The sequence below is a fragment of the Schistocerca nitens genome, unplaced genomic scaffold (genome assembly GCF_023898315.1).
Source record: "Schistocerca nitens isolate TAMUIC-IGC-003100 unplaced genomic scaffold, iqSchNite1.1 HiC_scaffold_351, whole genome shotgun sequence".
Taxonomy (NCBI): domain Eukaryota; kingdom Metazoa; phylum Arthropoda; class Insecta; order Orthoptera; family Acrididae; genus Schistocerca; species Schistocerca nitens.
Window position 1 is genome coordinate 2,471,640 of NW_026045885.1, and position 288,358 is coordinate 2,759,997.

Below are 288,358 nucleotides of genomic sequence, written 5' to 3' on the forward strand. Positions count from 1 at the left end.
CCAGGAGGAAGAAGAAAGAAGAAGAAAAAAGATGGAAGCATTAAGACTGCATGTGGTCACTGGCAGATCCAAATGGAAAAAGAAAAGTGGGAGAATAATGTCTGCCAAATCATTAATATACACTCCTGGAAATTGAAATAAGAACACCGTGAATTCATTGTCCCAGGAAGGGGAAACTTTATTGACACATTCCTGGGGTCAGATACATCACATGATCACACTGACAGAACCACAGGCACATAGACACAGGCAACAGAGCATGCACAATGTCGGCACTAGTACAGTGTATATCCACCTTTCGCAGCAATGCAGGCTGCTATTCTCCCATGGAGACGATCGTAGAGATGCTGGATGTAGTCCTGTGGAACGGCTTGCCATGCCATTTCCACCTGGCGCCTCAGTTGGACCAGCGTTCGTGCTGGACGTGCAGACCGCGTGGGACAACGCTTCATCCAGTCCCAAACATGCTCAATGGGGGACAGATCCGGAGATCTTGCTGGCCAGGGTAGTTGACTTACACCTTCTAGAGCACGTTGGGTGGCACGGGATACATGCAGACGTGCATTGTCCTGTTGGAACAGCAAGTTCCCTTGCCGGTCTAGGAATGGTAGAACGATGGGTTCGATGACGGTTTGGATGTACCGTGCACTATTCAGTGTCCCCTCGATGATCACCAGTGGTGTACGGCCAGTGTAGGAGATCGCTCCCCACACCATGATGCCGGGTGTTGGCCCTGTGTGCCTCGGTCGTATGCAGTCCTGATTGTGGCGCTCACCTGCACGGCGCCAAACACGCATACGACCATCATTGGCACCAAGGCAGAAGCGACTCTCATCACTGAAGACGACACGTCTCCATTCGTCCCTCCATTCACGCCTGTCGCGACACCACTGGAGGCGGGCTGCACGATGTTGGGGCGTGAGCGGAAGACGGCCTAACGGTGTGCGGGACCGTAGCCCAGCTTCATGGAGACGGTTGCGAATGGTCCTCGTCGATACCCCAGGAGCAACAGTGTCCTTAATTTGCTGGGAAGTGGCGGTGCGGTCCCCTACGGCACTGCGTAGGATCCTACGGTTTTGGCGTGCATCCGTGTGTCGCTGCGGTCCGGTCCCAGGTCGACGGGCACGTGCACCTTCCGCCGACCACTGGCGACAACATCGATGTACTGTGGAGACCTCACGCCCCACGTGTTGAGCAATTCGGCGGTACGTCCACCCGGCCTCCCGCATGCCCACTATACGCCCTGGCTCAAAGTCCGTCAACTGCACATACGGTTCACGTCCACGCTGTCGCGGCATGCTACCAGTGTTAAAGACTGCGATGGAGCTCCGTATGCCACGGCAAACTGGCTGACACTGACGGCGGCGGTGCACAAATGCTGCGCAGCTAGCGCCATTCGACGGCCAACACCGTGGTTCCTGGTGTGTCCGCTGTGCCGTGCGTGTGATCATTGCTTGTACAGCCCTCTCGCAGTGTCCGGAGCAAGTATGGTGGGTCTGACACACTGGTGTCAATGTGTTCTTTTTTCCATTTCCAGGAGTGTACATCCACAGCAAGGGCCACACACTTCCCTAGAGCACATCTAAAGTTACTTCTACTATGTTCTGTGAAGCTCTAGGCTGTGTCTTACCTACCAATATATCCTCAGTCTGGTCACAAATTGTATTTCCTTTGTACATATCTTAGTGCAAAAAAACATCAATATTTTATGATGCTGGTACACCATTAGATTGACAAGTTTTGGAACACAGAAGAGATACATCTTTAGTGCATCCTGTTAAATGTGTTATTGCTATATATGCAGCTGATACCAATAATGGTGAGCAAATTATTCATGCCTGAAGTCAGCCTTCCATTCTTTGTGCTTTTATTGTTAGGGGCATTACACATGATCTAACAAGTTCATATGCCTACAGTCCAAAGGTTACAGTGTGCTTTTCCACTATTTTTATAAATTACATTATCTTGTTCTCACATAATGTGGGCAAACACTCTTCAGCAAATAGTCAACCTATGGATGTTATGTTGACACAAGGCACTGCTAGATTTTAACTGAAAATGGCTGAATGGGTAAAACAACTTTAAAATGTTAATTGCCTTTGAGTTACAGCCTCAAAAAAAAATTAACAATATTCGGTTGGTACATAAGTTCATAGAGTTTGTTTTGCATGCTGGTGTTCTGGTTGCTATGGGTGGCCGAATGTGACCTATCCACTTGCTTGTTATTGATTAGAATGTGAATAGCACTGACCATTCCTATCCTCTACCATTAATGGTGACTAAACATTTTGTCTTTATGCTTAATGTAAGTGGAAGAATGGAAAGGACTGCTTGAGTCTGAGCAAAGGAGAAAATCCCCATACAAAAACGGGCGTGCATCCACAAAAGATAATGTTATGCATCTGGTGGAAAAGAGATAATGTTCTTTTCTACAAATTCCTTCCCCGAGGTGTAATCTTCACTGCTGACATTTATTGTTTACAACAGACCTCCTGCAGATGCAATCAAGAACAACAACCAGGAAGACTATTAGCTAGTCCACAATAACACCCACCAGCATTCTACTAGACTGACGAACACTATACCAGAGTTGGGTTCAGAATTCATTCTGCACCCACCTTTTTCACCTGATTTTTTCACCTTTTCTGCTCCGTCAAATGACCTTCACCAAACTTCCTTTTTAAGTGAAAATACACTGTGAACATCATTGTACGAGTTCTCCACTACAAAACCACATTACTTCTAGAGTTGCTAATTCAGAATGTTCCCCCAGTATTTATAGACTGTAGTAAACAGTGAAGCAGATTATGTTACTGATGATGACAGAAGCCTCCATTATGCATAACCATGTTTATTGAACTTTAAGACAACACTATATTCTTGTGCATCAACTTAGTATGTTCCATTGGTCATGAAAGGGTTAATCTGGAAACAAGCAGTAAAAGGCTAAGCCTGGAATAACATTTGCCACTGTGTGTCCATCTGCAAATCAGATATATTGTCTTAGACCTTCAGGCCAACTGGGTGAGGACCTGTGTTCGGCAGATCAGGTGAGAAGGTCAGGATGGAGCTATGTGCAGGAAAGGTGATAGTGAGTACTGAGGCAAGGAGGATTGTGTAACTTAAGGATGAGTTAAGGGGAATTCCCATATGTTTAAATAAGGAAAGCTGGTATGGGAGTGGAGTCTCCAGGCCACAGGTTGTGAAGCTGCCAACAAGTCAGGCATCTTGTGCACAACAGCATGTTGTCACGGCGTAGGCAATTGCATGCTTGCCGTATGCGGATTGAGAGCAATTGTGGTTCAGAAATGGGCCAGGCTATTTCAGACATCAGTCACATGGCAAAATACCGGTTTGTGGGAGAGAAGAAGGATTACAGGGACGCTATTCTTCATTTCAAGACATGACAATGAGGTTTCAAATCACTGGCTATGAATGTGGTTGACTTTTTCCAGTCCCCAATAATATTGGAAATTTTCCTCTTCAAGAATCTCAGCTATGTTGAGTGACAGTTGTATGCTTAAATATATTTACCTCAAGATGATGAGCCAAATATGTGCCATGACTACACAATAAAGTGTGTGGGGTCTAAACATTGCTGCTTATCGTAGTGTGCCAATTGGCAATCATTACTTACCTTCATTGTGAGCTATTTTTAAATGTCAGTTTGATACTTAACAATTTGTCTTCTTTATCTTTGATCACATTTCCCTCGCAGTCTACCACAGTATACATTTTGGACACAACTATCTGTTGTAGTTATGATGACACTGCCAATTATACACTATGAATTATGCACTAGATAATTAATATCCAGTGTCAAGTTTAAGTATAAAATTTTGAACAACTGTTTCACTAAACTAATTTAGCATACCACAAATAAAGGATTAAAGTCAAAGAAGAAGACTAAAAAGGAAGTACCACAGAAGAAAACATTTACATGCAATCATTAATGTATAATTAAGCTACTGAAGAAAGCAAAAAGCCTCACCTGCCAACAGCTCCTCGAGCCTTATCTTTTTAGGGAGCTGAAAAAAAAGGATAACATTAATAATAATAATAATAATAATAATAACAGTAATAATATATATGAACTGAATTTAAGTGTAAATCAAACGCCTTTGAACATGGCAGTAGTATGTCATGTCACTGCAATGCTCATCTCTGTATTAGTAAGATGGTAAATTAAAATAGTATTGGAGATAACAAATCAGGTGCAGATACAAGTAGATAGATGTGAAAGTTTATTGAAGTGACATTTATGAAAACTGCATAATGATCCAAGTGAATAATCACAAAATATTTGAGTTTCAAGTGAGCTCAATTATGTGAATTCACTAGAGCTGCCAGCTGCCACGTACAGCCACTGTCACAGAGCAGACAAAGGTGGCCAGGAAATGCAAGTTAGCATGGTGGGAATGCAGACCTCAGCTGCCAGATGTTTGAAGGTTGGTGTAAGCATACTCCCAATGACAAATACAGTATAGTTTGCAAAAATGAACACTACCTCAGCTATGACCTGGTGAAATAGTCCAAGAGATCATGAAAAGGGAAAGGAGTAACAGACCATTATAAAATTACAGGTTGTCAGTCAGGAGGTAGGAAGTAGGAGATGATATATCACATAATTGTCTCCATTGTATTCCAGGTTACTGATCACCAACAGATCCCTAACTTTTGAGGCTTGGTGGTTCTAGTCCCATTTAGCAGACATCACAAGACATACGCCACACAGTGTAGCAGAGTTGTGGTAGCATAGAAATTTAACTTCATATATGAATCCCTTTCTTTTTCATTGGCAGTGTGATGCTGAGAAGAAGCACTAAAGGTCACATGATCACTGTGAATCCCGATCACAGCAATGTTATCTTTTTGCAACTAATGTAATGACTGCATACCTATGCAACTGGAGGACACTGGCCTCAACAGTACGTTATTATTTAATAAGATTTGTCTATTTGTGGACAGACTGACCTGTTCCATAGTATTGCATCTTAGAATAATTCATCATCAGAGTTCATATGATTGATTCCAGCATGCTCCAGCATGCTCCCAGAGCATGTTGAAGATGTGCTCCTGGATAATTAAGATAGAGGGTCATGCAACCATGTTAGGTTGCTTCTTACTGATGCACGTAGACTGTTCAAGGTACAGTGTTGGTTCGGATCCAGAAAGTTATTTTCCCGCTATGTGAAAATATGTATTTTGTGTGTGTGTGTGTGTGTGTGTGTGTGTGTGTGTGTGTGTGTGTTAGCACACAGTCTGTTAGCCACCATACTACAGTCATGAATTACTGCAGTTCAAGTGGCTACAGCAGACTGCAAATGTGACAAACATAGCACTGTGGGCATCCAAATAGCTGTTGATGGCATTCATCTGTGGCCACTGGCATCAGTGAACCAGCCTCACTGCATTGTAGCTGTACACACAGACAAGTGAGACTGATGTGTTTCATAACAAACACTTAATACTGTGGATGGCGTTAAGGTGCTATGAAGAAATGTATGTCTAATTTACAAAGAAGATACTGTACATGTCTTTGAGTTGACTATGTGACAGTGGGATCGATGATATAGGCATCACAATGCAAAAGTATTGTGACAGCTTAACATGTATTCATATTGACACTGCAGAGAGGAACAGTGGGAGTGAGGAAACAGCACACCAGTATGGGAGTCCCAACATCTCCAAAATTTTATATCCTGCAACGAAATGAACCACATGTCCATGTGGATACACAGCTTATCCAGCAAATTACCATGAACAAGTGTGGTACTCAGTAGTCATGATTTAACATTAGGCAGTCCTTATATGTAGTTAGAACTATTACAAGTAGCTAATTAAACATTTATACAAAATCCAACCGCAATGTAATTTTGGATTCTGTGATGTGCAAAAGGGAAATCTAACATCACCTGGAGGAGATACAAAGTGTCAAAATGGAAGGCTTAAAATAGTCTGTAAGATCACTGTTCGATAGAGCTACAGACAATGCATCCATACTCCATTTTTGATACACTGTAGCATTTGATCAGGAAGATGCTAGAGCAGTTGATGTGGGCAATTTCGAAGCTTCTTTGTATTTTGGCCTGGTGTATCCTCTGTGATCATGACTAATACAGATGGAAGGTGATGTGACAGCAGCAGCACAATGTGACCAATGTGAACATGTCCAATAAACACAAAACTGCAAGTAAGAAATGCTTGTGGAGTAGTGGCATGAGCAGGGGCATAATTTGACTGGGGCAGGCAAAGGGCTAGGGGTCTCAATGACATACACAATAAATAAAATAAGAAAAATTAAAATGGGAACAAAAAGTGGAAAAATAGATAAAAGCAACATATCTTAATCAGGTCCATGAATGTCCACAGTTTGCCATGGGGTTGCAGCAGTGGTAAGTTATTAATCCTCTGAATGGGAAGCATATCCATTTTGGTTGCAACAGCCTGTTTTGTTATGGTTTTAGGATGCAAAACTGCTACGGTCATTAGTGCCCAATCTGTGGCTTAGGAAAAGGTAAAGAACCAAACTGGAAATCAGGAGCAATGAGAGTGGAAACTCAAAAAAATGGGTAAACTAAGAAACAGAAGGGAAGCTTAGGAAACCACTATACAAGGGGGGTTGTTTGTCCCAAAAAGAGCTTCAAATGGCTGATGTCATCTCACTGATACTAATAAACTCGAGATCGCAATCAGCTGAGCTCGTGTCATCTGCTAAAATGGAAGACGTATCAGGTGACAGCTGTAGATGGGTGCATAACAGAGTAAAATAGGGGCACTCAAGTAAAAGGTGTCTCACCGTCCACAGTTGAGAGCAGTGGGGACGAAGCACGGGAGAACCACCACTTAACAGATGTCGATGGCTAAAAAGACAGTGCCCTATCCAGAGTCTAGTTAAAATTACCTTCTCCTGATGATGAGATCTGGGGGAAGAGGTCCAAGCACAAGGAAGAGCTTTCACGTCCCACAATTTATTATTGAGAACTGCAGACCAATGTGAGTGCCATAAAAGAGCAACACAATGACATAAACCCTTCTGTAGATCGGTTAAGAGAACCGTGCGAACAGCAGACTGAAGAAGAGAGACTGCAGCCTTGGCTGCTATATGAGCCACCTCATTTCCATGGATACCAACATGTCCTGTCATCCAGAGGAACACCACAGAGATGGCCCTCAAGTGGAACAAGTGAAGACAGTCCTGAAACTGGTGGACCAGAGGGTGGACAGGGTAGAGGGCTTGGAGACTGAGGAGAGAGCCGGATGAATCTGAGCATGTAATATACTGTATCTGCTGATGGCGACAGATGTATTGGACAGCCTGGTGAACAGCGTAAAATTCCACAGTTAAAATTGAACACTGGTCGGGAAGCCGAAATTTATTAGGGGTGTCACCAACAATATTAGCACTCCCTACACCAAATGATGTTTTGGAGCCGTCAGTGTAAATAAATGTGGCATCCTTCATTTGTACACATAGAGCAGAAAATGCCTTATGATAAACAAGAGAGGGAGGGGTACCTTCCTAGGGAAACCGACAAAGGTCACTGAGCAGGCAGGTCCGGGGCGAAGCCAAGGTGGTGCTCTACCCCTAATTGTCAACAAAGTTTTAGGAAAGTGGAAGGGAAGAGAACATGGCAATTGACAGAAGCGGACTCCTGGTGGTAGTAGAGAGTAAGGGCGGCCTGCATACCCTAAATCCAAGAAGCTGCCAAAAACAAATGTCATGGGCCAGATTAGCAGTCATGGAAGGCAGATGGCTAGCATAATGACTCATTGTCAGAAGGACAGATCAACGATTGGACAGCAGAAGCTCAGCAGTCTCAGCATAAAGGCTTTCCACAGGGCTGGAGTAAAAAGCTCCAGATGCTAAACGCAATCCACAGTGGTGGACAGAGTAGAGACGACGAAGAATAGACGTCCAAGCAGAGGAGTAAACTATGCTTCCACAGACCAATTTCAAGTGTACTAGAGTGTACTAAGGTGCGATAGGGGCGGAGAAGGACCACTCAGTCCACTCCCCAGGAGGTACCATTCAGGACACAGTGGATGCTGAGAGATCACAGACTGCGAGCCGTAAGATAGGATATGTGGGAGGACCAGCTCAGTTTCCTGTCAAACGTAAGACCCAAGAATTAGCGACCTCCGAAAATGGATTGACAGGACCTAGATGTAGGGAAGGCCGGAGAACCTCTGTACAACGGCAGAAATCAACAAACGGTCATACTGGGAGTAAAGCGGAAGCCGGTTTCGATGCTCCAAGAGTGGAGGCGATTGAGACATCCTTGAAGACTTCGTTCAAGAAGGCTGGTCGATTGAGAGCTGTAGTAGATCGCAAAATGGTCCACAAAGAAGGAGCCCGAGCATCAGGAAGTAGACAATCCATAATTGGATTTATGGCAATGGCAAACAGTACAACACTTAGCATGGTGCCCTGGGGTACCCCGTTTTCTTGGGAGAAAGTACGGGAGAGCGTAGTGTTCAATCGCCCTTTAAATATGCACTCTGCCATAAATTCGCAAATAAAAAGGGGCAGCTGACCTCGAAAGCCCCAAGAGAACAGTGTGCAGAGGATGCCTGTCCTCAAACAGGTATCTTATGCTCTCTCCAGATCAAAAAATATTGCTACTGTTTGGAGTTTCCTGAGAAAATTTTTCATGATGAAGTGGAGAGAGCAACAAGGTGGTCAACTGCAGAACGATGCTTTTTCAAACTGCACTGGGCAGGTGTTAAAAGACCTCAGGGCTCCAGCCACCAGGCTGAATGGCAATCCACCATACACTCTGAAACCTTATTTACACTACTCGTGAGAGGAATGGGGGATAGCTAGAGGGGAGATGTTTGTACTTTCCAGGTTTCAGAACAATAACGACAATAGCTTCCTGCCATCTTCTGGGAAAAGTACTCTCCGTCAAAATTCGATTATAAAGGCGAAGGAGGTAGCACAGACTGTGGTATGGTAAATGCAGCAACATTTGGATGTCGATACCATTTGGTCCCGGGGTGGAAGAGAGAGAGGAAGAGAGTGCGTGCTGGAGTTCCCGCATGGAGAAAACAGTATTCTAGCTTTCGCCATTTTGAGAGGAGATAGCAAGGTGTCGAACTTCTGCTGTACATTTCTTCAGGGGAAAGGCTGGCAGGTAATTTGAAGAGCTTGAAGTCTCAGCAAAGTGTTGACCCAATGAGTTAGAAATAGCGACTGGGTCCACTAAGGTATCATGCATGACAGTGAGCCCAGATCGGGGAGAAACTAGGTGCACCAGATAACTGTCGAATTTGACTCCAAACTTCAGAGGAGGGAGTGATGGTGTCAAAAGAGCTAGTAAAGAAGTCCTAGCTTGCCTTCTTGCTATTGCGGATGATGCAACAGAATCACACACATAACTGCTTATAGTGGATACAGTTGGCCAAAGTAGGATGGTGGCGGAAAACCCAAAGAGCATGTTGCCACTCACGCCTCGTTCAACCAAGGAATTGCCCAGGGGGGCAGATAAATCGGACGTCTGAGGTCTGAGGTATTGAACATTCCATGGCTGTAAGAATAACTTCTTAAATATGAGTGACCTGATCGTCGACGCTATGAAAGTGACGGTCATCGAATGTCACTAGAGTGAGCAGGTGATAATGGGGAGGTTGAACGGACGATATTTGCGCTGGCCGATCTGATGACTGTGGCATCAAAGGTGAGATCACAAGTCTGCCGGGCTGCCTCCTTAGTAGGCTGAGGAGATGCAAGGGCAGTGCTATATTTACCTGTGGGAGGCACAGTGGGCTTGTGACTTGTGAGTAACTTACGAGCAGCAAGTGTCAACACCTTTTCCTTCCCTCTGATTTCCTGAATAAGATGTTCATCTTTGAAAATGGGGCAATCTCAAGGGGAAGCAGCATGGGCATCCTTGCCTCATGAAAAGCATTTGCCCGGATTTGAACACGACTGGCTGGTATGATTAAACCACTGACACTGTTAGCAATGCCTAGGTTTGGGATGTAAGGGTGAAATGAAATTATCTTGTAGCCCACTTTAATGTTTGATTGAAGTTGAACTCTGTCAAATATCAAGAAGATAGTACAGGTTGGTAACAAGTCCTTGTCAACCCTTTTCGTGACTATGTTCAGTTGTTACAAAACTACCAGTCTGACAAGGTCGTATTTCCTCATTGGACAATCCATTGAGTGAGTGTGTATAAACCACACTGCATGATGAATTTAAAGTGCATTGCACTTCCACCCAGACAGGGAAGGTGTGTAGCAGTGAAGTTCACAGCAATTTTTGTGCCTGGATAGCACTGACTGCTTCTAACAACAAGGTGCCATTTCGTCATCAGGAACAAGACTTTACAGGAACTGCAATCATGTCGACACCTTTTTGAATAATGAAAGGGTTGACTTTCGAGGAGTCTTGACCTTCGTCCAAATGAGAAACAACAAGGAACTGTGGCACTGATGGAAGAATTGTCTGTGGCTGTAACTCATTCAATGTTCGCTTGTGAGCAGACATAGTAGATGATGATGAAACCCTTGCAGAAGTATGTCCCATGGTTACTAGCATCTCCAATGGTGTGCTCCTTCCTTGTGGGAGCCATCTCTGTGTGCTGTGATGTGATCATACTATGCTTCCTGCCAGATTTACATATATGATAATCAATTTATCAATGTTTGTGGAGAGATGACGGTATGAAGTGTCAGAGACAAGTGGCATTATGGTTACTCCCCACTCCTCATATCATTTGCTCCTATTGAAAGGTGCAGGAATGTAAGACAGATTGCCACTTAGCAAGGAAATTTAGTGCCTGCAATTGCTATTGTTATGTAGCACTAACTAGGCAAAATGGTCAATTGTTGAGATCAGATAGCCTCTTAACAATGATGTGCTGTATCAGGCTATGAAGCAAGCATGATGGAAATTACATGTTGCAGTGTCAATAGTTTCATTTGGTCTCCATTTACAGGAAGAACAATTTCAATGCTGTAGTCCACCCTTCAGAAAAAATTTGTCCAATGCAAACAAATATGACGTTCTTTATTATCCTATGTCCACCATAGGAAGAACAGCACACTCCATCAATTAACTACAGCACACAGGCCAGTTTTAATATTTGAACACTATTTAGAAACTACAAGCCATTCTCATAGCCTGGTTCCTGAGAGAGAGAGAGAGAGAGAGAGAGAGAGAGAGAGAGAGAGAGAGAGAGAGAGAGAGAGAGAATGTTAGAAGAAATGTTTTGATTATTTTTGGGCAAGTCCTGTGGATAGCAACAGAGTGGATGGCGGGCAAATCAAAAATAACAAAAAATAGCTTTAAAACAGTGCTCTCTTGATTTATATCTATTCATGTATGTCGGCACAGATTAAGTAAACAGAATGTAAAAATCAAAACATAACTGGAAGTAGTTTATTTCAGTTACAAGAATGAAGTGAACTAGAACTAGCTCAAATTTTCTCATCTCATGTTTGATGTTTTCCCGTCACCAAGGGATTTTCCACTGGCTCAGACAGAAAAGTAAGCAGCAGAACATGAAAAATCATTAGATACCTTATGTGTGAAAATACATCTTCCCATGCTGCATTCAGACAGAACTCTGCAACTGCCAGCCAATGTAGCACATTTTCGTCACTGAGTTCCTGTTTTACAGTTGATCTTTGGGCAAGCAGTACAAGCTTTCCTCAGCCTTCAGTTAACTGTGTCATTCGAACTGAAGTTCGTCACTCATTTCAACTGCTTCATATTTAGGAAACGAGAAGACAGCTCTTACACACAAGCTCCATATGGCCCTGCTTTGCACTCAGTCTCTTCCTGCTCGAGCAAGGAATGCTGCTGGTAGTGCCTGTTTCAGCATAATTCTTCCAATATCTCTACAGTAGTCAGTGGAGTGCCATATCTCCCACATGCATCTGAAACCAAAAACTTGTATTCTTGAATCAGAGCGTCAACTGTCTCCAACTGAATGCTACCAGTGAGCCATTGCAACAACTTGCTCACAATGTTATTTCTTCTTGTCACTTTCATGCTGATGCCTGGGGAAGAAGTAAATATGCTGCCATGAAAAGGTGTGACTGTGGTGACAGGCTGATCACCGTCTGGGCATAACCGCTGTGGTGCCTGCCTGTGGAGGCTGTGTAGGGCAAGATAGATGCTTTCCCACGGGTTGTAGGTCTTAATCCCACCTCTGACGGAGGTGATGCTTCCTTGAGTTTTTGCACATCTATTTGTATCTGTGTCCCTAAATAAAAATTTATGAACCAGTTCTTAAGAAACTTATCTTACCTTGAACAATTACTTGATAACCGTACTGATGACTCTGAATGCCGGTGACTATAGCAGATGTGTCAGAGTCTGATGCTTCAGAAGATATATAGATAAAGGGAAAAGTTTGTCTGGTTGACTTGTTGCAAATGGAACTAAGTTGAGAAGACATAGGCAGCTAGTTTGAATTTGATCCAAGTATGAACCATTTTAATATACATGTGTCCAATTTTGAATTCTTAAGCAAAAGGAAGAACGGAAGCAGCTACAGCAGATACACATGTAATGTAACCCATGAAATGTATGTTAGTTGCTGATGGCTTGTCCTTAATACCATCCATTTATTGGGTCACGAGTCTGACATTCCCAAGATTCATCCATCACACAAGTTGATATTATTCTACAGTTCCCAATACTCCAGCAACTTCCATTCCTATTGTCATCCTTGAGATGATTGGTTGGTTTGTGGGATTGAAGGGACCAGACTACTAGGACCATATGTCCCTTTATCCATGAACTTGAAACCACCACAAGGAATAAAAGCAAACAATAGAGATGACAAGAGACAGCAACACAGGACAAGAAAGACACAGACAGATACCTGACAAAAGGAATTAGAATCACACGGAGTGTGACAGTGGTTGGTCGACCATAACAACAAATAAAAAAAAACAAAAAAAAGGAAAAGGAAAAGCCAACCACCAAGAAACCCACTAAAAACCCCAGTCTAAAATCGTTGACCAAATGCCAGACTCTACACAAAAAAAAAAAAAATGACACACACTTAGATCAAGCGATAAAAACCCCCTGCATCAATTAAACTCTGCCATCGCAACATTATCTGATAAAAGTTTAGGAAGCGTATCAGGAAGTGCAAACATCTGCCTGAGCAGCGTTAAAATCGAACAGTCCAACAAGATGAGGACCACAGTCAAAGGTGACCCACAGCGACAAAGGTGGGTCCTCATGCTGTAATAAATAGCTGTGTGTTATCCAGGTGTGACCAATGCTCAGCCAGCAGAGGACAACAGAGTCCATGTGGGAGACCCACAAGGAGGAGTGCCACGCACCAGTAGCCTCCTTGATGGCCCGAAGTTTGTTGGGTGAAGGAAGGGCGCGCCATTCTTCACCCCAGGTGCGAAGTACCTTCTGCTGCAACACTGACCAGAGGTCACACTCCAAAAGGCCAATCTCCATGGCTGGTGCACCGACAGCCTGTTTGGTCACTGTGTCAACACATTTATTTCCCAGCATGCATACAGGACCCAGGGTCCACACAAAGACCACAGAGCGGCCACTACTGGCAAGAGTATGGAGGGATCCCTGGATAGCCATCACCAGACGAGAGTGAGGGAAACACTGGTCGATAGCTCGTAAACCGCTCAGGGAGTCACTACAGCTAATTCAGTACTCACCTGAGCAGAAGCGTAAATACTCTAGAGCGCGAGAGATGGTGACCATCTTGGCAGTGAAAACACTGCAGCCAGCTGGCAGTGAGTGTTGTTCATAATGTTCCTGTAGAATAAGAGCATGACCGACATGACCAGCAACCATTGAACCATCAGTATAGACAATGTCACAGCCTTGAACCATGGCAAGAATTGAGAGAAAGCTGCAACAGAGGGCCTCAGGAAAGACTGAGTCCTTCAGGCCCAGTGCCAAATCGAGCCAACACCATGGGTGGCACACACATCCTGGGGGTATACACTGAGGGGCCCAGAAAAGAATGGAAGACGGAAAACCTCAAGCCCAGAGAGAAGAGCTCTGACGGAAACTGTGAGCGTACACCCTGACTTTTTTTTTTTTTTTTTTTTGTTTGGTGTTAGGGCGCAAAACTGCTATGGTCATTAGCGCCCAACCTGTGACTTAGGAAATAGTAAAAAAAAACCGAAACTGAAAATCAGCATCAATGGGAACAAAGTCATAAAATTGGAGAAACTAAAAGCAGAAGGAAGGCTTAAAAATCCACTACAGAAAGGGGTTGGTTGTCCCCAAAAAATGCTTCAAATGACTGACATCATATCACTGGCACTAATAAACTGGAGAACGCGGTCGGCTGAGCGCGTGTCATCTGCTAAAATCGACGATAGTTCAGGCGATAGCTGTAGACGGGCGCGTAACGGATTAAAATAGGGGCATTCAATTAAAAGGTGTCTTACCATCCACAGCTGAGAGCAGTGGGGACAGAGTGGGGGAGGATCGCTGCTTAAAATATGTCGATGGCTAAAAAGACAGTGCCCTATCTGGAGTCTAGCTAAAATCACCTCCTCCCGATGACGCGTTCGGGAGGAAGAGGTCCAAGCGCAAGGAAGAGCTTTCACTTCCAGCAATTTATTATTGGGAAGTGTTAACCAATGCGCATGCCATAAATGAGCAACTTTGTGACATAAACCGCTCCGTATATCGGTGAAGGGAAGCAATTGAAGAGAGACTGCAGCCTTGGCCGCTATATCGGCCGCCTCATTCCCACAGATACCAGCGTGTCCCGGGAGCCAGAGGAACGCCACCGAGACCCCCCCCCCAGATGGAGCAAGCGCAGACAGTCCTGAATCCGGTGGACCAGAGGGTGCACAGGGTAAAGAGCTTCGAGACTGAGGAGAGAGCTGAGAGAATCTGAGCAGATAACGTACTGTATCCGCCGATGGCGGCGGATGTAGTGGACAGCCTGGAGAACAGCGTAAAGCTCCGCAGTATACACCGAACACTGGTCGGGAAGCCGAAATTGATTTGGGGTGTCGCCAGCAATATAGGCACTCCCTACACCTAACGATGTTTTCGAGCCGTCGGTGTAAATAAATGTGGCGTCCGTCATTTGTGCACATAGAGCAGCAAATGCCCGACGATAAACAAGTGTAGGGGTACCATCCTTGGGAAATCAACGAAGGTCACGGAGCAGGCAGATCCGGGGACGGAGCCAAGGCGGTGCTGTAACCGAAGTTGTCAAAAAAGTTTTAGGAAAGCGGAAGGAAAGAGAATGGAGCAGTTGACGGAAGTGGACTCCCGGGGGTAGTAGGGAGGAGGAGCGGCCAGCATACCCTACATCAAATGAGGCGTCGAAAAAAAGGGCATGGGCTGGATTAGCAGGCATGGAAGACAGATGGCTAGCGTAACGACTTAGAAGGACCGCTCGCCGATTGGACAACGGAGGTTCAGCTGTCTCAGCATAAAGGCTTTCCACAGGGCTAGTGTAAAAAGCTCCAGACACTAAACGTAATCCACGGTGGTGGATAGAGTCGAGACGCCGAAGAATAGACGGCCGAGCAGAGGAGTAGACTATGCTTCCATAATCCAATTTCGAGCGCACTAAGGCGTGATAGAGGCAGAGAAGGACCACTCGGTCCGCTCCCCAGGAGGTTCCATTCAGGACACGGAGGGTGTTAAGCGATCGCAGACAGCGAGCCGAAAGATAGGAAACGTGGGAGGACCAGCACAGTTTTCTGTCAAACGTAAGACCCAAGAATTTAGCGACGTCTGAAAACGGAAGGTTGACAGGTCCTAGATGTAAGGAGGGCGGAAGAAACTCCTTACGTCGCCAAAAATTAACACAAACGGTCTTACTGGGAGAGAAACGGAAGCCTGTTTCGATGCTCCAAGAGTGGAGGCGATCGAGACATCCTTGAAGACGTCGTTCAAGAAGGCTGGTCCGTTGAGAGCTGTAGTAGATCGCAAAATCATCCACAAAGAGGGAGCCTGAGACATCGGGAAGGAGACAATCCATAATTGGATTTATAGCGATGGCAAACAGGACAACACTCAGCACGGAGCCCTGGGGTACCCCGTTTTCTTGGGAGAAAGTGCGGGAGAGAGTAGTGTTCACCCGCACCCTAAATGTGCGCTCTGCCATAAATTCGCGAAGAAAAAGGGGCAGCCGGCCTCGAAAGCCCCAAGAGAACAGTGTGCGGAGGATGCCTGTCCTCCAACAGGTATCGTATGCTCTCTCCAGATCAAAAAATATTGCTACCGTTTGGAGTTTCCGGAGAAAATTGTTCATGATATAAGTGGAGAGAGCAACAAGATGGTCAACTGCAGAACGATGCTTTCGGAATCCGCATTGGGCTGGTGTTAAAAAGACTGCGGGATTCCAGCCACCACGCTAAACGGTAATTCACCATACGCTCCAAAACCTTACAGACACTACTCGTGAGAGAAATGGGGCGATAGCTAGAGGGGAGATGTTTGTCCTTTCCAGGTTTCGGAACAGGAACGATGATAGCTTCCCGCCATCGTCTGGGAAAAGTACTGTCGGTCCAAATGCGATTATAAAGGCGAAGGAGGTAACGCAGACTATCGGTTGATAAATGCAGCAACATTTGGACGTGGATACCATCTGGTCCTGGGACGGAGGAGCGAGAAGAAGAGAGTGCATGTTGGAGTTCCCGCAAGGAGAAAACAGTATTATAGCTTTCGCGATTTTGAGAGGAGAAAGCAAGAGGTCCCACTTCCGCTGCACGTTTCTTCGGGAGAAACGCTGGCGGGTAATTTGAAGAGCTCGAAATCTCGGCAAAGTGCTGGCCCAAGGAGTTAGAAATTGCGACGGGGTCCATTAATGTGTCATGCGCGACAGTGAGCCCAGAGACTGGGGAGAAACTAGGCGCGCCTGAGAACCGTCGTAGCCGACTGCAAACTTCCGAGGCGGGAGTGAAGGTGTTAAATGAGCTAATAAAGAATTGCCAGCTTGCCTTCTTGCTATCGCGGATGACACGACGGCATCGCGCTCGTAGCTGCTTATAGCGGATACATTTGGCCAAAGTAGGATGGTGGCGGAAAACGCGGAGAGCACGTCGCCGCTCACGTAGTGCATCATGGCATGCCTCGTTCCACCAAGGAACTGGGGGGCGCCGGGGCAATTCGGAGGTGCGTGGTATTGAATGTTCCGCAGCTGTAAGAATAACGTCGGTAATATATGTGACCTCATCGTCGACGCTGGGAAAGTGACGGTCATCGAATGTCGCTGGAGACGAAAAAAGTGTCCAATCGGCTTGAGCAAACTTCCAGCGACGCGGGCGCATATATGGCTGTGGTGGCTGCAGTCGAAGGACACATGGAAAGTGGTCACTGGAGTGTGTATCATCAAGGGCGAACCATTCGAAGCGCCGAGCTAGCGGAACAGTACCGACCGCAAGGTCCAAATGAGATAAATTTGCCGTGGAGGCAGACAAAAACGTAGGGACCCCAGTGTTGAGGCAAACTAGATCTGCTTGGTGGAAGACGTCTAGCAATAGTGAGCCACGTGGACAAGGATGTGGAGATCCCCAAAGCGGGTGGTGGGCATTCAAGTCCCCAACCAGCAAATATGGGGGTGGAAGCTGACAAAGAAGATGAAGGAGATGAAGGAGAAGCGCTCGTGCCATTGGTGTGGACGATGGAATGTATACCGTACAAAGAGAGAACGTGTATCCAGAAAGGGAAAGATGGACGGCGACAGCTTGGAAGGAACTGTTTAAATGGATTGGGTGATAATGGACAGTTTGATGGAGAAGAATCATGAGTCCTCCGTGTGCTGGAGTGCCTTCAACAGAGGGGAGATCATATCGGACGGACTGAAAATGAGGGAGAACAAAGCGGTCATGGGGACGCAGCTTTGTTTCCTGAAGACAGAAGATGACCGGCGAGTAGGATTGTAAGAGGATCGACAATTCATCCCGATTGGCTCGAATACCGCGGATATTCCAGTGGATAATGGACATAGGGTGAACAGAAAATGGAGGAATGCGACCAAGGTCGCTGTCAACTCAACGACTGCTCTGAGCTTGCGACCGACAGCATGGAATGGCATTCAGCCGAAGGCAGAAGATCCTGATCCATAGGTTGGTCAGGAGCAGCTCCTGCCACCAGCGACTGGCCGGTTGATCGGCCGCCAGCAGTGCGCCTCGGCGACACAGAAGACGGCCGAGGGCGACTTCCGCCAGGTGGTGCTGTAGATGGGACACGCCTTGGCGGAGAAGGAGAGAAACTGGGTTTCTTTGTAGCCTTCTTGGAAGTATGATGTTTAAAGGAAGGACGAACCGATGGTTGGGAAGTTGCCGTACGTAAAAACTCTTCACGAGTATGCTCTTTTTTCGATGTCTTGGTGTCTGACTTTTGGGCTCGAGATTTAGCAGAACTCGACGAAGGGTGAGCCAGAGAGTGGGCAGGCGAAAGTGGTGAGGTTGAACGGGCGATCTTTGCGCTGGCCGATCTTACGACCGTGGCACTTAAGGGAAGGTCACAAGTCTGCGTGGCCGCCTCCTTTGTTGGCCGAGGAGAAGCAAGGACAGTGCTGTAGTTTCCTTTCTGAGGCACGGTGGGCTGTCGACTGGCGAATAATTTTCGAGCAGCAAAGGTCGACACCTTTTCCTTCACCCTAATTTCCTGTATGAGTTTTTCGTCCTTAAAAACGGGGCAATCTCGAGAGGAAGCGGCGTGGTCACCCATACAGTTGATGCAGCGAGGGGATGGAGGTGGACAAGCACCCTCATGGGCATCCCTGCCACACGTAACACATTTGGCCGGATTGGAACAGGACTGGCTGGTGTGATTGAACCGCTGGCACCGATAGCAACGCGTAGGGTTCGGGACGTAAGGGCAAATGGAAATTATCTCATAGCCGGCTTTGATTTTCGATGGTAGTTGAACTTTGTCAAATGTCAAGAAGACAGTGCAGGTTGGAATGATGTTCGTGTCAACCCTTTTCATAACCCTATGAACAGCCGTTACGCCCTGGTCAGACAGGTAGTGCTAAATTTCTTTGTCAGACAGTCCATCGAGGGAGCGTGTATAAACGACCCCACACGAGGAATTTAAGGTACGGTGCGGTTCCACCCGGACAGGGAAGGTGTGTAGTAGTGACGTACGCAGCAATTTTTGTGCCTGGAGGGCACTGACTGTTTCTAACAACAGGGTGCCATTCCGTAATCTGGAACAAGACTTTACTGGACCTGCAATTGCGTCGACACCTTTCTGAATAATGAAAGGGTTGACCGTGGAGAAGTCGTGACCTTCGTCAGACCGAGAAACAACAAGGAACTGTGGCAACGATGGAAGAACTGACTGTGGTTGAGACTCAGTGAACTTACGTTTGTGAGCAGACATAGTGGAAGGTGAGGAAACCATTGCGGAAGAATCCCCCATGATTACCGGCGTCTCCGATGGCGCGCTCCTCCCTCGTGGGGGCCCTCTCTGAGGGCACTCCCGCCTTAGGTGATTGTTCACACCTCAGGTCACACCTCCTGACAAACGGGCGGAGGGACCAATCGGCACTTTCGGAAGGTATCAGCTCGGGTAATCACCCCTCCCTGGGCCTGGCCGTTACCAGGGGGTACGTACGTGTCCTACCTGTCTACCCGGGGCGGGGAATTACGCGTTACCCCGTCACCGGCTACGCATGGAAGTGCGTGGGTTGGCCTTCAGACACGCACAGGGAGGAAGAAAGAGAAAGGGAAAGGAAAGAAGAGAGGTCTCAAACGCCGCAGCGGAGAAGGTAGAGAGAAGAGGTAAGGAAAAGAGAAGGACAAAGGAAGGATGAAGACTTACAAGCAAGGAAGGAAGGCGAAGAATGTAGTATATGTACAAGCGTCCGTCTCCGGACGTAGGCACAAACCATAACCCCAGATAAAGGGAAAGAAAGAGCCAGAGGTGAAGGGGGGGGGGGGGGGGGGGGGGTGGCGAAGATGGGGGATGGGGAAGGATGCGGAAAGGGGAGGTATGCAGCCCGGAAAGGAAGGAAGGCCACATCAGCTCGGGGTCCCGTGCTCGCTACGCACGTATCCACAAAAGAGTTGTGGATCCCCTGGGGGGACACCCTGACCTGTGCTACCATTCCGGAAGGTGGACGATTGAATGAGGGAACAGAAGACAATAAGTGGTTGGTTGGTTGTTTGAGGTTTAAGGGACCAAACAGCAAGGTCATCAGTCCCTTGTTTCAAATATACTCCATTCTGCTAACGGGACATCTCAGAAAAGTCAGAACAATAAAACGGAAAAAGGGAAAAACGTAAAAGGGCAGTCACATTGTCATTGGTAAAAAACAAATGAGGGAAGTCGGCAAGAGAACGAACCCAACACTATGCTGAAGCAGCATAGGCAAGACCACCTGTGACTTAAAAGGTACAACTGCGATAATGCAGAAAATACGTATGGGAATAGAAAGACTAACCAAGCCTTAAAAAAAGGGTTAAAAAAGAGTAAAAGGGGAAGAAAAGAGGATTCCGGTCAGGGAGGTGAATCGGGAATCTCTGAACACTGCCTACAGTGGGAGACACCCAAACACTCACCGCCCTGCCCCAACACCAGAGAGATTAAAAACCTTAAAACTGAGAATAAAAACCACTCTCCCGGAGGAAACCGAGAACCAGAGAGACCATCCGGGAATCGTCAGCCAACATCAAAGGTAAAGTGTGGGGGAGTCGGTACTTAGCACGCAGAGCCAAAAGAAGGGGGCATTCAACCAAAATGTGGGCCACTGACTGGAAGGCTCCACAGCCACATAACGAGGGTGGCTCATCACGCAAAAGAAAACCATGGGTCAGCCTGGTATGGCCAATGCGGAGACGACACAGTGTGGTCGAGTCCTTTCGGGAGAGGCGAAAGGAAGAACGCCATGGGCCTGGTGTCACCTTAATTGCACGAAGTTTATTAGACAGTGGAGTAGCCTCCCAAGAATTGGCCCATGACTGTGCGAAGTGGGATTTGATGTGAAGCCGTAAATCCGCTGCAGGAGGGGTTACAGAAAACGGGGGGTTAGTAACTGCTCCCCCAGCCAAACGATCAGCGAGCTCATTTCCCGGGATACCCACATGGCCAGGGACCCATAGGAAGTCAACGGAACAAGCAGCACAGTGAATATCAGCGAGATGGTCATGGATGGCAGAGACCAAGGGATGGCGCGAAAAACACCGGTCAATAGCAAGAAGGCCACTCATCGAGTCCGTACATAACAAAACGCGGTTGTGTGGGGATTGTTTAATAAAGGTAAGGGCCCGGGAAATTGCCATCAATTCCGCAGTAAACACCCCACATGTAGGTGGCAGCAGATTATTTTCCGTTCCAACAGAGGACGTGAAGGAATACCCAACATGATCAGCAGATTTAGAGCCATCAGTGTAAAAAACAACAGCATCCCGAAACTCCCATAAAATTTGGCGGAAAAGGAACGGAACACCACCGGGGGGATGGAATCTTTCGGACCGCGGTGGAGATCCATCCGAATTCGAGGCCGAGGAACTAACCAAGGAGGGGTGGAGGGGAGGGAGCGAGGAAGACAGGACAAAGAAGGAAGCTGAAAATCACGGTAAAGAGACGCAAGGCGCAGCCCAACCGGTAAACCCGCCCGAGGGCGGGAGTCGGGTGGGCGACGTCCATGGTCTGGGAACAGGATAGAATAGGAAGGATGAGTGGGAGAAGAACGGATAGTGAGGGCATAAGACACCAGAAGCTGGGACCGCCGAACAGAAAGGGGTGGGATCCCAGCTTCAACCAGGAGACTATCAACAGGGCTAGTAGGGAAGGCACCGGTGGCCAAACGGATACCACGATGGTGGACTGGATCCAGCACGTGCAGTGTGGAAGGAGCAGCTGAACCATAAACTTGACAACCATAGTCCAAACGAGACAGAACTAGAGCACGATAAAGACGGAGGAGGAGGGAACGGTCCGCACCCCAAGAGGAGTGGGCAAGGAAGCGAAGGACATTGAGTTTACGGAAACATCCTACCTTCAGGAGTCTGATATGGGGCAACCAAGTGAGCTTGTTGTCGAAAAGAAGACCCAGGAAACGAAACTGTGAAACCACAGGAAATTGTTGTGCAGCGAGATAGAGCTCTGGATCAGGGTGGACCGTAGTACGGCGACAGAAGTGGACCACCCGCGATTTTAAAGGAGAGAATTGAAACCCGTGTGAGAGGGTCCATGCAGAGGCACGCCGTATAGCCACCTGGAGCTGCCGTTCTGCAGATGCCATCGAGGAGGAACTAACCCAAATGCAGAAATCATCCACATACAGGGCAGGGGCGACCAAGGGACCGACAGAGGCCAGAAGTCCATCGATAGCAATGAGGAAAAGAAGGACACTCAAGACAGAACCCTGTGGGATGCCCGTCTCCTGGGTCCATGGAGAACTAAAAGCAGTACCAACTCGAATTCTGAATGACCGATGGATCAGGAACTGGCGGATAAAAATCGGGAGTGGGCCCCGAAGACCCCACTGATGAAGGGTTAGTAAGATGTGATGGCGCCAGGCCGTGTCATAGGCCTTACGAAGGTCAAAAAACACAGCAACCAAATGGCGGCGCTGGGAAAAAGCCTGTCGAACTGCGGATTCCAAGCGAAGTAAATGATCGATTGGAGATCGTCCCTCTCGAAAGCCACACTGGTAAGGGGACAAGAGATCCCGAGATTCGAGGACCCAAGTGAGCCAACGGGCTACCATCCGTTCAAGTAACTTACAAACAACATTGGTCAAACTAATTGGCCGATAGTTGTCAACAGATAGGGGGTTCTTACCAGGCGTAAGGACTGGAACCACAATGCTATCCCTCCACTGAGAAGGGAAGTCACCCTGGAGCCAGATACGGTTAAACACCCGAAGAAGACGTTGCCGTTGTGGAGCACTGAGATGTTGAAGCAGTTGGTTATGAATGGAATCTGGGCCAGGGGCCGTATCATGAGAAGATGATAGAGCAGAAAGAAATTCCCATTCAATAAAAGGTTCGTTATAAGATTCTGACTCACAAGTGGTGAAACATAAGGTGAGAGCTTCAGCCTGCTGTTTTTGATGAAGGAAAGCAGCTGGATAGGAGGCTGACGCTGATGCCACTGCAAAATGGGTCGCAAGATGTTCTGCGATAACTAATGGGTCCGTACAAATGCCATCTGGGAGGTGAAGGCCTGGTAGGGTGGACTGCCGATGGCAACCTTGGAGAGAGCGAAGTGTAGCCCATACCCGCGACAGAGGGACAGTGGAACCAAGGGAAGAAACGAATCGTTCCCAACATATCCGCCTGCTCTGTTTGATTAAATAACGGGCTTTAGCGCGAAGGCGTTTAAAGGTAGTAAGGCTGGCTACAGATGGGTGCCTCTTAAAGTGTTGCAAAGCTCGACGGCGATCACGGATGGCAATGGCAATGGCCGTACTCCACCACGGGACTTGCCGGCGACGAAATGGTCCAGATGAGCGCGGGACAGCAAGGTCAGCAGCGCGAACAATCGCGTCAGACACGTCACGTAGGACGTCATCAATACAACCCGACAAAGAGGGAGAAAACTCGACCTGCGCAGTGTATAGAGGCCAATCGGCGCGGTGGAAAGACCAACGAGGTAACCTGTCCATCGGGGAGCGGGAAGGGAGCGTGATAATCAACGGGAAATGGTCACTATCACAAAGGTCGTCATGTTGCGACCAGTGTAATGAAGGGAGGAGAGAGGGAGAAGAAAGAGAAAGATCAATGGCAGAAAAGGTACCATGACCGGCACTAAAATGAGTAGGGGAGCCATCATTAAGAAGGCACAGGTCGTGGTCTGCAATAAATTGGTCTATAAGAAGACCTCGTCTAGATGGAAAGGCACTGCCCCACAAAGGATGATGAGCATTAAAATCCCCAAGGAGGAGGAAGGGAGGAGGAAGTTGCTGAAGAAGGGTGGTTAAGGCAGCGGGTGTAAGAGTCCTGTCAGGAGCGAGATAAAGATTGCAAACCGTGACTGCAGAGTCTAAGTGGACCCTAACAGCAACCGCTTCCAATGTAGTTTGGAGAGGAATCCACGTGCTAGCAATGTCTGTACGGACCAACGTACAAACGCCACCAGAAGCCAGCAAGGGTCCGACCCGATTTCGACAGAAAACACAGAACCCACGGAGGGTCGGTGAGTGAGCATCAGTAAAATGAGATTCCTGGAGAACCACACAAGCTGCAGAGTAGGATGAAAGAAGGGATTTCAATTCCGGAAGGTGACGATAGTAGCCATTACAATTCCATTGGAGAACCACAGAACGATGGTTTAAATGAGGGCTGAACACGCTAAATCCAGTCATACCGCCGGGTCCCCACCCGTCACTGACAAGGAGGGGGCGACATCCATGAATGACAGGTCAGAATCCGGTTGTGAAGTCGGGGAAGGGACCTCCGGTGACACCAGAGGCTCTTTGTCCCGGGACTTATGTTTCTTCTTCTTTTCAGGCTGAGATCGAGGAGGGCTGTGTGGCATAAAGGAGCCAGCTGCAGCAAGATCAGGAACAGAAAGAGACCGGGCGACCTGGGGGCCGACAGACCGCAGCTCTCGCGGTCGCCGCGCGGCAGCAGACCTTTGACCTGGAAGGTGCCGGGAAGGGGCATCCCGGGAGAGGCGACCTTGACCGGCAGACGCCGAAGGAGTGGGACACTTCTCCGGCTGGGGAGGGGGAGCAGCGCCCAGAGAAGAAGGTGTGGGAGCTGCAGGGGAGGGGGGGAGGAGTGGGGTCCGGGATGGGGGTAAGGAAGGGGGAGGAAGGGGTGAAGATGTAACCAAGGCATAACTAGATGTCATGGACACAGGGTGCAGTCGTGCATATTTCTTACGGGCCTCTGTGTAGCTTAAACGATCGAGGGACTTATACTCCTGTATCTTTTTTTCTTTCTTATAGACTGGGCAATCTGGTGAACGTGGAGAATGACTACCATGACAATTTACACATACAGGAGGGGGAACACAGGGACTCCCCTCATGGAGTGGACGTCCACAGTCACCACAGAGAGGGTCCTGGGAACAGCGAGAAGACATGTGGCCAAAACGCAAGCACTTAAAACACCGCATAGGAGGTGGGATGTACGGCTTCACATCACAGCGATAGACCATAATCTTAACTTTCTCAGGAAGGGTATCCCCTTCAAAGACCAGGATAAAGGCACCAGTATCAATACGATTATCTTTAGGACCCCTTCTGAACACGCCGAACGAAGTGAACACCCCGCCGTCCGAGATTGTCCCGAAGTTCCTCATCAGTTTGAAGGATGAGGTCCCTGTGAAAAAATCACACATTCTACCATATTTAGAGACTGGTGAGGGGTAATGGACACAGGAATTGTGCCAAGATGGGTACAGGCACGAAGGGCCGCAGATTGGGCAGCTGAAGCGGTTTTTATCAGCAACGAACCCGACCGCATCTTGCTCAGGGAGTCCACCTCGCCGAACTTGTCTTCAATGTGTTCCACAAAGAATAAAGCTTTGACACTGGTGAAAGTATCCCCATCAGTCCTGGTGCAAACTAGATAACGGGGGAAAGGTTTTGCCCCTAGACGACGGGCCTGACCCTCTTCCCAGGGGGTAGCCATGGAAGGGAAGGCCGAAGGGGAAGAGAAGCAGCACTTGAGGAATCAGTACCACGCAGAGAGACAGCCGCAGAAGAACGGCCAGAGTTTTGGACCCGTATGCGTTTCATCTGCATAGCGTCCGCCCTGATACCACCCACTCCGATCAGGGGCTCTCCTCACGGGCGCCGCCCAGCCACAGCAAGGGCCGTCTGGCACGGCGGCCATTGCCGGGAGTTCCGATGCTCCAGGAAGATGAGCAACCACTCCAAGGCATGCATGAGGAGGTCACAGCTCAGGTATCAGAAGTGTGATCCCTGTGTGTTCAGGGGGCTCAACCAAAAGGGTACATAGCGACCCCACCACACGGGCTGGCTACCGTGCTGGCTATGCACCCTAGCATCAAACAACGACGTGAAAGAAAAGGTGGAATGTACTAGGAGGGCGCACGTCGGAGACACTAGGTAAGGTGCTCTTCCCCAAATGGCTCACACTACGGAGGAGCAATTTTGGAATGGAGGTCAAACCCAGAGGGGGACCAAGGAATGCCAAAAGGAGGAGACAATTACGCAACAAAGCCGGAGTGTAAAACCAACAGAACCAAGAGGATAGCGGGGCCAACATAAGCAAGGACACCAATAGTGGGAGAGGAGAGGGAGAGGGCGACGGGAAAGGAGCATGGAGGGGAAAGGAGGGGAAGGGAAAGGAAATGCAGCCCGGGAGAGAAAGAAGGCTGCAATGGCTCGGGGCCCCGTGCTCGCCACGGACGTATCCACAAAAGAGTTGTGGACCCCCTGGGGGGGACGATAAGTGGGATGCCCGGGCAAGCTACAGATGTGTGTAGCATAAGCGGCCAGTAATTGTTGGCGCCAGAACCACAATGGAGGGACAACTGCCTCCACAAGTACACTGTTGACAGGGCTTGTCAGGGAAGCACCAGTGGTGAGTCAGACCCCACTGTGAAATATTGCGCCCAGCAACCACTATGCGGAAGGTGTTACCGAACCATAAGCCGGGCTTCCATAATCTAGGCAGGACTGAATTAACACCTGTTACAGCCGTAGAAGGGTAGACCGATCGGCACCTCGGTTGGTGTGACTCAAGCAATGAAGAGCATTAAGATGCCGACAGCACATTTGTTTAAGCTGCCGAATATGAGGCAGCCAAGTCAACCAGGTATCGAAAACCGATCCCAAAAACTGATGCGTCTCCACAACACAGGAGGTTTGGTGTCGAGATAAAGCCATGGCTCACGTTTAACAGCGTGTCACTGACAAATGCATAACGCAGGACTTGGCAGCCGAAAACTGGAAGACATGTGCTACAGCCCAAGACTGCTCATTTTGGGTAGCACCCTGCAGCTGCTGTTCAGCAGCTGCAATGCCAGTGGAGCTATAGTACAGGCAGAAGTCGTCAGCCTACAAGGAAGATGAGACAGGCATTCCACCGCCACAGCAAGCCCATTAATTGCTATCAAAAAGAGGCAGCCTCTTAATACAGATCCTTGTGGGACTCCATTCTCCTGAACTCAGGAGGAACTATAGGAGGCCACAACTTGCACACGGAAGGAACCAAGCGACAGAAAATTTTGTATTAAAATTGGGAGGGAACCCCAAAGATCGTAACCATGAAGCATAGAGAGGATGTGATGTTGCAATGTCATATCGTATGCCTTCCACATGTCAAAAAAGATGGCGACCAGATGATGATGGTGGGCAAAGGCTGTACAGATGGCAGACAACAGGCATACCAGATTATTGGTGGCAGAGCGGCCCTTACGGAACCCACCCTGAGATGGAGCCAGAAGCCCCTGAGACTCAACTAGCCAACTCAACCTCTGGCTCATCATGGGTTTGAGCAACTTGCAAAGAAAGTAGGTGAGGTTAATGGGGCGGTATCTGTCCAACTCCAGTGGGTTCTTGCCAGGTTTCAACACGGGGATTACAATGCTTTCTCACCATTGTGACAGGAACTAACCCTCAATGCAGATATGATTGAAAAGGTCTAGGAGGAATCGCTGGCAGTCCACTGAGAGGTGTTTGAGCATCTGACAGTGGATGCCATTTGGCCCGGGAGCCGTATCAGGGCAAGTGGCTAAGGCACTTTGGAATTTCCTTTTACTGAACGGAGCATTGTACGATTCAGGGTGGTGCGTGTGAAATGAAAGGCTCCGATGTTCCAACGACTCCTTCAGGGAGTAAAAGGACAGTGGGTAATTCACAGAAGTGGAACTCTGAGCAAAATGCTCTGCTAAGTGGTTTGCAATTGTGTCTGAGTCAGTGCAGACTGTTCCAATCAGTGGAAGTGCAGGTACACTGACGAGAGTATGATAGCCACAGAGTCTCCTAATCTTGGCCCAAACCCACAATGGAGAGGTACGGAGGCCAATGATTGAGACATAACTTTCCCAGCACTCCGGCTTGCATCGTCTAATCAGGCAGTGAGTTTGCGCACAAAGCCGTTTAAAGGCGATGAGGTGTTCCAATGAGGGATGCCACTTGTGATGCTGGAGTGCCCGCCTGAGATCTTTAATCCCCTCAGCCATCCCGGGCGACCACCAAGGCACAGTCCTCCATCAAGGGGCCCCCAGAAGAACACAGAATGGCACATTCTGCGGCAGTAATGATGCCAGTGGTGACTGAGTGAACCACGGCGTCAATGGCGTCATTGGAATGAGTCTCAATAGTGGCAATGGAGGTGAACAGGTCCCAGTCAGCCTTATTCATAGTCCATCTGCATGGGCGCCCAGAAGGGTGATGCTTTGGCTGTGACAGAAATATTGGAAAGTGGTCACTACTACACAAGTTGTCAAGCGCACTCCATGGGACAGATGGTAATAGGCTAGGGCTGCAGCTGGTAAGGTCGTTTGCTGACTATGTGCCATGTGCCACACTGAAATGTGTGAAGGTACCACTATTTAAAAGAGAAAGGTCGAGCTGTACCAATACTTGCTCAACGATGGTGCCTCAGCCTGTTGCCACTGATCCACCCCACAGAGGTTTATGGGCATTGAAGTCGCCGAGTAACAGAAAGATGGCAGCAATTGGACTATCAGCGCAGCCAGGACATGCTACAGGTCATCACCATCTGGTGGAAGAGAGAGACTGCAGATAGTAACAGCCAGAGGCATCCACACCCAAACAGTGACGACCTCTAAAGGCATTTGTAGAGGGACAGACTCACTGTAAAGGGAGTGATGGAAATAGATGCAGACACTACCAGGTACCCTCTCATAAGCTACCCTGTTCCTATAATAATCCCTGTAGCTATGGAGGGCAGGGGTACACGTCACCAGAAATCAAGATTCCTGAAGAACGATGTAGAGGAAAGGGTCAAGGCTGAGAAGTTGACTGAGATCAGCAAGATGGCAGGAAAAACCACTGCAGTTCCAATGGAGGCTGACATTGCCCCTGGCTGAGAAAGGTGTGAAGGGACCGAAGAGGCAGATTACGCCACTGGGTCACATGCTGCCACCGACTGAGCACCTGTGTGAGTGACATCCATTGTGTCCCGAGTCAGGCCAGATATTGGTCCGCAGCGTACGCCAGAGTCTCTACCTCGCCCTCAGATGCAGAGCTTGTAGTTTGCGGTGGGCTAGATGCCATCACAAGTTTCTTCATCTTAGAGGTGGTCTTCTTGGATTTTTCTCTCTGCCCCTTGGGTTTCACTGGCTGGGAGGGCTTCACCAATTCAGTCTCCGGCATGGAGTAGGATCACAAAGCCCTACAACCAGCTGCTTGTGGGCACTTATGCCATTGCCGGGCGTCATCTTTCCCACTTGTGGAAACCTGGGAAGGGAGGGACCTAAGGGACGCCTTGCAAGAGAGAGCAGCTGAACAAGTTGGACATTTCTCTAGCTTAGAAGTGGGGACGGACATCCCCAATACCCAATAGGTGTGTGGGGAGGGGATGGTTGCTCCCAAAGTAGGTGGAGCAGGAGCAGTAGAGTGGGTAGTGCCCCCATGGTCAAGGGGGTGTTTGGACTTGATCGACTTTGTGAGCCGACTGAAATTCTCTGAGCTGATAGGGCCATCATGGTGGTGGTTGTGGTGGCATATGAGGATGCCATTCACACAGGATGGAGTCATTCATATTTCCTCTTAGCCCCAGTATAAGTCATTCGGTCCAGTGACTTATGTCCATGATTTCCTGCTCCTTCTGTAAGATCCGGCAGTCCGGCTAGCAAGGTGAATGAGGCTCTCTGCAGTTGACACAGATGGGAGGTGGGGCACATGGAGTATTGGGATATGATGGGTATCCACAATCTCGACATGTGAGGCTGGAAGTACAGCAGGAAGACATATGGCCGACATTGCAGCACATAAAGCACTTTGTCAGGGGAGGGATATAGGGCTTTATGTCACAGTGGTAGACTATCACCTTGACCTTCTCCAGTCACGTATCACCCTTGAAGGCTAAGATGAAGGCACCAGTAGCAATCTGATTATCCTTCAGACCCCAATGTATGTGCCAGATGAAATGAACACCTTCATGTTCTTAATTGGCGCGCAGCTAGTCATTAGACTAAAAAGGTGGTCCCTACGGAAAATAATATCCTGGACCATATTTAAACTCTTATGGTGTGTTAATGCAACTGAAACATCCCCCAACTTGTCACAAGCAAGTAATCTCCAGGACTGGGCATAGAATGCTGTTTTTGTCAATACTGACCAAGAGCGCATTTTGGACAAGCCCTCCACCTCCCCAAACGTGTCTTCTAAATGCTCTATGAAGAATTTAGACTTTTTTGACACGAAAGTCTTCAGCTCTTGTACGAACTAGGAACCAGAGCAAATAAGTGTCACTACCATCCTGAGACACTCCTCCCACAGTGTGGCCAGGGAGGAGAATGATATGGGATTGTATATCTGAGCATTGAACTGAGCCCAAGAATGCTTAGAGACTGCTGGTAGATGGCCACCAGCAAGAGATGATGTACCACGCTTCATTGTGGGTCATCTGCACTGATGCCACCCACTCCGACCAAGGGCCCTCCCCACGGGCACCACCCAGCCTCTACAAGGGCCACCTGGCAGGATGGCCATTGCCGGGAGTCCCTATACCCCAGGGAGATAGGCCTCTACTCCTTGGCATACGTGGGGAGTTGGCGCAGGCATCAGCAGAGTGATCCCTGTGTTGTAAGGGGGCTACAACCAACAGGGTACATGGCAGCTCCACCACAATTGACTGGCTACTATGCTGGATATTAGGTGCAAGGAAGTCCTTGGTCATCAGTTCCGCAAAAAGCAACAATGCACAGTGCATGGTGGAAATTGCACCTAGGAATGTAACCTCACCCAAGAGATGGGGAACGAACAGAATGGCAGTGCGACAATGAGAACGCTGGCTAGAGGTCTCTATGCACAATGGGCACAATGTACCATGTAAGGTGCCCATCTCCAATTAGTTCGCTCTTCAGAAGAATTGGAAATATGGAGGTGAAACCCGAGAGGGGACCATCACATACAGGTTGAAGCATTTGAGACTCCTTTTAGTCACCCCTTATGACAGGCAGGAATACTGTGGGCCTATTCTAACCCCCGTACCTGCAGGGGGACCTTGAGATGAATTTGTATAGCTTTAACATTACCTGTCCCCACCAAATAATAGTATTTTTGTGAATGGAGGATACCTAGAAATTCATTAATGTGCCAGATACATGACCTGCATTGATCGAAAGTCAATTCATCTGCATACTTCAGATGTTTGCCGAATCCTTAACAGCTTACACTGGAGGTCAAGCAATTGGGCAAGAAAATTTCTTTAATTGTTTTCAACATTATTAGCATGATGCGAGGAAAATCAAAACTGGATCAATATGCTATTTGTTGTATGTAAGTCAATCACCTTTGACAATACCTCAGTTACAATCATCCATTCACCATCAGCACCAAAAGGATATTCCAGTGAAGCAGACATCAGCAGTTTGATTTGTACCCAAGTCATGAGTGATGACAGCCAATGGTGTATTTGTTCATCTATGTTTATTTGTTATGTTTGTCACTAGTAATTAGGGCCTTGCAGGTGTTCAAAGCCCTCCCATGACATCTTCACTCCTCTGTGCCCCAAACTATTGCTGCTATGATGGTCCATCGCAAGACTGCTCACCTCACCATCATCTTCCTGATCTTCCCTTTCTCATTGTTTCTTTTTGGAGCAATTAGTCTGTTGTTAATTTGCTTGTAAATAATTGCACATGCATCCACATGATATAAAGTATGCTAGAACTCTCGTTCAGTACAAACCATGTGTGACCTGAATAACATTGTAAATCCTGTGGAGGAATTGGACATTTTTTGCCATAAAATTGTCTGTGGATCTGCACTTCACAATGTCTACATTGCACTGGGTCATACACAAGCATGGTAATGGAAAGTAAACTAATAGTTTGGCACTTGTGACAGATGAGACCTGTTGGAATATAATCAAGTATTTTGTTGCATCATTTTGCTTAATTAGGCCAGCGACTGAATGATACTGTGAATTATTGGTTTTAGTGTTTCTATTCTTTACCATGATGTTTGGTTTGTGTTCAACAAGTTATATAAAAGTGAAAATCCATCATATGTCTACATCAGTAATTGCACTTCAAACCTTGGTCTTGGACCTGACTGGAAACTTGTTGCCTTGTTGGATGAGTCATCTCAAGCTGTATCAAGTGGATGAAAGTGTATGGGTATGGAGACAACCTCACGGATCCATAGACCCCACAAGACAGGAGGTGGAAGCTCTGTAATGGTGTGGGGCATGTGCAATTTGAGTGATATTGAACGCCTGATATGGAAATGCCACGTAGCTAGTGCCTCCCATCAAGTAGACAGTTAGCCTGGTGCAAGTCTTGCGAGTTGACACCACTTTGGTGACTTGCGTGTTGATGGGGATGAAATTATGAATGTAAGGACAACCCAACATCCAGTCCCTGAGCAAAGAAAATCCCCGACGCAGCCAGGAATCGAACCTGGGCCGTTAAGTATGATATTCTGTCGAACTGACCACTCAAATACCAGGGATTTTTTTTTTATTTTTATTTTGTGGTTTTAGGGTGCACAACTTCAACGGTCATTAGTGCCCAGACTACGTTAGGAGTGCACCGCGAGTCACAAGTTTAAAACAGCAACGAAACAGAAAACACGATAAGAGACTGACAGGCATAGGATTAAAAAAAGGAAAACCGCATAATCGAATGTCCTTTGAGAGGGTTGTCAAATTGATAAAATGAACGCGAGCAGCTGCTCGTGGGTCATCCGCTAAAATGGCTTCTACAGTACATGGCAGGCCAAGATCAAGACGCAGGGTGATAAAATCCGGACAGGACGTTAAAATGTGGCGGGCCGTCAGCAATTGCCCACATGGGCAGAACGGCGCCGGCGCAGCTGTCAGCAGATGGCTATGGCTGAACCAGCATTGTCCAATTTGTAACCGTGCCAAAACGACCTCCTCCTGCCGAGAAGGGCGGGAGGAGTACATCGACGCTGCGGGAAGAGGTTTCAAGGCCCAAAGCTTGTTGTCTGCAAGTGCAGCCCCATCGGCATTCCACAGCGATAAAATGCGCTGACAAATTACCCTGCTACAATCTGACGTAGGGACACAACAAGAAGCTCTCCGAGGCTGGAGGACCGCAGCCTTGGCCGCGCCATCTGCAGCTTCGTTCCCAGGGATACCGACATGGCCAGGAACCCACATAAAGCTAACCGGAGAACCGACGTCCACCAGCTGCTGAAGAGAGTGTTGCATCCGGTGCACGAAAGGGTGAACCGGGTACGGATCACCAAGGCTCTGGATAGCGCTCAAGGAATCGGAGCAGATGACATATGCAGAATGTCGGTGGCGGGAGATGTGAAGGACAGCCTGGTAGAGGGCAAAGAGCTCAGCTGTGAAGACCGAACAATGGCCATGGAGCCGATATTTGAAACTTTGTGCCCCGACAATAAAAGAACACCCGACCCCGTAATTGGTCTTAGAGCCATCTGTATAAATGAATGTCATATTAATGAACTTCGAACGAAGTTCGACAAAACGGGAGTGGTAGACTGAACCGGGTGTAACCTCCTTCGGGAGCAAGCAGAGGTCAAGGTGCACGTGAACCTGAGCCTGGAGCCAAGGTGGCGTGTGGCTCTCGCCCACTCGAAAGGTTGCAGGGAGTGAAAAATGAAGGTGTTGAAGGAGGCGACGAAAGCGAACTCCAGGGGGTAACAGGGCAGAGACATACAACCCGTATTGACTGTCGAGAGGGTCATCAAAAAAGGAACAATAAGACGGGTGGTCGGCCATTGCCAGTAGGCGACAGGCATACCGACAAAGCAGTATATCACGCCGGTAGGTGAGTGGCAACTCACCAGCATCACCATGAAGACGCTCGACGGGACTAGTATAAAATGCTCCGATCGCAAGTCGTAAACCCCGATGTTGTATGAAGTTGAGGTGGCGTAAGATGGATGGCCGTGCAGAGGAGTATACGAAGCTCCCATAATCCAGCTTGGTGCGGACGATCGACCGATATAGGTGAAGTAGGACGGTTCGATCCGCTCCCCACGACATACCACTGAGAACACGGAGGACATTTAGAGAACGGGTACAACGGGCAGCCAAATATGACACATGTGAAGACCAACTAAGTTTCCTGTCAAATGTAAGACCTAAAAATTTTGTTGTCTCCACGAATGGGAGAGCAACGGGACCGAGTCGTAAAGACGGTGGGAGAAATTCTTTGTAGCGCCAGAAGTTAATACAAACCGTCTTCTCGGCAGAAAAACGGAAGCCATTGGCGACACTCTAGGAGTAAAGGTGGTCAAGAGAATGCTGAAGACAGCGCTCCAGGAAACACGTACGCTGCGCGCTGCAATAGATGGTAAAATCATCCACGAAAAGGGAGCCTGATACATCAGCTGGAAGGCAATCCATTATTGGATTGATCGCTATGGCGAAGGGAGCGATGCTCAAAACTGAGCCCTGTGGCACCCCATTCTCCTGGCGAAAGGTGTCGGACAGGACAGAACCCACACGTACCCTGAACTGTCGATCCATTAAAAAGGAACGAATAAAAAGAGGGAGGCGACCGCGAAGGCCCCATGTATGCATGGTGCGGAGAATGCCCACTGTCCAACAGGTGTCGTAAGCCTTCTCCAAATCAAAGAACACAGCCGCGGTCAGGTGCTTCCGCAAGAAGTTATTCATAATGAAGGTCAACAAGGTAACCAGATGGTCAACAGCAGAGCGGCGCCTACAAAATCCACATTGTACTTTGGTAAGTAGGCGTCGAGACTCGAGCAGCCAAACCAATCGAGAGTTAAATATTCGCTCCATCACTTTACAGACACAGCTGGTAAGCGAGATGGGTCGATAACTGGAAGGCAAGTGCCTGTCCTTCCCCAGCTTCGGAATCGGGACAACAATACACTCGCGCCAGCATGCGGGAACATGTCCCTCAATCCAGATGCGATTGTAAGTACGAAGAAGAAAACCTTTACCCGCAGGAGAAAGGTTCTTCAGCATCTGAATATGAATAGAATCAGGCCCGGGAGCGGAGGACCGTGATCGGCTAAGTGCGTTTTCGAGTTCCCGCATGGTGAATGGGGCATTATAACTTTCACGATTCGAGGAGCGGAAGTTAGGTGGCCTAGCCTCCTCTTCCTGTTTGCAGGGGAGGAAGGCAGGGTGGTAATGAGCGGAGCTCGAAACCTCTGCGAAAAAGTGGCCGAAGGCATTGGAGACAGCCTCAGGGGGCCACAAGGATGTCATTTGCGACCGTCAAGCCAGAAACTGGTGAGTGGACCTTAGTGCCAGATAGCCGGCGCAGGCTACTCCAGACAACAGAAGGAGTAAAACTGTTGAAGGTGCTTGTGAAAGCAGCCCAGCTGGCTTTCTTGCTTTCTTTAGTAATACGACGACATTGTGCAAGTAATCGTTTATAATTGATACAATTCGCCACTGTAGGGTGGTGTTTAAAGGTGCGTAAAGCACGTCGACGAGCACGTAAAGCGTCTCTACATGTTGCGGTCCACCAGGGGACCGGTACGCAATGTGGAGAAGAAGTAGTGTGAGGGATGGAATATTCAGCTGCAGTGAGAATGACTTCCGTGAGGTGTGCGACGTGACTATCGCAGATTGTGAAGTTTGATCCTGAAAGGTCGCCCTGGAAGAGAAGAGCCCCCGGTCTGCTTTGGAGATGTTCCAACTAGATGAGCACGGAGAGGGGGTATGCTGCAGGAGATGGATAACACACGGGAAGTGGTCACTCGAATATGCGTCAGAAAGTGCATACCACTCAAACCGGCGTGCAAGTTGCGTAGTACATAGAGAGAGGTCTAAATGGAAATAGGTGTGAGATGTGTCCGAAAGAAAAGTAGGGGCGCCAGTATTGAGGCAGACAAGATTGAGCTGGTTGAAAAGGTCTGCTAACAGGGAGCCCCTCGGGCAGGATGCTGGAGAGCCCCAAAGGGGATGGTGGGCATTGAAGTCTCCAGTTAACAAAAATGGTGCAGGTAGGTGAGCAATAAGTTGCATCATGTCTGCCCTGGTAACGGCAGACGACGATGGAGTTTAAACGGTACAAATGGAAAAGGTAAAAATGGGGAGAGTAATGCGGATGGCAACTGCCTGCAGGCCGGTGTGCAACGTGATGGGATCGTAGTAAATATCATCCCGGACCAGCAACATAACCCCTCCATGAGCTGGGATACCCACCACAGGGGGTAGGTCAAAACGCACAGAGGTGTAGTGTGCCAAGGCAATTTGATCGCATGGGCGTAGCTTCGTTTCCTGGAGGGCTACGACGAGCGGACGGTGCAAGCGGAGCAGCAACTTCAAGTCCTCTCGGTTGGAGCGAATGCTGCGAATATTCCAGTGAATAAGTGCCATCGTAAGAAGAAAAGTAAGATGAAAGAAGCGGTCACCTCGAAGGCCGCTGAGGGTCTGGCTTCGAGCGAGCTCTGCCGCCGCTATCAGTAGGCGGACAGTCATCGTCCATTGGTTCTATAGGTTCATCGGCCATCTTGGGAAGATGGCCGGGAGGGGGAGCTTCCTCCGCCGGTGAACGGCCAGATGGTCGGCTACCAGCGGTGCGGCCAGGCGAAAGGGATGACGGCCTGGGGTGGCAACCGCTGGGTGGCGCAGGAGAAGAAATGCGCCGTGGCGGAGAAGGAGAACTGTGCTTCCTATGAGCCTTCTTGGAAGGTCGTTTGGTGGAAGTACCGGTCGAAGGTCAGATCGCATGTCTGGGTTGCCACCTCCCTGGTAGTCCGAGGAGAGGCGAGGACAGGACTGTATTTCCCCGCTGGGAGCAACGTGGGCTTCCTACTAGCCAATAGCTTGCGACCAGCCGAGGTGGACACTTTCTCTTTGACCCGAATTTCTTGGATACAGCGTTCTTCCTTATAGACAGGACAGTCGCGGGAGGATGCCTGACAGTTCACACAACGAGGAGACTGAGGTGGACAGTCACCCTCATGGGCATCCCTGCCACAAGTGACACATTTAGCCGCATTGGAACAAGACTGTCGAGTGTGATTGAAATGCTGACACTGGTAACAGCGCGTAGGTGTTGGGACATAGGGGCGAAGAGAAATAACCTCGTAGCCCGCCTTGATGCGCGATGGCAGCTTAACACTATCAAAGGTCAAGGAAAGTGTCCGGGTTGGTACAAGGCCATTGTTGACCTTTTTCAAGACCCTATGGACAGCCGTCACGCCCTGCTCAGCGAGGAAAGATTGAATCTCCTCGTCAGTCAAGCCGTCGAGGGATCTAGTATAGACCACACCACGAGACGAATTCAAAGTTCGGTGAGCCTCCACCCGGACAGGGAATGTGTACAGGAGTGTGGCCCGAAGCAGTTTTTGTGCCTGAAAGGCGCTCTCAGTTTCGAGTAATAAGGTACCGTTACGCAACCTGGTACAAGATTTGACAGATCCGGCTATGGCATCTACGCCCTTCTGCATAACGAAAGGGTTGACAGAGGAAAAATCCTTTCCGTCCTCAGATCGAGGAACGACGAGGAACTGTGGGGCAGGCGGCAGTACTTTTGTCACTGGTAGCTGGTCAAGTTTCCTTTTTTGGGCAGAAGTCGAGAGAGATGGAGTGAAATCCATTGCGGAGGAATCCCCCATGATTGCCAGCATCTCCGATGGCGCGCTCCTTCCTTGTGGGGACCCTCTCAGAGGGCACTCCCACCTTAGGTGAATGTTTATACCTCAGGTCACACCTCCCGAGAAACAGAGGGACCAATCGGCATGGTCAGAAGGTATCAGCTCAGGCAATCACCCCTCCCCGGGCCTGGCCTTTACCATGGGGTACGCGCGTGCCTTACACGTCTACACAGGGCGGGGAATTACACGTTACCCCGTCACCGGCTACGCGTGCGAACGCGTGAGTCGGCCTTCAGGCACGCACAGGGAGGAAGGAAGAAGAGGAAAAAGGAGAGAGAGGGGGGGGGAGAGAGAGAGAGAGAGGGAGAGAGGGGTAGAGAAGGCAAGGAGAAGAAGGCAATGGGAAGGCAAGGAGAAGGCAATGAGAAGGAGGCAATGAGAAGGCAAGGAGATGTTGCAGGGGAAAGAGTAAGGAAGACAGTGGGGTGGAGAAGACCAAAGAAAGGAACCAACCAAGGGAAGGAACCAACCAAGGGAAGGAACCAACCAAGGGAAGGAACCAACCAAGGGAAGGAACCAACCAAGGGAAGGAACCAACCAAGGGAAGGAACCAACCAAGGGAAGGAACCAACCAAGGGAAGGAACCAACCAAGGGAAGGAACCAACCAAGGGAAGGAACCAACCAAGGGAAGGAACCAACCAAGGGAAGGAACCAACCAAGGGAAGGAACCAACCAAGGGAAGGAACCAACCAAGGGAAGGAACCAACCAAGGGAAGGAACCAACCAAGGGAAGGAACCAACCAAGGGAAGGAAGAAACAAGAAGTGAAAAGCAAAATGACCGCAAATAGAGGTCGTGGAACCGTCCGTCTCCGGATGCAGGCGCTAACTACCCCCTTGAGGGGGAGGGACTCCTTTTAGTCGCCTCTTACGACAGGCAGGAATACCTCAGATCTATTCTAATCCCCAGACCCACAGGGGGGGAAATACCAGGGATGGACACCCCTAATATGTCTAGATGTGATAGACAGGTGACATGTACTTAAGAATCCTGGCTGATCACTTGCATCCATTCATGTCCATTGTGCATTCCAACAGACTTCAGCAATTCCAGCAGGTAAATGTGACACTCCACATATCCGGAATTGCTGCTGAGTGACTCCGGAAACACTCCTTCGAGTTTGAACACTTACTCTGGTCCCCTCATGTGTGCGAATCTCATGGGTGCCCAACAATGAGGTCATCATGATAGAAAGTGTTACTGGTACCTTTTTGTGAGGACACAGTTTCCCAAAAATACAGAATATATAATGACTAAAAATAAATTGGGTTTGATGGGTTAAGTCACACAGAAGAGCTACACAGCAACAAGAAAAGAATGGTTGTAGTTTCTCCACGATTTCAGCTGTTCATGGTACCAGCACATCAAGGCCATATTCACAGATGTTACAAGAACAAACTTGTGTTACAGGCAGTTGCCACTACAACTACTGAAAAAGAATCTACACCACCACCACCACCACCACCACCACCACCACCACCACCACCACCACCACCATCACATCTCTAGCTGCTGAGGCCAGACCAATATATTAAACAGAACTAACAATCCATAGTGGAGCAGAGCAGGTAGAGGGACATCCCACACAGGTTGAAGAGGAGGAAACAGTGCAACGTAGCAGAGCGTGCAGGGACTAGAGGTGGCAGATGAGACTATCTGGTTTAGAATCGGGAGGGAGTTTGGGTGGCAGGGCGGGAGGGAGGGAGGGAGGGAGGAAAGGAAGGGGAGAAACTGAGCAGAAAGGAAAGGAGCACACAAAAGGAGAAGGGACTGGTTGGTGCACTTGCAGAGAGCTGTGCACAGTGGGGATGTGAATTGGGAGATGATAGAACAGTGGGGTGAGGGTGGGAGGGAACATTTTGGCAGAAGAAGGGAGACAGTAGGTTACTGTAGGTTGAGGCAGGGATGGTTTCAGGAGCAGAGTATGTGTTTTAAGGGTAACTCCAGTCTCCAGAGTTCAGAAAAGCTGGTGGTGTATGCGACAACACAGATTGCCTGGGTTGTGAAGCAGCCATTGAAATTGGGCATGTTATGTTTATCTCCATGTTATGCAGGGTGTTCCACTTTCCTGTAGTAGGTCATGTGTCACATTTACAATGAGCAGCAAACTATCCCTTCTGTAACTCTCGTCATTATACAGCAAGGAACTTTCAGGCCAGTACATTCTGACTCTTTAATTTAGAAATTCACGGCAATCCTCCTACAGTACTAGCCAGTCAATTTCCCTCTCTCTTTAATGGGTAGAGAAGGTGAATTATGAACTTCATAGTTGTTCCAGTACAAATAACAGAGTTATTCATCACATGGCCCTTACTTAAAGAATAGTAATTTCAGTTAGAATTTACAGAGGAAAATCATTATGCAAGCAGAAAAATGAAAGTTCCAGTTTAAGTTGATAACGCAAAGTGCAACTTTATTTTATAGGTCATCCTCATTATCAGGAGAAGTGAAGTTATCTGTCATCCTTTGGTAGGCCTGGGAGATTACTTGGGCCGATCACTGCTACAACCTTGTGACTCTGGCTGAAAATGGGGGTGAGATGCAAATACAAGAACGCAACAAGAGAGTTCTCTTAGCCTCTCTCACCTTAATTCTCCACAATCCTACCTACACATCATGGTCCTGTTAAGCTGAGCAACCCAGTGGACGGTTGGGTAACCAACCCCAGTGGTGAACTGGGTCAGCAAGCTGACAGGATATAGAGGACAGTGGAAGGAAATGGAAAACCACTACTGGAATTACTTCCCTAGATGTTCATGGTCTTGATCTCTTTGTAAAATATTCCAGAGGTAAAGCTTCCCCTCAATCGGGGATCCAGGAGGCGAATACAATGAGGAGTCCAGAGATTTGGGAAAATGGAAAAGGAAGGAAGGAGAAGAAGGAAGACTTATTGAGGATTGGTAGCTGGAATGTTTTAACCCTTCTCCAGGAAGGGAAATTAGAAAACGCCAAACATGAGGTGACAAGAAACGAATTGGGTATACTCTGTATGTGTGAGGTGAGATGGGGTGTTTGTGGAAAACTAGAAAGTGATGACTTCTGATTGTACTATTCAGGTGAAGATAAAAATGGAATGAATAAGGTTGAAATTTTGACAGGTGGAGGACAAGATAATCAAGGTTAAATATGTTAGTGGAAGAATATTGATGATGAGACAGAGAGAAAAAGAAAGACTTACTTATCATCCAGGTCTATATGCCAACAAGTGATCATTCAGATGAAGAGGTATAAGAATGTTGTGAGATGATAGAAAATTTAGCAGAGAGAGAAAAGAAATGCATGTATTGTTATAATGGGCGATTGGAATGTGGTAGTTTGTGAAGGACCAGAAGGAGAAGCTCTGGGAAAATATGGACTGGGTGAAAGAAATGAGAAAAGGCAAATGTTTTTGGAATACTGCAATGAAAATTTCATGGTAGTTTGAAATACTCTATTTGGTAACCACAAAAGATGACAGTGTACTTGGATACCTCGATTTGACAACAAAAGATATCAAATTGATTACATAATGACACAACAAAGACACCAAAATTGCCTAAAGAGTCTCAAAAGCTATCCAGGGGCAGATACTTATTCACATCATATATTAGTAATAGCTGATGTTCTAGTTTAATTGAAAGGAACCTGGGAAGGACAGAAAAGAGAGCACATTATGTTTGAGAAACAAAGACAAAAGCAATTGTGAAAAATTGGAGAATGCATATTGTGAAATCATAATGAAAAGTCAGGAAATGGAATTCACAGAAGGAAGGCAGGATCATTTTAAAAATAGGATCAAAAATGCAGCTAAGGAAACACTGAGTCAAGGAGAGGAAAATAATAAAAAAAGAACGGGTAACACCAGTTATGATAACCAAGATCGGTGATTGCAGGAAATGGAAAACTGTAGACACAGAAGAAGGGAAGCATAACTACAGAAGTTTAAATAATGAATTAAGAAGGGAGACAGAAGAAGCAAAGGACAAATGGCTGACAGGATATTGTGACAAGACAGTGAAATTAGAGAAAGAAGGAAAATATGATTTCATGTACAAAGAAGCAATGGATTTGACATTCAGGGGAAAAGAGAAACGACAATGGACTGAAGGAAGTAGACGCAGCAGATGGTAAAATGGTGAGTGAACCCCAAGAAATTATGATAAGATGGGAAGAATATATAAAATGGCTATATGCTGTAAACAGCCGACCAAGTGAAGAAGACATTGGGATAGAAGAAGAAGATGAAGTTGCAGATGATAAAGGAAATGCAATACTAACTAGTGAGATTTAAGAGTCTATAAAGTCATTGGAGAAAGAAGGGAAAAGGGAGTTTATTGAATTGTGTAATCAAATATTCATGACAGGAAAATAGCCAATGGACTTTACAGAAAGAATCTTAATACCTGTAGAAAAGAAAAAGAACAGCAAAAAGTGTGAGAAACATAGAACAGTGTGCCTGATACACATGCAGCAGAAGTCTTGTTGAGGATGCTCAGCACAAAGCTATGTGGACAGTTGAATTGCATACTAGGAGATGAACAATTTGGTTTCAGGTGAGGAGTGGGGACTACAGGTGCCATTGGGCTACTAAAGGTGATAGGGAAAAGGTACATGGAGAGGAAAAGGAAGGTGTATATTGCATTCATTGATCTTGAGAAGCCTATTGACACTGTCAGATGGAACAAACTGATGGAAATCTTAAGGAAACATGGAGCTGGCTGAATGGATAGATGGCTAATTAAAATCTATATTTGAACCAGAGAGCAAGAGTAAAACTAGGAGGTGTGATGAATGAAGAAATTGAACTCTGAAGAGGTGTAAGACTAGGTGGTTGCTTATCACAAACACTGTTCAGTATATACCTCAAGGAAATTATTAATGAAAGTTTTGATGGAAGGGGAGGAGTTTATATAGGGGGTCAGAGAGTGGAGCGTATAAGATTTGCAGATGACATGGTTGTGATGGCAGAGAGTACAAGAGAGATGGAACAAATGTTATATAATCTAAACACAAAATTAGAAGAATAGTGGAGGGAACAAGGGGAAGAGGAAAAAGAAGATATCAAATGTTGGACAATATGAAAGGAGACAAATATTCAGAAATGAAAAGACTGGCTATGGACAGACAAAAGTGGAAGAGGCTTAATCCACGATAAGAGCTGCTGTAAGGCAGAATACCATACTACTAAATACTACTACTACTACTACTACTACTACTACTTTGGTAGTATTCCCTGCGTGATTCTATTGAGTACCCCCTACATTAGATCAATAGCTTAGGGAGAACTGTCAACTGCTGAATCATCACATGTTAAGTTTGATGCATCATGGCTGAAATTTGTTTCAATAGAATGCTCAGCAAAAACTGAAGGTGCAAATCTAGACTTGTGAATCACTTACGAGATTGGAAGGAAAGATTTCTGTTTCTTCGAAACAGCAGTCGGGCTCATTTGTGTCATTTCTCTCAGCCAGGCACTTACAAATATCACATCTATAACTCTTAACTTTTCCAGATGTCCAGGAATTAGGTCAGCAACGTCCCAGAATATTCACATGTTTTGAAAACACATTTATCAATTGGCATACATTCACCTTTAATTCCTTTATAGGCAATAGAATATTTTGTTTTCTTAAGCAGCAGCAACAATACTAGGCATCCTGATGTGATTTAGCTCCATTAAGAAGTAGGAAGCTTTTGCAAGGATACTGGCTGTCATTGAGCTTTTTCTGTTATTTTGAAACAGGTGTCATCACAGAACTTTTAATGCTTTTCATCTTTACACAGCACTCCTCTGAACAGAATTATACTTGCAATTACAGCATCTCCACATTCAATACCGTTACATTCTCACCATGATCACCAGCAATAATCTGAACTCTTTTTGTCTCTGAAAAAGGGTCAAGTGGCAATCCACCTTGTCCACACTAAATATATTTTAGTGTTTACCAATAAATCCTTTATTTAATTTGCAACTTGTGCCAACGTTTTGGCAATATCAGTGAAATAAATATTGTCAGCCATGTCCTGCAAGCTAGTAATTTATCGTTTTGAATGTTATTTAAATATTATTCATTTAGCAAAAGCTAAACAATCTGCCAAAAGATATGTCCTGGTTCCAGGGTTTATATTGTGGATCTACCCATATGAACCTGCTAATGAGGTGTTCACAGGTGTCACCTGTCTCAAAAACAATAATTAATTATGGCAGAGCACAATATGAAGAAATCCTCACTAAAAGAAACATAATTCTTCTTATTACAATGAACCATCGGGGTCTTATTAGAGACCTACATTCAAACAATGAAAATCCAGGGTAGGATGTAATGATGTGAGAGTGGTCTCAGTTGCCCGAGACTGCAGTGAGTGTGTTGTGCCAATGCATGTGACAAGGTTCCGTTAGATGGTGGATCTGACTTGCGTACATCGAAAGTACCATCAAGTTGCCCATCACTTAACTGCCACCATTTAATGATGATGTAATGCAGTTCAGGCATTTTTATGGCATTTTTGAGTCTTCTGGTAAATAATGAGGAATTACAGAGCACTGCTAAGCATTATCATTTGCTTAGTTAAATAATGTGAATCTCACAATGCCACTGCTCATATTCTAGTGACTAGCATTTACTTTAATGTGGCCTTTAATATGGTTTGCAACAGATACAATAACACTCAGTTTCTTGCATCAACACGTGGGAAGGAACTTAGCACTCCCATCAATGACAAGGGCATGTGCAAGTGCATTTCATGCACTGCTTAACAAGGCTCCAAGCAATTGTGCATGCACCGGTGGCATTACAACTTGATGCATCCCTGAAAGACATGATTATGTTTCAGCCCCTGAAAGAAAAAGTTGACCAGTCTGTAAGAACAAAATCTGAAGCCAGTCTGAGTCCCAATAGCTCCCAGTCATCTGAAGAGAGAGTGCTTTCCTCAAAAATAAATGTGAATCATTGCAGATCACAAGACTACAGTACCACCATGGCACAGCACACCTGGGAACAAACAGCAGTCTCCCTCCAATGCCAAGCACTTAGGTCATTGGAGACAAATCTAAGTTGCTATTAGAAGGCAAGGATTGTCTCCATAGGAAGTGATCGTCCTGTGCTTCAGTATATGTCAGGGCAGTATCAAATGGTAGAGCACATTTCATCAATGTGTTCAGTCATGTTATGCTTTGCAAAAACTTACACTGATGCTCAAACTTCCTTGAACAGATTCTTGGAGTCAGAAGAACTAAATCATGTTGTAATGATGAGAAGAGCAGCAATGCAAAAACACACAAATATAGATTCCACAGGCAGGTTCATTGCTTGTCTTCTGTTTTGGGAAGAGATGAGTCAGTACGCAATTCTTTTCACACTGCAGCAAAATGCTTCTCTCAGACTGAATAGAAACTAGTGAGACAACCAAAGTTTAAGGAAACCTATGCCGAGTTTATGAGGGAGAACAAAGACTTAGCTACCAGTAGTCATTACAGATGCCATTTTGTGTTACATGGTGCATAGTACTGTCTCTGAGGAAGACAGATCGACTACCGACAGTAGTGTTTGATTTTTCTACCATATTGAACATGGATTAGTAACTAAACAGTTTGCTAATGACAGGACCAATCATTCAACAGGAATTGTAATCCATAATATTGTGTTTCTGAATGCACTGCATTGCCTTCACAGCAGATATAGAGAAGACATATTGACAAGTTCTGGTAGCAGGTTAAGATCATGCTTACCAACAAATATTGTGGAATAGTGGTATGTGCAACACTTCAGGAATACCAACTGAAGACAGTCACATGACAAACGGCTTGTGCAACCTTTCTTGCAGAATGGTGTCTGTTACAACCAGCTCACAAAGAGAGTGACCACATTGAAGCAGCAAACATCATCACTAATTGTTTCTCTGTGGACAATCTTTCGTTGTGATTCAGTAAGGCCAGCAATCAAGCTCCAGCAAGATCTCACAAGGATATTTATGAAAGGTGGATCCTCACTATAGAAATGGTGCAGCAACAGTGTGACTACTCGAAAATATCCCCTCAGTGGCGCAAGAAACACAATTACCTCTACTGCTTGATAACAATGAGGATGTTAAAACTTTAGGTTTACTCTAGCATCCAGCATCTTGTGAACAGTGTCAAACCAGCCCCTGATGTCTACAGCTTCATAAAATGCACTGTATTGTTTGTCACTTTGTCACATTTTTATTCATTTGGATTAATTAGGCACATTGTGAGCACATGCAAGATATTTGACATTGACTATGGCATTTTAAGTTAATGTGGAATGAGCCCTTGCCTTTAGAATTGCACTCCTTGTGGCAGACGCTATACAGTGTAATTTTTATGACAGACAGCAGTTGTGTTGATCATAGAGTCATTGCTGGAGGGACACCTGTCAGCATAAAGAAGTCAGTACAAGAACTGGCGGATTGTCAAAGGAATCATTTGAATCTGTTTCATGTACCAGAGACCTATATGTATATTACATAGCTACAAAGTTACTTTTACATTATACTGCACAAGCTGTGATACATGAGCTTAAAAACATGAAGTCAGTTTTATTGAATTACTAAGCAACATGTGTGTGAAACTCTTGATACCCAGAGACAATAAGACCTGTCAATGAAGTATGTGCAATATTGATTTAAAAACCAGTGAAGTATTTTAAGATTTTAGGAAGTTTGTCCGGCCACAAATGTATCAAGAGGAGTGGCTCTTCTGTCATTTTAGAAAAGTACTTGGATGTGTAATTGCAATACATATAAATATTTTTGTAAACTGTAAGTGGCAATTGGCATGTTTAATGAATACTAACTGTTGTGACATGCGCAGGCACACAAACACACTATGATATGACCATCTGCCAGTCAGGGTTCACCAACGGCTGCCAATCATCACTCTGGAATCAGCGGAGGAAGACTGGAGCTGCTGGGTTAAATAGCCGCAAGAAAGGGAAACCGGCATCCTTCAACCTGCCGCAGACTGTCACCTGGAATATACTTCAATGCAGCCAGAACATCCAGGTGCCACGTCTTTACTATGCCAGCCACCGACCCCAGACACTGCACCCCTGTACTTCCTTGTCATCTGCCAGAAAACATTGTGAGAAAACGCCAACAAAAGAATGTAAATTCAGTTCAGTTGTTAATATTTCCATTCAATAAGGTGGCATATTCTTTGGCTTGTTATAAAATTTTGGTAGGAGAAGAAACCTTTTGGTTTTTAAGAAAGTTTATCTTTCTGTAAAATTAAGTGGTGGCCTAGTTCCACCTAATAAAATTTTTTGTTCACTCATGGGTTGTAATCTGTGTATATATAACACAAACTGTCATATAACCTATTACTTTGGTAACGTTATGTATTTCACAATGTGTATAGTATGTATGAATGAATGACAGTGGCTACCATAAAGTTATTTTTAAGTTCAAATAAAGGATTTACACTTTTATATGCTTTCGGAGTTCTCTCTCTCTTGTGCATGAAATCTGGTGCAGGCGAATGAAGCATTTCTGCAAGGTGGGACAGTAGCTGCTTTATCGTGCTTCACTGTATCTGCTGATTTGAGTTGTTTATTCCATGCCGTCTCAATCTGGTTCAGTTATGTGCCATGCCCTTAGACCTGTGAGCACTGTGAGTACTGCCATTACATCAATAGAATGAAAATGAAGTTGATTGTCATTAAGATTCCATATACTATGTACAGCCTTTAGTTATTAAGGAGAGATTCTCTTCTAGATGAAGATGCAGTATGTCAGTATTCTTTGATAAACATTTTGGATTGTTCATAGAGAATTTAGACTTTAGGTAACATTTCAGTTACCAGTGCAGAAGAAGTTGCAAAGGTTCTGGGGTCAGGAAACCAACTAGAGTGCTGGACATAATGTTACTGAAGTTGTGGTAAATAGGATGACCAGAAAGGAGTTTACTTCATTAAGTAAGTTGGAAGTGTGCAGGGCAGCACACAAAATCAGGAAGTATTGTAATGGCTGAAACCTCTGGGCTGATTAAATTTGCGGAAAGAGGTCAGGAAGCAATGTGATGTGAATTATATGCTACAAAATCTAACTTTCTTGCTCCTGGTGAAACTCACATGTGCTCTGCCAGGCGCAGGGGTGCTGCCTGACTGTCCCCTCTTCCCCAGTATAGGGGACAGCTCCTCTTGAAGAGGTCCTGATTGACAGAAAAAGAAATTGGCAGTTAATGCAACGAACATTTTACCTGCAAACCTAAAGCAACCAAATAAAATAAGATTGTTTCAACACAAAATGAAAGAGAATTGAATCATTTATGTCAGTATTTTCAAATCCCTACTGATAAGTGAATGATCAGCATGTAATCTACTCAATTATAAACAAGAATCAATATTACTAACAAACTTCCAGAAAGCCAGAACTTTACTCCAGTTGGAGGCTGGCTACCTGAAGACCTTCAAGGCAAACAAACATTTACCATCAACATTTCAAAACATTACTGAACAAATTTTAAAATTTTAAATCCTGTAGTCATCTGCCTATTAAAACACACAACCTTATGTTACAGAGTTAACTCACTGTGCCAAGTTCTACAGTTACAAACAGTGAATAAGACTGTATAAGCAGCCTCACTCACTGCAGGCATATACTCACACTATATTAATCCAGTCTTTTGCAAAGAGAGAACATAGTGACTAGCAAAAAGCTTCACCCACAATTTCAAACTATCATGAATTTTTCTCAGGTATACCCAACACAAAGTTATAGGAAAAATGTTTTGCTGTTCACACAGTAAAATTGCCACACCAAACACATGCAATGTAACTCTCCTTTCTTTACTTACTGATGAGTAGATGCAGCCAGGAGAATGAGTGGCAAATGGGTGGGGTATTTCTCAGCTGGATTCTTTGTAGAAGTGGGGCAGGAAGAAAAGCGGATGGTTATGACAACATGACGGAATAGGAGACACAATAGGATTGAGGTGCAAGTGGGTGATGTAGCATCTGACTGCTGCCTTACAATCCATCCTTATACCACACAACAGACGGCTGTCTGTTGCTGCTATGTTAAGAAGCCTGAAATCCAAACTCAATGCCTATGATCTTGCCTGTGACAGCCACAGCATAGTTCCCATCCATGAGCCATGTGACACTGGACAACTTTCAAGCATTCCTCCAATGGTCAGTCTTTATAGGTCACTGCAGAGTGGAGCACCACCCAATCCAAGTTCCAGACATGACACCAATTATCTACTTTGGAGTGCTGTGACTATATTCCTAGGGGTGCTTAACACAATATTGGTACTTCAAGTGCAACCTATAATGATGGTGCCTACAGCAGTGATTGTCAGTTGTTAGATGACAGAGTGTGGGACTGTAAGCTTCAGCAATAGATCTCATATTAGTGCCAATCTTTTAGTGGAGAAGGACAATGCCTACCTTGCCTTCACTAGAAAGCTGTTTCATTTGCTGCACTTCACCATGTACAATGTGTGTTGCAATGAATCTCTATTCTTCTTCGCTACTCAGCAACATCTCTTTTCTTGTGCATTTTTCTTTACTTTTCCGTCTCTGAAAATTTATTACCAGTGTCTTGTATTCCATCAGGTAACCTACTTATCTGTGTTCATGTGCTTCCACACCAAGTTTACATGGTTCTGCTCCATGTTTTAAAAACATTGCTTTTGTTTCCTTTGGGTTGCAGGTGACTATACACTTTTGTTTTCTCATGTTCTGTGATTCTTTGCCTCATTCTTACCTGTTTTATCTTGTGCCTGTCTTGTGCCACTGCATCCCTTCATTCTGGTATCTTCCTGCATGTGTTGTTACACCACACAATCCCTACTTCAAGATGTCCTGGCCTGATTGCTGTATTTTTCTTCCAGGTCTGCACCTCCTTGATGGCACTGCCATCTCCTCCATGGGAATAACAGTTTTCATATTTTTTGCTGCTGTTACAGTGACAACTTTACCCTTGAGTACAGCACACAACATTGGAATCTAGGACATCACCAGTGCACCTTGCAGTGCCCTACTTGCACCTTCATGAATGATTCTCTTTAGTGACAACATTACAGCCTGTCAGGACTATTTACGCATTGCTTTCACTAGGAAGCTGTTTCACTTGCTAAGTATTATGTTGTTCCTTCCGTGTTGCAATGATATTCTAATGTTCATGGCTACCTGTGCACATTTCTTTCTTGTGCATGGATCATCCAGAATTGGTGGTACATCAGACCATGAGTGTGGGTGGCAGGTTGGGCAAGGGAGTTCCTTGTTGAACTCCCTATAGAAGATGAGGCAGAATGACAAACACATTGGTCTGGGAACCGACTGTAGAGAAAGGCTTAGTGGGAAAAATTTATGAGCAAAGGCAATGGCATCCCACATAAATCAAGAGGACAAGATGTGTTTTTGTATGTACATTATCTTTGGATACATTATCTGTACATTTGTGAGGGCTAATCTAAAACTACAGTCAGGATTTTCACATGGTTTTGCATTAATAGACACACGGGTGAGTTAGCAAGGTTGGTTTTTATAGCCTATTACTGCAATGCCAGACATGTCCAGCCATTGATACTTAGTGTTAGCTGTGGTAGCTATGAGAAATGTAGAAACAGTTTTTGATGTAAAGAAATGGTCAGAATGTTAATTTTTCTGAACAGTCTACTTACAAGACACAGACATAAGTTCTCTTTCATAATAAGTCATCAGTGAACATTTACATCCATGACTAGAAGTGTAGCAAATATTGTAGTATAATACCTTCACTGACTTTGCCACCCACAAAGAAGGGAAAGATAAGAAGCTCCTTCCACAAAACATACAGTGCTCGGTTCTGTAGAAATACAGCAGAAATATACATTTCTAACACCAACTGTCAGCCTGTGTGGTCAGATAGTACGCAAACTCAACAACACATCACAGTCCCACACAGAAATTGGACATTCCTACAGATGTGTGGACTCTGAAACAAACATTCTGGCAGGTCCCTTAAGTCCAATGGTTCACAGAAGAGTTAAGGGAGCCTCTGAAAATGTTGGTACCAAATACTTCATAGGGTAGTGCTGAATTTATCAACTACAGCCTGTCAAACTAGATTCACACCCCAATATTTAATGTCATTTTCTCCCCTAAGAGGCTGTACAAAAATATTCTGTTTTGAAATTCAAATCATCCTCAATGAATGAAAAATGAGTACATAGAAAATATTTTTCATCCAAGAGCAAACTTCAAATGGAATACTCCCATTTCTAAATATTTTTGATGGGAGAATCATGAAAGTGAAGGAGTGAAATGACAAGGAAGAGTGCTTGGTAGTGGAGACGTAATGTTTTCTGTTCATCTGTCGAATAGCCAACTTGCATTGGAGCTCTCATGTTACTTGATGTGATATTATTTCTTGGTCAAAGAGGCTTGGCAGTCAGAGGTTCCGCTCAGGAAATTGCAGATACAAACAAAGAAAATCTCTTGTGAATATTAGTACCCTTATTTCTACAATGATCCAATACATAAGCAAGGTCAGATACCAACAAGTGTCTGGAAAGATTTTACATGTGCATTATCTGATATGCGATGCTCACAATGAACGCATTTCTAGTTGTCATGTCACTGGTGCCATATTGGAACAGAGAGAAAATAAAACATATTTCTCAATTACTGTTGCTGCAACTCCAGATTCAAATCACACTGAACAAACAACATTCATCCTGCATTATATTTACTGTGATAAGGATACTGATAAATGTCAAACACTTGACTGGTTTTTGGAATTTGTAGATTGTAATCAGGAAACAAGAATTGCTATTCCACACTTATTTCAATCAACACTTTTAGAACATTCAGTTCCTACTAATGACTGCCACAGACATGATTATAGTTTTGTTTTGTTTTGGGACGCATAAACCCCCAAGGTCATAAGCACCCATGTCAAAACTATGTAACACAAAAACAGAGGAGTTAAACTACTGAATATCTATCCCAAATGACCCAGAACAAGAAAGCTAAAGGCAGGGGCATGGAGAAAGGCCTACAGAAGATACCATACAGAATCAGAGGTCCAAAACTAAAAATTAAAGGTCCTTCACCATATTGCTTTGGCATTTACTCTAGCAGAACTGCACTAGGGTTTGAACAGATGGCAAGAATATATTGAATGTCTGTATAATGGGGATGAGATACAAAATGAAATTAATTTTGAAGAGGAGTAATATGTGCTGGAAGATTGAAACGGATTCACAGTATTGGAAGCAGAAGTAGAAAAGGCACTGAAGGAGATGAACAAAAAGGCATGTGGAATTGATGATTTACCAGCAGAACTGTTGAGTCATGGAAACAAGGCAAGAAAAGAAAAACGGCACTGAGATTGTCTGAGCAGAGAACAATTGAAAAGCCTGTGTCCCTGGATGGATTCCGTGGCCTGATACAAGGCAAAGAGCTTGGCTGTAAATACTGAGAAGTGTGCAAGAAGCTGATATCTAAAGATGTGGGTGCCAATAATGAAGACACACCCAACATCATGGTGAGACAGAACCATCAGTGTACACAAACGAACTATTGCGATATTCCATGCATAGGTCTTAACACCGAAGGTGCTAGAGCAAGGCTCAAACAGTGACCTTTGGAAGCAAATGGATGCCAAGGCTAACATGAGCCACTTCACAAAACCATGGTGGTGAAGGGTTCACACCCACTGGGAAAGTTGCAGGTAGTGTCAAGTTAAGCTGACTAGGCAAGCGCCAAAAGTGGACTCCAGGATAGGGTCACAATCAATACTGGCGATCAAAGGTATCATCAAAAAAAGGATGCATAGGATGGGTGGCCACACATGGCAAACAAATGGCATACATACCTGCTGAGGAGGAAGTAACAGTGGTAGAACAGTGGTAGTTCAGCAGCTTCAGCATACAGACACAATCAGACTAGTGTTGAAGGCACTAGTGGCCAAATGGATGCCACAGTGGTGGATAGTGCTGAGAAGGCATAAGACAGATGGATGTGCAGATGCATAAACAAAACACCCATAGCCAAGTTTCGAACGGACAAGGGACCAGTACAAATGGAGGAGGGTGGTTTGAACAGAATCCCAGGCAGTACCATAGTGGACATGTAGGACACTGAGGAACCACACACAGCAGGCTGTCAGGTAAGACACATGGGAGGACCAAGAGTGTTTCCTATCATGCTTGAGCTCCAGGAATTTCATAGTTTCAATGGATGGAAGGACAAGAGGCCCAGATACAAAAATGGATAGAGAAACCATTTCTGCCACCAGAATGTCATACAGAGGGTTTTGTTGGCGAAAACAAAGCCATTAGAGATACTCCAGGAGTAAAGATGATCAAGACATCACTGAAGACACTGCTCAGTGAGACAGGTCTGTGGAGAACTGCAATAGATGGCCAAATCGTCAACAAAAAGTGAGCTGGAGGTGCCTGGTGGGAGGCAGGCGATTATAGAGTTAATGGCGATAGCAAAGTGGATGACACACAGGATGGAACACTTTCTTGGATAAAGGCAGGACCCACACACACCCTGAAAACTGATTCTTAAAAATTCCTCAAGGAAAGAGGGCAGGTGGCCATGGAAGCCACACCTGTAAAGAGTGTGGAGCTGACTTAGACCTTCTCAAAATCTAAATACATGACCACAGTCTGGGATTTCTGCAGAAAACCATTCATGACATGGGTGGGCAAAGAAACACGACGGTCAACGACAGAATACCATGCTCAAAATCCACACTGGGCAATCATAAGTAAATTGTGAGACTCGAGCCACCATACCAGCCATGTATGAATCCTATGTTCCATCACCTTGAAAATGCAGCTGGTAAGAGAGATGGGGAGGTGGCTAGAAGGGAAGTGTTTGTCCTTACTGTGCTTAGGTATGGGTATGACAGTGGCTTCACACCACCATCCGGGAAATGTGCCCTATGCCCTGATGCAGTTGTGTGTGTTAAGCAGAAAGGGCTTGTCCATAAGAGTAAGGTGTTGCAGCATCTAAATGTGGACAACTATTAAAATATCTAGTGAATTATCCATCAAGCTTTTAGCTATCCTGAAGAACATGACAACAGTCTGCACACATCTGTTTGGAATGAACAGTTTGCCATCTTAGGATGACTGTTAAAAGGTGAAGGGTACAACTCCCTGTGCAAATTGCATCACGGCATACCTCAGTTCACCAAGAACTGGGACATGATATGGTAAGGAGAAAGTGTGAGGAATGGGACATTCTGCAGCAGTAAGGATAATATTTGTGAATAAGTCCTTCTGGTCATTACACCTGGGAATTCCTGTTCTTCGAAGGTCACCAGGGAGGAGTGAAGCCTCCAGTCAGTCTTAGTAGATGTGTGAGGAGTCAGAGAGGAATATGGGTGCTCCAGTTCTAAGGCAGAAGAGGTTGACTTTATTAAGATGATCAGCCAAGAGGTCACCCCTCTGACGGGTTCTGTGAGAACCTCAAAGATGATGATGCACATTTATGTCACCAAGTAGCAGAAATGGGTGAGGTACCTGCCCAATAAACTGAAGGAAGCCTGCCCTGATGACATTAAATGACGGAGGGACATAAATGCTAGAAGGGAAAAAGTCAGGTGAGGAAGGAAAAGGTGAACTGCTACAGCTTGAAGAAGGGTAATCAGTTAAATAGGTTGACTATGAATGTCATCCAGTAAGAGCAGCGCGACAGCTAGGGAAAACGTCAAATGGAAATGGGGAGAAATGTGAAAGCTCAAAGCAGTCGTGAGGACATAATTTTGTTTCCTGAAGGCAAAGTACAAGGGGATGCTGTGTTGCTAAGAGCAGCGATAAATCCTCTTTGTTGAAATAAATGTCCCGAAATTTTCATTGGAGGAGAGTAATGATAAAGAGGAGATGAAAGGGCATAACCTCAGTGGCTGCCAAGTGACAGCCTGCAAATAGTCTGAGGAAGTCTTCACGGGAGTACTCATCCTGTCTTTCCGAGCCTACCGGTTGTTCGGAAGGTGAGTGTTTGATGGCTTGATGCACAGCTGGATGGGGGATGGGGATGCTACCTTCAAACTGGGTGATTTCACAACCTGATAGCTGAATTTGGCGTAATGACTGCCTGGCCACGTCCTTCATGGATCAAGAGGTAACAATAACGAACTATAGGTGCCAGATGAGAGAATGCAGGGTTTTGCAATTAGCTGAGAACTTGCAAGCAACTGTGTAAGACACTTTTTCCTTTACCTGGATCTACCAGACAGCCCACTCATCAAGATACATCGGACAATCCAGAGAGGCAGCGGCATGGCCAACATTGCAGTCTATACAGTGGGGAGAAGGAGGCAGACAATCGTCCTCATGCACATCCCTACCACAGGTTACACATTTGGCTGGGTGTCAACAAGAAATTCTAATGTGTTTGAAATGACGACACTGGTAGAATAGCATCAAGTTTTTATGTACGGTTGGACTACAATAATTCCATAGCCTGCTTTGATCTTTGATAGAAACACCACTCTGTCAAAGGTGAGAAAGAGTGTGGGTGGTTACTAAGGAGGAATCTACCTTTCCCATCACCCAATGGATAGCTGTGATACCTTGATCAGAGAGGTAAGATTGGATTTCGTCCTCTGTCAGACCATTGAGCAGCCTAGTGTCAATAGGATCAAGGGAAGAATTCAGAGTTCTATGGGCCTTGAAACAAACAGGATAGCTGTGGAGAAATGAGGCATAAGCAATTGTTGTGCTTCAAAATCAGAATTAGTCTCTAAAAGCAAAGAGCCATTCCATAAATGAGAGCAGGATTCACAGGGTTAACAACTGCATAAATACCCTTATGAATAATGAACAGATTTACCATGGCAAAGGGCTGATCTTCTTCAGTATGCAAGACCATGAGGTACCGTGGTGCAGCTGGAAAGGTCTTTGAATCATTAGCCTCATTCTGTCTAGGTTTTTGTATGCACTGATTGTGAAGATGACTGGCTCATTGTGAGAAAATCCTGAATGATTGCCAGTGTCTCCAGTGGCAGGCTCCTTCGAACTGGGGGTCACCTTCACAAGGGAGCGCACCCACCTTAGGTGATTGGTCGCACCTCAGCTCACACCTCCCGAACACCTCACAGACAGACCAATTCGGCAATTTGGGAAGGTTGCAGCTCAGGCAATAACTCCTCCCTGGGCCAGGCCTGTACCAGGGTTTATGTGCGAACCCTGCCTATCGACCCTGGAATTATGCATTACCCAGTCACCTGTTACATGCCAGATGCATGTGCTAGCCATCAGGAGCACACAGAGAGGAAGAAGAAAAATATTAACCTCAAAAGCCAAAGCAGAGGAATGAGAGCAGGAGGGAAACAAAGAAAGGAAAATGGAATGAATAGCTGTGGTGAGACAGTTCTAATGTCAGCAACATGCAATGCGGAACATTCCCAGTAACATCACAGACATGTTCCCCAAGGGAGGGTGCAAAGAATAGCAAGAAGATAGACATGCAGAACAGAAGGGAAAAAGACACTGCTAATGCTGGGGCCCCGTGGTAGGCAAGCACAAACCTGCCAAAGAGTGGTGAGCTCCCGGGAACGGGGAAGACATGGTTATGGCAAGGGAAGTAATATTAGAGGATCATATGAGGTTGCTCTGACATTTTTTTCAATGAAATCCTCTTGTGAAATGTTCTCCATGTGCTTTTCTTAACCTTATGTGGCTGAATGTTGCCATTACCATATACTTCATTTGGAGAGATTTGACATTTAAAACCAGTTCAGTAGCAGTTCACAATATTAGGAAATTCTGAAACACTATATTCCACATTTGATACCCACTGGAATGCTTAGTTTGACACTGTAATACCAATTGATGCTCTCTTGGGTACACTTGCCATTGCTGTTTAAACTCTCAGTAAGCTAAATTTGTCAGCTGAAACATCTTGTGGTATGCGGTGTTCTGTGCGAGATCATTCAGGTGTTTGATTATGCCATCCATTTAACTAACGTTGTTGGCATCAACTTAGTAGAGAAGCAAATTACTAGAAGCTCAAAACATTACCACTGGTGTTGAGGTAAGACACTCAGATCATATTAAGTGAATTTCAATATCTTTGTGGAAACTTGGGCATCATTCCTCCCGATCTAAATTTGCTGTGACTGCAATTACTATCAATCCTGAATTACATTAGGTGTGCACTGAGGAAAGGAAATTATTTCTTGGTGAAACCAGAAACCAATTTATTAAAGATAAATATATTTCATGTCATTATTGACAATCTTACCTGAACCCAATATGAAACAGTGAAAATTTTGGATAAAACATTTCCTGAAATCTGTTATCACCACTACTTTTCACACCAATTTATTATTATTCTTTCTGACTCTTACTACATGAAGGCATCATGGTGCTAGTATTCTTTGTCACAATATTTAACCTTCACATACTCCACAACTTAGCCAGTGCTTGTGTCCCTTCCAGACCACTGTGGGAAACTGGAGATATGGTTTATGCCTTTTTTGTTTTACTATCTTCCAAATAATTTTGCTTGTAGTAACACATTATACAGGACATATCATAATAGCTCTTACTAGTTTTCTCAAATGCTAGAGGGCATGAAATTAAACATTTTGTTTAATAACACAATGTTAAATAGTTGCAAATATTCATTCTGTTGATGGTGCGAATGGAGCTGTCTACTGCCTGTCTAATCTCTGTAACACATCTGAAGTGAATGCCACAAAGTGGTTCCTTCATCATCAGAATCAAGTCAAAGTCATAACAACTTAAGACTGGGGAGTATGGTGGATGGTACAGTACAACCAAGTTCCATCGACTGAACAGAGCAGCCACAGCTTGCACTCTATGCACCTGTGCATTGTTGTGCAAAATGATGGCTGGGTTGTGTAGAAAGTGTCGCTCCTTATTTAGCAATGCTGGTTCCAGGCTATGCTCCAAAAACTAACAGTAATACTGTGCATTGACGGTCTGCCATGGAGGAATGTAATGCGTTAGTGTCTCCACAGTAGTGTTGCCACTATAAGTTCAAACCCTCGCACTTATACTGGTGTGTGTCGAAAGGGCTCTATGTACTTCACTGCAAAACAAATGTGAAATTTAGAGTGTGACCTTAGCAAGAGCTCATCACAAATATGCTAGTTTTCTGTCAGTGAAATTATTATAATTATATACAATGAAAGTTGCAAATATTTTTATAAATGATATTTAAAGTTTTAGATAGCAAAATCTGCTCAAATCCTGACTAAAAATTGTGTGGAGTAGCAGAAATATGATTTCAGAAAATGTGCTTGGATAAAAAAAAAGTGTTGGAGGCTGCAAATTTAACTTGCTGTGTCAGTTCTGTAATTGGGAATCCCGTATTTCCATCATTTGACTATTAATTGTTCATTTGTTTTACACAGTCATGATCTCTCTTCATAGCCTCTCTCAAGATCATGTAGAAATATTAAAATATCTGTGACCTGCCTCAAAGATATGGAATCTTGATGACATTGTGCACAGTTGAAAACCACAACTGGCCTATGAAACTAGAAGTATGTTTTTTCAGTGATGACATGTCATAGCAGGACAGACATTTTTCAACATTTCAACATACACTCAAGAATGGCTATAAACCCATCATTGTGCAAAATAAAAGCACACTTAAATTAAGGACACTTGTTACAAAACATTCTATCATTTTTTTTTTGCTTTTCCGATAGTTTGCTCATCAATTGCCATTCATTCATGGAAAATATCTAACTTGTGATTTGTACCCTAAAAGAGCAAAACTGTTAGAAATATTTTACTGAATTTCCAGTCTTCCCAGTTTTACAAGATTGTTGCCATCTTTCTTTCCAGGTATATTAAGATCCTTGTTACCCTATGTTTTGTTACTGCAATACCACTCTGGCCATATCTGTATAGGTATCAAGTGCCCATTGTTTAGAGCGAGTGATCGCAAAGCTTCACTGGTGAAAAAAGTATGACTAAAATAATTTAGTGACCTCAGAAATCATTGATGACCTTACAACCCTTGCCACACATCCACGGCATCAGACAAAACTATATTTATGCATCAGACCAGTAATTACATGCATATTTTGCAACGAAAGTACGACAACTCTGAACCACTGGTTCTTAGCAACAAGTAATGTTATAAATAAATGTTTAGATGTTCCCTGAGAATATCACCTTTAGAACACACAGTAATATTTTCCTTATTTCCAATCAAAAGGAACTGCTAAAGTGGGCATCCCCACAATTTTTTTCCTTTTTGTACAGAAGAAATTGTGGATTTTGGAGCTCCTCAGGAATCCCACATGGACAGAAGATGGCATATTACAGCAACCTTAAGTCCCCTCTATACCACACCTAAGGCAAAAGAACCAACCAATTTGATCTCCTGGTTTTGAGGAAGTGCATAACGTTTACATTTTTACCCTGTACTGTAGGATGGTTGCAGTATCACAATTCTTCCTACAGGGATACAAATCATCATGCATAAACCGATTGCAATTGTAAAGGTGTGGTTAGTACTTTAATAAGAAATTACATATACTCTTTATTTTATCCCAATGAGCACATTTTGTTTATCTCCAATATTCCTCAAACTGTCATGTTTCATGTCAAACCACCTTTAAAATAACAATAAAATTGGGTTAGTATAACAATACCATGAAAATCAAATTTTAACTTATGCAAGCTTCCAGAGCCACACCAAGTATGTTACATTGTCAATAAAATTCGGTTGCTATATTTCTAGATAGCGGCCAGCCCTGTATCATGCTCCATGGCCAGTCCTCACTCTCAGCAGCCCTGATTACAATGGCTAAACAGCTTCTGGATACTGCACATTCCTGTTCTTAATGTTAAGCAATGCTGAAGTTCATGTAATGAGCAATATCCACTCGATAGTGGACAACTGGAAGCTAGGGTTTTGGAGTGAAGTGACAAATTATTCTATACTCCATGGCAATCTGATGGCTGGGTTCAGTTTGAAAAACCCTATTTTTACTTTACCTGCCATTATCATAGTGCCAACAATGACATTCACAGGAGGCATGTCTTACAATATGCCAGTCCTCCTTGTTAACTTGTTCTCCCCTTATTGCACTTTCAAAAATGCTAAATGCAGAAGGATAAGCATATATTTGACAGTACTGTGTACTGTGTACAGCAGAGGAAGATTGTCTCTGCAATGACCATTTTAATCAGTTCAACAATGCCACCTGTCATGAAGAAAAATTGTGAGGAAATTATTTATGGACAGTGACATTCCTGAAGAGTACCTTTCTGCCCATGTTCCAGCCTGAAAGCAATGGTTCATCTTAGGGATGAGATATGAAGGTGGCTTCACTCCAAACCCAATGTCCACTATTTCCATCTTCTCCAGTATCAACTATCGAGGAAGAATGGATGAAAGTTTCCCCACATGAGTTCAATCATTTAAAAAAGAAGTGTGGACACACCCCATCTTGAAGTCCACTAATAGGTGCTCAAACACATTTGATACTAGAGTATACGTAGAGTATATACTAGAGTATACGTAGAGTAGATTATATACTAGAGTAGAGTAGATACTAGAGTAGAGTAGATACTAGAGTAGAGTAGATACTAGAGTAGAGTAGATACTAGAGTAGAGTAGATACTAGAGTAGAGTAGATACTAGAGTAGAGTAGATACTAGAGTAGAGTAGAAACACCAACCTCCAACTGTGGGCTCTTATCGTTACTCACCTGGTGTGTGTGCAGCTGGAGACCTGGAACTGGGGCCAGGCTCCGGCTCCAGATGACGCTGCCTGGTCTTAGCCCCAGCACCTCCAGCTGTAAACACACAGAGGAAAACTTCTTTTAAAATCATTATCTACTGCTTTAATGATGTGTTCCTATTATACCTCCAATGACTGGCATATAAGCATATTTTATGATACACAGAAGTGTAGTGAGCCTACAACTCATTTCAGCAGCCATTATTAAGAAAAAGAGACCCATGACCATTGCATGTTTGTAAAACAGAAAGAAAGAAAGAAAGAAAGAAAGATAGAAAGATAGAAAGAAAGAAAGCTTTTGGCATTGTTCTCCGGGACACACATTTTATGAACTGTGCTTATTATACTTCCGAGGAATGATGCACAGAACTATGCCCTATTAACAATATACTTAAAAAAGTAATATTATTAATACAGTATGAAAATAGTGACCTTAAACAACATATCATACATAAATGTACAGATATTGTTCATTAGATTTATTTGTATTTTGTATGTGGTGACATATGTCGGGGGACAATATGCACATTCAGCAGTGGACACCTATTGCAGCGGATTCGAATGAGAAAGTGTGTGTGTGTGTGTGTGTGTGTGTGTGTGTGTGTGTGTGTGTGTGTGTGTGTTTGAGGGAAAGTATAATTTGTTAAATCAAAAGTAATACAGTAAGTTATTTATAAAAATGTGACGTAACAAAGACATTAATCATGTATTTTAAAGTAATTATTATAAGGGTTTCAGGAAAGTATAGAAGATAAGGTAAAGAAGATAGTTTGTCATTTGACTAAATAGTTACACCACAACACATCTGACTGTAGTGTTAGGAGAAAAAAGACATGAAACGGAAGCTGTGGTCGACAGAGGAGTCAGACAGGTGCTGGCGTCTTGCACAACTAAGCAAGTGAGCACAAAATGTGATATTAAGTGATCACAGGCTAAATTTATAGTAGTAGGCAAAACGCAAGGGGGGAACAGCAATATTAATGTGCTAATGGTAAACTGCAGGAGCGTCTATAGAAAGGTCCCAGAACGGCTCTCATTAATAAATGGTCATAACGCCCACATAGTACTAGGGACAGAAAGTTGGCTAAACCAGATGTAAACAGGAATGAAATTTTAAACTCAGATTGGAATGTATAATGCAGAGACAGGCTCGACAGTGAAGGGGGAGGTGTGTTTATAGTGATAAAAAGTACAAAAGTATCGAAGGAAATAGACAGAGATCTGAAATGTGAAATAATTTGGGTTAAGTTCACGGTTAAAGTGGGCTCAAACATGATAAATGGATGTCTCTACAACCCCCCTGGCTCAGCAGCTGTTGTGGCAGAGCACCTGAAGGAAAATTTGGAAAATATTTTGAGTAGATTTCCTGACCATGTTTTAGTTCTGGGTAGAGATTTTAATTTGGTGGCTATAGACTGCGAGACTCAAACGTTTGTAATGGGTGGCAGGGACAAAGAATCCAGTGAAATGTTTTTACGTGCATTATGTGAAAACTACCCTGAGCAGTTAAACAGAGAACGTACTCGTGGCAATAACATATTAGACCTTCTGGTGACAAACAACTCCGAACAATTTGAAACAGTTAATACAGAACAGGGAATCAGTGATAATAAAGTGATTACTGCATCGATGATTTCAGCCATTAATAGAAATATTAAAAAAGGTAGGGGGATTTTTCTGTTTAGCAAAAGTGACAAAAAGCAGATTTCAGAGTACTTGACAGCTCAATGCAACAGTTTTGTCTCGAGTAGCGATAGTGTTGAGGATCAGTGGACAAAGTCCAAAAACATTGTACAGTATGCATTAGACGAGTATGTGCCAAGCGAGTCATAGGAGATGGAAAAGAACCACCATGGTACAACAACCGAGTTAGAAAACTGCTGTGGAAGCAAAGGGAACTTCACAGCGAACATAAACATAGCCAAAGCCTTAAAGACAAACAAAAATTACGCGAAGCGAAATGTAGTGTAGTGTGAGGAGGGCTATGCGAGAGGCGTTCAATGAATTCGAAAGTAAAGTTCTGTGTACTGACTTGGCAGAAAATCCTAAGAAATTTTGGTCTTATGTCAAAGCGGTAGGTGGATCAAAACAAAATGTCCAGACAGTCTGTAACCAAAATGGTACTGAAACAGAGTCTGTCAAGACAAAAGGCCGAAATACTAAATGTCTTTTTCCAAAGCTGTTTCACAGAGGAAGACTGCACTGTAGTTCCCTCTAGATTGTTGCACAGATGACAAAATGGTAGATATCAAAATAGTTGACAGAGGGATAGAGAAACAATTAAAATCACTCAAAAGAGGAAAGGCTGCTGGACCTGATGGAAAACCAGTTCGATTTTACACAAAGTATGCAAAGGAACTTGCCCCCCTTCTTGCAGCGGTGTACCGTAGGTCTCTAGAAGAGCATAGCGTTCCAAAGGAGTGGAGAAGGGCACAGATCACCTCAGTTTTCATGAAGGGACATCGAACGGATGTGCAGAACTATAGACCTATATCTCTAACGGCTATCAGTTGTAGAAGTATGGAACACGTACTATGTTTGAGTATAATGACTTTTCTGGATACAAGAAATTTACTCTGTAGGAATCAGCATATGCACTATCAGCCCAATTGTGTGATTGGATTGAAGAGTTCCTACATAACAGAATGCAGCATGTCATTCTCAATGGAGAGAGGTCTTCCGAAGTACGAGTGATTTCAGGTGTGCCGCAGGGGAGTGTTGTAGGAACGTTGCTATTCACAATATACATAAATGACCTTGTGGATAACACCGGAAGTTCACTGATACTTTTTGCAGATGATGCTGTAGTATATTGAGTGGTTGTAACAATGGAAAATTGTACTGAAATGCAGGAGGATCTGCAATGAATCGATGCATGGTGCAGGGAGTGGCAATTGAATCTAAATGTTGACAAGTGTAATGTGCTGCAAGTACATAGAAAGAAAGATCCTTTCTCATTTAGCTACAATATAGCAGGTCAGCAACTGCAAGCAGTTAATTCCATCAATTATCTGGGAGTAGGCATTAGGAGTGATTTAAAAGGAATGATCATATGAAGCTGTTCGTTGGTAAAGCAGATGCCAGACAGATTCATTGGAAGAATCCTAAGGAAATGCAATCTGAAAACAAAGGAAGTAGGTTACAGTACACTTGTTCGCCCACTGCTTGAATACTGCTCAGCAGTGTGGGATCCATACCACATAGGGTTGATAGAAGAGATAGAGAAGATCCAACGGAGAGAAGTGCACTTTGTTACAGGATCATTTAATAATCACGAAAGCGTTATGGAGATGATAGATAAACTCCAGTGGAAGACTTTGAAGGAGAGACTCTCAGTAGCTCGGTACGGGCTTTTGTTGAAGTTTGGAGAACTTACCTTCACAGAGGACTCTAGCAGTATATTGCTCCCTCCTACATATATCTCGCAAAGAGACCATGAGGATAAAATCAGAGAGATTAGAGCCCACACAGATGCATACTGATGATCTTTCTTTCCACAAACAATACGAGACTGCAATAGAAGGGAGAACCGATAGAGGTACTAGAGGTACCCTCCACCACACTTGTGGAGTATGGATGTAGATGTAGATCTAGTCTGCCCACACCACCTGTCATAGCCAAGCACAGAAAATGTAGCAAACCTAGATAATTTAAAGATATAGTGTCTGTTCTTTTGGTCACACATCCATAACAACAGACACCATACCTTTACAAATCCACGTGCCTAATGCCATATTTGCCTTTCAGTCCAGATGCACGATGTTGTCTTATTTCACAGAAACACAATAGACCTGCAAGCAAAGTAGAACAACATACTGGGAACAACATGCTGTAGTGTCCATCATATGGAGATTTGGGTTAGATAGGAAACATGCTCTGACAGCCAGAGCAATTAAGGTGACCACTCATGTAAAGTGAGAAAACAGGAAGTCAACTATGTACATATACTGCTTTGCATTATTGTGTTTCCAGTCAGGAACTACTCATTTAAGGCAATGCATTTGTAAGAAAACCCACATTGACACAGCTCCTTCAGTGATACTGAACATATTAAACAAAGGTTAACAACAAAGGGTGTAGGCATGTGTGCTAAAGGTACAAGTGCTTCTAATGCTGTTTCTGGTGCAGGTTTTAAAGAACTAGGCCAATGATTAATAGATCTAGGTGCACATTCAGCACTTCATATGTACTGAATACATCAGCGCAACACCACATATCAATGGTGTCTGCCATGTCTTGTGTTTGGAAACAAATCTGATCCATTCATTAACAGTATGGGCTGTTAGCAACATAATGCATATCTTACTCTTCATCTTTGAGCTTGCATTCAGTACTGCTCAGTTTTGTCTCAGGATTGTTCTTCCACCGCTATTAGTTCTGCATGAACAGTGACACACACAACTATGGATAACGCAGCTCACTTAGAATTGGCCGACATGTAGTTTTTGTATGGGTTCATTGAATGCTGTGGAATGATTGCACTGTGCTGAACTATTCCCACAGCAAAGGCCACCACACCACAGTTTCGTCAATGTGTAGTGGCATTAACCTGCATTTTGTGTTTTGATGTTTAAATACGCAAAATCTTCCATTTTTGCAAAAGTTTTTCATAGAAACCATTGTAATATGGGTAACAGACAATCAATTAAACTTACTGTGTGACAAGCTGCTGTAGACAGTGTGTTCCTTATACCAAAATACTTAGGGACCCCACAACAATGTCTAGACGTATGTCTGGAGTTCTGGTTCACTATTTGTACTTTCTTCAAGTCTGAATATTTTGTGACAATTGTTTTCCAGTTTTGTTAATTATTTCATAAAAGATACAATTTCAATATACTGTATATTTGTTACTAAGCAAAAAATACATGTGTCACAATTTAACCTTGAGAAACAACAACCTAGTCAGCTTTGTAGGTCAGTTGTTCCTGACACTGAAGTAGTAATTATGTATACATTACTTATGTAGTTCAAAAGTCATTAATTACTTAAGATACTATTTCAAGTCACCACCTATCCCTGTACACTGTCACACTTTCCTAAAATTCTGATAACTTGCAGTCTGCAATTTTCTGCACATGGTGGCATCCTTAAGTTTCTGAAATAATTTGGCTCTGAGCTAAAATTATTAAAGCTAAAGCTAAAGATAAAGCTAAATCTTTGAGCTAAAATTATTAAAAATTTAAATTGTTTAGTTACTTAAAAATAGCAACTGTTGGAAATCAGGGATAACTTGTTGAATATCAAGAAAGAAGCGCCTTATGGTGTAAACCAAAGATATAAATCATTTAGTACATGAAAGAATAAGTCCTAAAACTCATCTGTTTACCACAACAACATCATTAACAACAACAACAACAACAACAACAACAAAAACAACAAAAACAACAAAGACAGCATGAAGGATGAGTCAGAGCATCCTTGGTGTTCTTCCAATCTTAAGTTCAGAAGGAAATTCTTCACAGGCACCTTGAATGTGAACTCATTACTAACATTTGGTGAACAGGAATAACTTTGAATTCTCTTAGACAAGCATGACATACAAATTTTAGCAGTACAAGAAACAGAATTTTTCGCCAAAAATGTTACATAATCAAAGAAAACAACAAAATTTTTTGAGGAGAAACCAGCAATAAGAATTATAAAAGGTATGCCAATAATTGGTACTGCATTCTAATGACGATAAGAAAATTATGAGGTAAGTAGCAGCATTTGATAACTTTTAAAGAAAAAATATCAAAATTTACGTAGGCTCAAAAGGGACAATACAAAATTTTAAGAAGAAATTAAAATAGGAAAATCAGGAAAATGAGAAGAATTATCCAAAGCAATCAATAGGGCAGTGAAGAATCTATTGGTACAACAAAAAAGAAGAAAGTCTGGTGGAATGAAACCTGTGAAAAAGCAGTTTCAGAAACAAAATGGCAATGTTCTTGGAAGACTAAGCACTCTGATGAATTTGAAGTGCAAAGGAAAGAAACTGAAAGAATAACAAAGGGTGCTAAATGGTCTTTTGGGGAGTGTAATCTTCTTGACATACAAAACAGCTTTGTTAAAAATCACACCCAGAATTTCTATAGGATGTTTAAAAATCAACCAAAGGGCTGCCAAGCTTTAAGTATTTACTTCGGAAAATAAAATGGTAAAATAAGCAAAATAAGCAAATTACCTGTGAATTAATGAGAAAGTATGGTACTTTCAACAAATCTTGAACTCTGGAGAACTGAACTGTCAGCTATAATTTCCACATCTTCATGGAAAAACAGAAGCAAATCCACCACCTACAGCCAAGGAAATCTAAAAAAAGGCAGTAAATAACTTGAAAAACAACAAAGCCAGCGGAGAAAATTATAAAATGGTCTCAACCAAAGAAGATGAATTCAGACCGTATTTTCAGAAATATGGGAAACTGCAAAAATGCCAAAAGGCTCTAAAGTGGCTCTTAACCATCCTGTGCACAAAAAAGGCAATAAGCATAATGTAAATAGCTCCAGAGATGTATCTCTACTGTCAGTGAGCAGGTAGAAGCAACACTTGATAGCTACTTGTGAGAATATCAAAGTGGATTTAGAAAGGGCAGATCTTCCTCAGAACAGAATTTCAATATCAAGTCCATAATCTGCCACACACTTACAAACTCTAAGGGTATAGCTTTAACATTTATATATTTTAAAAAGGCAATTAAATTTTTGGGACAAATGATACATGGAGATACCATGTGGTATAACCATGAATGTTTACAACACAAGGTCTCTGTCTAACAATTTGAAAATATAGCACTACTACCCAGTTGCAGAGCCAGGTGAAGGTTTAGTGTCGAATAACAAATTACACAAATTTTAAGTCATAGATAGAAGAATCATTTGAAACATGCTCACTGTGCTAAGAAATATGGAGGTGTAGATATTGGGAAGTAACAAATAACTAAATCACAACATAGAAAACATAGTTAAAATGCTACAGAAGAGGTGATCGCTACTTTTGGACACTTATATTGAATAAACAGCAGCAGGTTCACCAAATAGATTTTTAAATATATTTGTAACAAGAAAGCAACAATAACATGGATTCAAGAAGTTGGCAAAGATTTGCAAAGACGCATAAGTATAAAGATGAAACATAAAGACAGTCTTAAGAAGAAATTGTTGCAAATGAAAGGATACAAGGCAGGAGGGAGAAGAGAACAGGGTCATAATTGTCTGAGGAGATAAAAGGATACATAGTGAGAAGATGAAAGAAACCAGGAGGAAGAAGAAAGAAGAAGAACAAAGGCGGAAGCATTAAGACTGCATGTGGTCACTGGCAGACCCAAATGGAAAAAGAAAAGTGGGAGAATAATGTCTGCCAAATCATTAATATACGTCCACAGCAAGGGCCACACACTTCCCTAGAGCACAACTAAAGTTACTTCTACTACGTTCTGTGAAGCTCTAGGCTGTGTCTTACCTACCAATATATCCTCAGTCTGGTCACAAATTGTATTTCCTTTATACATATCTTAGTGGAAAAAACATCAATATTTTATGATGCTTTTTTTTTTTGTAGTTTTAGGGCGCAAAACTTCTATGTTCATTAGCGCCCAAACCCGTGACTTAGGAAATAGTAAAATACCGAAATTGAAAAACAGCAGCAATGGGAACAAAGTCATAAAATTGGAGAAACTAAAAGCAGAAGGAATGCTTAAAAATCCACTACAGAAAGGGGCGGTTGTCCCCAAAAAAAAGCTTCAAATGACTGACATCATTTCACTGTCACTAATAAACTGGAGAATGCGGTTGGCTGAGCGCGTGTCATCTGCTAAAATCGACGATAGATCAGGCGATAGCTGTAGACGGGAGCGTAACGGATTAAAATAGGGGCACTCAATTAAAAGGTGTCTTACCGTCCACAGCTGAGAGCAGTGGGGACAGAGTGGGGGAGGATCGCCGCTTAAAAGATGTTGATGGCTAGAAACTCAGTGCCCTATCCGGAGTCTAGCTGAAATTACCTCCTCCCGACGACGTGTTCGGGAGGAAGAGGTCCAAGCACAAGGAATGGCTTTCACTTCCCGCAATTTATTACGGGGAAGTGTTGACCAATGCGCAATCCATAAATGAGCAACTTTGCGACATAAACCGCTCCGTCGATCGGTGAAGGAAAGCGACTGAATAGCTGGGAGAGGAAGAGAGACTGCAGCCTTGGCCGCTATATCGGCCGCCTCATTCCCACAGATACCAGCGTGTCCCGGGAGCCAGAGGAACGCCACCGAGACGCCCCCCAGGTGAAGCAAGCGCAGACAGTCCTGAATCCGGTGGACCAGAGGGTGCACAGGGTAAAGAGCTTGGAGACTGAGGAGAGAGCTGAGAGAATCTGAGCAGATTACGTACTGTATCCGCTGATGGCAGCGGATGTAGTGGACAGCCTGGAGAACAGCATAAAGCTCTGCAGTATAAACCGAACACTGGTCGGGAAGCCGAAAGTGATTTGGGGTGTCGCCAACAATACAGGCACTCCCTACACCTAACAATGTTTTCGAGCCGTCGGTGTAAATAAATGGGGCATCTGTCATTTGTACACATAGAGCAGCAGATGCCCGACGATAAACAAGTGTAGGGGTACCATCCTTGGGAAATTGACAAAGGTCACGGAGCAGGCAGATCCGGGGACGGAGCCAAGGCGGTGCTGTACCCCAAGTTGTCAAGAAGGTTTTAGGAAAGCGGAAGGAAAGAGAATGGAGCAGTTGACGCAAGTGGACTCCCGGGGGCAGTAGGGAGGATGAGCGGCCTGCATACCCTACATCAAAGGAGGCGTCGAAAAAAAGGTCATGGGCTGGATTAGCAGGCATGGAAGACAGATGGCTAGCATAACGACTCAGAAGGACTGCTCGCCGATTGGACAGCGGAGGTTCAGCAGTCTCAGCATAAAGGCTCTCCACAGGGCTAGTGTAAAAAGCTCCAGACACTAAACGTAATCCACGGTGGTAGATAGAGTCGAGGCGCCGAAGAATAGACGGCCGAGCAGAGGAGTAGACTATGCTTCCATAATCCAATTTCGAGCACACTAAGGCGTGATAGAGGCGGAGAAGGACCACTCGGTCCGCTCCCCAGGAGGTACCATTCAGGACACGGAGGGTGTTAAGGGATCGCAGACAGCGAGCCGAAAGATAGGAAACGTGGGAGGACCAGCACAGTTTTCTGTCAAACATAAGACCCAAGAATTTAGCAACGTCTGAAAACGGAAGGTTGACAGGACCTAGATGTAAGGAGGGCGGAAGAAACTCCTTATGTCGCCAAAAATTAACACTAACGGTCTTACTGGGTGAGAAACGGAAGCCGGTTTCGATGCTCCAAGAGTGGAGGCAATCGAGACATCCTTGAAGACGTCGTTCAAGACGGCTGGTCTGTTGAGAGCTGTAGTAGATTGCAAAATCGTCCACAAAGAGGGAGCCCGAGACATCAGGAAGAAGACAATCCATAATTGGATTTATGGCAATGGCAAACAGTACAACACTCAGCAGGGAGCCCTGGGGTACCCCGTTTTCTTGGGAGAAAGTACGGGAGAGAGTAGTGTTCACCCGCACCCTAAATGTGCGCTCTGCCATAAATTCGCGAAGAAAAAGAGGCAGCCGGCCTCGAAAGCCCCAAGAGAACAGTGTGCGGAGGATGCCTGTCCTCAAACAGGTATCGTATGCTCTCTCCAGATCAAAAAATATTGCTACCGTTTGGCGTTTCCGGAGAAAATTGTTCATGATATAAGTGGAGAGAGCAACAAGATGGTCAACTACAGAACGATGCTTTCGGAATCCGCATTGGGCTGGTGTTAAAAGACTGCGGGATTCCAGCCACCAAGCTAAACGGTAATTCACCATACGCTCCAAAACCTTACAGACACTACTCGTGAGAGAAATGGGGCGATAGCTAGAGGGGAGATGTTTGTCCTTTCCAGGTTTCGGAACGGGAATGACAATAGCTTCCCGCCATCGTCTGGGAAAGGTACTGTCGGTCCAAATTCAATTATAGAGGCGAAGGAGGTAACGCAGACTATGGGTTGATAAATGCAGCAACATTTGAACATGGATACCATCCGGTCCTGGGGCGGAGGAGCGAGAAGAAGAGAGGGCATGTTGGATTTCCCGTATGGAGAAAACAGTATTGTCGCTTTCGTGATTTTGAGAGGAGAAAGCAAGATGTCGCACTTCCGCTGCACGTTTCTTTGGGAGAAACGCTGGCGGGTAATTTGAAGAGCTCGAAATCTCGGCAAAGTGCTGACCCAACGAGTTAGAAATTGCGACGGGGTCCACTAAGGTATCATGCGCGACAGTGAGCCCAGAGACCGGGGAGAAACTAGGCACGCCTGAGAACCGTCGAAGCCGACTCCAAACTTCCGAGGAGGGAGTGAAGGTGTTAAATGAGCTAATAAAGAATTTCCAGCTTGCCTTCTTGCTATCGCGGATGACGCGACGGCATCGCGCATGGAGCTGCTTATATCGGATACAGTTGGCTAAAGTAGGATGGTGACGGAAAATGCGAAGAGCACGTCGCCGCTCACGTATTGCGTCACGGCATGCCTCGTTCCACCAAGGAACTGGGGGGCGCCGGGGCAATTCGGAGGTGCATGGTATTGAATGTTCCGCAGCTGTAAGAATAACATCGGTAATATGGGTGACCTCATCATCGACGCTGGGAAAGCGACGGTCATCGAATGTCGCGAGAGACGAAAAAAGTGTCCAATCGGCTTGGGCAAACTTCCAGCGTCGCAAGCGCATATATGGCAATTGAGGCTGCAGTCTAAGGACACATGGAAAGTGGTCACTCAAGTGTGTATCGTCAAGGGCAAACCATTCAAAGCGCCTAGCTAGCCGAACAGTACCGACCACAAGGTCCAAATGAGATAAATTTGTCGTGGAGGCAGACAAAAATGTAGGGACCCCAGTGTTGAGGCAAACTAGATCCGCTTGGTGGAAGACGTCTAGCAATAGTAAGCCACGTGGAAAAGGATGCGGAGATCCCCAAAGCGGGTGGTGGGCATTGAAGTCCCCAACCAGCAAATAGGGGGGTGGAAGCTGACCAAGAAGATGAAGGAGATCAGCTCATGCCATTAGTGTGGACGATGGAATGTATACCGTACAAAGAGAGAACGTGTATCCAGAAAGGGAAAGACGGATGGCGACAGCTTGGAAGGAACTGTGTAAGGGGATTGGGTGACAATGGAGAGTATCATGGAGAAGAATCATGAGTCCTCCATGGGCTGGAGTGCCTTCAACAGAGGGGAGGTCATATCAGACGGACTGAAAGTGAGGGAGAACAAAGCGGTCATGGGGACGCAGCTTTGTTTCCTGAAGACAGAAGATGACTGGCGAGTAGGATCGTAAGAGGATCGACAATTCATCCCGATTAGCTCGAATGCCGCGGATATTCCAGTGGATAATGGACATAGGGTGAACAGAAAATGGATGAATGTGATGAAAGGTGCTGTCAACGCAACGACTGCTCAGAGCTTGCGACCGATAGCATGGAATGGCATTCAGCCGAAGGCAGAAGATCCTGATCCATAGGTTGGTCAGGAGCAGCTCCTGCCACCAGCGTTCGGCCGGTTGACCGGCCACCAGCAGTGCGCCTTGGCGACACAGAAGACGGCCGAGGGCGATTTCCGCCAGGTGGTGCTGTAGATGGGACACGCCTTGGCGGAGAAGGAGAGGAACTGGGTTTCTTTGTAGCCTTCTTGGAAGTATGATGTTTAGATATAGGAGGAACCGATGGTTGTGAAGTTGTGGTACGTAAAAACTCTTCACGAGTATGCTCTTTTTTCGAAGACTTGGCGTCTGACTGTTGGGCTCGAGATTTAGCAGAACCCGACGAAGGGTGAGCCATAGAGTGGGCAGGCGAAAGTGGTGAGGTTGAACGGGCGATCTTTGCGCTGGCCGATCTGACGACCGTGGTACTAAAGGTGAGGTCGCAAGTCTGCGTGGCCGCCTCCTTTGTTGGCCGAGGAGAAGCAAGGACAGTGCTGAATTTTCCTTTCTGAGGCACAGTGGGCTGTTGACTTGCGAATAATTTTCGAGCAGCAAAGGTCGACACCTTTTCCTTCACTCTTATTTCCTGGATGAGCTTCTCGTCCTTAAAAATGGGGCAATCTCGAGAGGAAGCAGCGTGGTCACCCATACAGTTGATGCAGCGAGGGGATGGAGATAGACAAGCACCCTCATGGGCATCCTTGCCACACGTAACACATTTCGCCGGATTGGAACAGGACTGGCTGGTGTGATTGAACCGCTGACAGCGATAGCAACGCGTAGGGTTCGGGACATAAGGGCGAACGGAAATTATCTCATACCCTGCTTTGATTTTCGATGGGAGATGAACTCTGTCAAATGTCAAGAAGACAGTGCGGGTTGGAATGATGTTCGTGTCAACCCTTTTCGTAACTCTATGAACAGCCGTTAAGCCCTGGTCAGACAGGTAGTGCTGAATTTCTTCGTAAGACAATCCATCGAGGGAGCGTGTATAAACGACTCCATGCGAGGAATTTAAGGTACGGTGCGGTTCCACCCGGACAGGGAAGGTGTGGAGCAGAGAAGTATGCAGCAATTTTTGTGCCTGGAGGGCACTGTGTGTTTCTAACAACAGGGTGCCATTCCGTAATCTGGAACAAGACTTTACAGGACCTGCAATTGCGTCGACACCTTTCTGAATAATGAAAGGGTTGACCGTGGAGAAGTCGTGACCTTCGTCAGACCGAGAAACAACAAGGAACTGTGGCAACGATGGATGAACCGTCTGTGGCTGAGACTCAGTGAACTTACGTTTGTGAGCAGACATAGTGGAAGGTGAGGAATCTATTGCGGCAGAATCCCCCATGATTACCGTCGTCTCCGATGGCGCGCTCCTCCCTTGTGGGGGCCCTCACTGAGGGCACACACGCCTTAGGTGATTGTTCACACCTCAGGTCACACCCCCCGACAAACGGACGGAGGGACCAATCGGCACTTTCGGAAGGTATCAGCTCGGGTAATCACCCCTCCCTGGGCCTGGCCGTTACCAGGGGGTACGTACGTGTCCTACCTGTCTACCTGGGGCGGGGAATTACGCGTTACCCCGTCACCAGCTACGCATGGAAGTGCGTGGGTCGGCCTTCAGACACGCACAGGGAGGAAAAAAGAGAAAGGGAAAGAAAGAAGAGGGGGTCTCAAACGCCGCAGCGGAGGAAAGGGCAAAGAGAAGAGGGAAGGAAAAGAGAAGGACAGACGAAGGACGAGGACTTGCAAGCATATAAAGTAAGGAATTTGGAACAGTTTCGAGCGTCCGTCTCCGGACGTAGGCACAAACTATACTCCCAGAGGGGGAGAAAGGGAAGGAAAGAGCCAGAGGTGAGGGGGGGGGGGGGGGGGCGAAGATGGGGGATGGGGAAGGATGCGGAAAGGGAAGGTATGCAGCCCGGAAAGGAAGGAGGGCCACATTAGCTTGGGGTCCCGTGCTCGCTACGAACGTGTCCACAAAAGAGTTGTGGACCCCCTGGGTGGATTTTATGATGCTGGTACACCATTAGATTGACAAGTTTTGGAACACAGAAGAGATACATCTTTAGTGCATCCTGTTAAATCTGTTATTGCTATATATGCAGCTGATACCAATAATGGAGAGCAAATTATTCATGCCTGAAGTCAGCCTCTCCATTCTTTGTGCTTTTATTGTTAGGGGCATTACACATGATCTAACACAAGTTCATATGCCTACAGTCCAAAGGTTACAGTGTGTTTTTCCACTATTTTTATAAATTACATTACCTTGTTCTCACATAATGTGGACATATTGTCTTCAGCAAATAGTCAACCTATGGATGTTATGTTGACACAAATCACTGCTAGGTTTTAATTTAAAATGGCTGAATGGGTAAAATGAGAACAGTGGTGTTTATGAATAAGTGGATTTAATGGTAAGAGATAAACATGACTTTAAAATGTTAATTGCCTTTTAGTTCCAGCCACAAAAAATTAAAAATATTAGGATGGTACCCAAGTTCATATAGTTTCTGTTTGGCAGGTTGGTATTCTGATTGCTATGGGTGGCAGTATGTGCCCCATCTGCTTGCTTGTTTTTGATTAGGATTTGAACAGCACTGACCATTCCTATCCTCTATCATTAATGATGACCAAAAATTTTGTATTTATGCTTAAGTAAGAGGAAAAATGGAAAGGAATGCTTGAGTCCAAACAAAGCAGAAACTCCCCATACAAAGACATGTGTGCAACCACAAAAGATAATGTTATGCAACTGGTGGAACAGAGATCATGTGGTGTTCCACAAATTTCTTCCCTGAGGTGTTATCTTCACTGCTGACATTTATTGTCAACAACAGACCTCCTGCAGATGCAATCAAGAACAACAACCAGGAAGGCTATGTGAAGTGATGCTAGTCCACAATAACACCCACCAGCATTCTACTAGATTGACAAGAAACACTATACCAGAGTAGAGTTCAGAAGTCATTCTGCGCCCACCTTTTTCACCTGATTTTTTTCACCTTTTCTGCTCTGTCAAATGACCTTCACTAAACTTCCTCTCAGGGTGAAAATACACTGTGAACATTGTTGCACGAGTTCTTCACTACAAAACCATATTATTTCTAGAGCTGCTAATTCAGAATGTTACGCCAGTATTTACAGACTGTAGTAAACAGTGAAGCAGATTATGTTACTGATGATGACTGAAGTCTCCATTATACATAACCATGTTTATTACTGATCTTTAAGACAGTACTATAGTCTTATACGTCAACATAGTATGTTCCATTGGTCATGAAAGGGTTAACATGGGAACAAGCAGTAAAAGGCTAAGCCTGGAATAACATTTGCCACTGTGTGTCAATCTGCAAATCAGATATATTGTCTTAGACCTTCAGGCCAACTGGGTGAGGACCTGTGTTGGGCAGATCAGGTGAGAAGGTCAGGATGGAGCTATGTGCAGGAAAGGTGCTAGTGAGTACTGAGGCAAGGAGGATTGTGTAACTTAAGGATGAGTTAAGGGGAATTCCCATATGTTGAAATAAGGAAAGCTGGTATGGGAGTGGAGTCTCCAGGCCACAGGTTGTGAAGCTGCCAACAAGTCAGGCATCTTGTGCACAACAGCATGTTGTCACGGCGTAGTCAATTGCATGCTTGCCGTATGCGGATTGGGAACAATTGTGGTTCCCAAATGGACCAGGCTATTTCAGACATCAGTCACGTGGAAAAATACTGGTTTGGGGGAGAGGAGAAGGATTAAAGGGACACTATTCTTCATTTCAAGACATGACAATGAGGTTTCAAATTACTGGCTATGAATGTGGTTGACTTTTTCCAGTCCCCAATAATATTGGAAATTTTCCTCTTCAAGAATCTCAGCTATGTTAAGTGACAGTTGTATACATAAATATATTTATCTCAAGATGATGAGCTGAATATGTGCCATGACTACAGAATAAAGTGTGTGGGGTCTGAACATTGCTGCTTATCGTAGTGTGCCAATTGGCAATCATTACTTACCTTCATTGTGAGCTATTTTTAAATGTCAGTTTGATACTTAACAATTTGTCTTCTTTATCTTTGATCACATTTCCCTCGCAGTCTACCACAGTATACATTTTGGACACAACTATCTGTTGTAGTTATGATGACACTGCCAATTATACACTATGAATTATGCACTAGATAATTAATATCCAGTGTCAAGTTTAAGTATAAAATTTTGAACAACTGTTTCACTAAACTAAATTAGCATACCACAAATAAAGGATTTAAGTCAAAGAAGAAGACTAAAAAGGAAGTACCACAGAAGAAAACATTTACATGCAATCATTAATGTATAATTAAGCTACTGAAGAAAGCAAAAAGCCTCACCTGCCAACAGCTCCTCGAGCCTTATCTTTTTAGGGAGCTGAAAAAAAAAAAAATAATAATAACAATAACAATAATATATATGAACTGAATTTAAGTGTAAATCAAACGCCTTTGAACATGGCAGTAGTATGTCATGTCACTGCAATGCTCATCTCTGTATTAGTAAGATGGTAAATTAAAATAGTATTGGAGATAACAGATCAGGTGCAGATACAAGTAGATAGACGTGAAAGTTTATTGAAGTGACATTTATGAAAACTGCATAATGATCTAAGTAAATAATCACAAAATATTTGAGTTTCAAGTGAGCTCAATTATGTGAATTCACTAGAGCTGCCAGCTGCCACGTACAGCCACTGTCACAGAACCGACAAAGGTGGCCAGGAAATGCAAGTTAGCATGGTGGGAATGCAGACCTCAGCTGCCAGATGTTTGAAGGTTGGTGTAAGCATACTCCCAGTGACAAATACAGTATAGTTTGCAAAAATGAACACTACCTCAGCTATGACCTGGTGAAATAGTCCAAGAGATCATGAAAAGGGAAAGGAGTAACAGACCATTATAAAATTACAGGTTGTCAGTCAGGAGGTAGGAGATGATATGGCACATTATTGTCTCCATTGTATTCCAGGTTACTGATCAACAGATCCCTAACTTTTGAGGCTTGGTGGTTCTAGTCCCATTTAGCAGACATCACAAGACATACGCCACACAGTGTAGCAGAGTTGTGGTAGCTTAGAAATGTAACTTCATATATGAATCCCTTTCTTTTTCATTGGCAGTGTGATGCTGAGAAGAAGCACTAAAGGTCACATGATCACTGTGAATCCCGATCACAGCAATGTTATCTTTTTGCAACTAATGTAATGACTGCATACCTATGCAACTGGAGGACACTGGCCTCAACAGTACGTTATTATTTAATAAGATTTGTCTATTTGTGGACAGACTGACCTGTTCCATAGTATTGCATCTTAGAATAATTCATCATCAGAGTTCATATGATTGATTCCAGCATGCTCCCAGAGCATGTTGAAGATGTGCTCCTGGATACTTAACATGCAACCATGTTAGGTTGCTTCTTACTGATGCACGTAGACTGTTCAAGGTACAGTGTTGGTTCGGATCCAGAAAGTTATTTTCCCGCTATGTGAAAATATGTATTTTGTGTGTGTGTGTGTGTGTGTGTGTGTGTGTGTGTGTGTGTGTGTGTGTGTGTGTGTGTGTGTTAGCACACAGTCTGTTAGCCACCATACTACAGTCGTGAATTACTGCAGTTCAAGTGGCTACAGCAGACTGCAAATGTGACAAACATAGCACTGTGGGCATCCAAATAGCTGTTGATGGCATTCATCTGTGGCCACTGGCATCAGTGAACCAGCCTCACTGCATTGTAGCTGTACACACAGACAAGTGAGACTGATGTGTTTCATAACAAACACTTAATACTGTGGATGGCGTTAAGGTGCTATGCAGAAATGTATGTCTAATTTACAAAGAAGATAGTGTACATGTCTTTGAGTTGACTATGTGACAGTGGGATCGATGATATAGGCATCACAATGCAAAAGTATTGTGACAGCTTAACATGTATTCATATTGACACTGCAGAGAGGAACAGTGGGAGTGAGGAAACAGCACACCAGTATGGGAGTCCCAACATCTCCAAAATTTTATATCCTGCAACGAAATGAACCACATGTCCATGTGGATACACAGCTTATCCAGCAAATTACCATGAACAAGTGTGGTACTCAGTAGTCATGATTTAACATTAGGCAGTCCTTATATGTAGTTAGAACTATTACAAGTAGCTAATTAAACATTTATACAAAATCCAACCGCAATGTAATTTTGGATTCTGTGATGTGCAAAAGGGAAATCTAACATCACCTGGAGGAGATACAAAGTGTCAAAATGGAAGGCTTAAAATAGTCTGTAAGATCACTGTTCGATAGAGCTACAGACAATGCACCCATACTCCATTTTTGATACACTGTAGCATTTGATCAGGAAGATGGTAGAGCAGTTGATGTGGGCAATTTTGTAGCTTCTTTGTATTTTGGCCTGGTGTATCCTCTGTGATCATGACTAATACAGATGGAAGGTGATGTGACAGCAGCAGCACAATGTGACCAAGGTGAACATGTCCAATAAACACAAAACTGCAAGTAAGAAATGCTTGTGGAGTCGTGACATGAGCAGGGGCATAATTTGACTGGGGCAGGCAAAGGGCTAGGGGTCTGAATGACAGACGATAAATAAAATAAGAAAAATTAAAATGGGAACAAAAAGTGGAGAAATAGATAAAAGCAACATATCTTAATCAGGTCCATGAATGTCCACAGTTTGCCATGGGGTTGCAGCAGTGGTAAGTTATTAATCCTCTGAATGGGAAGCATATCCATTTTGGTTGCAACAGCCTGTTTTGTTATGGTTTTAGGATGCAAAACTGCTACGGTCATTAGTGCCCAATCTGTGGCTTAGGAAAAGGTAAAGAACCAAACTGGGAATCAGGAGCAATGAGAGTGGAAACTCAAAAAAATTGGTAAACTAAGAAACAGAAGGGAAGCTTAGGAAACCACTATACAAGGGGGGTTGTTTGTCCCAAAAAGAGCTTCAAATGGCTGATGTCATCTCACTGATACTAATAAACTCGAGATCGCAATCAGCTGAGCTCGTGTCATCTGCTAAAATGGAAGACATATCAGGTGACAGCTATAGATGGGTGCATAACAGAGTAAAATAGGGGCACTCAAGTAAAAGGTGTCTCACCGTCCACAGTTGAGAGCAGTGGGGACAAATCACGGGAGAACCACCACTTAACAGATGTCGATGGCTAAAAAGACAGTGCCCTATCCAGAGTCTAGTTAAAATTACCTTCTCCTGATGATGAGATCTGGGGGAAGAGGTCCAAGCACAAGGAAGAGCTTTCACGTCCCACAATTTATTATTGAGAACTGCAGACCAATGTGAGTGCCATAAAAGAGCAACACAATGACATAAACCCTTCTGTAGATCGGTTAAGAGAACCGTGCGAACAGCAGACTGAAGAAGAGAGACTGCAGCCTTGGCTGCTATATGAGCCACCTCATTTCCATGGATACCAATGTGTCCTGGCATTCAGAGGAACACCACAGAGATGGCCCTCAAGTGGAACAAGTGAAGACAGTCCTGAAACTGGTGGACCAGAGGGTGGACAGGGTAGAGGGCTTGGAGACTGAGGAGAGAGCCGAATGAATCTGAGCATGTAATATACTGTATCTGCTGATGGCGACAGATGTATTGGACAGCCTGGAGAACAGCGTAAAATTCCACAGTTAAAATTGAACACTGGTCGGGAAGCCGAAATTTATTAGGGGTGTCACCAACAATATTAGCACTCCCTACACCAAATGATGTTTTGGAGCCGTCAGTGTAAATAAATGTGGCATCCTTCATTTGCACACATAGAGCAGAAAATGCCTTATGATAAACGAGAGAGGGAGGGGTACCTTCCTAGGAAAACTGACAAAGGTCACTGAGCAGGCAGGTCCGGGGCGAAGCCAAGGTGGTGCTCTACCCCTAATTGTCAACAAAGTTTTAGGAAAGTGGAAGGGAAGAGAACATGGCAATTGACAGAAGCGGACTCCTGGTGGTAGTAGAGAGTAAGGGCGGCCTGCATACCCTAAATCCAAGAAGCTGCCAAAAACAAATGTCATGGGCCAGATTAGCAGTCATGGAAGGCAGATGGCTAGCATAATGACTCATTGTCAGAAGGACAGATCAACGATTGGACAGCAGAAGTTCAGCAGTCTCAGCATAAAGGCTTTCCACAGGGCTGGAGTAAAAAGCTCCAGATGCTAAACGCAATCCACAGTGGTGGACAGAGTAGAGACGCCGAAGAATAGACGTCCAAGCAGAGGAGTAAACTATGCTTCCACAGACCAATTTCAAGTGTACTAGAGTGTACTAAGGTGCGATAGGGGCAGAGAAGGACCACTCAGTCCACTCCCCAGGAGGTACCATTCAGGACACAGTGGATGCTGAGAGATCACAGACTGCGAGCCGTAAAATAGGATATGTGGGAGGACCAGCTCAGTTTCCTGTCAAACGTAAGACCCAAGAATTAGCGACCTCTGCTAATGGATTGTTGACAGGACCTAGATGTAGGGAAGGCCGGAGAACCTCTGTACAACGGCAGAAATTGACAAACGGTCATACTGGGAGTAAAGCGGAAGCCGGTTTCAATGCTCAAAGAGTGGAGACGATTGAGACATCCTTGAAGACTTCGTTCAAGAAGGTTGGTCCATTGAGAGCTGTAGTAGATCGCAAAATGGTCCACAAAGGAGCAGCACGCGACATCGGGAAGTAGACAATCCATAATTGGATTTATGGCAATGGCAAACAGTACAACACTTAGCATGGAGCCCTGGGGTACCCCGTTTTGTTGGGAGAAAGTACGGGAGAGCATAGTGTTCAATCGCACTTTAAATATGCGCTCTGCCATAAATTTGCGAATAAAAAGGGGCAGCTGAAATCGAAAGCCCCAAGAAAACAGTGTGCGGAGGATGCCTCTCCTCAAACAGGTATCTTATGCTCTCTCCAGATCAAAAAATATTGCTACTGTTTGGAGTTTCCTGAGAAAATTTTTCATGGTGAAGTGGAGAGAGCAACAAGGTGGTCAACTGCATAACGATGCTTTTTCAAACTGCACTGGGCAGGTGTTAAAAGACCTCAGGGCTCCAGCCACCAGGCTTAACGGCAATCCACCATACACTCTGAAACCTTATTTACACTACTCGTGAGAGGAATGGGGGATAGCTAGAGGGGAGATGTTTGTCCTTTCCAGGTTTCAGAACAATAACGACAATAGCTTCCTGCCATCTTCTGGGAAAAGTACTCTCCGTCAAAATTCGATTATAAAGGCGAAGGAGGTAGCACAGACTGTGGTATGGTAAATGCAGCAACATTTGGATGTCAATACCATTTGGTCCCGGGGTGGAAGAGAGAGAGGAAGAGAGTGCGTGCTGGAGTTCCCGCATGAAGAAAACAGTATTCTAGCTTTCGCCATTTTGAGAGGAGATAGCAAGGGGTCGAACTTCTGCTGTACATTTCTTCAGGGGAAAGGCTGGTGGGTAATTTGAAGAGCTTGAAATCTCAGCAAAGTGTTGACCCAATGAGTTAGAAATAGCGACTGGGTCCACTAAGGTATCATGCATGACAGTGAGCGCAAAGATCGGGGAGAAACTAGGTGCACCAGATAACTGTCGAATTTGACTCCAAACTTCAGAGGAGGGAGTGATGGTGTCAAAAGAGCTAGTACAGAAGTCCTAGCTTGCCTTCTTGCTATTGCGGATGATGCAACAGAATCACACACAGAACTGCTTATAGTGGATACAGTTGGCCAAAGTAGGATGGTGGCGGAAAACCCAAAGAGCATGTTGCCACTCACGCCTCGTTCAACCAAGGAATTGCCAAGGGGGGCAGATAAATCTGATGTCTGAGGTCTGAGGTATTGAACATTCCATGGCTGTAAGAATAAGTTCTTTAATATGAGTGACCTGATCTGCGACGCTATGAAAGTGACGGTCATCGAATGTCACTAGAGTGAGCAGGTGATAATGGGGAGGTTGAACAGACGATATTTGCGCTGGCCGATCTGATGACTGTGGCATCAAAGTTGAGATTACAAGTCTGCGGGGCTGCCTCCTTAGTAGGCTGAGGAGATGCAAGGACAGTGCTATATTTACCTGTGGGAGGCACAGTGGGCTTGTGACTTGTGAGTAACTTACGAGCAGCAAGTGTCAACACCTTTTCCTTCCCTCTGATTGCCCCATTTTCAAAGATGAACATCTTATTCAGGAAATCTCGAGAGGAAGCAGCATGGACATCCTTGCCTCATGAAAAGCATTTGCCCGGATTTGAACACGACTGTCTGGTATGATTAAACCACTGACACTGTTAGCAATGGGTAGGTTTGGGATGTAAGGGTGAAATGAAATTATCTTGTAGCCCACTATAATGTTTGATTGAAGTTGAACTCTGTCAAATATCAACAAGATAGTACAGGTTGGTAGCAAGTCCTTGTCAACCCTTTTCATGACTATGTACAGTTGTTACAAAACTACCAGTCTGACAAGGTCATATTTCCTCATTGGACAATCCATTGAGTGAGTGTGTATAAACCACACTGCATGATGAATTTAAAGTGCATTGCACTTCCACCCAGACAGGGAAGGTGTGTAGCAGTGAAGTTCACAGCAATTTTTGTGCCTGGATGGCACTGACTGCTTCTAACAACAAGGTGCCATTTCGTCATCAGGAACAAGACTTTACAGGAACTGCAATCATGTCGACACCTTTCTGAATAATGAAAGGGTTGACTTTCGAGGAGTCTTGACCTTCGTCCAAATGAGAAACAACAAGGAACTGTGGCACTGATGGAAGAATTGTCTGTGGCTGTAACTCATTCAATGTTCGCTTGTGAGCAGACATAGTAGATGATGATGAAACCCTTGCAGAAGTATGTCCCATGGTTACTAGCATCTTCAATGGTGCGCTCCTTCCTTGTGAGAGCCATCTCTGTGTGCTGTGTTGTGATCATACTATGCTTCCTGCCAGATTTACATATATGATAATCAATTTATCAATGTTTGTGGAGAGATGACGGTATGAAGTGTCAGAAACAAGTGGCATTATGGTTTCTCACCACTCCTCATATCATTTGCTCCTATTGAAAGGTGCAGGAATGTAATACATTGCCACTTACCAAGGAAATTTAGTGCCTGCTCTTGCTATTGTTATGTAGCACTAACTAGGCAAAATGATCAATTGTTGAGATCAGAAGGCCTCTTAACAATGCTGTGCTTTACCAGGCTATGGAGCAATCAAGATGGAAATTACATGATGCAGTGTCAATAGTTTCATTTGTTCTTCTCCTATGCCCACCATAGGAAGAAGAGCACACTCCATCAATTAACTACAGCACACAGACCAGTTTCAATATTTGAACACTATTTAGAAACTACAAGCCATTCTCATAGCCTGGTTCCTGAGAGAGAGAGAGAGAGAGAGAGAGAGATAATGTTAGAAGAAATGTTTTGATTATTTTTGGGCAAGTCCAGTGGATAGCAATAGAGTGGAAGGCGGGCAAATCAAAAATAACAAAAAATAGCTTTAAAACAGTGCTCTCTTGATTTATATGTATTCATTTATGTCGGCACATATTAAGTAAACAGAATGTAATAATCAAAACATAACTGGAAGAAGTTTATTTCAGTTACAAGAATGAAGTGAACTAGAACTAGCTCAAATTTTCTCATCTCATGTTTGATGTTTTCCCGTCACCAAGGGATTTTCCACTGGCTCTCAGACAGAAAAGTAAGCAGCAGAACATGAAAAATCATTAGATACATTATGTGTGAAAAATACATCTTCCCATGCTGCATTCAGACAGAACTCTGCAACTGCCAGCCAATGTAGCACATTTTCCTCACCGAGTTCCTGTTTTACAGTTGATCTTTAGGCAAGCAATACAGCTTTCCTCAGCCTTCAGTTAACTGTGTCATTCGAACTGAAGTTGGTCACTCATTTCAACTGCTTCATATTTAGGAAACAAGAGGACAGCTCTTACACACAAGCTCCATATGGCCCTGCTTTGCACTCAGTCTCTTCCTGCTCGAGCAAGGAATTCTGCTGGTAGTGCCTGTTTCAACATAATTCTTCCAATATCTCTACAGTAGTCAGTGGCATGCCATATCTCCCACATGCATCTGAAACCAAAAACTTTTATTCTTGAATCAGAGTGTCAACTGTCTCCAACTGAATGCTACCAGTGAGTCATTGCAACTACTTGCTCACAATGTTATTTGTTCTTGTCACTTTCATGCTGACACCTGGGGAAGGAGTAAATATGCTGCCATGAAAAGGTGTGACTGTGGTGACAGGCTGATCACCGTCTGGGCATAACCGCTGTGGTGCCTACCTGTGGAGGCTGTGTAGGGCAAGATAGATGCTTTCCCAGGGGTTGTGGGTCTTAATCCCACCTCTGACAGAGGTGATGCTTCCTCGAGTTTTTGCACATCTATTCGTATCTGTTTCCCTAAATAAAAATTTATGAACCAGTTCTTAAGAAACTTATCTTACCTTGAACAATTACTTGATAACCATACTGATGAGTCTCTGAATGCCAGTGACTATAGCAGATGTGTCAGAGTCTGATGCTTCAGAAGATATATAGATAAAGGGAAAAGTTTGTCTGGTTGACTTGTTGCAAATGGAACTAAGTTGAGAAGACATAGGCAGCTAGTTTGAATTTGATCCAAGTATGAACCATTTTAATATACATGTGTCCAATTTTGAATTCTTAAGCAAAAGGAAGAACGGAAGCAGCTACAGCAGATACACATGTAATGTAACCCATGTAATGTATGTTAGTTGCTGATGGCTTGTCCTTAATACCATCCATTTATTGGGTCACGAGTCTGACATTCCAAAGATTCATCCATCACACAAGTTGATATTAATCTACAGTTCCCAATACTCCAGCAACTTCCATTCCTATTGTCATCCTTGAGATGATTGGTTGGTTTGTGGGATTGAAGGGACCAGACTACTAGGACCATATGTCCCTTTATCCATGAACTTGAAACCACCACAAGGAATAAAAGCAAACAATAGAGATGACAAGAGACAGCAACACAGGACAAGAAAGACACAGACAGATACCTGACAAAAGGAATTAGAATCACACGGAGTGTGACAGTGGTTGGTCGACCATAAGAACAAATAAAAAAAAAACAAAAAAAAGGAAAAGGAAAAGCCAACCACCAAGAAACCCACTAAAAACCCCAGTCTAAAATCGTTGACCAAATGCCAGACTCTACACAAAAAAAAAAAATGACACACACTTAGATCAAGCGATAAAAACCCCCTGCATCAATTAAACTCAAAACTAAATCTGCCATCGCAACATCATCTGATAAAAGTTTAGGAAGTGTGTCAGGAAGTGCAAACATCTGCCTGAGCAGCGTTAAAAGCGAGCAGTCCAACAAGATGAGGACCACAGTCAAAGGTGACCCACAGCGACAAAGGTGGGTCCTCATGCTGTAATAAATAGCTGTGCGTTATCCAGGTGTGACCAATGCTGAGCCAGCAGAGGACAACAGAGTCCATGTGAGAGACCCGCAAGGAGTGCCACGCACCGGTAGCCTCCTTGATGGCCCGAAGTTTGTTGGGTGAAGGAAGGGTGAGCCATTCTTCACCCCAGGTGCGAAGTACCTTCTGCTGCAAAACTGACCAGAGGTCACACTCCAAAAGGCCAATCTCCATGGCTGGTGCACCGACAGCCTGTTTGGTCACTGTGTCAACACATTTATTTCCCAGCATGCATACAGGACCCAGGGTCCACACAAAGACCACAGAGTGGCCACTACTGGCAAGTGTATGGAGGGACCCCTGGATAGCCATCACCAGACGAGAGTGAGGGAAACACTGGTCGATAGCTCGTAAACCGCTCAGGGAGTCACTACAGATAATGCAGTACTCACCTGGGCAGAAGCATAAATACTCTAGAGCGCGAGAGATGGTGACCATCTTGGCAGTGAAAACACTGCAGCCAGCTGGCAGTGAATGTTGTTCATAATGTTCCTGTAGAATAAGAGCATGACCGACATGACCAGCAACCATTGAACCATCAGTATAGACAATGACACAGCCTTGAACCGTGGCAAGAATTGAGAGAAAGCTGCAACAGAGGGCCTCAGGAAGGACTGAGTCCTTCAGGCCCAGTGCCAAATCGAGCCAACACCATGGGTGGCACACACATCCTGGGGGTATACACTGAGGGGCTCAGAAAAGAATGGAAGACGGAAAACCTCAAGCCCAGAGTGAAGAGCTCTGACGGAAACTGTGAGCTTACACCCTGACCTGTGCTACCATTCCGGAAGGTGGACGATTGAATGAGGGAACAGAAGACGATAAGTGGGATGCCCGGGCATGCTACAGATGTGTGTAGCATAAGCGGCCAGTAATTGTTGGCGCCAGAACCACAATGGAGGGACAACTGCCTCCACAAGTACACTGTTGACAGGGCTTGTCAGGGAAGCACCAGTGGTGAGTCAGACCCCGCTGTGAAATATTGCGCCCAGCAACCACTATGCTGAAGGTGTTACCGAAACGTAAGCCAGGCTTCCATAATCTAGGCAGGACTGAATTAATGCCTGGTACAGCCGCAGAAGGGTAGACCGATCAGCACCTCAGTTGGTGTGACTCAAGCAATTAAGAGCATTAAGATGCCGACAGCACATTTGTTTAAGCTGCCAAATATGAGGCAGCCAAGTCAACCAGCTATTGAAAACCAATCCCAAAAACTGATGCGTCTCCACAACACGAGAGGTTTCGTGTCAAGATAAAGCCACGGCTCACGTTGAACAGCGTGTTGCTGACAAATGCATAACGCAGGTCTTGGCAGACGAAAACTGGAAGACATGTGCTACAGCCCAAGACTGCACATTTTGGTTAGCACCCTGCAGCTGCTGAACGGCAGAAGTCGTCAGCCTACAAGGAAGATGAGACAGGCTTCCACCGCCACAGCAAGCCCATTAATTGCTATCAAAAAGAGGCAGCCTCTTAATACAGATCCTTGTGGGACCCCATTCTCCTGAACTCAGGAGGAACTATAGGAGGTCACAACTTGCACACGGAAGGAACCAAGCGACAGAAAATTTTGTATTAAAATTGGGGGGGGGAACCCCAAAGATCGTAACCATGAAGCGTAGAGAGGATGGGATGTTGCAATGTCATATCGTATACCTTCCACATGTCAAAAAAGATGGCGACCAGATGATGATGGTGGGCAAAGGTTGTACAGATGGCAGACAACAGGCATACTAGATTATTGGTGGCAGAGCGGCCCTTACGGAACCCACCCTGAGATGGAGCCAGAAGCCCCTGAGACTCAATTAGCCAACTCAACCTCTGGCTCATCATGGGTTTGAGCAACTTGCAAAGAAAGTAGGTGAGGTTAATGGGGTGGTAGCTGTCCAACTCCAGTGGGTTCTTGCCAGGTTTCAACACGGGGATTACGATGCTTTCTCACCATTGTGACAGGAACTAACCCTCAATGCAGATATGATTGAAAAGGTCTAGGAGGAATCGCTGGCAGTCCACTGAGAGGTGTTTGAGCATCTGACAGTGGATGCCATTTGGCCCAGGAGCCGTATCAGGGCAAGTGGCTAAGGCACTTTGGAATTTCCTTTCACTGAATGGAGCATTGTACGATTCAGGGTGGCGCGTGTGAAATTAAAGGCTCCGACATTCCAACGATCCCTTCAGGGAGTAAAAGGACAGTGGGTAATTCACAGAAGTGGAACTCTGAGCAAAATGCTCTGCTAAGTGGTTTGCAATTGTGTCTGAGTCAGTGCAGACTGTTCCAATCAGTGGAAGTGCAGGTACACTGACGAGGGTATGATAGCCACAGAGTCTCCTAATCTTGGCCCAAACCCGCAATGGAGAGGTATGGAGGCCAATGATTGAGACATACCTTTCCCAGCACTTCTGCTTGCATCGGCGAATCAGGCAGTGAGCTTGCGCACAAAGCCGTTTAAAGGCGATGAGGTGTTCCAATGAGGGATGCCACTTGGGATTAAAGTTCTCAGGCGGGCACTCCAGCATCACCTCAGCCATCTCGGGCGACCACCAAGGCACAGTCCTCCACCAAGGGGCCCCAGAAGGACACAGAATGGCACATTCTGCGGCAGTAATGATGCCGGTGGTGACCGAGTGAACCACGGCGTCAATGGAGTTATTGGAATGAGTCAATAGTGGCAATGGAGGTGAACAGGTCCCAGTCAGCCTTATTCATAGTCCATCTGCAGGGGCGCCCAGAAGGGTGATGCTTTGGCTGTGACAGAAATATTGGAAAGTGGTCACTACTACACAAGTTGTCAAGCGCACTCCATGGGACAGATGGTAATAGGCCAGGGATGCAGCTGGTAAGGTCGTTTGCTGACTATGTGCCATGTGCCACACTGAAATGTGTGAAGGTACCACTATTTAAAAGAGAAAGGTTGAGCTGTACCAATACTTGCTCAACCATGGTGCCTCAGCCTGTTGCCACTGATCCACCCCACAGAGGTTTATGGGCATTGAAGTCACCGAGTAACAGAAAGATGGCAGCAATTGGACTATCAGTGCAGCCAGGACATGCTGCAGGTCACCATCTGGTGGAAGAGAGAGACTGCAGATAGTAACAGCCAGAGGCATCCACACCCGAACAGTGACAACCGCTAAAGGCATTTATAGAGGGACAGACTCACTGTAAAGGGAGTGATGGAAATAGATGCAGACACTACCAGGTACCCTCTCATAAGCTACCCTGTTCCTATAATAATCCCTGTAGCTATGGAGGGCAGGGGTACGCGTCACCAGAAATCAAGATTCCTGAAGAACAATGTAGAGGAAAGGGTCAAGGCTGAGAAGTTGACTGAGCTCAGCAAGATGGCGGGAAAAACCACTGCAGTTCCAATGGAGGCTGACATTGCCCCTGGCTGAGAAAGGTGTGAAGGGACCGAAGAGGCAGATTACGCCACTGGGTCACCTGCTGCCACCGACTGAGCACCTGTGTGAGTGAAATCAATTGTGTCAGAGTCAGGCCAGATCTAGGTCCGCAGCATACGCCAGAGTCTCTACCTCGCCCTCAGATGCAGAGCTTGTACGTTGTGGTGGGCTAGATGCCATCACACGTTCCTTCATCTTAGAGGTCTTCTTCTTGGATTTTTCTCTCTGCCCCTTGGGTTTCACTGGCTGGGAGGGCTTCACCAATTCAGTCTCCGACATGGAGTAGGATCACAAAGCCCTACAACCAGCTGCTCGTGGGCACTTATGCCATTGCCGGGCGTCATCTTTCCCACTTGTGGAAACCTGGGAAGGGAGGGACCCAAGGGACCCCTTGCAAGAGAGAGCAGCTGAACAAGTTGGACATTTCTCAAGCTTAGAAGTGGGGACGGACATCCCCAATACCCAATAGGTGTGTGGGGAGGGGATGGTTGCTCCCAAAGTAGGTGGAGCAGGAGCAGAAGGGTGGGTAGTGCCACCATGGTCAAGGGGGTGTTTGCACTTGATGACTTTGTGAGCCGACTGAAATTCTCTGAGCTGATAGGGCCATCACGGTGACGGTTGTGGTGGCATATGAGGATGCCATTCACACAGGATGGAGTCATTCATATTTCCTCTTAGCCCCAGTACAAGTCAGTCGGTCCAGTGTCTTATGTCCATGATTTTCTGCTCCTTCTGTAAGATCCGGCAGTCCGGCGAGCAAGGTGAATGAGGCTCTCTGCAGTTGGCACAGATGGGAGGTGGGGCACATGGAGTATTGGGATATGATGGGTATCCACAATCTCGACATGTGAGGCTGGAAGTACAGCAGGAAGACATATGGCCGACATTGCAGCACGTAAAGCACTTTGTCAGGGGAGGGATATAGGGCTTGATGTCACAGTGGTAGACTATCACCTTGACCTTCTCCAGTCATGTATCACCCTTGAAGGCTAAGACGAAGGCACCAGTAGCAATCTGATTGTCCTTCAGACCCCAATGTATGTGCCAGATGAAATGAACACCTTGATGTTCTTAATTGGCGCACAGCTAGTCATTAGACTAAAAAGGTGGTCCCTACGGAAAATAATATCCTGGACCATATTTAAACTCTTATGGTGTGTTATCGTAACTGAAACATACCCCAACTTGTCACAAGCAAGTAATCTACAGGACTGGGCATAGAATGCTGTTTTTGTCAATACTGACCAAGAGCACCTTTTGCACAAGCCCTCCACCTCCCCAAACATGTCCTCTAAATGCTCTATGAAGAATTTACACTTTTTTGACATGAAAGTCTTCAGCTCTTGTACAAACTAGCAACCGGAGAAAATAAGTGTCACTGCCATCCTGAGACACTCCTCCCACAGTGTGGCCATGGAGGGGAATGATTTGGGATTGTATTTCTGAGCATTGAACTGAGCCCAAGAATGCTTAGAGACTGCTGGTAGATGGCCACCAGCAAGAGATGATGTACCACGCTTCATTGTGGGTCATCTGCACTGATGTCACCCACTCTGACCAAGGGCCCTCCCCACGGGCACCACCCAGCCTCTACAAGGGCCACCTGGCAGGATGGCCATTGCCGGGAGTCCCGGTACCCCAGGGAGATAGGCATCTACTCCTTGGCATATGTGGGGAGTTGGCGCAGGCATCAGCAGAGTGATCCCTGTGTTGTAAGGGGGCTACAACCAACAGGGTACATGGCAGCTCCACCACAATTGACTGGCTACTATGCTGGATATTAGGTGCAAGGAAGTCCTCGGTCATCAGCTCCGTAAAAAGCAACAATGCACAGTGCATGGTGGAAATTGCACCTAGGAATGTATCCTCACCCAAGAGATGGGGAACGAACAGAATGGCAGTGCGACAATGAGTAGGCTGGCTAGAGGTCTCTATGCAGAATGGGCACAATGTACCACGCAAGGTGCCCTTCCCCAATCGGTTTCCTCTTCAGAAGAATTGGAAATATGGAGGTGAAACCCGAGAGGGGACCATCACAAATAGGTTGAAGCATTTGAGACTAGTATTAGTCACCTCTTATGACAGGCAGGAATACTGTGGGCTTATTCTAACCCCCGTACCTGCAGGGGGACCTTGAGATGAATGTGTATAGCTTTAACATTACTTGTCCCCACCAAATAATAGTATTTGTGTGAATGGAGGATAGCTAGAAATTCATTAATGTGCCAGATACATGACCTGCATTGATCAAAAGTCAATTCATCTGCATACTTCAGATGTTTGCCGAATCCTTAACAGCTTACACTGGAGGTCAGGCCATTTGGGCAAGAAAATTCCTTTAATTGTTTTCAACATTATTAGCATGATGCGAGCAAAATCAAAACTGGATCAATATGCTATTTGTTGTCAAAGGTGATTGACTTACATACAATACCTCAGTTACAATCATCCATTCACCATCAGCACCAAAAGGATATTCCAGTGAAGCAGACATCAGCAGTTTGATTTGTACCCAAGTCATGAGTGATGACAGCCAATGGTGTATTTGTTCATCTATGTTTATTTGTTATGTTTGTCACTAGTAATTAGGGCCTTGCAGGTGTTCAAAGCCCTCCCATGACATCTTCACTCCTCTGTGCCCCAAACTATTGTTGCTATGATGGTCCATCACAAGACTGCTCACCTCACCATCATCTTCCTGATCTTCCCTTTCTCAATGTTTCTTTTTGGAGCAATTAGTCTGTTGTTAATTTGCTTGTAAATAATTGCACATGCATCCACACGATATAAAGTAGGCTAGAACTCTCTTTCAGTACAAACCATGTGTGACCTGAATAATATTGTAAATCCTGTGAAGGAATTGGACATTTTTTGCCATAAAATTGTCTGTGGATCTGCACTTCACAATGTCTATATTGCACTGGGTCATACACAAGCATGGTAATGGAAAGTAAACTAATAGTTTGGCACTTGTGACAGATGAGACCTGTTGGAATATAATCAAGTATTTTGTTGCATCATTTTGCTTAATTAGGCCAGCAACTGAATGATACTGTGAATTATTGGTTTTAGTGTTTCTATTCTTTACCATGATGTTTGGTTTGTGTTCAACAAGTTATATAAAAGTGAAAATCCATCATATGTCTACATCAGTAATTGCACTTCAAACCTTGGTCTTGGACTTGACTGGAAACTTGTTGCCTTGTTGGATGAGTCATCTCAAGCTGTATCAAGTGGATGAAAGTGTATGGGTATGGAGACAACCTCACGGATCCATAGACCCCACAAGACAGGAGGTGGAAGCTCTGTAATGGTGTGGGGCATGTGCAATTTGAGTGATATTGAACGCCTGATATGGAAATGCCACGTAGCTAGTGCCTCCCATCAAGTAGACAGTTAGCCTGGTGCAAGTCTTGCGAGTTGACACCACTTTGGTGACTTGCGTGTTGATGGGGATGAAATTATGAATGTAAGGACAACCCAACATCCAGTCCCTGAGCAAAGAAAATCCCCGACGCAGCCAGGAATCGAACCTGGGCCGTTAAGTATGATATTCTGTCGAACTGACCACTCAAATACCAGGGATGGACACCCCTAATATGTCTAGATGTGATAGACAGGTGACATGTACTTAAGAATCCTGGCTGATCACTTGCATCCATTCATGTCCATTGTGCATTCCAACAGACTTCAGCAATTCCAGCAGGTAAATGCGACACTCCACATATCCGGAATTGCTGCTGAGTGACTCCGGAAACACTCCTTCGAGTTTGAACACTTACTCTGGTCCCCTCATGTGTGCAAATCTCATGGGTGCCCAACAATGAGGTCATCATGATAGAAAGTGTTACTGGTACCTTTTTGCGAGGACACAGTTTCCCAAAAATACAGAATATATAATGACTAAAAATAAATTGGGTTTGATGGGTTAAGTCACACAGAAGAGCTACACAACAACAAGAAAAGAATGGCTGTAGTTTCTCCACGATTTCAGCTGTTCATGGTACCAGCACATCAAGGCCATATTCACAGATGTTACAAGAACAAAATTGTGTTACAGGCAGTTGCCACTACAACTACTGAAAAAGAAGCTACACCACCACCACCACCACCACCACCACACCATATCTTTAGCTGCTCAGGCCAGACCAATATATTAAACAGAACTAACAATCCATAGTGGAGCAGAGCAGGTAGAGGGACATCCCACACAGGTTGAAGAGGAGGAAACAGTGCAACTTAGCAGAGCGTGCAGGTACTAGAGGCGGCAGATGAGGCTATCTGGTTTAGAATTGGGAGGGAGTTTGGGTGGCAGGGTGGGAGGGAGGGAGGGAGGGAGGGAGAGAGGAAAGGAAGGGGAGAAACTGAGCAGAAAGGAAAGGAGCACACAAAAGGAGAAGGGACTGGTTGGTGCACTTGCAGAGAGCCGTGCACAGTGGGGATGTGAATTGGGAGATGATAGAACAGTGGGGTGAGGGTGGGAGGGAACATTTTGGCAGAAGAAGGGAGACAGTACGTTACTGTAGGTTGAGGCAGGGATGGTATCAGGAGCAGAGTATGTGTTTTAAGGGTAATCCAGTCTCCAGAGTTCAGAAAAGCTGGTGGTGTATGCAACAACACAGATTGCCTGGGTTGTGAAGCAGCCATTGAAATTGGGCATGTTATGTTTATCTCCAAGTTGTGCAGGGTGTTCCACTTTCCTGTAGTAGGTCATGTGTCACATTTACAATGAGCAGCAATCTATCCCTTCTGTAACTCTCGACATTATACACCAAGAAACTTTGAGGCCAGTACATTCTGACTAATTTAGAAATTCATGGCAACCCTCCTACAGTACTAGCCAGTTAATTTCTCTCTCTCTTTGATGGGTAGAGAAGGTGAATTATCAACTTCATAGTTGTTCCGGTACAAATAACAGAGTTATTCATCACATGGCCCTTGCTTAAAGAATACTAATTTCAGTTAGAATTTACAGAGGAAAATAATTATGCAAGCAGAAAAATGAAAGTTCCAGGTTAAGTTAATAACGCAATGTGCAACTTTATTTTATAGGTCATCCTCATTATCAGGAGAAGTGAAGTTATCTGTCATCCTTTGGTAAACCTGGGAGATTACTTGGGCCGATCACTGCTACAACCTTGTGACTGGCTGAAAATGGGGGTGAGATGCAAATACAAGATCGCAACAAGAGAGTTCTCTTAGCCTCTCTCATCTTAATTCTCCACAATCCTACCTACACATCATGGTCCTGTTAAGCTGAGCAACCCAGTGGATGGTTGGGTAACCAACCCCAGTGGTGAACTGGGTCAGCAAGCTGACAGGATATAGAGGACAGTGGAAGGAAATGGAAAACCACTACTGGAATTACTTCCCTAGATGTTCATGGTCTTGATCTCTTTGTAAAATATTCCAGAGGTAAAGCTTCCCCTCAATCGGTTCTCCAGGAGGCGAATACAATGAGGAGTCCAGAGATTTGGGAAAATGGAAAAGGAAGGAAGGAGGAGAAGAAGGAAGACTTATTGAGGATTGGTAGTTGGAATGTTTTAACCCTTCTCCAGGAAGGGAAATTAGAAAACGCCAAACATGAAGTGACAAGAAACGAATTGGGTATACTCTGTATGTGTGAGGTGAGATGGGGTGGTTGTGGAAAACTAGAAAGTGATGACTTCTGATTGTACTATTCAAGTGAAGATAAAAATGGAATGAATAAGGTTGAAATTTTGACAGGTGGAGGACAAGGTAATCAAGGTTAAATATGTTAGTGGAAGAATATTGATGATGAGACAGAGAGAAAAAGAAAGACTTACTTATCATCCAGGTCTATATGCCAACAAGTAATCATTCAGATGAAGAGGTATAAGAATGTTGTGAGATGATAGAAAACTTAGCAGAGAGAGAAAAGAAATGCATGTATTGTTATAATGGGTGATTGGAATGTGGTAGTTTGTGAAGGACCAGAAGGAGGAGCTCTGGGAAAATATGGACTGGGTGAAAGAAATGAGAAAAGGCAAATGTTTTTGGAATACTGCAATGAAAATTTCATGGTAGTTGGAAATGCTCTATTTGGTAACCACAAAAGATGTCAGTGTACTTGGATACCTCGATTTGACAACAAAAGATATCAAATTGATTACATAATGACACAACAAAGACACCAAAATTGCCTAAAGAGTCTCAAAAGCTATCCAGGGGCAGATACTTATTCACATCATATATTAGTAATAGCTGATGTTCTAGTTTAATTGAAAGGAACCTTGGAAGGACAGAAGAGAGAGCACATTAACTTTGAGAAACAAAGACAAAGGCAATTGTGAAAAATTGGAGAATGCATATTGTGAAATCATAATGAAAAGTCAGGAAATGGAATGCACAGAAGGAAGGCAGGATCATTTTAAAAATAGGATCAAAAATGCAGCTAAGGAAACACTGAGTCAAGGAGAGAAAAATAATAAAAAAAGAACAGGTAACACCAGTTATGATAACCAAGATTGGTGATTGCAGGAAATGGAAAACTGTAGACACAGAAGAAGGGAAGCATAACTACAGAAGTTTAAAAAATGAATTAAGAAGGGAGACAGAAGAAGCAAAGGACAAATGGCTGACAGGAGAGTGTGACATGACAGTGAAATTAGAGAAAAACGTAAAATATGATTTCATGTACAAAGAAGCAATGGATTTGACATTCAAGGGAAAAGAGAAACGACAATGGACTGAAGGAAGTAGAGGCAGCAGATGGTAAAATGTTGAGTGAACCCCAAGAAATTATGATAAGATGGGAAGAATATATAAAATGGCTATATGCTGTAAACAGCCGACCAAGTGAAGAAGACACTGGGATAGAAGAAGAAGAAGAAGAAGAAGAAGAAGAAGAAGAAGAAGAAGAAGATGCAGATGATGACAAAGGAAATGCAATACTAACTAGTGAGATTTAAGAGTCTATAAAGTCATTGGAGAAAGAAGGGAAAAGGGAGTTTATTGAATTGTGTAATCAAAAATTCATGACAGGAAAATAGCCAATGGACTTTACAGAAAGAATCTTAATACCTGTAGAAAAGAAAAAGAACAGCAAAAAGTGTGAGAAACATAGAACAGTGTGCCTGATACACATGCAGCGAAAGTCTTGCTGAGGATGCTCAGCACAAAGCTATGTGGACAGTTGAATTGCATACTAGGAGATGAACAATTTGGTTTCAGGTGAGGAGTGGGGACTACAGGTGCCATTGGGCTACTAAAGGTGATAGGGAAAAGGTACATGGAGAGGAAAAGGAAGGTGTATATTGCATTCATTGATCTTGAGAAGCCTATTGACACTGTCAGATGGGACAAACTGATGGAAATCTTAAGGAAACATGGAGCTGACTGAATGGATAGATGGCTAATTGAAATCTATATTTGAACCAGAGAGCAAGAGTAAAACTAGGAGGTGTGATGAATGATGAAATTGAACTCTGAAGAGGTGTAAGACTAGGTGGTTGCTTATCACAAACACTGTTCAGTATATACCTCAAGGAAATTATTAATGAAAGTTTTGATGGAAGGGGAGGAGTTTATATAGGGGTTCAGAGAGTGGAGCGTATAAGATTTGCAGATGACATGGTTGTGATGGCAGAGAGTACAAGAGAGATGGAACAAATGTTATATAATCTAAACACAAAATTAGAAGAATAGTGGAGGGAACAAGGGGAAGAGGAAAAAGAAGATATCAAACGTTGGACAATATGAAAGGAGGCAAATATTCAGAAATGAAAAGACTGGCTATGGACAGACAAAAGTGGAAGAGGCTTAATCCACGATAAGAGCTGCTGTAAGGCAGAATACCATATTACTACTACTACTACTACTACTACTACTACTACTTTGGTAGTATTCCCTGCGTGATTCTATTGAGTACCCCCTACATTAGATCAATAGCTTAGGGAGAACTGTCAACTGCTGAATCATCACATGATAAGTTTGATGCATCTTGGCTGAAATTTGTTTCAATACAATGCTCAGCAAAAACTGAAGGTGCAAATCTAGACTTGTGAATCACTTAAAGATTGGAAGGGAAGATTTCTGTTTCTTTGAAACAGCAGTCAGGCTCATTTGTGTAGTTTCTCTAAGCCAGGCACTTACAAATATCACATCTATAACTCTTAACTTTTCCAGATGTCCAGGAATTAGGTCAGCAACGTCCCAGAATATTCACATGTTTTGAAAACACATTTATCAATTGGCATACATTCACATTTAGTTCCTTTATAGGCAATAGAATATTTTGTTTTCTTAAGCAGCAGCAACAATACTAGGCATCCTGATGTGATTTAGCTCCATTAAGAAGTAGGAAGGTTTTGCAAGGATACTGGCTGTCATTGAGCTTTTTCTGTTATTTTGAAACAGGTGTCATCACAGAACTTTTAATGCTTTTCATCTTTACACAGCATTTCTCTGAACAGAATTATACTTGCAATTACAGCATCTCCACATTCAACTATTGTTACATTCTCACCATGATCACCAGCAATAATCTGAACTCTTTTTGTCTCTGAAAAAGGGTCAAGTGGCAATCCACCTTGTCCACACTAAATATATTTTAGTGTTTACCAATAAATCCTTTATTTAATTTGCAACTTGTGCCAACGTTTTGGCAATATCAGTGAAATAAATATTGTCAGCCATGTCCTGCAAGCTAGTAATTTATCGTTTTGAATGTTATTAAAATATTATTCATTTTGCAAAAGCTAAACAATCTGCCAAAAGATATGTTCTGGTTCCAAGGTTTATATTATGGATCTACCCATATGAACCTGCTAATGAGGTGTTCACAGGTGTCAGCTGTCTCAAAAACAATAATTAATTATGGCAGAGCACAATATGAAGAAATCCTCAGTAAAAGAAACATAATTCTTCATTTTACAATGAACCATCGGGGTCTTATTAGAGATCTACATTCAAACAATGAAAATCCAGGGTAGGATGTAATGGTATCAGAGTGGTCTCAGTTGCCCGAGACTGCAGTGAGTGTGTTGTGCCAATGCATGTGACAAGGTTCCGTTAGATGGTGGATCTGACTTGAGTACATCGAAAGTACCATCAAGTTGCCCATCACTTAACTGCCACCATTTAATGATGATGTAATGCAGTTCAGGCATTTTTATGACATTTTGAGTCTTGTGGTAAATAATGAGGAATTACAGGGCACTGCTAAGCATTATCATTTGCTTAGTTAAATAATGTGAAGCTCACAATGCCACTGCTCATATTCTAGTGACTAGCACTTACTTTAATGTGGCCTTTAATATGGTTTGCAACAGATACAACAACACTCAGTTTCTTGCATCAACACGTGGGAAGAAACTTAGCACTCCCATCAATGACAAGGGCATGTGCAAGTGCATTTCATGCACTGCTTAACAAGGCTCCAAGCAATTGTGCATGCACCGGTGGCATTACAACTAGATGCATCCCTGAAAGACATGATTATGTTTCAGCCCCTGAAAGAAAAAGTTGACCAGTCTGTAAGAACAAAATCTGAAGCCAGTCTGAGTCCCAATAGCTCCCAGTCATCTGAAGAGAGAGTGCTTTCCTCAAAAATAAATGTGAATCATTGCAGATCACAAGACTACAGTACCACCATGGCACAGCACACCTGGGAACAAACAGCAGTATTCCTCCAATGCCAAGCACTTAGGTCATTGGAGACAAATCTAAGTTGCTATTAGAAGGCAAGGATTGTCTCCATAGGAAGTGATCGTCCTGTGCTTCAGTATATGTCAGGGCAGTATCAAATGGTAGAGCACATTTCATCAAGGTGTTCAGTCATGTTATGCTTTGCAAAAACTTACACTGATGCTCAAACTTCCTTGAACAGATTCTTGGAGTCAGAAGAACTAAATCATGTTGTAATGATGAGAAGAGCAGCAATGCAAAAACACACAAATATAGATTCCACAGGCAGGTTCATTGTTTGTCTTCTGTTTTGGGAAGAGATGAGTCAGTACGCAATTCTTTTCACACTGCAGCAAAATGCTTCTCTCAGACTGAATAGAAACTAGTGAGACAACCAAAGTTTAAGGAAACCTATGCCGAGTTTATGAGGGAGAACAAAGACTTAGCTACCAGTAGTCATTACAGATGCCATTTTGTGTTACATGGTGCATAGTACTGTCTCTGAGGAAGGCAGATCGACTACTGACAGAGTAGTGTTTGATTTTTCTACCATATTGAACATGGATTAGTAACAGGAATTATAATCCATAATATTGTGTTTCTGAATGCACTGCATTGCCTTCACAGCAGATATAGAGAAGACATATTGACAAGTTCTGGTAGCAGGGTAAGATCATGTTTACCAACAAATATTGTGGAATAGTGGTATGTGCAACACTTCAGGAATACCAACTGAAGACAGTCACATGACAAACGGCTTGTGCAACCTTTCTTGCAGAATGGTGTCTGTTACAACCAGCTCACAAAGAGAGTGACCACATTGAAGCAGCAAACATCATCACTAATTGTTTCTCTGTGGACAATCTTTCGTTGTGATTCAGTAAGGCCAGCAATCAAGCTCCAGCAAGATCTCACAAGGATATTTATGAAAGGTGGATCCTCACTATAGAAATGGTGCAGCAACAGTGTGACTACTCGAAAATATCCCCTCAGTGGCGCAAGAAACACAATTACCTCTACTGCTTGACAACAATGAGGATGTTAAAACTTTAGGTTTACTCTAGCATCCAGCATCTTGTGAACAGTGTCAAACCAGCCCCTGATGTCTACAGCTTCACAAAATGCACTGTATTGTTTGTCACTTTGTCACATTTTTATTCATTTGGATTAATTAGGCACATTGTGAGCACATGCAAGATATTTGACATTGACTATGGCAATTTAAGTTAATGTGGAATGAGCCCTTGCCTTTAGAATTGCACTCCTTGTGGCAGACGCTATACAGTGTAATTTTTATGACAGACAGCAGTTGTGTTGATCATAGAGTCATTGCTGGAGGGACACCTGTCAGCATAAAGAAGTCAGTACAAGAACTGGTGGATTGCCAAAAGAATCATCATTTGATTCTGTTTCATGTACCAGAGACCTATCTGAATATTACATAGCCACAAAGTTACTTTTACACTACACTGCACAAGCTGTGATACATGAGCTTAAAAACATGAAGTCAGTTTTATTGAATTACTAAACAACATGTGTGTGAAACTCTTGATACCCGGAGACAATAAGACCTGTCTATGAAGTGTGTGCGATATTGATTTAAAAACCAGTGAAGTATTTTAAGAAGATTTTAGGAAGTTTGTCCAGCCATAAATGTATCAAGAGGAGTGGCTCTTCTGTCATTTTAGAAAAGTACTTGGATGTGTAATTGCAATACATATAAATATTTTTGTAAACTGTAAGTGGCAATTGGTATGTTTAATGAATACTAACTGTTGTGACATGCGCAGGCACACAAACACACTATGATATGACCATCTGCCAGTCAGGGTTCACCAACGGCTGCCAATCATCACTCTGGAATCAGCGGAGGAAGACTGGAGCTGCTGGGTTAAATAGCCGCAAGAAAGGGAAACCGGCGTCCTTCAACCTGCCGCAGACTGCCACCTGGAATATACTTCAATGCAGCCAGAACATCCAGGTGCCACGTCTTTACTATGCCAGCCACCGACCCCAGACACTGCACCCCTGTACTTCCTTGTCATCTGCCAGAAAACATTGTGAGAAAACCCCAACAGAAGAATGTAAATTCAGTTCAGTTGTTAATATTTCCATTCAATAAGGTGGCATATTCTTTGGCTTGTTACGTAACGTTATGTATTTCACAGTGTGTATAGTATGTATGAATGAATGACAGTGGCTACCATAAAGTTATTTTTAAGTTCAAATAAAGGATTTACACTTTTATATGCTTTCGGAGTTCTCTCTCTCTCTTGTGCATGAAATCTGGTGCAGGTGAATGAAGCATTTCTGCAAGGTGGGACAGTAGCTGCTTTATCGTGCTTCACTGTATCTGCTGATTTGACTTGTTTATTCCATGCCGTCTCAATCTGGTTCAGTTATGTGCCATGCCCTTAGACCTGTGAGCACTGTGAGTACTGCCATTACATCAATAGAATGAAAATGAAGTTGATTGTCATTAAGATTCCATATACTATGTACAGCCTTTAGTTATTAAGGAGAGATTCTCTTCTAGATGAAGATGCAGTATGTCAGTATTCTTTGATAAACATTTTGGATTGTTCATAGAGAATTTAGACTTTAGGTAACATTTCAGTTACCAGTGCAGAAGAAGTTGCAAAGGTTCTGGGGTCAGGAAACCAACTAGAGTGCTGGACATAATGTTACTGAAGTTGTGGTAAATAGGATGACCAGAAAGGAGTTTACTTCATTAAGTAAGTTGGAAGTGTGCAGGGCAGCACACAAAATCAGGAAGTATTGTAATGGCTGAAACCTCTGGGCTGATTAAATTTGTGGAAAGAGGTCAGGAAGCAATGTGATGTGAATTATATGCTACAAAATCTAACTTTCTTGCTCCTGGTGAAACTCACATGTGCTCTGCCAGGCTCAGGGGTGCTGCCTGACTGTCCCCTCTTCCCCAGTATCGGGGACAGCTCCTCTTGAAGAGGTCCTGATTGACAGAAAAAGAAATTGGCAGTTAATGCAACGAACATTTTACCTGCAAACCTAAAGCAACCAAATAAAATAAGATTGTTTCAACACAAAATGAAAGAGAATTGAATCATTTATGTCAGTATTTTCAAATCCCTACTGATAAGTGAATGATCAGCATCTAATCTACTCAATTATACACAAGAATCAATATTACTAACAAACTTCCAGAAAGCCAGAACTTTACTCCAGTTGGAGGCTGGCTACCTGAAGACCTTCAAGGCAAACAAACATTTACCATCAACATTTCAAGACATTACTGAACAAATTTTAAAATTTTAAATCCTGTAGTCAAATGCCTATTAAAACACACAACCTTATGTTACAGAGTTAACTCACTGTGCCAAGTTCTACAGTTACAAACAGTGAATAAGACTGTATAAGCAGCCTCACTCACTGCAGGCATATACTCACACTATATTAATCCAGTCTTTTGCAAAGAGAGAACATAGTGACTAGCAAAAAGCTTCACCCACAATTTCAAACTATCATGAATTTTTCTCAGGTATACCCAACACAAAGTTATAGGAAAAATGTTTATCGCTTATAAGATTTTTGCTGTTCACACAGTCAAATTGCCACACCAAACACATGCAATGTAACTCTCCTTTCTTTGACAAACTGCCTATTGGCTTCTGTCTCGGGTTCTTCGGCCGACGTTCATCTAATGATTTTTTTCTGACGTTTCGCCAGCACGAGTGGCTGGCATTGTCAAAGCTTCACCCTCCATTGCCGGTGGTGAACTGGAGCCGAGCTCGCGGGCGCAGGCTATATGTACCTGGCGCGCCAACGTCCGAGGGCTTCATCTCGGCAACGTGACAGAAAGGCGAGAGAGGACATCAGTCGCGCTTTCTTCTTCGGTACAATCTGCAAATCTCCTCCCCGTAGAGGCGTAATACAAAATTGTTGAGGCTTTCGTGGCCACTTGTTGACAAACTGCCTATTGGCTTCTGTCTCGGGTTCTTCGGCCGACGTTCATCTAATGATTTTTCTGACGTTTCGCCAGCACGAGTGGCTGGCATTGTCAAAGCTTCACCCTCCATTGCCGGTGGTGAACTGGAGCCGAGCTCGCGGGCGCAGGCTATATGTACCTGGCGCGCCAACGTCCGAGGGCTTCATCTCGGCAACGTGACAGAAAGGCGAGAGAGGACATCAGTCGCGCTTTCTTCTTCGGTACAATCTGCAAATCTCCTCCCCGTAGAGGCGTAATACAAAATTGTTGAGGCTTTCGTGGCCACTTGTTGACAAACTGCCTATTGGCTTCTGTCTCGGGTTCTTCGGCCGACGTTCATCTAATGATTTTTCTGACGTTTCGCCAGCACGAGTGGCTGGCATTGTCAAAGCTTCACCCTCCATTGCCGGTGGTGAACTGGAGCCGAGCTCGCGGGCGCAGGCTATATGTACCTGGCGCGCCAACGTCCGAGGGCTTCATCTCGGCAACGTGACAGAAAGGCGAGAGAGGACATCAGTCGCGCTTTCTTCTTCGGTACAATCTCCTTTCTTTACTTACTGATGAGTAGATGCAGCCAGGAGAATGAGTGGCAAATGGGTGAGGTATTTCTCAGCTGGATTCTTTGTAGAAGTGGGGCAGGAAGAAAAGCGGATGGTTATGACAACATGACGGAATAGGAGACACAATAGGATTGAGGTGCAAGTGGGTGATGTACCATCTGACCGCTCCCTTAAAATCCAACCTTACACCACACAACAGACGGCTGTCTGTTGCTGCTATGTTAAGAAGCCTGAAATCCAAACTCAATGCCTATGATCTTGCCTGTGACAGCCACAGCATAGTTCCCATCCATGAGCCATGTGACACTGGACAACTTTCAAGCATTCCTCCAATGGTCAGCCTTTATAGGTCACTGCAGAGTGGAGCACCACCCAATCCAAGTTCCAGGCACAACTCCAGTTATCTACTTTGGAGTGCTGTGACTATATTCCTAGCAGTGCAGCACACAATATTGGTATTTCAAGTGCAGTCTATACTGATGGTGCCTACAGCAGTGTTTTTCAGTTGTTAGAAGACAGAGTGCAGGAATGTAAGCTTCAACAATAGTTCTCATATTAGTGCCAATCTTTTAGTGGATCAGGACAATGTCTACCTTGCCTTCACTGGAAAGCTGTTTCATTTGCTGCATGTTACCGTGTACAATGTGTGTGTTGCAATGAAGCTCTATTCTTCTCGCCTATTCAGGAACATCTCTCTTCTTGTGCACTTTTCCTTACTTTTCTTTCTCTGAAAATTTATTTCCATTGTCTTGTGTTCCATCAGGTAGCATTCCGATCTGTGTTCATGTGCTTCCACACCAAGCTTGATGGTTCTGCTCCATGTTTAAAAAACATTGCTTTTGTTTCCTTTGGGTTGCAGATGACTATACACTTTTGTTTTCTCATGTTCTGTGATTCTTTGCCTCATTCTTACCTGTTTTATCTGGTACCTGTCTTGTGCCACTTGATCCCTTTATTCTGGTATCTTCCTGCCAGTGTCATTACACCACACAATCCCTCCTTCAAGATGTCCTGGCCTGATTGCTGTATTTTCTTCCAGGTCTGCACCTCCTTGATGGCACTGCCATCTCCTCCATGGGAATAACAGTTTTCATATTTTTTGCTGCTGTTACAGTGACAACTTTACCCTTGAGTACAGCACACAACATTGGAATCTAGGACGTCACCAGTGCACCTTGCAGTGCCCTACTTGCACCTTCATGAATGATTCTCTTTAGTGACAACATTACAGCCTGTCAGGACTATTTACACATTGCTTTTGCTAGGAAGCTGTTTCACTTGCTGAGTATTATGTTGTTCCTTCCGTGTTGCAATGATATTCTAATGTTCATGGCTACCTGTGCACATTTCTTTCTTGTGCATGGATCATCCAGAATTGGTGGTACATCGGACCATGAGTGTGGGTGGCAGGTTGGGCAAGGGAGTTCCTTGTTTAACTCCCTATAGAAGATGAGGCAGAATGACAAACACATTGGTCTGGGAACCGACTGTAGAGAAAGGCTTAGTGGGAAAATTTTATGAGCAAAGGCAATGGCATCCCACATAAATCAAGAGGACAAGATGTGTTATTGTATGTACATTATCTTTGGATACAGTATCTGTACATTTGTGAGGGCTAATCTAAAACTACAGTCAGGATTTTCACATGGTTTTGCATTAATACACACACGGGTTAGTTAGCAAGGTTGGTTTTTATAGCCTATTACTGCAATGCCAGACATGTCCAGCCATTGATACTTAGTGTTAGCTGTGGTAGCTATGAGAAATGTAGAAACAGTTTTTGATGTAAAGAAATGGTCAGAATGTTAATTTTTCTGAACAGTCTACTTACAAGACACAGACATAAGTTCTCTTTCATAATAAGTCATCAGTGAACATATACATCCATGACTAGAAGTGTAGTAAATATTGTAGTATAATACCTTCACTGACTTTGCCACCCACAAAGAAGGGAAAGATAAGAAGCTCCTTCCACAAAACATACAGTGCTCGGTTCTGTAGAAATACAGCAGAAATATACATTTCTAACACCAACTGTCAGCCTGTGTGGTCAGATAGTACGCAAACTAAACAACACATCACAGTACCACACAGAAATTGGACATTCCTACAGATGTGTGGACTCGGAAACAAACATTCTGGCAGGTCCCTTAAGTCCAATGGTTCACAGAAGAGTTAAGGGAGCCTCTGAAAATGTTGGTACCAAATACTTCATAGGGTAGTGCTGAATTTATCAACTACAGCCTGTCAAACTAGATTCAACCCCAATATTTAATGTCAATTTCTCCCCTAAGAGGCTGTACAAAAATATTCTGTTTTGAAATTCAAATCATCCTCAATGAATGAAAAATGAGTACATAGAAAATATTTTTCATCCAAGAGCGAACTTCAAATGGAATACTCCCATTTCTAAATATTTTTGATGGGAGAATCATGAAAGTGAAGGAGTGAAATGACAAGGAAGAGTGCTTGGTAGTGGAGACGTAATGTTTTCTGTTCATCTGTAGAATAGCCAACTTGCATTGGAGCTCTCATGTTACTTGATGTGATATTATTTCTTGGTCAAAGAGGCTTGGAAGTCAGAGGTTCCGCTCAGGAAATTGCAAATACAAACAAAGAAAATCTCTTGTGAATATTAGTACCCTTATTTCTACAATGATCCAATACATAAGCAAGGTCAGATACCAACAAGTGTCTGGAAAGATTTTACATGTGCATTATCTGATATGCGATGCTCACAATGAACACATTTCTAGTTGTCATGTCACTGGTGCCATATTGGAACAGAGAGAAAATAAAACATATTTCTCAATTACTGTTGCTGCAACTCCAGATTCAAATCACACTGAACAAACAACATTCACCCTGCATTATATTTACTGTGATAAGGATACTGATAAATGTCGAACACTTGATGGTTTTTAGAATTTGTAGATTGTAATCAGGAAACAAGAGTAAAACTGTTAGAAATATTTTACTGAATTTCCAGTCTTCCCAGTTTTTACAAGATTTTTACCATCTTTCTCTTCCCAGGTATATTAAGATCCTTGTTACCCTATGTTTTGTTACTGCAATACCACTCTAGCCATATCTGTAGAAGTATCAAGTGCCTATTGTTTAGAGCGACTGACCATGAAGCATCACTGGTGAAAAAAGTATGACTAAAAAAATAATTTTGTGACCTGAGTAATCATTCATGACCCTACAACCCTTGCCACACGTCCACGGCATCACACAAAACTATATTTATGCATCAGACCAGTAATTACATGCATAATTTGCAATAAAAGTATGACAACTCTGAACCACTGGTTCTTAGCAACAAGTAATGTTATAAATAGATGTTTTGATGTTCGCTGAGAATATCATCTTTAGAACCAACAGTAAAATTTTCCCTTATTTCCAATCAAAAGAAACTGCAAAAGTGGACATCCCCACAGCTTTTTTCTTTTCGTACAGAAGAAATTGGGGATTTTGCAGCTTCTCAGAAATCCCACATGGAAAAGATGGCATATTAAAGCAACGAAAGTCCTGTCTATACCACACCTAAGACAAAAGAACCAACCAATTTGATCTCCTGGTTTTGAGGAAGTGCATAACGTTTACATTTTTACCCTGTACTGTAGGATAGTTGCACTATCACAATTCTTCCTACAGGGATACAAATCGTCATGCATAAACCGATTGCAATTGTAAAGATGTGGTTAGTGTTTTAATAAGAAATTACATATACTCTGTATTTTATCCCAATGAGCACATTTTGTTTATCTTCAATATTCCTCAAACTGTCATGTTTCATGTCAAACCACCTTTAAAATAACAATGAAATTGGGTTAGTATAACAATACCATGAAAATCAAATTTTAACTTATGCAAGCTTCCAGAGCCACACCAAGTATGTTACATTGTCAATAAAATTCGGTTGCTATATTTCTAGATAGCGGCCAGCCCTGTATCATGCTCCATGGCAATCTGATGGCTGGGTTCAGTTTGAAAAACCCGATGTTTACTTTACCTGCCATTATCTTAGTGCAAACAATGACATTCACAGGAGGCATGTCTTACAATATGCCAGTCCTCCTCATTAACTTGTTCTCCCCTTATTGCACTTTCAAAAATGCTAAATGCAGAAGGATAAGCATATATTTGACAGTTCTGTGTAATGTGTACAGCAGAGGAAGATTGCAGAGACAATGACCATTTGAATCAGTTCAACAATGCCACCTGTCATGAAGCAGAATTGTGAGAAAATTATTTATGGACAGTGACATTCCTGAAGTGTACCTTTCTGCCCATGTTCCAGCATGAAAGCAATGGTTCATCTTAGGGATGAGATATGAAGGTGGCTTCACTCCAAACCCAATGTCCACTATTTCCATCTTCTCCAGTATCGACTATCGAGGAAGAATGGATGAAAGTTTCCCCACATGATTCAATCATTTAAAGGAGAAGTGTGGACACACCTCATCTTGAAGTCCACTAATAGGTGCTCAAACACATTTGATTCCAGAGTAGTAGAGTAGAGTAGAGTAGAGTAGAGTAGAGTAGAGTAGAAACACCAACCTCCAACTGTGGGCTCTTATTGTTACTCACCTGTTGTGTGTGCAGCTGGAGACCTGGAACTGGGGCCAGGCTCCGGCTCCAGATGACGCTGCCTGGTCTTAGCCCCAGCACCTCCAGCTGTAAACACACAGAGGAAAACTTCTTTTAAAATCTTTATCTACTGATTTAATGATGTGTTCCTATTATACCTCCAATGATGCGTATAAGCATATTTTATGATACACAGAAGTGTAGTGAGCCTACAACTCATTTCAGCAGCCATTATTAAGAAAAAGAGACCCATGACCATTGCATGTTTGTAAAACAGAAAGAAAGAAAGAAAGAAAGAAAGAAAGAAAGAAAGCTTTTGGCATTGTTCTCCGGGACACACATTTTATGAACTGTGCTTATACATTATACTTCCGAGGAATGATGCACAGAACTATGCCCTATTAACAATATACTTAAAAAAGTAATATTATTAATACAGTATGAAAATAGTGACCTTAAACAACATATCATACATAAATGTACAGATATTGTTCATTACATTTATTTGTGTTTTGTATGTGGTGACATATGTCGGGGGACAATATGCACATTCAGCAGTGGATGCCTATTGCAGCGGCTTCGAGTGAGAAAGAGTGTGTGTGTGTGTGTGTGTGTGTGTGTGTGTGTGTGTGTGTGTGTGTGTGTGTGTGTGTGTGTGTGTGTGTTTTTGAGGGAAAGTATAATTTGTTAAATCAAAAGTAATACAGTAAGTTATTTATAAAAATGTGACGTAACAAAGACATTAATCATGTATTTTAAAGTAATTATTAAAAGGGTTTCAGGAAAGTATAGAAGATAAGGTAAAGAAGATAGTTTGTCATTTGACTAAATAGTTACACCACAACACATCTGACTGTAGTGTTAGGAGAAAAAAGACATGAAACGGAAGCTGTGGTTGACAGAGGAGGGAGACAGGTGCTGGCATCTTGCACAACTTAGCAAGTGAGCACAAAAAGTGATATTAAGTGACCACAGGCTAAATTTATAGTAGTAGGCAAAACACAAGGGGGGGAACAGCACTATTAATGTGCTAATGGTAAACTGCAGGAGCGTCTATAGAAAGGTCCCAGAACGGCTCTCATTAATAAATGGTCATAACGCCCACATAGTACTAGGGACAGAAAGTTGGCTAAACCAGATGTAAACAGGAATGAAATTTTAAACTCAGATTGGAATGTATAATGCAGAGACAGGCTCGACATTGAAGGGGGAGGTGTGTTTATAGTGATAAAAAGTACAAAAGTATCGAAGGAAATAGACGGAGATCTGAAATGTGAAATAATTTGGGTTAAGTTCACGGTTAAAGTGGGCTCAAACATGATAAATGGATGTCTCTACAAGCCCCCTGGCTCAGCAGCTGTTGTGGCAGAGCACCTGAAGGAAAATTTGGAAAATATTTTGAGTAGATTTCCTGACCATGTTGTAGTTCTGGGTAGAGATTTTAATTTGGTGGCTATAGACTGCGAGACTCAAACGTTTGTAACGGGTGGCAGGGACAAAGAATCCAGTGAAATGTTTTTACGTGCATTATGTAAAGACTACCTTGAGCAGTTAAACAGAGAGCGTACTCGTGGCAATAACATATTAGACCTTCTGGTGACAAACAGCCCCGAACAATTTGAAACAGTTAATACAGAACAGGGAATCAGTGATCATAAAGTGATTACTATATCGATGATTTCAGCCATTAATAGAAATATTAAAAAAGGCAGGAGGATTTTTCTGTTTAGCAAAAGTGACAAAAAGCAGATTTCAGAGTACTTGACAGCTCAATGCAACAGTTTTGTCTCGAGTAGCGATAGTGTTGAGGATCAGTGGACAAAGTTCAAAACCATTGTACAGTATGCATTAGACGAGTATGTGCCAAGCAAGTCATAGGAGATGGAAAAGAACCACCATGGTACAACAACCGAGTTAGAAAACTGCTGCGGAAGCAAAGGGAACTTCACAGCAAACATAAACATAGCCAAAGCCTTGCAGACAAACAAAAATTACATGAAGCGAAATGTAGTGTGAGGAGGGCTATGCAAGAGGTGTTCAATGAATTCGAAAGTAAAGTTCTGTGTACTGACTTGGCAGAAAATCCTAAGAAATTTTGGTCTTATGTCAAAGCGGTAGGTGGATCAAAACAAAATGTCCAGACACTCTGTAACCAAAATGGTACTGAAACAGAGTCTGTCAAGACAAAAGGCCGAAATACTAAATGTCTTTTTCCAAAGCTGTTTCACAGAGGAAGACTGCACTGTAGTTCCCTCTAGATTGTTGCACAGATGACAAAATGGTAGATATCAAAATAGTTGACAGAGGGATAGAGAAACAATTAAAATCACTCAAAAGAGGAAAGGCTGCTGGACCTGATGGAAAACCAGTTCGATTTTACACAAAGTATGCAAAGGAACTTGCCCCCCTTCTTGCAGCAGTGTACCGTAGGTCTCTAGAAGAGCATAGCGTTCCAAAGGAGTGGAGAAGGGCACAGATCACCTCCGTTTTCATGAAGGGACATCGAACGGATGTGCAGAACTATAGACCTATATCTCTAACGTCTATCAGTTGTAGAAGTATGGAACACGTACTATGTTCGAGTATAATGACTTTTCTGGATACAAGAAATTTACTCTGTAGGAATCAGCATGGGTTTTGAAAAAGACCATCGTATGAAACCCAGCTCACGCTATTCATCCATGAGACTCTGAGGGCCATGGACACGGGTTCCCAGGTAGATGCCGTGTTTCTTGACTTCTGCAAGGTGTTCAACACAGTTCCCCACAGTCGTTTAATGAACAAAGAGCATATGCACTATCAGCCCAATTGTGTGATTGGATTGAAGAGTTCCTACATAAGCAGCATGTCATTCTCAATGGAGAGAGGTCTTCCGAAGTACGAGTGATTTCAGGTGTGCCGCAGGGGAGTGTTGTAGGAACGTTGCTATTCACAATATACATAAATGACCTTGTGGATAACACCGGAAGTTCACTGATACTTTTTGCAGATGATGCTGTAGTATATTGAGAGGTTGTAACAATGGAAAATTGTACTGAAATGCAGGAGCATCTGCAATGAATCGATGCATGGTGCAGGGAGTGGCAATTGAATCTCAATGTTGACAAGTGTAATGTGCTGTGAGTACATAGAAAGAAAGATCCTTTCTCATTTAGCTACAATATAGCAGGTCAGCAACTGCAAGCAGTTAATTCCATCAATTATCTGGGAGTAGGCATTAGGAGTGATTTAAAAAGGAATGATCATATGAAGCTGTTCGTTGGTAAAGCAGATGCCAGACAGATTCATTGGAAGAATCCTAAGGAAATGCAATCTGAAAACAAAGGAAGTAGGTTACAGTACACTTGTTCGCCCACTGCTTGAATACTGCTCAGCAGTGTGGGATCCATACCACATAGGGTTGATAGAAGAGATAGAGAAGATCCAACGGAGAGAAGTGCACTTTGTTACAGGATCATTTAATAATCACGAAAGCATTATGGAGATGATAGGTAAACTCCAGTTGAAGACTTTGAAGGAGAGACTCTCAGTAGCTCGGTACGGGCTTTTGTTGAAGTTTGGAGAACTTACCTTCACAGAGGACTCTAGCAGTATATTGCTCCCTCCTACATGTATCTCGCAAAGAGACCATGAGGATAAAATCAGAGAGATTAGAGCCCACACAGATGCATACTGATGATCTTTCTTTCCACAAACAATACGAGACTGCAATAGAAGGGAGAACCGATAGAGGTACTAGAGGTACCCTCCACCACACTTGTGGAGTATGGATGTAGATGTAGATCTAGTCTGCCCACACCACCTGTCATAGCCAAGCACAGAAAATGTAGCAAACCTAGATAATTTAAAGATATAGTGTCTGTTCTTTTGGTCACACATCCATAACAACAGACACCATACGTTTACAAATCCATGTGCCTAATGCCATATTTGCCTTTCAGTCCAGATGCACGATGTTGTCTTATTTCACAGAAACACAATAGACCTGCAAGCAAAGTAGAACAACATACTGGGAACAACATGCTGTAGTGTCCATCATATGGAGATTTGGGTTAGATAGGAAACATGCTCTGACAGCCAGAGCAATTAAGGTGACCACTCATGTAAAGTGAGAAAACAGGAAGTCAACTATGTACATATACTGCTTTGCATTATTGTGTTTCCAGTCAGGAACTACTCATTTAAGGCAATGCATTTGTAAGAAAACCCACATTGACACAGCTCCTTCAGTGATACTGAACATATTAAACAAAGGTTAACAACAAAGAGTGTAGGCATGTGTGCTAAAGGTACAAGTGCTTCTAATGCTGTTTCTGGTGAAGGTTTTAAAGAACTAGGCCAATGATTAATAGATCTAGGTGCACATTCAGCACTTCATATGTACTGAATACATCAGCGCAACACCACATATCAATGGTGTCTGCCATGTCTTGTGTTTGGAAACAAATCTGATCCATTCATTAACAGTATGGGCTGTTAGCAACATAATGCATATCTTACTCTTCATCTTTGAGCCTGCATTAAGTACTGCTCAGTTTTGTCTCAGGATTGTTCTTCCACCGCTATTAGTTCTACATGAACAGTGACACACACAACTATGGATAACGTAGCTCACTTAGAATTGGCCGACATGTAGTTTTTGTATGGGTTCATTGAATGCTGTGGAATGATTGCACTGTGCTGAACTATTCCCACAGCAAAGGCCACCACACCACAGTTTCATCAATGTGTAGTTGCATTAACCTGCGTTTTGTGTTTTGATGTTTAAATACGCAAACTCTTCCATTTTTGCAAAAGTTTTTCATAGAAACCATTGTAATATGGGTAACAGACTAAATCAATTAAACTTACTGTGTGACAAGCTGCTGTAGACAGTGTGTTCCTTATACCAAAATACTTAGGGACCCCAGAACAATGTCTAGACGTATGTCTGTGGAGTTCTGGTTCACTATTTGTACTTTCTTCAAGCCTGAATATTTTTTGACAATTTTTTTCCAGTTTTGTTAATTATTTCATACAAGATACAATTTCAATATACTGTATATTTGTTACTAAGCAAATAATACATGTGTCACAATTTAATCTTGAGAAACAACAACCTAGTCAGCTTTGTAGGTCAGTTGTTCCTGACACTGAAGTAGTAATTATGTATACATTACTTATGTAGTTCAAAAGTCATTAATTACTTAAGATACTATTTCAAGTCTCCACCTATCCCTGTACACTGTCACACTTTCCTAAAATTCTGATAACTTGCAGTCTGCAATTTTCTGCACATGGTGGCATTCTAAAGTTTCCAAATTAATTTGGCTCTGAGCTAAAATTATTAAAGCTAAAGCTAAAGATAAAGCTAAATCTTTGAGCTAAAATTATTAAAAATTTAAATTTTTTAGTTACTTAAAAATAGCAACTGTTGGAAATCAGGGGTATCTTGTTGAATATCAAGAAAGAAGCGCCTTGTGGTGTAAACCAATGATATAAATCATTTGGTACATGAAAGAAACCAGCAATAAGAATTATGATAGGTATGCCAATAATTGGTACTGCCTCCTATGTTCATAAAAAGTTTGAATACAATGTGGCAATTTCAATCCCATTGAGAAAGACACACTTCTCACCGCGAAATGCAAAAATAAACAGTGTAATTGTCAATTGCCACATTCCAATTAATGACGATAAGAAAAATATGAGAGAAGTAGCAGCATTTAATAACTTTTTGAAGACAAAATATCAAAATTTACATAGACAAATTTTGTGATGCTACTGGGGTATTTTAAGAGAATATCCAGCCCATAAAAAAAAATGAACGAAAATGGTTGAGGACTTACTAATCTTCATAAAACATTTCAGTTGAAGTTTATGTCAGCTTCTTTCATAAAATGACAAGGAAAGCAAAATGGTGGCTATCTCCAAATATAATACTAGATGCAATGCAATAAGATCAAGTGGCTATTTCTCAAAACAATACTAAAGATATCATGAATGTGAAAGTAACAAGAAACAGGGAATTTGTCTCTTATCATCACATGACAAATTAAACTCAAGCTTCTCCCTAATATAACCACAAAAGACAGCAAAAACAGATTAAATATAACACAGAGGCTCAAAAGAGACAATACAACATTTTTAAGAAGAAACTAAAATAGGTGAATCAGGAAAATGGGAAGAATTATCCAAAGCAATCAATAGGGCAGTGAAGAATCTATTGGTACAACAAAAAAGAAGGAAGTCTGGTGGAATGAAAAATGTGAAAAAGCAGTTGCAGAAACAAAAGAAAGGAAAAAATGAAATGTTCTTGGAAGACTAAGCACTTTGATAAATTTGAAGGGCAAAGGAAAGAAACTGAAAGAATAATAAAGGGTGCTAAATGGTCTTTTGGGAAGTGTAATCTTCTTGACATACAAAACAGCTTTGTTAAAAATCACACCCACAATTTCTATAGGATGTTTAAAAATCACCTAAAGGGCTGCCAAGCTTGAAGTATTTGCTTCAGAGATGAAAATGTTAAAATAAGCAAATAACCTGTGAATTAATGAGGAAGTATGGTACTTTCAACAAATCTTGAACTCTGGAAAACTGAACTGTCAGCTATAATTTCCACATCTTCATGGAGAAACAGAAGCAAATCCACCACCTACAGCCAAGGAAATCTAAAAAAAGGCAATAAATACCTTGAAAAACAACAAAGCCAGCGGAGAAAATTGTAAAATGGTCTCAACCAAAAATGATGAAATCAGACCATATTTTAAGAAATATGGGAAACTGCAAAGATGCCAAAAGGCTCTAAAATGGCTCTTAACCATCCTGTGCACAAAAAAGGCAATAAGCATAATGTAAGTAGCTCCAGAGATGTATCTCTACTGTCAGTGAGCAGGTAGAAGCAACACTTGATAGCTACTTTTGAGAATATTAGAGTGGATTTAGAAAGGGCCGATCTTCCTCACAACAGAATTTCAACATCAAGTCAATTATCTGCCACACACATACAAACTCTGAAGACATAATTTTAACATTTATATATTTTAAAAAGGCAATTTATTTGATTGACAGGGAATCACTTGACAAAGTGACTCAAGAATTTGGCATTGAAGCTAAACTACCTTATTCATGAAACACTCACAGACAATGAAGCAAAAGTACATTTTTGGTGTGAAGTATTGAAGGCACTCCAAATAAAAATAGGTGTAATGCAAGGTACAGCATGTCTCCACTCCTCTTTAACTTCATCCTAGAGAAAATAGTAAGATAATGCAAACAAAAACTGACAGAACACAAGATAGTACCAGTAAGACTAGATGCTAAGAAAATAAATAGTGAAATTCACTGTCGATCATTTGGAAATGATTATGCCATTCTAGGTGAAAATCCAACAAATGTAGAAATACAAATCAGACTCTCAAGAGAAACAGCCAACAAAGCACATTAAGAGTTTCTGTAGAAAAAACAAAATTTCTGACAAACATGAGAAATGCCCCTGAAATCCTAGAAACAGATGGGGAGGTAAGGAGGGTTAATGAATTTAAATATTTGGGACAAATTATAAATGGAGAGACCATGTGGTATAACCACGAATGTTTACAACACAAGGTCTCTGTCTAACAATTTGAAAATATAGCACTACAACCCAGTAGCAGAGCCAGGTGAAGGATTAGTCTTGAATAACAAATTGCACAAATTTCAAGTCCTAGAAAGAAGAATCATTTGAAACATACTCACTGTGCTAAGAAATATGGAGGTGTAGATATTAGGAAGTATGTTGTTGTTGTTGTTGTTGTTGTTGTTGTTGTCTTCAGTCCTGAGACTGGTTTGATGCAGTTCTCCATGCTACCCTATCCTGTGCAAGTTTCTTCATCTCCCAGTACATACTGCAACCCACATCCTTCTGAATCTGCTTAGTGTATTCATCTCTTGGTCTCCCTCTACGATTTTTACCCTACACCCTGCCCTCCAATGCTAAATTTGTGATCCCTTGATGCCTCAGAACATGTCCTACTAACCGGTCCCTTCTTTTTGCCAAGTTGTGCCACATACTCCTCTTCTCCCCAGTTCTATTCAATACTTCATCATTAGTTATGTGATCTACCCATGTAATCTTCAGCATTCCTCTGTAGCACCACATTTCGAAAGCTTCTATTCTCTTCTTGTCCAAACTATTTATCGTCCATGTTTCACTTCCATACATGGCTACACTCCATACAAATACTTTCAGAAATGACTTCCTGACAAATATATACTTGATGTTAACAAATTTCTCTTCTTCAGAAACACTTTCCTTGCCATTGCCAGTCTACATTTTATATCCTCTCTACTTTGACCATCATCAGTTATGTTGCTCCCCAAATAGCAAAACTCCTTTACTACTTTAAGTGTCTCATTTCCTAATCTAATTCCCTCAGCATCGCCCGTCTTAATTCGACTACATTCCATTATCCTCGTTTTGTTTTTGTTGATGTCCATCTTATATCCTCCTTTCAAGACACTGTCCATTCCGTTCAACTGCTCTTCCAAGTCCTTTGCTGTCTCAGAATTACAATGTCATCACCGAGCCTGAAAGTTTTATTTCTTCTCCATGGATTTTAATACCTACACCGAATTTTTCTTTTGTTTCCTTTACTGCTTGCTCAATATACAGATTGAATAACATCGGGGAGAGGCTACAACCCTGTCTCACTCCCTTACCAACCACTGCTTCCCTTTCATGCCCCTCAACTCTTATAACCGCCATCTGGTTACTGTACAAACTGTATATAGCCTGAAACTTCCTGGCAGATTAAAACTGTGTGCCCGACCGAGACTCAAACTCGGGACCTTTGCCTTTTGCAGGCATGGAAGGGCCAGGAAGTTTCATATCAGTGCACACTCTGCAGCAGAGTGAAAACCTCATTCTGGAAACATCCCCCAGGCTGTGGCTAAGCCATGTCTCCGCAGTATCCTTTCTTTCAGGAGTGCTAGTTCTGCAAGGTTCGCAGGAGAGCTTCTGTAAAGTTTGGAAGGTAGGAGACGAGATACTGGCAGAAGTAAAGCTGTTAGGACTGGGCGTGAGTCTTGCTTCGGTAGCTCAGATGGTAGAGCACTTGCCTGCGAAAGGCAAAGGTCCCGAGTTCGAGTCTCTGTCGGGCACACAGTTTTAATCTGCCAGGAAGTTTCATATCAGTGCACACTCCGCTGCAGAGTGAAAATCTCATTCTGTAAATAGCCCTTTGCTCCCTGTATTTTACGCCTGCCACCTTCAGAATTTGAAAGAGAGCATTCCAATAAACATTGTCTAAAGCTTTATCTAAGTCTACAAATGCTAGAAACGTAGGTTTGCCTTTCCCTAATCTTTCTTCTAAGATAAGTTGTTAGGTCAATATTGCCTCACATGTTCCAATATTTATACAGAATCCAAACTGATCTTCCCCGAGGTCAGCTTCTACTAGTTTTTCCATTCTTCTGTAAAGAATACACATTAGTATTTTGCAACTGTGACTCATTAAACTGATTGTTCTGTAATTCTCACATCTGTCAATACCTGCTTTCTTTGGGATTGGAAGTATTATATTCTTCTTGAAGTCTGACGGTATTTCACCTGTCTCATACATCTTGCTCACCAGATGGCAGAGTTTTGTCAAGACTGGCTCTCCCAAGGCCATCAGTATTTCTAATGTAATGTTGTCTACTCCCGGGGCCTTGTTTCAACTCGGGTCTTTCAGTGCTGTGTCAAACTCTTCACGCAGTATTATATCTCCCATTTCATTTTCATCTACAACCCCTTCCATTTCCATAATATTGTCCTGAAGTACATCACCCTCAATATAGATCCTCTATATACTCCTGCCACCTTTCTGCTTTCTCTTCTTTGCTTAGAACTGGGTTTCCATCTGAGCTCTTGATATTCATACAAGTGGTTCCCTTTTCTCCAAAGGTCTCTTTAATTTTCCTGTAGGCAGTATCTATCTTACCCCTAGTGAGATACGCCTCTACATCCTTACATTTATCCTCTAGCCATCCCTGCTTAGCAATTTTGCACTTCCTGTCGGTCTCATTTTTGAAACTTGTGTATTCCTTTTTGCATGCTTCATTTACTGCATTTTTATATTTTCTCCTTTCATCAATTAAGTTCAATATTGCTTATGTTACCCAAGGAGTTCTACTAGCCCTCGTCTTTTTACCTACTTGATCCTCTCCTGCCTTCACTACTTCATCCCTCAGAGCTACCTGTTCTTCTTCTACTGTACTTCTTTGCCCCATTCCTGTCAATTGTTCCCTTATGATCTCCCTGAAATTCTGTACAATCTCTGATTCTTTCAGTTTATCCAGGTACTATCTCCTTAAATTCCCACCTTTTTGAAGCTTCTTCAGTTTTAATACGCAGTTCATAACCAATAAATTGTGGTCAGAGTCCACATCTGCCCCCTGGATATGTCTTACAATTTAAAACCTGGTTTCTAAATCTCTGTCTTACCATTATATAATCTATCTGATAGCTTCTAGTATCTCCAGGATTCTTCCAATTATACAACCTTCTTTCGTGATTCTTGAACGAAGTGTTAGCTATGATTAAGTTATGCTCTGTGCAAAATTCTACCAGACGTCTTCCTCTTTCATTTCTCTCCCCCAATCCATATTCACCCACTATGTTTCCTTCTCTCCCTTTTCCTACTCTCGAATTCCAGTCACCCATGACTATTAAATTTTCGCATCCCTTCACTAGCTGAATAATTTCTTTTATCTCATCATATATTTCTTCAATTTCATCATCATCTGCAGAGCTAGTTGGCATATGAAGTTGTACTACTGTAGTAGGCGTGGGCTTTGTGTCTATCTTGGCCACAATAATGTATTCACTATGCTGTTTGGGCTTTCATCCAAAGAGTGATTGCAAGTTTTCTTATCTACGCCTTCAGCCATATTGTTTTGATTAGATCCTTTTAAGGCTAAGTGTAATTTAGTGGTTCTTAGGAAAATAAACTTTTGTGTGTTTTGTGCAGCTAACAGTAACTGATTACAGCCCCCACCACAACCATAACCTGACTGACTATCCTGCAAAACCAGTTTTTACATCACCACCTTGGTCTGGACGGGCCAGTCAGACTTTTTTTTTTTAGGGCGCAAAACTGCTATGGTCATTAGCGCCCAGCCCATGACTTAGGAAACAGTAAAAAACCGAAATTGAAAACCAGCAGCAATGGGAACAAAGTCATAAAATTGGAGAAACTAAAAGCAGAAGGAAGGCTTAAAAATCCACTACAGAAAGAGGTTGATTGTCCCCAAAAAAAAGCTTCAAATGACTGACGTCATTTCACTGGCACTAATAAACTTCAGAATGCGGTCGGTTGAGCGCGTGTCATCTGCTAAAATCGACGATAGATCAGGCGATAGCTGTAGATGGGAGCGTAACAGATTAAAATAGGGGCACTCAGTTAAAAGGTGTCTTACCATCCACAGCTGAGAGCAGTGGGGACAGAGTGGGGGAGGATTGCTGCTTAAAAGATGTCGATGGCTAAAAGGACAGTGCCCTATCCGGAGTCTAGTTAAAATTACCTCCTCCCGACGACGCGTTCGGGAGGAAGAGGTCCAAGCACAAGGAAGCACTTTCACGTCCCACAATTTATTATGGGGAAGTGTCGACCAATGCGCGTGCCATAAATCAACAACACGACGATATAAAATGCTCCGTAGATCGGCGAAACGAATCGATTGAATAGCTGGCCGAAGAAGAGAGACTGCAGCCTTGGCTGCAATATCAGCCGTCTCATTTCCACAGATACCAAAGTGTCCCGGGAGCCTGAGGAACGCCACCGAGATGCCCCCCAGGTGGAGCAAACGCAGACACACCTGAATCCGGTGGACCAGAGGGTGCACAGGATAAAGAGCTTGGAGACTGAGGAGAGAGCTGAGATAATCTGAGCAGATAACGTACTCTATCCGCTGATGGCGGCGGATGTAGTGGACAGCCTGGAGAACAGCGTAAACCTCAGCAGTATAAACCGAACACTGTTCGGGAAGCCGAAAGTGATTTGGGGTGTCGCCAACAATATAGGCACTCCCTACACCTAACGATGTTTTCGAGCCGTCAGTGTAAATAAATGTGGCGTCCGCCATTTGTGCACATAGAGCAGCAAATGCCCGACGATAAACAAGTGTAGGGGTACCATCCTTGGGAAATCGACAGAGGTCACGGAGCAGACAGATCCGTGGATGGAGCCAAGGCGGTGATGTACCCCAAATTGTCAAGAAGGTTTTAGGAAAGTGGAAGGAAAGAGAATGGAGCAGTTGACGGAAGCGGACTCCCGGGGGTAGTAGGGAGGAGGAGCGGCCCGCATACCCTACATCAAAGGAGGCGTCAAAACAAAGGTTATGGGCTGGATTAGCAGGCATGGAAGACAGATGGCTAGCATAACGACTCAGAAGGACTGCTCGCCGATTGGACAACGGAGGTTCAGCAGTCTCAGCATAAAGGCTTTCCACAGGTCTAGTGTAAAAAGCTCCAGACACTAAACGTAATCCACGGTGGTGGATAGAGTCGAGACGCCGAAGAATAGACGGCCGAGCAGAGGAGTAGACTATGCTTCCATAATCCAATTTCGAGCACACTAAGGCGTGATAGAGGCGGAGAAGGACCACTCGGTCCGCTCCCCAGGAGGTACCATTCAGGACACGGAGGGTGTTGAGGGATCGCAGACAGCGAGCCGAAAGATAGGAAACATGGGAGGACCAGCACAGTTTTCTGTCAAACATAAGACCCAAGAATTTAGCGATGTCTGAAAACAGAAGGTTGGCAGGACCTAGATGTAAGGAGGGTGGAAGAAACTCCTTACGTCGCCAAAAATTAACACAAACGGTCTTACTGGGAGAGAAATGGAAGCCGGTTTCGATGCTCCAAGAGTGGAGGCGATCGAGAGAGCCTTGAAGACGTCGTTCAAGAAGGCTGGTCCGTTGAGAGCTGTAGTAGATCGCAAAATCGTCCACAAAGAGGGAGCCTGAGACATCAGGAAGGAGACAATCCATAATTGGATTGATGGGAATGGCAAACAGTACAACACTCAGCACGGAGCCCTGGGCTACCCCGTTTTCTTGGGAGAAAGTACGGGAGAGAGTAGTGTTCACCCGCACCCTAAATGTGCGCTCTGCCATAAATTCGCGAAGAAAAAGAGGCAGCCGGCCTCGAAAGCCCCAAGAGAACAGTGTGCGGAGCATGCCTGTCCTCCAGCAGGTATCGTATGCTCTCTCCAGATCAAAAAATATTACTACTGTTTGGCGTTTCCGGAGAAAATTGTTCATGATATAAGTGGAGAGAGCAACAAGATGGTCAACTGCAGAACGATGCTTTCGGAATCCGCATTGGGCAGGTGTTAAAAAGACTGCGGGATTCCAGCCACCAAGCTAAACGGTAATTCACCATATGCTCCGAAACCTTACAAACACTACTCGTGAGAAATAGGGCGATAGCTAGAGGGGAGATGTTTGTCCTTTCCAGGTTTCGGAACAGGAACGACGATAGCTTCCCGCCATCGTCTGGGAAAAGTACTGTCGGTCCAAATTCGATTATAAAGGCGAAGGAGGTAACGCAGACTGTGGGTTGATAAATGCAGCAACATTTGGATGTGGATACCATCCGGTCCTGGGGCGGAGGAGCGAGAAGAAGAGAGTGCATGTTGGAGTTCCCGCATGGAGAAAACAGTATTATAGCTTTCGCGATTTTGAGAGGAGAAAGCAAGAGGTCGCACTTCCGCTGCACGTTTCTTCGGAAGAAACGCTGGCGGGTAATTGGAAGAGCTCGAAAACTCAGCAAAGTGCTGACCCAATGAGTTAGAAATTGCGACGGGGTCCACTACGGTATCATGCGCGACAGTGAGCCCAGAGACCGGGGAGAAACTAGGCGTGCCTGAGAACCGTCCAAGCCGACTCCAAACTTCCGAGGAGGGAGTAAAGGTGTTTAATGAGTTAATAAAGAATTTCCAGCTTGCCTTCTTGCTATCGCAGATGACACGACGGCATCGCGCACGGAACTGCTTACAGCGGATACAGTTGGCCGAAGTAGGATGGTGGCGGAAAACGCGGAGAGCACGTCGCCGCTCACGTATTGCATCACGGCATGCCTCGTTCGACCAAGGAACTGGGGGGCGCCGGGGCAATTCGGAGGTGCGTGGTATTGAATGTTCCGCAGCTGTAAGAATAACGTCGGTAATATGGGTGACCTCATCGTCGACGCTGGTAAAGCGATGGTCATCGAATGTCGCTAGAGACGAAAAAAGTGTCCAATCAGCTTGGGCAAACTTCCAGCGTCGCGGGCGCGTATATGGCAGTTGAGGCTGCAGTCTAAGGACACATGGAAAGTGGTCACTCGATCGTGTATCATCAAGGGCGAACCATTCGAAGCGCCGAGCTAGCGCAACAGTACCGACCACAAGGTCCAAATGAGATAAATTTGTCGTGGAGGCAGACAAAAATGTAGGGACCCCAGTGTTGAGGCAAACTAGATCTGCTTGGTGGAAGACGTCTAGCAATAGTGAGCCACGTGGACAAGGATGTGGAGATCCCAAAGCAGGTGGTGGGCATTGAAGTCCCCAACCAGCAAATAGGGGGGTGGAAGCTGACCAAGAAGATGAAGGAGATCAGCTCGTGCCATTGGTGTGGACGATGGAATGTATACAGTACAAAGAGAGAACGTGTATCCAGAAAGGGAAAGACGGATGGCGACAGCTTGGAAGGAAGTGTTTAAATGGATTGGGTGATAATGGAGAGTTTCATGGAGAAGAATCGTGAGTCCTCCATGTGCTGGAGTGCCTTCAACAGAGGGGAGATCATATCGGACGGACTGAAAATGAGGGAGAACAAAGTGGTCATGGGGATGCAGCTTTGTTTCCTGAAGACAGAAGATGACCGGCGAGTAGGATCGTAAGAGGATCGACAATTCATCCTGATTGGCTCGAATGCCGTGGATATTCCAGTGGATAATGAACATAGGGTGAACAGAAAATGGAGGAATGTGACCAAAGGTGCTGTCAACTCAAAGACTGCTCAGAGCTTGCGACCGACAGCATGGAATGGCATCCATAGGTTGGTCAGGAGCAGCTCCTGCCACCAGCGGTCGGCCAGTTGACCGGCCACCAGCAGTGCGCCTCGGCGACACAGAAGACGGCCGAGGGCGATTTCCGCCAGGTGGTACTGTAGATGGGACACGCCTTGGCGGAGAAGGAGAGGAACTGGGTTTCTTTGTAGCCTTCTTGGAAGTATGATGTTTAGATGAAGGAGGAACCGATGGTTGTGAAGTTGCGGTACGTAAAAACTCTTCACGAGTATGCTCTTTTTTGGAAGTCTTGGGCTCGAGATTTAGCAGAACCCAACGAAGGGTGAGCCAGAGAGTGGGCAGGCGAAAGTGGTGAGGTTGAATGGGCGATCTTTGCGCTGGCCGATCTGACGACCGTGGCACTAAAGGTGAGGTCGCAAGTCTGCGTGGCCGCCTCGTTTGTTGGCCGAGGAGAAGCAAGGACAGTGCTGTATTTTCCTGTCTGAGGCACGGTGGGCTGTCGACTGGCGAATAATTCTTGAGGAGCAAAGGTCGACACCTTTTCCTTCACTCTTATTTCCTGGATGAGCTTTTCGTCCTTAAAAACGGGGAAATCTCGAGAGGAAGCAGCGTAGTCACCTATACAGTTGATGCAGCGAGGGGATGGAGGTGGACAACCACCCTCATGGGCATCCTTGCCACACGTAACACATTTGGCCGGATTGGAACAGGACTGGCTGGTGTGATTGAACCGCTGACATCGATAGCAACGCGTAGGGTTTGGGACATAAGGCCGAACGGAAATTATCTCATAGCCTGCTTTGATTTTCGATGGGAGTTGAACTCTGTCAAATGTCAAGAAGACAGTGCGGGTTGGAATGATGTTCGTGTCAACCCTTTTCGTAACACTATGAACAGCCGTTACGCCCTGGTCAGACAGGTAGTGCTGAATTTCTTCGTCAGACAATCCATCGAATGAGTGTGTATAAACGGCTCCACGCAAGGAATTTAAGGTACGGTGTGGTTCCACCCGGACAGGGAAGGTGTGGAGCAGAGAAGTATGCAGCAATTTTTGTGCCTGTAGGGCACTGACTGTTTCTAACAACAGGGTGCCATTCCGTAGTCTGGAACAAGACTTTACAGGACCTGCAATTGCGTCGTCACCTTTCTGAATAATGAAAGGGTTGACCCTGGAGAAGTCTTAACTTTCGTCAGACCGAGAAACAACAAGGAACTGTGGCAACGATGGAAGAACTGTCTGTGGCTGACACTCAGTGAACTTACGTTTGTGAGCAGACATAGTGGAAGGTGAGGAAACCATTGCGGAAGAATCCCCCATGATTACCGGCGTCTCCGATGGCCCGCTCCTCCCTTGTGGGGGCCCTCTCTGAGGGCACTCCCGCCTTAGGTGATTGTTCACACCTCAGGTCACTCCTCCCGCCAAACGGACGGGGGGACCAATCGGCACTTTCGGAAGGTATCAGCTCGGGTAATCACCCCTCCCTGGGCCTGGCCGTTACCAGGGTGTACGTACGTGTCCTACCTGTCTACCCGGGGCGGGGAATCATGCGTTACCCCGTCACCAGCTACGCATGGAAGTGCGTGGGTCGGCCTTCAGACACGCACAGGGAGGAAAAAAAGAAAGGGAAAGGAAAGAAAAGGGGTTTCAAACGCCGCAGCGGAGAAAAGGGCAAAGAGAAGAGGGTAGGAAAAGAGAAGGACAGAGGAAGGACGAAGACTGGCAAGTGTAGAAAGCAAGGAATTTGTAACAGTTTCGAGCGTCCGTCTCCGGACGTAGGCACAAACCATACTCCCAGAGGGGGAGTAAGGGAAGGAAAGAGCCAGAGGTGAGGGGGGAGGGGCGAAGATGGGGGACGGGGAAGGATGCGGAAAGGGAAGGTATGCAGCCCGGAAAGGAAGGAGGGCCACATTAGCTCGGTGTCCCATGCTCGCTACGCACGTGTCCACAAAAGAGTTGTGGACCCCCTGGGGGGGGGGGGGGGCAGTAAGTTTGTTTCTATCTTTCATCCAACGAGTCAACAAGTAGAGTCTGCAGTCGTGTGTGTGTGTGTGTGTGTGTGTGTGTGTGTGTGTGTGTGTGTGTGTGTGTGTGTGTGTTTGAGGGTTACGGGCGCTAAACAGCGGGGTCATCAGCGCCCAAACGCATAAAAACAGGATCACATGCAGTGAAGGGACTAAGACGTACAGCGAACAAGGAGTATGGCTAAAAGAGACAGACCTGACGCAGTTTCAAATCCTCACATCCAGAGGCAAAACAAGAGGAGAAGGAACACACGAAAAAGGAAGGGAAACTAGGAAAAGAGAACAGAAACCGAAGGGAAACAAGGAGGTAATCGTGACTGGCTGACCTCTTACCTAAAACCTGGGTGAGCCAGTCACCCAGCAGCACATTAAAACCCTCTCCCTAAAACCCGGGCAACAAATTGGACAGGACACAAAACCGTAAGACCTTAAGTACAGTAGTTGCGTCATCCTGTAAAATAGAGGGCAAATCCGGTGGCAAAGAAACCACCGCCCTCTGGTCAGAGAATAAAAGACAGTCAAGTAAAATGTGGCGGACAGTAATCTGGACGCCACAAGCACTGCAGATTGGGGGGTCCTCCCGCCGGAGTAAAAAGCCATGCGTGAAGGGACTGTGCCCGATGCGGAGGCGAGTGAGGAGAACCTCATCCCGCCTGCATGACTGGTAGGACATACGCCATGGCCGCGTGGTGGCCTTGACCAGACGCAGCTTATTTTCACCGACTGCCAGCCACTCCTCTTTCCACTGATGCAGAACGCGAAAACGCAGGAGGGAGGTAACAGCATGGAGGGGGACGGCACATGCAACAATGTGAGGGAGGGAACACGCATCTTTGGCAGCCACATCCGCCAGTTTGTTTCTCCTAATACCCACGTGCCCCGGCACCCAGCAGAAGGAAACCACCTTCCCCTGCCGTTGCAGGTGGAGTAGGGCATCATGGATGTTCTGGACGACCGTATCCGCTGGGTACAAGTGTTGCATGGTCTGAAGGGCACTCAGGGAGTCAGAACAGATGAGGAACTTACGACTGGGAACACATCTCATCTGCTCCAATGCCCGCAGGATCGCAAACAATTCGGTATCAAAGATGGTAAACGCCGCAGGAAGCCGTAACTTGACGACTCGATCAGGGAAAACAACAGCACAACCAACAGAGTCCCCCTGTTTAGAGCCATCCGTAAATACTGGTACATGGTCGGGATGCTGGTTTAAAATATCATAAAATAAGGAGGTAAAAAACGCAGGAGTGCAGCTCCTCCGGTACTCCGACAAGTCTAAAAGGACGCTGGGCCTCTGGAGCAACCAGGGAGGCAGGCGAGTAAAACCTTGTCGTTGGGGGGCCACACGCTCGACACCAAGGGACTCAAGCAAATGCTTGGCACGAATCCCAAATGGTCTCGTTGCCCTGGGACGACTGGAAAAGAGACGTTCCATAGGCGGTCGGGCAACGGTAGGGTACGCAGGGGAGGTAGGACAGGCAAGGAATTGACACACCTGTTGCACTATGAGGAGATTCCGCCGGATGGCGAGCGGCGGTTCCCCTGCCTCAGCACACAGGCTGGGGATGGGACTGGTACGGAAGGCACCAGCGGCCAGCCTGATACCCTCATGGTGTACTGCGTCAAGGATCTTCAGATACGAAGGCCGTGCGGACCCATACACGGTGCAACCATACTGAAGACGCGATCGAACGAAAGCCCTATAAAACTGCAGCAGACGCGCCCGATCTGCTCCCCAGGACCGATGGCTCAAACACTTCAAAATATTCAGCGCCTTCAGGGCCCGCACCTTGAGGTCTGTAAGGTGAGGCAGCCACGACAATTTGGAATCAAAAGTGAGGCCCAGGAACCTCACAGTGTCTCTAAAAAGGAAGAATGGTGTCCCTCAGACGCAATTCAGGGGAGGTAAAAAGACGTCGAGAACGATTAAAATGAACACACACACATTTGTCTGCAGAAAAGGTAAAACCCGTCTTCGCAGTCCATGCCTCTAATCGCTGTATCGTAAGCTGCAACTGCCGACTAGCAGTGACAAGACTGGAGGAAGAACAGAAAACAGCAAAATCGTCCACAAACAACGAGCATTGGGCAGGACTCCGGACAGTGGACGTGATACTGTTAATGGCGACGGCAAAGAGGGTGACACTTAAAACGCTGCCCTGAGGAACACCATTCTCCTGCACATACAAATCAGATAGCACATTACCAACCCTATATCGAAAGAGGCGGTGGGAAAGAAAGGACCGAATGAAGATGGGGAGACGGCCACGAAAGCCCCACTGATGGAGTTGATTGAGGATATGGCGGCGCCAAGTAGTGTCATACGCCTTATGAATGTCAAAGAAGACACCTAGACAATGCTGGTTACGCAGGAAGGCCTGCTGGATGGCCGCCTCAAGCAGGGTCAAGTTATCGATAGGGGAACGACATCTCCGAAAGCCACACTGAGAGGGGCTAAGGAGCTGCCTGGTCTCGAGCAGCCAAACCAGGCGACGGTTGACCATGCGTTCCAACGTCTTCCCGACACAGCTCGTCAAAGCAATACTCCGATAACTACTGGGATGCGTTTGGTCCTTCCCCGGTTTGAGGAGGGGTATCAAAATCGCCTCCCTCCACGAGTCAGGGTACGTGCCAGATAACCATATCATATTAAAAAAATTCAGGAGAACTTCCTTGGAAGGCAGTAACAAGTGCTGCAGCATGCTGTACCGGATTTGATCATGGCCAGGCGGAGTATCATGAGCCTCAGACAGCGCCGAATCCAGTTCCCACATTGTGAAGGGGCAATTGTAGGGTTCAGAATTTGGAGACCGGAAGTCCAAGCGACCCCTCTCGATGGCAGTGCGGTAGAAATCTGGATCACAGTGAATAGTAGCGGTAGATTCCGCAAAATGCATAGCCAGTGTCTGGGCAATGTCTCTCGGCACCGTGAGGAGACTTCCTTGATGCAGCAATGCTGTGACAGGTAGTTGGCTGAGTTTCCCGGAAATCCTCCTGATGGCTTCCCATACTTTCGTAGAATTAGTGGAACGGGAGATGGAGTTCAAGAACGATTGCCATGACCGTCGTTTGCTCTCTTTGATCACTCGCCGCGCTTGGGCCCTTGCCACCCGAAAGGCCGCAAGATTGTCAGCTGAGGGACGGCACTTGAAGCGGCGCAGAGCTGCACGGCGGGCTCGGATGGCTGTGCGGCACTCAGTGGTCCACCAAGGGACAGGACGCCTCTTGGGATGACCGGATGACCGTGGGATTGACAGTTCAGCAGCACGGGAGATCACGGCTGTAACATGGTCTACCCATTCGTGGACACTGGCACGGTGTTCCAAAACAGCCAGTTGGCTGAAAATTGTCCAGTCAGCTCTGCAGAGGTGCCACCGGGGCGGCACTGGTAATGCCATAGCCTCATCCAGGAGGCGAATCCAAAGAGGGAAGTGGTCACTAGAATGGAGGTCAGCAGCAACCTCCCACACAGCAGAATCCGCTTGTGCTGGAGAGCAAAAGGAAAGGTCAATAGCTGTTGACGATCCAGAAGCAGTACAGAAATGAGTGGGAGCACCAAAGTTGAGGATGCACAGTTCTTCAGACATCATGAGGCTTTCCAGAATGCGACCCCTGGAGCAAGTAGTCGAAGAGCCCCATAAGACATTATGAGAATTGAAGTCCCCCAGAAGAAGAAATGGGCGGGGGAGTTGGCTAATAAGGTCTGCGAGAGCCTCAGAGTCTATCGCATCCTGAGGTGGTAAGTAAAGTGAACAGACTGTGAGCCTCCGACCCACAAGAAGGTCAACTGCAACTGCTTGCAAGTCGGTAACGAGAGGGAGCTCAGATGAGGGGTGCATGTCACGGACAAAAACCGCAACACCACCCTTTGCCCTTTCCCCCGTCAGATCATCTTTCCGATAGACGGTATAGCCCCATAAAGAAGGAGCATCAGTGGCCCGAAAATGTGTTTCTTGGAGACGTAAGCACAAAGGGCACTCTCGGACAAGGAGCTGTAATTCGGCCACATGCGTCCTGAACCCATTTAGGTTCCACTGTAATATGGGAGCCATTGATCAGGGGGGCTGAACTCTCGTCCTGCCTCTGTGCTTTGGAGGAGAGCCCTTACTGGCCGGAGATTTATTCCTGGGGCGAGAAGATCGCCCCCGGTCGACGTCAATGTCCATCAGCTCCGATGACGACCCACGGGAGACTTCAGACAGTACGATGGCCTCGTCATCGGACCGACCCTGACTAGTCTCCGCAGGTGGCAAAACCTTCAGCTTCGGCGTCTGTCTTGGGGGGCTTAGAAGGCAGAGCCTTGTCAACAGGTGGAGCATTACTCGCCTGGGCAGAAGGCCCCATATGGGGAGAGGGAGGAAGTACCCCAATATCAGCAACCACAGCCTTGTCAGACGTTGCGGGGAGAGCCGCAGGTTGCAAAACAACCGCAGCAGCAGAAGTGCACTGGCAAACGCAGGTATTAGTGCTAACACTAGCAACCTCCGTTTGCGTAGCAACAGTGGCCATTTGTACCGGTTTTTTCAGAGCGGAAGCGAAAGATGTAGTAAACACAGGAGGTTGCATGGCCTTAAAGAGCTTCTTGGCCTCACCATAGGCGATGCGCTTAGATGTTTTAATCTCCTGTATCTTCCGTTCGTCGAGATAGATGGGGCAGACCCGGCTCCAGACAGGGTGACTCCCAGAGCAATTCACGCACTTCACAGGCGATGAACAATCAGCTCCTTCATGGGCAGGCTGACCACATTTACCACAAGTGGCAATCCCATTGCACCCCAACGTAGTATGCCCAAAGCGCTGACATTTAAAGCAGCGCAATGGGTTGGGGAAATATGGCCTTACCGGCAAATGTAAGAACCCCGCTGTAACATGCTCTGGGAGTTGTGGGCAACTGAACGTGAGAATAAACGAGTCGGATTTGACTAGGTTCCCATCGACTCGTTTCATAATATGCTGCACGTCATCAGCCCATTCAGATTTTAACTCGTCTATGAGGATATCCACCAAGCCCCTACATGTCAAACACCCTTACTGTAATTCAGAGTGGAGTGGAGCTCGGTCTCGATAGCATACTCACCGAGACAGGTTGCCTTCCGAAGAGAAGTGACTTGACGGGAACTAGATGTCTCAACTAACAGAGTCCCATTGCGCAGTCGCTTCACAGATTTCAGTGTTCCTGCAATTCCCTCAAGACCCTTGTGGATGTAAAAGGGAGAAACCCTCTCAAAGCTACCCTCCTTCCGTTTAATAATCAAAAACACATTCTGATTATCAGCATGTGCTCTGTTACGACAGTCTGATAAATCTCGATCAACACTAGGTGCTGGAGGACTCGCAGCACGAAGGCGCTTCTTCGATGGGGTGTGTTTTCCTACCAGTGGCCCACCCAAGCCAATGGTAGGGGGAAATGTAGAGGTCGAAGGGTCCATTGCGGTCCCACGAGCAGCTAGGGAACTAAAGGTCCGCTCAGACAGAGCCCCCCGTGCCTGAGTAAGGCTTATAACAACTGGGGTGCGGCAGGTGCCCCCAGAGGTTGCCCGCTTGCGACTGTTCCACCTCAACAGCCATGCATCTCATAGGCGCGGAGCACACCGGACGATTGAGGGGTTTTTATAGAGGTTGGCCTTCCTCGCAATCCAGGCGGTCAAGCCAAGATTACCATTCCCCGCAGCACACAACATTCCACCGCCGCGCCATACGGTGGTCGCTGAAGCATGTCCGGGGGTTACAGTGACAGGAGACCGGCGGCGCCGACCAGTCCCCAGCTCAGGACCCGGGGGTCGCCATGCCCGTACTCAGCAAATGAATGCCGAGCACCTGGGGGGTTGCAGTCATAGTCACTTACAGTTGGGGACCATCGCAGGCAGTACTAAGTGACCAGAATAGTGTACATGGCAGACTTTTACTGCACCAGCAGTGAGGCTAACATGGTCTGTTACAGAGTACAGCACCACCAGGACTATCTTGAGTTAAGTAATCTATTCTTACAAATAAAGAACCCAGTTAATATATGCTTGCAGTTTGCATTATAGAAAGATGAACCAACCATGAACCAACATACTGTCCTTGCTTCCCATGGTACAAGACTACAGTGACAATGCGATGACACTAAATCATTATCCCGAAACACTGTCCAGCTCATCTTGCCTGTGACAGGCACTGCGTACCTCACACCTGCGGGCCATATGACACTGGAAAACTTCCCAGTATTCATCCACTGGACATCCTTTAGAGGACACTACACGGCAGCTCACCAACCAATCCAAATTCCAAGCTTTACATCAGTTACCTACTTAGGAGTGGCATGACTATATTCCTAATAGTGCAGCCCACTATATTAGCATTCCCCGTGCAATGGGTACTGATGTTTCCTACAGCAGTGTTTGTCAGTCATCACAGATAAAGCACCCAACTGGTAACTTCATGAATAATTCTCATATTAGCACCAATCTTTTAGTAGAGCAGGACCATCTTTAACTGGCCTTCTCTAGTTATCATGTACTTTCCTCAGATTGCAATGAAGTTCTACTCTTCTTGGCTAACTGGGAGCATCCCTCTTGTGCATTTTTCATTATTTTCTTGCCTCCAGATACTTGTGTTCCACCAGGTAGCCTTCCTCTATGTGTTTTGTGCTTCCATACAGTGTTTGCATGGTTTTACTCTGTTCAAAAAACATTGCTCCTGGTTCCTTTGCATTGCAGATGACTGCACACTTTTGCTGTCTCATGTTCAGTGAGTCTTTGCCTTATTCTTACTTTCTCTCTCTTTTTCTGTCTTGTGGTGGTTACACTTCATTCCTTTATTCTGGTGTCGTCCTGATGTGCCATTCCACCATCTTGTCAACCTAGGGATCTCTCATGCTTTTGCCATTGCTCTCACTTGCTCATTTACCTCGGCTCCTTCCATGCCCAAACCTTATCTTCTGCAGCCCCCAGAATCCTCTGCACTCTGGCTGCTCCCCCTTCTCTCTCCCCTGGTACCATTGCTATATATCTTCTCTAGTCAGATCTCATATCTCAGCTCCTGCCATGTCTCCCATCAGTCTGCTCTCACTGATGCTTTAAGCCCATCTTAGATCTCTTCCTTCCCCTCCTGGTCCTCCTCTTTGGTGAATGTGGCTCTTGCCCTATTTTGTTCTCTGACTGACACATGCAAGGCCTGCCTTCTGCCTTTGGTCAGGCCCTGCCTGGCGGTGCTGTGGTCTGGTCACCACAGTCATCTCTTACAGCCTCATTAACTTCCCTGCTCATCTCAGTTGATGTCTCTAAACTTTTGTTTCAACGCCAAGGTTCAACTAGTGTCTCACTTTTGGCGGCCCAGTTGCCCTTTCTAAACAATGCTGCCACAAATGTTTCATTTTTCCAGGTTTACTCTTCACTCATCTGACTATGTTGACCTAACAGCTTGACTCCACCAGCTATGTCCAATGCTGCTCATACCTTCTGCCAAAAGTCCATTGTTGTGATCAGCTTTCCTTCCTCCCTCTGCAGTTGCTGCACTTTGTGAAGAGAAACCTATGGTCTCCTGGTGCATTTTGCTTGCACTGTTACATCTGGCCCAGCTTCTGTTGTCATATCCAGCTGTTACTGCCTGTCTGGCCCCATTGGCACCCTCATGTCCCACCTGTGTGCCTCCCATTTGCCACCTGTGTCCTGTCACTGTCCAATTCCCAGCCAGCCTGCAACAGTGTTACAAAAAAGACACATGGCTGCAGCAATGGGCACATCCAACACCCTTTTTCAGTGCTGCTAGTGCTAGTGCCACCAACCCTGGTGCCCTTTTTGATTCGAAAACCATCGCTGGCACACATGCCTCTTGTTTCTGACTTGCATACCAGAAGCCATTGTCCCCCTGTAAGCCCCTACATGATGCATGCCAGCACCTTCTCAGTCCAACAGCTGGTTAGTTAAAAGAGGGGGGAAGGGATCAAACTGAGGTCATTGGTCCCTTGTTCCAATTAAAATAATTCCATAGGAGAAAGAATAAAACGACGCAGCACAAAATGGGGGAGAAAAATCACAAGAATGACAGAAGGGCAACGAACACTACAGTGAACAAAACAGGACATGAAAACCAGAGAGGGAGAAGAAACAGGTTGGAGGGAGAGCAGATGACCATGATTGGCTGACCACAAGAATAAAAAAGAAGCAGCCAGCCACTGTGAACACATTAAAACCTCCAGCCTAAAAGCACTAGGGTGAAGGGAACAGATAGATGAAGAACATGCGCTGAAACTTAGATCAAAAGATAAAACCCACCCTCATGGATAAAATATAAAAATAAATCAGCTGATAAGGCATTCCTCACCCCCCCCCCCCCCCCATGAACCGTGGACCTTGCCGTTGGTGGGGAGGCTTGTGTGCCTCAACGATACAGATAGCCATACCGTAGGTGCAACCACAACGGAGGGGTTTGTGTTGAGAGGCTAGACAAATGTGTGGTTCCTGAAGAGGGGCAGCAGCCTTTTCAGTAGTTGCAGGGGCAACAGTCTGGATGATTGACTAATCTGGCTTTGTAACACTAACCAAAATGGCCTTGCTGTTCTGGTACTGCGAATGGCTGAAAGCAAGGGGAAACTACTGCCGTAATTTTTCCCGAGGGCATGCAGCTTTACTGTATGATTAAATGATGATGGTGTCCTCTTGGGTAAAATATTCTGGAGGTAAAATAGTCCCCCATTCGGATCTCCGAAGGGGACTACTCAAGAGGACGTCGTTATCAGGAGAAAGAAAACTGGCGTTCTACAGATCGGAGCGTGGAATGTCAGATCCCTTAATCAGGCAGGTAGGTTAGAAAATTTAAAAAGGGAAATGGATAGATTAAAGTTAGATATAGTGGGAATTAGTGAAGTTTGGTGGCAGGAGGAACAAGACTTTTGGTCGGGTGACTACAGGGTTATAAATACAAAAGCAAATAGGGGTAATGCAGGCATAGGTTTAATAATGAATAAAAAATCGGAGTGCGCGTAAGCTACTACAAACAGCATAGTGAACGCATTATTGTGGCCAAGATAGACACAAAGCCCACTCCTACTACAGTAGTACAACTTTATATGCCAACTAGCTCTGCAGATGAAGAAATTGATGAAATGTATGACGAGATAAAAGAAATTATTCAGGTAGTGAAGGGAGACGAAAATTTAATAGTCATGGTTGACTGGAATTCGGTAGTAGGAAAAGGGAGAGAAGGAAACATAGTAGGTGAATATGGATTGGGGCTAAGAAATGAAAGAGGAGGCTGTCTGGTAGAGTTTTGCGCAGAGCATAACTTAATCATAGCTAACACTTGGTTCAAGAATCATGAAAGAAGGTTGTATACATGGAAGAACCATGGAGATACTAAAAGGTATCAGATAGATTATATAATGGTAAGACAGAGATTTAGGAACCAGGTTTTAAATTGTAATACATATGCAGGGGGCAGATGTGGACTCTGACCACAATTTATTGGTTATGAACTGTGTATTAAAACTGAAGAAGCTTCAAAAAGGTGGGAATTTAAGGAGATGGGACCTGGATAAACTGAAAGAACCAGAGATTGTACAGAATCTCCCCGATGTTGTTCAATTTGTATATTGAGCAAGCAGTAAAGGAAACAAAAGAAAAATTCGGAGTAGGTACTAAAATCCATGGAGAAGAAATAAAAACTTTGAGGTTCGCCGATGACATTGTAATTCTGTCAGAGACAGCAAAGGACTTGGAAGAGCTGTTGAACGGAATGGACAGTGTCTTGAAAGGAGGGTATAAGATGAACATCAACAAAAGCAAAACGAGGGTAATGGAATGTAGTCCAATTAAGTCGGGTGATGTTGAGGGAATTAGATTAGGAAATGAGATACTTAAATTAGTAAAGGAGTCTTGCTATTTGGGAAGCAAAATATCTGACGATGGTCGAAGTAGAGAGGATATAAAATGTAGACTGGCAATAGCAAGGAAAGCGTTTCCGAAGAAGAAAAATTTGTTAACATCTAGTATAGATTTAAATGTCAGGAAGTCATTTCTGAAAGTATTTGTGTGGAGTGTAGCCATGTATGGAAGTGAAACATGGACAATAAATAGTTTAGACAAGAAGAGAGTAGAAGCTTTCGAAATGTGGTGCTACAGAAGGATGTTGTTGATTCGATGGGTAAATCACATAACCAATGAGGAGATATTTAATAGAATTGGAGAGAAGTGGAGCTTGTGGCACAACTTTACTAGAAGAAGGGATCAGTTAGTAGGACATGTTCTGAGACATCAAGGGATCACCAATTTAGTATTGGAGGACAGCGTGGAGGGTAAAAATCGTAGAGGGAGACCAAGAGATGAATACACTAAGCAGATTCAGAAGGATGTAGGCTGCAGTAGGTACTGGGGGATGGAGAAGCTTGCACAGGATAGAGTAGCATGGAGAGCTGCATCAAACCAGCCTCAGAACTGAAGACCACAACAACAACAACAACAACAACAACGACAACAACAACGACAACAACAACGACAAGGCATTGTCAGATAAAATTAGTCGCAACAAGACTAGTAACCGAAGATTTCGTCACAGGGCAGTGAAAGTGGGGCAGTGACCAGAAAATGGGCCACTGTCAACTGGGTACTGCATTGACACTGAGGTGGATCCTCATAGTGCACGAGATAGCCGTGGGTCGCCCATGTGTGGCCAATGTGGACCTGGCAGAGAACCACAGAGTCCCTGCAAGAGGCACTCTTCAATGACTTCCACACATTCACAGTCCCCTTAATGGCTCGCAATTTGGTGTGCATACTGAGCTTATGTGATTAAGTCTCCCAAGGCCAAAAAACCTTGCAGCATATAATGAAGGCAGGTCAATTACGAGAATGCCTATCTCTAGAAACTGTTTCCGTGTAGTCTATTTGGCCAGCCTGTCGGCAAGCTCATTTCCATGGAGCCCAGACAAACACCACAGAATGATTAGACCATTCCATGGCATAGATGGACTCCTTGATGGTTGCTACCAAAGTATGACGACCTCTCCGGGGGACACCACTTTGATAAAGAACTGTCCGTGGAGGTGGAGAGGCTTGTGTATCCGCGTGACGCTGAGGGCTATGCCTAAGGTAGGGTATCTACTGCTGGAAAGGCCTCAGCCGATGGATCAGACTAAGAGTGTCCCACAACATCCCATCTTCCCTATCCATTCCTAGTCCTACCCAACTCCCTGACCCAACACAAGTTGTGATGGGATCTGTGCCAACAGGTGCATGGCACATAGGATTAAGATCAAAGGCTTGTCTGATATTGCTTTTAGGGTTCTTGCAGGTCAGTGTCAGGGTTCTCAAAGATGGAGACAGGAGATGTTGCAGATTAATCTGCAGCACAGTAAAGGGTGCCTCTGCTGCCCTGAGTCACTGCCTGGGGAGGCAGGAAGTGGATGTGGCCACAACACAAGAAATCTATTTACATGAAGGGGGTGTATTGGGTCTCGATGGTACTCGAGGTAAGCTATTCCATGTTAGAAATCTAAGAAACTCCAGACCATGCATCTACGTAAGAAATGGAATTTCTTTCATGCCAATGATGGACTTCTCCTCAAGGGATTTAGTGACCATTAAATTGCAGCAATTTGATGAAGTTACCACAATGTAAATTGTTTTGGCCTCAGCATACCTCCCTTATGAAGACAGCTCTCCTCCTCCCTCCTTGGAGGTGAGGAGACTGGTAGAGACTTGCCATCAGCAAAGTGACCAACTGCTGGTGGGATGTGACGCCAATGCCCATAACCTACTGTTGGGCAGCAAGGAGACCAACTGTAGAGGTGAATACCTCCTTGAATTCCTTTTAGCTGTCAACTTAGAGGTCCTGAATAGGGCAATGAACTTACATTCAGGAATAGCAGGAGGGACGAAGTAATTGACATAATCTTTGGTTTCATGATAATGGGCAGCTATGTCAAACAATGGCATGTGGTGCTGGAGCCATCCTCATTGGACCACATCCATATTAAATTATTAAATTCAAGGTTGAAATGGGAATCAGACAGACCATGACCTATAGGAATCCCAGGAAAACAGACTGGGAGAGATATACGAGGGACCTTGATTTAGGCTTATTGAAAGTTAAAACCTCAATAAGGAATCCAGTAGAACTGGAAGAAGTAGAACTGGAAGAAGTAGAACTGGAAGAAGTAGAACTGGAAGAAGTAGAACTGGAAGAAGTAGAACTGGAAGAAGTAGAACTGGAAGAAGTAGAACTGGAAGAAGTAGAACTGGAAGAAGTAGAACTGGAAGAAGTAGAACTGGAAGAAGTAGAACTGGAAGAAGTAGAACTGGAAGAAGTAGAACTGGAAGAAGTAGAACTGGAAGAAGTAGAACTGGAAGAAGTAGAACTGGAAGAAGTAGAACTGGAAGAAGTAGAACTGGAAGAAGTAGAACTGGAAGAAGTAGAACTGGAAGAAGTAGAACTGGAAGAAGTAGAACTGGAAGAAGTAGAACTGGAAGAAGTAGAACTGGAAGAAGTAGAACTGGAAGAAGTAGAACTGGAAGAAGTAGAACTGGAAGAAGTAGAACTGGAAGAAGTAGAACTGGAAGAAGTAGAACTGGAAGAAGTAGAACTGGAAGAAGTAGAACTGGAAGAAGTAGAACTGGAAGAAGTAGAACTGGAAGAAGTAGAACTGGAAGAAGTAGAACTGGAAGAAGTAGAACTGGAAGAAGTAGAACTGGAAGAAGTAGAACTGGAAGAAGTAGAACTGGAAGAAGTAGAACTGGAAGAAGTAGAACTGGAAGAAGTAGAACTGGAAGAAGTAGAACTGGAAGAAGTAGAACTGGAAGAAGTAGAACTGGAAGAAGTAGAACTGGAAGAAGTAGAACTGGAAGAAGTAGAACTGGAAGAAGTAGAACTGGAAGAAGTAGAACTGGAAGAAGTAGAACTGGAAGAAGTAGAACTGGAAGAAGTAGAACTGGAAGAAGTAGAACTGGAAGAAGTAGAACTGGAAGAAGTAGAACTGGAAGAAGTAGAACTGGAAGAAGTAGAACTGGAAGAAGTAGAACTGGAAGAAGTAGAACTGGAAGAAGTAGAACTGGAAGAAGTAGAACTGGAAGAAGTAGAACTGGAAGAAGTAGAACTGGAAGAAGTAGAACTGGAAGAAGTAGAACTGGAAGAAGTAGAACTGGAAGAAGTAGAACTGGAAGAAGTAGAACTGGAAGAAGTAGAACTGGAAGAAGTAGAACTGGAAGAAGTAGAACTGGAAGAAGTAGAACTGGAAGAAGTAGAACTGGAAGAAGTAGAACTGGAAGAAGTAGAACTGGAAGAAGTAGAACTGGAAGAAGTAGAACTGGAAGAAGTAGCAGAGGCAGTTACCTCAGGACAACTGCACAACCACTAACAAGTGCACATATAGCATTGTACCTTGGTGTAATAACTTAGAAATGCAAAGGAAACAGGTATGGAGACTGTTTAATATTGGGAGACGTAAAGGACAATGGGCTAGATATCTTGAGGCCCTTGTCAACTACAATATTGCAATCAGACAAGCAAAGGAGGCATCCTGGGAGGCATTCTGTGAGGAAGTGGAGTGCACAAGCCAGACTGCACAAGATTTTCACTAGAGTACCAACCAATCCAGGAGATACATTGAGGAAGGAGGATGTGGAATATACCACAACAGCACATGAGATGCTGGAACTGCTCCTCAAAACTAACTTTCCTCAGTATGATCTGCCAGACCACACCGTCCAAAATGTGATCCCTGAGAGACAACAGTTCTCAGGCACTCAAAGAGAGGACTGGGAATCGGGGGAGGGGGGGGGGGGGGGGAACATTCTAACTGTTCATGTCACCTGGCCCAGATGGAATTTTTCCAGCTCTCATTCAACAGGCAGGAGAGAAGCTCATAAGAGTTCTATGCAGGCTATTCAGGGTTAGCCTATCAGTAGGAATCATTCCCAGTGCTTTGAGGGCAGTGAAGGTTGTCTTCACTCCAAAGCCAGAGACAATTTATCATACGAAGGCTAAGGATATGAGACCAATCAGTCTGTCCTCCTCCATTCTCAAAACATTGGAAAAACTGGTTAATGTATATATTAAGGAGAGGATGCTAAGTAGTGCCCCCCTACATTCAAACCAGCACGCATATCAACCAGGTAAATCATACAAGTCATCTCTCCTCCAACTCGTTGGGAAGGTGGAGAAATCACTTCCTAGAAATAGCCCTGTGTATCTTCCTACATACCAAGGGGGCCTTCAGTAACATGACCTTCGATTCCATGGTAAGGGTAGCAGAGGTGCATGACCTGGGGACCACAATATGCAGGTGGACCAGGGCCATGCTTAGTGGAAGGAATGATGGTAATTAACACCACTAGAGGCTGCACATAAGGAGTAGTTCTGTCCCCGCTATTGTGGAATCTAGTGGTGAATGAAATCATTGTGGAATTAATTTCCAGACAATGCTTCTGCCAAGGATATGCAAATGACCTTGTCCTAGTAATACTAGGCAAATTTACTCATACAGTTAGAAATATGGCACAAGAAAGTTTGAACATTGGGCAAAATTTGTGCATTAAACAGGATCTCAGTGTTAATCCTAAGAAGACTGTTGTGGTGCCATTTACAAAGAGACATATTCGACACTCAAGTTGGAATACAAAGCTCTTCGATGAAACTTGACCTGTGAAGGGGATAGTGAAATATTTAGGGGTAACCTTAGATGAGAAGCTAACATGGACCCCTAACACTAAGAGTGTCCATTCCAAGGCAAAAAGTACACTAGTGAGTACTAGAAGGGCTTGTGGCAAAAACTTGGGCCTAAGCCCCAGGGGTATGCACTGGATATACACCACAGTGGTCAGACCTACAATTTCCCATGGGGCCATAGTTTGGTGGCAGAAGGTAGAACAGCAGGTTGCAGCTAAGGAGCTGGCTAAGGTGCAGAGATTGGCCTGTTTAGCCATAGTGAGTGAAATTAGCAGCACACCAACTGCTGAAATGGAAGCCATACTGGACATGCCTCCACTACACCTTTAGGTCAGGATGGAAGCAGCAGCTGGGGCACACAGACTTAAAACTGGCAAAAACTGGCTCTCACTCAGATATCGAGAATCACACACTAACATAGTGAGTGAGGTAAATATAGGAACGGCTGGGGAAATGCCTGCTGACTACATAATAACTCCCAACCGCTTTGACAAGCCTTACAATATAATTGGAAGCAGGGAGAAGTGAGGGAACAGTTCGACACAGTACGGGGACATAATTTGGTTCACCGATGGATCAAACATTGACCAAGACATTGGGGCAGGGGTGTATGTGGTTCAGCCAAGACTGGAGGGCATCAACTCTCAACAAAAACTGGCCTCTGTATTCCAAGCTGAAATTACCGCAATCGGGGCACATGTGGAGGAGAATATACATAGGTGCTACAAGAAGCCAAGTATCTGCATCTATTCAGACAGGCAGGCAGCTCTGAAACCATTGGCAGCTCCTACAATGAGATCTAAGATTGTTGCAGAATGCCACAGGGCTCTGGTGGAGCTAGGGGGAAGCAATATGGTAAACCTAGTGTGGGACCCTGGCCACTCGGGGATCTGTGGCAATGAACAAGCCGACAGGTTGGCTAGGATGTGGACAACAACTCCATTTATTGGATTGGAACCTGTCCTGACAATCACCAAGGCTACGATTAAATTAGAACTATGGAACTGGCTTAGGAAACAGCAAGTAGGACACTGGACCAAGGTCCATAAACAAAAACATGGGAAGGTAATAATGCCCAAGCCATGTTTTAAAAGAATCTCTTTAATCCTGGGGTTGAACAGGAAAGAGATCAAATTCATGAATGGACTTACGACCAGCCATGGGAATCTCAAAAAACACCTACACACAATGGGTAAAATGGAAGAGGGCCCTAAATGTAGGATCTGTGATGAGGGATAAGAAACTTCATCATACCTAATCTTTGAATGCATGGCATTGGAGAGTAAAAGGTACAGAATCTTCAGAAGAACTAGACCTGAAGAAATTGTGTTTAACAAAAAACTGGTAGTTGGACTCCTTGCAATATTTAAGGGCACTGGTTGGCTTTACTAGGTAGACAGGGAGTGATACCGTGCAATAAACTTAGTTTCGGTGTGGGCATTGGCGGGTTAGGCATAAGCTGTTTTAGCTTCCCTGATAAAATCAAATCCAATCAAAATCAAAGGATGACAAGGGTAGCACTGGTTGATATATTGTAGGCTGCTCAACGACTCAGTACACAAAAGAAACGACTCCTCAGGGCAAGAACGGATATGCTCAAAATTACAAAACAGTCACCAGCTCTGCAGTGAGAACACTGCAGCCATCAGGAAAGGAATGCTGTTCAATATGGCCTCTGTCAATGACTGCCATTGAGCCGTCGGTGTAAACCATGTCAGAGCCCCAGAAAACGTCAAGAATTGAGAGGAAGTGACAGCAGAGAGCCGCTAGAGTAACTGAATCCTTAGGGCCATATGAAAGTTTCCAGACAAAGCCGCAGCCAAAGTTAACACCACGGAGGAGTATGTGGGTTGACCTGGAATGAAGGTGGTAAAGGGAAGGACTCCAGTTCAGACAGAAGTGATCACATGCAAACTGCAATCATAAGTGCTGACCTGGGACGTAGATGTGGAAGATGAAATGCCATGGTTGGGAAGAGTAGACAGTAATTTGGATACTCAGGAGAACTATGAAGGTGTGCAATGTAACTGTCGAGCAGTTGTTTATGTCTAACCTTCAATGGAGGGTATCCAGCCCCCACCAGTATGCTGGTCACCAGACTCTTCCTAAAAGCTCCTGTCGCTAGTTTAACGCCGCAGTGGTGCACTAGATGAAGTGCAAACAATGCTAGGGTGCTGACGAACCATGAACCGGACTCCCATAGGGAAGGTGGGATTGAACAAGAGCTCTGAAGAGCTGCAATAGGGTAGAGCGATATGCACCCCAGTTTGTGTTGCTCAGGCAGCGGAGGGCACTGAGGTGCTGCCAGCACTTCCGCTTAAGATGATGGTGAGGTAGCCAAGTCAACTGGTATTCGAAAACCAGTCCTAAGAATCGAAGCCTCCACTACAGTGAGTGGATCATCGGGAAGGTAAAGTTCTGGTTCTGGATGAATGGTGCGACGTCGACAGAAATGCATGACATGACTTCACAACTGGAAATAGGAAGCTGTGGGCTAGTGGCCATGACTGCACCTTGTGGATGGCTCCCTGTAGGGGCTGCTCAGCAGCACTAGTACTGGAGCAGCAGTACGAAATGCAGTTGTCTTCTGCATCAGAGAAGGTGAGACAGAGGGCCCAACAGCTGCTGCTAGACCGTTAATGGACACTAAAAATACAGACAGACAATACAGAGCTCTTTTCTTTGTGGTTTTAGGGCGCACAACTACAATGGTCATTAGCGCCCAGACTAAGTTAGGAATGCACCGCACGGTACAAGGTTAAAACAGCAACTAAAAGGGACAACACTATAAAAGACGTATTAACAGGCATAGGATTAAAAAAAACAGCATAATCAAATGTCCTTAGACAGGTTTGTGAAGTTGATAAAACGAAGAACGTGAGCAGCTGCTCCTGGGTCATCCGCTAAAATGGCATCCAGAGTACATGGCAGGCCAAGATCAAGACGCAGTGTAGTAAAATCCGGACAGGACGTTAAAATGTGGCTAACCGTCAGCAATTTCCCACGTTGGCAGAACGGCGCCGGCGCAGTCGTCAGCAGATGGCGATGGCTGAACCAGCAGTGTCCAATTTGTAACAGGGCCAAAACGACCTCCTCCCACCGAGAAGGGTGTGAGGAGGACGTCCAAGCCGTGGGAAGAGGTTTCAAGGCCCGAAGCTTGTTGTTCATAAGCGCAGAACAATCGGCATGCCACAGCGACAAAATGAGCCGACAAATGACCCTGCTACAATCTGACGAAGGGACACAACAAGAAGCCGTCCGAGGCTGGAGAACTGCAGCCTTGGCCGTGGCATCTGCAGCTTCGTTCCCAGGGATACCGACATGGCCAGGAACCCACATAAAGCTAACCGGAGAACCGACGTCCACCAGCTGCTGAAGAGAGCGTTGGATCCAGTGCACGAAAGGGTGAACCGGATACGGGTCGCTGAGGCTCTGGATGGCGCTCAGGGAATCGGAGCAGATGACATAAGCAGAATTACGGTGGCAGCAGATGTAAAGAACAGCCTGGTAGAGGGCAAAGAGCTCAGCTGTGAAGACCGAACAATGGCCATGGAGCCGGTATCTGAAACTTTGTGCCCCGACAATAAAAGAACACCTGACCCCATCATTGGTCTTAGAGCCATCTGTATAAATGAAGGTCATATTAATGAACTTCGAATGAAGTTCGACAAAACCGGAGTGGTATACCGAACCAGGGGTAACCTCCTTTGAGAGCAAGCTGAGGTCAAGGTGAACGCGAACCTGAGACTGGAGCAAAGGTGGCGTGTGGCTCTCGCCCACTCGAAAGGTGGCAGGGAGTGAAAAATTAAGGTGTTGAAGGAGGTGACGAAAGCAAACTCCAGGGGGTAGCAGGGCAGAGACATACAACCTGTATTGACGGTCGAGAGAGTCATCAAAAAAGGAACGATAAGACGGGTGGTCGGGCATAGCCAGTAGCCCACAGGCATACCGACAAAGCAGTATATCGCGCCGGTAGGTGAGTGGCAACTCACCGGCTTCAGCATGAAGACTCTTGACGGGACTAGCATAAAATGCTCCGATCGCAAGACATAACCCCCGATGTTGTATAGAGTTGGGGAGGCGTAAGATGGACGGCCGTGCAGAGGAATATACGAAGTTCCCATTATCCAGCTTTGAGCGGATGATCGACCGATATAGGTGAAGTAGGACTGTTCGATCCGCAGCCCACGACGTACCGCTGAGAACACGGAAGGCATTTAGGGAACGGGTACAACGGGCAGCCAAATATGACACATGTGGAGACTAGCTACGTTTCCTGTCAAATTTAAGACCTAAAAATTTTGTTGTCTCCACGAATGGGAGAGCAACAGGACCAAGTCTTAAGGACGGTGTGAGAAACTCTTTGTAGCGCCAGAAGTTAATACAAACCGTCTTCTTGGCAGAAAAACGGAAGCCATTGGAGAAACTCCAGGAGTAAAGACGGTCAAGACAAAGCTGAAGACAGCGCTCCAGGAAACATGTATGCTGCACGCTGCAGTAGACGGCAATGTTGTCCACAAAAAGGGAGCCTGATACATCAGCTGGGAGGCAATCCATTATTGGATTGATCATTATGGCGAAGAGAGCAGCGCTCAAAACTGAGCCCTGTGGCACCCCATTCTCCTAGCGAAAGGTGTCCGACAGGACAGAACCCACACGTACCCTTAACTGTCGATCCATTAAAAAGGAACGAATAAAAAGAGGGAGGCGACCACGAAGGGCCCATGTATGCATGGTGTGGAGAATGCCCACTGTCCAACAGGTGTCGTAAGCCTTCTCCAAATCAAAGAACACAGCTGCGGTCGGGCACTTCCGCAAGAAGTTATTCATAATGAAGGTCGACAAGGTAACCAGATGGTCAACAGCAGAGCGGCGCCTATGAAATCCACATTGTACATTGGTAAGTAGGCGTCTAGATTCGAGCAACCAAACCAAACGAGAATTAACCATTTGCTCCATCACCTTACAGAGACAGCTGGTAAGCGAGATGGGTCGATAACTGGAAGGCAAGTGCTTGTCCTTCCCCGGCTTAGGAATCGGGACAACAATAGACTCGCGCCAGCATGCAGGATCATGCCCCTCAATCCCGATGCGTTTGTAAGTACGAAGAAGGAAACCTTTACCCCCAGGAGAAAGGTTCTTCAGCATCTGAATATGAATGGAATCAGGCCCTGGAGTGGAGGACCATGACCGGGCAAGTGCGTTTTCGAGTTCCCGCATGGTGAATGGGGCATTATAACTTTCACTATTTGAGGAGCGGAAGTTAGGTGGCCTAGCCTCCTCGGCCTGTTTTCGGGGGAGGAAGGCAGGGTGGTAATGAGCGGAGCTCGAAACCTAATCGAAAAAGTGGCCGAAGGCATTGGCGACATCCTCAGGGGACACAAGGATGTCATTCGCAACCATCAAGCCAGAAACTGGTGACTGGACCTTAGTGCCAGACAGCCGGCGCAGGCTACCCCAGACAACAGAAGGAGTAAAACTGTTGAAGGTGCTTGTGAAAGCAGCCCAGCTGGCTTTCTTGCTTTCTTTAACAATACGATGACACTGCGCATGTAATCGTTTATAATTGATACAATTTGCCACTGTAGGGTGGCGTTTAAAGGTGCGTAAAGCACGTCGATGAGCATGTAAAGCGTCTCTACATGCTGCGGTCCACCAGGGGACCGGTACGCGACGTGGAGAAGTAGTGTGAGTGATGGAATATTCAGCAGCAGTTTTTTTTTTTTTTTTTTTTTTTTTGTGGTTTTCGGGCGCACAACTTCAATGGTCATTAGCGCCCTGACTACTCTAAGAATGCACCGCGAGGCACAAGTTGACAACAACAACTAAAAGGGAAAACACAATAAAAGACAGACTGACAGGCATAGGATTAAAAAACATCATCAAATGTCCTTAGCGAGGTTTGTCAAATTGATAAAACAAAGAACACGAGCAGCTGCTCGTGGGTCATCCGCTAAAATGGCATCTAAAGTAGTAGGCAGGTTAAGATCGAGGCGCAGTGTTTTAAGATCGGGACAGGACATTAAAATGTGACGAACCGTCAGCAAGTGCCCACATGGGCAGAACGGCGCCGGCGCAGCCGTCAGCAGATGGCGATGGCTGAACCGGCAGTGTCCAATTCTTAACCTTGCTAAAACGACCTCCTCCCGCCGAGAAAGGCGTGAGGAGGACGTCCAAGCCACGGGAAGAGGTTTTAAGGCCCGAAGCTTGTTGTCGGTAAGTGCAGCCCAATCGGCATGCCACAGCGACACAACGCGCCGACAAATGACCCTGCTAAAATCGGACGAAGGGACACAACAAGAAGCTGTCCGAGGCTGGAGGACCGCAGCCTTGGCCGCGGCATCTGCAGCTTCGTTCCCAGGGATACCGACATGGCCAGGAACCCACATAAAGCTAACCGGCGTACCGACGTCCACCAGCTGCTGAAGAGAGCGTTGGATCCGGTGTACGAAAGGGTGAACCGGGTACGGATCACTGAGGCTCTGGATGGCGCTCAGGGAATCTGAGCAGATGACATAAGCAGAATGTCGGTGGCGGCAGATGTACAGAACAGCCTGGTAGAGGGCAAAGAGCTCAGCTGTGAAGACCGAACAATGGCCATGGAGCCGGTATTGGAAACTTTGTGCCCCGACAATAAAGGAACACCCGACCCCGTCATTGGTCTTAGAGCCATCTGTATAAATGAAAGTCATGTTGTTGAACTTCGAACGAAGTTCCAAAAAACGGGAGTGGTAGACCGAACCGGGGGTGACCTCTTTTGGGATCGAGCTGAGGTCGAGGTGAACGCGGACCTGAGCCTGGAGCCAAGGTGGCGTGCGGCTCTCGCCCACTCGAAAGGTTGCAGGGAGTGAAAAATGAAGGTGTTGAAGGAGGCGACGAAAGCGAACTCCAGGGGGTAGCAAGGCAGAGACATACAACCCGTATTGAAAGTCAAGAGAGTCGTCAAAAAAGGAACGATAAGAAGGATGGTCGGGCATTGACAGTAGCCGACAGGCATACCGACAAAGCAGTATATCGCGCCGGTAGGTGAGTGGCAATTCGCCAGCGTCAGCATGAAGACTCTCTACGGGACTGGTATAAAATGCTCCGATCGCAAGTCGTAAACCCCGATGTTGTATGGAGTTGAGGCGGCGTAAGATGGATGGCCGTGCAGAGGAGTATACGAAGCTCCCATAATCCAGCTTGGAGCGGACGATCGACCGATATAGACGAAGTAGGACGGTTCGATCCGCTCCCCACGACATACCACTGAGAACACGGAGGACATTTAAAGAACGGGTACAACGGGCGGCCAAATATGACACATGTGGAGACCAGCTAAGTTTCCTGTCAAAGGTAAGGCCTAAAAATTTGATTGTCTCCACGAGTGGGAGAGCAACGGGACCGAGTCGTAAGGACGGTGGGAGAAACTCTTTGTAGCGCCAGAAGTTAATACAGACCGTCTTCTCGGCAGAAAAACGGAAGCCATTGGCGACACTCCAGGAGTAAAGACGGTCAAGAGAACGCTGAAGACAGCGCTCCAAGACACGTGGACACTGCGCGCTGCAATAGATGGTAAAATCGTCTACGAAAAGGGAGCCTGATACATCAGCTGGGAGGCAATCCATTATTGGATTGATCGCGATGGCGAAGAGAGCGACGCTCAAAACTGAGCCCTGTGGCACCCCATTCTCCTGGCGAAAGGTGTCGGACAGGACAGAACCCACACGTACCCGAAACTGTCGATCCATTAAAAAGGAACGAATAAAAAGAGGGAGGCGACCGCGAAAGCCCCACGTATGCATGGTGCGGAGAATGCCCGCCCTCCAACAGGTGTCGTAAGCCTTCTCCAAATCAAAGAACACAGCCGCGGTCGGGCGCTTCCGCAAGAAGTTATTCATGATGAAGGTCGACAAGGTAACCAGATGGTCGACAGCAGAGCGGCGCCTTCGAAATCCACATTGTACATTGGTAAGTAGGCGGCGAGACTCGAGCAGCCAAACCAATCGAGAGTTAACCATTCGCTCCATCACTTTACAGACACAGCTGGTAAGCGAGATAGGTCGATAACTGGAAGGCAAGTGCTTGTCCTTCCCCGGCTTAGGAATCGGGACAACAATAGACTCGCGCCAGCATGCGGGAACATGTCCCTCAATCCAGATGCGATTGTATGTACGAAGAAGAAAACCTTTACCCGCAGGAGAAAGGTTCTTCAGCATCTGAATATGAATAGAATCAGGCCCTGGAGCGGAGGACCGTGATCGGCCAAGTGCGGTTTCGAGTTCCCGCATGATGAATGGGGCATTATAACTTTCACAATTCGAGGAGCGGAAGTCACGTGGCCTAGCCTCCTCGGCCTGTTTGCGGGGGAGGAAGGCAGGGTGGTAATGAGCGGAGCTCGAAACCTCGGCGACAAAGCGGCCGAAGGCATTGGAGACAGCCTCAGGGGCCACAAGGACTTCATTCGCGACCTTCAAGCCAGAAATTGGGGAGTGGACCTTAGTGCCAGATAGCCGGCGCAGGCTACCCCAGACAACAGAAGAAGGAGTAGAACTGTTGAAGGTGCTGGTGAAAGCAGCCCAGCTGGCTGTCTTGCTTTCTTTAATAATACGACGACACTGAGCACGTAATCGTTTATAATTAATACAATTCGCCACTGTAGGGTGGCGTTGAAAGGTGCGTAAAGCACGTCGACGAGCACGTATAGCGTCCCTACATGCTGCGGTCCACCAGGGGACCGGTACGCGACGTGGAGAAGAGGTAGGCTGAGGGATGGAATATTCAGCAGCAGCGAGAATGACTTCCGTGAGGTGTGCGACCTGACGATCGCAGCTTGTGAAGGTTTGATCCTGAAAGGTCGCCCTGGAAGAGAAGAGCCCCCAGTCTGCGTTGGAGATGGTCCAACGAGAGGAGCACGGAGAGGGAGTATGCTGCAAGAGATGGATAATACACGGTAAGTGGTCGCTCGAATATGTATCAGCAAGGGCATACCACTCAAACCGGCGTGCAAGTTGGGGAGTACATATAGAGAGGTCTAAATGGGAATAGGTATGAGATGTGTCCGAAAGAAAAGTAGGGGCGCCAGTATTGAGGCAGACAAGATTGAGCTGGTTGAAAAGGTCTGCTAACAAGGAGCCCCTCGGGCAGGATGCTGGAGAGCCCCAAAGAGGATGGTGGGCATTGAAGTCTCCAGTTAACAAAAATGGTGCAGGGAGCTGAGCAACAAGTTGCGTCATGTCTGCCCTGGTAACGGTAGATGACGATGGAGCGTAAACGGTACAAAAGGAAAACGTAAAAGTGGGGAGAGTAATGCGGATGGCAACTGCCTGCAGGCCGGTGTGCAACGTGATGGGATCGTAGTAAATATCATCCCGGACCAGCAACATAACCCCTCCATGAGCTGGGATACCTACCACAGGGGGTAGGTCAAAACGCACAGAGGTGTAGTGTGCCAAGGCAATTTGATCGCATGGGCGTAGCTTCGTTTCCTGGAGGGCTACGACGAGCGGACGATGCGAGCGGAGCAGCAACTTCAAGTCCTCTCGGTTGGAGCGAACGCTGCGAATATTCCAGTTAATAAGTGCCATCGGAAGAAAAGGAAGATGAGAGAAGGGGTCACCTCGAAGGCCGCTGAGGGCCTGGCTTCGAGCGAGCACTGCCGCCGCTATCAGTAGGCGGACAGTCATCGTCCATTGGTTCTATAGGTTCATCGGCCATCTTGGGAAGATGGCCGGGAGGGGGAGCTTCCTCCGCCGGTGAACGGCCAGATGTTCGGCTACCAGCGGTGCGGCCAGGCGAAAGGGATGACGGCCTGGGGCGGCAACCGCTGGGTGGCGCAGGAGAAGAAATGCGCCGTGGCGGAGAAGGAGAACTGTGCTTCCTATTAGCCTTCTTGGATGGTCGTTTGGTGGAAGTACCGGACGAAGGCTGGGAGGTCGAGGTACGTAGGAAGTCTGCACGGGACGGTTCCTTCTTGAAGGCCCGTGCATCTGACTTCTGGGTCTTCGTCTTAGCAGAAGCTGAGGAAGTGGCTGGTGTCTGTGGGGTGATGGGAGGAAGAGGAGACGTCGACCGCGCGATCTTAGCACTGGCCGAACGGACGACCGTGGTGCTGAAGATCAGATCGCATGTCTGGGTTGCGACCTCCCGGGTAGTCCGAGGAGAGGCGAGGACAGTGCTGTATTTCCCCGCTGGGAGCAGCGTGGGCTTCCTACTAGCCAATAGCTTGCGAGCAGCCGAGGTGGACACTTTCTCTTTGACTCTAATTTCCTGGATACAGCGTTCTTCCTTATAGACAGGACAGTCGCGGGAGGATGCGGCATGGTCACCCTGACAGTTCACACAACGAGGAGACGGAGGTGGACAGTCACCCTCATGGGCATCCCTGCCACAAGTCACACATTTAGCCGCATTGGAACAAGACTGTCGAGTGTGATTGAAACGCTGACACTGGTAGCAGCGCGTAGGTGTCGGGACATAGGGGCGAACAGAAATAACCTCGTAGCCCGCCTTGATGCGCGATGGCAGCTTAACACTATCGAAGGTTAAGAAAAGTGTCCGGGTCGGTACAAGGTCATTGTTGACCTTTTTCATGACCCGATGGACAGCCGTCACGCCCTGCTCAGCGAGGAAAGATTGAATCTCCTCGTCAGTCAAACCGTCGAGGGATCTAGTGTAGACCACACCACGAGACGAATTCAAAGTTCGGTGAGCCTCCACCCGGACAGGGAATGTGTACAGGAGTGTGGCCCGAAGCAGTTTTTGTGCCTGAAAGGCGCTCTCAGTTTCTAGTAATAAGGTACCGTTACGCAACCTGGTACAAGATTTGACAGATCCGGCTATGGCATCTACGCCCTTCTGGATAACGAAAGGGTTGACAGAGGAAAAATCCTTTCCGTCCTCAGATCGAGAAACTACGAGGAACTGTGGGGCAGGCGGTAGTATTTTTGTCACTGTTGGCTGGTCACGTTTCCGTTTATGGGTCGAAGTCGAAAGCGATGGAGTAGAATCCATTGCGGAGGAATCCCCCATGATTGCCAGCGTCTCCGATGGCGCGCTCCTTCCTTGTGGGGACCCTCTCAGAGGGCACTCCCGCCTTAGGTGAATGTTTACACCTCAGGTCACACCTCCCGAGAAACAGACGGAGGGACCAATCGGCATGGTCAGAAGGTATCAGCTCAGGCAATCACCCCTCCCCGGGCCTGGCCTTTACCAGGGGGTACGCGCGTGCCTTATATGTCTACCCAGGGCGGGGACTTACGCGTTACCCCGTCACCGGCTACGCGTGCGAACGCGTGGGTCGGCCTTCAGACACGCACAGGGAGGAAGGAAGAAGAGGAAAAAGAAGAGAGAGGGAGAAAGAGGACAGACTGTCTCAAACGCCGAGGCGGAGACCAGAGAAGGCAAGGAGAAGAAGGCAAGGAGAAGAAGGCAAGGAGAAGAAGGCAATGAGAAAGCAAGGAGAAGGAGGCAAGGAGAAGGCAAGGAGAAGAAGGCAATGAGAAGGCAAGGAGAAAAAGGCAATGAGAAGGCAAGGAGGAGTCAAGGGAAAGAGTAAGGAAGACAGTGAAGTGGAGAAGAGCAAAGAAAGGAACCAACAAAAGGAAGGAAGAAACGAGAAGTGAAAAACCAAAAAGACCACGATTATAGGTCGTGAAACCGTCCGTCTCCGGACGCAGGCGCTAACTACCCCCGTGAGGGGGATGGACTCCTTTTAGTCGCCTCTTACGACAGGCAGGAATACCTCGGGCCTATTCTAATCCCCGGACCCGCAGGGGGGTCAGCAGCAGTGAGAATGACTTCCCCGAGATGTGCGACCTGACTATTGCAGCTTGCGAAGGTTTGATCCTGAATTTTCGCCCTGGAAGAGAAGAGCCCCCAGTCTGCTTTGGAGATGTTCCAACTAGTTGAGCATGGAGAGGTGGTATGATGCAGGGGATGGATAACACACGGGAAGTGGTCGCTTGAATATGTATCAGGAAGTGCATACCACTCAAACCAGCGTGCAAGTTGGCTAGTACATATAGAGAGGTCTAAATGGGAATAGGTGTTAGATGTGTCCGAAAGAAAAGTAGGGGCGCCAGTATTGAGGCAGACAAGATTGAGCTGGTTGGAAAGGTCTGCTAACAGGGAGCCCCTCGGGCAGGATGCTGGAGAGCCCCAAAGGGGATGGTGGGCATTGAAGTCTCCAGTTAACAAAAATGGTGCAGGTAGCTGAGCAATAATTTGCATCATGTCTGCCCTAGTAACAGCAGACGACGATGGAGTGTAAACGGTACAAATGGAAAATGTAGAAGTGGGGAGAGTAATTCGGACGGCAACTGCCTGCAGGCCGGTGTACAATGTGATGGGATCGTAGTAAACATCATCCCAGACCAGCGACATAACCCCGCCATGAGCCAGAATACCTGCCACAGGTTTAGGTAAAAACGCACAGAGGTGTAGTGTGCCAAGGCAATTTGATCGCATGGGTGTAGCTTCGTTTCCTGGAGGGCTACGATGAGCGGACGGTGCAAGCGGAGCAGCGTCCTTTTGGTTGGAGTGAATGCCATGAATATTCCAGTGAAGAGGTGCCATCATGAGAAGAAAAAGCAAGAAGGTGTCACCTCGAAGGCTGCTGAGGGCCTGGCTTCGAGCGAGCACTGCCGCCGCTGTCAATAGGCAGACAGTCATTGTCCATTGGTTCTATAGGGTCATCGGCCATCTTGTTAAGATCGACGAGAGGGGGAGCTTCCTCCGCTGGTGAACGGCCAGATGTTCGGCTACCAGCGGTGCAGCCAGGCGAAACGGATGATGGCCTGGGGCGGCAACCGCTGGGTGGCACAGGAGAAGAAATGCACCGTTGCAGAGAAGGAGAACTGTACTTCCTATGAGCCTTCTTGGAAGGTCGTTTAGTGGAAGTACTGGTCGATGGCTGGGAGTTCGAGGTACGTAGGAAGTCTGCACGGGACGGTTCCTTCCTGAAGGCCCGTGCATCTGACTTCTGGGTCTTCGTTTTGGCAGAAGCTGATTTAGGTGCTTGTGTCTGAGGGGTGACTGGAGTAGGAGGAGATATCGACCGGGCGATCTTAGCACTAGCTGAATGGACGACTGTAGTGCTGAAAGTCAGATCGCATGTCTGCGTCGCCACCTCCCTGGTAGTCCGAGGAGAGGTGAGGACAGTACTGTATTTCCCCACTGGGAGCAGCGTGGGCTTCCTACTAGCGAATAGCTTGCGAGCAGCCGAGGTGCACACTTTCTCTTTGACCCGAATTTCCTGTATACAGTGTTCTTCCTTGTAGATGGGACAGTCGCGGGAGGATGCTGCGTGGTCACCCTGACAGTTCAGACAATAAGAAGACGGAGGTGGACAGTCACCCTCATGGGCATCCCTGCCAGAAGTGACATTTAGCCGCATTGTAACAAGACTGGCGAGTGTGATTAAAACGCTGACACTGGTAGCAGCACGTAGGTGTCAGGACATAGGGGCGAACAGAAATAACCTCATAGCCCGCTTTGATGCGCGATGGCAGCTGAACACTATCAAAGGTCAAGAAAAGTGTCCGGGTCTGTACAAGGTCATTGTTGACCTTTTTCATGACCCTATGGACAGCTGTCACGCCCTGCTCAGCGAGGAAAGACAATTTCCTCGTCAGTCAATCCGTCGAGTGATCAAGTACATACCACACCACGAGACGAATTCAAAGTGCGGTGAGCCTCCTCCCGGACAGGGAACATGTACAGGAGTGTGGCCCAAAGCAGTTTTTGTGCCTGAAAGGCACTCTCAGTTTCAAATAACAAGGTACCGTTACGCAACGTGGTACAAGACTTGACACATCTGGCTATGGCATCTACGCCCTTCTGGATAACGAAAGGGTTGACAGAGGAAAAATCCTTTCCGTCCTCAGATCGAGAAACTATGAGGAACTGTGGGGCAGGCGGTATTACTTTTGTCACTGGTGGCTGGTCAAGTTTCCGTTTGTGGGCAGAAGTCGAGAGAGAAGAAGAGAAATCCATTGCAGAGGAATCCCCCATGATGGCCAACGTCTCAGATGGCGCGCTCCTTCCTTGTGGGGACCCTCTCAGAGGGCACTCCCACCTTAGGTGAATGTTTACACCTCAGGTTACGCCTCCCGAGAAACGGACGGAAGGAGGGACCAATCGGAATGGTCGGAAGGTGTCAGCTCAGGCAATCACCCCTCCCTGGGCCTGGCCTTTACCAGGGGGTACGTGCGTGCCTTACTTGTCTACCCAGGGCGGGGAATTACACGTTACCCCATCACTGGCTACGCGTGCTAACATGTGGGTCGGCCTTCAGTCACACACAGGGAGGAAGGAAGAAGAGGAAAAAGAAGGGAGAGAGGGAGAGAGACTGTCTCAAACGCCGAGGCGGAGACCAGAGAAGGCAAGGAGAAGGAGGCAAGGAGAAGAAGGCAAGGGAAAGAGTAAGTAAGACAGTGAGATGGTGAAGAACAAAGAAAGGAACCAACCAAAGGAAGGAAGAGACCAGGAGAAGTGAAAAACCAAAATAACCGCAAATATAGGTCGTGGAACCGTCCGTCTCCGGACGCAGGTGCTAACTACCCCCTTGAGGGGGAGGGACTCCTTATAGTTGCATCTTACGACAGGCAGGAATACGTCGGGCCTATTCTAACCCCCGGACCCGCAGGGGGGACAGAGCTCTGTGGTGACCCCATTCTTCTGGATATGGGGGGTAACTATGGGAGACACCAACTTTGAACATATGGAGCGACAGGAAATTTTGGATAAAAATCGAGAGCGGGCCCTGAAGACCCCACTCATGTAATGTGGCAAGAATATGAGGGACACAGGATTATCAGTGGTACAGCGACCCTGGTGGAAACTGCCCTGGCATGGAGCCAGAACGCCACGTGACTCTAGGACCCAACGTTACGGCTGACACACCATACATTCTAGCAGCTTACGAGGAACATTGGTGGGCTGATAGCTATCCACATGAAGTGGGTTTTTACTGGGTTGGAGCAAGGGAATGATGGTGCTCTCCTGCCATTGCTATGGAAAGATGCCATTGCACCAGATACAGCTGAAGATGGTGAGATGTCACGTGTAATTGGATGAGATATGTTTAATTATCTGACTGTAGATCCGATCTGGCCCAGGAGCTGTGTTGGGGCAATGTGCAAGGGCACTGAGGAGCTCGCACTCAGAGGTGTGTTGAAGGGTTCACTGTGGCATGTAGTAAACAAAAGGACTTTCCCTTCCATCAACCATTTGAGGGCACGAAAGGATGGGGAGTAATTCTCCAACACAGAGGCTTGAGCATAGTGCTGAGCAAAGGGCTCGGCAATCACATTTGCGTCATAGGTAATATGGCATCGGTGTGAACGACAGCGGCACCTGTTGAGGTCTGTACCCAAAAACAGATCTGATCTTGGTCTAGAGTCGGGAAGGTGACATGGCGCACAATGGTCAAGACATACATCTCCCAATGCTCCTGTTTTCGTCTTTTTATAAGCTGATGAATGCTGGCATGGAGCCAATTAAATGCGGTTGGGTGTTCCAAAGAAGGGTGCTGTTTATGTCGCTGTAGAGCCCACCTGCACTATTGAATGCCCTCAGCTACTTTCAGCGACCACCAAGGTACAGCCTTCCGCCGGGCCACCCTAAGGAACAAGGAATCGCGTTTTTTGCCACAGAAACGATTGTTCTGGTAACCAGCTCAACTAACAAATCGATGGTACCATGTGGGGGAGATTCAGTGGTGACAGCAGAAGTCAAAGTTTCGAGGATGCCTTGTGTAAAACCCATCTGGGTAGTCATCTGTTGTCGGGGTGCTGGGGTAGTGAAAGGAAGATGGGAGGGTGGTCACTACAACCCCAAGTCACCATCGGCTCTCCAGTGGACAGATGGAAGAAGTCCTGGGCTGCAAAATTGATAAATCAAGGGCCAAGTAAGTACCATGAGCCACGCTGAAATGTGTGGGGGCCCAAATATTTAGGAGGCAGAGGTCGAGCTTGGACTGTAAATTTTCGACCTCTCTTTCTGCCAGTAGGCATAGTGGCATCCCAAAATGGGTTATAGGCATTAACATCTCCAAAAGTAGGAAAAGTTTACAGAGTTTATCAATGAGTGCAACTAAACTATTTAGGGCTACTGCACCATCTGGAAGGAGATATACGTTGCAGACAGTTATTTCCTGCAGTGTCCTTATCCTAACAGCCACAGCTTTAAGAGTGTGAAGGGGCACAGGTTCACTACATACCGAATCCAGGACATAGACAAACTCCAGACAGTATATTTGTTACGGTGCTTGTAATATCCCCTATTGCCACAGAGGCAGGGTTCCACATCGCTGGGAACCAGGTTTCCTGGAGGGCAATGCTGAAAGCAGGTGTGAAGCTTAACAATTGCCACAGCTAAGCCAGGTGGTGGAAATAAGCACCACAATTCCACTGGAATATGACGATGTATGAGGCAGGGAAGGCATGAAACACTCAGTGAGGCAGGCTACACCACAGCGTCACTGGCTGCCACCAAGTACCTGTGCAATCAATATCCATTGTGTTTGAGAACCTGGAGAGATCTAGGTTCTCAGGGGACACCAGATTCTCAACCATCCTCAGACACAGAGCTTTTATGGAGTAGAGGTATGGCTGCCACCGCAAGGTTCGAGTTCTTGGGGGACTACCACTTTTTGGCTCTCTCACTGCTCCTTTGGTTTCTCTAGCTCTGAGGGCTTCACTGAGTCAATCTCATGGACAGAGGACCGTGATGCCCTACAACCAGCTACCTGTCATTGCTTCATCCACTGGCGGGTGTCTGCTTTGCCACTGGTAGGAAACTGGGAAGAGAGTGACCCAAGTGACCCCTTACTAGCAAGAGGAACCAACGAAGACTTTGCTTCTCCAGCTGAGAAGTGGGGGACTCATGTCTTTAATGGTTGGGGAGGGAGGGGGAGGGGGGAGGTTGGGGCAGTGGTGGTGTTGCTCCCAAAGTAGGTGGTGCAGGAGCAACAGGGAGGGAAGTGCCCACCACCATCAAGGAGGCAGGTGAAGTCTGACGGCTCAGAGGTAACTGTACACAGCAGAACAGAAGGTGCTAAAACTGTTGTCATAGCAGCAGCTGAAGTCAATGTCATATGCACAGCCTCAGTGTAGGTTGGTCAGTTGAGGGTCTTGCATTCCATTATTTTCCTCTCTTTCTGCAAAATCCTGCAGGCTGGGGAGCAAGGTGAATGCTGCTCTCCACAGTTGATGCAGATGGGAGGCTGGACACAAGGTGTTCTGGGATGTGATGCACATCCACAATCTCAACATGTGATGCTGGAAGTACAGCAGGAAGACATATGGCCAAGCTTCCAGCACTTAAAGCACCACATCGGGGGAGGGATATATGGCTTGACATCACAGTGGTAGACCATCACCTCGACTCTCGAAGGCCAAGATGAAGCCACCGGTGGCAACCTGATTATCCCTTTGACACCGGTGAATGCGCCAGGTGAAATGAACACCTTGTTGCTCTAAATTGGCGTGCATCTCATCGTCAGACTGCAAATGAAGGTCCCTATGGAGTATAATACCCTTGACCATATTTAAGCTGTTATGTGGCGTGATGGTAACAAACATCCCCAAATGGTGTTGCAAGTAAATAATGCCCATGACTGGACGGAGGATGCTGTTTTTCTCAAGACTGACCCAGAGCACATTTTGGACAAACCCTCCACCTCCCCAAACTTGTCTAACTCTCCACAGAAAACTGAAGCTTCATTGACATGGAAAATTCCCCATAAAGTATTGTACATACAAGGTACTGGGGGGAATAAGCTTTGCTGCCATCCTTAGCCTGGCATTCCTCCCATGGTGTGTCCAGGGAGGGGAACGATTTGGGGTCATACTTCTACACACTGAAATTAGACCTCGACTGCTTAAAGACTTACTACACTTCATGGCACGTCATCCGCCCTGATGCCACCCACTCCAATGCCCATCCCCTTGTTTGCCACCTAGCCACAGCAAGGGCCACCTGTCACAATGCCACTGCCATGAGTCCCGATGGCCCAAGGTGACAGGGAACTATTCCTTGGCATACGTGGGGCGTTAATGGCAAAGGCATGAGCAGAGTGAACTCTGTGGGGTCAGGGGGCTACAACCAACAGGCTACATGGTGGCCCACAACAACAGACTGGCTACCATGCTGGATATGAGGTGCAAGTGAGTCTATGGTCGTCATCAGTGCTGAAAAGGACACTGCATACTGGATGGAGGGAAACGCACCCAGGAAGGTGCCCTTGCCCAAGAGATTGGGAATGAGTGGGACTGCAATGCCACGATGAAGTGGGCTAAATGTCTCAGTGCACGATGGACACTATGCATCTTTTAAGGCGCACTTCCCCAATTGGCTCACTCTTTGGGAAAATTTTGAAAAATGTTCAAACCCTAAAAGGGACCACCACATGAGGCCAAAACATGTGGGACTCCTTTTAGTTGCCTCTTATGACAGGCAGGAATACATTGGGGCTATTCTAACCCCCAGACCTGCAGGGGTCAGTACAATGGTGGCAAATATCCATCCACATTTATCAATACTGTCCACTTCTTGACTCCTCCAAACAAGTGGCCCTTCATTCCCTCAAGCTTCCCACCCATTGCTGCTGCTCTGCACCCATCCTTGGGGTCACTACTTCCTTCCCCACCCAAATATTCTGAGTTTCACTGTAGCATCTGTAACACAATGGGTTTCTTCTCCAACAGGCACCTTCACAGCATGCCATCACCCAGCCTCAGGTCATTGCCATTTGACCCTGGTCATCTCCAATCTTTGTCATCTCCTGAGTGCCAGCCTCTTCTCCAGGGCACCGATTCTGCATCCTCAGTTGTCTTTCACTGTCACTCCTCTTCCCTGATACTGGAAATTTTGCCACAAGCGTAGCCTCACCAGATCAAGCTGCCTTGAGCCACGCAACAGTTTTCCTTAATCATGTCCTTGCCTGATTCCTGTAGTTTTGTTTAAGGTCTCTGCCTCCTGGATGGCACTGCCATCTAATTCATTGAGATGACAGTTCCCTATATTTTGCTGTTGGTCCAGTCACAACTATTCCTCTGAGTGCAGCACATATCATTTTAATCTAGGACACCCCAAGTGCAGCTGCCAGTGCTCAATTTGCACCTTCAAGCAGGTTCACTGTGTTGGTGACACTCAAAGCATATCAGGGCAATTTTTATGTTGCCTTCACTAGGAAACTGTTTCACTTGCTCAACATTATGTACCTTCCATGTTGCAATGAAGGGCTGCCACTCATTGCTCCTTGAGCACATTTCTTTTGTGCATTCATCACCCACAATACTTGGGACATGTGGCCAGGAGAATCGGTTGCAGATGGCATAAGCAAGTTTTCTGCTGGTCTCCCTGTAGAGATGTGAGGCACAAAGATGAACAGATTGGTCTAGGAACAAACTGTAGTGGAAGTCATATTCTGAAACATTTATGTTCAGATGGAGTGTCACCTGAAATAAAAGAAGGGAACAAGAACTGATACAGTATGTACATAACCTCTGGTTACTTATCAGCCATTCATTTCAATGTCAACCCATTTGTCCTGTGTGCTATGCTACAGCTGTTTCCATTACACTATTTACTCCCAGCACCTTCATTTCAGAGGTGATTAGCTCTCTTATCTTAACATAGATCACAGAAACCTTATTTTCTGCTGAGAGGCTTCTTTATAACACTCCCCCCCCCCTCCCCCTCCCCCTCCCCCTCCAACGAAGAATGACAACAGATACCTCCAAGAAGGACTGTAGCAACTGAAGACTCCAAAAAGCTATCAGGACACCCAAGACAAAATAAAGATAATACAACTGTCTCCAGTGCCCCATCTCACAGTAAGTAAGAAAAATAGTACATGGGAAACCATACATCTACGTTTTTGAGTGTTAACCCCATTTACAGTTGGGATTTTTATATGGTTCTCATAAGCAGATACATGGATTAATTAGAAAGGTTGGTTTGTATAGCCTATTACTGCAATACCAGACATGTTGTCCAATGAATGATGATCAGAATTAGCTGTGGTCGCTATTGTAAGTATAGGAATGTAGTTTTGAATGTGAAGAAATGATGAAAATTTTTATTTCTCTTAACCTTCTGATTAAGAGAGATGGACACCTGTTCTCTTCAAGAAAATGTTATCAATGAATATATATAAGTTTAACACTATATAGATAGCAAATAATGTAACAGATAATGTGTATCTTCACAGACTGTCACACAGAAACCAAAGCGAAAGATTGGAAGCTCTTTCTATGAAACATACTGTACACACTACTGTACCAACAAAGCAAAAACATTTCCCCACAGAAATGGGACATTCCTATAGTCCTAAGGACACTGAAACAAATGTGTTGATGGGATGCTTACATCTGACTGATCACAATATGGTTGAGGGAGCCTCTGAAAAATGTTAGTAACAAGCACTTCATATGGTAGTATTTCACTTAACAGCTAGGGCCAGTTATAAACCAGATTCACACCCAAATATTTCATTTCAGTTACTACCTTACTGGGTTGCACATAGATGTTCAATTTTGAAATTCAAATCTTCCTAATTTTTTCTACTAGCATCATCACTGGAGCCCCACTGTTGGACAAAGCGTCCCTCCAGACTTCTCCTGGTATTCCGGTCACAAGCTATACGCATGTCCACTCCCCATTTAGTCAGATTATCACCACAGTTTTTCTCCTCTTCACTATTATAGGATGTAATTCTCTCACCCCATCTGCAGCCCATTCCCCAAATGCATGCCACACCACTTCCTTCCCACGAAGTCTCCTACTCCAGTCTGTTCCCTGATCATTTTGTTTCCCTGTCTCTCTAGGTAATTCTCTGCTTTCATTTCTCCACTGCTATCCACACAAACTTTCAATTTTGTAAGTCAGTATCTACTTGCTCCAGATTGAACTTCTCAATATTAATGAACATTATTGCAATAAAACATATTGTAATTTGTCAATTCTAATTCATTTTAGTGTGGCCAGATGACTAAGGGGTTACAGATATCACAAATAAGAATTACCAACCACTATCTGATCAAAGTACCTGGACACTTATTTAGGGCAGAATTGACCACTATATTTCTGAAGAGGTGGACCTCCCATTACATAAGGTGCCAGGTGGTACTGCTTTATCAGTTAAGGAGCAGTAATGGCAGACTTGGTCAGTCAGGAGAGCTCAGCACATTTAACATGGATTTGTCTTTGGATGTCACCTGAATAATTAAAACAGGGAGGCATTTCAACCCTCCTGAATTTGCCCAAGTCAACTGTCATGGATGTGACAGTGAAGAGGGAATATTAAGTAAAAAACAAAGCTAAATGACTTTAAAGCCAGTACTGCCATTAGACTGTTGTTTATTTGCAGTGTTACATTTACACTTACATGATCATGATTTCGGCTTCAAACTGCCATTATCAAGTGTTAAGTTTTATACAGTGACCAATATGGCATACTCTTGTATTTAAAACACACTATTAGATACATTGTCTAAGGGTTGATATTTTTGGTAAAGCCTACCTGCTTTGTTTCATCACTGTGTATACCATCTTGACTGAATGACAGTTGGCCAACTGTCATTCAGTCAAGATGGTATAGTCACAGATGAAACAAAGCGGAAGGTTTTACCAGAAATATCGACCCTTAGACAATGTATCTAATAGTGTATTTGAAATATGAGAGTATGCCACCTTAGGCACTGTATAACACTTGAAACACTTGATAATGGCACTTTGAAGACAAAATCATGTTCGTGTAAGTGTAAATGTAACACTGCAAATAAACAACAGTCTAATGGCAATATAAGGAAATATATTATGAGTGTGGCCCCACATTATGAAAAAAATTATTAAAAGCTAAATGAAGTCTGGGCAGGCCTAATGTGCTGCTGGACAGGGGGTATCTAACATTGTGGTGGGTGGTGGTAAAATATAGCTGCTGTGGTCACTTAGTTTTGATATGCTACTAGCAGTCCCATAAGAAAAGGTCTGTGCACAGGGAGTTACAAGAAACTAGTCACAATGGCTGAGCATCTTCTGAAAATCACACATTTCTGTTCTCAACATTAAGCCATTCTCCAGGTAGTGTAAAGAGCAATGACCACAGGACAGTGGACTTTTGGAGACAATACCCCACAGTAATCCAATGGAAGAATTTGGGTTTGTTGAATCCAATGTGAACATTACGTGTCATCTTTCATGCCAACAATGAAGTGCAGGAAGGCAATATTACAGCATGCAATTTCTCCTTATTAATTTGTTCTCTCCTTATCGCACTTTAGGAAATGTCAAATGTAGAAGAACAAGTACATATTTGGCAGTATTGTGTACTATATGCAGCAGAGGAACAATTCAGAGGCAATGATTGCTTGAATTGTTTCAAAAATGCCACTTGTCATGTAGCAGCATTGTGATGCAATGGTTTGTGGTTGTGGCACTCCTAAAGTGACCTTTCCTGCCCCATGTGCCACCCTGAATCGAATGGAACACCTGTGGGATGAGTTAGAAAGATGACTTCACTCTAAATCCAGCACCCAACATCTGTACTTTCTCTGGTTTCAGCCCTAGAGGAAGAATGCGCTGCCATTCCTTCTAACAGATTAAGACATCACACTGAAAGTGCCCCCAGAGGAGTTCAAGCCATCATAAAGGGGAAGGGTGGACACACACAGTCTTAATGTCCACTAATAAGTGTCCAGATACATTTCATTCACTGGTGTATAGAGTAGGAACACAAGCCTCCCACTGTGGGCTATTTCTGTTACTCACTGAGTACATCTGTAGCTGTCCTGGCCCCAGCCTCAGTATCGCTTCCAGCCTCTTGTGTGGGAAGCTGCTGTGGTTCAGCTGTGCCTACAGTTGTACAAAGGGAAACATCTTTTAAGAACTTTATGTATTGCTTTACTGACATGCTGCTCCTACTATTCCTAAATGGTTGCAATGACAGGTATACACATATTTTAAAACACACAATGGTATACTGGCCCTGTAACTAATGTCTGATGCCATTGGTAAGAAACAGTAATCAGTATCATGCCATTTGTGTAATAAAAAAAGAAAAAAGACAAATAAAATGAGTCCATTGGGATACAACTTTTCTGGACTGTGCATATACATATCACTCCAGGAGTGATGCACATACCTATGCATTGTTAAGAATGAATGACATTTTCAAAAAAGGAATTACTTATACATCATGTAAATAGCAACCTAATAGAACATGTTGAACATAAATGTGCAGATGTTGTTCATTAGTTTTATTTCTATTTTATGTGTGGCGATTTATGTCAGGGGCCAATATTAACCTTCAGCACAGGATAGCTATTGCAGCAGCTTTCATGAGAAAGTACCTGCCCAGCTGTAGAAATAGGTATTCTGTGGGTCACCACACTGTGCTACAGATGCATGGGCTTCCAAAGGACAGTTATTGTGAGATACGGAAGGGGAAAATTGGAAATCATTGTCTCTCTTTTATACTGAATGAATGAAGGTGGTGTTTTAGTGTAGTTCATAAATGTAAAGCTGAAAGAATTAAATTATTTGTTAAGTCAAAAGTAATATGGAAAGTTATTAAAAATGTGGTGTAGCAATGACACACAATCCAAATTTTAAAGTACTTTTAATACATTTTGGGAAGATGTACGGAAGATAAGACGTGGAAGATAATACCACATTGTACTAAATAGTTTCACCACAAGACACCTGACTGCAGCCATAGGAAAGTACAACATGAGAAGGAAACTGCAGTTCACAGATGAATCACACAGGGGTTGGAGTCCCGCCCAACCGAGCACAAAATGTGAGATTTGATAGTTTCAGCCTATCTATTCTGAAGGAATGGGCGCCACACCTATATAAATATATGTGCCTGACAGCATACCAGCCTCTCATGCAGATGGACTGTAATGTCTTGTGTCCCTCACAAATACAGTACATCTAGAAGCAAGGAAGAGTAACATACTGGATACACTAGTCTGCAGTTTCCAGAATATGGAAATTAATAGGGAACACACACTGATAACCGAAGCAGTCAAGGCAACAAATTGCATAAAATGAAAAATTTCTGTTTGCATCCTGGTGTGGCACAAATGTTCATGTGTCACGATTGTGTTGTTTCTATCCATTATTCCAGTAAAAGTCAAATTTCTTTTGTCAGCCCTAAATAGTTTTCACTCCAAACGTGTTAAATGTGTCTACAGTCCCTGATTATCTCCAGTACTGTTTTCTGCTTTGTGCATGAATAATCCTGTAGCATGAGAAAGCCAATGCAGTGAGAAGTAAGACTGAAACCAATGCATACACATTGAAGAAGTAAATATGGTGGATCCAAACAGTGAAGTATGGAATAAATTTCGATAGGTTGTGTATGAGAACATGAAGTTTACTAAGTACACATGCTGCTTTCCAATATTGTGTTTCCAGACAGGAACAACTGATTTAAACTGACACATTTGCTGTAAAACTGACACTGACACAGCTCTTTCAGTGATACCAGCAGTAACAAACAATAGTGTAACAGGGAAATGTGTTACCATGTGTTGTAAAGTCATTTCTGGTGAAGATTTCAAAGAATTACACCAATGATTAATAGATCTAGTTGCACATGATAGAGAAATCAGTATTTTGGATGTCATGCTGCATGTCGTCTCTCATGAATAGGGTTTTCTTTAGAACTAAATTTCTGGATGTTAGGAAGATGGCAATAAATATTGTGAGTATCAGAGGTAAGGCACACTGATTCACTGGACATATTTCATAATTTTCTCACAGTCTCCACACACGTCCCAAAATAATAAAACCTTTGGATCATCACAAAAGGTTTTTTTGCCTTGTTCCGATTTCTGTGTTAGCTTGTAACAACAACAACTGTACATATAATAATTTTTTCTTCTGATTTTCGATAAATTAGTGTAATCGATGTTCTGAATTCATTTCTTTTCTTGTCATGTCATTATGTTAAAGAAACTGTAAACAATTTTCGGTGTAAATATTAATGTTTATGTCAAATTGCAAGCAATATTATAACAAAATTGAAATGTAAGAAATGTTGAAACTGTTGGAAGATGTTGAAGTTTTAATTGTGCGCCTGGTCCATACGTAGGCAATGTATTAGGATATGTAGAATACAAAACCTTTGGTGAATACCCTGTCTGTAGGGGAGCGGTAAAAGGTGGATGGCAGGCAAGCATGGGAAAAATGCACACGGGCGCGGCACGGCATAACGGGCTCAGCAGTAGTAGTCGGAGTTGGGCTTTGATCTGAGCAACACGTTCTGGATCGAGGAGGCTCTCCTGGAAAACGTGATTTCATTGAGCCTCGGATGTGCCGTTTCAGACGCCTATACAGCATGGCAATATTCCATAGGCACTAAAGGGAAAGCATTGCGATGCTATGAAGAAGTAAAGTGCCGATACATCAAGAGCCATAGCTGTGACTGTATGTGTGCTCTGCGCCTCGCCATCTCGCCGTCCACCAACCGCCACATCGATACGAATAGGTTGAATCTTTTAGTACTGTATTCATGTGGACCGGTGTTACTTTTGTTCCTGACTGTTCAATAACAACTTAACTTTTACCACAACTGTCCTATCATTTAATTATCCTCATCACTAACCTAGACAGGGTCCTTTCCACATGTTGTGGAATCCGAGTGTCCCGAGATGAAGATTTAAAGTTTATGTTAATAATAATTACCATCAGACCTATCTATGTTAGAACAATGTTTAAAGAACTTTGTTGTTAAAGAATATATAAGCAAATAAAATAGGTATGACAAAATTGGAAGATAATGTTGAAATTGGTTTAGTAATGAAGTTTAATTAATTTGAGACAAAAATAATGGTAGTTAAATGAGCAGGTAATAATACAAAAAGAGTAGTAACTCATATATTGGAAATCTTGAGTGCTTAATGCTTTCAATAGTTAATAGTTTCAATACAGTGATCATAACAGTTTCAGGGTCCCCTCCCCCCTTTTCTCTTTTCTATTCATTTGAATTATGAAGTGTACTGAACTGATTTGACCAGCAAAGTTAAAGTCAATATAAAACCAAAATTTATTAGTGTTTTACCTTTTTCAAAATTGACATTGTACGTGTGTTTTGAAGGTGCTAATTCTAGGGTAACCTATGCCCGATTTTAATCAGATCAGTAGACAGTACAAAGTTTGTAGTTAACATTATAGTGTATTGTTGTGTATTTATGGCTTGTTCATATTAGTACAGAAAGTGGAATTATTATTTCAGTAGATTTTCTGGTTCTATAATTTACCATATTATGCAGTGTTGTTACGTGTTGTTTGGTATGAACGTACTTCAACTTGTAGTGGGATGAAACTCAGTTAATGCCTAATTAGGCTGGCGACTGTATTATTAATAATTTGGTAGCATCTGCGGTGTCGTTTTTTGTCCGTCGTAACGAGTAGTTACACTTCAGACTTGCTTGACGTATCATGGTTGTTACTGAGTGGGTGAAAGTCTGATTTTGCCTCCATTCAGGTACACGCGGTCAACATATATACCAAAATCCTTTCTTATAAGGTGAAGCCCGTCAACTTACCATAGTATAAGTTTTAATGACATATTGCGTATGACGCTTGAGTGTTACAAGTGGCTTCCCGGAAAATTGTGAGGGGGTTACAAGCTCTAATTTAAAACCAAAGAAATCACTGAATAAAATAAGGTTCTGACTCTTTTACATTTATTAGCTTTCAAAATAAGCTAGGTGCTCCGTCAATGTACTGGAATTCTCAGAGTGCTTTATCAGAGTGGTAGTTTTGGAACCCCTGCCATAGCAAAATAAAATACGAAACAGGAAAGAGAGCATTAGAAGTTTCCCTCTGAAACTAGAACATGGAAAGTTCATTACAATAACCATAAACAGCTCTCCACTAGAATGATCGCACCATATCCTCCCCACATTCCCCGTGTTGTCCTGAGCTCTCAGAAAATTTGTTTCAAGACTTCATGTTAGCAAGTAACATCAAAATGATCATATACACTAAAAATCAGATAATGTTACTCACCTGCGGAGTGTGTGACATCATCCACATGGTGATGAAAGACTTCATCACGATGGAGCAGTTGCTGCAGAATTTTTTTCCTGAACTTCTTTATTTTGCTTTCGTACTCATCAATTATGTTAATTATGCAGCAGCAGTCATTGCAGACTACTCCATCGTGATTTATCTCTATGTCTAATATATCTTCTGCAAGAAGCTGGAGACACTTATATAGTTTTATTTTTCGTGTCTCTGTCCGCGATGACAGTGGTGATGCATTATATACAGCAGCTTTCCCACACACGAAGCACAATGCTCCCAAGGGTGATGACTGATGTAACTGCAAATACGAGCAAATAAATATCTGTAGTAAGTGCTCATTAATATTCCACTTATGTTAGACTGGGTTACGATACTGTATATTCTAGAAGGAGCAACTACTATTACCACCAGTTAGAAGCAGTACAAAATGTGATACAATGACCTCTCCCACACTATTTGTGGCTGACAACCATTACTTTCAACACTCACTCTAGCTCCTCAATCTTTATTTTAACACACACTTTAGTAGGCTGAACCAAGCATTGATTTTATTCAGTTTCTATTGCATCAAGCTATAAAACAAATATTTCATCTTTGAATATCACTCAATTGGACCATGCAGAACTGGACAGTCTCTCAGAAATTATAGGGGATCACAAACAGAAATAACTCAGGAAAACAGGAAGCAACAGTCACAAATGATTATATTGCTACTAGAGCAGAGGAATCCAGTCAATGCCATCTGCTTACAATACACAGCTACAGCAGGTAATTGTGTTTGAGAGGAGGATTCTGTTTGGTGCTGTGAGAGGACACACACATGAAACAAATAGCAACTCTGTCAAGTGGCATCAGTATGTCTTTTACCAAATGGACTACAATGAAAGTTAATTGGCACCTGGAACGTTATCAGTTAAAGTATACTACCATGGAAAATACCTCCACTCTACAGTCTAAACCTGAATAAACATGATTTTAAGTACTAGTCTGCTTCTGTGCTACCACCTTTCAAAATCATTTAGCTGTAAAGCTCAAAATTTGTGTATAATTTTTGTTTGAAAGACATGACAGGGACTCAGAAATAAGCCACTGAAGAAACAATAGTATGCAGCAAATCATTACTACCACAAGATTCCAAAATCATAGATGTGGTACTATTTGGCAAGAAACTAAAACATCTATGATTAATGCATGCTCACACATCCAATGTGTGTGTCGTGGTTTTTCCCAAAACAGACGTTTCTTTTCACCTATGTTGTTCCACTATTCTGCATTAAAATGGAAGTGTGGCATTTCAGTGAAGTAATTAAAGCACAGTAGAACATAACACTATTCTCACTTGGTTAGTACAACTTGTGGACATGCTACATAATTTTAGGTGCATCTGCAACACTGTATTCCAATATCGAAAGCCACAATGAACTCCTTATCCAGTTCCTTGATATGACCTCTTCTATCCTATTGTGTTTTAATCACTCCATTGAAACTCCACAGTTAAGAAAGCACAATGGTGTCATCCTCAAACCTTACACTGGAGCAGCAGGTGGCGATTTCATCCTTTGGTGCAACAAAATTCATCTGTATGAGGCTTGGCATTTAGGTATGTATTTCACATGGCAATTTAGCACACTTTCTTTTAGCTTAAGCACCAATGACGTGCATAAAAGATGAAGTTTTACCTGCTGTTGGAAGGTGTGTTGCAGTTCATAGTGTTCATCATCACACACTAGCCACACTGACAAAAGCCTTTAAAAAAAATAGCACTCCCTCCCACTTTGGCAGTTAGGGAGGTGACAGCACAACACTGTACTCTTCAGCTAGGTTGAATCACTTTATAAAAATAAGATACTAGCATCATCATTAAAAATGCACTCAATACCGGTGATGAATTCTGAAACGCACTACAAAGTTATCATGATTTCTGAGCAGAACCAAACCCCAGGAAATAGATAGGAGACCAAATGGAGGAGTAAAGGAAGAAACTGACAATGTGTGATCTGACATGAAAACAAGACCTAGACCCTGTCAATGATACTGATTTCATATGATAGCACTTCCTGCCTTTCAGTGCACAGCAACTCAAAACAAAAATAATGTTCTTGTTGTCTTCAGTCAGAACATTGGATTGATGCAGCTCTCCACACCAGCTCTCCCATCCAAATCTCCGCATGTCACAGCAGGCTCCCACTCGTCAATATTTTTTGAAATATAATTTGAAATTTTGAGTCCCAGTTGACAAAAAATGACACCATTAAATGCATGTATCCAAGCTTAAGAAACTACACACACCAAAAGTACTTGTGCAGTAATTAATGGTTTGTGGCAGAAAATCAATCTTAAATGATTCATTATAAACACAATATTCCGCATTAAAATGAATTGTATTGGTGCAAGTACAAGTGATGAGGGAATAGGATTGATAAGCATCAATCTGCATGGTTTTGCTGTGAATTAGTAGTGGTGTGGGCAGGAGGCAGACGGCTAACAATCTAATGCCATTCAACAATCACTTACAGTACTATGTTGATGTAACAACAAACTTTTCATCAGTGCATGGGTCAAGAGGAACAGCTATGAACAGAATTATTCACAGTTCAGCAATACTGTCTGTTGTTAAAAGGTGAAAGAATGATAAATAAATGTTTATTGCAAAACGTATTCCAATTTAACGAATTTTAACTCTATGATGGAATACATCAAGTATTTTATAGGAATTGATCAACTGTTTTTTAAAATAATCAAGTATGTCATACAGCAAATTGTGTCTTATATGTATCTTCTCTTTATTCTTTCCTACAAAATGTTATAATAAATAGAGTATTTTTAGTGACAAATTATGGCCACAAAGGGACAAGAAGTTTCTAAACATACATACCAAAAGCTGCTGATGAAATCACTTTCATTTGATTTTTATCAGCTACATTAAATTTGTTTGCCCCATTTAAAGGCTTCTGTCATTTCAATGTTTACACACACCAAGTCGCAGACATTTTGAGCTCAATAGTTCCTTATACATGGAAAAACCCTACTTGACTTCTACATAACCCAATAGTAGATTTCTTGTCAGCACCCATAAAGGCAGCCCAGTCAAAGTTGTGAAGAGTTGCACATCTGTAAGGTTCTTCAGATTTAAAATGGATTTGTTTTTAGCAGATTCATCAAGGATGTTCTTAATACTAATTGTTTTATTCTGTGGCACAAAATCTACTAAGGTCAAACGCACCCATGCCAGGACCTTAGAACAAAGACAAAGGAGGTGTTAAAAATGGGTGCACACTAATCCCAACTGACAGATGCAAAAACAGCTAAAAATAACTACTTCCTCCTGGAAAAAGATCCAAAAAATAAACTGTAGAGAGGAAGCATGTCCTGAACCGAAGATGAAATGTCCATATTTCTACGATGAATAAGAAGTAAAACACAGTTGATGACCTGCACATCATTTGCTAAAATGGCCAGTAACTCACATGGAAAAAAATTGGACTGTAAGTGGTTAAAAAATAGCCATTTTGTCAGAAAATGGTGACAATTAACACAAAATGGTAAGGGATCACCACTTAACGAATGATACGGTTAAAATGACAGTGGCTAATATACACCCTACCTAAAATGATCCCTTCACTGTGAGAGGGTCGAGGAGGAGGTTGGCCAAGCAGTTGAGAGAGGTTTTTATTCCCTGGAGCTTGTTCCCATTAAAGGAAGAACAGTGGTAATGCCAAAGGGACACTACCTGCTGACCGATGGCAACACAGAGATCATTGGAAACAATGAAAGAACTGGGGGGGGGGGGGGGGGGGTTGGATTGCAGCCTTGGCAGTAGTGTCAGCAACATTGTTTCAGACCAGACCAATGTAACCAGGGATTGACAAACATCACAGTGTCACAGTGGCTCAATCAAGAGTGACGAACAGGAGTGTATGACAGCATTAGTTAGGCTGCTTCTGTATAAAGACTCCCAAACAGGCTAGTGTATAATGCACCAGTGTTCAAATGGATGTTGCAATGGTGGAGTGTATTTAGATGGCATAAAATTGAAAGACATGCAGAGGAATAAATGGAACACCCACATTCTAGTTTCAGACAGACAAGGGATTGGTAATAACAGATGAGGGTGGTCTGAGCCACTCCCCATAAAGTATATCACTGATCACACTTATGACATTAAGTGACTGGGTACAGAAGGCAGCGAAGTAAGACACTTTAGAGGACTAAGAAAGTTTTCTGTCAAGCATGAGCCCCAAAAATTTTGCATTTTCAGCAAACAGAAGAGCAGCAGGTCAAAGATGTGAAAACTGGAAGAAACCCAATGAACTGCCAAAAATTGATACGAATGGTTTTATCAGTGGAAAAGCAAAAGCCATTGTCAATGCTCCACAAGTAAAAAGAATTGAGATAATGCTGAAAATGCCAACCAAGGAGACAAGATGACTGAGAACTGCAATAGGTTGCAAAAATCATGAAAAGTGGTGCCAGAGATGCAAAGCAGGAGACAAGCCATAGTAGGGTTCATGGCGATAGCAAGGACGACAACACTCAGGACTGAACTCTGAGGCACACTGCTTTCCTGAATTAAGCTGTCTGACAAGGAAGAACCCACACATACTCTAAAAATCTGTATTTAAGAAATTCCTGAAGGAATTGGGGTAGGTCGCCCTCTAAGCTCCACGTATAGAGAGTATAGATGATTCCAGTACCCAGCATGTGTTGTAGGCTTTCTCCAAATCGAAACCCACTTCCACAGTCTTGCAGTTCCACAAAAATTTTCTACAACATAGGTTGAAGTCACGAGATGATGAAATGCAGAACAGTGCACTCTAAATCCACTTTGTGCAGTGGTTAGTAAATTGTGAGACTAGCCACCACACCAGCTGGGCATGAAACAAACTTTCCAACATCTTGCAAACACAGCTAGTGGGAGAGAGGTGGAGGTAGCTTGAAGGAAGGTGTTTGCCCTTATTGGGCTTACGTATGAGTGCGACATTGGCTTCATGCCAGCGACTGGGAAACGTGCCATCTGCCAGATGGGATTGTTCGTATGAATGAGAAAGTGCTTGTCCACAAGAGAAAGGTTCTGCAACATCTGAATGTTAACTTGATCTGGCCCTGGCATGAAAGGTCAGGATGAAGTGAAAGAATGATACAGCTCCTGCAAATTAACAGCAGTATTGTAGTATTCATGATTCTTATAGGAGAAGGTTATCACCTGAGGCTCCTCCACTTGTTTCTGATGGAGGAAGGCGCTGCTCTACAAAATAGCAGCCCAAGGTACAGACGATAGTAAAAGGGTCCACGATGATATCGTATGCTACGGTCACACTGGAAATAGTGGAAAAGACGTTGTTCCGAGAGAGCCATCTGAGGATGGCCCACATGACTGAAGAGGGAGTGGAAGTGTTAAAATATATAATAATTGAAAGGCAGCTAGCTGCTTTGCTATCTCAAAGAATGAGAGAGCACATTTCCATGCACAAATTGCATTGTAGTATGCCTCAGTCCACCAAAGGATTGGGACATGGCATGGCAAAGGTGAAGCACAAGGAATTGAATGTTCTGTGGTGTAAGGATAAAGTTTGTAAGGTATTCTACCTGGTCAGCACAACTGGGTAGATGATGTTCATCAGAGGTCGCCAAGGAGGATTAAAGCCTCCAGTGAGCCTCAGAAAGCTGCAAATTGGCTTTTGCACACGGGTGGGGTAGGAGTCAGCAAATGGATAGCACACGGGAAATGGTTGCTCGAGTGTCAGAGAGAATAGACTACTCGAGATAATGGGCAAGTTTGGCAGTGTGGAAGGTTCGGTCCAAATGGGACTGTGTGCAAGGAGTCTGAAAGGAATGTGGATGCTCCAGTTCTAAGTCAGAAGAGGTCGAGTTGATTAAGACGATCGGCCAAGAGGGCATAAGCATTAAAGCATTAAAGTCACAGAGTAGCAGAAATAGGTGAGGTAGCTGCCCAATAATGTGAAGGAAGTCTGCCCTGGTGTGATTTAGGTGGTACAAAGAGAAGAGGTGAAATGAGGAAGGAAAATGCTGGCCAGAACAGTTTGCAGCCACATGTTCAGTGAGATGGTTTGAAAATGATCATACTGGATGAGCAGTGTGACTCCTCCATCAGATTAAGTTCCATCCTTGGGGAAGGTCAAAATATGCCAAACAGAAATGCAAGAGGTCAAAGAAGCCATAAGGACACAATTTGTTTTCTGGAGGCAGAGAACAAGTGAACACACTGATTCTGAGAGCAGTCTGAATTCCTCCTTTTTGGATCCAATATTATGAGCATTCCATTGGAGGGTAGTCATGATGGAGACAAAAAGAAAGTAGAAAATGAACGTGTATCACCTCAGAAGCTCCCAAGAGCCAGCCTTTGAAGACCCATTTCTACAAGGTTCAAAGGTTGGAGGATGCTGCTCCATTAGACCTGCAGAGGTATCAGCATTCTCCCTCAGTCAGTCTGCAGACTCCAGGGCATGAAAATGGTTGGTCGCACACACCGGCAAAAATGGAGGTTGGCAGGATAAGGCTATCACGTCATGACACCACCGAAGGGGATCTTCGAGTCGGCAATGGAGAAGAATATTTGCCTTTGAGTTTCTATGGAAGTATTCCTTATGTCCTTTATGGCCTGTTGGGAGGGGGGGGGGGGGAGAGAGAGAGAGAGAGAGAGAGAGAGAGAGAGAGAGAGAGAGAGAGAGAGAGAGAGAGGAGGGGGGGGGGCGCAAGTAAGTGAGCGAGGAATTACAGGAAACAGGGAAGGAAAGAACAGCTGAGGGCATGCTCTTAAGTCATACTACTTAAAAATTCAGAACATAATCCCAAAAATATCACGTTTGTGGTCCCCAAGGGAGGGGAAGAAAGAATAGCAGGAGGAGAGAGAGGCAGCACATAAGGAAAAGGTGTCCAAAGGATTGTGCCCTGTGTTAGCCAAGCATGAATGCTCAAAAGAGTGGTCAGCCTCATGGGGGAGTTTACACACTGATGACTGACACCTCCAATAGGCCCCTCACGACACATTCAAGATTATTACCTCTGTAGTGCCGAGGGAGTCAACCCTATATACAGCTGATCCCCCCTATCACTGACACTGTTTCAACCAACACTTACAACACCTCTGCCCCCACTGTGAAGTACCTCGGGTGTCCTCTAGCCACATCACCATCAGATCATGGCAGTAATGTTTCCCCAGTGCTCCTCAATAACTGAGCTCAGGGGGATGGAGGGGGATGGGGAGGGAGGGGGAGAGTGAGTAGTGGAAGGGGGGGGGGGGGTGCACACAGCTGACAGGACATCAAATTGTATAACCCCAGTGACTTCCAAGTGTGGATCGCAATCAACTGTCTCTTGTTGACTGTGCATTCATTGGTGGTTTTTGATGTTTCCAGGTCATCCTTACCCTATATTCCACACTACAGACCAAGAAAAATATGAGAGATTACTGTCATGAAAACAAATTGAAATTTTTTCCATTCTCTGACTGTTCTGTCATCTCTGTCCTATATCGCATGAAGCAAATTTTGGTGAGTATACTGAACTCCCCATCATTTTTGTCTGTCTGTGATCAAACAATGCTCACCATCAGCATTACATTAAATTCTGCTGCACAGACAATTAACTATTCAGTATCCTTCCCAAATCAACTAGAATGCCAAGTTTTATGGTAGTGTAATAACACTAGAGAAGTAAGTTGCTCAGAGCAGTTTACCTTTTACAGTGTAATATGAGCATGAAGGGGGCGCAAACAGTCAGCAGAGCATTGTGATGACAGCTGACAGCTCACTACTGATAAGGAGACTACTCCAAGGTCAAACAGCTACAACTGATGGTAAACATACTTAAAATTTAGTATTGATGGTATCCACTCTTAAAAACATGCAGTTGGTGCCTAGCATCAGTGTTCGCCCTCACTGCATTGCAACTGAACACAGTGTAAGTGAGGTTGTTGTTGTATTTGGTAGTGAATGGGTAGATGAAAGCCAGTTAATCCTGTTAATGTTTTTAAGCTACTGCACAGTAACCCAAGTCAAATTTACACATTCATTAGTGGAGATTTAAGTAAAATGGAGGATGAGGCAGTGTATGGTATCATAATGGAAAAAGCACTATGACAGCTTAAAAGGTATTTATACTAATACAAAGGGGAGGAATTTTGAGTGGGCATGAAGGAATAGCACATGGCTATGACAGTTCCAACAGTTCCAAAATGCCATATCCAATAACTAAAGAAACTGTGTTTAAGTGAATAGGCAGCTGAACCCCCAAAGATATCACAAATGAAAGTGGTGCTTATGACTGAACGATGGACAACAGTTATAGAGAATACTGTGACTGAAGTTAAAACTCCTAAGAAACCAATCAAAAATTTTCTCAAAATCAAATTGCAATGTAATTTTATATTTTGTGATATGCAAAATTCAGGTACTACATCACTTCAAGGGAAACTAAACATCAAAACTGAAGGCTTAAAGTTAAAATGTAACACTACAGCTAGATAGAGTTACCATAATGGATGGATGCTCTATTGTTGGCACACTCAAGCATGTGCTATGGAAGCTGCTAGAGCAGCTGCTCTGGACATTTTTTAAGGCTTCTTTGCATTTCATCCAGGCAAATCGCTATCGTGAGCAGGGGCGTGACTGGAATGGGGCAGCCAAAGGACTAGCAGTGCACTGGCACCCACAACAAGGCAAATACTGTAAAGTTGAAATGGAAGCAAAAGTGGAGAAACAGAAAATACAACACGTGTCTAGGAAAGAAAACATATTGTAAAACATACTTTCTCTCGGGAAATGTGGATGATGAGAGAGCAGCAAAGAAATCTATACAAATATCTGGAGTAGAGCGGTAGATGGGTTGATGACTTAACTCACTTCAACCAGCAGGGCACATTCTATAATAATAATATGGGGTATCATATGGTTCATTTTTTAACAGTGATTTCCAGTATTTTCAAGTGTAAAGATAATTTCCACCTGAAATAAAATTTTCTAATGTGACAAATGTTGAAAAAATTACTTCTTTTAGCAGTTAATGCCATTCATGGAGGTACTGCTGAGCATGTGTGTATAGATTCCATTGGTTGAAGTAAAAGTAAATACACTGAAAAAGCAATTCAAAACAACTTAACATTGGCAGCATCTGTGGAATATTACAAACAGTAGTAACTTGGCACTAAAAACATTTTTATTGTATTCCACTGCTGGATTTAGTATCTTCTGTGGTACATCATTTTCCTTTGGAATTCTGTAACAATGAAGCCTAGAGAGGAAGAATTACTACAACACTGGAAAATTTTGCTAGGTTAATTTTTTTCTTAGAACAGAAGGGAATGAGCGTTTCAAGTACTCTATTGTTGAGGACTCTGTTTCAAGTGGTGCCCAAACCAAAGGCTATAGGCCTGACACGCCACCTGAGAAATCATTGCCCATAGAGAATGGGCAACAGGTTGACTGACTTCCAGAGGACAGCTAGAATGGAAACCACAGAAGAAAACAGTGGTCAAATCTACCATTAAACATCAAGCAGCACGAAACTCCCTACATGGGACATGTTGGGACAAGTTGCAGGGAGTACATTCATCATAAAATGACTGTAATTCATTAATTAACCAATATCAAGCAGGTGTGAACATCCTGATATTTGAACTGCTGTCTTTATTAAAGTTTACTTAAACAAAAGTGAATTTTTTTTTTAAATTGGAGTACTGTTGATTGGTATTTGCTGTGCAGGCAAAGACCCAGCCAGCAAACCCATGTCGACTTATTATGGTAGGTGTGTCCCACCCCACAATACCAACTGCACCACAACTATGAAGTTAGAGGAATGCAGGGAAAATAGTATCATCATTTAGATCTGCAGTGGGAGAAGAAGACAGACAAGACCTGTCACAGCTAAAGGGGCTGCATGCTTAATAGGCTATAAGTAACTGCATCGTAGATCAGCATGAGGTTGTGATGCAGCTGGAAGCATCTAGGGCTGTTATTGTGGTAATATCCTCTGCCTTCAGATTCTTGACAAACTCTGTCATGAAGCTGAGAGGATCATCAAATTTCATGGAGAAATCCACTATGAATCTCAGGACCTGCCCAACAGCTGTTTCATTGTACATCAGTATGCATCCATCTCTCCTCAGGCCAGCCAGGGTAGAATAGTTTTCAGTATATGAGCCAATGTGAGGAGAGGAATACACTGAACTTGGGTGTGTTCTCTGATAAAGAAAATCATGAGTGAACTTAGTGTGGACAGACCAGTCTGCATAAAGAGAGAAGACTCTTTCCACAAAGTTTGGCAGTGGTTTCTGTGTCCATTTTCAAGTTATTAAGGGTAGTAGAAGTTTAGCAATTCCTATCCTAAGCCTTCAGAATTAGAAGCTCTCCTTGCTTTGTAAGTCAGTACCAAGTATTCTTACATCTAGTAATTCCCTCTTGCATGCTTCCTCAGTAAGTTAACTCATTCATGATATACTGATGTGCAGTCAGTCATCTTACAAACATCATGGTAGCACTAAACTGGCAAAGTTCAAAAAAATTTTTCCACATGTTAGTGATGGCTAATAGCCTGAAAGTAGCATAATGAGTCACACCAGGACAAGAGCTTCTCATTGTCATTGTCATTTGTTCCAAAGTGTAACTGTTGGCTTCACAGTCTACTTTCTGCATCCATTTAGAAGGGACTGCAGTTTGTAGATACCAGTGCACAAAAGCACATACTAAACTCTTATTTGTCCTGTAGGTGGGTGGGTTATGTAGAAAGGAGATTATTTGATGAAATAAATCATGAATATTATCAGAAATAATGCACAGTGGGGGGGGGGGGGGGGGGGGGGGGGGAACATTTTGTCTCAAATGAAAAAATAGTTACAGAAAGGGATAGCAGCACACAAAAGGATGGTGTATTTTCATTGCTTGGAGCTCCATGCACACGAAAAGAGTGGGTGCCCTGGAACGAAAATGGGAACGAGTGTGGGGGTACTCTTCTTTTTTTTTGTTGGGGTTTAAGGGCGCTCAACTACTGAGGACATTAGCACCCAGTCACAATTGTTAGAGCACATAGAATCTAGTAAAACTCAAGGGGTGGGGGGTGGGGGGGGGGGGGGGGGACACCAGAAAGTCCTTACAAAGATGCAGATAAAATAAGTAAAAGAGTTAGATGTCTTAGGACAAGCCAGTCAAAGTTATAAAATGAAGAACACGAGCAGCTGCTCGAGGGTCATCAGCCAAAATATCTGGTAAAGTAGATGGCAGGGACAGGACAACACGAGATTTACTAAAGCGGGGACACGACAATAAAACATGGCACACTGTTAATGCTTGACCACAAGGGCACTGTGGGGCTGGGTCACCGGAGAGCAGGTAGCGGTGGCTAAAGCGGCAATGCCCAATCCGCAACCGCATCAGAAGGACCTCTTCTCGCCGAGATGGTCGGGAGGAGGTTGTCCAAGCAGTTGGGAACAGTTTTACTGCCCGGAGCTTGTTTCCTTGAAGGGATGACCAAGTATCCCACCACAACGACACAAGCCTCTTACAAACAACCCCACTAACGTCAGATGATGGGACACAATGGGAGGCTGGCCGAGGCAGGAGGACTGCAGCCTTGGCTGCAGCATCAGCAGCCTCATTCCCAGGCACTCCTACATGTCCAGGAACCCACAGAAAGCTGACAGGAGAGCCATCATCAGCGAAAGAATGGAGGGACTGCTGGATCCGTTGCACCAAGGGATGGACCGGATAGGGAGCTCCAAGGCTCTGAAGAGCACTGAGTGAATCAGAGTACATATGATGAATGGCGGTAGCGGCGGGCATACTGAACGGCCTGATGGAGAGCAAAAAGCTCGGCCGTAAAGCTGGAACATTGGTTGAGGAGCCGGTATTTAAAGGCGACGGCCCCGACAACAAAGGCACAGCCGACACCATCGTCAGTTTTGGAGCCATCGGTGTAAATAAAGGTGTGACTGGCAAGTCGCGCATGAAGTTCGACAAACCGTGAGCAATACACTGCAGTCAGAGTACCCTCCTTCAGGAGCGAGCTGAGGTTGAGATAAATATGAACCGGAGCCTGGAGCCAAGGTGGTGTCAGGCTCTCACCCTCTCTGAAGGTGGTAGGGAGGGCAAAATCCAATTGTCGAAGCAGGCGACGGAAGCGGACTCCAGGGGGCAGCAGGGCAGACACATACAACCCGTACTGACGGTCAAGAGAATCGGCGAAGGAGGACTGACAAGAGGGGTGGTCGGGCATTGACAACAGCCAGCAGGCATACCGACACAGCAGTATGTCGCACCGGTAGGTCAATGGTAATTCGGCAGCTTCAGCATAAAGACTCTCGACGGGACTAGTGTAGAAGGCTCTGGTCGCAAGACGTAACCCCCGATGGTGGATGGAGTTGAGACGGCGTAAGAGGGATGGCCGAGCACACAAGTAGACAAAGCTCCCATAATCCAGCTTCGATCGGACTATGGACTGATACAAGCAAAGCAGGACAGTGCGATCCGCTACCCAAGATGAACCACTAAGAACTCTGAGGACATTAAGGGAACGTGTACAATGGGCCGCCAAATAAGAGACATGTGGAGACCAACACAGTTTCCTGTCCAACGTGAGGCCTAGAAACTTAGTTGTGTCCACGAATGGGAGAACAACGGGACCGAGATGTAAGGATGGCGGAAGGAACGCTTTATATCGCCAGAAGTTGATACAAACCGTCTTCTCTTCAGAGAACCGGAAGCCATTTGCCACGCTCCATGAGTAGAGGCTGTCTAGACAACGCTGAAGGCAGTGCTCCAGGAGGCATGTTCGCTGGGCACTGCAGTAGATTGCGAAGTCATCGACAAAGAGAGAGCCTGAGACATTAGGTGGAATGCAATCCATAATTGGATTGATCGAGATGGCAAAAAGGGCTACGCTCAAGACGGAGCCCTGAGGCATTCCGTTCTCCTGGAGGAAGACGTCGGACAATACGGAACCCACACGTACCCTAAACTTGCGATCCGTTAAAAAGGAATCAATAAAAAGGGGCAGGTGACCGCGTAGGCCCCACCTGTGCATAGTGCGGAGGATACCTCCTCTCCAACAGGTATCATAAGCCTTCTCCAAGTCGAAGAACACGGCTAGCGTTTGGCGCCTTCGCAAAAAGTTGTTCATGATGAATGTCGAGAAGGTCACAAGGTGGTCAACAGCGGAGCGGCGGCGACGAAAGCCGCATTGGACATTAGTAAGTAGTCGTCGAGATTCAAGAATCCAGACTAACCGAGCATTAACCATGCGCTCCATCACCTTACAGACACAGCTTGTAAGAGAAATGGGGCGGTAACTAGAAGGAAGGTGTCTATCCTTCCCGGGTTTGGGTACAGGAACAACAACGGCGTCACGCCAACGCATGGGGACTTGACCTTCGGTCCAGACGCGATTGTAGGTAGGAAGAAGGAAGCTTTTGCCCGCCGGAGAAAGGTGTGCCAGCATCTGAACGTGAATGGCATCTGGCCCCAGAGCAGACGACCGGGACAGTGCAAGCGCACGTTCGAGTTCCCGCATAGTAAAGGGGGCATTATAAGTTTCCAGATTCAGCGAGTGGAAGGAAGGTCGCCGAGCCTCTTCTGCCTCTTTCCTGGGAAGGAAGGCGGGGTGGTAATGGGCGGAGCTTGAGACCTCCACGAAAAAGCGGCCAAAGGCGTTGGAGACAGCCACAGGATCAACAAGGACCTCATTACCTGAGGTCAGGCCAGGTACCGAGGAGTGGGCCTTAATGCCAGACAGCCGGCGCAGGCTACCCCAAACGATGGAAGAGGGAGTAAAACTGTTAAAGGAGCTGGTGAAAGAGGCCCAACAAGCTTTTTTGCTGTCTTTGATGACTCTACGGCATTGTGCTCGGAGTCGTTTGTATTCAATACAATTCGCCAACGTAGGATGGCGGCGAAAGGTGCGTAAAGCACGTCGTCGAGCACGGATAGCGTCCCTACAAGCCTCGTTCCATGAGGGGACGGAAACGCGACGTGAAGAAGAAGTAGTAGTAGTAGTACGAGGAATGGAACGTTCGGCAGCATTGATGATAACAGCCGTGAGGTATTCGACCTGACTGTCACAACTGGGAAAATCGTGGTCCGGAAAGGTCGCCAGGGAGGAGTGAAGTCCCCAATCAGCTTTCAGTATGTTCCAGCTCGAAGGACGTGGGGATGGGGTGTGATGCAGTAGACGAACGACACAGGGGAAGTGGTCGCTCGAATAGGTGTCAGAAAGGACATACCACTCGAACCGTCGGGCAAGAGTGGTAGAACAGATCGAGAGGTCCAAGTGGGAGTAGGTATGAGTAGAGTCCGAGAGGAAAGTCGGGGCGCTAGTATTGAGGCAGACAAGATTGAGATGGTTGAAGACATCCACCAAGAGTGAGCCTCTTAGACAGGATGCAGGAGAGCCCCAAAGGGGATGATGGGCATTGAAGTCACCAAACAATATAAACGGCGGAGGAAGCTGAACAATCAGGTGCATCATGTCAGCCTGACTAACTTCGGATGACGATGGAGTGTAGACGGTACAAACAGAAAAAGTAAAGGCAGAAAGAGTAATACGGACAGCTATTGCTTGGAGTGGGGTGGTCAATGGGATGGGATGGTAATAGACATCGTCCCGAATGAACAACATGACCCCACCATGAGCCGGAATACCGTCCACAGGGGTGAGGTCATACCGCTCCGAGGTATAGTGGGTAAAAGCAATACGGTCAGTTGGGCGCAACTTGGTTTCCTGGAGACCAAGGACGAGCGGACAGTGCAGGCGGAGGAGCAGTTGTAATTCCTCCCAATTAGATCGAATACCTCTTATGTTCCAATGTAACAAGGCCATCGCTAGTCAGAAAAAAGGGGGGAACGAGACGGCGGAAGAGCTGGTCACCTTGATGGCCACGGAGGGCCAGGTTTCGAGGAAACAACGCTACAACTGGCGGGAGGCGGATCCTGTTCCATCGAGTCATCGCCAGCTGTGGCTGCTGTCCCGGGTTGCGTAGGAGGGGTAGTATCATTTGCCGACGAGAGACCAGCTGAGCGCCTGGCAGCAGAGCGTCCCGGCGAAACTGAGGACGGCCGGGAGCAGCGACTCACGGATGGAGTGTCAGACGAAACGCGCCGTGGTGGAGAGGGGGATAGACTTCTTCTTGGAGGCCTTCTTGGAAGTCCAAGGAGGCACGGGGATGGTGGGCTGGACCCAAAGAAGGTCCTCAGGGGTGGGGTCCGTTTTGGAACGACGGACCTCGGAAGCCGGGGTCCGGAACGTTTCCCCGATGGATGCCTGAGAAGAGGATCGCTTCTCAGGTGTCTGGGGGGGCGGGGGGGGGGGGGGGGGGGGTAGGGGAAGGAGGAGGTGGAGGAAGGGTGGCCCCTGGGGCAGAGGGGGTGGGGGCCGCGGTGGAGGAGGATTTGGAAGGGAGGGATTTGGGAGGCGGAGGCATAGACCCCGGATGGGGGAGGAACTGGAGGGGGGACAGGATAGGGGTGAGGATACTGTGGAAGGAGTGGACACGACTGAGGCAAACGAAGTTGTCAACGTCACGGGATGGAGGCGGTCATACTTCTTCCTGGCCTTAGAATAAGAGAGACGATCCAAAGTTTTGAGTTCTTGAATCTTCTTCTCCTTCTGATACGCAGGGCAGTCTAAAGATCTAGGCGAGTGGATGCCAGGGCAATTAACGCACTGAGGTGGTGGGGTGCATGTACGTTCCTCACGAAGAGGACGTCCACAATCGCCACAAAGGGGCTCATCCTCACTCCGTGACGTCATGTGCCCAAAGCGCAAACACCGAAAGCAGCGCATAGGAGGCGGGACGTAAGGACGCACGTCGCACCGGTAGCACATCACCTTTACCTTCTCTTGGAGAACGTCCCCCTCGAAGGCGAGGATAAAGTCCCCGGTGTCGATGCGATGGTCTTTGGGGCCGCGCTGGACCCGCCGGACGAAATGCACGCCTCGGCACTCCAGGTTGGCCCTGAGCTCCTCATCAGATTGGAGCAGGAGTTCCCGATGAAAAATAACCCCCTGCGTCCTATTCAGTGCCAGATGCGGGACAATGGACACTGGGATGTCCCCTAGCCATTCGCACGCCTGGAGTGCCACCGACTGTGTGGCAGAGGTGGTCTTTATAAGAACGGACTCCGAACGCATTGTGCTGAGAGCCTCAATTTCCCTGAAGATGTCCTCGATGTGCTGAACAAAGAACATGGGCTTGGAGGTGGCGAACGTCCCCCCCATCGGTCCGAGAACAGACCAAATAGCGGGTGAAGTACTTCGCCCCAAGCTGGCGGGCCTGTCCTTCATCCCAGGGAGTGGCCAAGGGGGAAAGGGCAGGAGAACCAGAACCAGAGAGAGTACCTTTCTTTTTAAAAGACTCAGCTGCAGAGCGACCTGATACATGTTGACGTTTCATCTGCGAAACGTCCGCTCCGATACCACCCACTCCGACCAGGGGCTCTCCCCACGGGCGCCACCCAGCCTCAGTAAGGGCCACCTGGCAGGATAACCGTTGCCGGGAGTCCTGATGCCCCAAGGAGACGGGCATCTACTCCTTGGCCGACGTGGGGAGGTTGCAGCTCAGCTATCAGCAGTACGATCCCTGTGTTGTCAGGGGGCTACAGCCTAGAGGGTACATGACGAAACCACCACAACGGGCTGGCTACCCTGCTGGATTTCGAGTGCCATGGAAAGTCCATCATGATCGTAGGTGCAGATGGGGACGCACTATGGGCGTAACTTGTACAACCCATCAGGCATTTATGCCCAATTTGAGGAATAGTGGGTATGGTTACAACGCCGTTACAATGCTGAGTGCCAAGGTCTTAGTGCACAGAGGACCAGTGATACACCACTTAAGGCGTCCTTCCCCAAAAGGCTCGTACTTCTGTAGAATTTTGAAAAATGGAGGACAAACCCCAAGGGGGGCCATCAGATGGAATGCCAAAACGGTTGAAACTCTTTTTAGTCGCCTCTTACGACAGGCAGGAATACCTCAGGCCCATTCTTACCCCGGACCCACAGGGGGGAGTGGGTACTCATATGCTGCTAATGAAACTCACCATTAGTGCTTCTCTTTCCTCTTGTCGTCCGCTGTGAACACCAGTCTCCTCCATAACTGGTATTGTGGGTCCTGATTGTCAGGAAGAAAGATCAATTTAAAGTTACTGTCAAAATTTAGTCACAAATATAAGACAACTATAATACACGTGAAAGAGGGACAAAGGGTTTTTAATCATGGAATGAAAATGACGCAAATTAAACAATAGAAAACCCAGGTTGTAATATTAACAATATTATGAAAATAATAGATTTATACTCACCATAAAGATGACATGTTGAGCTGCAGACAGGCATGAGCAAAAGACTATTGTGTCAGGTTGTATGAACTTGCGAACATGTATGCGTGTGCATGTGGGGGGACTTACATCCATTTCAAGAGTCACCAGGTTCATTTTCTTTGGGATTTTCCATGCATTAGTGATACTGAGCCATAGATGCCACCATAAACAAGGAGTATTTCTTGTGGGACTAGTCAAAAGTGTAGTTCCTTAAAAGGGCACAGCATCCTTTTCAGTAGCACATAAATAAGCCACTATAAGTAACTGATGTGGCCTTGTGACAACATAAATGGCCTTTCTGTGCTGGTACAGCAAACATCTCAAAGCAAGAGGAAACTACAGCCATTATCTATCAAGGACATGCAGCTATACTGTTTGGTTAAATGTTGGTATCCTCTTTAGGAAGAGTCTCCAGAGCTAAAAATGATCCCCCATTCGGATTTCCAGGTAAGGACCATTTTGGAGTTTGTTGCCATAGCAGGAGAAACAAAACTGGAATCATACAAGTCTGAGCTGGTAAATTGTATCATTTAATCTTTCAGGGACCCTAGAAAATGTATAAAGGGAAATGTACAGGTTGAAGTTAGATGTCATGGGAATTAGAGTAGTTTGATGGTAGGAGGAACAAAATTTCTGGTTAAGTGAATATAGGGCTGTAGAAAGGAACTAAATAGCACTAATGCAGGAATAGGTGTAATAATGAATAAGAAAATAACAATGCAAGTAAGCTACTAACAACAACATTGTAACATTATTGCAGCCAAGATATGTGAAGCCAAAACCCACAGCTGTGGTACAAGCTTACAATACAGCTGGCTCTGCATATGGAGAAATTTAATGTGGTGAGACAAAATACAATATTTGGATAGTTAAGGAACACAGAAATTTAATTGTGACAGCGGTTGGAAATTAAATAGTAGGAAAAGAAAGAGAACATATAGTAGAGGAATGTTGACTGGGAAAAGGAATGAAAGAGGAAGCTGCCTGGTACAATTTTGCACAGAACAATTTAATCATCAGTAACACTTGGTTTAAGAATCATGAAAGAAGGTTACACACATAGAAGACTTGCAGCCACCACAAGGTTTCAGATTGATTATACGATTTTGGGAGAAGAGAATTAGAAATCTGTGTCCAAATTCAAAGATATATCAAGGTGCAATGCAGAATGATCATGATGTACTGGTTATATATTGTAGATTAAAATTTAAACAATGTCAAGAAGGTAGGACGACATATTACCTGAATAAGCTGAAAGAGCCAGAGGTTGCTGCAAGTAATGGAGGGAGCATTATGCAATGACTGACAATACCAGGAGAAAAGGAACACAATAAGACAAGTGTGGGCAAGCAGCCCACCGGTGGTTTTTGTGAGGCCTGCCAATACAGTCAGAATTTTTTGTAACAATTTATAACTTTCTTGAAATGCAAATTAAACTATTGCATGCTATCATTTAAGAACTGTGACCCTCTGCTAACCTCTGCCTACACAAGAATGGCCCAAAAGCCAATGATATTGCCCATTACCGCAGTAGCAGAGCAATAGGTAGCTTTGAGAGCTGGAATTATGAAGTGAGAAGAGGACCAATTATGTGAAAAGAAAAGGCTCAGTAGAATTCATTTGACAAAACAGGAGATCAGAATTCAGTTGTTGAAAAAATATAAAAATGCAGCAAATGAAGCATGCAAAAGTGAATAAAAAGTCAATGAGTGACAGGCAGTAACAAATTGCTAAGCAAGAAAGGCTACAGTCCAAATTTAAGAATCCAGAAGCAGATGTCACTAGGAGAAACTGAAGAGGCCTTTGGAGGTAACAGAAGCAGAAGTATGAATATCAAGAACCAAGATAGACAGCAATTTTTAAATAATGAAGAAAAAGCTGAGAGTATATAGACGGTCTGTACATAGGACGTCAACCTGAGGGCAATGTTATAGAAATGGAAGAGGATGTGGACAAAGATGAGATGGGAGATATGACACATCAAGAACCTGAAGGATCTGAGTCAAAACAAGGTTCATGGAGTGGACAACATCTTGTCATAACTACTAACAGCCTTGGGAGAGCAGCCGTAATGGAACAGAACTATTCCATCTGGTGTGAATATGTATGAGACAGATGATAGTTAATTGATTTAAAGGTGGGATAAGGGACCAAACTACAACGTCACTTATTTGTTCCCAATAAAACAATGCCACAAGGGTGAGAATAAAATGGATGAAACATATAACACAAAATGGAAAGAAAGGAAAAGCCACAAGAACAAAGGGAAGGCTACGAATACTAAAAGGAAAAAAAGAGAACAAGAAAAGAGAGAAGCTAGGAACAGAAGGGAGTAAAACATGAAAGCAGATTACATTGGCTTGCCAACCACGATAATAAAAAGGGAAAGTCAGACACACCACAATACATTAAAACCTCCACCCTAAAACCATTAGGTTGGAGGACACTGAGGGATGAAGGACATGTGCTAAAACCTACATAGAAGTATAAAACCTACTATCATGGATAAAACTTAAAACTAAAGCTGATGTGGAGGCATTGTCACCCAACACTGAAGACCGCATGCTGGGAAAGTTAGAAGTCTACCGCAGAGCGGCTAAAAGTGGGCAGTCCAGCAAGAGGTGGACGACTGTCATTTGGGAGCCACAGCGACATTGAGGTGGGTCCTCACAACAGAGTAGGTAACCATGCGTTAGCCACGTTTGGCCAATGAGGAGCCAGCAGAGGACAACTGACTCCCTGTGAGAGGCCTGCATGGATAACTTCCACACATTCATTGTCTCCTTAATGACACACAGTTTTGTTGTGTGTGCTGTTATGCTATTCCATCACACAAAGTCGGAAAACCCATGCAGTGTAAGACAGAACGCAGGCCAGCTTCAGAGATGCTGATCTCCAGAAGTGATTTCTGCGTCACCTGTTTGGCCCGCTTGTCGGCAATTTCGTTGCCAAGGATTCCGACGTGTCCTGGGGTCCACACAAACACCACGGAATGGTGGGACTGTTCCAGGGAATAGATGGACTCCTGATTGGACACTACCAGAGGATGGAGAGGGTAGCACTGGTCAATAGCTTGCTGGCTGCTCAGTGAGTCAGTACGCAGGAGAAATGACTTGCCAGGGCACGAGTGGATGTACTCAAGAGCAAGTGAAAACACTGCAGCCAACTGGCAAGGAGTGCTGCTCAACATGTCCTCCATGAACATATGTGAAGCCTACGTGACCATCAGCCATTGAGCTGTTGGTGTAAACCACTTCAGAGCCCCCTAACTCGTCAAGAATCGAGAGGAAGCGACAGCGGAGAGCGGCGGGGTTAATGGAGTCCTTAGGGCCATGCAAAATGTCCAGATGAAGCTGTGATCAAGGTGTACACCATGGAGGTATACGTGAATGGACCGCAAGTAGAGGTGGTAAAGGGAAGGACTCCAGTTCAGAGATAAAGGACCGCACGCAAACCACTAATGTTGGACTCGATCTGGGCCACTTATGTGGAAGATCGACCGCCACGGGTAGGAAAAGGAGACGGTAATTCCAATGGTCAGGGCAACTATGAATGTGTGCTGTGTAACTGGTGAGCAGTTGCACACGTCTTATCTGCAGTGGAGGTACACCAGCCTCCACCAGTATGGTGGTCACTGGACTCATTCTAACAGCTCCTGCCTCTAATCAAACCCCACAGTGGCGCACAGGGTCGAGTAATTGCAATGCTAAAGTCGTTTCAGAACGATGAACCACACGCCAATAGTCAATTCGGGATTGGGCAGGGCTCTGTAGAGCTGCAGCAGTGTACAGCAATCTGCATCCCAAATAGTGTTGCTCAGGCAACAGAGGGAATTGAAGTGCTGCCAGCACTTCTGCTCAAGCTGACAAAGATGAGGGAGCCAAGTCAATCGAGCATTGAAAACCAATCCTAGAAACTGATATGTCACCACTACAGTGAGTGGATCGTCAATAAGGTAAAGTGCGGGTTCCAGGTCAACGATACAACACCGACAGCAGTGCATGACGCACGACTTTGCGGGTGAAAACTGGAAGCCGTGGGCTGGAGCCCATGACTGCGCCTTGTGGATGGTCCCCTGGAGGCGCCGCTCGGCAACAATAGTACTGGAGCAGCAGTACTAAATGCAAAAGTCGTCTGCATATAGAGAAGGTGAGTCTGAGGGCCCGAGAGCTGCTGCCAGACCGTTAACGGCCACGTGACTCCAGAACCCAACCCAACTGCCGACATACCATATGTTCCAGCAGCTTACAAAGAACGTTGGTGAGGCTGATGGGGCAATAGCTATCCACATCAGGCAGGTTTTTACCCGGTTAGAGCACCAGAATGATAGTGCTGTCCCGCCATTGCGACAGAAAGATGCCATCACACCAAATCTGGTTGAAGATGACTGGAAGATGTCGCTTGTAGTCAGATGAGAGGTTTTATCATCTGGCTGTGGATCCGGTCAGACCCAGGAGCTGTGTCGGGGCAATGTGCAAGGGCACCGAGGAGCTCCCACTCCATAAATTGGGTGTTATAGGATACACTGCTGCGTTTAGTGAAAGCGGGCGTTCCCTTCCAGCTGCCGTTTGAGTGTGCAAATGGCTGGGGGGTAATTCTCTGAGGCAGTGCCCGGCAAAGTGCCCGGCAAAGTGCCCGGCAAAGTGCCCGGCAAAGTGCCCGGCAAAGTGCCCGGCAAAGTGCCCGGCAAAGTGCCCGGCAGAGTGCCCGGCAAAGTGCCCGGCAGAGTGCCCGGCAGAGTGCCCGGCAGAGTGCCCGGCAGAGTGCCCGGCAGAGTGCCCGGCAGAGTGCCCGGCAGAGTGCCCGGCAGAGTGCCCGGCAGAGTGCCCGGCAGAGTGCCCGGCAGAGTGCCCGGCAGAGTGCCCGGCAGAGTGCCCGGCAGAGTGCCCGGCAGAGTGCCCGGCAGAGTGCCCGGCAAAGTGCCCGGCAGAGTGCCCGGCAAAGTGCCCGGCAAAGTGCCCGGCAAAGTGCCCGGCAAAGTGCCCGGCAAAGTGCCCGGCAAAGTGCCCGGCAAAGTGCCCGGCAAAGTGCCCGGCAAAGTGCCCGGCAAAGTGCCCGGCAAAGTGCCCGGCAAAGTGCCCGGCAAAGTGCCCGGCAAAGTGCCCGGCAAAGTGCCCGGCAAAGTGCCCGGCAAAGTGCCCGGCAAAGTGCCCGGCAAAGTGCCCGGCAAAGTGCCCGGCAAAGTGCCCGGCAAAGTGAGAAGTTTAAAGGCTGTGTGGTGCTCCAGGGAAGGGTGCCGCTTATGCCGTTGTAGAGCTCACCAACTCTCTTTAATTGCTTCAGCGATTTCCAGCAACCACCATCGGACTTCTTTATACTTTGGGCACCCTAAAGAGCGAGTGATTGCGTTTTCTGCCTCAGAAACAATTGTGCTAGTCATCTGCTCAACCATCACATCAATGTTACCATGTGGGGGAGATTCAGCAGTGATAGTTGAGACGAGAGCTCCCCACTTCTCCTTGATCAAAGCCAATTCGGGCAGGCGTCCATGTGCCTGACACTGGGGCAGTGACAGGAAGATGGGGAAGTGGTCACTACCACATAGGTTGTCATACGCTCTCCAGTGGATAGATGGGAGAAGTCCTGGGTTCCAAATTGATAAATCAATGGCCAAGTAACTAACATGAGGCACACTGAAATGTGTGGTGGCCCCAGTATTTAAGAGGCAGAGGTCGAATTGCGACAGTAAAGTTTCGACATTTCTGCCTCAGCCAGTAATCTTGGTACCACCTGACAAGTGGTTATTGTCATTAAAATCTCCCAAAAGTAGGAAAGGTTTAGGGAGTTGATCAATCAGTGCAGCTAATGCATTCAAGGGTACTGCACCCTCTGGAGGAAGATATATATTACAGATAGTTATTTCCTGTGTCGTCCTTATTCTGACAGCCATAGCTTCAAGAGGGGTGTCACCACAGAATGAGTTTAGGACATAGACGCAAACTCCACCAGACAGTATTACAGTCGCTACGATTCTTTTAATATCCTTTATAGCCACTTTGTACAGGCGTCCACATTGCTGGGAACCAGGTTTTCCTGGAGGGCAATGCAGATAGCAGGTGTAAAGCTTAACGGTCACCATAGCTCAGCCATCCGGTGGAAAAAACTGTCGCAATTCCACTGGAGGATGACATGAGACTGGGAAGCAACATTTAATGAGGCAGTTTACGTCTCATAGTCACCTGCTGCCACCGATTTATGGCCTGCACAGCCTATATCCGTAGTGTGAGGGTATGGCGAGATCTAGGTCCTCAGCAGACGCCGAAATTTTCCATCGCATCCTCAGTCACACAGCTTGTAGGTAGTGATGGTGTGGGTGCCACTGCAATTTCCTTGGCATTAGGAGTCTTCTTGTTGGAATTCTCTCGCTGCTCCTTGGGTTTCTCTGGCCGGGAGGACTTCACTGGCTCAGTCTCTGGGACTGAAGCCATATGACCAGCAGCTTTTGGGCTTTTCAGCCACTGGTGGGTGTCATCTTTCCCACTAGAAGAAAGCTGGGAAGGGAGTGACCCACAGGACCCCATCCTAGCGAAAGAAACTGAAGAAGACTTACACTTCTCTGGCTTAGAATTGGGGACAGATGTCCCCGATGGTTGGGGGGGGGGGGGGGGGGTGGCGTGTTGTTCCTAAAGTAGGTGGTGCAGGATCAAAAGGGAAGAAAATTCTCCCACCATCGCAGGGGCAGGTGGTGTCTTCCGGCTCTGAGAGGTGACCTGGGTTGTCGGAGCTGATCGTGCCAGAACTGTTGTACTGGTGGCTTAAGACAATGCCATATGTACAGGAAGCAGGTGTTCAAATTTTCTCTCGGCCTCAGTGTAGGTCAGTTTGTCCATGGTCTTGTACTCCCTGACTTTCCTTTCTTTCCTACTCATCCTGCCCAGCCTTGGTTCATGGGAACAAAAACAGTCTTTTATTCATGGTCATAGCATCCCAGTTGTCAGCATCTTCACACTGTGAAACGATTAGCAGTCTATCAACAATGGCATCATGAATCATGGGTGTTTTGTAATATGGCATAGCGCAACCATCAGGTTTTGCATCCATTTCAATTTTTTTTTTTTTTTATGTTTCCTGTAACTCTCCATTGAAGGTACCACAAAATGTTCAATAATACTTTTTTTATATCAATGCTGAAATGGCACAAAGTACTTTTTATTCCAAGTTAAATCTCGTTTTCAGAAAAAGAGTAACTGTATTGAAAATTAAATTTACGCAAATTCTTTAACTAGCACAAAAATACCAAAACTATACAATATTACTTTCATTTTGAATTGTGTTTGAGAATTTCACTTCAAACAGGTTCAGAGAAGTCTTAGAATAATGTGTTTTTTTTATTATAGTAACTGTGATTCAAAGAAACAAAGTGTCTACTTATGACAGCTGTGAGTTTGTAGAAGATTAACTCAATGTCCATGTTAGGTTACACTAAAATGAACTCACAGAAAAAATAATGTTTCCTGTTTTCCAAATCGAAATGGAACAGCCCATATGTGCCCCAGCCATTGGCAGAGCGGGGAAGTCACATGTGGTACACAGCTTAGTGTGGATGAGTGTGATGGGACAGAGTGTGGTGGGGGGGGGGGGCAGAAAATGGAAGGACGAAATTGGAGAGAAAGTTTAAGTGAAGAGAATGAAATACAAGAAACAGAGCAGGGGTGGATATGTCTGTGTGCATGGGACAGGAGCAAGTGATGATTGAGGCTTGTGGGACAAAGGTATGATATAAGGCAACTCCCATGAACTTCAATCAGATAATCTGATATTGGAGACAATGGCAGTGGTGAAGTCAGAATGCTGGGAACCCATATGCTGTGGGTCATGAAGCCAGGTAGTAGCTGAGCATCTCTTTCTTGGCAGCACATTCTGCCTATGGGTAGTCAATTGTGCTCTTCACTGTGATTTGAGATGGTCATCATGGATTACCAGTTCAGGTAAAATATCATACAGAAGTTACAGTAGAGCTGGAATACATTTTGATTTTATCGATGGCCCTGCCTCTGATAGGGTGAGATATGACTCTGAAGCATGGTAAATTCCTCTAAAGGAGCTGTAATATTATCAGTTGTGTTGCTGCGTATGGCTAGCCTTGCATTTGGTTCTTCCACAGGCAGATCATTGATGTGGAAAGGGACTGGGAGGAAGTATGGCATAACAATGGACCAGGTTACTTAATATGTCAGGTGGCAAATTTCCACTTTGGGAAAGAGAGAAGATGCCAGAGCCAAGACTAGGAATGCAGTTAAGTTGTCCTGTCTGTGGTAATACGGGGAACATTCCTTAACAAGTGACTGAAGGATTAGAGTCACGAGTGGTACACGAGATATGTTTGGGAGTAGAGTGCTCATCTATCATGTCCTTACTAAGGTCTTCAGGACATAAAGAGGAATTGTGAGTCATTTCATGCTGAGTAAGAGGGGATGGCAGCTATCTAACTGAACATACTGTCAGTACAAGTAATCTGTAGTTCAGCAACATGCAACACCATTCTGGAATTAAAAATTACCCTTGAGCAGTCTAATATGCCACACTACAAATCTTAATGGTGTACAAACTTTTGGTGGTATGAACTTGCAAAACATGCTCTGTAAGAATTCAGCACAGAAGAACATTATATGATTATAGAGGAAAGAACTGCGAGTTATCACAGAAAAGCAGAGGCAATAATTACAATACAAAGAGGAGGGCCTAGTGCACAACAGGGAGATTTGGGTGGTCAGGGCACCTCAGTTCATGCAGTAGAGAGAGTTTTCGCAACTGTAATTTTGACACACATTCAAACAGCCCACTCTGAGCACTAGGAACTCTCAGGCATTCATCCTTCATGAAAGTTTACAGTTTTTTTTTTTTTTGTTTTGGTTTTAGGGCGCAAAACTGCTATGGTCATTAGCACCCAGCACGTGACTTAGCAAACAGTAAAAAACCGAAATTGAAAACCAGCAGCAATGGGAACAGAGTCATAAAATTGGAGAAACTAAAAGCAGAAGGAAGGCTTAAAAATCCACTACAGAAAGGGGTTGGTTGTCCCCAAAAAAAGCTTCAAATGACTGACGTCATTTTACTGGCACTAATAAACTGGAGAACGCGGTCGGCTGAGTGCGTGTCATCTGCTAAAATCGATGATAGATCAGGCGAAAGCTGTAGACGGGAGCGTAACGGATTAAAATAGGGGCATTCAATTAAAAGGTGTCTTACCGCCCACAGCTCAGACCAGTGGGGACAGAGTGGGGGAGGATCGCCACTTAAAAGATGTCGATGGCTAAAAAGACAGTGCCCTATCCGGAGTCTAGTTAAAATTACCTCCTCCCGATGACGCGTTCGGGAGGAAGAGGTCCAAGCGGAAGGAAGAGCTTTCACTTCCCGCAATTTATTATGGGGAAGTGTTGACCAATGCGCATGCCATAAATGAACAACTCTGCGACATAAAACGCTCCGTAGATAGGTGAAGGGAATCGGCTGAATAGCTGGCCGAGGAAGAGAGACTGCAGCCTTGGCTGCAATATCGGCCGCCTCATTCCCATAGATACCAGCGTGTCCCGGGAGCCAGAGGAACGCCACCGAGATGCCCCCCAGGTGGAGCAAGCGCAGACAGTCCTGAATCCGGTGGGCCAGAGGGTGCACAGGGTAAAGAGCTTGGATACTGAGGAGAGAGCTGAGAGAATCTGAGCAGATAACGTACTGTATCCGCTGATGGCGGTGGATGTAGTGGACAGCCTGGAGAACAGCGTAAAGCTCTGCAGCATAAACCGAACACTGGTCGGGAAGCCGAAAGTGATTTGGGGTGTCACCAACAATGTAGGCACTCCCTACACCTAACGATGTTTTCGAGCCGTCAGTGTAAATAAATGTGGCGTCCATCATTTGTGCACATAGAGCAGCAAATACCCGACGATAAACAAGTGAAGGGGTACCATCCTTGGGAAATCGACAAAGGTCTCGGAGCAGGCAGATCCAGGGACGGAGCCAAGGCGGTGCTGTACGCCAAGTTGTCAAGAAGGTTTTACGAAAGCGGAAGGAAAGAGAATGGAGCAGTTGACGGAAGCGGACTCCCGGTGGTAGTAGGGAGGAGGAGCGGCCTGCATACCCTACATCAAAGGAGGCGTCGAAAAAAAGGTCATGGGCTGGATTAGCAGGCATGGAAGACAGATGGCTAGCATAACGACTCAGAAGGACAGCCGGCCGATTGGACAGCGAGGGTTCAGCAGTCTCAGCATAAAGGCTTTCCACAGGGCTGGTGTAAAAAGCTCCAGACACTAAACGTAATCCACGGTGGTGGATAGAGTCAAGACGCCGAAGAATAGACGGCTGAGCAGAGGAGTAGACTATGCTTCCATAATCCAATTTCGAGCGCACTAAGGCGCGATAGAGGCGGAGAAGGACCACTCTGTCCGCTCCCCAGGAGGTACCATTCAGGACACGGAGGGTGTTAAGGGACCGCAGACAGCAAGCCGAAAGATAAGAAACGTGGGAGGACCAGCACAGTTTTCTGTCGAACATAAGACCAAAGAATTTAGCGACGTCTGAAAACAGAAGGTTGACAGGACCTAGATGTAAGGAGGGCGGAAGAAACTCCTTACGTCGCCAAAAATTAACACAAACTGTCTTACTTGGTGAGAAACGGAAGCCGGTTTCGATGCTCCATGAGTGGAGGGGATCAAGACATCCTTGAAGACGTCGTTCAAGAAGACTTGTCCGTTGAGAGCTGTAGTAGATCGCAAAATCGTCCACAAAGAGGAAGCCCGAGACATCAGGAAGGAGACAATCCATAATTGGATTGATGGCAATGGCAAACAGTACAACACTCAGCACGGAGCCCTGGGGTACCCCATTTTCTTGGGAGAAAGTACGGGAGAGAGTAGTGTTCACCCGCACCCTAAATGTGCGCTCCGCCATAAATATGCGCAGAAAAAGGGGCAGCCGGCCTCGAAAGCCCCCAAGAGAACAGTGTGCGGAGGATGCCTGTCCTCAAACAGGTATCGTATGCTCTCTCCAGATCAAAAAATATTGCTACCGTTTGGCGTTTCCGGAGAAAATTGTTCATGATGAAGTGGAGAGAGCAACAAGATGGTCAACTGCATAACGATGATTTCGGAATCCGCATTGGGCAGGTGTTAGACTGCGGGATTCCAGCCACCAAGCTAATCGGTAATTCACCATATGCTCCAAAACCTTACAGACACTACTCGTGAGAGAAATGGGGCGATAGCTAGAGGGGACTTGTTTGTCCTTTCCAGGTTTCAGAACGGAAACGACGATAGCTTCCCGCCATCGTCTGGGAAAAGTACTGTCGATCCAAATTCGATTATAAAGGCGAAGGAGGTAACGCATACTATGGGTTGATAAATGCAGCAACATTTGGACATGGATACCATACGATCCTGGGGCGGAGGAGCGAGAAGAAGACAGGGCATGTTGGAGTTTCCGCATGGAGAAAACAGTATTGTAGCATTCTTGAGAGGAGAAAGCAAGATGTCGCACCTCCGCTGCACGTTTCTTCGGGAGAAACACTGGTGGGTAATTTGAAGAGCTCGAAATCTCAGCAAAGTGCTGACGCAATGAGTTAGAAATTGCGACGGTGTCCACTACGGTATCATGCGCGACTGTGAGCCCAGGACCGGGGAGAAACTAGGCGCGCCTGAGAACCGTCGAAGCCGTCTCCAAACTTCCGAAGAGGGAGTAAAGGTGTTAAATGAGTTAATAAAGAATTTCCAGCTTGCCTTCTTGCTATCGCGGATGACACGACAGCATCGTGCACGGAGCTACTTATAGCGGATACAGTTGGCCAAAGTAGGATGGTGACGGAAAATGCGAAGAGCACGTCGTCGCTCACGTATTGCGTCACGGCATGCCCCGTTCCACCAAGGAACTGGGGGACGCCGGGGCAATTCAGAGCTGCGTGGTATTGAACGTTCCGCAGCTGTAAGAATAACGTCAGTAATATGGGTGACCTCATCGTCGACGCTGGGAAAGCGACGGTCATCGAATGTCGCTAGAGACGAAAAAAGTGTCCAATCTGCTTGGGCAAACTTCCAGCGTCGCGAGCGCATATATGGCAGTTGAGGCTGCAGTCGAAGGACACATGGAAAGTGGTCATTCGAGTGTGTATCATCAAGGGCGAACCATTCGAAGTGCCGAGCTAGCGGAACAGTACCGACCGCAAGGTCCAAATGAGTTAAATTTGTCGTGGAGGCAGACAAAAAAGTGGGGACCCCAGTGTTGAGGCAAACTAGATCCGCTTGGTGGAAGACGTCTAGCAATGAAGTCCCCAACAAGCAAATGGGGGGGGGGGGGGGGGGGGGTGGAAGCTGACTAAGAAAATGAAGGAGATCAGCTCGTGCCATTGGTGTGGACGATGGAATGCATACAGTACAAAGAGAGAACGTGTATCCGGAAAGGGAAAGACGGACGGCGACAGCTTGGAAGGAAGTGTTTAAATGGATTGGGTGATAATGGAGAGTATCATGGAGAAGAATCGTGAGTCCTCCATGGGCTGGAGTGCCTTCAACAGAGGGGAGGTCATATAGGACGGACTGAAAATGATGGAGAACAAAGCGGTCATGGGGACGCAGCTTTGTTTCCTGAAGACAGAAGATGACCGGCGAGCAGGATCGTATGAGGATCGACAATTCATCCAGATTGGTTCGAATGCCGCGGATATTCCAGTGGATAATGGACGTAGGGTGAACAGAAAATGGAGGAATGTGACCAAAGGTGCTGTCAACTCAATGACTGCTCAGAGCTTGCGACCGACAGCATGGAATGGCATTCAGCCAAAGGCAGATGATCCTGTTCCATAGGTTGGTCAGGAGCAGCTCCTGCCACCAGCGATCGGCCGGTTGACCGGCCACCAGCAGTGCGCCTCGGCGACACAGAAGACAGCCGAGGGCGATTTCCGCCAGGTGGTGCTGTAGATGGGACACGCCTTGGCGGAGAAGGAGATGAACTGGGTTTCTTTGTAGCCTTCTTGGAAGTATGATGTTTAGATGAAGGAGGAACCGATGGTTGTGAAGTTGGGGTACGTAAAAATCTTCACAAGTAAGCTCTTTTTTCGAAGACTTGGTGTCTGACTTTTGGGCTCGAGATTTAGCAGAACCTGACGAAGGGTGAGCGGGCAGGCGAAAGTGGTGAGGTTGAACGGGCGATCTTTGCGCTGGCCGATCTGACGACCGTGGCACTAAAGGTGAGGTCTCAAGTCTGCGTGGCCGCCTCCTTTGTGGGCCAAGGAGAAGCAAGGACAGTGCTGTATTTTCCTGTCTGAGGCACGGTGGGCAGGTGACAGGCGAATAATTTTTGAGCAGCAAAAGTCGACACCTTTTCCTTCACTCTGATTTCCTGGATGAGCTTTTCTTCTTTAAAAATGGGGCAATCTCGAGAGGAAGCAGCGTGGTCACCCATACAGTTGATGCAGCGAGGGGATGGAGGTGGACAAGCACCCTCATGGGCATCCTTACCACACGTAACACATTTGGCCGGATTGGAACAGGACTGGCTGGTGTGATTGAACCGCTGACATCGATAGCAACGCGTAGGGTTTGGGACGTAAGGGCGAACGGAAATTATCTCATAGCCTGCTTTGATTTTCGATGGGAGTTGAACTTTGTCAAATGTCAAGAAGACAGTGCGGGTTGGAATGAAGTTCGTGTCAACCCTTTTCATAACTCTATGAACAGCCATTACACCCTGGTCAGAAAGGTAGTGCTGAATTTCTTCGTCAGACAATCCATCGAGGGAGCGTGTATAAACGACTCCACGCGAGGAATTTAAGGTACGGTGCGGTTCCACCCGGACAGGGAATGTGTGGAGCAGAGAAGTACGCAGCAATTTTTGTGCCTTTAGGGCACTGACTGTTTCTAACAACAGGGTGCCATTCCGTAATCTGGAACTAGACTTTACAGGACCTGCAATTGCGTCGACACCTTTCTGAATAATGAAAGGGTTGACCGTGGAGAAGTCGTGACCTTCGTCAGACCGAGAAACAACAAGGAACTGTGGCAACGATTGAAGAACTGTCTGTGGCTGAGACTCAGTGAACTTACACTTGTGAGCAGACATAGTGCAAGGTGAGGAAACCATTGCAGAAGAATCCCCCATGATTACCGGCGTCACCGATGGTGCGCTCCTCCCTTGTGGGGGCCCTCGCTGAGGGCACACCCGCCTTAGGTGATTGTTCACACCTCAGGTCACACCTCCCGACAAACGGACGGAGGGGCCAATCGGCACTTTCGGTAGGTATCAGCTCGGGTAATTACCCCTCACCGGGCCTGGCCGTTTCCAGGGGGTACGTATGTGTCCTACCTGTCTACCCAGGGTGGGGAATTACGCGTTAATCCGTCACCGGCTACACATGGAAGTGCGTGGGTCGGCCTTCAGACATGCACAGGGAGGAAAAAAGGGAAAGGAAAGAAGAGGGGTCTCAAACGCCTCAGCGGAGAAAAGGGCAAAGAGAAGAGGGAAGGAAAAGAGAAGGACAGAGGAAGGACGAAGACGTGCAAGTGTAGAAAGCAAGGAATGTGTAACAGTTTCGAGCGTCCGTCTCCGGACGTGGGCACAAACCATACTCCCAGAGGGGGAGAAAGGGAAGGAAAGAGCCAGAGGTGAGGGGGGGGGGGGGGACGAAGACGGGGGGGGGGGGGGGGGGGACGAAGATGGGGGATGGGGAAGGATGCGGAAAGGGAAGGTATGCAGCCCGGAAAGGAAGAAAGGCCACATTAGCTCAGGGTCCCGTGCTCGCTACACACGTATCCACAAAAGAGTTGTGGACCCCCTGGGGGGAAGGTTACAGTTGTCATTCTGACACAGGAAGCTGAACACTGGTTATTAGGTAAGTTGGTGTGTGACATGAGCAGCCAGTCCCATTCTGAGGACACAAACCAGCAAAACGACTGCCCACTGAACTGCAAAAGTTGGCAATAAAAAGCTGTGTGTTGAGGTGACAGTAGGTATGATGGATCTTCTTCCAGGATATATCACACTTGGCTGCAAAATTCCCATTTCAAAAAATTTTCTTTGACAAATAATTGAGTCCTCTGATGTCTTCCACATGAATCGAAGCTTTTTCTTCGGAACTGAGCCTCTGGGTTATATGTAACTCAAGGCAGTGATTTGGGTCACTGGTGCAGTGAGTTATTTTTGGAAAAGTTAAATTTAATTCGAGTGTCAAGAATACAATGAAAAGGAAAATTTGATCTGGAAAGAATCATTGTCCACTTACCAATAAAAATATGAGGGAAGTAAGTACTGGTGTCAGTGGTGTTGAGTAAGAGCTTACATTATTAAAACTGAATGAAGCTCCAGGCCCAGTGGAATCCATTGATGATACTATACTGAATTTGGAGCTGAATTAGCCCCTCTTTACTATCATCAATCATAGACACGAGGAAGAAAAAACAGTGCCCAGAAGTATATGTCACACCTGTCTAGAAGAAGGGTAGTAGAATTGGTTCACAAAACTTATGTCCAATATTCATGACATTGATTTGTTGTAGAATGTTAAAACATATCCTCAGCTCAAATATAATGAGGTACCCTTAGCAGAATGTTCTCCATGCCAATCACACACATTCTGATAACACTCACCTGAACCTTAACTTGCATCTGTTTGTTACCAAAGTACAATCATTAGGAGATATCACGCAAAAGATTTGACTGGATTAACTTCTTTTGAAGGGCGGACATGGCTTGTGTCATGAACAGATGTTGAGGTAACTTTGGGTGTGGCACAGGGAAGTTAGTTGGGGCTCTATGTTTTTATATTAATGACCTTGTAGACGTTACTAGCAGTGATCTCTCATTTTTTGCAGGTGATACATTTAGCTGTAACATGACAAATGTCATGGGATTACTCCTACTGTTGCGTCACATTACTTTGTCTGGTATAGTGCAGCAACTTGACATAGCATCATGTAACGAGTCATTAGAAACCCCTGCAGAAATACTGAGCCATGTTTCTTCTATAGCCATCCATAAATCTAAGTGTTGCCACTGCAAGATTTTAGGCATGAAATGACCTCTGTATGCCCCATAAATGTTCAATGGGGTTCATGTCTGACAATATGGGTGGAAAAATCCTTCATTAAAATTGACCAAAATGTTTAACATGGCACACTGTCATCCATAAAAATTCTATTATTGTATTGGAATATGAAGTCCATAAATGACTGCAGATGGTCTCCAAGTAGCCAAACAAAACCATCTCCAATCAATAATCGGTTCAGTTGGACCAGAGAACCCATTCCACTATTATGGAGCCACCATCAGCTTTCACAGTTCCTAGTTGACAACTTGGATCCATGGATTTGTGGAGTCTGCATCACATAATAATCCTACCATATGCTATTACCAACTGAATTCTGGACTCATCTGACCAGGCCACAGTTTTCCAATTATCTAGTGTGCAACTTATATGGTCACTAGCCCAGGAGGGGTGCTGCAGGCCACACCATGCTGTTAGCAAACATGTCCTAATCAGTTATCTGCTGGCATAGCTAATTAATGTCCTAATGGATGCATTTGTCACACATCCCACATTGATTTCTGCAGTTATTTCACACAGTGTTGCCTGTGTCAGCAATGACAACTCTGTGCTGCTCTCTCATCAAGTGAAGGCTGTTTGCCATGTTGTCCATGGTGCAAGATAAAGCCTGAAACCTGGTATTTAAGCATGCTCTTGACGCTATCATTTAATACTGAATCCCTAAATGATTTCCAAAATGGAATGACTCGCATGTCTAGCTCCAACTGCAATCAGTGTTTGAAGTCTCTTACTGTCATGCTCACAATCACGCCTTATACCATTTCACATTAACCTCTTGAGCAAAAACGACAGTTTAGCTCAGCTCAGCTCAGCCAATGCACTGGCCTTTTATACCCTACATAAGCAATACTACCACCACCTATATAAGTGCATATCACTATCCCATGAATTGTCACCTCATTGTAATTAAGTACAGTGTGACATAAGTGACAATCTTCAGTTTCATCATGTCAAGATTTAGAGCTGGTGCAAAAAAAAAATGGCATCTTGTTTTAAATGTTGAGAAATGAAATACTGAGCACTTCACTTCACAAAATGAAAAACTTAACGTCCTATGACTATCATATCAATAGTCAGAATTTCTGTCGTGAGTAAAGCTGCTAGCAGATTTCAGTTTATTGGTAGTATACTGTGGAAACGCAATCAGTCTACAAAGGAGATTGCTGGCAAATCACTCTTTTAACCCACGCAAGAATATTACTGATGTGTATGGGACCCACATCACTTAGGGCCAACAGGTGATACTGAACGTGTACAGAGACTAGTGGCACAAATAGTCACAGGTTTGTTTAATCTGTGGGAGTGTCACAGAGATGCTGACAAAACTGAAGTAGCAGACTCTTGAAGATGGACAAATTATCCTAAGAAAGCTTACTTATGAAATATAAGGAACTGGATTCAAATGTACTACAACCACTTGATGTATTGCTCCCACAGGGATTGCAAGGAGAAGGTTAAATTGATTAAAGCATGCATGGAAACATGCAAACAATTATTCTTCTTGCACTCTGTATGTGAATGGAACAAGTAAAAACCCTAATAAATGGTACAATGGGATGCACCGTCTGCCATGAACTTCACAGTTGCTCGCAGAGTATAGATTTAGATGTAGTGTGTAGATAGTGTTATTAGATGGGCAAATCAACAAGGAATCGTGTCAAGTAACCACCAGCAAATATATAGACTACTAAGGGTGACTTTAGATGAACAAAGTATTAAATGCCAAACATGAAAGTGAATTTTTGTGCTCTAGAAAATTCTGCTATTTTTTTTCCACTTATAGTGACCTCTGATTCCTTGAAGGCAGACAGTCACTAAATGAAATGCCCAATATGGACTTTTTACAACGTTTATGCTTGTTTCTTTCTCAGACAGTAGTTGAATTATCAAGTGGGTGGCAGGAGACATGTATGTAATGGAGAATCACAATCTGGAAGACCAAATTTTACACAATTCTCACAACAAACAGATTGCAGTGGGATGTAAACAGCTTACCTGCATCATCAGATCTCCTCTTTCTTCGAAAATCTGATGTATCAGAAAACCGCCTTTCCTGGAAGAACAAAAGTTCGGCACTTTAATAAATGTAAATGAACAAAATTTGAGTGCAAATCACTATCAGAAATACTGCAATACATCTACATTTATACTCTGCAAACCACTTGATTTTAACAGTAGAGGTGACATATCATACTATTTATTAGGGTTATGAGAGAAGATTAACTGTTACCATACAGATGTTGTGTCAAACAATAGACAGCAAGCCAAGACAGTGTTTGGACAGTATACACTGTGTTCTTTCATCTGCCTCTACCTTCCCACTTCATTTCCATTCCCCAACACCACTGACACAAGCTGGAAGAGGCCCTTTGACATGAGTGTAAAAAGGAACTATCTGTCTCCACATTCCATAGGTTAGCACACTTGGTTCAAGCAAATCTGAGTGTAGTACTAAAAGACAAATTTATTACTTGCCCATTGGATAGTAGGCACTTCTGTGATAATTGTTGCAGAGCTTAAGAAGGTGACTTTAATGAAAAATCTGTATGAGCATTTAATCATATGATAAATTGATGCACTAAGTAAATGAACTATGAAATTTTGGAAGGAGACTCATCAAACCAAGTAAAAGTAGCCCCTGGCTTGCACAAAAGGAGTGTTGGAACCCTCATCATTCTTGTTTTCTGTTAGCAAGCTGACCAACAGTACAAATAGCAACCTCAGACTTTTCACAGATGACACTTATCAATAATTAATTATTGTCAGGAAATAAGTTGCAGGAATAAGCAACCGGATGTGGAAAAAAATCCAAGTGTAGCAGACTGGTACCAATATTTGATGTACAGAAAGGTAAAACTAAGCATCTCAAAAAATAAGAAAGTACCCTACCCTATTACTACATTATCAATGATTCAATATTATAATCAATAAACTGAGGCAATAATTTGTAGGGATACAAATTGTATTAGCTCCATCACAGGTGGATGACTCCAATTCATGCGTATGGCCAATCTTAGGTAACTGTTGAAGTATGAGGGACCAGGCCATTTGTTCAGCTGATTCTCAATGTATACAAAGAAGGATGGCACATATGGTCACAGATTTCCTTGACTGATGAGAGCCATACTATTCAAAAGATAGATACAAATTATTCCACAAAAGTCAACTTCTGAAAGTACAAGAACCAGTATTAGGGAATAACCTAGAAATATTCTTCAGCCTCATCCTTGTATCTGCCTTGGGAACTCCAAAAACAAAATTGGACTATTTACTGTACACGTGGAAGCATTTATGCATTCATTCATTATTCCTCACTCCATGCACAACTACAATAACGAGAAATTCTAAAACATGGTAATGTGCAAAGTGCCCCCTGCCATACACTTCACAGTCATTTGAGGAGTATGTATGCAAATGTAGACACACATATTTTCCATCCTCAATACTTAAATGCATTTCACTCACAAGAATAATGATAGTTCCACAGTACTCGCTATATGGCAAGTATGAACTGTAAGATTGAGCAGTTTCTCTATTTTAAACCTTAAATGCATGAACTTTTTATTTTTACTGAAAAATTGCAATGTTTGTATTAACATCTAGAAAAAGAGTAAAAAGTTATTTCAAAATTTGATGCAGTTACAAATTAATGTTTTGTAGCTGATGAACTATGTAATGCATTTATCAGTTTACTAACATGCTACAGTGGCAACCTTGCATCGACTAGTTCCAGTAATTGAGATCCAATGTGTAAGTGAGAATTGTGTATACATGCACATACAGGATTTTCTTAACAGATATTAAAGAAAGGGAAACAAATAGTATCCAAGTCTCAGGAGATTATGAATAGCAAAACAATTTATTTAAATAAAGGACAAATTAATTCAAAATTTTTCAACCCATTTTGGGACTAAGAATTATGTCCTACTGCATTTGAAATGACAAAGCAATTTTTGTTTTTGTTGAAACACAATGTAACTACACACTTCAAAATAAACCCTGGTAAATCCACTACATCCAGGAAAATTACATCTCTGGCTTACTTCCAATTAACACACATGATTGTGTCTTACATCATTGGTAGCACATGAGCTGTTGGTTTTTTGTCATCAGTCTACTGACTGGTTTTATACAGCCCGCCACAAATTCCTTTCCTGTGCTACTGTGCTAACCTCTTCATCTCAGAGTAGCACTTGCAACCTACATCCTCAATTATTTGCTTGACGTATTCCAATCTCTGTCTTCCTCTACAGTTTTTGCCCTCTACAGCTCCCTCTAGTACCATGAAAGTCATTCCCTCACGTCTTAGCAGATGTCCTATCATCCTGTCCCATCTCCTTGTCAGTGTTTTCCACATATTACTTTCCTCTCCGATTCTGTGTAGAACCTCCTCATTCCTTACCTTATCAGTCCACCTAATTTTCAACATTCGTCTATTGCACCACATCTCAAATGCTATGTTTCACTACCATATAATGCTGTACTCCAGACGTACATCCTCAGAAATTTCTTCCTCAAATTAAGGCCGGTATTTGATATTAGTAGACGTCTCTTGGTCAGAAATGTCTTTTTTGCCATAGCGAGTCTGCTTTTGATGTCCTCTTTGTTCCGTCCGTCATTGGTTATTTTACTGCCTAGGTAGCAGAATTCCTTAACTTCATTGACTTCGTGACCATCAATCCTGATGTTAAGTTTCTCGCTGTTCTCATTTCTACTACTTCTCATTACCTTCGTCTTTCTCCAATTTACTCTCAAACCATACTGTGTACTCATTAGACTGTTCATTCCGTTCAGCAGATCATTTAATTCTTCTTCACTTTCACTCAGGATAGCAATGTCATCAGCGAATCGTATCATTGATATCCTTTCACCTTGTATTTTAATTCCACTCCTGAACCTTTTGTTTTTATTTCCATCATTGCTTCCTCAATGTACAGATTGAAGAGTAGGGGCGAAAGGCTACAGCCTTGTCTTACACTCTTCTTAATATGAGCACTTCGTTCTTGATCGTCCACTCTTATTATTCCCTCTTGGTTGTTGTACATATTGTATATGACCCATCTCTCCCTATAGCTTACCCCTACTTTTTTCAGAATCTCGAACAGCTTGCACCATTTTATATTGTCGAACGCTTTTTCCAGGTCGACAAATCCTATGGAAGTGTCTTGATATTTCTTTAGCCTTGCTTCCATTATTAACCGTACCGTCAGAATTGCCTCTCTCGTCCCTTTACTTTTCCTAAAGCCAAACTGATTGTCACCTTGCGCATTCTCAATTTTCTTTTCCATTCTTCTGTATATTAATCTTGTAAGCAGCTTCGATGCATGAGCTGTTAAGCTGATCGTGCGATAATTCTCGCACTTGTCAGCTCTTGCCGTCTTCAGAATTGTGTGGATGATGCTTTTCCGAAAGTCAGATGGTATGTCACCAGACTCATATTCTACTCACCAACATGAATAGTCATTTTGTTGCCACTTCCACCAATGATTTTAGAAATTCTTATGTAATGTTATCTATCCCTTCTGCCTTATTTGACCGTAAGTCCTCCAAAGCTCTTTTAAATTCCGATTCTAATACTGGATCCCCTATCTCTTCTAAATCGACTCCCGTTTCTTCTTCTATCACATCAGACAAATATTCACCCTCATAGAGGCTTTCAATGTATTCTTTCCACCTATCTGCTCTCTCCTCTGCATTTAACTGTGGAATTCCCGTTGCACTCTTAATGTTACCACCGTTGCTTTTAATGTCACCAAAGGTTTTCCTCAGCGACTTGTATTTCTGTATTCCTGATTTTCCCGGAACATGTTTGTACTTCATCCTTTCATCAATCAACTGAAGTATTTCTTCTGTTACCCATGGTTTCTTCACAGCTACCTTCTTTGTACGTATGTTTTCCTTCCCAACTTCTGTGATGGCCCTTTTTAGAGATATCCATTCCTGTTCAACTGTACTGCCTACTGCGCTATTCCTTATTGCTGTATCTATAGCGTTAGAGAACTTCAAACGTATATCGTCATTCCTTAGTACTTCCATATCCCACTTCTTTGCATATTGACTAATGTCTTAAACTTCAGCCTACTCTTCATCACTACTATATTTTGCTCCTGGGTACACCTTACAATCCAGTATCTGATTTCGGAATCTCTGTCTGACCATGATGTCATCTAATTGAAATCTTCCCGTATCTCCCAGCCTTTTCCAAGTATACCTCCTCCTCTTGTGATTCATGAACAGGGTATTCACTATTACTAGCTGAAACTTGTTACAGAACTCAATTAGTCTTTCTCCTCTTTCATTCCTTGTTCCAAGCCCATATTCACCTGTAACCTTTTCTTCTACTCCTTCCCCTATAACTGCATTCCAGTCGCCCTTGACTATTAGATTTTCGTCCCCCTTTACATACTGCATTACCCTTTCAATATCCTCATACACTTTCTCTATCTGTTCATCTTTAGCTTGCGACGTCGGCATGTATACCTGAACTATCGTTGTCGGTGTTGGTCTGCAGTCGATTCTGATTAGAACAACCCGGTCACTGAACTGTTCACAGTAACACACCCTCTGCCCTACCTTCCTATTCATAACGAATCCTACACCTGTTATACCATTTTCTTCTGCTGTTGATATTACCTGATACTCATCTGACCAGAAATCCTTGTCTTCCTTCCACTTCACTGACCCCTACTATATCTAGATTGAGCCTTTGCATTTTCCTTTTCAAATTTTTTAGTTTCCCTACCACGTTCAAGCTTCTGACATTCCACGCCCCGACTCGTAGAACGTTATCCTTTTGTTGATTATTCCATCTTTTTCTCATGGTAACCTCCCCCTTGGCAGTCCCCTCCCGGAGATCTGAATGGGGGACTATTCCGGAATCTTTTGCCAATGGAGAGATCATCATGACACTTCTTCAATTACAGGCCACATGTCCTGTGGATACACGTTACGTGTGTGTAATGCAGTGGTTTCCATTGCCTTCTGCATCCTCATGTCGTTTATCATTGCTGATTCTTCCGCCTTTAGCGGCAATTTCCCACCCTTAGGACAAGAGAGTGCCCTGAACCTCTATCCGTTCCTCCGCCCTCTTTGACAAGGCCGTTGGCAGAATGAGGCTGACTTCTTATGCCGGAAGGCTTCAGCCGCCAATGCTGATTATTTATCAAAATTTAGGCAGTGGCGGGGATCAAACCCGGGACCAAAGACGTTTTGATTATGAATCAAAGACGCTACCCCTAGACCACGGTTCTATCCTATTGTTGGTACTCTACTCTTAATTGCTTAGATTTTTCTTGTACTTCATTGCCTTATCTCCGTCATTTTGGTGCATTGGTACCTATCTGGCACAAGCATTCGGCAACCTCCATACAAAATTTGCTTCCACTCTGTGACAGAGCTGGAAGACCCCAAGACTCAAGGAGCCAACACAATTGCCAGCTCACCTCTGCATTCAAGCAAATTACAGAGAACATTGGTGAAACTAATTGGGCTATAACTGTCCCATCTCTATACGGTGCTTACTCAGTTTCAGTACTGGGAAGATAATGCTTTCTCACTAATTTGATGGAACTCACCCTTGCACATATACAGTTTAAGATGCAAGGTTATGATGCTGACAATAAGCTGATAGGTTATTATTTGGTTGTGCATGCAGTCTGGCCCTCGGGCTGTGTCAGGACAGTGGGCTAGGACACTAACTCCCACTTGCTGAATGGAGCATTATATGGCTCCAGGTGGAAGACAGCGAAAGATAATTGCTTTTGCCACTCACTCCTTTGGGACACTAAAGCTGGTTGGTAATTATTTGATGCAGAGGCTTGGACATAAAGCAGAGCAAGATTTTCAATGGTGGTGTCTGGGTCATTGTAGACAGTGTCATTCAAGTTAATGCAGTCACACCTGCATATGTCTGGTATCCACGGAGATGTGTGACCTTACCCCAAACCTGCTGCAGAGATGCTCCTGGTCTCGTGGTTAAAGATGCTTGTTTCTGTTTTATTATGTGGTGGGCTTGGGCATGGACCCATTTAAAGGCAATAAGGTGCTCCATAGATGAGTGCTGGTTATGGCACTAGAGAGCCTGTCTATGACCTCTAATGGCGTCCAATTTTTGTTGACCACCAAGGTATAGTCTTCCTTTGGGGAAGGTCCGATGACAGGAGAGCACCAAATCTGCTGCCGAAAGAATGAGTGGAGTTGTACTCTGGACTGCCTCACTGATATCTCCACACAACAGGGAGCTGACGGTGGCAGCAAATGTTAAAGCACCCCAGTTGACACTTAAGACCCCATCTGGGCAGGCATACATGGGAGTGATACTGAGAAGTACAGGAGGATTGTGAAGTGATCCCCACCATACAGGTCACAGGTCATCATTGACCCTCCAGGGGAGAGAGAGAGAGAGAGAGAGAGAGAGAGAGAGAGAGATATGGATGGATGGATGGATGGATGGATGGATGGAGACAAGAGCTGCAAATGCAAAAGGCAACTGCTGAGGAAGTTCCACAGATCAAGCAGAAGTTTGTGGGGGAATCAATATTCAAGAGGCAAAGGTCAAGATGTGCTGGTAAATCTACAAGGTTTGATTGTAGTTCCACCCCTACCCCTCCCCTCCCACATAGATAGTACAGAGGTTACCAGTCCTCCAGCATGTCTCTTAGGTTTTCTCCAAATCGAAAAACAAAGCCACAATCTGGAATTTCTGCATAAGACCATTCATGGCATGGGTCAACAAAGTGACTACATGGTCAACTGCAGAGTGGAGCACTCAAAATCCACACTGTGCTGTGGTTAGTTCTGAGACTTGAGCCGCCATACCAGCTGGGCATCAACTGTACATTCCATTACCTTGCAAACACAGCTTGTGAGAGAAAGAGGACGGTAGCTAGAAGTAAGGTGTTTGTCCATACCTGGCTTAGATATAGGTACAACAGTGACTTCATGCCAGTGTCTGAGAAACTTGCCCTCTGCCCAGATGCTGTTGTATGTATGAAGCAGAGGGTGCTTGCCCACATGAGAGAGGTGCTGCAGCAGCAGCTGAACATGAACAGTGTCTGACCCTGGGGCGGAGCATGATCTAGCTCCCTCACAGGAAAGGCATCATTGTAGCACTCATGATTCTGAGAAGACAAGGGGAACATCCGACCCTCCTGCATTCATTTCCGATGGATAAACACAGGAGGATAGTGGGTAGAGCTGAAAATCTCCGCGAAATGGTGGCCCAAGTTTATGGGGGTGGTAATAGGTTCCACAATGACATCATTTGCTACTGTCAGGTAGGTAATTGGGGAATGGATCTTGGTCCCAGAAAGCTGTCAGAGGTTGGTCCACACGGCAGAAGAGGGAGTGAACTGTTAAAACAACTACTGAATGAAATCCGGCTAGCTTTTTGCTACCCTGAAGAACAACTACACTATGCACACAACTATTTATAATTAATGAAGTTTACCATTGTATAAGGACATTTAAAAACCTGTAGAGTACATCTCCATGCATCACAGAATGCCTAAGACTGCCAAGGGACAGGCACATGGCGTGGTAAAGAGGAAATGTGAGGAATGGAATGTTCTGCAGTGGTAAGAATAACATTTGTAAGATATTCATCTGGTCATCACAACTGGGGAAATGTTTTTCATCAATTCACCAGGGAGGAGTAAAGCAGACTGTTGACCATAGTAAGCTACCATTTGGGTGTGTACTTGGGTGGGGTAGAAGTCAGCAAACATATAGCACATGGGAAATGGTTGCTTGAGTATGTTTCAGAGTGAATGGGCCACTTGAGACAATGAACAAGCTGGGTGGTGCAGAAGGACAGGTCCAAATTGGAACAGGTATGTGTGGAGTCCAAAAGGAATGTGAGCCTCCTGTGTTAAGGCACAAACAAGTAAATTCATTAAGAAGGTCAGCCAAGAGGGCACCTCTCTGACAGGCTCTGGGAGAACCTGAAAGGGAATGGTGTGCACTGAAGTCACCCATCAACAGCAAGTGTTGAGGCAACTGCCCAATAAGCTGGAAGAAATCTGCCCTGGTGACATTGGATAATGGAGGAATGTAAATGTCACTAAGGGAAAAGGGTAAGTGCCGACATCAGGAGAGAAGATCAAAATACACCGGGAAGAAATGTAGAAACTCAAAGTGGTCATGAGGATGCAATTTTGTTTCTTGAAAGCAGAGAACAAGTAGATGCTGTGATTCTAAAAGCAGCTGTAAATCCTTTGTTGGATTGAAGGTAGTCATGAGGAAAAATGAAGTGTTGTCACCCCAGTGGCTGCCGAGAGCCAGCCTGCAAAGACACGCTGTGACAGGGCACAGAAGCTGGAGGCTCCTGCTCCATGAGGTTCACAGAAGCATCGGCTTCCTTCTGCTGTCGGCCTGTGGAGTCCAACGCAGAAAAATGTTTGGTGGTGTACACCGGCGACACAGATGTCGGCTAGAAGGGGGTATCATATGGTGACACCAGTGAAGAGGATCTTCAGGTCATGAAGGAGACCATTCACCTTTGTTTGACTTCCTTGAGTTTTCCGGTTAGTCAAGGAAGATTCAGATACTGGTTGGCTGGAGAGACATAGGAAGTCTTCAAGAGTATTCCTTATGCCCTTTCTGGCCGGCTTTTTTTTGTTTTTTTGTTATGGTTTTAGGGCGCAAAACTGCAACAGTCATTAGCGCCCAGGCTGTGACTTAGGAAAAGGTAAAAAAACGAAACTGGAAACCAGCAGCAATGGGAACGAAACTCAAAAAACTGAAAACTAAAAACAGAAGGAAAGCTTAAAAAACCACTACAGAAGGGGGTTGGTTGTCCCCAAATAGAGCTTCAAATGACTGACGTCATGTCACTGGCACTAATAAATCAAGAACGCGATCGGCTGAGCGCGTGTCATCTGCTAAAATAGAAAATATATCAGGTGACAGCTGTAGACTGGCGCGTAACGGAGTAAAATAGGGGCAGTCAAGTAAAAGGTGTCTTACCGTCCACAGCTGAGAGCAGTGGGGACAGAGTGGGGGAGGATCGCCGCTTAAAAGATGTCTATGGCTAAAAAGACAGTGCCCTATCCGAAGTCCAGTTAAAATTACCTCCTCCCGACGCCGCGTTCGGGACGAAGAGGTCCAAGCACAAGGAAGAGCTTTCACGTCCCGCAATTTATTATGGGGAAGTGTCGACCAATGCGTGTGCCATAAAAGAGCAACACGACGACATAAAACACACTGTAGATCGACGAAGGGAATCATGCGAATAGCTGGCCAAAGGAGAGAGACTGCAGCCTTGGCCGCTATATCGGCCGCCTCGTTTCCACAGATACTAAAATGTCCTGGGACCCAGACGAACGCCACAGAGACGCCCCCCAAGTGGAGCAAGTGGAGGCAGTCCTGAATCCGGTGGACCAGTGGGTGGACAGGGTAGAGAGCTTGGAGACTGAGGAGAGAGCTGAAAGAATCTGAACAGAAAACATACTGTATCTGCTGATGGCGACTGATGTATTGGACAGCCTGGAGAACAGCGCAAAGCTCCGCAGTATAAACCAAACACTGGTCGGGAAGCCGAAATCGATTTGGGGTGTCGCCAACAATATAGGCACTCCCTACACGAAACGACGTTTTTGAGCCATCAGTGTAAATAAATTTGTGCACATAGAGCAGCAAATGCTCGACGATAAACAAGTGAAGGGGTACCATCCTTGGGAAACTGACTAAGGTCACGGAGCAGGCAGGTCCAGGGACGGAGCCAAGGTGGTGCTGTACCCCAAGTTCTCAAGAAAGTTTTAGGAAAGCCGACGGAAAGAGAATGGAGCAGTTGATGGAAGCCAATTCCCGGTGGTAGTAGGGAGGAAGGGTGGCCTGCATACCCTAAATCCAAGAAGCTGTCGAAAAAATGTCATGGGCTGGATTAGCAGGCTTGGAAGACAGATGGCTAGCATAACGACTCAGAAGGACAGCCCGCCGATTGGACAGCGAGGGTTCAGCAGTCTCAGCATAAACGCTTTCCACAGGGCTGGTGTAAAAAGCTCCAGCCACTAAAAGTAATCCACGGTGGTGGACAGAGACGCCGAAGAATAGACGGCCGAGCGGAGGAGTAAACTATGCTTCCATAGTCCAATTTCGAGCACACTAAGGCGCGATAGAGGCGGAGAAGGACCACTCGGTGCGCTCCCCAGGAGGTACCATTCTGGACACGGAGGGTGTTGAGGCATCGCAGACAGCGAGCCAAAAGATAGGAAACGTGGGAGGACCAACACAGTTTTCTGTCAAACATAAGACCCAAGAATTTAGCGACGTCGGAAAACGGAAGGCTATCAGGTCCTAGATGTAAGGAAGGTGGAAGACACTCCGTACGACGCCACAAATTAACACAAACGGTCTTACTCTGAGAAAAGCGGAAGCCTGTTCCGCTGCTCCAAGAGTGGAGGCAATTGAGACATCCTTGGAAACGTCGTTCAAGAAGACTTGTCCGTTGAGAGCTGTAGTAGATCGCAAAATCGTCCACAAAGAGGGAGCCCGAGACATCAGAAAGCAGAAAATCCATAATTGGATTTATGGCAATGGCAAACAGTAGAACACTTAGCACAGAGTCCTGGGGTACCCAATTTTCTTGGGAGAAAGTACGGGAGAGAGTAGTGTTCACCCGCAACTCTAAATGTGCGCTCTGCCATAAATTCGCGAAGAAAAAGGGGCAGCCGACCTCAAAAGCTCCAAGAGAACAGTGTGCGGATGATGCCTGTCCTCCAACAGGTACCGTATGTTCTCTCCAGATCAAAAAATATTGCTACTGTTGGGCGTTTCTGGAGAAAATTGTTCATAATATAAGTGGAGAGAGCAACAAGATGGTCAACTGCAGAACGATGCTTTCGGAAACCGCATTGGGCAGGTGTTTAAAGACTGCGGGATTCCAGCCACCAAGCAAAACGGCAATTCAACATACGCTCCAAAACCTTACAGACACTACTCGTGAGAGAAATGAGGCGGTAGCTAGAGGGGAGATGTTTGTCCTTTCCAGGTTTCGGAACAGGAACGACCATAGCTTCCCTCCATCGTCTGGGAAAAGTACTGTCGGTCCAAATTCGATTATAAAGGCGAAGGAGGTAACGCAGACTATGGTATGATAAATACATTAACATTTGGATGTGGATACCATCCGGTCCTGGGGCGGAGGAACGAGAATACGAGTGCATGTTGGAGTTCCCGCATGGAGAAAACGGTATTATAGCTTTCGCTATTTTGAGAGGAGAATGCAAGAGGTTTCACTTCCGCTGCACGTTTCTTCGGGAGAAATGCTGGCGGGTAATTTGAAGAGCTCGAAATCTCAGCAAAGTCTTGACCCAATGAGTTATAAATTGCGACGGGGTCCACTAATGTCTCATGCGCGACAGTGAGGCCAGATAACCGTCGAATCCGACACCAGACTTCCGAGGAGGGATTTAAGGTGTTAAATGAGCTAGTAAAGAAGTCCCAGCTTGCCTTTTTGCTGTCGCGGATGACGCGACAGCATCGCTCACGGAACTGCTTATAGCGGATACAGTTGGCGAAAGTAGGATGGTGTCTGAAAACGTCAAGAGCACGTCGTCGCTCACTTATTGCGTCACTGCATGCCCCGTTCCACCAATGAACTGGGGGGCGCTGGGGCAAATCGGAGGTGCGAGGTATTGAACGTTCCGCAGCTGTAAGAGTAACGTCTGTAATATGAGTGACCTCATCGTCGACGCTAGGAAAGTGACGGTCATGGAATGTCGCTAGAGACGAAAAAAGTGTCCAATCGGCTTGGGCAAACTTCCAGTGTCGCGGGCGCATATATGGCAGTTGTGGCTGCAATCGAAGGACACATGGAAAGTGGTCACTCGAGTGTGTATCAGCAAGGGCGAACCATTCAAAGCGCCGAGCTAGCGGAACAGTACCGACCGAAAGGTCCAAATGAGAGAAATTTGTCGTGGAGGCAGACGAAAATGTAGGGTCCCCAGTGTTGAGGCAGACAAGATCCGCTTGGTGGAAGACGTCTATCAGTAGTGAGCCACACGGACAAGGATGTGGAGATCCCCAAAGTGGGTGGTGGGCATTTAAGGCCCCAAGCTGACCAAGAAGATGGAGATCAGCTCGTGCCACTGGTGTGGACGATGGAATGTAACAGTACAAAGAGAAAAGGTGTTCCAGAAAGGGAAAGACGGCGACAGCTTGGAAGGAAGTGTTTAAGGGGACTGGTTGATGATGGAGAGTATCATGGGGAAGAAGCACGAGTCCTCCTTGGGCTGGAGTGCCAGCTTTGTTTCCTGAAGACAGAAGATGACGCTGAGTAGGAGCTTAAGAGGATCGACAATTCATCCAGATTGGCTCGAATGTCGCAGATATTCCAATGGATAATGGACATAGGGTGGACAGAAAATGGAAGAATGTGACCAAGGTTGCCCTCAACTCAACTGCTCGGAGCTTGCGACCGACAGCGTGGAACGGCATTCAGCCGAAGGCAGAAGATCCTGATCCGTAGGTTGTTCAGGAGCAGCTCCTGCCACCAGCGATCGGCCGATTGACCGGCCGCCAGTAGGGCGCCACGGCGACACAGAAGACGGCCGAGGGCGGCTACCGCCAGGTGGTGCTGTAGATGAGACACGCCGTGGCGGAGTAGGAGAGGAACTCTTTCTTATTAGCCTTCTTGGAAACAGGATGTTTAGATGGAGGAGGAATCGACGGTTGTGAAGTTGGGGTACGTAAAAAATCTTCACGAGTAGGCTCTTTTCTGGAAGTCCGGTTGTCTGACTTGGGGGCTCGAGATTTAGCAGAACCCGACGAAGGGTGAGCCATAGAGTGAGCAGGCGAAAGTGTGGAGGTTGAACGGGCGATCTTTGCGCTGGCCGATCTGACGACTGTGGCACTAAAGGTGAGATCACAAGTCTGCGTGGCCGCCTCCTTTGTTGGCCGAGGAGAGGCAAGGACAGTGCTGTATTTTCCTGTCTGAAGCACAGTGGGCTTTCGACTGGCTAATAATTTTCGAGCAGCAAAGGTCGACACCTATTCCTTCACTCTGATTTCCTGAATGAGCTTTTCGTCTTTAAAAATGGGGCAATCTCTAGAGGAAGCAGTGTGGTCACCCATACAGTTGATGCAACGAGGGGATGGAGATGGACAAGCACCCTCATGGGCATCCTTACCACACGTAACACATTTGGCCGGATTGGAACAGGACTGGCTGGTATGATTGAACCACTGACACCAATAGCAACGCGTAGGGTTTGGGATGCAAGGGTGAACGGAAATTCTCATTGCCCGCTTTTGTGTTCGATGGGAGTTGAACTCTGTCAAATGTCAAGAAGACAGTACAGGTTGGAATGATGTTCGTGTCAACCCTTTTCACGCCTCTGAACAGCTGTGTCGCCCTGGTCAGACAGTTTTGAATTTCCTCGTCGCACAGTCCGTCGAGGGAGCGTGTATAAATGACCCCACATGCTGAATTTAAGGTGTGGTGCACTTCCACCCAGACAGGGAAGATGTGTAGCAGAGAAGTACACAGCAATTTTTGTGCCTGGGGGGCACCGACTGTTTCTAACAACAAGGTGCCATTTCGTAATCTGGAACAAGACTTCACAGGACCTGCAATTGCGTCGACACCTTTCTGAATAATGAAAGGGTTGACTATGGAGAAGTCGTGACCTTCGTCAGACCGACAAACAACAAGGAACTGTGGCAACAATGGAAGAACTGTCTGTGGGTGACACTCAGTGAAATTACGATTGTGAGCAGACATAGTAGAAGATGAGGAAACCATTGCGGAAGTAACCCCCATGATTACCGGCGTTTCAGATGGTGTGTTCCTCCCTTGTGGGGGTCCCTCTCTGAGGGCACTCCCGCCTTAGGTGATTGTTCACACCTCAGGTCACACCTCCCGAGAAACTGACAGGGACCAATCGACATTTTCGGAAGGTATCAGCTCGGGTAATCACCCCTCCCTGGGCCTGGCCGTTACCACGGGTACGTACATGTCCTACCTGTCTACCCGGGGTGGGGAATTATGCTTTACCCAATCACCGGCTATGCCTGGAAATTCGTGGGTCGAACTTCGGACACGCACATGGAGGAAAAAAGGGAAAGGGAAAAACAAATAAAGGGAAAGGAAAGAAGAGAGGTCTACATCGCCACAGCGGAGACAAGGGTAAAGGCGAGGGGCCAAGGAAAAGAGGAGGACGGGCGGAAGCGAGGGCGGAAGCGAGGGCGGAAGCGAGGGCGGAAGCGAGGGCGGAAGCGAGGACGGAAGCGAGGACGGAAGCGAGGACGGAAGCGAGGAAGGACGGAAGCGAGGAAGGACGGAAGCGAGGAAGGACGGAAGCGAGGAAGGACGGAAGCGAGGAAGGACGGAAGCGAGGAAGGACGGAAGCGAGGAAGGACGGAAGCGAGGACGGAAGGAAGGAAGGACGGAAGGAAGGAAGGACGGAAGCGAGGAAGGAAGGAAGGAAGGAAGGAAGGAAGCGAGGAAGGAAGGAAGGAAGGAAGGAAGGAAGCGAGGAAGGAAGGAAGGAAGGAAGGACGGAAGCGAGGAAGGAAGGAAGGAAGGAAGGACGGAAGTGAGGAAGGAAGGAAGGAAGGAAGGACGGAAGCGAGGAAGGAAGGAAGGAAGGAAGGAAGGACGGAAGCGAGGAAGGAAGGAAGGAAGGAAGCGAGGAAGGAAGGAAGGACGGAAGGACGGAAGCGAGGAAGGAAGGAAGGACGGAAGGACGGAAGCGAGGAAGGAAGGAAGGAAGGAAGGAAGGAAGCGAGGAAGGAAGGAAGGAAGGAAGCGAGGAAGGAAGGAAGGAAGGAAGGAAGGAAGGAAGCGAGGAAGGAAGGAAGGAAGGAAGGACGGAAGCGAGGAAGGAAGGAAGGACGGAAGCAAGGAAGGAAGGAAGGAAGGAAGGACGGAAGCAAGGAAGGAAGGAAGGAAGGACGGAAGCAAGGAAGGAAGGACGGAAGCAAGGAAGGAAGGACGGAAGCAAGGAAGGAAGGACGGAAGCAAGGAAGGAAGGACGGAAGCAAGGAAGGAAGGACGGAAGCAAGAAAGGAAGGACGGAAGCAAGAAAGGAAGGACGGAAGCAAGAAAGGAAGGACGGAAGCAAGAAAGGAAGGACGGAAGCAAGAAAGGAAGGACGGAAGCAAGAAAGGAAGGACGGAAGCAAGAAAGGAAGGACGGAAGCAAGAAAGGAAGGACGGAAGCAAGGAAGGAAGGACGGAAGCAAGGAAGGAAGGACGGAAGCAAGGAAGGAAGGACGGAAGCAAGGAAGGAAGGACGGAAGCAAGGAAGGAAGGACGGAAGCAAGGAAGGAAGGACGGAAGCAAGGAAGGAAGGACGGAAGCAAGGAAGGAAGGACGGAAGCAAGGAAGGAAGGACGAAGCAAGGAAGGAAGGACGAAGCAAGGAAGGAAGGACGAAGCAAGGAAGGAAGGACGAAGCAAGGAAGGAAGGACGAAGCAAGGAAGGAAGGACGAAGCAAGGAAGGAAGGACGAAGCAAGGAAGGAAGGACGAAGCAAGGAAGGAAGGACGAAGCAAGGAAGGAAGGACGAAGCAAGGAAGGAAGGACTAAGCAAGGAAGGAAGGACGAAGCAAGGAAGGAAGGACGAAGCAAGGAAGGAAGGACGAAGCAAGGAAGGAAGGACGAAGACTTGCAAGCAGAGAGAGCAAACAATGTGTTACATTTTCGAGCATCCAGCTCCGGACGTAGGCACAAAACATACTCCCAGAGTGGGACAAAGGGAAGGAAAGAGGTGGTGGTGAGGGGGGGGGCAAAGATGGGGATGGGGAAGGATGCAGAAAAGGAAGGTATGCAGCCCCGAAATGAAGGAGGGCCACATTAGCTCAGGGTCCCGTGCTGACTACGCACGTATCCACGAAAGAGGGGGGGGGCTGCTTGTTGTGTAGCTGCTGACTTCACCCCATGGAGCGGAAGTTTGGTCGCATGTTGCACAGCTGGAGGAGCAGATGGGGGATGCTACCAAGGTGCAGGGCAATTTCACAACCATGGTGCTAAATTTAAGGTCACATGCCTGTAAGGCCACATCCTCCATGGAACGAGATGTAGCAACAGAGGTACTGTAAGTGCCAGATGGTAGAACACAGGGTTTCCCACTAGCCAACAACTTGTGAGCGACTGGGTGAGGCACTTTTCCTTCCTCCCATCTCCAGGAGAGCCCGCTCATTGAGATACTTTGAACAGTCATGGAAGGAGGAGCATGGTTGCCATTGCAGTTGATGCAACGGGCAGAAGGAGGTGGGAAATCACCCTCATGAGAATCTGTACCACATATTATACGTTTGGATGGGTGTTGGCAGGACTATAATGTGATTGTTACAATTACACTCATACTATTGCATTGGATTTGAAATATATGGCCTGACTGTGATAACTTCATAACCTGCTTTGATCTTTAATGGAAGGATCACTCCACCAAAAGAGAGAGAGAGAGAGAGAGAGTGAGTGTGGACACTTACGAGGCGTCTACTTTTTCGTCACCTGTTGTACTGTAATGAGAGCCTGATCAGAGAGATATGTTTGTATGTCTGCCTTTGTCAGATCATCTAGCAGCCTAGTATAAATAACACAGCAGGAGGAATTCAGTGTTCAATGGGCCTCAACATTAACAGGATAGCCATGCAGGAGTGTAAAGCTGCAAGCAGTTGGTGCTCGAGAATCAAAAGTAGCCTCAAAAGCTAAGTGCCACTCTGTAAAAAATAGCAGGATTTCACAGGGATGGCAATTGCATCAACACCTTTCTGATTAATTGGATTTACCGTTGCAAAGGACTGACCATCTTTAGTACATGATACCAGTAGGAATCATGGTGGAGTTTGAATTGGTTGCTTCATTCTGTTTACTTTTTGTAGACATTGATTGTGAAAACAATTGTTTCATTGGAAGAAACTCACCCATGATTGCCACCATCTCCAATGGTGTGCTCCTTCAATCTGGGTGCTCCCTCACCAGGGATGCACCAGGGTGATTGTTCACACCTCAAGTCACACCTCGCAAACACCTGACGGGGGGGTCCAATTGCCAATTTGGGAAGGTAGCAGCTTAGGCATATCACCATTCCCTGGGCCTCGCGTGTATCAGGGGTTATGTGCGATCCCTACCTGTCGACCCATGGCTGGGATTTACATGTTACCCAATCACCTGTTGTGTGTCAGATGCATAGTAGGCCTTCAGGAGTACACAGCGAGGAAGAAGGAAAAGAGGAACCCCAAATGCTGAAGTGGAGGAATGACAAGAGAAAGGAAACAAAGAAAGGAAAAGGGAATGAAAAACTGGGAACAAAAAACCGTGGTGAGACTGTTCTTATGTCAGCAACAGACAGTGCTGAACATTCCCAGTAACACACCTGACATGTCCCCAAGGGAGGGGAAAAAGAATAGCAAGGGGAAAGTATGCAGCATGGAAGGGAAAAGATCCTGCAAAGGCTGGGGTCACATGGTAACCAAACAAAAACCGTCAAAGTGTGGCAAATTGAAAACTGACCACAGAGTCCAAGTGGACCCAGATAGCAAATTCTTCCAGTGTAGTACGAAGTGAGATCTGTGTACTAACAATGTCCATATAGACCAACATGCAAACACCACCGGAAGCCATTGAAGGGACAATCTCATTCCAAAAAAGCATAGCATCTATGAATGGTTGGTGAGTGAGCATGAGTAAACAGATTCCTGGAGAACAGCACAAGCTGTCAAAAGGCAATAGGGGATTGCAACTCTGGGAGGTGATGATAGTTTCCATTACAGTTCCACTGAATAAGCACAGAGTGGGTATCTAAATGGATGGTGAACAGACGAGCCAATCACATCACCAGATCACCACCCATCACTGATGAGTACAGGTGTCATCCATCAATAATTGGACAGACTCAGGTTGTGAGGGGAAGATGGCTCATCTACAAGTACCATGGGGACATAGTCCTGAGACAGATGTTTCTTTTTCATCATCTTCATCAGCCGAAAGCATGTGACCTTGGGGAACACAGACTGTGTCCCATGGCCAAGTTGTGATACCAGGCCTCCGACCAGGAAGACCCCAGGGAGAGGTCCCAGAAGGGAACCCAATCACAAGTGGTTTGCCGAAAACTTAACACTTTTCTGCCCAGTAAGGGAGAGTGGCTCGTGGAGGGGAGGGCGTGGGAACTGCAGTGAAGGGAAGACGAAAGGGGGGGGGGGGGGGGGAGAGGACTAGGGTATGGAGAAAGGGGGAAGGATGTAACAGAGACAAAGGCAGAAGCCATCGACACAGGTGAAGTCTGTCATTTTTTGACGAACCTCAGTGTAAGATAAACTATCAAGGGACTTTTCTCTCTTTTTCCTTCTTATAAAACAGGCTATCTGGTGAACATCAAGTGTGTTGGTTGGAACAATAAACACATATGGCTGGCAGAACGTAAGGGCTCCACTCATGGGGTGGGTGTCCATGTTCATCTAATAGAGCGGGAAGATGTGCCTGAAACACAAGCTGCATAAACACCACATGTGTGTCAAAACATATGGCTTCATGACTCACCAATAACACAAAAGCCTTGCCCTTCTCCAGGAGCATATCTCCCTCAAATGCCAGCATAACTGCATCAGTACCACTGCAATTCGCATTACGACCTGAACCATATTCAAAGACTGGTGGGGTGTAACGGACAGAGGGATGTTCTGATGTTGCCAAGATACGCAGAAGCACAAAAGGCACTGAGTGGCAGAAATAGTTTTTATGAACAGTGAAGTCAACCACATCTTACCAAGAGAACCCACATTGCCAAATTTATGTGACATTTTACACAAACAATAATGTTGGTGTGGTGGTGGTGGCGGTGGTGAATGTGTGTATATGAGCATGCAACATCTCAGCATCAGCAGTCAGGTCACTGTGTTGCCAAGGGGCTTAGCCAGATGGGTACATATCAGCCCCATCACACTGATTGGCCACATGTGGTGGAGTGAAGGGAGAGGCGGCGAAAGGGAGAGGCGGCGAAAGGGAGAGGCGGCGAAAGGGAGAGGCGGCGAAAGGGAGAGGCGGCGAAAGGGAGAGGCGGCGAAAGGGAGAGGCGGCGAAAGGGAGAGGCGGCGAAAGGGAGAGGCGGCGAAAGGGAGAGGCGGCGAAAGGGAGAGGCGGCGAAAGGGAGAGGCGGCGAAAGGGAGAGGCGGCGAAAGGGAGAGGCGGCGAAAGGGAGAGGCGGCGAAAGGGAGAGGCGGCGAAAGGGAGAGGCGGCGAAAGGGAGAGGCGGCGAAAGGGAGAGGCGGCGAAAGGGAGAGGCGGCGAAAGGGAGAGGCGGCGAAAGGGAGAGGCGGCGAAAGGGAGAGGCGGCGAAAGGGAGAGGCGGCGAAAGGGAGAGGCGGCGAAAGGGAGAGGCGGCGAAAGGGAGAGGCGGCGAAAGGGAGAGGCGGCGAAAGGGAGAGGCGGCGAAAGGGAGAGGCGGCGAAAGGGAGAGGCGGCGAAAGGGAGAGGCGGCGAAAGGTAGAGGCGGCGAAAGGTAGAGGCGGCGAAAGGTAGAGGCGGCGAAAGGTAGAGGCGGCGAAAGGTAGAGGCGGCGAAAGGTAGAGGCGGCGAAAGGGAGAGGCGGCGAAAGGGAGAGGCGGCGAAAGGGAGAGGCGGCGAAAGGGAGAGGCGGCGAAAGGGAGAGGCGGCGAAAGGGAGAGGCGGCGAAAGGGAGAGGCGGCGAAAGGGAGAGGCGGCGAAAGGTAGAGGCGGCGAAAGGTAGAGGCGGCGAAAGGTAGAGGCGGCGAAAGGTAGAGGCGGCGAAAGGGAGAGGCGGCGAAAGGGAGAGGCGGCGAAAGGGAGAGGCGGCGAAAGGGAGAGGCGGCGAAAGGGAGAGGCGGCGAAAGGGAGAGGCGGCGAAAGGGAGAGGCGGCGAAAGGGAGAGGCGGCGAAAGGGAGAGGCGGCGAAAGGGAGAGGCGGCGAAAGGGAGAGGCGGCGAAAGGGAGAGGCGGCGAAAGGGAGAGGCGGCGAAAGGGAGAGGCGGCGAAAGGGAGAGGCGGCGAAAGGGAGAGGCGGCGAAAGGGAGAGGCGGCGAAAGGGAGAGGCGGCGAAAGGGAGAGGCGGCGAAAGGGAGAGGCGGCGAAAGGGAGAGGCGGCGAAAGGGAGAGGCGGCGAAAGGGAGAGGCGGCGAAAGGGAGAGGCGGCGAAAGGGAGAGGCGGCGAAAGGGAGAGGCGGCGAAAGGGAGAGGCGGCGAAAGGGAGAGGCGGCGAAAGGGAGAGGCGGCGAAAGGGAGAGGCGGCGAAAGGGAGAGGCGGCGAAAGGGAGAGGCGGCGAAAGGGAGAGGCGGCGAAAGGGAGAGGCGGCGAAAGGGAGAGGCGGCGAAAGGGAGAGGCGGCGAAAGGTAGAGGCGGCGAAAGGTAGAGGCGGCGAAAGGTAGAGGCGGCGAAAGGTAGAGGCGGCGAAAGGTAGAGGCGGCGAAAGGTAGAGGCGGCGAAAGGTAGAGGCGGCGAAAGGTAGAGGCGGCGAAAGGGAGAGGCGGCGAAAGGGAGAGGCGGCGAAAGGGAGAGGCGGCGAAAGGTAGAGGCGGCGAAAGGTAGAGGCGGCGAAAGGTAGAGGCGGCGAAAGGTAGAGGCGGCGAAAGGTAGAGGCGGCGAAAGGTAGAGGCGGCGAAAGGTAGAGGCGGCGAAAGGGAGAGGCGGCGAAAGGGAGAGGCGGCGAAAGGGAGAGGCGGCGAAAGGGAGAGGCGGCGAAAGGTAGAGGCGGCGAAAGGGAGAGGCGGCGAAAGGGAGAGGCGGCGAAAGGGAGAGGCGGCGAAAGGGAGAGGCGGCGAAAGGGAGAGGCGGCGAAAGGGAGAGGCGGCGAAAGGGAGAGGCGGCGAAAGGGAGAGGCGGCGAAAGGGAGAGGCGGCGAAAGGGAGAGGCGGCGAAAGGGAGAGGCGGCGAAAGGGAGAGGCGGCGAAAGGGAGAGGCGGCGAAAGGGAGAGGCGGCGAAAGGGAGAGGCGGCGAAAGGGAGAGGCGGCGAAAGGGAGAGGCGGCGAAAGGGAGAGGCGGCGAAAGGGAGAGGCGGCGAAAGGGAGAGGCGGCGAAAGGGAGAGGCGGCGAAAGGGAGAGGCGGCGAAAGGGAGAGGCGGCGAAAGGGAGAGGCGGCGAAAGGGAGAGGCGGCGAAAGGGAGAGGCGGCGAAAGGGAGAGGCGGCGAAAGGGAGAGGCGGCGAAAGGGAGAGGCGGCGAAAGGGAGAGGCGGCGAAAGGGAGAGGCGGCGAAAGGGAGAGGCGGCGAAAGGGAGAGGCGGCGAAAGGGAGAGGCGGCGAAAGGGAGAGGCGGCGAAAGGGAGAGGCGGCGAAAGGGAGAGGCGGCGAAAGGGAGAGGCGGCGAAAGGGAGAGGCGGCGAAAGGGAGAGGCGGCGAAAGGGAGAGGCGGCGAAAGGGAGAGGCGGCGAAAGGGAGAGGCGGCGAAAGGGAGAGGCGGCGAAAGGGAGAGGCGGCGAAAGGGAGAGGCGGCGAAAGGGAGAGGCGGCGAAAGGGAGAGGCGGCGAAAGGGAGAGGCGGCGAAAGGGAGAGGCGGCGAAAGGGAGAGGCGGCGAAAGGGAGAGGCGGCGAAAGGGAGAGGCGGCGAAAGGGAGAGGCGGCGAAAGGGAGAGGCGGCGAAAGGGAGAGGCGGCGAAAGGGAGAGGCGGCGAAAGGGAGAGGCGGCGAAAGGGAGAGGCGGCGAAAGGGAGAGGCGGCGAAAGGGAGAGGCGGCGAAAGGGAGAGGCGGCGAAAGGGAGAGGCGGCGAAAGGGAGAGGCGGCGAAAGGGAGAGGCGGCGAAAGGGAGAGGCGGCGAAAGGGAGAGGCGGCGAAAGGGAGAGGCGGCGAAAGGGAGAGGCGGCGAAAGGGAGAGGCGGCGAAAGGGAGAGGCGGCGAAAGGGAGAGGCGGCGAAAGGGAGAGGCGGCGAAAGGGAGAGGCGGCGAAAGGGAGAGGCGGCGAAAGGGAGAGGCGGCGAAAGGGAGAGGCGGCGAAAGGGAGAGGCTTCATTGAACGCCCATGTGTTCTGCTCATGGTTCAATGTAATTCAAGACCAATGGAGGAGGAGTGACATATGCTACAATTTACATTTCTGAACAATATGATGCAATCTTCTTGCAACTGTGAAGAAACCACAAAATTACATTTCTGGACAAATTAAAGAGGCATATAAAAAACTTATTAAAAACTTGAATTCAAAGTATAGATGTTCCACAAAAGCAAGGAAAGATGCAGATTGTGATGAAAGCTTCAGTTTGCCAAATTCTCTTAAATTTTTCACACTGGGGCAAGTGTAACTCATTTTCAAAGAAAAATTACATTTTTTGAATAGTTTTATAGTGCAACATCAATACCACATATTTAAGTTTTTAGTTAGTGTATTTTGTTCACAGTACTGACTTAATATCCCACAGAAACACTTACATCATCTGATGAAGCTATAACCTTCAGCTCCAGGCCTTTTCTGTGTTCCATGATGGGACTGTAACAAATGAACACACATTGCGCACTGGAATAATGTAATTTACTACTACTGTCACAAATATAATTAAACATAAAATTAAGATAATATCCCTGGTACTGATGTGACATAGGATTTAATTTCCAATGCAGTTGAAAATTTTTCATACTGAGAGAAATTTAATGAATTCCAATAAACTAAATTTACAAATGAAGGTGAAAACAATTTGTTACGAAAACACCACATTTTCATGATGATATAAAAAATGGTCATTGATGTCTGTCTGTTTGCAGAGTTTCATAGGTAAATTGCCCTCTGAAACTGATTTTCATTGTGTATAGATGACCAGTAAATTGTCAAGTATACTTTATGAACTAAACCCTAGGTGCCCAGTGTTCAAAATGTTAATATCAACTTCCTTTCACTGCATGTCTGAACACAGGAGGAAAATTCACTTCAAAACAGAAAGACCATAAGGTGTGATACCTTCCATGACAAAGAAAGGTGGGACACCTGCTACAATTATTGCACAATCTACTGATGCTACACAGGAATCTGGTTGCTTGAGCCAACACCATAGTTACAGAAATATTACGTACTTACTATATGCACTAATGATTCTGAAAATTCCATCCCCAAAAATACTCACATGAGTGAAATGCACTTTGACTGTATATGGGACAGTAGTGTGTGTTTTAGATTTGAAGGGATATGCATCTCCAGAGAACAGGGGTTATCAGTACACAATTTAAATGTGCAACAGTACAGCAGTGTGTTTTCAGCTGAGAATCTGACCTCAAAGTCTAGGATACCATAAGGGGTTGTCAAATTGCATATCCAGTGTCAGATTACCCACTTGGCCAATTTATATTCAAGGTCACCCCCAGTCCCCTTCTCCCACATAGCCACTGGGAATTCATAAAGGTCAGATAAATTGATTTCAAAGTGAGTTGAAAGTCTTGTTAGATAAGGCTAACAGGGAATTCAATTATGTAATTGTAATTAGTGATCTAAACATTAACACACTGAAATACAATTGTTATACAAGGTGCTCTTAAGATCTGATTAAAACCTATGGACTTAATTTAACAGTAGGCAGCCCCATGAGGTGCTGTGAAAATACAGAAGCATTTCTAGATCATGTAATCATTAATACACAACAGAGCAGGCAGACAGTACAGTTCATATACATAACCATTGTAGACCATTATAGGGTATTAGTTAAATCAGCAAACAGCATAGGAAGGCCAGAAAAAATGTTTAAAGACCTTAGACAAACTAAACATACAAACATATGTAGGCTAGAAAGGCTATTGGAAATCAAAGATTTTAGTGAACTATACTTAACAGAAAACCTAGATGAAGGATGGGAATCCCTCTGAAATACATTAGGCCATTACATAGATTTTCATGACCATTAATACATAGGGAAATAAATGAGAAGTATAATGAAAGTAGAGGTAAAAAGGAAGAGGTGGAAATTGTGTACAAAATTGTTGGCTAAGACCAACCCAAATGAATAGGGATGCATGTAGCGAAAAGAAGAAATCATACACCCAACTGATGAAAGAAACTATTGACATATTATTCAAACAAGACAGCAACCTCAACAAAGGTCACTAAAATCATAGGGTCTCTCATAAATGATGAGAGGGAAGGTGAATGTGTGGAAATGATGACTTAACACTGGAGGTAAATCTGAGGGAATTCAGGGATGCACAAAATGTCATCAGTACTTCAAACAAACTTACTGAAGTTGGGGACCCATTAGTAAATCAAAATTATACTTCCAAATTAAAAACCAACATTCCATATGCTTATTCCTGGCCCCAACTAATAAATCAGAAATCGCAAGAAGAGTATATAGTCTAAAAACATAAAACACTGTGGGATTAGATGGTATATCCACTAAACTAATTAAATGCTGTTTACAGTGGGTAGTAAAGTCATTAGCCAGTCTGATAAACTTATCTTTAAAAAAAGGGTATATTTCAAATGTCTCAAAAGGAGGTAAATTAATCCCTATACATTAATAAGGTTGCAAAAAAGACCCAGGAAATTACAGTCCTGTAACTATTACATCTCTCCTTTCTAAAATAATAGAAACCATAATAAATGACAATATTAAATTTTATACAAACATGCAATATTCTCAACAATGAACAACATGGGTTCAGAAAGAGCAAATCCTTCAAAACAGCATTTGCTGAATTCATAACACTTAACTACAGCACTTTGTGAACGGAACTTCTGCAATATGTTGCTGGACCTATCTGAAGCATTTGACAGTGTACACCATAATAATGTTTTAGAAAATCTCCATTGTTATGGTGTAAGAGGGAAAGCAGTATACAACATTCAACTGTTATTGGAAACTGGTGTGCTGAAATAAAGTGAAAAGTGAAAATAATACTGTAAGTGTGTTTTCAGATTTTGAAATTGTGAAGCACATGATTCCTCCAGGATCTGTCCTTTGTCCACTGTTCATTCTGTATGTCAATGATATGACCAAAACTGTATCTGATAGTGTAGTCATGTTGACTATATTTGTTATTACCAGTTCTACAACAAATGACCTGCAAGAGAAGGCTTTGCTAAATATAAAAATTGTAAACAATTATTTCAAGGAAAACAGTTTTTATAAAGGGAAACAAAGCAACATATATCTGCAGATACATCAGACAAAAAACCACAGTGTTGACAATATTACTGTCAGGCTTGGAAACACACAACTAAAGGAGAGACAGACAGCTATAAATTTCTAGGTTTAAGAATTGATAGGTATATGACATGGGAGAATCATAAGTAACATTTGTAGCAAAACAGGTTCAAGCACATTTCTGAAGAGAAAAATGTCAAAATCAGAAAATAGACACACACTACAAACAATGTACTACAAACTAGCCCATTTGCATATCTCATATTGCATTCTGCCTTGGGGGGAATGCTGCAAATGTGCACACAGATTATTACGTTTACAAAAGAACTGTACAACACACTGCAAAAGTATCCCCTAAAGAATCCTGCAGAAATAAATTCAGGTAGCTAAAGTTTTAACAGTAGCATCAGTGTTTGTATATATGTATGTACATGAAACAATTATCTACCTAAAAACTGTGCTGCATTGCTGAACAGAGGTTACCATGAACATAATGCAAGAAGAAAAAATGACTATCATGCAGAACAAAGTAGGCCAAAATTAACAGAGAACATGTAAATTCTGGACACATATTGTAAATCAGTTTACCATAGTGTATCAAGATGGTACAAAATATGCCTTTTTTTAAAAGAAAATTAAAAAGCCATCTGGTAAATATTTGCCTTTACAGTGTTAAAGAATATCTTGAAATAAAAAATTAAATAGTATCCACTGCAAACAGAAACTGTAACAGATTTGAAACTACATATAAAATCACTTCAATTATGAATGATGTACCTAATAATATTTCATGTCAAAATGCTAATTCAACTGTCCTTTTCTCTATTTTTCTTGAGAGTTCTGAGTGAAGATCACATAATTACATTTTGTAAGTAGCTTATATGAAGTCAGATTATGAATGTGATTATACACTGATATATATATCACAGTATTTTTGCTACGTATATGTAAGCTTTATGTAAACATGGTGTTTAACATTATAAGAAATGGTCCACAGACATATACAGAAAGAAGAAGTCATCCACGGGAACTCCCACACACGCTAGGCAATTGTGGAAGCTATATTCAACTCCTGACATAACTCAAAGGTCACATGATACACCCTAAAATTGCAAAGTAACCCCTCCACATGCTTCAGTCAACTGAAGCACAATAAAATGGCAGGAATCCTGTCTAACAAATAAGATCAGAGCTCACCCTCCTCCATTACTATAATCCTCAACTGTGTTAAGCTTCTCCCTTTGAGGTCTGAGTATTTATGGGGAGATCTTCAGGCCTGCTATAACCAATAATTATCTAGTGGAAGGGATTGGAACAGATTATTATATAACAAATTCAGTAACAGATTATGAACAACTGTTTTCACAATACATGCTTATCTTTGTTGTTTATTAACATTTTTCATTTTTATTTACAATGATGTAGACAATATATTTTTATTTACTATCTTTTGTTATAGTTTATTAATAATATTTCTCTACAAAACTGTCACATGCAGTGGTTTCCTTACAAAGCTAATTTTTCTTACAAATAATACTCAAGTTTTCTTGTTTTATTTGCACATATGTATGCACACTATATTTATTGACCAAGTACTTTTCTGGATGCCTTATTACTCTCCAGTACATGAAAGCTAGGGAAACTACTTTGATACTACATTTTCCATTTTGTTTCTTTATACAATACCATATTAATTTTCTTTCTGATCATTATATACTCAGTACTTACATTTTAACTGTATATTTCTGATGTATTTTTCTCATGTGTACAGGGTGGGCAGAAACAGTCCATCAGATCAGTGGCAGATACAGAAAAACCTCAAGGAGGGGATGCTAAAGATATCTTTCACTACCTTTACTTTTACCATAACAAAAATGATCAAGTCGCATGCAAATTTTTACTTCAACTGATTATACACACACCAAAAAACGTTTTGCATCTCCTCGATTCTGAGAGTTCAGGAACCTGCACAGAAAACTGGTAGAGAGAGCAATGATGATGATGATGAGTCCCGTACTCCTTTACACAGCGTAGGGGAGCGACGTGGAAGATCTGCGCCGCCTTGCTAGGCAAAGTCCTAGTGGAGGTGGTTTGCCATTACCTTCCTCCAACCATAATGGGGATGAATGATGACGAAGACGACAACAACAACACCCAGTCATCTCGAGGCAGGAAAATCCCTGACCCCACCAGGAATCGAACCCGGGACCTCGTGCTCGGGAAGCGAGAACGCTACCGCGAGTCATCAAGTTTTTTGTGGTGCACCACTTTAATTGTATAGACATTAAGTTTTGTGTTTTTGGTTTTAGGGCGCAAAACTGCTATGGTCATTAGCGCCCGGTCCGTGACTGATGAAATAATAAAAACTGAAAATGGAAAACAGCAAAAATGGGAACGAAACTCAAAAAATTGGAGACACTAAAAGCAGAAACAAGGCTTAAAAGTACACTACAGAGAGGGGTTGATGGTCCCCGATAAAACTTCAAATGACTGACGTCATTTCACTGTCACTAATAAACTGGAGAACGCGGTCGGCTGAGCGCGTGTCATCTGCTAAAATCGACGATAGATCAGGCGATAGCTGTAGACGGGAGCGTAACGGATTAAAATAGGGACATTCAATTAAAAGGTGTCTTACCGCCCACAGCTGAGAGCAGTGGGGACAGAGTGGGGGAGGATCGCCGCTTAAAAGATATCGATGGCTAAAAAGACAGTGCCCTATCCGGAGTCTAGCTAAAATTACCTCCTCCCGACGACGCGTTCGGGAGGAAGAGGTCCAAGCGCAAGGAAGGGCTTTCACTTCCCGCAATTTATTGCGGGGAAGTGTTGACCAATGCGCATGCCATAAATGAGCAACTTTGCGACATAAACCGCTCCGTAGATCGGTGAAGGGAAGCGACTGAATAGCTGGCCGAGGAAGAGAAACTGCAGCCTTGGCTGCTATATCAGCCGCCTCATTCCCACAGATACCAGCGTGTCCCGGGAGCCAGAGGAACGCCACCGAGACGCCCCCCAGGTGGAGCAAGCGCAGACAGTCCTGAATCCGGTGGACCAGAGGGTGCACACGGATAAGAGCTTGGAGACTGAGGAGAGAGCTGAGAGAATCTGAGCAGATTACGTACTGTATCCGCTGATGGCGGCGGATGTAGTGGACAGCCTGGAGAACAGCGAAAAGCTCCGCAGTATAAACCGAACACTGGTCGGGAAGCCGAAAGTGATTTGGGGCGTCGCCAACAATATAGGCACTCCCTACACCCAACGATGTTTTCGAGCCGTCGGTGTAAATAAAGGTGGCGTCCGTCATTTGTGCACATAGAGCAGCAAATGCCCGACGATAAACAAGTGAAGGGGTACCATCCTTGGGAAATCGACAGAGGTCACGGAGCAGACAGATCCGGGGACGGAGCCAAGGCGGTGCTGTACCCCAAGTTGTCAAGAAGGTTTTAGGAAAGCGGAAGGAAAGAGAATGGAGCAGTTGACGGAAGCGGACTCCCGGGGGTAGTAGGGAGGAGGAGCGGCCTGCATACCCTACATCAAAGGAGGCGTCGAAAAAAGGGTCATGGGCTGGATTAGCAGGCATGGAAGACAGATGGCTAGCATAACGGCTCAGAAGGACCGCTCGCCGATTGGACAGCGGAGGTTCAGCAGTCTCAGCATAAAGGCTTTCCACAGGGCTAGTGTAAAAAGCTCCAGACGCTAAACGTAATCCACGGTGGTGGATAGAGTCGAGACGCCGAAGAATAGACGGCCGAGCAGAGGAGTAGACTATGCTTCCATAGTCCAATTCCGAGCGCACTAAGGCGCGATAGAGGCGGAGAAGGACCACTCGGTCCGCTCCCCAGGAGGTACCATTCAGGACACGGAGGGTGTTGAGTGTTCGCAGACAGCGAGCCGAAAGATAGGAAACGTGGGAGGACCAGCACAGTTTTCTGTCAAACATAAGACCCAAGAATTTAGTGACGTCTGAAAACGGAAGGTTGACAGGACCTAGATGTAAGGAGGGCGGAAGAAACTCCTTACGTCGCCAAAAATTAATACAAACGGTCTTACTGGGAGAAAAACGGAAGCCGGTTTCGAGGCTCCAAGAGTGGAGGCGATCGAGACATCCTTGAAGACGTCGTTCAAAAAGGCTGGTCCGTTGAGAGCTGTAGTAGATCGCAAAATCGTCCACAAAGAGGGAGCCCGAGACATCGGGAAGGAGACAATCCATAATTGGATTTATAGCGATGGCAAACAGTACAACACTCAGCACGGAGCCCTGGGGTACCCCGTTTTCTTGAGAGAAAGTACGGGAGAGAGTAGTGTTCACCCGCACCCTAAATGTTCGCTCTGCCATAAATTCGCGAAGAAAAAGGGGCAGCTGGCATCGAAAGCCCCAAGAGAACAGTGTGCGGAGGATGCCTGTCCTCAAACAGGTATCGTATGCTCTCTCCAGATCAAAAAATATTGCTACCGTTTGGCGTTTCCGGAGAAAATTGTTCATGATATAAGTGGAGAGAGCAACAAGATGGTCAACTGCAGAACGATGCCGGCCGAAGTGGCCGTGCGGTTAAAGGCGCTGCAGTCTGGAACCGCAAGACCGCTACGGTCGCAGGTTCGAATCCTGCCTCGGGCATGGATGTTTGTGATGTCCTTAGGTTAGTTAGGTTTAACTAGTTCTAAGTTCTAGGGGACTAATGACCTCAGCAGTTGAGTCCCATAGTGCTCAGAGCCATTTGAACCATTTGCAGAACGATGCTTTCGGAATCCGCATTGGGCTGGTGTTAAAAGACTGCGTGATTCCAGCCACCAAGCTAAACGGTAATTCACCATACGCTCCAAAATCTTACAGACACTACTCGTGAGAGAAATGGGGCGATAGCTAGAGGGGAGATGTTTGTCCTTTCCAGGTTTCGGAATGGGAACGACGATAGCTTCCCGCCATCGTCTGGGAAAAGTACTGTCGGTCCAAATTCGATTATAAAGGCGAAGGAGGTAACGCAGACTATGGGTTGATAAATGCAGCAACATTTGGACAAGGATACCATCCGATCATGGGGCGGAGGAGCGAGAAGAAGAGAGTGCATGTTGGAGTTCCCGCATGGAGAAAACAGTATTGTAGCTTTCGTGATTTTGAGAGGAGAAAGCAAGATGTCGCACTTCCGCTGCACGTTTCTTCGGGAGAAACGCTGGCGGGTAATTTGAAGAGCTCGAAATCTCAGCAAAGTGCTGACCCAATGAGTTAGAAATTGCGACGGGGTCCACTAAGGTATCATGCGCGACAGTGAGCCCAGAGACCGGGGAGAAACTAGGCGCGCCTGACAACCGTCGAAGCCGACTCCAAACTTCCGAGGAGGGAGTGAAGGTGTTAAAGGAGCTAATAAAGAATTTCCAGCTTGCCTTCTTGCTATCGCGGATGACGCGACGGCATCGCGCACGGAGCTGCTTATAGCGGATACAGTTTGCCAAAGTAGGATGGTGACGGAAAATGCGAAGAGCACGTCGCCGCTCACGTATTGCGTCACGGCATGCCTCGTTCCAACAAGGAACTGGGGGGCGACGGGGCAATTCGGAGGTGCGTGGTATTGAACGTTCCGCAGCTGTAAGAATAACGTCGGTAATATGTGTGACCTCATCGTCGACGCTGGGAAAGCGACGGTCATCGAATGTCGCTAGAGACGAAAAAAGTGTCCAATCGGCTTGGGCAAACTTCCAGCGTCGCGGGCGCATATATGGCAGTTGAGGCTGCAGCCTAAGGACACATGGAAAGTGGTCACTCAAGTGTGTATCATCAAGGGCGAACCATTCGAAGCGGCGAGGTAGCGGAACAGTACCGACCGCAAGGTCCAAATGAGATAAATTTGTCGTGGAGGCAGACAAAAACGTGGGGACCCCAGTGTTGAGGCAAACTAGATCCGCTTGGTGGAAGACGTCTAGCAATAGGGAGCCACGTGGAGTGGCTTAAGCCAGAGATAAATTCTGCCGAAATTTTTACGAAGATACAGACGGTGTTCAGGAAGGATAGATTGCATGCAACCGGTGGTGGAGTGTTCGTCGCTGTTAGTAGTTCCTGTGAATTATTATGGGTGGAGGTGACACTCAACAACCGAGCTGGGTTAATAATTGGCTCCTTTTACCGACCTCCCGACTCAGCAGCGTTAGTGGCAGAACAACTGAGAGAAAATTTGGAATACATTTCACATAAATTTTCTCAGCATGTTATAGTCTTAGGTGGAGATTTCAATTTACCAGATATAGACTGGGACACTCAGACGTTTAGGACGGGTGGTAGGGACTGAGCATCAAGTGACATTTTACTGAGTGCACTATCCGAAAATTACCTCGAGCAATTAAACAGAGAACCGACTCGTGGAGATAACATCTTGGACCTACTGATAACAAACAGACCCGAACTTTTCGACTCTGTAAGTGCAAGATAGGGAATCAGTGATCATAAAGCCGTTGCAGCATCCCTGAATATGGAAGTTAATAGGAATATAAAAAAAGGGAGGAAGGTTTATCTGTTTAGCAAGAGTAATAGAAGGCAGATTTCAGACTACCTAACAGATCAAAACGAAAATTTCTGTTCCGACACTGACAATGTTGAGTGTTTATGGAAAAAGTTCAAGGCAATCGGAAAATGCGTTTTAGACAGGTACGTGCCGAGTAAAACTGTGAGGGACGGGAAAACCCACCGTGGTACAACAACAAAGTTAGGAAACTACTGCGAAAGCAAAGAGCTTCACTCCAAGTTTAAACGCAGCCAAAACCTCTCAGACAAACAGAAGCTAAGCGATGTCAAAGTTAGCGTAAGGAGGGCTATGCGAGAAGCGTTCAGTGAATTCGAAAGTAAAATTCTATGTACCGACTTGACAGAAAATCCTAGGAAGTTCTGGTCTTACGTTAAATCAGTAAGTGGCTCGAAACAGCATATCCAGACACTCCGGGATGATGATGGCATTGAAACAGAGGATGACAGGCGTAAAGCTGAAATACTAAACACCTTTTTCCAAAGCTGTTTCACAGAGGAAGACCGCACTGCAGTTCCTTCTCTAAATCCTCGCACAAACGAAAAAATGGCTGACATCGAAATAAGTGTTCAAGGAATAGAAAAGCAACTGGAATCACTCAACAGAGGAAAGTCCACTGGACCTGACGGGATACCAATTCGATTCTACACAGAGTACGCGAAAGAACTTGCCCCCCTTCTAACAGCCGTGTACCGCAAGTCTCTAGAGGAACGGAGGGTTCCAAATGATTGGAAAAGAGCACAGGTAGTCCCAGTCTTCAAGAAGGGTCGTCGAGCAGATGCGCAAAACTATAGACCTATATCTCTGACGTCGATCTGTTGTAGAATTTTAGAACATGTTTTTTGCTCGAGTATCATGTTTTTGGAAACCCAGAATCTACTATGTAGGAATCCACATGGATTCCGGACACAGCGATCGTGTGAGACCCAACTCGCGTTATTTGTTCATGAGACCCAGAAAATATTAGATACAGGTTCCCAGGTAGATGCTATTTTTCTTGACTTCCGGAAGGCGTTCGATACAGTTCCGCACTGTCGCCTGATAAACAAAGTAAGAGCCTACGGAATATCAGACCAGTGTGTGGCTGGATTGAAGAGTTTTTAGCAAACAGAACACAGCATGTTGTTATCAATGGAGAGACGTCTACAGACGTTAAAGTAACCTCTGGCGTGCCACAGGGGAGTGTTATGGGACCGTTGCTTTTCACAATATATATAAATTACCTAGTAGATAGTGTCGGAAGTTCCATGCGGCTTTTCGCGGATGATGCTGTAGTATACAGAGAAGTTGCAGCATTAGAAAATTGTAGCGAAATGCAGGAAGATCTGCAGCGGATAGGCACTTGGTGCAGGGAGTGGCAACTGTCCCTTAACATAGGCAAATGTAATGTATTGCGAATACATAGAAAGAAGGATCCTTTATTGTATGATTATATGATAGCGGAACAAACACTGGTAGCAGTTACTTCTGTAAAATATCTGGGAGTATGCGTGCGGAACGATTTGAAGTGGAATGATTATATAAAATTAATTGTTGGTAAGGCGGGTACCAGGTTGAGATTCATTGGGAGAGTGCTTAGAAAATGTAGTCCATCAACAAAGGAGGTGGCTTACAAAACACTCGTTCGACCTATACTTGAGTATTGCTCATCAGTGTGGGATCTGTACCAGATCGGGTTGACAGAGGAGATAGAGAAGATCCAAAGAAGAGCGGCGCGTTTTGTCACAGGGTTATTTGGTAACCGTGATAGCGTTACGGAGATGTTTAATAAACTCAAGTGGCAGACTCTGCAAGAGAGGCGCTCTGCATTGCGGTGTAGCTTGCTCGCCAGGTTTCGAGAGGGTGCGTTTCTGGATGAGGCATCGAGTATATTGCTTCCCCCTACTTATACCTCCCGAGGAGATCACGAATGTAAAATTAGAGAGATTAGAGCGCGCACGGAAGCTTTCAGACAGTCGTTCTTCCCGCGAACCATACGCGACTGGAACAGGAAAAGGAGGTAATGACAGTGGCACGTAAAGTGCCCTCCGCCACACACCGTTGGGTGGCTTGCGGAGTATGAATGTAGATGTAGATGTGGACAAGGATGTGGAGATCCCCAAAGCGGGTGGTGGGCATTGAAATTCCCAACCAGCAAATAGGGGGGTGGAAGCTGACCAAGAAGATGAAGATCAGCTCGTGCCATTGGTGTGGACGATGGAATGTGTACAGTACAACAGAGGGGAGAGCATATCGGACTGAAAATGAGGGAGAAAGCGGTCATGGGGACGCAGCTTTGTTTCCTGAAGACAGAAGATGACTGGCGAGTAGGATCGCAAGAGGATCGACAATTCATCCCGATTGGCTGGAATATCGCGGATATTCCAGTGGATAATGAACATAGAGTAAACAGAAAATGGAGGACCGTGACGAAGGTTGCCGTCAAAACGACTGCTCAGAGATTGCGACCGACAGCATGGAATGGCATTCAGCCGAAGGCAGAATATCCTGATCCATAGGTTGGTCAGGAGCAGCTCCTGCCACCAGCGATCGGCCGGTTGATCGGCCGCCAGCAGTGCGCCTCGGCGACACAGAAGACGGCCGAGGGCGATTTCCGCCAGGAGGTGCTGTAGATGGGACACGCCTTGGCGGAGAAGGAGATGAACTGGGTTTCTTTGTAGCCTTATTGGAAGTATGATGTTTAGATGAAGGAGGAACCGATGGTTGTGAAGTTGCGGTACGTAAAAACTCTTCACGAGTATGCTCTTTTTTCGAAGTCTTGGCGTCTGACTTTTGGGCTCGAGATTTAGCAGAACCCGACGAAGGGTGAGCCAGAGAGTGGGCATGCGAAAGTAGTGAGGTTGAACGGGCGATCTTTGCACTGGCCGATCTGACGACCGTGGTACTAAAGGTGAGGTCGCAAGTCTGCGTGGCCGCCTCCTTTGTTGGCCGAGGAGAAGCAAGGACAGTGCTGTATTTTCCTGTCTGAGGCACGGTGGGCTGTCGACTGGCGAATAATTTTCAAGCAGCAAAGGTCGACACATTTTCCTTCACTTATTTCCTGGATGAGCTTTTAGTCCTTAAAAACGGGGCAATCTCGAGAGGAAGCAGCGTGGTCACCCATACAGTTGATGCAGCGAGGGGATGGAGGTGGACAAGCACCCTCATGGGCATCCTTGCCACACGTAACACATTTGGCCGGATTGGAACAGGACTGGCTGGTGTGATTGAACCGCTGACACCGATAGCAACGCGTAGGGTTTGGGACGTAAGGGCGAACGGAAATTATCTCATAGCCTGCTTTGATTTTCGATGGGAGTTGAACTTTGTCAAATGTCAAGAAGACAGTACGGGTTGGAGTGATGTTCGTGTCAACCCTTTTCATAACCCTATGAACAGCCGTTACGCCCTGGTCAGACAGGTAGTGCTGAATTTCTTCATCAGACAATCCATCGAGGGAGCGTGTATAAACGACTCCACGCGAGGAATTTGAAGTACAGTGCACTTCCACCCGGACAGGGAAGGTGTCTATTAGTGAGGTACGCCGCAATTTTTGTGCCTGGAGGGCACTGACTGTTTCTAACAACAGGGTGCCATTCCGTAATCTGGAACAAGACTTTACAGGACCTGCAATTGCGTCGACACCTTTCTGAATAATGAAAGGTTTGACCGTGGAGAAGTCGTGACCTTTGTCAGACCGAGAAATAACAAGGAACTGTGGCAACAATTGAAGAACTGTCTGGCTGAGACTCAGTGAACTTACTCTTGTGAGCAGACATAGTGGAAGCGGAGTAAACCATTGCGGAAGAATCCTCTACGATTACCGGCGTTTCCGATGGTGCGCTCCTCCCTTGTGGGGGCCCTCTGAGGGCACTCCCGCCTTAGGTGATTGTTCACACCTCAGGTCACACCTCCCGACAAACGGACGGAGGGACCAATCGGCACTTTCGGAAGGTATCAGCTCGGGTAATCACCCCGCCCTGGGCCTGGCCGTTACCAGGGGGTACGTACGTGTCCTACCTGTCTACCCGGGGCGGGGAATTACGCGTTAATCCGTCACCGGCTACGCATGGAAGTGTGTGGGCCGGCCTTCAGACACGCACAGGGAGGAAAAAAGAGAAAGGGAAAGGAATGAAGAGGGGTCTCAAACGCCGCAGCGGAGAAAAGTGACGAGGGAAGGAAAAAGAGAGGGACAGAGGAAGGACGAAGACTGGCAAGTATAGAAAGCAAGGAATTTGTAACAGTTTCGAGCGTCCGTCTCCGGACGTAGGCACAAACCGTACTCCCAGAGGGGGAGAAAGGGAAGGAAAGAGCCAGAGGTAAGGAGGGGGGGGGGGGCGAAGATGGACAGGGAAGGATGCGGAAAGGGAGGGTATGCAGCCTGGAAAGGAAGGAGGGCCACATTAGCTCGGGGTCCCGTGCTCGCTACGCACGTATCCACAAAAGAGTTGTGGACCCCCTGGGGGGGGTCATCTCGTCTGTGAAGATCTTTACATGAATACTTGATAATAGGAGAAGGTTGTTCCACTCATTTTTAACGGATACGAATGTCAGTGATACAACAGATTACATATAATCCTCGCACTTTATGAATTCAACTATTTATACTTATAATCGTAAGTGTTTCTAATAAATAGAGAACCAGCAAACCTCTCTTCCAGCTGTTTATCGCCATTACATGCACACCCAACAACCGATGTTCCCTCAACCAAATAAAGATGGGAAATACGTAGAATGGCGGTACAAGCAGTCAACAGCTCAATTTACATGGGGAGGAGCAACTGCCCAGCGCACACACTCGCCCATACTGAATCTTTTCAGATTTACACAGAGCACACACCGAACACACGCGACCATGAAGGTTACCCAGCAGGAACTGAATGGTAGTTCGCTATTCATCCACCTAGAGGGCAACACGGTTAGGTCAGCTGCATGTTGGCACCCAAGCCTGTCCAGTTCAGGTGGTTAAGTGATGGCTTCATGTGTAAGCCATAAATTTCAATTCGTTGCAGTCACTTGCTATCTCTGTCACGCACCTGCACGTCAGGCAGAATCGTGCTAGAAAACCATCCATATACTTATCAGGGTAATTACAATAAAATATTACGATCGTATCGCCAATATGACATCAGACAATAAGCAAAGTATTAGAAATACCTCCTCCTGACCACTGTGGCTTTAGAAATATCAGTATCTGCACCATTATCATGACTGCCATAATTTTCTCCGTAAAATCCATCGCCCATATGGTTGTCGATTTGCTGAAACTGCAAGTCTACACGTCGTATCTATACCTACCTCAGTACCAAGCAACGCCTTTTTCTTTGCACACATCGTAACAAAAACTAGGTCACTTCACATTCCAAGACGTACTTCATAAGCCTGGTGACCACATCCAATCTTACACACATCACCTACTAAGTATAATAGTTCTCAACTAACCAAATGCTGGTGACATAAAACAATATTGAGTGAAAATCTGAAATGGACAGATATATATCATTTGCTTTTCTTGGGAATGGTGCCAGTGTGTCTTAGGAAGAGATACATAATCGGTTGGTTGGTTTAAAAAAAGAGGAAAGAGAGCAAACAGCGTGGTCATTGGACCCTTGTTCCTAATAAAACGATACCACAAGCGTGAGAATAGATGAGACATATAACATAAAACGGAAAGAAAGTAAACACTAAAAAGAACAGAAGAACAAGATACAGAAAGATGCAAGAAGAGAGTAAAAGCAGATTACAGCGGCTGGCCCACCACGAAAATGAAAATGAGAAGCCGGGCACCCTAAAAGCACTAGGGTGGGGGACACAGAGGGACAAAGGACAGGCGCTGAAGCTCAGATCGAATGATGAAACCCACCCTCACGGCTGAAAGTAAAGCCATATCAGCCAATGAGGCGTTGTCTGCTAAAATCAATGATAACGAGTCCAGCAACCGAAGATGAAGTAGCACAGCAGCCAAAGAAGGACAGATAGGAAGAATATGGGTCACTGTCAACCGGGCGCCGCACCGGCACTGAGATGGATCATCACGGCAAAGGAGGCAGCCGTGGGTAGCCCAGGCTTGGCCAATGCGGAGCCGGCAGGTAACCATGGAGTCCCTGCGAGAGGCCCTCATTGAGGACTTCCATTCTTTCCTGGTCTCTTTAATGGCTCTCAATTTATTGTGCATACTGAGATTTTGCCATTCCGTCTCCCAAAGGTGAAAAACCTTGTGGCGTAGTAACCAACACAGGTGAGTTGCGGGGATGCCCATCTCCAGAAGTGGTTTCCGTGTAGCCTGTTTGGGCAGCCCGTCGAAGTTCATTTCCTGGGATTACGATGTGACCAGGGGTTCAGACGAATACAGCTGAACGACTGAAACATTCCAGGGCATAGATGGACTCCTGGATGAACGTTACCAAAGAATGACGAGGGTAGCCCTGGTTGATAGCTTGTAGGCTGCTCAAGGAGTCAGTACATGAGAAGACTCCCCAGGGCATGAACAGAGATGCTGAAGTGTACGAGAAATGGCCACCAGCTCTGCAGTAAATACACTACAGCCATCGTGTAAGAAATGCTGTTCAATATGGCCGCCGTGAACGTAGGCAAAGCCAACACGACCATCAGCCACGGAGTCATCAATGTATAACACGTCAGAGCCCCAGAACACATTAAGAATCGAGAGGTGACAGTGGAGAGCCACAGGGTTAATTAAGTCCTTAGGGCCATGTGAAAGGACCATACAAAGCTGCAGACCAGGTGTACACCACGGAGGTGTACATGAGCAGACCACAAGTAGAGATGGTAAAGGGAAGAGGAGGGACTGCACGCAAACCGCAATCGTTAGCCATGACCTGGACCGCCGATGTGGGAGATGGACTGCCGTGGGTGGGAAAAGGAGACAGTAATTCGGATGCTCAGGGGAACTACAAATGTCTGCTGCTTAACTGGCGAGCAGTTGCGCACATCTGATCTGCAGTGGAGGGACACGAGCCTCCACCAGTACGCTGGTCACTGGACGCTTCCTAAAAGCTCCTGTCGCTAATCGAACCCCACAGTGCTGCACAGGTTGAGTAAATGCAATGCTGAAGGCGCTGCCGAACCATAAACCACACTTCCATAGCCAATTCGGGACTGTACAAGGCCGCAGCAGCATAGAGCTATCTGCGCCCCAATTGGTGTTGCTCAGGCAATGGAGCACATTTAGGTGCTGCCAGCACTTCTGCTTCAGCTGACGAAGAGGAAGAAGCAAAGTCAATCGAGCGTATGAAGCCAGTCCTAGGAATCGCCCGCCTTGTGGATGGCTCCCTCTAGGCACCGCTCAGCAACAACAGTACTGGAGCAGCAGTACGAAATGCAGAAGTCTTCTGCCTACAGAGGTGAAACGGACGGCCTGACAGCTGCTGCTAGACCGTTAATGGCCACTAAAAATAGACGCTCTATACACAGCCCTGCGGATATGGATGGAACTATGGGAGGCGCCAACTTTTACACAGAAAGTACGGAGCGACAGGAAGTTTGGTAAATTCGGGAGCAGGCCCTGGAGACCCCACACACAGAATGTGGCAAGGGTATGATGTCGCCGGGTTGTGTCTTATGCTTTACGTAAGTCAAAAAAGATTGAAACCAGGTGCTGGAGTCTGGAAAAGGCTGTTCAGATGGACAAGAGTATCAGTGGTAGAGCGACCCTGGCAGGCCATGTGACTCCACGACCCAACGCAACCACCGACATACCATACGTTGCAGCAGCTTACAAAGAACTTTGACGAGGCTGATGGGGCGATAGCGGGTTTTTACCGGGCTTGAGCACTGGAATGATTGTGCTCTCCCATCATTGCGATGGAAAGACGCCATCGCACCAAATCCGGTAGAAGATGAGTAGGAGATGTCGCTTGTAGTCAGATGAGATGTTTTATCATCTGGCTGTGGATTCGATCTGGTCCAGGGGCTGTGCTGGGGCAATGTGCTAGGGCACTGACGAACTCCCACTCTAAATTGGGCGTTACAGGATTCACTGTGGCGTGTAGTAAATGAGAGGACGTTCCCTTCCAGTTGCGGTTTTAGAGTTCGGCCGGCCGCGGTGGCCGAGCGGTTCTAGTCGCTACAGTCGAACCACGCAACCACTACGGTCGCAGGTTCGAATCCCGCCACGGGCATGGGTGTGTGTGATGTCCTTAGGTTAGTTAGGTTAAGTGGTTCTACGTTCTAGGGGACTGATGACCTCAGAAGTTAAGTCCTATAGTGCTCAGAGCCATTTTTTAGAGTTTGAAACGCTAGGGGGGCGGGGGGGGGTGGTAATTTTCGGACACAGAGGCTTGAGCAAAGTGCCCGGCAATTGCATTTTCGTCGGTAGATAATACGCCATTTATGGTAACACCAGGGACACCTGTTGGGGCCTGCTACCCGAAAGACGTTTGATCTTTGCCTAGGCTTGGGAAGGTGACGTATGGCATCCAACGGTCGAGACTTCTCTCCCCCAATAAACCTGTTTCCATCATTTGTTAAGATGGGGAAGGTGGGCACGGAGGCGTTTAAAGGCAGTGAGGTGCTCCAAGGAAAGGTGCCATTTATGCCGTTGTGGAGCTCGCCGACGCTTCTTAATTGCGTCAGCGACTTTCGGCGACCAAGGGACTGCGTTACGACTCTGGCAACCTAAAGAGCGAGGGATCGTGTTTTCTGCTGCAGAAACAATTGTTGTTGTTCTTGTTGCTGCTGTTGCTGTTACCTGCTCAACCGTCACAGTAATGTTACCGTGTGGGAGGATTCAATGGTGACAGAGGTCAAATTTTCCCAGTCTGCCTTGTTTAAAGCCCATCTGGGCAGGCATGCATGGGTCTGACGCAGGGGCAGTGACAGGAAGATGGGGGTCACTATCACACAGGTCGTCATATTCTCTCCAGTGGATAGATGGGTGAAGTCCTGGGTTCCAAACTGATAAATCAAGGACCGTGTAACTACCATGAACCTCACTGATGTGGCGGCCCCAGTATTTATGAGGCAGAGGTCGAACTGAGAGAGTAAAGTTTCGACATCTCTGCCTCAGCCAGTAAGTATGGTGCCATTAAAATCTCCCGAAAGTAGGAAAGGTAAAGGGAGTTAATCAGTGCAGCTAATACATCCAGGGGTACAGCACCATCTGGAGGAAGATATACATAGCAGACTTATTTCCTGCTTCGTCATTGTGACAGCCACAGCTTCAAGAGGGGTTTGAAGCGGCACAGCGTCACTACAGATTAAGTTTAGGACATAGACTCAAACTCCACCTGACATTATTATAGTCGTTATGGTTCTAGTAATATCCCTTATAGCCATGGTGGGCAGGAGTCCGCATTGCTGGGAACCAGCTTTCTTGGAGGGCAATGCAGACTGCAGGTGTAAAGCTCAACAGTTTTTTTTTTTTTTTTTTTTTTTTGTGGTTTTCGGGCGCACAACTTCAATGGTCATTAGCGCCCTGACTACTCTAAGAATGCACCGCGAGGCACAAGTTGACAACAACAACTAAAAGGGAAAACACAATAAAAGACAGACTGACAGGCATAGGATTAAAAAACATCAAATGTCCTTAGCGAGGTTTGTCAAATTGATAAAACAAAGAACACGAGCAGCTGCTCGTGGGTCATCCGCTAAAATGGCATCTAAAGTAGTAGGCAGGTTAAGATCGAGGCGCAGTGTTTTAAGATCGGGACAGGACATTAAAATGTGACTAACCGTCAGCAAGTGCCCACATGGGCAGAACGGCGCCGGCGCAGCCGTCAGCAGATGGCGATGGCTGAACCGGCAGTGTCCAATTCTTAACCTTGCTAAAACGACCTCCTCCCGCCGAGAAGGGCGTGAGGAGGACGTCCAAGCCACGGGAAGAGGTTTTAAGGCCCGAAGCTTGTTGTCGGTAAGTGCAGCCCAATCGGCATGCCACAGCGACACAACGCGCCGACAAATGACCCTGCTAAAATCGGACGAAGGGACACAACAAGAAGCTGTCCGAGGCTGGAGGACCGCAGCCTTGGCCGCGGCATCTGCAGCTTCGTTCCCAGGGATACCGACATGGCCAGGAACCCACATAAAGCTAACCGGCGTACCGACGTCCACCAGCTGCTGAAGAGAGCGTTGGATCCGGTGTACGAAAGGGTGAACCGGGTACGGATCACTGAGGCTCTGGATGGCGCTCAGGGAATCTGAGCAGATGACATAAGCAGAATGTCGGTGGCGGCAGATGTACAGAACAGCCTGGTAGAGGGCAAAGAGCTCAGCTGTGAAGACCGAACAATGGCCATGGAGCCGGTATTGGAAACTTTGTGCCCCGACAATAAAGGAACACCCGACCCCGTCATTGGTCTTAGAGCCATCTGTATAAATGAAAGTCATGTTGAACTTCGAACGAAGTTCCAAAAAACAGGAGTGGTAGACCGAACCGGGGGTGACCTCTTTTGGGAGCGAGCTGAGGTCGAGGTGAACGCGGACCTGAGCCTGGAGCCAAGGTGGCGTGCGGCTCTCGCCCACTCGAAAGGTTGCAGGGAGTGAAAAATGAAGGTGTTGAAGGAGGCGACGAAAGCGAACTCCAGGGGGTAGCAAGGCAGAGACATACAACCCGTATTGAAAGTCAAGAGAGTCGTCAAAAAAGGAACGATAAGAAGGATGGTCGGGCATTGACAGTAGCCGACAGGCATACCGACAAAGCAGTATATCGCGCCGGTAGGTGAGTGGCAATTCGCCAGCGTCAGCATGAAGACTCTCTACGGGACTGGTATAAAATGCTCCGATCGCAAGTCGTAAACCCCGATGTTGTATGGAGTTGAGGCGGCGTAAGATGGATGGCCGTGCAGAGGAGTAGACGAAGCTCCCATAATCCAGCTTGGAGCGGACGATCGACCGATATAGACGAAGTAGGACGGTTCGATCCGCTCCCCACGACATACCACTGAGAACACGGAGGACATTTAAAGAACGGGTACAACGGGCGGCCAAATATGACACATGTGGAGACCAGCTAAGTTTCCTGTCAAAGGTAAGGCCTAAAAATTTGATTGTCTCCACGAGTGGGAGAGCAACGGGACCGAGTCGTAAGGACGGTGGGAGAAACTCTTTGTAGCGCCAGAAGTTAATACAGACCGTCTTCTCGGCAGAAAAACGGAAGCCATTGGCGACACTCCAAGAGTAAAGACGGTCAAGAGAACGCTGAAGACAGCGCTCCAGGACACGTGGACACTGTGCGCTGCAATAGATGGTAAAATCGTCCACGAAAAGGGAGCCTGATACATCAGCTGGGAGGCAATCCATTATTGGATTGATCGCGATGGCGAAGAGAGCGACGCTCAAAACTGAGCCCTGTGGCACCCCATTCTCCTGGCGAAAGGTGTCGGACAGGACAGAACCCACACGCACCCGAAACTGTCTATCCATTAAAAAGGAACGAATAAAAAGAGGGAGGCGACCGCGAAAGCCCCACGTATGCATGGTGCGGAGAATGCCCGCCCTCCAACAGGTGTCGTAAGCCTTCTCCAAATCAAAGAACACAGCCGCGGTCGGGCGCTTCCGCAAGAAGTTATTCATGATGAAGGTCGACAAGGTAACCAGATGGTCGACAGCAGAGCGGCGCCTTCGAAATCCACATTGTACATTGGTAAGTAGGCGTCGAGACTCGAGCAGCCAAACCAATCGAGAGTTAACCATTCGCTCCATCACTTTACAGACACAGCTGGTAAGCGAGATAGGTCGATAACTGGAAGGCAAGTGCTTGTCCTTCCCCGGCTTAGGAATCGGGACAACAATAGACTCGCGCCAGCATGCGGGAACATGTCCCTCAATCCAGATGCGATTGTAAGTACGAAGAAGAAAACCTTTACCCGCAGGAGAAAGGTTCTTCAGCATCTGGATATGAATAGAATCAGGCCCTGGAGCGGAGGACCGTGATCGGCCAAGTGCGTTTTCCAGTTCCCGCATGGTGAATGGGGCATTATAACCTTCACGATTCGAGGAGCGGAAGTTAGGTGGCCTCGCCTCCTCTGCCTGTTTGCGGGGGAGGAAGGCAGGGTGGTAATGAGCGGAGCTCGAAACCTCGGCGAAAAAGCGGCCGAAGGCATTGGAGACAGCCTCAGGGGCCACAAGGACTTCATTCGCGACCTTCAAGCCAGAAACTGGGGAGTGGACCTTAGTGCCAGATAGCCGGCGCAGGCTACCCCAGACAACAGAAGAAGGAGTAGAACTGTTGAAGGTGCTGGTGAAAGCAGCCCAGCTGGCTTTCTTGCTTTCTTTAATAATACGACGACACTGAGCACGTAATCGTTTATAACTAATGCAATTCGCCACTGTAGGGTGGCGTTTAAAGGTGCGTAAAGCACGTCGACGAGCACGTAAAGCGTCCCTACATGCTGCGGTCCACCAGGGGACCGGTACGCGACGTGGAGAAGAAGTAGGGTGAGGGATGGAATATTCAGCAGCAGCGAGAATGACTTCCGTGAGGTGTGCGACCTGACGATCGCAGCTTGTGAAGGTTTGATCCTGAAAGGTCGCCCTGGAAGAGAAGAGCCCCCAGTCTGCCTTGGAGATGGTCCAACGAGAGGAGCACGGAGAGGGAGTATGCTGCAGGAGATGGATAACACACGGGAAGTGGTCGCTCGAATATGCATCAGCAAGTGCATACCACTCAAACCGGCGTGCAAGTTGGGGAGTACATATAGAGAGGTCTAAATGGGAATAGGTATGAGATGTGTCCGAAAGAAAAGTAGGGGCGCCAGTATTGAGGCAGACAAGATTGAGCTGGTTGAAAAGGTCTGCTAACAAGGAGCCCCTCGGGCAGGATGCTGGAGAGCCCCAAAGAGGATGGTGGGCATTGAAGTCTCCAGTTAACAAAAATGGTGCAGGTAGCTGAGTAATAAGTTGCGTCATGTCTGCCCTGGTAACGGCAGATGACGATGGAGCGTAAACGGTACAAAAGGAAAACGTGAAAGTGGGGAGAGTAATGCGGATGGCTACTGCCTGCAGGCCGGTGTGCAACGTGATGGGATCGTAGTAAATATCATCCCGGACCAGCAACATAACCCCTCCATGAGCTGGGATACCTACCACAGGGGGTAGGTCAAAACGCACAGAGGTGTAGTGTGCCAAGGCAATTTGATCGCATGGGCGTAGCTTCGTTTCCTGGAGGGCTACGACGAGCGGACGATGCGAGCGGAGCAGCAACTTCAAGTCCTCTCGGTTGGAGCGAATGCTGCGAATATTCCAGTTAATAAGTGCCATCGTAAGAAAAGGAAGATGAGAGAAGGGGTCACCTCGAAGGCCGCTTAGGGCCTGGCTTCGAGCGAGCACTGCCGCCGCTAGCAGGAGGCAGACAGTCATCGTCCATGGGGTCTATAGGGTCATCGGCCATCTCAGGAGTGTGGCCGGGAGGGGGAGCTTCCTCCGCTGGTGAACGGCCAGATGTTCGGCGACCAGCGGTGCGGCCAGGCGAAACGGATGACGGCCTGGGGCGGCAACCGCTGGGTGGCGCAGGAGAAGAAAGGCGCCGCGGCGGAGAAGGAGAACTGTGCTTCCTATGCGCCTTTTTAGAAGGACGTTTGGTGGAAGTACCGGTCGAAGGCTGGGAGGTCGAGGAACGGAGGAAGTCTGCACGGGATGGTTCCTTCTTGAAGGCCCGTGCATCTGACTTCGGGGTCTTCGACTGAGCAGAAGCTGAGGAAGTGGCTGGTGTCTGTGGGGTGATGGGAGGAAGAGGAGACGTCGACCGCGCGATCTTAGCACTGGCCGAACGGACGACCGTGGTGCTGAAGGTCAGATCGCATGTCTGGGTTGCTACCTCCCGGGTAGTCCGAGGAGAGGCGAGGACAGTGCTGTATTTCCCCGCTGGGAGCAGCGTGGGCTTCCTACTAGCCAATAGCTTGCGAGCAGCCGAGGTGGACACTTTCTCTTTGACTCGAATTTCCTGGATACAGCGTTCTTCCTTATAGACAGGACAGTCGCGGGAGGATGCGGCATGGTCACCCTGACAGTTCACACAACGAGGAGACGGAGGTGGACAGTCACCCTCATGGGCATCCCTGCCACAAGTGACACATTTAGCCGCATTGGAACAAGACTGTCGAGTGTGATTGAAACGCTGACACTGGTAGCAGCGCGTAGGTGTCGGGACATAGGGGCGAACTGAAATGACCTCGTAGCCCGCCTTGATGCACGATGGCAGCTTAACACTATCGAAGGTTAAGAAAAGTGTCCGGGTCGGTACAAGGTCATTGTTGACCTTTTTCATGACCCTATGGACAGCCGTCACGCCCTGCTCAGCGAGGAAAGATTGAATCTCCTCGTCAGTCAAGCCGTCGAGGGATCTAGTATAGACCACACCACGAGACGAATTCAAAGTTCGGTGAGCCTCCACCCGGACAGGGAATGTGTAAAGGAGTGTGGCCCGAAGCAGTTTTTGTGCCTGAAAGGCGCTCTCAGTTTCGAGTAATAGGGTACCGTTACGCAATCTGGTACAAGATTTGACAGATCCAGCTATGGCATCGACGCCCTTCTGGATAACGAAAGGGTTGACAGAGGAAAAATCCTTTCCTTCCTCAGATCGAGAAACGACGAGGAACTGTGGGGCAGGCGGTAGTATTTTTGTCACTGTTGGCTGGTCACGTTTCCGTTTGTGGGTCGAAGTCGAAAGCGATGGAGTAGAATCCATTGCGGAGGAATCCCCCATGATTGCCAGCGTCTCCGATGGCGCGCTCCTTCCTTGTGGGGACCCTCTCAGAGGGCACTCCCGCCTTAGGTGAATGTTTACACCTCAGGTCACACCTCCCGAGAAACAGACGGAGGGACCAATCGGCATGGTCAGAAGGTATCAGCTCAGGCAATCACCCCTCCCCGGGCCTGGCCTTTACCAGGGGGTACGCGCGTGCCTTACATGTCTACCCAGGGCGGGGACTTACGCGTTACCCCGTCACTGGCTACGCGTGCGAACGCGTGGGTCGGCCTTCAGACACGCACAGGGAGGAAGGAAGAAGAGGAAAAAGAAGAGAGAGGGAGAAAGAGGACAGACTGTCTCAAACGCCGAGGCGGAGACCAGAGAAGGCGAGGAGAAGAAGGCAATGAGAAAGCAAGGAGAAGGAGGCAAGGAGAAGGAGGCAAGGAGAAGGAGGCAAGGAGAAGGCAAGGAGAAGAAGGCAATGAGAAGGCAAGGAGAAAAAGGCAATGAGAAGGCAAGGAGAAAAAGGCAATGAGAAGGCAAGGAGAAGTCAAGGGAAAGAGTAAGGAAGACAGTGAAGTGGAGAAGAGCAAAGAAAGGAACCAACAAAAGGAATGAAGAAACGAGAAGTGAAAAACCAAAAAGACCACGATTATAGGTCGGGAAACCGTCCGTCTCCGGACGCAGGCGCTAACTACCCCCGTGAGGGGGATGGTCTCCTTTTAGTCGCCTCTTACGACAGGCAGGAATACCTCGGGCCTATTCTAATCCCCGGACCCGCAGGGGGTAAGCTCAACAGTTGCCATAGCTCAGCCAGGTGGTGGAAAAAAGCGCAGCCATTCCACTGGAGGATGATGTCATCGTGAGAGTGGGAAGGCATGGAACATTCAATGAGGCAGTTCACACCTCAAGTTACATGCTGCCACCGATTTATTTGCCCGAGCAGTATATATCCATTGTGTCTGAGGGTCTGGCGAGATCTAGGTCCTCAGCGGACGAAAAAATCTCCACCCCACCCTCAGACGCAGAGCTTGTGGGTAGCGGTGGTGTGACTGCCACCGCAATTTCCTTGGTCATAGGGGTTTCCTTTTTGGATTTCTCTCCCTGCTCCTTGGGTTTCTCTGGCTGGGTGGACTTCACTGGCTGAGTCTCAGGGACTGAGGATGATCATGAAGCACTGCGACCAGCTGCTTTTGAGCTCTTCAGCCACTGGTGTGTGTCATCTTTCCCACTAGCAGAAACAAGGAACCCCTTCCTGGCGAGAGAAGCCGAAGAAGACTACTTACACTTCGCTGGCATGACAGTGGGGACATGTCCCCCCTGATAGTAGGGGAGGGGGTGCTCCTGAAGTAGGTGGTGCAGGAGAAACTGGGAGGAAAATGCCCCAACCATCAAACGAGCAGGTGTAGTTTCAAGCTCTGAGGTGACTGGGGTTGGCATAGCTGATGGTGCCAGAACTGTAGTAGTGGCGCCGTAAGACGATGTCATACGTACATGATGCAGGTGTTCTAATTTTCTCTTAGCCTCAGTGTTGGTCAGTTGGTCCATGGTTCTGGAGAATCCTGCAGTCTGGCGAGCAAGGCCCTCCGCAGTTGACACATATGGGAGCCAGGGCACATTTAGTATTGGAAGGTGATGGGCATCCACAATCTCGACATAATACAGCAGGAAGTCGTATGGCCGAACTTCCAGCACGAAGCACAGCATCGGGGGAGGGATATAGGGATTTACATCACAGTGGTAGACCATCACCTTGTCCTTCTCGGGCAATTTATCACCCTCGAAGGCCAAGATGACGGCACTGGTGGCTACCTGATTATCCCTCTGACCGCGGTGGATATGCCGGACGAAATGAACACCTCTACACACTAAACTATCGTGCAACTGATCGTCAGGCTGCAAATGACGGTCCCTGTGAAATATGATACCCTGGACCATATTTAAGCTCTTATGAGGCGTGATGGTTACAGAAAAGTCTCCCAGCTTGTCACAAGCGAGTAACGTCCGTGACTAGGCAGAGGATTCTGTTTTGATCAAGACTGACCATGATCTCATTTTGTACAAGCTTTTACCTCCCCGAACTTGTCCTTAATGCTCAACAAAAAACTGAGGATTCATTGTTGTGAAGGATTCCTTATCAGCTTTTGAACATACAAGGTACTGGGGCAAATAAGATCCACTGCCATCCTTAGCCTGATATTACTTGCATGGTGTGGCCAGGGTAGGGAACGATTTTGGTTTACACTTCCGTGCACTGATTTGAGCTCTTGAATGCTTAGAGACTGCTGGTGTTTCACCACCAGTAAGAGATGGTCTACGCTTCATCATGTGTCATCCACCCTGATGACACACACACACACACACACACACACACACACACACACACACACACACACACACACACACACACACACACACACACACACACACACACACACACACACACACACACACCCCAACCAGGGGCCCTTCCATGGACGCCACCTAGTCACAGCAAAGGCTACCTGGCAGGATGACCATTGAACGGAGTCCCGATGTCCCAGGGGGTGGGCATCTACCTCTTGGCATATGCGGGGTGTTTACGGCACAGGCATCAACAGAGCAATCCCTGTGTGGTCAGTGGGCTACAACCAGCAAAGTACATGGCGGCCCCACCACAACGGATGTTGTGCTGAGGCTGCATCACAGACAGGAGCGTACTGTACAAAGAAGTCCATTTTCATAGTCGACACAGAAAGCGACACTGCTTAGTGCATGGTGGAAAACGCCCCCAGGAAGGTGCAAACGATTAGCTTTTCAGAGCATTCACACAAGGTTGGCGCCTGTGGTGACACCTACAACGTGCTGACATGAGGGAAGTTTCCAACCGATTTCTCGTACACAAACAGCAATTGACCGGCGTTGCCTGGTGAAACGTCGTTGTGATGCCTCGTATAAGGCGGAGAAAAGCGTATCATCACGTTTCCGACTTTCATAAAAGTCGGATTGTTGTCTATCGCGATTGCGGTTTATCGTAACGCGACATTGCTGCTCGCGTTGGTCGAGATCCATTGACTGTTAGCAGAATATGGAATCGGTGGGTTCATGAGGGTAATACGGAACGCCGTGCTGGATCTCAATGGCCTCGTATCACTAGCAGTCGAGATGACAGGCACCTTATACGCATGGCAGTAAAGGATGGTGCAGCCACGTCTCAATCCCTGAGTCAACAGATGGGGACGTTTGCAAGACAACAACCATCTCCACGAACAGTTCGACGACGTTTGCAGCAGCATGGACTATCAGCTCGGAGACCATGCCTGCTGTTACCCTTGAGGCTGCATCACAGACAGGAGCGCCTGCGATGGTGTATTCGACGAGCCTAGGTGCACGAATGGCAAAACGTCATTTTTTCTGATGAATCCAGGTTCTGTTTACAGCATCGTGATGGTCGCATCCGTGTTTGGCGACATGGCGGTGAACGCACATTGGAAGCGTGTATTCGTCATCGCCATACTGGCGTATCACCCGGCGTGATGGTATGGGGTGCCATTGGTTACACGTCTCGGTCACCTCTTGTTCGCATTGACGGCACTTTGAACAGTTGACGTTATATTTCAGATGTGTTACGACCCGTGGATCTACCCTTCATTCGATCCCTGCGAAACCCTACATTTCAGTAGGATAATGCACGACCGCATGTTTTAGGTCCTGTACGAGCCCTTCTGGATACAGAAAATGTTAGACTGCTGCTCTGGCCAGCACATTCTCCATATCTCTCACCAAGCTCTGTTTGACTAAATGCCCAGGCGTATCAAGGTCGTTATTACGGCCAAAGGTGGTTGTTCTGGGTACTGATTTCTCAGGATCTATGCACCCAAAGTGCGTGAAAATGTAATCTCATGTCAGTTCTAGTATAATATATTTGTCCAATGAATACCGATTTATCATCTGCACTACTTCTTGCTGTAGCAATGTTAATGGACAGTAGTGTACTTTGCGGACCAATAATTCGCTTTTTTTGGAAAGCATTGCTAGTAGTGAAGATATTACCATACGCCCACAGCGCAACGAGGTGTAGGACGATGAGGTTCTACGGAGGGATATAAAGCGTGTACAACATGAAGGTGACAAATGTAACGGCTGCAGCGTTTGTGAGGGTACTCTAACGTTAGCGTCTGAAGCGGGCTTACTACTTCTTTACGTAAAATGACGGAACTGCAAAAGTTTGAACCATCAGGATCCTAACTGGACAGTACGAAAATAAAAACGGTTTCTAGTAAAGGAAAATGTGTGTGGTCCCATTCACTAGAAAAAAATCTATTTTAGCGTAACGTGTGAACAGCGCTTGCAAATGTAAGCGCATCTGAATAGTAACAAAAAAAAAATTCTGTTTGTGATCACTATGGGGACGTTTTGTAATAGTGGTTTTGTTTCCGTATGAGAGCCGAATTTTCTTACGAATTAAAACGTTCGTCCAGGCCAGATTTGAACCAGCGATCCAAGGACACCACCTTATAAAATTCGACGGTCTACCGCCCTAGCAAGTAAGATACCGAATACTCGAGATATAGGTGGGTAAAACGATAATTTTCGCTAGAAGTTTAATTTCGTTGAATGTCGCCATCCTTCGTTCTAACAGAGGAAGAGCATATCTCCAAGGCAAGTTAATGCTGACTTCACGCTTCTACACATTTTTAAGTGAGTTAGTAAACTCTCCGAAACATTTCAGGAGTTTCCATAAATATATTTGTACATTATGGTACTACACACCATTTGAAATCTATTTTCCAAATCAAAACCTCTCTCTGAATTAACATGACGGCCGCCGGTGCATCGAGCTAGCCAGTGACGTCAGGGGCGTCACGTGACTAATGGAGCGTTTTAGGATGTTTTCAAAATATTTGAATTCCACTTCCGTTATCATAAATACTGAAATTCGAGAGGAAAGTAAGCATGGTGGGAGCGTAAAAAGACAAGCATTTAACGCAGTTTCCAGGAAAAGGTCAAATGTCGTATTCCTGTGACATTCACTGACTAACAACGATACTACTAGCAATCTTACAGACACATCGACACTGAAGCGCGTGCCCGCCTTTGCAAATACTGGCAACCTGACACGTTTCGTCTACCACTCGACACGGGTTGCCGACTTCCAAGGTTTCTGGGACTTTATTTACAGCTGTTTTGACATCCAACAAAAATTAAGAGGGTACGCGTTAAAAACATAATTTCTTGGGACAGTGACAGCAAAGTCTACAACCGTCTGTCCATCTACGCCGTCGCGTTACAATTCGCCAATTGTCACATGAATACTACAGTACCACGAGGCCGTCTCTCAGACGACTGCATGAATTAATAACGCATTGCGCAAACGCTACATAGAATCCCGGCACCAAGCTCGGCTGTGTGAACCAGTTATTTCGAGTTCTCTGTCTTAAGCGTACTTCACGTTGAAAAGCTCTTCAAAACAGGCGCTTTTCGCTTTTTACGGAGCATAAAAAATGCTAATATTGTATTTGTGAGTATGTGTTTTCGTTCTTTCAGTATTTCTAGACGGAATGACTGTTTTGCTTCAGAACGCCGTATTCCAGACGTTTCCGTCAATGTTGCGTTCCTTGTTCTACGTACTGGTGACAACTGCTTCTCTTGTCACTTTAGCCGATTCATTTTTCTCCACTCATTTTGGAGGTAGTTTTTGGGACACGGCGCCTGGTTTCGTGCACCGCGTTCCTCTGTTTTGGAGACAGCGCAAATGACCGAGTTCTAAGAAAATATTTGAACGTGTGCAATGATCAAGACGTGTTGCCTATTCATAAAATTTACAGAAAAGCCACTGGAACGCCCCCAAAACGTTATCTCGTTGGTGAATGATCTTTCAGTGTTATGACATAAAACATGAAATAATTGTTACAGTTTTTTGCTTATTGCATTTAATTTGCAGTTTGTGCACCTAACAAGGGAACCTCGCCATCGCACCCCGCTCAGATTTAGTTATAAGTTGGCACAGTGGATAGGCCTTGAAAAACTGCACACACATCAATCGAGAAAATAGGAAGAAGTTGTGTGGAAAAATGAAAAAATTAGTAAAATATACAAACTGAGTAGTCCATGCACAAGATAGGCAACATCAAGGAAAATGTGAGCTCAGGGGCGTCGTGGTCCCGTGGTTAGCGTGAGTAGCTGCAGAACGAGAGGTCCTTGGTTCAAGTCTTCCCTCGACTGAAAATATTACTTTATTTTCCCAAAGTTATGATCTGTCCGTTCGTTCACTGACGTTTCTGTTCACTGCAATAAGTTTAGAGTGTGTTTTGCGACCGCACCGCAAAACCGTGCGATTAGTAGACGAAAGGACGTGCCTCTCCAATGGGAACCGAAAACATTTGATCACAAGGTCATAGGTCAACCGATTCCTCCACGGGAAAACACGTCTGATATATTCTATACGACACTGGTGACGGCATGTGCGTCACGTGACAGGAATAGGTTATCGACCCACCTAACTTGTACACTTGGCGAATGGGTAAAAAGATGCTTCTACCTTGCCCGATTTAGGTTTTCTTGTGGATGTGATAATCACTCCCAAAAAAGTGATGAAAACATAAGAGTTCCACATAAACTGAAAATAAAAAATTAAACTTTTCACTCGAGGGAAGACTTGAACCTAGGACACCTCGTTCCGTAGCTACTCTCGCTAACCACGGGACCACGGCGCTCCTTGACTCCGAGTGTCCTTGATGTTGCCTATCTTCGCATGGAGTACTCAGTTTGTATATTTTACTAATTTTTTCGTAGTTCCATACAACTTCTTCCTGTTTTCTCGATTGATCTGTGTTCAGTTTTTCAAGGCCTATCCACTGTGCCAACTTATAACTAAATCTGAGGGCGTTGCGATAGGGAGGTTCCCTTGGAAGTATTGTAAGTAAATACGTTCCGGTTACTAAAGCAACTTACAGAAGTGGCATTTAAACCTCAGGGATACGTACTTTCAGTATTCCAACTCTCAGCCACATCTTTGAGGCTGAGGCTGTTACCACTTCTGAGGCACACATCGGCTGGTGTAATTCCTGCTGGAAGTATAATTGAATCTTGGCAACAACATATAATACGTTTAGCAACTGTGACCGACAGGTTACTTTCTGGTTATCGCACAACTGTACTGGTAAATTCACTTTAACTCATGTGTCTTACCACTTAATCTTTGTGATTTTTCGCTTAAAGTGAGGTTATCAAGATGTGGGTTTGAATCCAGGAAGGGTATTCCACGTGGAAATTTCAACTAATCTCATCTTTCACATCGCAATTTACTTGTCCTAGCCATCACTGGGACAATAAGAGACTAACAATACAGCTTTTCAGTAGCTCAGGAATGACGTCATCGCCTGACAAGTGAAGGTCGTGTCGACTCGCGGTTCCATTCTTGCTGAAGACCATATTTCTAACTGTTATGCTACACAGCAACAAGGAGCCAGATCGAAAAGCAGTATGGATATCTTAAGAAAACTTTAAATATTTTCGCCCTACTTCCAGTATCTCACAGCTTGGGGGCAACTGTTAATGCCTCAATCTGGTTCTGTCGACTTCACTTTGGTTTTTGTGAATACACAGTTTTATTTACAAAACTCCACATTTCCATGCCACAGAGAGTGACACACAACAGTACGTAAACAGACAGTTTCGAGGTCCAAAGTGAATAATATCTCACTAATTCATGTTGATATAGTTATGGATGTGTTACAGATACTTCATATTTCATTAAAACAGACTTTCGTGATAGTGTTATTGCAGCAAGTGTTATTTCATTTGTACTAGGGCAATGCGTATTTTAACAGAAGTTCCCATTAATTTACTAAACACAACAAACATCACTCACCAAAAATATATTCTCATTATCTCAAACAGTCGGACAATGCTCAAGTAGTTTATCGACTCCATACCTGTAGCAACCTACTGGCTCTACGTTAAAGATGTCAAACCACGTCTGAAGTGCATTTTAGTCTGGAAACGAATTTTCTTAACGGTTGTTTGGTAAGGAGTGGGGAAGGTAATCATCTGAGAGCATAAAACCAGAATTTGGTGAGGTATGATTTCCCAAACAACTTGCCGGATAGTTTTGGTTTTGAAATTAGTGCGTCTTAGTGTAGCAACAAGTGATGCAATTCTGTCTCCTTTTGTCTTACGCTCATACCAAAAGGTGTCTCAGTTGTTGGCATACACACTGCAATGGAGACGCCTCTGGGAAAGGAGCTCCTAGTGCGTAGCACTGATGCTAAGTGTGTTACCACTGAGCTTTGATCCAGCATTTCGACTCACATTAATTTCTTCTTAAGAAGTTGACGCAACGGAATCATACCTTGCGTAGAAGTATTAACGCAGTAGTAATCACAGTTTAATTTTTGTTGCTTTGAATTTGAGCATGGAGTAATCCTATTCCCGACTCGAATCTGTGGAAAATCATGCCAATACGATCGTTCTTAAGGAAGAAAACGTTTTCTGCAATGTTTTGCCCAAAGGCACTCGTCCCACACACGACATATTCAGAGCTGTCTCTGCTGCCTTCATCCCCTCTATTAAACCCAAAGCGAATAGTGTCGCAAATGTTAGCCCTTTTCCCACTTACGAATATTTTACAGTTATAACCACGTTAATCCACTATTTATCATTGTCCCTTTTTTATGAAGCAAATATTGTCTATTTCTACATTATATATATATATATATATATATATATATATATATATATATATATATATATATATATATATATATATATATATATAATCGTTTTATTACAGATCAATGTCAAGCATTAAACGAAATGGGAGTACATATAAAAAAAACTTGTGACAAGCCGTAATGCTTACGGATAATAAACTGTGTTAGAAAGAATATACATTGCTAATCAGACATATGTAGGGTAAGATTCATTATTAAACAGTAGTAAAGGGAGCGAAAGGTAGAAATAGTGTTATGTTTGCATAATACTGCATTGTCATCACACTAAAGTGACAGTGAACCAAGTTACTTAAACAACGTCAATCATAGCGTCGCAAAACAAATAAGAAACCGCAAAACTAGTTAATAAAACGTAGTCTGGTGTAAAATACATACTAATCAATCTAAAACCTACTCATTCAAATGAAAAATTTAAGTTAACATGCCGCTGAACAACCTTATTTCAACGTCTTTGTCTTATCGACGGCAGTAATCTCGGTCACAAGTAGTGTAATTCTATTATGCTTACATGATCAATAGAACGATCAAGTTGATAGCAATACTCCAAAAGTAGTAACTAGGTATTGACAGTCAACAATTCGTCACACTTGTAAAATATACAGCGTATAACACTCTTATTGTAAATGTGATCTAGTGAAAGGTTGATTAGGTTAATTACACTCAATGACATGCTTAATCACTACTTATTAGGACGGAGGAAAGTCTAACAACCAATATCACCATCACACCATGGGTACTCATTCGTTTCGCTTATCCATATACAGCAGTTCTTGTATAAAATTACTACTTAAAATATAAGCTATACACTGATTACGGGAACAAGCATAAGAGTGGAAAGAAGAATTATTCTGGACGCAAGGCCTCGTAAGTGATTTGGATGAAACTGACTTCACAGCGAAAGGCGATAATGTGTCAAGTATGGAGTGTGACAATGGAAAGAGAATTCTCTACCGAATTGACCACATAGTGAAGTCCATAGTAGATATAACCGATCACAAATGCATGAACTACTACCTTATGATCAACGGACAAATCTCCATATATAGGTGTGTCAATCCAAGTACATGAATTCACATAACGTAGAGGCCAATCGTCAACCACCATATGGAAAACCACGAGAATCTGTACGGATGATCTCTTTTGAAGTCGCTATGCCAGATACAAATTTCTGTATTGGATGTGGTTTATTCGCCAACTGCATTTCTAAGCCAGTCTTCACGTTGTTTAGGCCTTCATAGAGATTTAAAATGGTAAAAAAATCATAACCCCGATATGTTCTAGAGGCACATTCGTTTTTCGGTGTACAGAAAAATCTTAATGACGATGATTAACAACTTATTAGAGCAAATCCAACAAACTACATGACAATTAACTCAATCAAGAGGCCAATCGTCGATCGCAATATGGAAAACCATGAGAATCCGTATGGATAGTTGGCATCCGATAATCGTTAACAGGCCGATGTCTCTCGCGATAACGCGTCATGTAATCAATGGAATAATATCTGTCCTACTTACACCACAACTTTTGCAAACATTTATCGCTGTTTATCTGCACTTCCGAAAAATACTATTAATTTAAAAGTGAGTGGTTATTTCCTGTTCATACAGTAGTTAGTACTGCTCTATACTGGATGTCAAACGAAACCGAAAGTAGTATTTATAGAACTGGATCGATGTCTAGTAATCAAGCTATAAATCTCAAAACCACCACCCACCCCCCTTAAATCCTACCACAAAAATCTGTAAAACCGAAGTTGGAATCTAACACTTCCCTTGACCTATATAGGTCAACAACAACTAACGATACCAAACCAGCCATAGCCACAACCACAGCTTGCTATCAAACACTTCGCCGAAGTCATGTAAGTCAGCAGCAAAGTAAAATACCAAATCAATACAAACCAACAAAATAACCACCCTCCCCCAAAAAATAAAAGACGCATAAACCAAGAAAAACCAAAAAAGCACTATCACCACCGTAACAAAAAATCCTCTACATAAAATAAAAAACCACCACCCCAAAATCCCTCTACAAACTTCAACAACTAAAGACATCCCCCTAACCCAAGCCGCAGCCACCAACGCCCCACCCAACACCTAACTAACCCTATACATCCCACTAACGCCCTTAAAAAACCCTAAACATACAGTAGCCCTCATGGATGCTCTTCCACCAGATGAGACTGAAGGTTAGAAGAGCGCCTCTTCCCCTCCTCATTACTGACTTAACTGCCACCCAAAACCCCTCTATAGCACTCGTACAGGCCCCCATCTCATCATTCTTAAACTCAACAATGTGGTTCAGTACTAAGTGATTGTACACTTGCTGACCCAACCACCTATAAGAAAATTGGTCAAACTATAGTGGTACCCTCTTCAATAAAATCCTCCTTCAATCCCACTAATTCGCTTTTTGTCTCGCCCTCCAGAACCCTAAATACACATTCTGAAACCCCCCTGATACCACACCACCTCCTCCTCCCCTCCCCCCCCCCAACCATAAACCAACCAAACACTTACCCCTCCCACACTTTCTCTTCCCAATCTGCGACTCATCAATCTCCACAACAACACCCAGTCCACCCAACCTACCCCCATACTTAATACATTCAGAACATACCTCACAACAATAATACCAATTAAGCACCGTTGTCTCACACTCACCTCATGCGCACAGAAACTGTGAGAGGATTTATAAAAAAAATGATACGTCATAAACACTATTTCTCGCATGGCCAACCTAGACTTCTCGAACCAGGAACCTCGTCTAATGGAGCGCCATAGGTTATCCTTACGACATCTCTGCATATAGCCATCCCTGGTCCGAGAAGCCGGAAGTTTAGTAAGCCTCATTTCTTCACGACACACTGAACACTTCACGACTTCAGCCAACAAGCCGAAAAGCTGTAGAAATTTTAGGAAATACGGAAGCGTCCGATCCCGCCCGTCTGCTTTGACCCATGACGTCACAAATATGGCGGAAACAAACACACACACACACACACACACACTTTCCACAAGAAGCCTAATGACACTAACGGGACAAGCGCGGGAAATGGTGTGTTTTGGGTGGGGGGCAAACTAAATATAAACAAATTTAGACGCCTTGCGTAGCTACAACGTGTAAGTGAAAGCCATCCATGAATACCCACCCACCTCCCCAGGGGTCGTAACCCCTGCAACCCATTGAAGGTAAAGATGCTTCAGTAGCTGATTAGTGTGTCTTTTTTAAAAATAAATCTCACGGGATAGAACGAACAGATCAGAAAGATAAATATAATAAACTAAAACAGAAATTGGAGGAAACATAATTAACATAAGTAATAAGTGTTTTTAAATTTTAAAAATGTCACGAGATAGAACGAACAGATCAGAAAAGTAAATAAAATAAGATAAAACAGAACTGGAGACAGCCACACTCAAACCAAACTCCGCGCCGTCATGACGTCACACACGACAACACCCTTACGTCTCGGGTCAAAGCCGACGTGTGGGATCGGACGCTTCTGTCGACGACGACAGACAACGCACTGTCCCCCATCATATCCATAACTACCAAAGACATGAACAAAGCACTTTACCAAAATTCACACACGACGAACAGAAAAAAATACAATGACGTAGACATAACAAAACCAAAATCGTTAACTCACTAAAAATATTACACTGAAAGCAGTCACCAACGATACCACACACGTGCAATGCTACCACGGAAATTAACCTCATACGCCAAGTAACACGCTACCCATAAACACACCACCAGAGAGAGCCACCGACCGCAACAATACGCCACATATAAACACGCCACACATGCAAACTAAACCAAAAACATTCCCTAAAACACAACACAAACACACTATCAGCGCTCACATTCCTACTACCTTTAAAAAATCGTTTGCTATCGGTAGAAACAATTGTTGGAAGCTTATCGCAGAAAATGTCTTCGCCCACTGCAACAAGCAATGACCTGCTCGTGAATTTCCTTAACTAAATTTACGTCCGTTGTCTGTGCTCATCCCGAAAATGCTGAGAACATTTGTTACTTTGGTCGGTTTCAAAACTTTCCTTCAGTCTTCACCACACGGGCTTTCCGAGTCAGATGGGTAAAACACCTTCTGTCGAATAACGGAAATAAAACCTCTGATGCAAAAAATAAACAGCACAGCCACTTCTGATTAAAATGAAAAAATCAACCATCAATCGAATGTAAATAGGCACATACCGTAAAATGTAGCTCGTTTTATATTTACTGCCAAAATAGTCGCAATGAGCGTGCTATTATGCACATTGTCTCAGAGGAAAGTTTTAATCAGTAAGCATCACATGTTTATAAGAACTAATACGTGGACACTGCTGTTTTCAGTGAAGCTAAGAAGTTGCCTTATTTGATGGACTTAACAGCACTGCAAAATACAATACGCAGGAAATATAAACGACTTCACTTACTGTGGTAGTTGACTGGAAAAGCTCGGAAAACTTTGGAAACAGGAAAACGTTTGGAAAACCTTGGAGAAACTACTCAACCAGGAAACTTGAAAAACTACTGAACCGGGAAACTTCAAAAATTACTGAAATAATAGAAGAACTTCAAAAACTACTGGAATAATAGAAAAACTTCAAAAACTACTGGAATAATAGAAAAACTTCAAAAACTACTGGAATAATACGAAAATTTGAAAAACTAGTGGAACAACAGGAAACCAAAAACTACTGAAATAACAGGAAAACCTCAAACAACAGGAAAACTATAGGAACAAATGGAAAAACTGGAAACGCAGAAAGAAACTCGAGCAATTAGTATAGCACTCCGACAACAAGTGTAGCAGGCAGCGGAATAACGTACAGCCGTTCGTTTCGTCCTTCGCAGCAGTCAGCAAGATCACGTGACTCTAGAGTACCGCCTCTCGTGGTGCCTCGCTTGCACCAGCCGACTGATCGACCAACCGACAAATTGGACGTGTGTCCGTGCTTTGACCGACCGACCGACTAACTTTCATTGTCGGGAAGTCGGGCGCGTCGGACCACACATACATTAATTCATTAAGTTTACATGAACATAATTTATTTTATTTGTTTTGTCTTTGCTTTATCATGACATATTTCCTCAGGAAGCTATGAATCACTTTGCAGGTTTCAAGAAACATTTTAGATAATAATTGTGGGGATCCATTACGCCGAATTTGAGGTCTTCACAAATTATGCCAATGCCTAGAAATCGTGATGTAGCTAACAGTCTCTCGCGCAGTTTACAGCTAACAGTTTCATGGAAAAGAGTAGCGATGATCCAGAATTCTTAATTTTCTATCATAGATACAAAGAGATCTATAGGAGGGTGCTGATTACTGCAAAAATTCATATAATGACAAAATAATATATAATGTAGAGAATAAAAGAAAAGCAGTCTCGGATGTTATAAAAAAGAAAACGGGAAGAGGCAAACAAACACAGAATAACATATTGCTAGTGGAGGGGGATAAGGTAATAAATGATCCACAACACTTAGCAAACTATGTAAACGGGCATTTTTCAAGTATTGCAGAGAAGTTACAGCAAATATGCCCCTAAACAAATATAATTCCTATAACAATGTACAATGATGTTACTTCCAACCTAAGAGAATGCAGTCAATAAAAATGATCAAAAACTAAAAAATAAAAGTTAGTAGGTTTAGATGAAGTACCGATGTGTATACTGAAACAATGCATAGGTATTATACAAGGCCCCGTAACAAATATAAGAAATGAAACCTTCAGAAATGGCTCTGGTTCAAATGGCTCTGAGCACTATGGGATTTAACATCTGAGGTCACCAGTCCCCTAGACCTTAGAACTACTTAAACGTAACTAACCTAACGACATCACATACATCCATGCCCGGGGCAGGATTCGATCCTGCGACCGTAACGGTCGCGCGGTTCCACACTGAAGCGCCTAGAACCGCTCTGCCACACCGGCCGGCTAATCCTTCACATCAGGGACATTTCCAGAGCAGTTAAAACGGGCAAGAGTTGTACGTTTGCTTAAGAAAGGTAACGCAGAAGACATAGAAAACTACCATCCCATTTTCCTGCTGCCAGCATTCTCAAAAATAATAGAAACAATTATGAAAGGCAGATTAATGAATTACCTCAATAAATACAATCTTTTAAGCGAATCATTTTGGTTTCCAAAGTGGCAAAAATACAGAGTCAGTCATAGTAGAATTCACAAACGATGTACTTGATGCTCTCGATAAGGATGAGAGTGTCACAGGCATATTTTTGGATCTTTCTAAGGCCATAGGATTCGCTTAAATAAATTAGAAGTATTAGTAATGAGAAGGGTAGCTAATGACTGGTTTCGATCGTATCTAGCATACAGGGTACAGAGAGTAGAGATAACACATACTTCAGATGGATCTAAACATTTAGTAAAACACCTATCAGAACCAAAATACATCAATATAGGTGTTCTGCAAGATAGTATATTAGGACCAATACTATTCCTGATATACATCAATGAGTTTACCAGTAGTGTTCCTCATGGTGAAAAAATTCTATTTCCTGATGACAGCAATATTTTAGTCACTGAGATGACAAGAGAACTCCTTGCAGAGAAAGCAAATGAAACTCTCAAGCAAGTTTATGATTGGCCAATAAGCAATAAAGTGACATTGAACGAAAAGAAAATTAATGCTATGAATTTCAGTTTGAAGAGGGAAAAGACAATGTCAAATTAAATGTAGCTGGTACCTCTATAGACTGTGTAACAAATGTAAAATTTCTAGGAATGAATATTGATTCTCAGTAGAAGTGGTGTGAACACACAAAGGTACTTGCAAACGGAATGCCATCAGCATGTTACGCACTCAGAATCCTATCATCAGTGTGTAACGTGCGAGGTGTTTTAGTTAGACATTATTCATATGTACACTCAATTCTTCGCTACTGAGCCGTGGCTGGCTCGTGTTATGCTTTTCATTAAACCTTGGTTGCTATTCTGTGATTAGTCTCCCGCAGTTATCGCGATTATACTGTTATCCTCTTCCTCCGAGAGTCGCAGCAGCATTGTGTATCGATATTTGCACCCTTGTACTCGTGCTTATCGTTTCTGGCTGTGCTGTGTGCGGGATGTTGCTCGTTTGGCATGGAGCAGCGAGGAAGTCTCCGTGTCGCATGTCTGGCTAGGCCTGCTGGCGGCGTCCACGCGCGGTCGGAGTGTGAGGGGCTGTTCCCACTGCTACGAGGTCCGTGGCTCACCGATCCCGGACACGAAAGTTTAGTCTTTACTTAATCTACCAGCCAGCCCCAACTGTTCACAATGTGTCCTTTGAATTTCGTTGTGGGCTGTTGGGACATTCCTGTGAGCAACAACGTGTGTTTTCAAGTTGACGAAATTCTAGCCGCCCTCCTGTGGAGTTTAAATTAATTTGATTATTTCGGAATTGAAGTGCACCAGCAAAATCTTCTGCCTTGTGGCCGTTAGCGTTCCAGTTACCTGCCCTGGCAGGCAGAATATTTTTCTCGTCGTGTTGTGGCTGTCCAGCATGGTATGTAGTTTGACAGCTGAATGTGTAATTCGTTGTGAGTGCCGATACCTTCTGCGTTGTTCCATTGAGCTCCCTATAGCGTGCTGGTCGGCTGGAGCGGAAGTTATCCTGTCCCTGGGACCGTTGACTGTCTGTCAATTGGGTTGCCATCAGATTGAGATGGGCCGACTGCCTGTCTCACCTAAGCGAGCGTTAGTGTTTGAATTCCAGGTTGACCTTTGGAAACTTCTGAGCGCCGTTTGATGTGCTGCCTTTTCTTATTTATCCATGTTGTTTGCTTCTGTATGGCTTCTAGCCGATTTTAAATTAAAGTTGCTTTGGCCTTAAGGCGTGAGATTGTTTGGGCCTTCAGCCTAATTTAGAGAAATGTTTCAAGTGAGGCCTTCTGCCTTTTAAAATTCTAATTCTTATTTTTGAGTCTTAAGTGATTGGCCTTCAGCTGGTTTTAAATTAGTTGTTTTGATCTTGAAGCGTGAGATTGAAAGGCGCATTTAACAGGGAGTTAAGTTCTAAATTTAATGTTTGGCTTGCTCTGTTTTTAATGTTTTCTTATTCCTGTAATGTTTGTCAAATGAATAAAGTAGTACGTTCGAGTGTAATTGACAGCCACTCATTTTGGCCCCTTTCCACAAATTAAACTATCTGTCCTGTGCTGCGGGTATAGCAGGGGATCTCACTGGTTGGCCTTGGATTATTCCGGGCACACCTTTTCCTTTACATTCGCTCCTGAGGAGAAGTTTGGCCTTTGCGAATGCGCTAAACCTATTGTACATCGAACTGTTGGCGCTTTGGTCGTTGAGGCTGCAGCTGACGACTATGATCTGGCCCATCTATTGCCCCATCAGGCTTCTAAGTTACGCGATTTGTTGCACAGTTTTCCCCAGCTCCTGAGTGGTCACTTGGGTGTTACTAACTGTTTTGGTTGGCAGGAGAGCCAACACTGTGTTACTAGAAGCAGGCCGAAATGCACGCGTTTTAGCTCACGCAGGCTGGCGTGAGGTCTGGAACAGTACAAGGAAATTAGAATTTAGAAAAACGGACGTAGCTAGTGCAATACTTAACTTTAATCCATTAATGGTGGACGTCGGTCTTGACGGTACATTATTCAATATCAATAGTAACTGATAATGGCGCCTTGCTAGGTCGTAGCAAATGACGTAGCTGAAGGCTATGCTAAACTATCGTCTCGGCAAATGAGAGCGTAAGTAGGTAGTGAACCATCGTTAGCATAGTCTGTGGTACAAGTGGGGCGAGTGCTAGGAAGTCTCTCTAGACCTGCCGTGTGGCGGCGCTCGGCCTGCAATCACTGATAGTGGCGACACGCGGGTCCGACGTATACTAACGGACCGCGGCCGATTTAAAGGCTACCACCTAGCAAGTGTGGTGTCTGGCGGTGACACCACATTCCTCCCCCGCAAATCGGCGTACGGTGGTGGCATAAGGATTCCGCCCGCCGTGGGGAGGACCCCATGTTGACGTATGCGACGAGGTGGGGAGCCTAACAACAGGCGAAGCTGTTCCACCCACACCCTGCCATTCGGACCGCGGGGAGCTAGGAAACGCCTGAAAACCTGCTCCAGGGTGCACGCCAACATGCGGTGTATGCGCCCGCAGAGAAACAGGAGGGTCCGAAGGGTCGACCTCCATCGGGCCGGGGCACCCGACGGGCGAAGAGACGTATGGTCCGGAGCGGGCAAGAGTTCCATGTCGGAGGACAACTGGTCACGGGAAGCGATCGGCGGCGCGTGACCCAGGGAGGCGCCCGGCTGTTGCAGCGACGCGTCCACTGCGGACGTCGCCGGCGGGAGAACAGGCGGTGGCGGCGGCGCGTCGCCATGGGGCAAAATGGAAGGCAACGTCGGTAACACCTGGGGCTGAGACGAGCCAGTAGATGGGTCCCCAGGGCGCTGACCAGACGGCACCGTCGCTGAAAGCAGATGGGGAGCGGCAGATCCCATGCGACGACAGAGGCGCAGCTGGTTGAGATGCCGGCGCACCTCACCAGAGGCCCCCAAACACAAATACATAGCGCGTCTGAGGCAGCGAAGAATGCGCCCTCCGAGCCAGCGCCGTGAACCTCGGTAGTGACGATAGTAGACAACGTCGCCTGGAGCAAAAGCAGGTGTCCGCCGCTGCACAGGAACCTGATGCAACGGATGTAGCAAAGACATCAAGGTTCGATGATGACGACGACTGTGGAGCAACTCAGCTATCCAGCGACCATCTCGGGGCTGAGAGCGTTTTAGCTCACGCAGGCTGGCGTGAGGTCTGGAACAGGACAAGGAAATTAGAATTTAGAAAAACGGACGTAGCTAGTGGAATACTTAACTTTAATTCATTAATGGTGAACGTCGGTCTTGACGGTACATGATTCAATATCAATAGTAACTGATAACGGCGCCTTGCTAGGTCGTAGCAAATGACGTAGCTGAAGGCTATGCTGAACTATCGTCTCGGCAAATGAGAGCGTATTTTGTCGGTGAACCATCGCTAGCAAAGTCGGTTGTACAACTGGGGCGAGTGCTCGGAAGTCTCTCTAGACCTGCCGTGTGGCGACACTCGGTCTGCAATCACTTATAGTGGTGACATGCGGGTCTGACGTATACTAACGGACCGCGACCGATTTAAAGGCTACCACCTAGCAAGTGTGGTGTCTGGCGGTGACACCACACTAACGTTCTTGATTATCATATCCATCTGTGTGACAACATTCCGGTTAGGCAGTTCCCAAATCGCTTCTCACCCCCTTGATTATCATATCCATCTGTGCGACAATATTCCGGTTAGGCAGTTCCCATATCGCTTCTCACCCCCTAAAGTGAAGATACTCAAGTCTAAAATATGTCAGATGCTCCAACAAGAAGTGATTAGGCCTTCTACATCTGCTTATCCGTCCCCAATATTTCTTGTACATAAAGATGAGGGCGCGATTTCAGACCTGTAGTTGCCTACCGCCGTTTGAACGTTAGGGTTGTCCTTGCTTTGCTGGCGCTAATTGGTTAACGGTCCTCGATTTGAATCAGGCCCATTATCAGATTCCCTTGGCTGAAGAATGTAAACATGTTACTGCGTTTTGTACTGATTGGAACTTGTTTGAGTTTAACAGAGTTCCTATTGGGCTAGCGACTGGTGCAGCTGTGCTTACTCGTTTTCTGGATAATATCCTTGGCGACTTGAACTTAGTCTGTGCGTACAACTATTTGGACGACTTAGTTATCTATCTGTATCTGTTCGTTTCAGGACCATTTGGAGCATATCTAGCAAGTTCTTTTAAGTTACAGGCAGCCGGGTTGACCGTTAAGCCTAGTAAGATGACGCTAGCCAAGCAGCAGGTAGCTTTCTTGGGTCATATAGTGTCAGGTCAGAGTATTTGCATCGACCAAGAGCGAACTAAAGCCTTGCGGGCTTTGCCTTCACCTACTGATAAGCGAAGAATTGCTAAATACACAGGCATGGCGAACTAATGTAGGCGTTTCGATCCCAATTTTACTCAGTTGGCGGCACCCTTAAATCAGTTACGGCGGAAGGGCGCGCGTTTTGAATGGGGACCCGCCCACGAAACCGTCTCTGAGCACATTAAGGAGCAATAGCCAGTCCTCCGGTTCTTGGAGTACCCGGTTTGTTGTTCAAACTGACGCTTTTAATGCCGGTATTTCAGCTGTTCTCCTCCAGGAGTTTGAGAGGCAGATACAGCCTCTAGCCTACGCATCGGTTAACTGATGCCGAACTTAGGTACTCTGTCTACGAGTGCGAGGCTTTGGCCGTTTTATTTGCGTTGGAGAAGTACCGCTTCCACCTTGAACATCGGGTTTTCCAATTAGAAACGGACAAGCAGTTGGGTGTTGGCTAGGTCGCGTAAAACTGGACATGTTGCCAGATGGGCGGTACGTATTTCGGTATTTCAGTATAAAGTTAAACATGTGAGAGGCTCTGAAAATATCCTTGCGGATGTCCTCAGCCGGATGTTCGCCGAAACTACACCTAGTAAGGGAAACCAGCAGGTAGAGGGAGACAGTCTTAATTGTAGAGTGTCGGGTGAAATTCCCCTCTTGTTTGAGGAGGTTGCTCAGCATCGGGATCAGGACTCTGTTTGGGCCCAGATTAAGCAACGTGTGTTGGCAGGAGAGCTGTCGGATGAGTTTGTTGTTAAGAGTGGTATTCTCTGTAAGAGGGTGGGCGATGCTAAGCAGTGCAAGATCTGTTTGCCTGTAGCTTTGGTGCGCCCTGTTTTTCGTTATTTAGGACCTTTACCTAGTAATAAGAAGGGTCATCGATATGTGCTAGTTATTATCGAGGCGTTCTCCAGATTTACTTGGCTCCTCCCGAGCCATAACGTTATCGCTCCCACCACTATTTCTCTTTTAACTAATGTCTTCAGTGTTTTTGGCCCACCTAAGTAGCTAGTTAGCGATAATGCTCCTGCTTTCCTTTCGGCTCCTTTCAAGGCCTTCTGTTTTCAGAACGGTGTCAAGCATATCACAACCACCCCATATTATCCGCAGGGGTCCTATGCGGAAAGAGTTAACCGAAATCTTAAGTCAGAATTGATTATTTATCATCAGAAAACGCCTAGTAAATGAGACTCCAGTCCTCCTTGGCTTAGTTTTGCCTTTAATACCGCGTCACGAAGTTTTGCGAGCTACGCCCGCCTCCTTGATCCTTTCGTATCCCATTAATTCCCCTCTTTCGAACTTGTGGGGAATTCAAGATCTTATTCCAAGAGATATTTAGTCCTCAAGTTATCAAGGGAAACTGGAACCAGGCCAGACGAAATATACTCAGAGCACATAATAAACAAGCTGAGCGTTATAGTAGTAATCGAGAAATTTTTAAGGGCAGGCCAGGGGATCAAGTCTATGTCCGCAATTTCCTGGGGAGGCAGGTGCGTGGCGGGAATCTTAGTAAATTTACTCCCCGTTTTCTGGGGTCTTGCACCATGATGCGTATGTTAGGCCCGGTAAATCTGTTGGTCAAGGATACTGTTCGGGTAACCAGTATCGGGTTCACCTTAGCCAAGTTAAGTTCAGGTAGCTTAGGGTATGAGTCACCCCCTCCCTGTGTTAAGGGGGAAGGTTGAGCTGTGGCTGGCCCGTAATATGTTTTTCATTAAACCTTGGTTGCTATTCTGTGATTAGTCTCCCACACTTATCGCGGTTATGCTGTTATCCTCTCTCTTCACGAGTCGCAGCAGCAGCATGTATCGATATTCGCACCCTTGTACTATCTTTGGCCTCACGCTTATCGCCTCTGGCTGTGCCCTCTTCGTGTGGAGCAGCGAGGAAGTCTCCATGGTGCGGGTCTGGCCGGGGCCGCTGGCGGCTCTCACGTGTGGTTGGAGTGTGAGGGGCTGTTCCCATTGCTACGAGGTCCTTGGCTCACCGATCCCATACACGAAAGTTGAGTCCTTACTTAATCTACCAGCCAGCCCCAACTGTTCACATTGTGTCGTTTGAATTTCGTTGTGGGCTGTTGGGACATTCCTGTGAGCAACAATGTGTATTTTCAAGTAGGTGAAAAACTAGCCGCCCTCCTATGGAGTTTAACTTAATTATTTTTGAATTGAAGTGCACCAGCGAAATCTTCTCCCTTGTGGCCGTTAATGTTCTGGTTACCTGCCCTGGCGTTGACGTAAATTCAGGCAGTGTATTTTTCTCGCCGGCCAGAGTGGCCGACCGGTTCTAGGCGCTGCAGTCTGGAACTGCGCGACCACTACGGTCGCAGTTTCGAATCCTGCCTCAGCCATGGATGTGTGTGATGTCCTTAGGTTAGTTAAGTTTAAGTAGTTCTAAGCTCTAGGGAACTGATGACCTCATCAGTTAAGTCCCATAGTGCTCAGAGCCATTTGAACCATTTGTATTTTTCTCCTTGTGTTGTGGCTGTCCTGCACGGCATGTAGTTTGACAGCTGAATGTGTAATTCGTTGTGGGCGCCAATACCTTCTGCGTTGTTCCATTGAACTCCCTGTTGTGTGCTGGTCGGGTGGAGAGGAAGTTATCCTGTCGCTTCATCAGGTGACTGTCTGTCAGTTGGGTTGCTGTCGGAATGAGAATTGTTGGGCCATCTGCCTGTCTCACCTAAGCAAGCGTTAGTGCGTGAATTCCAGGCCGACCCTAGGAAAGTTCTGAGCGCCGTTTGATGTGCTGCCTTTTCTTATTTGTCCTTGTTGTTTGTGTATGGTTTCTAGCCGATTCTGAAGTACATTTGTTTTGCCCTTAACGTGTGAGATTGTTTGGGCCTTCAGCCTAATTTAGAGAAATGTTTTAAAGATGAGGCCTTCTGCCTTTTAAAATTCAAATTCATGTGTTTGAGTCTTAAGTGATTGGCCTTCAGTTGGTTTTAAATTAAAGTTGTTTTGCCCTTTAAGTGTGATACTGAAAGGCGCATTTAGCCGGGAATTGAGGTATAAAATTAATGTTTGGCTAGCTCTGTTTGTAATGTTTTCTTATTCTTGTAATGTTTGTCAGATGAATAAAGTAGTATGTTCGAGTGTAATTGACCGCCACTCATTTTGGTCCCTTTCCACAAATTAAACTATCTGTCCTGTCCTGCGGGTATAGCAGGGGATCTCAGCTATGTCATATTTTTTTGGGGAACAAAAATGGCTCTGAGCACTATGGGACTCAACTGCTGTGGTTATCAGTCCCCTAGAACTTAGAACTACTTAAACCTAACTAACCTAAGGACATCACAAACATCCATGCCTGAGGCAGGATTCGAACCTGCGACCGTAGCAGTCGCACGGTTCCGGACTGCGCGCCTAGAACCGCGAGACCACCGCGGCCGGCGTTGGGGAACAAATGAACAAAAAATGAACAAAATTTTCAAACTCTAGAAAAGAACCATAAGAATAATAACCAAAAATAGTAGTCGAGCTCATTGTAAAGATCTGTTCAAAACACTGGGGATTTTACTGCTCGATGGGAATACATTTACCAGTCAGTTGTACACATCAAAAATAACATTGGTAATTACTGCACAAACAGCTTTGTCCATGACCATGGAACAAGAGCTGAGCTCAACTTACATTTGCCAAGAAAAAATAAACATAAAAGTCAAAACAGCATTTTCTACCAAGGAATAAAACTGTACAATAAAATACCAAAAGAGATTAAAGGAATTGCAAAAATACACTTATTTAATACGGCAGCTAAAATGTATCTGTTATGCATTACATTTTATACAGTGAAGGATTACTTAGATAAAACGGTAGGGGTTTGGTAAAGAACAGTTATACAAATAAATAACAATGATTATAAAACATCCAACATTCCATCTAACACCTACACATTATGTTTTTTCCTTATTTTTTCCTTTTCTAGAAATACTTACCCGCAAGCTATGCATAGCACAATACTAACACCTCTTCCTCTTTCTGAGCTCAACACTATAGAGGGATGCTGACTCACTTTTTCAGGATTGCAGATGGGAAGTTGCAGCACAAAAAATGGCTCAGATATCACCTGTGTGTGTGTGTGTGCGCGCGCGCGCGCGCGCGCGTGTGTGTGTGTGTGTGTGTGTGTGTGTGTGTGTGTGTGTGTGTGTGTGTGTGTGTAGTGAGTGAAGTGTTATGAAACAATGTTTGTATAGTGTGTACAGTGACTGATAGTGAAATATGAGTGATCAGCGTGACATTACATTATTTAATAATTTTTTTTAAGAAGTATTGTATATCAGGAATAAATCTAATGATTGTCTCTGACTAGAAGTCTGTAAATGTACGTGTATACGAATTAGCTTATTTTAAATTGGTCGTAACTTGTAAATAGTTTGACATGTCCCATATCCATGTAAAACCAGATCTACAGATGAATAAAACTACTAACTACTACTACTACTACTACTACAACTTCACGACTGCATCTTCTGTATGTTCTGAAAAGCAGTTTTCATCCATTCCAAAAATCTTCGGGTCCCAGCTCCGTGAGTAACACAGTGTAGGTGCATTTCTTCCATTGCATTATCCGTTTCTTTACCTGCAGCTTTACCACAGCTTTTTCTGGCATTTTTCGTTCGAAAACAGCCAAGCCAAATCCCAATTCTTTTTCTGTGTAACACTAAGCGATATCTCGTAGAACATAACGTCACAACCAGCGAAAGGTGCAGGGCGGCGCTGCAGTCGTTGAGTGTAGTCGGCCGGGACGTGCGTTGTGTGGGCTGCCACGAAATTTGTCGGTCGGTCGATAAATTGTGCGTGTATGCGTTTGTGTGTGTGTGTGTGTTTAAGGTCCTTGAGGAATTCAAAACGTTTGATTCTAGAGAGAAGCGTGTGAAGAACTGTGGTTCAGGTTTAGAAGAAAAGCTGACCATGTGTTTCATGGACATGTGCCTTGTGGAATATAAGAAGTATTAGAGATAAAGTTAGTGAACTGCTTATAGATGTTGACTCTGAAATTATTGGTATATCAGAGCACCACTTAAATTATTTGGCAATTCAGTGGCCCTCCTTTACCAGGCTACAGATTAGCTGGCTGTTTCTCAAGGAGTCCCTTGTGTACGTGAAAAACAGTATTCCATTTGAGTCCATAGACGTATCAAGACACTGCACTGAACAGATATTTGAATGCTGTGTAGAGTTAGTTGAATTTAGTAAAACTAAACTTCTAACTGTTGTTGTTTATAGGTCCCCTAACTCCGACTTCAGAGCATTTCTAATCAAGCAAGAGAGGGTTCTTGATTCACTTTGTAGGGAGTACCAGAAACTAGTTACATGTGGTGACTTCAATATTAATTTTGTATATGATTGTACAAGAAAAAGGATGTTGATAGATCTAAATTCACACGATCTGATGCAAATTGTGTTTTTTTCAACTACGGTGCTTGGGAACAGTAGCACAGCCATAGACAATATTTTTATTCATTCTTCATTACTAGATGGTCATTCTGTTTGTAAGAGCGTGAATGGCCTTTCAGACCACGAGGCACACATTTTAGCACTAATAGACTTTTGTACTCAAACCAATGTCACATTTAATTACAAACTATGTAGGAAAGTTAACCCAACGGCAATAGTGAGTATTTTAAAAACTGTCAAGGAACAAGAGTGGCAGGATGTTTATAGCGCCGATAACATAGGTGATAAATACAGTTCTTTACTTAACACATTTCTAATGCTCTTAGAGAGTTGCTTTCCATTACACCATTTTAAACGGGGTACTAGCGGTAATGGGCAGCCCAGGGGGCTCACTAGTGGGATAAGGATATCATGTAGAACAAAGAGGGAATTATATCAAAATATTGTGAGTAGTCACAATCAGGCTACAGTAGCCCATTACAAACAGTATTGTAAGATGCTTAAAATGTTATTAGGAAGGGAAAGAGTATGTGGTATGCAAATAGATTAGCTAATTCACAGGATAAAATTAAAACCATATGGTCAGTTGCGAAGGAAGTGTCTGGTCAGAAGCACAAGGTCGACGATATAAAGTCACAGTAAAAATATTTCTGTTACTGATAAAACAGATATATGTACAGTATTTAACAATCATTTTCTGAGCATTGCTGGTGAATTAAATAAAAATTTAGTTTCCACAGGAAATCATATAACTTCCTTGGCAAATGCCTTTCCGAGATTGATGTCTGAAATACTCCTCTGTGATACAGACAAGAGGGACACTGAGTCAATAATTAAATCACTGAAGACTAAGTACTCTCATGGTTATGATGGAGTGTCTAGCAGAATAGTAAAGTACTGTGCTGCGCATGTTAGCCCTGTATTAAGCCATATTTGTAATTTTTCCTTTAGGAATGATCAGTTTCCTGAGCGATTAAAGTATTCAGTAGTAAAGCCGCTTTATAAAAAGGGAGAACGGGGTAATGTAGATAATTTTAGACCCATTTCTATGCCACCAGTGTTTCCTAAAGTTATTGAAAAGGCTTTGTATGTAAGGATAATTGATCATTTTATATCATACGATTTGCTATCAAATGTACAGTTCGACTTTAGAAGTCGTTTAACAACTGAAAATGCTATATTCTCTTTTCTCTGTGAGATACTGGATGGGCTAACCAAAACGTTTCGAACGCTTGGCGTATTTTTTGATTTAACAAAGGCATTAGATTGTGTTGATCGCAAAATATTGCTCCAGAAGTGGGACCATTACGGAATATGGGGAGAAGCTCACAATTGGTTCATCTCTTACTTTAGCAACAGGCAGCAAAAGGTCATTATTCACAACGATGGAAACAGGTGTGATGTGGGATGTGAGTGTGGTACTGTCAAGTGGGGGTAGGGGGGGGGGGTGCCCCAGGGATCAGTGTTGCGGCCACTCCTGTTACTTATTTATATAAATGATATGCCCTCTAGTATTACGGGTAACCCTAAAATATTTCTGTTTTCTGATAACACTAGCTTGATAGTAAAGGATGCTGTGTGCAACATTGGCTCGGATTCAAATAGTGCAGTACATGACCTCAGTTCATGGCTTGTAGAAAATAAACTAAAGTTAAATCACAGTAAGACTCAGTTTTTACAGTTTCTAACACACAATTCAACAAAACCTGACGTTTTAATTTCACAGAACGGGCATATGGTTAGTGAAACTGAATAGTACAAATTTCTAGGTATTCAGCTAGATAGTCAGCTGTCGTGGAAACACCACGTTCAGGATCTTATTCAAAGACTTAATACTGCCATTTTTACTATTCGAACGGTATCAGAAGTGACTTATACTTCGACACGAAAATTAGTCTACTTCGCTTATTTTCATTCGCTTATGTCTTACGGTATTATATTTTGGGATAGCTCTTCCCACTGTAGAAGGATATTTTTGGCTCAGAAACGGGCGGTTTGGGCAATAAGTGGTGCGAGTTCACGAACCTCCTGTCGACTTCTGTTCACGAGTCTGGGTATTTTGACATTGGCCTCTCAATATCTATACTCCTTATTGTCGTTTCTTGTTACCAATATTAGTTTATTCTCAAGAATAGGCAACTTTCACTTGGTTAATGTTGTGTTGGCAGAAGAACCAACACCGTGTTAGTAGTGGAGGCCGAAATGCACGCGTTTTAGCTCACGCAGGCTGGCGTGAGGAGGAAAGAACTATATTGACGTGAGGTCTGGAACATGACAAGGAATTAGAATTCAGAAAGCGGACGTAATTAGTTTGATACTTAACTTTAATCCATTAATGATGAACGTCGCTCTTGACGGTACATGATTCACAATATTATCAGTTCAGAATACATTACTGAAGAATATGGCGCCTCGCTAGCAAATGACGTAGCAGAAGCCTATGCCAAACTGTCGTCTCTGCAAATGAGAGCATGTGTGGTGAGTGAACCATCGCTAGCAAAGTCGGCTGTACAACTGGGGCGAGTGCTAGGGAGTCTCTCTAGACTAGACCTGCCGTTTGGTGGCGCTCGGTCTGCAATTCACTGATAGTGGCGACACGCGGGTCCGACGTATACTAACGGACCGCGGCCGATTTAAAGGCTACCACCTAGCAAGTGTGGTGTCTGGCGGTGACACCACATTCCTCCCCCGCGAATCGCCATACGGTTGTAGTATAAGGCCTCCGTCCGCCGTGGGGAGGACCCCATGTTGTCGTGTGTGACGAGGTGGGAGCCTAACTACAGGCGAGGCTGCGCCACCAGCACCCTGCCGTTCCGACCGCGGGGAGCTAGGGAACGCCTCAAAACCTACTCCAGCGTGCACACCAACCACTCCAACATGCGGTGTATGCGCCCGTAGAGAGACAGGAGGGGCCGAAGGGTCGACCTCCATCGGGCCGGGGCACCCGACGGGCGAAGACGACATATGGTCGGGAGCGGGCAAGAGTTCCACGTCGGAGGACAACTGGTCACGGGAAGCGATCGGCGGCGCGTGACCCAGGGAGGTGCCCGGTGGCTGAAGCGACGCGTCCACTGCGGGCGTCACCGGCGGGAGAACAGGCGGCAGCGGAGGCGGCGCGTCGCAATGGGGCAAAATGGAAAGCAGCGTCGGTAACACATGGGGCTGAGGTGAGCCAGTAGATGGGTCCCCGGGCGCTGACCAGACGGCACCTTAGCTGAAAGCAGAGGGCGAGCGGCAGATCCCGTGCGACGACAGAGGCGCAGCTGATTGAGATGCCGGCGCACCTCACCAGAGGCCCCCAAACACAAATACATAGCGCGTCCGAGGCAGCGAAGAATCCGGCCTTCGAGCCAACGCCGTGAACCTCTATAGTGGCAGTAGTAGACAACGTCGTCTGGGGCAAAAGCAGGTGTCGGCCACTGCACAGGAACATGATGCGGCGGATGTAACAAAGACATCAAGATTCGATGATGGCGACCGTGGAGCAACTCAGCCATCCAGCGACCATCTCGGGGCTGAGAGCGATATGAAGACAAAAAGAGCAATAACGCGTCCTTCCGAGAATGCGACTCTTTCAACTTTCTGTGACTTGAAAGTCCTGACCAATCTTTCAACGGCACCGTTTGACTGTGGCGAAAACGGCGTGGACGTCAGATGTCGAATACCATTGGCCTTGCAGAATAACTGAAATTCTGTGGACATGAATTGTGGGCCATTGTAAGAAACAATAGTCTGTGGAAGACCTTCAATGCAAAAGATAGCAGATAACGCTTGGATGGTGGCAGATGACGTCGTGAAAGACATCTGGACAACAAAAGGAAAATTACTACAAAAGGAAAATTACTGAACGTATCTATCACAACCAACCATCGAGCATTCCAGAAAATGACCACTCCAGAATGGACCAGCAAAATCGATGTGTAAGCGTTGCCAAGGGGAAGTGGCTTTTGGCCACGCAAAGAATTTCCGCGGTGGTGCTGATTGTTGTTCGGTTTATGCCATGCAGGAAGAGCACATAGTTGTAATCGCGGCATCTATTCCGAACCAAGTACAGTGCTGACGAGCAAGTTGTTTCGTTCTCACTATACCCCAATGTCCTTGGTGGAGAAGCTTTAAGACAGAGGACTGTAACGAACGTGGGACCACGACCCTGGACTGATCATCATCAGAACGCAACAGCAAAACAGCACGTCGAACAAAAAGTCACTCCTGGTGAGCAAAAAATCGGTGGACCAACGGATCCCCGATCCGTGACTTTGACAAGGGCCATTGCGTAGCAACAAAACGCAGAACGGTAGCAAGGACAGCGTCGGCAGTTGTGGCTGTAGCTACACGGCGAAAATCAATCGGTAACGATTCGACCACGTCATCGGTTTCCGAATCAATGACCATGCAAGCAAGTTAAATTAGACCAGCGAATGAATTTCTGCACGGTATGTGGAGGTACAGGCTTGTTCGGATGAAAAAGCGATGTCAAAGGTTTATGGTCTGTGATTATGGTAAAGTGACGACCATACAAGAAGTCATGAAACTTTGTAACACCAAATACGAGAGCCAATGCTTCTTTCTCGATCTGTGAGTAGTTTCTTTGCGCAGACGAGAGCAATTTGGACGCAAAGGCAATAAGGCGATCGTGCGAGCCATCTTTGTGCGCAAGCAGAGCACCGATCCCGAAATCCGATGCATCCACCATCAACAAAAGGGGCTTCTGGGGATCGAATGGCGTAAGGCAAGTATTGGAAAGCAACGCCGATTTCAACTAGCGAAAGGCGCGTTCGCATTCCGTCGTCCAGACGAACGGAACGCGGCGTAAGCGATGAAGCAGAGCTGATATGGAAGAGGCATGCGGCACATATTTACGACAATAGTTAATTTTTCCCAGCACACTTTGTAGCTGCTTCAAATTCTGCGGTGAAGGCATGTCTTGTATGGCACGGAGGTGTGTGGGACTGGGATGTATGCCTTGGGCATTGAGTACATGGCCCAGGTATGGCAAGTCACGAGTAAAAATCACTTATTTGTCCTTCCGTAAGCGAAAACCATTTCGTCGCAAAACCTGAAACAATGCTCTGGGACTGGCTAAATGTTCTTCTTCCGTCTTTCCGGAGATCACAATATCGTCCAGATAGTTTGCTGCAGTAAGTACCGACGCACCAACAGTTTGTAGATATCGCTGAAACAATACAGGGGCGGATACGCACCCGAATGGCAGTCGTTTGGATTGATACAAATCAAATGAGAGCGTATGTAGTCAGTGAACCATCGCTAGCAAAGTCTGCTGTACAACTGGGGCGAGTGCTAGGGAGTCTCTCTAGACTAGACCTGCCGTGTGGCGGCGCTCGGTCTGCAATTCACTGGTAGTGGCGACACGCGGGTCCGACGTATACTGATGGACCGCGGCCGATTTAAAGGCTACCACCTAGCAAGTGTGGTGTCTGGCGGTCACACCACGGTTAATACTCGGCAGAAATCAAATCTTCATTTGGATCGGACTTCCTTAACTCTAGTGCAGAAAGGTGTGCAGTATACTGCTGCATCCATTTTCAATAAGCTGCGACTCGAATTCAAAAATCTTAGCAGTAATCCACGCGCTTTCAAACCGAAACTGAAGAGTTTCCTCATGGGTCACTCCTTCTATTCTGTTGAGGAGTTCCTTGAAAAGTTAAGCTGATTCTTATTGTATTGCTGATAGCGTTTACTTAAACATATGGATTGACTTTTTTCAGGTTCGTTTACATTTATTTTTATCTGTTATTACTTTCATGTTGTAATATCAACTCTTTCCATGACCTTGGAGATTTGTTCCTCAATTTGGTCCTACGGAACTTGACGTGTAAATAAATAAAAATAAAAAGTGGAGCCGTCGGTGATGGGACAGACCAGTCCTGCATGACCGAGTAGTCGCGCACAAAATGCGAAGTGTGCGTAACCGGACAGCCTGCCCGCACTAGTTATAGTGGCCGAGCGTAGAGGGCGTGACCGTGTCCCAGGTAATGTTCGACTATAACAACGTTAAACGTGTCCTTATCCCTCCGCTACTACATCCAGCACAGGCTTCTCAATCGTGGTGTGTTTATAATCATGCAGAGTGAGAAAGCAAGTGCAGTAATAAGTAAAACTGTAACCAATGCGTAAATGCAGAAGAAACTATTGGGTCTAAAAAGCGAAATAAGAAATAAATATTTGTTATAAACGATAACAGTAAGTCTACAGGATACGTCTCGTGCCTAAACTGATCTATGTTATTGTGTTTCTAGTCGGGAGCAACTCATTTAAAGAAACACAGTTGTAAGATATCCCACACTGGCACACGTCCTTCAGGAATGTACGTATTAATAATAATATAAAAAAAACAACAGTTCGTTGCAATGTGCACTAAAGAGATGATACTTTGAGAGTTGTTTCTGGTGAAGGTTTCAACGAAATAGGCCTACAATTAATTCATTTAGGCGCATATTATCGAGAACTCAGCGTTCCAGATGTTATGTCAAACCTCTCTAGTGTAAGTAGACATGTCGCAGAAGGGGTTGCTGCAGCTCGGAACCGGATAAGGCCTTCTGTTATTATCTAAGTTATTAATGAAACATTGTCTGCGACAGTTGCTATGTGGAATGATTTGTGAAAAAGTTTCATTATTTGACACAGCACATTACATAAACACAGATTGGTGTCTTGTCAATATCGTTTTACTTACAACCATATTCCCAGGCGTTAAGCTGACGGGAGTAAACACTACCAAAGACGTACAGGAGATGATGACTGATACGAATATTTTGTTTTTGTCTCCGACCAGGTTTTCAGTACAATAACAGATTTGGAATATCGTGAAAGCGTTCCGTGTTGTGTTCCTCGTATAACAGTACTTAGCCACATTTGTGACGTTAAATGACACGAACAAAAGCGGCTTCTGCCCATGTTTGGAGCCAAAGTTCCCACTCGTCTGAACAGCTTGTGCACTACGCGAGAATCCGTACACGCAATGTATAACGAAGTTGCTGCTTTCGTGGAGGACAAGAATTCTGCTTACAGATTAGAGGGGTGTGAGAATGAACTTGCAGGAAGAATTGTAGATTTTCCGTAAACCGTTTAAAGCGGGCAGACATGAATTCCAGGTACTTCTTCGGTTTTACAAACTCGAGAAAATCTGTAGCGTAAAAGAGAATGATTGTGATGTCAGTTGAATTACCGCAGTTGCAAGTGCCGTTTCATGACGACACGGGGAAAGAATAGATTCGTAATCAATTAGTGTAGCTGGTGCATTTTGGGAGATGTGTATTTTCGACGGAGGTACAAGGAATTAAAAACAGTGTCCTGACTTGTCACTTCCAAACATAAAATTGCAGCTTTCGTTAGGCTGTGTTTCCCTTACCTCAATATGTTTAACACAAAGGGAAAACAACGAATTTCTTACCACTGTGTGATGAATGTGTGCAAGCTGTTCAGTTACAACCTGCGACCATTAACGTAGTTTTTCTACACTTTGTGTATAGTGTCTCATAGCGAAACGGAAGTACTGAGTGCAAATTAAAATACAGCTGCCCACAGAGGACCAGAGCGGACTGTAGTTATCGTATGGCAGCGAAATGTGGTAGATATTCTAATGAGATAACGAGGAATCGATTTACGCTGGAAAAAAATATTTCCAGTTCCGGCTACCACGTGCAAATCTGGCGTTGTAAATGCGAGAAAAGGTTATGGAAATGTTTCCGTAGGTAACGGATTAGGACGAGACACGGGCGGAAAAGTAAAACAAGTAAGAAAGGATTAGCTTTGATATTATTGTTAACCGCCGCCCACACAATTTGTTCAGTATGAGCATCCGTAGAAAGACGTGATCAACAGTTGCTCACAGCAATTCCAGTGGAATCTCAGCAGCGTGTCCCTGTGTACCGGCATTCAGATCAGGTTGAGACCGAACGTGTCTCTGATAAAGAGCATTCTCTTAGATATCCCAAAAGCCAAAAGACACATGGATTCGGATAAGGTGACTTACAGGCCATACATCACGAAACAACACTCCCGTGGAAGGTTGCATTAAGCAGATTTTTCACTGGACAAGCGACTTCAGGTGTTGCCTCAACTTGCATGAAAACTCTGGTTTACAGACAGTTCCGCTTTCTCGAAGTAGAAATCACATGCTGTACAAGGAAGTCTCGATAGCTTGCACACGTCTCGGTACATCTGACAGGCTCTCTACGCTTGTCCTCTTCAAAGAAGAACGGACCAACAATAAAGGTGGTTGTGAATCCACACCACACAGTCACATACGAAGAATGCAGTGGCTCTTCGTGTACAATATGCTGTTCAACAGTAGGCAAATTCAGCAGTTCTGTGAAATCACTACACCCTGTACTGTAAAATGTCCCTCGTCACCCCATATGTCACAAACTTCGATCTGTGCCAGAAACAGAAGAGCTAAATGAGGTGCTGCACTGTCTGAATCTTCTACATGTACCAGTGTCCGATATATCGGAACACTTTCCACACTGTAGACTATTGCATGGACAATTCTCATGACACACGTGCACTAGTACTACGCAGGACACATGCTGCGCAGTCAACTACAGCAACATCAACCTCGTCAGTAACTTCTACAGGGATAGGACGCCTTCCTTTTCCAGATGCCACATCAAACTCACCCGTGTTTCCTAATTTCATCATTTAATGTATACTATTTAATGACATCAGATCTATCCTGAGACTTTCAGCCAGTTTTATCTCTCAATGTTGCACTCTAACTGTCGTCATTAGCATAAGACAGTTTCACTAACAGTGCATGGTCTCTCTTCTCTAGAGTCATAATGTTCACTCACCTTATGGCTTGTCAGATGACAGCGTGAGTAGTGGGGCTGTGCCGTTTCTAGCCCACTCTGATGACAAATTGATATTAAATTAACTAAGGAAATTAATTGATCAATTAAGTACCCCTACTCGTAAAAAGTCATGGGTTTTCCACAGCTGTCACATTGGTCCCACTCAGACAATTCCCAGCCCCATCCCCTCCAGTGGTGTAATACAAGATGGTCGCCTCAGAAAAAATGGTGGGAAATTCGTTCAGTCTGTGTCGAGCCGATGAACTAGAAGATTACCACAACAGCAGGTTAATATAATGTAAATCATAATGCATTAATCAATTTTCATAGCTATTGTTTATTTATTTTTAACATGCCTCGAAATTGATGCTGGAGTTGAAACAATTTGCAAATATACTGATTATGCAGAATATTGTTTCACACATACATACACAAAAATTCGCAGCTAGTAGCAGATTGACTAAAAAGATTAGAACTAAATGTTGCGTGGACTATTTAAACAATTTGTGGGGATATTGTTTATGGAATATTGTATATTGTTTAAACAGTTTAGGCATGGTGTGGTAAATTCACATAGTTTGGAAATTGAAAATGTCACAGGAACTAAATGTAGCACTGCACACAGAGAGAGAGAGAGAAAGAGAGAGACCTTAGCAGATGACAGAACAATATTTAAACAATTTGCGATATAATTACACTTGTTATTCCGAGAAATACAGCCACACTTGAACACAGACTCTAAAAAGATCGCAGCAGGTTCTGTCACACCTGTGAAAACTCCCAGTCTTTGTCCAGCCTTCCTTCTTGGGACGTTTCGTCCACTTTTGTGGGAAATACTAAAGCCTACCTCCCTGAGACACTTCGTGCACTGTTTGACCCCTAAATACCCTCGAAAATGTTGCTTTACACAATTTGTTTCGAATAAACTTGCACACAAAACACTGCACTGTAGTTGGAAAGTGTTATATACCTGTGCTGAACGTTCTGATGCACAAGCCATGGCCAGACCTCTCTCTAGTCTTCAGTTACAGTACTGACTTCTTGTCACCACTCACAAGCAGACCAGTTTTCTCCAGTGCATGGGGAACGAGAGTATATCGCGCCAAATAAATTAATGCAAATACACTTGGAAATATATTGTTTATAATCTGAAACTAAGTTAAATGAGCGCCAATAAACGACGTCAAAACCTTAAAGACAATTATAATACGTGTGGGAGAGTTGTTTAAACGTTTTCCCCTAAAATAAATATATAATAATAAAAATAAAAATCATGTCAAAACTCTAAAGACGATCCTGCATCATGTAACAATATTGGAACGGATCAGTGGAACAAGTGAGTATTTCCAGAATGCGACAGAACCCACATACAAAAGTGCACGAAATCTGTGGCTAGCAGACCAGTACCAACTGCATTCTGCGACCAGCATTCATCAGTAGGTGGGGAGGAACATCGCACTCCTGTTGGCTCCCTAGGTGAAACGGTAGGCAGAAGGGTAGAGGTTATGTAAACCATGACCATCCCCTCATTCTTCCATCGTAAGTTCACCTGTGTCTTTGCTTGTTTGTATTTATGTCAGTTCGTTTTTTTTTTGGGGGGGGGGCGGGGAATGAAGTGCTCAAATTCCATCTACAGCATCACCAGTGGTAGGGGCAACAATGCCTTCTTCAGGACAGCCTGCCATGTAAGTTAATTGCTTTTTTTCTGTTCATACAATGTACCTGTGTGTTCTGTAATTTTCGCAACCTCCTACAGCAAATTTCAGGCCATCGACGGGAGAGGCACTCCTCCATACTATCGAGCTTTGAACAGTTTGCTGATGTAACTTTTTTACTACTTCACCCCCTCCCAGCAGTTGTTTAGTCTGTAGATGGCTAAGCACTCCTTTGTACTATCGAGCTTTGAAAGGTCTGCTGACCTAATTCCTTTAGTACCTCCCCCCCCCCCCCCCCCCCATGCTAGCAATTGTTCAGGACATAGGTGGCAGAGGCACTCCTCTGTACTATCGAGCCTTGAATGGTTTGCTGACATAATTTTTTTAGTGCTTCACCCCCTCTCAGCAATTTTTTGGCTGTAGGTGACAGAGGCACTACTCTACACCACCCAGTTTCGAACGTTTTGCTGCTGTAAGTTTAGTGTGGGACCAATTTTTATTCTGTAACGGATATTACAATCCTTCTCTTTGTTTGCCGGCCGAAGTGGACGCGCGGTTCTGGCGCTGCAGTCTGGAACCGCGAGACCGCTACGGTCGCAGGTTCGAATCCTGCCTCGGGCATGGATGTGTGTGATGTACTTAGGTTAGTTAGGTTTAACTAGTTCTAAGTTCTAGGGGACTAATGACCTCAGCAGTTGAGTCCCATAGTGCTCAGAGCCATTTGAACCATTTTTTCTTTTTGTTTATTGTCGTTGCAGCTCTCATCCCCGAGATTATGGCTGCGCTGGACCGCCAACTGGAGGCAGAGTGAGCACAGCAGCAGCCTCCAGCAATAATATGCAATCCAGATCAGCAAGAACGAAAGTGCATTTTATTTTCATAACGTGTAGCAGCTAGAGAATTTTTGTTCATTTAATATACTGTGGGTCTAATGATGAGGGCATGTAATGTATATACATTTATTTTTCGTAATATGTTGCATTCTGTTGGAGAATACGATTTTAGTTTGTATTTCTGTGAGTTAAAGTATACGATTTTCTGTATGATTTTTTCTGTATGTCTCTAACATTTTCAAGAAATAATTACATTCATTATCTTATTGTTGTAGGCAGCGTTAGTGACCTAGATAGATGCCTCCAAGGAGAAGGCGCAGCCAGCATTGAATAAATGAGAAGGCAGCTGCTGAGGAAGTTGAACGGCAGCGCCATCTCGCCCTTTTGGATGCGGAGGAGGAAATACTGGATTGAGTTGGAGAACTACCAGAAAGTCCAATTCAACTGCCAGTGTGTAAAAGGTGATTATAATGCAACTGTCGTCGTTACAGCGCATTATTATTATTATTATTATTGAATGCTGCTAGTTGTTTCGGAATTTCTTTCTTAAATCTTGAGCATTTCACCAAATTTTTTTCGTTATTCGTATGTTACAGATGCACCACAGTCATCACCAGCACCACAACAGCTAGCTGAGGCACAGGTACCTAGATTAGTGCTTGTGGGGCAGGAATCAAAACGCACCTGAGCGGTATGCACTGCTATGCAAATCACCACTTGTGGTCGTGAGAGAGACACCTGTGGTCACTGTGGCCTCCCTACAACAACAATCCACTGCCGCCGCTGCACTGCCAGCCCCGGCACTACCGCATACCTTCTGGTGACTGTGGACAGTTCAGCCTGAGGAAGAAGAACGGCAGCGATCTCCCAGCCCCCAGGCTGGTGGTGTTGAATGTTCCAGCATGCAGCAGCACTGCTGGACACTGTCACCTCAACCTGGCTGCTCCCACTGGACCTCACCACTGCCCCCTCCTCCTACTCCAGCTCCGATTGTTGGCCTGTGCTGGCAACAAAAGGTATGTGTGCCTCAGTGCAGAAACCTCACACCAGGAGGTGCCTCCTCTCCAACGCTGTCATCCACCAGGTAGACACAGTTGTCAGCTTCATTTTATGCACGTAGTATTAATGAGAGTGTTAATGATTACGAACCAGCTTCTAGCGGTAGTACGGTACGACATCAGATTGGTGGCATCATCACCGCTCTAGAATACTCGGCAGTTGCCAGGGCCTTTGAGGGTCGTATATCTTTCACTAGAATTGAGAATCCGGCTGTCAGGTATTCCGACCCAGTCAGAATTCTAGAAGCATGACTCTGAGTGCTTGCGAATGAGCTCCTGAAAACCACAGATTATCCTAGATTTAATGACCAGGTATTCCGACCCAGTCAGAATTCTAGCAGCATGACTCTGAGTGCTTGTGAATGAGCTCCTGAAAACCACAGATTATCCTAGATTTAATGACTTTAAATTTAACTCAGTACTATGCTGTGAGTTGACTTACCTTCCCATACAGCAGAGTGTTGCTCAAGAGAAAAGACTGGAGCATCTTGTGTGATAATGGCATTACATCTCAGAGCACATCAGTCGGTGAATGGTATCATGAACCCATCTTGGTTGCTATACTGCCCCAGTTTCCCGAAATGGAAGTTAGAGGGTCAGGTAAGGCACTCAGCCAAATACCACAACAGTACTATGCTGCAAGTTGATTTATTCTCCCATGCAGAAGAGTGTCGCTGAAGAGAAAAGATCACACTACATCTGGAGCATTTGGGATGATAATGGCATTATATCTCAGAGCACATCAATCGGTGAGTGGTATCATGAATCCACCTTGGGCGCTTTACAGCCCCAGTTTCCCGAGATGGAAGTTAGGGGGTCAGGTACGGCATCCAGCCAAGTACCACACCTCAACATCCATATTCATGTTTATGATCCACTAAATGGAGGATCTAGTTATATCGACCTCCCTAATGATGTAGCTGATAAGAAGGCGTCCAAAATGAAACGATCTGGCTTGTTTTGCAAGGTCAGTCCTGACTCTCCAGAGAAATTAGAAGAAACATGAACAGTGCACATCTCGATATGGAATAGGTCTTGACATTCGTGGATGTTATAACTTTGCTGGCACTGAGTTCCTCATAAAGATTCGGGACATACCTAAACTTGACGCAGAAAATTTAGGAATACTGGTTCACATTTCTGGCCTGAAGACTCAGAAAAGCAAGCCAGATGAAGCTGATGACAATGATGACAATCAGCATCAGAAGCATGACAAGCATACTGTAGTAGGACCACCCCACTTTTCTTCATGTAAACATACTGCTTTTCTGTGGAAATGAAAATCATCACTAAATATGGATAAAACACCTTTCCCAAGGAAAAGTATTTAAAAGTAATGTGAAGGACTGTAAATCCAAGGAACCACTATATGTTGTTACACCTACAGAAGAAAACAAGTCCTTCAGGAGCAGTGTTTATTTGTTGTATGTGCTCACTTAAAATGCCACCTTCTTGCAAGTCTTTACAACACCTAAACCCCTCATGAACGAACCAGAGGAGAATAAAAATTTATACAGTGTTGCAGTTAACTCTCATATTTGCGGGCTGCCTTTAAATAGAAAAGCTGAAACTCCTAGAGATCATTATCATCTTATGGGGAAATTTCGTGGTGTAGCTCACAATGCACACAATTTTAAGTATAAGTTACCATGACACATATCCACTTTCTTTCATAATTTAAGTGGGTTTCTAGTTGATCAGTTGGTTCATTTAGGTACGAAGAAGGATCACGTCAGTGTCTTGAAAATTTTTTTTTTTCTCAGAGCGAATGGCGCCAAAAATTACACTTTCCATCGTCGACACCTTACGTGTCATGCAGATTTCACTCCAGAAACTTGTTAACAATCTACTTCAGGAGGATATGCACATCATCTCATCTACAGACCCCAATGAGTTAAAGTTTCAACTTGTGACCAGGCGAAACTCGACGAAACCAGGCTAACTGACATATCTACATTTACCAGTTCTCTCACAGGCGATGCCATAATTAGTGCCGATTACGAGCATGCCACGGATGACTGGCAGGAAGTCAACATTCCAAATTTGGGTGAATACGCAAGACTATACATGAACACAGAAATGTGCTTGCTTCCAGATGTTTTTGAGAAGTTTGAGATTGTATGCATGGAAACATACTCTCTGGACCCTGCCTTTTATTACGTGGCACATAGTTTGTCCTGGAATGCAATGCACAAGAAAATGAGGGGCAGCATCAGACTTTTGGCTGATGCTGATATGCTTCTTTTCTATGAGTGCGGGATTCGTTGGGACTTTCCCAGTGTGTCGACAGACATGACAAGGTAAGTAATCCACAGAGAGGTGGAGGGTTCAACGCATCCCTCAGTTCAAGTTATATTTTGTATTTGGCTCAAATGGCTCTGAGCACTATGCGACTTAACTTTTGCGGTCATGAGTCGCCTAGAACGTAGAACTAATTAAACCTAACTAACCTAAGGACATCACACACATCCATGCCCGAGGCAGGATTCGAACCTGCGACCGTAGCGGCCGCGCGGTTCCAGACTGTAGCGCCTTTAACCGCTTGGCCACCACGGCCGGCTTTTGTATTTGGATGTAAAAACTTATACGGGCACGCCATGACGCAGCACTGTCGGCTGGTAGGTTTCAATGGGTGCCCAAAAATGAATACGAGAGATCAGGTGTAAGACTAATGGGTCTGGCGGGTGATTCTGACGTTGGGAATTTGGTGGACCATATACCATGTTAGTATGCATGAAATGACAAGTGACTTGCCATTAAGTCTGGAGCAACAGCATCCGTGAGGAAGCACTAGCCCTAAACAGATGCTCACTGTTGGATGTAAGGGGAGTCTGTTATCCAACATGGCAGCGAGTGAGTGACATGCATTAGCTTGGTTCGCAAGTTTACGTGAAATCTGTAGTTGTTTTTAAGCAGTTAGGCTAGTCTACATATACTAAAGCCGTATATCTAGTGCCAAGTGTCGTATTTTGCGTCACATACTGAATACTAATTACACGAAATCACACTTAAAATGGAAAATCGTCGAACAACGCGCAGTGCAGCCAACAGCGAGGCGGGCGGTAGCGCACAGGTGGAGTCTACACCAGGAGTTGCGGCCGCTCCGCCCAGCATCGCTGACGTCACCACACTCGCGAAGGCTCAGCAGACGCTCAGGCTCATTGTTCAAACCATCACCGATGCTATCACTGAAGCAGTGACGGATAAAATACAGAAAACTCTAGAGGCGAATGCGAGTGAGATACGTGCCCTGGACACATTGTTAAAAGCAAGTGAGGAGAGAGCACGACTGCT

The 288,358-nt window shown here is 45.4% G+C and overlaps 2 protein-coding genes across 2 annotated transcripts; one reads left to right on the forward strand and one right to left on the reverse strand.

Annotated features, from left to right (window-relative positions):
* The first annotated feature begins 78,520 nt into the window (after positions 1 to 78,520).
* LOC126228026 (apical junction molecule-like) lies at positions 78,521 to 201,440 on the forward strand. Its single transcript, XM_049942271.1, has 7 exons — positions 78,521 to 78,537; positions 95,518 to 95,627; positions 100,145 to 100,384; positions 136,599 to 137,797; positions 176,174 to 176,309; positions 188,118 to 188,692; positions 201,396 to 201,440. Exons 1-7 carry the CDS (start codon positions 78,521 to 78,523, stop codon positions 201,438 to 201,440), a joined length of 2,322 nt encoding a protein of 773 aa, XP_049798228.1.
* A 7-nt stretch (positions 201,441 to 201,447) lies between these two features.
* LOC126228028 (uncharacterized) lies at positions 201,448 to 223,891 on the reverse strand. Its single transcript, XM_049942272.1, has 4 exons — positions 223,841 to 223,891; positions 216,204 to 216,374; positions 215,688 to 215,797; positions 201,448 to 201,454 (listed from the first exon to the last, which is right to left on the reverse strand). The coding sequence occupies exons 1-4, from the start codon at positions 223,889 to 223,891 to the stop codon at positions 201,448 to 201,450; spliced, it is 339 nt and encodes a 112-aa protein (XP_049798229.1).
* Between the last annotated feature and the right edge of the window lie 64,467 nt (positions 223,892 to 288,358).

Excerpts from the sequence above, each read along its gene's own strand:
- LOC126228028 (XM_049942272.1), bottom strand. The coding sequence starts at position 223,891 with ATGGAACACAGAAAAGGCCTGGAGCTGAAGGTTATAGCTTCATCAGAT. Across the intron at positions 216,375-223,840 it reads TTATAGCTTCATCAGATGAT|TCCTTCCTTGCTTCCGTCCT; the intron begins GTAAGTGTTTCT and ends TCCTTCCTTCCT. Across the intron at positions 215,798-216,203 it reads TTCCTCGCTTCCGTCCTTCC|CCTCGCTTCCGTCCTTCCTC; the intron begins GTCCTTCCTTCC and ends GCTTCCGTCCTT.
- LOC126228026 (XM_049942271.1), top strand. Across the intron at positions 95,628-100,144 it reads AGGAAATGCAATACTAACTA|GCACACAAACACACTATGAT; the intron begins GTGAGATTTAAG and ends TGACATGCGCAG. Across the intron at positions 100,385-136,598 it reads ACCCCAGACACTGCACCCCT|TAGAACTGGAAGAAGTAGAA; the intron begins GTACTTCCTTGT and ends TAAGGAATCCAG.